The sequence below is a fragment of the Paroedura picta genome, chromosome 7 (genome assembly GCF_049243985.1).
Source record: "Paroedura picta isolate Pp20150507F chromosome 7, Ppicta_v3.0, whole genome shotgun sequence".
In the NCBI taxonomy this organism is placed as follows: Eukaryota; Metazoa; Chordata; class Lepidosauria; order Squamata; family Gekkonidae; genus Paroedura; species Paroedura picta.
The window spans coordinates 92,194,080-92,419,265 of record NC_135375.1 but is presented as its reverse complement, the minus strand read 5'-3'; the positions used below and the strand labels follow the sequence as shown (position 1 = coordinate 92,419,265).

General features: G+C 44.7%; 3 protein-coding genes and 1 long non-coding RNA gene across 5 annotated transcripts in view; 3 read left to right on the top strand and 1 right to left on the bottom strand.

Moving 5' to 3' along the window:
* Positions 1-1,431, top strand: part of LOC143841282 (protein NipSnap homolog 3B-like) — a 10,931-nt gene extending 9,500 nt beyond the window's left edge. The window contains exons 5-6 of the mRNA XM_077345389.1: positions 1,069-1,155; positions 1,252-1,431. Coding sequence (XP_077201504.1) covers positions 1,069-1,155; positions 1,252-1,328 — 164 coding nt within the window. The 3' untranslated portion in view covers positions 1,329-1,431. The remainder of the gene's footprint in view (positions 1-1,068; positions 1,156-1,251) is intronic.
* Positions 1,432-4,545: 3,114 nt separating this feature from the next.
* On the top strand, positions 4,546-14,983 carry LOC143841280 (protein NipSnap homolog 3A-like). Its single transcript, XM_077345388.1, has 6 exons — positions 4,546-4,666; positions 8,281-8,488; positions 11,183-11,341; positions 12,408-12,557; positions 13,446-13,532; positions 13,658-14,983. Exons 1-6 carry the CDS (start codon positions 4,604-4,606, stop codon positions 13,732-13,734), a joined length of 744 nt encoding a protein of 247 aa, XP_077201503.1. The 5' UTR covers positions 4,546-4,603; the 3' UTR covers positions 13,735-14,983.
* Positions 14,984-16,012: 1,029 nt separating this feature from the next.
* Positions 16,013-128,905, bottom strand: ABCA1 (ATP binding cassette subfamily A member 1). Of its 2 annotated transcripts, none has more exons than XM_077345386.1 (50): positions 128,617-128,905; positions 105,062-105,200; positions 96,952-97,045; positions 92,927-93,068; positions 91,166-91,284; positions 78,621-78,742; positions 77,348-77,539; positions 70,986-71,072; positions 64,160-64,400; positions 63,807-63,946; positions 62,928-63,044; positions 59,541-59,729; positions 58,674-58,879; positions 58,400-58,576; positions 57,187-57,409; positions 56,685-56,906; positions 55,546-55,750; positions 53,734-53,844; positions 52,724-52,895; positions 52,495-52,626; positions 51,131-51,270; positions 49,889-50,026; positions 48,257-48,477; positions 47,298-47,370; positions 45,521-45,723; positions 44,880-44,928; positions 44,252-44,365; positions 43,436-43,584; positions 42,221-42,345; positions 41,406-41,504; positions 39,462-39,651; positions 37,960-38,054; positions 36,824-36,856; positions 36,367-36,472; positions 35,753-35,827; positions 33,745-33,914; positions 33,297-33,474; positions 32,453-32,568; positions 32,020-32,164; positions 30,537-30,660; positions 29,221-29,350; positions 28,087-28,207; positions 27,491-27,553; positions 26,026-26,132; positions 25,327-25,468; positions 23,635-23,769; positions 22,581-22,684; positions 22,021-22,113; positions 20,928-21,171; positions 16,013-19,460 (listed from the first exon to the last, which is right to left on the bottom strand). In XM_077345386.1, the coding sequence occupies exons 2-50, from the start codon at positions 105,125-105,127 to the stop codon at positions 19,323-19,325; spliced, it is 6,777 nt and encodes a 2,258-aa protein (XP_077201501.1). In that variant the 5' UTR covers positions 105,128-105,200; positions 128,617-128,905; the 3' UTR covers positions 16,013-19,322. The 2 variants fall into 2 exon arrangements, with proteins under 2 accessions (XP_077201501.1, XP_077201502.1); XM_077345387.1 differs by lacking the exon at positions 128,617-128,905 and adding an exon at positions 111,745-111,883.
* A 56,032-nt stretch (positions 128,906-184,937) lies between these two features.
* LOC143841278 (uncharacterized) lies at positions 184,938-211,925 on the top strand. The gene is made up of 3 exons (XR_013232651.1): positions 184,938-185,016; positions 186,146-186,275; positions 210,934-211,925. It is a non-coding gene; the product is annotated as an uncharacterized LOC143841278 (long non-coding RNA).
* The last annotated feature ends 13,261 nt before the right edge of the window (positions 211,926-225,186 follow it).

Here is a 225,186-nt window from a genome sequence, read left to right as displayed (position 1 = left end):
CTGCATCAATTCCAGTTTTGCAAACGGAGAATATTTTCCGAACAAGATTGTAGGCTCTTCTGATTCTGCAGTCCCTCTTCTCCTCTTTGATCACTCCCATTTAGCAGCAGTCCATCTTTGGCCAGGCACAGACAGAAATGAGCTTCCCTTACTCCTTTGTCCCAAACCATTCGAGGAGCTAGATGTTAAACAGAAAGCAGAGCTACCACTGAACATGTTGGTTTCCCCTCTGTGCCATCTAGTTCAACTCTATTGCTTCCTTATTCATTTTCAAGGTAGCGTCAATAGTCTATGGAAAATTGATCCTCAGTGCTGTATTTACTCATTAGAATATTTCTATCCTGCTTTTCTGTTGTGGGTTAAAGCAGCTTACAATTCCCTATGTTAAAACAGTTTTCCTCTTTCCCCCTGCAAATGACTGCAGTCTTTACCAGGAAAAGCCAAGGCAAAAGAAGCATTGTAAGCACTCCCTTCCACCTCTGCTGGGATCCCATTCTGCAGGATGGGAACTTCTATAATAAAAGGACAGAGTATAGTAGAAGTCAGGCAACCTTAAGTTGAGGAACAGCCAAGTGGGTAGCAACCTGAAGCCCATTCCTGGGACAAGGCCTTATGGGGAAAGGTAATCCTGTTGAGACATGGTCCCTACACAGTTGTCTTGATGTACTGCAATTCTCACTGATGCACATCGCTAGTCGAGACAATGAGTAAATTGAACTGGATGGAGAACAGGCAGGGGATTCAACAGGGCCAGCAGCCTTGCCTAGCTTTGCCTCTGAAATAATCCCTGCCAAAGCAAACAAAAGTTTCAATTCTAGCCAGAGGTCTGGCATTTTGCCTTTTGCAAACGAACCACCGCCCCTTGCCTTTTGAGAGCATCCTCCAAATGTTTTGGGGGAAGCATTTAAAACTGCTGTTATGAACCTGACAGAGACTTGCTTATTCACACAGGATTGAGGTCTTCTGCTGAAAGCTCTTGCAGGGGAAGCAAATGCCTGATGCTCCTTGGGGGTTTCTGGTTCTGGGTACATCCCTCATCAAACTTGGCTTTTTACTCTGTTTTCACAGTTCACGTGCTTTGGTGGCATGAGAGCCCGGACAGTCGTGCAGCTGGGAGGCACCGTGCCCATGAAGATGCCAGGGTGGTAGCAGCTGGTAAGCAGCAACTGGATGTTTTTAAATAGGTTCAAACATTTCTTAGTTATTCAAAATGCTTACTCCGGTTTTATCTCCTGCTGTATTTACTTTCAGTACGAGAAAGCGTTCAGTTTTTGGAATCCCAGCGAAACATGCTTCTGTTTCCGGCACCATTTTCACCTTTGAAATAGTTCTCTACCCGTTGAAGGACACAACAAGAGACTTAATTTACTTTCTGTGCTTTTAGTCCTCCATTGAAATGTTTGTGTCAGGGTGCATAAAGACTGTCAGCTATTTTATTGTGTGGAATACTTTTTTTCGCTATAGTTAGCACTTTTAAAAAACCAGTCTCCCTCCGAGCTCCTGATTCTCCCTCCATTTTATTCTCACAACAACCCTGTGAGGTAAGCTGAGAAAGAATGACTGATCCAGGATTACCCAGTGAGCCTCACAATAGGTGGGACATTGAATCTGGATTTCCCCAGGCTGACTTGGAATTTGGTTGCCCAACAACTATCAAGTTATTTTTTAAATGCAAGAAATCAGTGTGCACATTTCAGTGAAACACAGTTCCCCAGGAATGAAAAATACATAGGATAGATATGCACTTTGTGCTTTTTTTATGTGTTATACTCACATTTTTACATGGTTAATTTATTCATACAACAAATATTACAAAATGCTTAATAAATACTATCTTTATAACTCCCTAAGGTTCAAAGGTAAATAGAATAAAGCAGGTGTTAATGTGGGACAACACCTCCATGCATTGACCCACAGAGATGATATCCATGGCTCCTTTTACAGATGGGGGTGGGCTAAAAATGGAAAGTGGGACAGTGGTTTCCCCCAATCAAGCAGCACAAAGGTTTCGTTTCAGAATTCAGAATCACAGAGAGCTGGGAGAGATTATGAAGGGCCACCCAGTCCAGCCCCCCACATTTTGGGGACTTAAAAATCACACACTGCTCTTAGGTGCTCATCCAGTCTCCTCCTAAAGGCTTCCAACAGAGCAGACTCCCCCAGCCTCCGAGGCAGCATATACCATCTACAAACAGCCCCCACCGTTAGTAAAGGCTTTCTGATATTTAAGTGGAACCTCCTTTCCCATTATTTGAACTCACTGTTCCTGGTCCTTGTCTCTAGAGCTGCAGTGAACAAACTGGCCTCCTCTTCAATATGTCTACCTTTCACGTAGTTAAACACAGCTATTAGATTGCCCCTTGCCCTCCTCCAAGCTACACCTCTCCTCAACCTTTCCTCGTGAGACATAGATTCCAACCCCTCAACCATTTTATCCTTCGCTTTTTTTCATTCCCCTTTGTCATTTAAATAATACATTGCCAAAGGTAGATCTGATCAGTTAACTGCTGGAGAAGGCAATGACTGAAAAGGTTAGTCTTTGACGAAATCTAGACGTAATACCAAGACAGTTTGGCCCTCTGCAGACGATCCCACACCCTCCCATACTTTTGGAGTCAAGCGGTGATTTCTGATATAGCACGAACCATCCTTTGCTGTTACATCCTACTTCAGTTTGTCCTTAACTTAGCCTTGCTAAGCTAAATCATAGCTTTGATTATAAGGAACACGCAAAGACTCACTGGAAAAGACAATAAAGCAAGGAAAAGAGGAAGACGGAATATAAGAGGGATTGACTCAATAAAGGAAGCCATGGCTTTCAGTTTTGCAAGACCTGAGCGAGGCTGTTAATGACAGCACTTTTTGGAGGTCATTATGGGACCACATGTTGGAAGCAACAGCACATAACACCACCCTATCAAAGGCTTGAAATAATGTAACTGTTCAAGATTGTACTGTAAATACGTTCATGTTTGGGTGTGGAAATTCCGTTCCATTATATCTGAGGAAGTGTGCATGTACACGAAAGCTTATACCTTGAACAAAATCTTGTTGGTCTTGAAGGTACCACTGGGCTCCAACTGCTTCAGACCAACACACCAACCCAACTGAAATCTATCCTCAGAGGGTCTCTGGGTTTCTGCTTATTTTAAACAACTGTTACCATCGCGGAACTCAAGACAGCTTACACTAGAAGTAAAACATTATGAGAAATAATAAACACCCAAAAATGCCACTGGAAAAAAAAACATAAATACCACTGTTTAGAAATCCATTTAGAATTGCCAATATTAAAAAAATCAATCCATCAAATGCAGGCCTAAATAAAACTGCCTCCAGAAGACCAACAATGAGGGAGCTAGGCACACGTCCCTGAGGTGGTTGATCCAGAGTTGTGTGGCCACCACAGAAAAGGCCCTGTCTTGTACACCCCCAAACAAGCTTCTCTGGTTGATGGGGCAGTCAGGACAACAACTCCCTATTGTCTTAAGTCCTGGATGGGAGCACATGGGAGAAGACGGCTCTTCAGATACCCCGATCCCAAGCCATGTAGGGCTTTAAACCAACATATCAAATTGGTGTTGGGGTTCAATTCAACCACTTGTTCTTATTTACAAAAGCTTTGTGGTGTGCCCAGATCAGGAAACCTCACGTGGAGACTGGTAACTCTAGCCACTGGGATCCTTATAAATCACAAAAATATCAGCTACTGGTAACTTCGTAAACTCAGCTTGTACTTCTAGCAAGGCTCTTGGGTCTGCTAAACATCTTCATTATCATGATGCAACATATTTGTTGGGATATCTTCCCAATCCTGTTTACTCATTCACCACCAATTTACTCTCTCCCTGTATACGTAGTGTGGTGATTTCTATTTCATTCACCCCCTGAATAAAACTTGGTCTGTCTCCAAGGTGACATTGGACTCCCAACTTTGTTCTGCCACTTCAGACCAATAGGGATACCCACCTGAATTTAACTCCCCTTTGTTTTCCCATAACACGAGATAATGCCGTCTAATTTACGTTAAAACCACCTGATGATAGGATTTTCTTGGCGACATTTGTACAATAACCAGGTGAGCATGACTGGGTTACATCCCTGGAAGGCAAAAACCACAAACCTCCGGCTCCCTTACTTGGGCTCCAACTCCATGGAGGGAGCAATTATGCTGGGGCTGGTCGCAGGGGTAAAAGGAGGCCAGGCTGACAGAGAACACGGTGCTTAGAGGCGATCAAAATGGACACTGGCCAGAGCACCATCCAACTGAAATTCGCGGCGACGGCTGGGCCACAGGGCAGACAAACCCTCCATTTACATAAAAAGCCCTGGGGGACCCTCCCCCCACCCCCTCAGGGCGGACTTCTCCCCCCCCCCCGGCCCCTTATCAGCCGGCCCTTCTCCCGCGCTTCCGCGAGCGGCACTTCGGCGGCGGCTGCCCGGGCGGGAGCGTCGAGTGCGGCGTCGGCCACGCGGTCGAGGCCGTCCAATGCTCAGCCCAGCCTAGCGCCGGCGGGCGGGCGGGCCAGCCGAGGGGAGGGGAGGGGAGGGGAGGGGAGGGAGCCGCACAAAGCCGGGCGCCGCTTCGCCGGGACCGGGGGCCATGCTGGGCTGTCGCGCTCTCCTCGCGGGACTCGCCGCGGCGGGCCGAGGGGCTGGTCTGCAGGTGAGGGAGGGGCGCGCGCCAGGGGGGGCCGCGGGGAGGGGGCGTCGGACTTCGCGTCCGGGGTGGGGGGCAGCCCCCTCTTTGCACAGCTTCGCGGCGCCTGTGGAGGGTCGTCCTGCCGCCCAGCTCTCCGAAGAACTCTGCCTGCAGCCTTTCGGGGGGGGGGGGTGGAGGGGCTGGCTGGAAGCCACAAGGAAGGAAGCCCCTGAAGCGGATTTTGCAGCGGGTTTACTTGGGAAGGCTTCCGGGCCCGGGAGGAACTTGGAGCCTTGCCTTCTCCACTGCAAGATTGCGCTGATTAATGTATACTTTAGGTTTGGGGTTGGGAAACACCTGGAGACGCGGGAGGGGCGGAGGCGGGAGGGGAGGGGAGGGGAGGGGGCGGGGAGGGGCCTCGGTGGAGTCGGATGCCCGGGAGTCCGCCCTCCAAAGCAGCCCTTCTCTGCGGGGAAATCGATCCCTGCCGCCTGGAGATAGATGAGCTATAAGTCCAGGGGATCCCTATTGCATCACCTTTCTCCTCAGTAGAGGGACTCAACGCAGTTTACATCAGTCTTCTTTCTACTTTATGATCGCAACAAACCTGCGGGACAGGTTACACCGAGGTGCCCCCAGATCGCCCCGTGGACTTCGGCTGACACTCTGGCTCTGCTCTGGCTTGACTGAGGAAAGTGGAGGAAAGATGCCTCCCATGTAGAGGAGCCAGAGTCCTCTGGGGCTATTGGTGGTGGGGGTGGCGCAAGAGTGCTTATGAAGACATTGGGGTGGAGAGGGAGGGGGAAAGTGCCAGGTCTCTCTTCCAAGATGAATGGGGCAATGGGCGTGTCATCTGCCCGAAATATCAGGCATGGATTTGCTCCTCCTTGTTGTGCCTCACCGCAGTAGGGTTGCTTGCTCTAGCCTGGGAAGTGAAAAACACACTTTAGGGTCCAGGGGCACTTTTAAGACCAACCAAGTTGTATTCCAGATATAAGCCTCCATGTGTATCAGAGGAAATGTGTGTGCACATGAAAGCTCATCCCTCAAATGAAACTTGGCTGGTCTTAAAGGTCCGCCTGGACACTAAGAGAGGATTAGGCAGTCTGGTTAAAAATTTATGGTTTCTCCTTCCTGGGTTTAGCTTCACAACAATCTTGCAATGTTGGTTGGGCTGACAGATAATATCTGGCCCAAGAGCCTCCTATGAAGTTCATGGATGACAGGGGATTTGAACCCAGGTCTTTCACTTGTGGTCCAGCCACTAAACTAAGCCATCCTGGTTTATTGGTGCAGGAAAGCTCCTAAGTTCAGTGGCAGAAGAAGATGAAGAAGGTTCTTATATGCTGCTTTTCTCTACCCGAAGGAGGCTCAAAGCAGCTTACAGTCGCCTTCCCTTTCCTCTCCCCACAACAGACACCCTGTGAGGTGGAAATCCAGAATGGTTTCCCAGTTCATTATAACACAGTTATGCTTTTCTTTTCGCACATTCCGGCTGATGCTCACCACATAACAGCCTCTAAATGGACTTCCGAATGGGATGTCCAGCTAACTGTCCTAGCAGCAGGACAATTAATTTCTAGATCACTCTGCACTTTTTCTGTTTTTCCTGTTCTGCTTAAATAGCATGTCCTCTTCTGGAAGCCGGGAGGAAACCTCTGCCTGGGAAACCATAATTAGCACATCTAGTGGGATCCATTCAACAAGTGAATAAATTTGGGGGTCCTCTGTTAGAGAATGCAATAGCAGCCACCAGCATTTAGAAGGATTGGTCCATGAAGGATTGGTCCATCCATGGCTGCTAGCCATGTTGACTGAAGGGAGCCTCCACCTTCGGAGGCACTATACCTCTGAACACGAGTGCTAGGAGAGTTAGATCAGGGGAAAGCCTTGGCCTTTGCGCCCTGTTCATTGGTGCTCAAGGGAGAGTGGGTCACCACTGTATGAAAACAGGATGCTGGACTAGATGATAGGCCACTGGTCTGCAGCAACAGGATACCTCAGATGTATCAGGAAATACAGAAGGTGCCATCTTTGTCAGGGTCAAAGTCTGCTTGACTTTCTGATCTGGGAATGAATTTTTTGTGTGTGGGGAGGAAGTTTACGTTAAATAGTTTACTAGTTTACTAGCCAGTAATAATAATAAAGGTTATGTTTGCAATATCCCAAGGAGAAGAATCCAGGACAACTGAAGGGTTTCCCATGTTATTCCAGCGAAGTAACCATTTTTCTGTTGTCAGATAAAAGTTTCAAGTGCTGAGAGGCACCTTCCCCCCCCCCCCCAAAAAAAAACCCAAAACAAAAACCCCTCTACAACCTTCCCAGGAGTGTTTCTCCTGGGACAGACAAAAGAGGGCAATAAAGACAGTTGGAACCCTTGCAAATTATAAGGCTGAGATAGACGGCAGCATCCATTCTTTTAAGAGGTGTTCTTGGCAGGTGGTCTAAAAGTGGTGCATTGATCTTTCTTTTGCATGTGCCTGGAAGTAGTTTGCTGACTCTGCATTGCGTTAAGTGATTCCGGTGGGCCTAGGTGTTGCCTGCAGTCTGCACTGGAAAACAGGCACCCGTGAAAAGGGCAATAAATAAATAAATTCCCCATTGCCCTGTGGCTCTGTTTAATTACGAAGCTCCCCAGCTTTGGCAACAGTCAAATAATATACGGTCTGGATTTTGCAGACGCCTGACTTCTGGGAGCTTCAGGCAGCCCCAAATACACTTGTTTACCACACAGCCTGCAATTACTCTTTTCGGGTTGCAGTCAATGCATATGCATCTGCCACGCCAACGCTTGAGAAGTATCATCCGACAGTGAATAGATCTGGGGAAAGAGTGAGCAAAAGCGATTAAGGAGGCAGTATGTGGTTAGCATTTCAGACTAGTATTGAGGAGTCCTGGGTTTGAATCCCCACTCTGCCTTGGAAGCTGCTTGAAGAAGTGAGCAGTGACTCCCGGAAGCTCATAGCCTGCCACGAATTTTGTTAAATCTTTTACGGTGCAACTGGGCCCTTGCTCTTTCCTACTGCTACAGACAGACTAACATGGTTACCCATCTTGATCCGGCCCATTCTTAACAATTTAATTGTACTTCTATTTATTTTTTATTTATTTATGTTTGGATTTGTATCCCGCCTCTCACAACTTTTATCACCATGAGGTGGCTAACAATTAAAACCATGCGCAATTAAAACTTCTGCTTGATTTGTGTTTGCGAGATATATTTTGGCCCAATCTTTAATATTATTTGTTCACCACTATGGTATTCCTAGTTTTATCTCCTGTCAGGTCTTACCTTCATTACCATTCATAAAAACAATATTTATTTTGTTCTGTTGTTTTACAAAATTCTACTTAGTTGCTTTAGAAAAACCTTATTGAATTAAATAATACCAGTTATCAGTACCCGGTTGCACCTTCTTCTTCAGTACCAATAGCAAATTGTCTTCTCCTTCAGTGTCAATTGCAGTTTTCACTTCAGCAGAGGAAACTCATCCAGGGCCTGTTGCCTGCAAAATAATTCCTCTCATTTTAACAGATCCGTTTGCTGAGCCTGTAAATTCACATGGCACATGAATATAAAATGAAATAATGCCGCTGCCGATTAAAGTAAACCCTCACACCCAGTCTCTGTCTTGCAGGCTTCATCGTCCTTTGCTACTGGGCCCAGGCAAGGTGATGGGACATTCTATGAGTTGCGCACCTACACTGTTAAACCAGACAAGATGAAGGACTTCCTGGAGCTGACCGACAGAAACATTCACCTTCGGACTGCGCACTCTCCGTTGGTTGGCTATTGGACCTCAGAGTTCGGGGGACTGAATAAAACTTTCCATATTTGGAAGTATGGTATGAACAGCTCAACTTCACAATGCCTTGTATTCTGAGAAGATTAGAGTCGTTCCTTTTGGAACTTTGAGGGTTTTAAAAAAGCCGTAGCTGCTCAGAACATTTGGCCTCTCCATTCTGGAGTCTGGTCTCTCATCATGTGAGTGACTGTGTCTTTGTTTACATGTCTTGTCTTTCCTTTAAGGAGCTTAGGGTGGCACAACAACCCTGTGAGGTAGGCTAGACACACAGGTAGTGGTTGATTGGACCAGGCAGGGCCACTCTTGCATGGGGGCCTGAAGCCACATTGCCTTGGGCTACATTCAACATGTATCCCACTGCTGAATTTCAGAACGGCAGCCACTCATGGTGTTGGGTCACATCTCAAGGGCCACGTATGCTATCTGGAGTACATTTTTAAGTTCAGCAGCTACAGACAACACAGTGGGTGTAGAAAGCATACCGACTCGAGTTGCCAATCCTAACATACCTGTGAAAAAATGGTAACACTTGCTATTTATAATACACTGCTCCTGAAGTGCTTCAGATGTATTATCTTAGCAGTCTTACAACACCCTCCTCATTATAGATGTGGGGGGTCTGGGAGAAGGGGCCTCCTTCTCTGTGGCTGAGCCAGGCTTTGCTCTTCACCCGCCATGAGGGACTTTCTCTCAAGTGACTTGCATTCTGCTCTGATTTTAAGGAAGGTTGGAGGTGGGGGTGGGGAGAAGGGAAAAGAGCCAGGGGAAATGATTAATAGGGACATTTATTTTCAGCCAAAATCAATTCAGAGGCAGGTTATTAATCTGAGCATTGAGATTTCAATGTTCTGAAATTTCTAAGCCCTAGCACCTCTTAACACAGTTTTTATTAATTAATTTTTGTTTTTAAATCCCCGTAACCTAATAAAATGCCTCTGGGGTTCAGGTTCTGGTTTCTGGCCTTCAGAATCAATGAAATTGCTCTATCTTGTTCCAGTTTACTGATTCTAGAACTGCACAATGTCTGTGTTTGTATAGCATATACTGGGCGTCCTGTGCTGCCATTGGCATGGTTTCAAAAGCAACACAATATGCCCTTTTTTTCCAAATGTCAGAGCATAACTCCTCCATCAGCCCCCGTGTTTCTATACTTGCTTCCTCCGATTAGGCCTGGGCCTCACGCAGAGGGCTCTCGGCAAGCACAAAGAGCCATGCTTTTCCAGCAGGAGTGGCAATGTTTCTGTTGTTGTTCTATTTTGGGCTGGGGAAATGGCACCAGGAGCTGCATATAAGCTGTAATAAGATAGAGTGTGCATAAAGGCATACCCTCTTTGGGGCAGTTAATGATTAAGTGGATCTGTGGGGGCCAGTTTCCACTGGACCAGGCATAAGGATTGAAACAATATTATATGAAAAAGATACCTCTCTGCCCTTGCCCACCAAATAGTAGGGCGGAGATAATGCTGGGGATCGGTTGATTGCTGAGAGGTAGAGATGAAGCTGCAGTTGCATGGGGAGCTAGGGGGATAGAGCGGCTAAAATGCTACACTGGGATCTGGGGGACCCAAGTTCAAATCCCCACTCTGCATCGGAAGCTTGCTTGGGCTACTCAGACATCCTGCTTCACCTACCTTGCAGGGTTGTGAGGATAAAATGGAGGAGAGAGGAGTTATGTAAGCCACGTTGTAAACAAAGGCATTGTAAAGAAAGGCGATGCATATGAGCAATAAATAAGAGTAAAGGGGACTCTTCCCTTACCAAGCTTAGCTGTACTGAAGCTACTTAGCTGTACTGAACTATTAATAGTAGTTCACACTAAGTAAGTTCCTTCTTCAGCTGTTATTTCAGAATTCTAAAATTACTTGCTATTATATTTGCTGTTACAAAATTACTTGTTATTGTTGTTGTATTTGACCATGTTATATGTTAGGCTGCTCCATGTATCTGCCCGTGATGTTATATGTAAACCGTCCTGAGCCATATGGAAGGGCAGTATAAAAATCTGTCTAATAAGTAAATAAATATATCAGCAGTCAGCATATAGGGAGTTAAAAAGTTGAAGAGTTAATGTTGAAGGTTCCCTATTGAAATTAAATAACTTAAGGAAGATTTGCTTGGGTCTGGACAAGGTAAAGTTTGAGGCTCCGAGTGACAGCCGTGTATTTTAAACCCAAGGTGTTAGCTCATGACTAATATGAGCTGGACATGACTCAGTTTGGCTTTTATGGGACAAAATCCTGAATTTAGAACAATGTAAATAAAGCCACAGATGTTCAAACTCTGCCAATTTCAGCCTCTATCCCCGGTCCCACCTCAAAAACTTTCTGTAGCACTTTTGAATGCATAACATTTTAAAGGCAAACATGTTAGTTTGGTAGCTATACTTCTAACTGCACCCTACATGTCACCAGTCTCGACTTCTGCTTGGCCCTTCTACGGGGACAGAGCATCACTGAAGTTGCTATGGAGGCCCTTTCTCCCCCTCCATCTGATTTAATTCTGGCTTATAGGGAAGAAGTAAAACACCCAAATGCCTTTGGACACTCTTGACAAATGGGCATTTGATGGGATTTTTAAGGCATGCAGTATGCAGGTGGGAGGGAGGGAGTATTTGCACGAGCTTGACCATACATCAGTTACAAAACATCACATCACAAGCAAACATCTGAAAAGAGTCCAAAGGACACTGGTCATCTGCCTAAAGTAATTCACCATGCTTCTCCTGTGTTCCCAGATAGCTTTGCACAGAGAGCTGCTGTCCGGGCAGCATTAGCCAAGGACCAAGAATGGCAGGAAAAATACATGTCCCAAATGCTCCCCTTGCTAACTAAGCAAAAGAACGAAATTGCTTACCTGGTCCCCTGGTGTGAACTTGGCAGCCCTCCAAAAGATGGTGAGTTCCTTTTACTTGGTGGCACTTAGCTGTCGACACTACTTAATGGACTGATTTTCAACCCTCAGTTGGGCCTGTGGCTGCGGCAACATTCTTAGCTGTGGAGGGTAGGCTTTTTACATGGCAATACAATTGTTCTCAAACCATTCCGCCTTTGCAGCTCTAAGGACTTGGTTTTTAAAAAAGTGAAAGCTCTTCAGAAGCTTTCCAGGGATTTCTCCATGAAAATATCAGAAAATGGGGTATGAATGTTGTCCACCAGCATTCATCTTCCATTGTGAAACACTCCTTGGGCATTATGCCAAGGATCCATTCCAAACATACAAGCGTTCCTTAGCAGAGAAGTCAGTGAGTAAAGGGGGCTCCTCAAAAGTTTGAAATTACTGCTGTGATATTGTCCATGCAGACTTCTCTTTGTTTCTATATTCTGTTGTCTCGTTTAATTACATTTGGGGCTGTCAGCTCCAGACCGTGCAATTCCTGAATAGTTGAGGGGGTGATACCCACAGACACGGGAGTTTGAGGAGGGACAAGAGCACAGTGGATGCCACAGAGTCTGCCCTCCAAGGCTGCCCTTTTCTCCAGAGGAACTGATCTCTGTAGCCTAGAGACCAGCTGGAATTCTGGGAGAATTTCAGGCCCCACCTTGCAATTAGTAACCCTAATTGCACTGAAGTTCTGTGTGCTATGCACACACACACACACACACACAGTGTGGTTCCAAATTGTGAAACCTGTGTAGATTAAGAAAATTAGCTTCTTAATTTGTTTAATTATACTGGTTGTGAAGTGCCTTGACCAGTGCTACTGAGCACCTTTAGCCTTAGGCAAAATTGCCCACACAGTGTTTGTGCTGCCTTTGGAGCCACAAGGACTAGAAACTTGAAGTTTTGTTTCCAAGCAATTGAAGGCTGAAATTCACAGCAGTGAATTACAACCGAATCCTGTGCTTTCCACATGTTGTGCGCCTGGTTGCAAAATATACGGAGCCAGTAACGTTCTGTTGAAGGTCTGTTATTCATCCTGAACCCGAGATGTCTAATGTTTTCTTCCTGCCACTGTCTAGGTGTCTACGAATTGGTTACTTTCCAGATGAAGCCTGGTGGGCCAGCCGTGTGGGGGCAATCCTTCAAAGCAGCAATCAGCACTCATCTAAAGTCAGGCTACACGAAGCTGATTGGAGTCTTCCACACAGAATACGGACACCTTAACAGAGGTATAATGTTCACTGCCAAACGCACCTGGTGCCTGTGATCTCCTCCCTGGGCGGAGAGGGGGGGGCTGCTTGACAGAGAAATAATTGGTGGTCTTTTCAGGTGAAACTAGTAATTATTTCCTTCTTGATGTGGCATCCCACATTGGTGAAAGATAGGGGGAGCTCCCTTGTTTGGACCGCAATGTGTTTCATGCCATGAACATTCACAGAATCATAGAGTTGGAAGGGGCCACAAAGGCCATCTAGTCCAACCCCCTGCTCAACGCAGGATCAGCCCAAAGCATATACCTAACAGTTAAACTGCACCACTAAGAAAATCCCGCTGTGTATGCTCTATTATGGGGAGGATTATAGTTATGCAAAGTTTTGTTTTTTAGGCACAAGGCTTCCCTCTGAAACAGAGAAAAGAGAGTTTCTGAGCATCAGCAGAGTGCTTGCCCTTCACTGCTGAATAAATATGCTAGCACAGATCTCAGAGGCAAGGGAAAGGTGTTTGTAAGCTGCTTTGGGAATCCTTCAGGTAGTGAAAAGGGGAGTTAAAAAAACAGTTCTTCAGATGCTAATTTCTCTCAAGTCATGTGGTTGACAATGGACATACCTATGTATTATTTTGTAACCTTTAAACATTACGACGTTATCTGTATATCCTGCCATTGTTGCATTCACTCCTTAAGAAACGTAAGCGAGTCAATCATTTTGTTAGGAAGTTTATATATTTGTGTGTTAAGCTCTGCTATGCACTGCCTTGGGAACGCTGAATGGAACAGCAGCCTGTTCAACAAGCACTTTGTGAATGATGCTTTTCCCTGAGGAACGGGTGTCCAAACAAAGATTTGTTGGCTAATTAATGAAGTTTCCTTATTTAACTGCACTTCTCTGACTTCGTAGTTCATGTGCTTTGGTGGAATGAGAGCGCGGACAGCCGGGCATCAGGAAGGCACCGTGCCCACGAGGATCCCCGGATTGTAGCAGCCGGTAAGCAAGAGGATTCTGTCTCTTGTCCTTGCTTTAGAAAGAAATCCTGACGTTGCTTTAAGCTCTTTGCTGCTTTTAGCTCTTTGCTGCTTTTTTAAAAAACCTCTCTGTGATTTTATTTTCAGTGCGGGAGAGCGTTCAGTTTCTGGAGTCTCAGCGAAACTTTCTTCTGCTACCCACAGGATTTTCACCGCTGAAATAGTTTTTGTTGAACAATTTACTATTGAGAGATTAGGAAGAGTAATTTTCCAAACCATGTTTCTATCACAGTTCAGGGCTACTATAATCAGGACCTATTTTGCGTTTTGTTTTCCTATCAAACTGGGTACATTTTACACTTCTGCTTTTGAAAATGGAACATGGCGTTAGAGACGATGACTCAGCCAATTTATGAGAATTCAGAACTTCTTAAAACTGGTTTCCGCTGCCCTTGGCAACAGGCTATCTACCTTGTGAGGTTCCGTTTTCTTAAATCTGATCAATTGTGCACATTATTCTAGGGCTGGAAAAGTAGTGAGAAGTCAGTCTCCCCTTTTATAAATATGGTGCTTGGGGAGTCTCAGTTCAAGTCAAAACCTCCTCCCCATGCTGTGTTCCCAAAGTGACCCCCCATCAGATGCACATCACGTTATAGGACTCGTTGGTTTCCACAGTGGGACCAATAGAAGACCTGTAGGATCATTTCTGGACTATGGCATGTATATAGATGGAGGGATGGGTGAGTTAAATTTAATCCATATCTGGATTTTGGCCTTTTAGTTGGCAGTTGAAAAATGATTTGAAGGAAGCCTCCTCATGAATTTTCATTTTCCTGGCTGTTTAAGCAGGTTTTGCATTTTTAAAATGGTCCTTCAAAGGCACAAGTGGTCTTCAAACTCCTGTCCTTCATTTTAGTCTGTCTCTGGCCACAGTTTTCCATAGCTCAAAGGCTCCCTAACCTTAAGGGTTATGGATGCAGTTGCTGCCAATAAAAGTACTTCACTCACTGACCTCAAATGGGGATTTCCAACACTTCTCATGATGTCTTTGGTAGCAGAACAAAAACAATTGAGGTATAAGTGTGATGGTGACAGAGTACACAGTATTTAAGAAGTTCTGGTGCTGCCATCCCCCCCCCCCTCCTTCCCAAAAATAGTTCTGTATTATATGGGAACACTTTAGTAAGTTTCTGCTCAGGGTCCAAATTGGCTTTATTTCCTCTCTGATGGCCGAAAATGTCTGGCCTCCTTTCTTCCATGTACGTATGACTTGTTAAAAATGCTAAAACTCTGAATAAAATTCTGAGAACGTTGCCAGTGAATCAGGTATTGGAGGGTATGCATGTGCTCAGGCTGCTTGAATTGGAAAAGGGGGATTTACTAAGATGTAAATACTGAAATATAAGCAATGTTAAATCAATGACTTCCTCCCCGCACACAACAAATAAAGCTTGTTCTTTATGTGACTTTTAACTGGATCTCTACTTTGTCTTCTATCCACTTCTTAGCATAACCCATATAATGTCACAAAGGGCCCTCTCTTTGAACCTTAGGGGGCCTGGAGCTCTTGCATTCAGAGAACACTGGAGGGCTGCATTCACCCAGAAAAGGAGTAGCACAGGGCCAGAGATCAGTCCATAGTCAGGTGTAGTGTACACATCTTGCACTCACAACTTAGGGTTGCTGGGAGAAAAGGAATGGCAGATTTTTGAATGCTACATATGTATGAAACAAAGTCCTTCCAAATAGTAAACTATTACATCAGGAGGAAAGTATGGAGTAGATTACACGACTTACAGACTTTTGTATGTATGTGAACAAGCATCAAAACAATGACACACTCACAGTCCTGCGAATCTAGCTCTTCTGACCACCCTCTGAAACTACACCGGGGAGAGTTTGTTGCTATAGACAAGGGGAGAAAGAATGAACCGGGCACCAAAAACAAATGGAGTGCTGACCCCAGACCCCAGAATACAACTGATATCTGGGGGCAAAGATGATTTGGTGGACAGTAACATCAGAGATAACACCAGAGAATCCCACTGGTCATCGTTACACCCATGGACCGAGGAAAAGGAGAGATCTGCAATGCCAAGATCCCACAGCTGCAAATACTGTACGTGTACAGGTATTTTCAGAAACAAAAACAAGTAATTGTAAACCTGGGACACTGATACTTCTGTGTTTATAGCCGATGCAGATACATTTACCCATTACTACCACCAGATCTCCTGTTGTTTTGGCTTTGCTCTTTTAAGTACATTATTAATGCTGGTGATTTAAGTGTCAGATGTTGCTTCATGACCTGTACAACACAACAGAGACTCTCGTCACAAAATCCTATTATGCCTGGCACTGTATCCTTTGCCACAGATATTTCAGGGCTAAGAATTTAAAGAGTGTTTTGTGTGGGCGTTTGTCACCCAGCAACAAGCAGTTGTACAGTTTACCAGCCAAGGCTTCAGTGTGAATGCTGCTAAGTAAAGGCATAGCACTGCATTATTTGTAGACCAAGAAAAAGCTTTATTTACTTAATACAAGGCAATTAACAAATGCCTATGAAAGCATCACAAATATTTATTAGCAATACAAATATAGATATTTCTCATGAAAATGTCCATTGAAAGGTGGGTTTTTTTAACTTAATTTGTTTTTCTCCCCTGTGAAACTGCTCTAGATTTTTGCAAAGTTAATATAGGGCATTCCAGTGCAAAAATAGATCCCATGACAGCTAGTGTAAAGTGCTTGGAATGAAGGACCAACATATTAAATGGGGGAGGGGAGGAAACTAGGAGAGAAGGGAAAGTAGAGAAATACATTAAGTTACTGCAGTAAGCAGGTAAGAAAAATAGGAATACAACTGAGCCCCCTGCCCACAAAAATACGTATGACAATTTTGCCACATACACTTTTAAGTGGTAAATGTTCTCAAAACGTTTTCAACAGTGGTTTCATACAATAATACCTGTTATGATTGTTTTTCCCTACCCTACATCCAACAGAAGTGTGTTAAGTGATTGATAATTATTTGAGAACCGTGCTGCATTTCCAGTGCCTCTCCCCATTAGAGGATCTAAGCTAGTTTGTCTGATCCTGCACCTTCCCTCTCGGGCAGGAAGCCATTCCAAGACCCATGGCAGAGTTAAGCAGGTGTTTGGTCCCCCCTTTGGAGGCAGTGAACTGAAATGTGCTTGATTTGGATTAGGAGGTGAAGAGTTGGTTGGTTTGCCCCGCTACCTGGAGGAATCCCAAAGTGCCTTACAGTCCCCTCCCTCTCCCCACAACAGACATCCTGTGAGGTCGGTGGGGTCAAGAAAGAGCACTGTGAGAACTGTGACCCCCCAAGGTCACCCAGCTGGCTGCATGTGGGAATCAAACCCAGCTCTCCAAATTAGAGACCACCACTCTTAATCACAACACCAAGCTGGTACTTTGTCATGCAAGGTGAGGCTTTAGGCGAAAGCACCACCACAGTAGACGGCAAGTCCTCTGCCCTCAGAACCCAGCAGGAATTGCATCTGGTTGATCTCATCTCAAAGAACAGATGAGCCATGACTGACATGGGTCCCCCGTTTGCTTTAAATAGGGGCGTGGTCACCACTAATGGTACCGTTGGTTGAGAGAGGAACGGAAGAAGCTGCTTGTGTCCAGTGATGAGCTGCAAACTGATGAGAACTTAGAACAGCACGTCCCTTCGTACAATGCATTTTTAAAAACTGTTTCCAAAAGTGCTTGGAACGGCTAATTAAGCCGCAGGTGTGAATCGTTCTGACAGATTCATGTGTACAGAGACAGCCTATGACAATATTTGAACACTGCTAAGTATTCATAGTGCTTGCTGTGGGTTAAAGGCAACACCTGCCTAGATTTTGAAAAGTGAAGATGGCATGCATTTTGTAGGGGGAAGTGAGAGGGATATTTAAGGCTTGTAGAAGTCGTTGCAGAATTTGGATGCATTCCAGCAAACCCAGAAGTAAGTTTCACTGAACACACTGGGATTTACTTCTGAGTAAATACACATAGGTCTGAGTTTGAAACCCATTGCTTCTTAAGTAGCCACTAACCTTCTGCTGGACTGCACCAGACTGAGCACGTTTGTAGACCCTGCTGACGTCGCAGAGCTGAAAGTATCTGACAAACACCACCCCAACCCCTTTAAGGAAAAAGATACTCAAAAGTGTCACAAAGAGCAATCAAATAAATCTCACGGCTTTCCCTCTTCTCCCTGTCCATTTTCCACTCAAGCATTTTGTATATCGAGTGGTAGGCTGACTTTTCCTCTTTTGTAAAACCTTCAATGATCAATCACAACAGATGCTGAAAGGTCAGAATTAACAAGAAGCCACCCAATCACTGTCACCACCATTTAAAGCGCTAATTGAAGTGCAAGAGCAGGTGATGCTCTGCAGAATCAAGTGGGCGTGGGGTTTATTTATTAATTCCATTCAGGCCACACTTCTCTCTCCAATAAGGACCCAAAGACGCTTCCGCCGTTGTTCTCCCCTTCTCCTTTTAACCCTCGTAACAACAACCCTGTGAGGTAGTTTAGGCTGAGAGAGCGTGTGACCAAGGCCACCCAGCTAGCTTCTGTGGTAGAGGGTGGATCTGAGCCTGGGCCTCCCCAATCCTACTCTGACCACTCCCCTGGCTGGCTCTCTGGGTTGCAGGACAAGGCGAGACTGGAGTGGGCAGGAGAGACAACGGCGGTTCCTCCCCCCCTCCCGGACTTCAGCTGTGCATTCAAAGGATAATGTCCACTCTCCATGGTGAGAGGTGGCAACTCTACAGCTGACCTAGGAAGGGGAAGCCCCCAAGTGTTGAACTGTAAAGTCATCAGAAATACAATAGTGGCGACTGCTAGAACAGGAAAACGGGCATTCACACAAATCCAAACGTTTTAAGTACAAAAGTGGTCATACAAACATAGTGTTTTTTTTTCTTTTTTAAGTGGTAGTAGAGGACATGAGTCACATAAATAATACTGTCACGAAGGAAAACGGGCACATCAAACACGAGCCTGGGGTGGGGAGGGGATCTGAAAACGGCAGCAGTTCCGCCAAAGTCTAGCATAGCGATAAGCGATTGGTCACCATACCACTGGGAGGGGAATCCTCGCAGCTGTACACACCTGGTTGAGAGTCGACTTTGCCACAACCCAACACAAAGCACGGTACAGTGGATACATACCGTCAAGTGGCACACTTGGTGGCCCCGCTGTTCAGGCCTACCGGGTACGATCGCTTCCTCCACACGTTGGGGTAGGCTCCCGGGGCCAATCGTTGTTACGATAAGGCCATGGCACTGCATTGTGTGGCGAATACTAGGCACTGATTGTGTTGGGGCATTCATTGCCGGCAATGGATGGCGCACCCAAGCATTCAAATTGTAAATAAATAATCACTGGCCGAGAACCAAAAAAAAAAAAAAAAAGAAGAAGAGGAGGAATTCTGTACTAAGTAAAAACACAAGGGAGTATGGCAAAAGACCACAGGGGCAACGGGTGGCCCCACCCTAGAATTTCACAGAGTTATCACGTTAAGAACAACTAGATTCAAGTCTTTCACTAGAGAACAGTACGACAAGGCAATTTCTCCAAGAGGCACTGCCTCCGGAATGGAATATCGTTTTCATTGCATTGAACTGCATTGCATTGAACAGTTACCAGTAGAATGTCCAGTTAATTCTCTTCCCCTCCACAAGTCTCTGTCTTCTTGCTCTCGGGAAGATCCCTTCTTGCTAAGTAACGGTTCAGCTCCCCACTTCTTCTCAGAACGGCTGCGGTCACACCCTGCGTTCCCAGGAGGGCAGCTCATACGTAGCTTTCTTTCACCTTCTCATTTTGCAAGAAGGACAGAACGGCGAGATCTACCACTGTCTGGTTTTTGTGCAACGACAAGTCCTTTGTGTGGTCGTCGTCACTTTGGTCCTTGGCAAAGTTTACAAATACCTCAAGGGAAAGGGAAGAGAAGTCAAGGAGGTCAGTATGGTGGAGGAGGAGGATGCTACACATTGTCGAGTCTGACTCTTGGGGCTGGGGTTACGGCTACTGTAGCCTAGCCTTTAATGCCTGTAGCCAGTCGACCAGAATGGAGGAAAAATGCAATGTTAATAGTGGGCAAATGAAGCTAAACTTGACTGTAAGGCAGTTGTGGAGCTCATGAGGATGGGGATGAAGCCTCTCCCTGTGATTCTGGGAGCTGCTTTGATGTCACAGAGGTGAGGCGGGGAGAGAAGGGGTGCTAGAAAAATCCCATTGCAAAAGGAGCCAGAAAAGTGGGTGGCATGATGCCCATGGGCACCACATGGGAGATTGCAGAGCTATATCTCTGGCGGTTGACTTTTAGCCTGTTAAATTAAAAGGTCAAGGGCTGAGTATATGTTCTTTGCCTGTTAACCGGTGCTCGGTCACTGGCATTTAGCCAAGAACAGTTTTTACTGATAAATGTTATGTGCGCATCTATCCTACTCTTCCTTCAAAGAGTTCAGTGTGGCATACAGCTCTGCCCCCCCTTTTATCCCCACAACAACTAGGTTAGGATAAGAGGAAGCAACTGGCCCTTGGTGGATTTCACAGCTGAGGACTGAACTTGGGTTGCCCAGGTCCTCCTCACCCATCTGTCCAACCACTACATCTTGTTAGTACTTGGATGGAAGTAATATTAGATAATACTACATTTTGTCCATGATGGCTGAAGACAATCACACCACTGGTCAATCAAAACCAGCACTCTGTACTCTGACTGCCAGCAGGTTTCCAGGATCTCAGGCAGAGGTTTCCCACATCATCTTCTACATCAGGGGTAGTCAACCTGTGGTCCTCCAGATGTTCATGAACTACAGTTCCCATGAGCCCCTGCCAGCATTTGCTGGCAGGGGCTCATGGGAACTGTAGTCCATGAACATCTGGAGGACCACAAGTTGACTACCCCTGTTCTACATGACTCTTTTAATTAGTGATGCCAGGGATTGAATCCATAGCCTCCTTCATGTGGAGCTAGTGCTCTCCTAGTAAACCATGGCTTTTACACAACACTAGGTCACTAAGTGATAGATGATTATCCAGAGTGTTCTGGCCACTCTCCTGCTTAAAATTGTATCAATTTCAAAATTCCTACAGGCCTCTGGCAGGTGGTGCTGGTACACTAATGGAAAGGAACGCACACTTCTTCCTCTTCTTTCTGCCAGAGACATGGTGCAAGATTGTCATGACTCACAAGAAACTGCCAATAACTCATGCTTCAAACTATGGTCAGGACTGAAATTATATCTGAAGGAACAACCATTTTTAGCAGCAACCCCATGGTACATGAAAGATGCCCTCCATACTAGAGTCCAAGAAAGTAAACTCTAAGTGGACTCTAAGTTTCCACTTGATGAGCCCGGCTCTTTCAAGGGTAATCCTCCAGAAACTTACTTGGTCAAGTGTGGTCTGGGAAACGGAGTAATCTTCTATGTGGAGTCTCTTTTTGTTCTGGGAGAGGATGCTAAATATCCTAGCCAGCGAGGATGGAGAAGATGGGAGCTGATACTGCAGCATGTTGCGATGCTTCTCCTTCAACACGCTGCCCGGGAAAGCAAGCTCAAAGAAGTCCTGAACAGGTTTCAAGTCTGGGTTTGCCCCTGTTATTCGCACGATTATCGTGTAGCCGTCACCAAATCTGAAAAAAGAGGGGTGCACATTTTCAAATGATGGAGCAGTTCTTTCTTAAAACAAGTGATGAGTTTTTGGAAAAGGTCTGTCTGCCCAGAACTCTGTGCATGCTGCATTCCTGACATGTCATTGGATATCTAGCACAGCATATAGCATCCCAAACTAGCCTCAATTTGAATTTAGTTTCAAATTATTTGCAGCTAGCATACATGGTGGCTGAGAAACATTTGCTTCGACTTACTAACTGGATAGCTCAAATGAGGGCCATTTAACATCATCTCTTTTCATGTGGTGACAGTATTAACCGATGTATCTATTGCACTAGAATTCTATGCTATTTCCCAGTAGTTAAGAGTGAGGCTCTCAGTCCATCTTTCTTTCTGACCCTGGCTGAGACGATGCCTGCTCAGGATTTCACTGGGTACCAATGGACTATCCCTGTACCAATGACTATGGATGCTTCAGCGCAAGACCTCCTTGCAGTTTGGGCACAAGGGAACCTTTTAAAGGAAGCTGGCGGTGAGTCACAAGCTAAACAGATGCTGGAACACTTCCAATCAAAAAATGACTGCCTGGTGGCACAAGCTATGGCCTGAAGTCACATGATGCAGCCACCTTGATGAAGGTCTGGGTCTGATCAGTGCTTGGATGAGAGGCTGTCATGCAGTCCTATGCAGAGGTACACCCATTCTAACTTAATGGGTTGATCTGCAGAGTCAGTTATTTAGTAAAAGGCAAATCTATGCCAGTTTCCAGGGTTCATATAAGTGACTTCCAGGAATGGCCTTAAGAAGACAAACTGCCCTGGTGAGAAAGGCGAGAGGCATGGGGCCACCCACACGAAGCAGTTGCTTACCTGTTCTTCAGGTGCTGGACGCTGCCTAGGCACCTGAACCGCCCGTTGACCATGATTGCCATCCTTGTGCACAGGGCCTCACACTCTTCCATGCTATGGACAGGAAACAGAAACACTGAAGTGCCTGATCGTATATGGATGTGGGTTCATCTCTTTACAGAGTTATGAAACGCACTGGGGACTCTGTGTTGGGTTGGAAAGACTGCATAGAATAAGCCAGGCTTTCTTAATCACGGTTTCGTGAAACCCTGGGGTTTCTTGATGGCCCTGGAAGGGTTTCCTGAATGGGTGGGAGTTAATGAATTGTTAACATGTTTTTAAATTTGTTAAACATGTATTGGTTGATATGACCATAAATAGTCATGTTGACCCCTGCTCCCCAAAATGTCCACTGGTGGGAAGGGGAAGGGGCCCTAGGTGGGCATGTACACAGCTGTACACAGATATATGTGTATTATTGCGCCACTCCTGGGGTTTATTGAAGTTTCAAGAATGTTTCAGGGGTTTCCCAATGGTACAAAAGTTAAGAAAGGCTGGCATAAACAAACATCATCATATACCTGTGAGAGGTAAGGACCACAGATCTCCCTTCTTTAATGACACTCAAGGCACAGTTCCAAAGGAAACGGCGGGCTTTGGGATCCATCCCGGTGGTTGGCTCATCCTACATTTTACAAAGAAGAAAGGAATGCTGATGCCACGGTTGGTGGAGCAGGACTTCTAACAACACCTAGTAGCCGACTGGGAGGGTGGCCACAGCAGACAGCAACACGCCTGGTGAGGCTAGAAGCCACTGTGCACGTTCTATATATGGAATCATGATGAGCAGAAGACACAGCACCTTAGACTGTGCCGTATAAGACTGCTGGTGGAGGCTTGTGTTTCGAAATGTTCCACCACGTTAAAAAAAAAAACTCCTTGAGAAAGGTTTATTTATTTATTTTACAATTTATATACTGCCACTCACGACGAGTCGTCTCGTGGCGGTTCACAAAATATTGATAAAAATAGCACATTCAAATCTTTGATGAGCTGATTTTCTACATGCGGTGAGATTTTTTTAAAAATGAGGAGCAGCACTCAAGCATTTAACCCACCCAAGTGAAGTCTGAATTGACTCTGTTAAGCAGCCACCTTGTTCTGCGCAATGCACGTAAATGGCTCTAACAGGAAGCAGGTGTAAAGCACAATGTGGAATTTTGTGATAAATGGCTCCCTATGAGAATTAATATCCAACACAGTTTCAGTGGGATTCACAAAAATGAGGCTCTGCATGCTAAGGAAGGATGCTTGTATCTTAAGACAGGGGTAGTCAACCTGTGGTCCTCCAGATGTTCATGGACTACAATTCCCATGAGCCCCTGCCAGCATTTACTGGCAGGGGCTCATAGGAATTGTAGTCCATGAACATCTAGAGGACCACAGGTTGACTACCCCTGTCTTAAGAGACTACTTTCCATGACATCATATCACAGAATCATAAGAGTCTGAAGGGGTCCTACAGGCCATCCAGTCCAACCCCCTGCTCAATGATAGCCAACCAATGGTCAACCCCCTGTCTCTGAACACCAAAACCTCGCAAGAATAAGAGCTGCCAAGAGCTCACGCACTCACCAGGAACACAACAGGTGGGCCCCCAATCAGGGCCATTGCTGTGGAAAGCTTGCGCTTGTTCCCACCGCTGTAGCAGTCAGCGTATTTATCGGCGTACTTCACGAGGCCCAGTTTCCGAACAGCCCATTCGCCCACCTGCAGGACAGAAGGCATAGCATGGATGGGAAAGCACAACCTCCAGGATGTCTTGTGTAAGAAGCGGCAGTCTACATCTGTGAGGCTTCTCCCATGACCTCAAGAGAAGTCTACTCTTGTTCCATCAAGACACTCAGCAGGATCCATACCAAGAGGCACTGGAACATCTAAAATCCTTTTAAGCTCTAAGCCAGGGGTGGCCAAACTGTGGCTTTCCAGATGTCCAGGGACTACAATTCCCATGAGCCCCTGCCAGCATGTACTTTGGCCACCTTGGCTCTAAGCGGTCAATAAATAATTTTTTTAAAAAGCTAAAAATGGTTTGAGAGAAGTTTTGAAGCTCAGGGTAAACATACAGTTTTTGTTTTTTTTTAACCTTGAGGCTACATCTGTTCAACACCCCAAAATTATGTTCAGAGAAACATGTCAGGGGCAGGTTCAAAATACATTTTTATCTATTTCAGATTGTTTACCACCTTATAGTCCCCATTATTACATCACGAGTGCATTTAAATATTAGCCCACAGAAGAAGACTCCAATGGGGGTTGAAGCACATTCAGTTATCTGGTTTTTCATAATTTATCCATGTGTCAACATGTTTTGGATTTATGCAATAGTGCGTGATATATGTTGATGCTTTTATGTTTTATATGGGCAGATGTTGAACAGGGGCTCCTGCTGGCCACTAACGCATTAATTTTTGGAGGAAAAAATGTGACAAAACTTTGTTAGCCACCACCCCTGGTCAATTCATTTCCCCCCAAAACATGGGTTTGTCACTACATGGCACATTTCTGTTGAGTACATGCTGTTTTCAACAGTCATGTCTCCCCCCTCCCCCCCCCCAAAGAAAAAGGATCCTGGGAACTGTAATTGGATCAGGGAGCTGAGAATTATCTGGGAATTCCCTGGCCACATAAAATCGCTGTTTCCAGGATTTCCTCAACATTATTGCGCAGTGCAGCTATCTATTTGAAATGTGAGTAAATGTGAGTTTTGACTGTCTGACTTTTTTTTTTGCAATAACTTCAGAAAGTGTTGGATTTAGGGTGGTGATGGAAAAGAACAGTTCAAAGGACAAGGCTGGATGGTAAAGGACAGCCTGACAACTGCCACTGTTCAGTTTCTGACCAGCACAATGCAAAGGCACACAGAGATATAAGCACTGGCCTGTGTTACAAAGCGGTGGGTTGCATTTCTTTGAAGAAGCTCACTGGAGAACATCCTTCCTGGTCTTAAGGCAAAAACATCCCCTTGCTGGGACAGGAGCTTGGCTGACATGGATTTGGGGACATTACAACTGGGAGGGGGTTAGAGGCAAGTTTGATCCTACGGGATATGTTTTATGTCTTTTTATTTTAAATCCCCCCTGTCCCCCCAGATAGTATCTTAGTACCTTGGGATTCTGGCGAGGTGACAGAGAACTGTTTCCTAGAAAAGGACATTCCCCTTCCCTCAGACTGTGCTGTGCGGTCATGGCACCGTGTAGGAGACCCAACTACAGGGCATTTCTCGTGGCCACTCAGGTGGTCTCCCTGATGTCTCCTTGGATTTACCTTGCAAACTTCTTTCTCCGGAACGCCTCTTAAGAGCGCAAAGAATTCCAGGTGTTCTCTCCCTGTCAGCAGTTCAGTAATGGCATCAAACTGAGGGCAGTACCCCATATTCTGATGGACCTCTTGGATGTCAGACAAGATGCTACGGAGAGAGAAAGAGAGGATGTTTTGTCAGTGCCAACCTGCGGCTGCAGGTATACCTGTCCTTTCAGAATCATCCTGCACAGGCAGTGTGCTAAACGCTTTCATGTGCAACCTTCGATTATTGCTTGGATTTTGAAAGGGTGCCTTATTAATTCTGGACTCACGATGGTGGCAATGGAAACTGTTGTCAAGGCACTGCTGATTTAAACAACCTCCGTAAGGTTTTGAAGGCAAGAGGTGTCTAGAGGAGGTTTGCCATGGCCTTCCTCTGCTTAGCAATCACTGTTTTGGTTAGCGGTCTTCTATCCAAGTACTGCGCATGACTGACCCTGCTTAAGAGCATCAGGCTGCCAAAATTTCTATAGCCCTGATCATAAGGATGGCTGTCACCAAAGCAACAGGATCCACACTTAAAGAGACAGGGAGAAAATCAGCTTTCCACAGTGTGTCACTGAAACTCTGTCTGCATCGTTAGAATTTCAGCATACAGAAAAATAAGCAAAAGAAAAGTAACAAAACATTTTGTACACAGGCTGCTGCCAGGTTCCCTCTTACCTGTTTCCCTTTAGAAAAGCATCCCCTCCTGTAACATCCGTATCTCCAGTCAGCATCTTGAAAGTAGAGGATTTGCCAGCTCCATTCACACCGAGGAGCCCGAAGCACTAAAAACACCAACGTGACCACATTAACACACCCCTTGCTAATACAGATTCAGCACATCTCTCTCACTCTTCCCTTGCAACGATGCACGGCATCAGTAGAAGCCAGCTCCATTTTCACTTCATGGTGATTTGGCAGGTACATCTATCACTCTGTATACATAAATGTCACAAGTCTTGCTAGGGCCTCAGCACAGAGAGATGCGCACCCTCATCCAATGGGAGGCCACACATGGGAGGAAGCAGGACTGCAGGCACATTCCTCTGTCTGGGGGTGGGGCTGGGAAAAGATGCTGCAATTCTATCCAAACAGGGCAACCGAGTGTTTGCCAGCATAAGACATTTTCAAAAAGCTGAAACCCTGGTTCAGGAAGAAGATGAGAGGGGAGATTCACACTCCCTTAGCCTCCCCTTTATTGCCCATTGAAGTTTCCAGGAGTGCCCTGGTTGTCCTGCACACACTCTAGTGGACCAAAGCCATGGGACTTTGGAGAAAGTTGCTATTTTAATATTCACGGCTACATGTACAGTGGGCTGGAGTCAGATCACTTGGATGTTAGCCTGGTTTTATTCCTAATTAAATCAATTGTGGGAAATGCTTCAACCTCAGTGCTCCAGCTTAAGTGATTTAGGGATCAGCTGGTGGCCTTCTAACTTGTTCAGAAAGGGAGAATGAGGCTTGCTCTAGCACTCTTGCAGAATATACATTGTCTCCAGCTCCCCTGATTTGCAAGGGCAACCTCTACAGCTGTGGGTATTTTCTTATAGTGGTCCTCTGCAATGGCTGAGGGGAATGCTGAGTTAGAGTCCTAATAGTTTTTAGCAGGGCACCCATGCAGCACTGGGTTCCACCATTCAGCTGGCTTGATGGAGCTGACTCCCAATCATTATCTCAAACTACAAAGCACAGGCTTTTCTATCCATATAACAAAACATTTAAATTCCTCATTGTCCCTTCTGCTTGGACCCTTCACCCCCTGGACACGATTTCACCTAGTATTTCATTGGTAGTGGAGACTTAAGATGGATTACACCAGGCAGAACCAGGCAATCCAGCAGCATGACACCCCTAATGAACAACACAGGAGGACGAGGATCACAAACTAGACATTATGCAGAAAAGGGTACCAGATATGCCACAGTACATAGTACAGAAAATGGAATGACCAAAGTAGGATACCATATAGTAAGAGCAGGATAATGCATATGATAAGCCAGGAGTAGTCAAACTGCGGCCCTCCAGATGTCCATACTACAATTCCCATGAGCCCCTGCCAGCATTTGCTGGGAATTGTAGTCCATGGACATCTGGAGGGCCGCAGTTTGACTACCCCTGTGATAAGCAGACCCTCAAGACTCACCTCCCCAGGTGGAATCCCAACACAGATCCTATCCACAGCTGGTTTCAACTTCCGTCTGTATATCTGGAAAGCAAAGAAGAAATTTGCCCATTAGATGGTCAACAACTGGAGTTTATGGATTCCACACAGTCGTGCCTCTTCCTAGGCAAAACGAATTAACAGCAGTGCCTTAAGGTTACAATCCGGTTCCCAGAAGACCACCATCTTGCCTTTGCTTTGTAAATTCATTGACTCTGCATGAAAATATCATTTGTCCAAGGGCTACAGCATGTATCTACAATACAAATTGTTATCAGTGGTTGCAACCCTGGAGGCCTGTAGGGAATGCCTGAAAACACAGAGGCCTACCACTGAATGCCAATCACCATTTCATGATCACTGTCGGCATTCACTAATCTACCTTCATAACCATGGACCAGTTGGAGGTTACACAGCAGTAGCTTTTGGTGGAATGTTTCCAATGGAAAAATTCACTCACTTTCAATATGCGTCTTTCTGCCACAATGGGGATATTTTTCATCAAAGGCACTGGCAGCCAATCCTTGGGGATTGAGAAATTCACACAATATGCATCATGAACTTGCCCCTTTTCTTACCTTAGTCAGCTCCTTGATTTCCAAGATATCACTCTGTCCACCCCCATTAGTGATCCTCTGCCTCTCTCTGTTCACATCCTCATCTTCGTCATGCACAGGCGGAAGCTTGGCACAGACTGGCCTTCAAAAGGCAGACAATGCAATGGGTTACAGGGGGTCGATGGAGATGGAAACAAACTCAAGATGTGCTAAGTAAAGAACAGACTAGTCCTGCACTAGAGCAGTCCATCTGCATTCTGCAGGGGGAGCACCTGGTCTCAGTTCGTAATTGACATAGGGGGGAAACGGTAGCCAAAGGACAAGTCAAAACACACTCTGTAACCTCAGTGATCTTGCAGGAGAAAGGGTAGTGGGTGCATCAGGCAGTGGTAAAGACCATGGTGCCCATGGGCACCATGCCGAAAATCACTGTTAGAGAGATCAGAGCATCAGTTGCTGCAGGCCATTTATTACATTTTTAGGCCTACGCATAAGAGGCATACCTAGAATGGACAACATGAATGCAACAAACACAACCGCATCTTACAAAGATGCTCATCAAGGTGTTGGTATTCGGCTGTTGCTCTCTGCTGAGTACATTTGGGAGGCAAAAATCTTGGCATAAAGCACTCTTGATCAGGGATGCTACAGACATGGTATTTACCCCACGGATCCTCCTGAAATGGACGGGTCCCTTTTGTGATGGCAGGTGAGGAGAGCAGGCAAAGACGGGGCAAAATGAAGGGAAACAATTCCTGGGGAGGAGCTGTGCTGCAAAAGCAGACAGTGGCACTTGCTAAAATAATGAAACATGTTGTAGGTATCCTTCGGCTCCTGTTTATTAGAACAGAGATATGGCAGAAGAATGGGGAAAGGGCAACAAAGGGAAAATGTCTGCAAGTAAACAGGAATTTGAGGGAAGGCAGTCAGTTCTAGGGAAATACTCAGAAGTTACTGGGGTGATGGTGGAAAAGGAAGGGAGGGTTTCGGATATGCTCAGATTGTTCCTTTGTGTTCCTTCTTTTCCTAAATCAATTTTCTAGAAAATAAAGTGCTTGTCTTGATTCCCCCATCCCTCAAAGGAGTCATATTCTCGTGCCACATCTCACTCCATGACGGCCCTTCCCAGGACATTTGTCAGAGAGGCCAGCTTACCTGGGTTTGATGAAGAACCTGTACTGGATGAGCACCGTGATGAGGAAGAAGACAGCACCTTCCACAGCCATGGCAAAAAGGTTGCGCCCCACCAGGTCCCAGGAGAGGGGGGAAACAAAACGGTTCTCACCTGATGGGAAATGGCAGAAATATTCTTTGCAGCTGTCCCCAGGAAAAAAAACTTATCAACTACAACATTGCATACAATAAGCCAGCCTTTCTCAACTTTTTTACTGCTGAGAAACCCCTGAAACATTCTTCAGGCTTTGAGAAACCCCAGAAATGGCGCAATCATTCAGAATAGGGTTGGGAAGCATAGCTGTGTATGCACCTATCCAGGACCCTCTTGTGCCCACCCCCCTACCAGGCCCATCACTGGCCATTTTGGGAGGGAGGGTGTGTCCCATATACGGTCATATCACTCAATAACTGTTTAACAAATTTCAAATCTACATAAATCCTTCCAGGGTCCTCGCAAAACCCTGGTTGAGAAAGCCTGCAGTAAGCTATTGTTTTATATATCCAAGCACTTCGTACAACATTTTAGCATCAACTGTTCATCTGAACAGAGGACATGATGGAAGTATCCAGAAAAATGGATAATAATCACTGCTTCTCAAAGAGAGTATCATGTTTACTCTGCTCATTCACATAAAATTCAGGGTTTTTTTCATCCACCGGGTAGGACAAGCATTTGCCACTGAATGTATACTTAGATAAAGAGCAGTAGCCAGTCCTAGCTCTCAAGTGCACAGGCTTGATGCGCATCTTTGCAAACACAAGGATTGTCCCCATTTGTTTCTCCCCTGCATTTTCAAGGAAATGTTTAGCACTGCTTAAGCAAGCAACCTAAAAAGAGTTACATCTTTCGCAATCCCCTAAAGTCAATGGCTTTGTAAAGGAGTGACTCTTCTTAGTCTGGCTCTGGGTGTAGAATATGCCTTGAGAATCCGAGAACTTTATCTCCTTAAAAAGAAATGTCTAGCCTTTAGGAAAATATGCTAGAAAGGGTAAGAGCAATGACTGCTGAAATCTCAAAAGCCATAACAGTACAGAGAGTTTGGGGCTGGGTACTGTGGTGCTCTGCGTAGGTGTTTGCTCCATTACTAACGAATCTAGGGTACAATGAGCAGAATAGTAAAGAACAAAATAGACAGACCAAAAGCATGCAAACATGCCCCATTTCTATCATTGATCCAAGTTCCAGAATTCCATTTCCCTTTGTGAAGAATTTGGATTGCCAGGAGCAGACGCCTCTCCACATTCCAGATCGGTGCCACAGAATTCCGTGCCATGCTGTGCAACCTCTCACTTACCAAACCTTTCCAGAGCATCTGCCATGGCTTGGTTCTTCACCATGTCGATCAGCCCACGGCCCAGACAGAAGTGGGGGAAGATGAGGAACACCGACTTCAGGATATCGTTGATGTCATTCAGCTTCTAAAGACGGGAAAAGCAGCAGCAGGTCAGCTGTTTGGAAAGGTCGCCAAGAGGAAAGGAGGCCCAAAAGCAGGAAATGTACGATCTGGCAAGCACGGCCCAATCTCTAAGGCCTTCCGGAATCAACGAGCGAGCAATTTGAGAATTAAAGATTGGGCTGCCTGATGGTAAAGAGAGTTTGCCTGAGGATTCCTCACTGGGTAGACTGCAAATCTACATTGGGGAAAGGGGGGGACAGTTCTGAAAGCCTGAAGCAAAGTTGTGCCTAGTGACTAGCTGGTTCCCTCTCACATTAACAAGAAATAAACCAGCACACCATTAATTCAGCTGAACAATCAATTCGGAGCGTTTTCAATGTTCCGTCTAGATTGTACCCAATTATTCACTCAAACTCTGATTGGTCACAACACTATTCTAAGCCCTTTTCAGATGTTATATCCATGTGTGCTGGGAGACCACCAAACTGAGCACATCCCCCAGTACACACGGTCACCATGTTGTCTGAACAGGGGCCATGCACATAGAGCCTAACATGTACAAACTGACTGCTGGATTTCCCAAGGTATTCTGAAGCTGTACATGCACATAAAACAAACATGCCGCCCCTGTTCAGGCAACATGGTGACCACAAGCACTGACATTATAGCAGGTACACTCACTCCCAATATTCACAGCTGCCTGACTCCCAGCATGGGTCAGAACAAGGTCTGAAAAGATTTTAGGCAATACGCAAACTGCAGCAGAATTCTGCCGTTTATCCAGCATCCAAGAATCCTGGGTTTCCTTTTTCACATCAAGAGAGACTGCTAGTTTTGGTTCATATGGTGAACGGCTTTGTTAACGTGTGGGTGGTGTGGGCGAAGGACTTATAACAAAGAGGCTTATAAGATTAGCATGATTCTACAGAACCAGCATACATTTTTCTCCATGTATCAACCTAGATGCTTAAAAAAAACCACAACCAAATTGTGGCCAGATTTGGCAACTAGCAGATGTTAAGTCAACAAAATCCCACCAAGAGCCCCAATTCACACGGTGAAACCTGAGCTGACCTCAAGCACACATCTGAACTTGGCTCAGGGTCAAACTCATTGTGATGGTGCCCACAGGTCTGACCCACAGATACACCCACCATTTCCAGGCGCTTTAAAAATGCTGTGAGGACCCAATCCTGATTGGGTTGAGGTGCTCTTGGGCCCCCCAAAATGCACTGTCAAGTATCAAAATGCCCACCCCCTCCATCTAGTTTGGCCCTCGGCATTCAGGTTTGGCTGTCTTTAAGCCTTAAGACAAAAGCAAAAGCGAAGCAATAAGCTCCAAAAGGAAGCCAGCAGGTAACACTGGCCATGGAGAACTTACATTGTTGGTGAAAAGCTCAAGGACAAAGGTGGCCACGCTCCCGTTGATCCCGATGAAGAGGTTCATGCTTGTCAGCACCACATAGGCTGTGCTTGGGATCTTGAACACAAAGGATGCTGGGTACATGAGAGGGGTGATGGACCACCTGGCAAGTGAGAGGGAGGCAGCATGAAGGAGTCCCTTTCAAGCAGACAGCACCTTTTACCCTTCCTTTCCTCCAAGGATCTCAGGCAGGACACGTGGTTCTTTCCCCTTCTTCATTTTATCCTCACAACACTCCTGTGAGGTAAGGTAGGCTGAGGCACAGTGACGGTCACTTCAAGCAAGTTTCCTGCTGGCCCAGCAAGGAGCCTGAACCTCCCCGATTCTAGCCCCAGCTGGCGCTCATCCCTCCTTAGCTCCTCCCACCTACCCACCAAAAGCCTTTCCTTACCCATACAGCAAGAGGAGAAGAGCGAGCACCGGTAGATTGGAGGAGGACACGTAGGACTTCTGCTGGAAGCAGATGAAGATGATAATGACCAGAGTGGCAGGAACCACATAGTTGCACTGCAAGTGAAAAACAGACACACACAGTCAACACAGCTCCCAGTTAAAGGATGCCAATAGAATGCATTAAATAAAATTAAATAGGGAAGGACCTCATTCCCTTTACACAAGTGCCTAACTGCTTCAGCAAATCTAACCGTGATGAAACAAAGAGGAGGAGGAGAACGAGAGTTGTTTTTCATACGCCACTTTCATTACCCAAAGCAAAGTTAATTATCTTTCCCTTCTTCAATAATTCGTCAAGGGCTAAGTGGGCGGAGAATGGGAGGGACCAGTCCAGGTGAGGAGCCAATCAGAAGGCCAGACAGCAATTCTAGCCAGTGGGGTGAAGGCACAATCTAGGCCCTCACCAGGACAGGCCAGAAAGGCTTCTAGGCCCTCACCAGGACAGGCCAGAAAGTGACAGGGAAGCGACAGGACACCACGAGTAAAGAAGGAGGCCTTCCCCTCGGGCCTAGAAGCATACTGTGTGCTTCTAGGCCCGAGGGGAAGGCCGCGCCACTGCTGGGGGGAGGGGGGAAGCAGGCCTTCCCATCAGGCCCAGAAATGCCACACCCGGGGGCAATGCCACCTCTATGTGTCTGCTGGGCAGCCATGGGGGGGGGGGAGCTTTCAAAACCCATTCTCATGATCTAGTAAAATTATAAAAGACCATTTCAGTGCTGCTAGTCTAGTACACGCTCTCTTTCAGATATCAAGGAGGGAGAATGAAACAGATACAGCCTTACCATATCCCAGACGAAGTTGGCCAGCCAGTAGATAACCGGCTTCACCCCACTGATGAACTGCAGGTGCTTGGCCTTGCTGACTCGCTCCTGGATCAAGAAAACCACAAAGCTGGCCGGGACAAAGGACATGGCAAAGATGACGCAGATGGAGACCAAAACATCCACTGACGTGGTCATCCTGAGAGCAAAACGAAATAAGCAAAGGGTGAGAAATACCGCCTTGCAAATCCATTGGATACATGGCAAGGCAAAAGTCAACTAAATCCCAGAGGAACCACTCAGAGACAGAGAGAGAGGCTGATTTCAACTGCAGTCCCTGGTTATGTCATTGGACCACACAGATCAGAAACTGCTGAAGAGATCGTCCTTTAAGGAAGGATGTTCTCTTCTTTGCTTCCCTGTCCCTGGGGCCTGTTTCTCTCCACCCCATCCCACTTCCAGGACTTACAAGGCGACTTCGGACAGCTGTTGCTTGGTCAGGTTCAAGGGGTGGTTGTAAGCCGTGATGCCGTAGGTGCTGGGGTTCTCCCCGTCCTGCAGGTTAGCCCGGAGGATCGCATTGTTGATCACATTGAGAAAGGAGCCAACGGCGTGCCAGCCCTTGTTATTGAACCACACCTGAAGAAAGGGAAGGGGCAGAGGCATTCATGGGGTGAAATGGGACCATCTGCCCCCATACAATCCAGCCCTCCCTGTTCTCTGTGTCTTCTCTGCCTTTGGAGTTTGTGGGGGGGGGGGGGACAACCAGAGATAAGGTATTTTCTGTGGTGGCATCTGAGGCTTGCCAGGCTCTCACTTTACTTTAAAAGCACCAGGCCAAAACCCAACTTTTTACTCAGTTTATCTTATCAGCTTTTTAGTGAAGATTCTATGAAGATTCAAGGGGATGGCAGGTTATAGTGGATGAGCGATAGGGTTGTGAGTGTCCTGCACTGTGGGGGTGGACTAGATGACCCAGGAGGTCCCTCCCAACTTTGTTATTCTATTAATTTGATTCTAGTGGCCTGCTTCTATTTTATGGATTTTTTAAAATTATTATTATGCCAGCATGGTGTAGTGCTTAAAGAGCAGCAGCTCCTAATCTGGTGTGCCAGATTTGATTCCCCGCTCCTCCACATGCAGCTAAGCTGAGTGACCTTTGGCTCGTCACAGCCCTGATAGAGCTGTTCTGACTGAGCTGTTCTCTTAAGAGCTCTCTCAGCCTCACCTCCCTCACAAGGTGTCTGTTGTGGGAAGATTGTGTCTGCTGTAAGACATTTTGAGACTCCTTTGGGTCTTGATTTTTTAAACATGGCTTGTTTTTATACTGTGGATTTTAATTTTAAGGCGCCTCAAATGGGACTCTGAAGAGGGGGTATAGACCTTTAAGCTAAATAGATATACAAAGGCCAATTCAGTTTCAGGAGCCCTCAAATCAGCAGGGGGTGGGGCTGGTTCAAGGCATACGAGCTCAATGGCTTCATGTAACTTTGGCCAAGACCTTGCCCAAATTTAATGGCCAACTTAATACAAGAGGTGAGCCAAGAGACTGAAATGTAACAAGCCTAAGGGAAGTGTTTGCAACATTGATCGCTGTGCTCTTAGCACACTCTCCCTTGCCATTCATCAGGGCACTTGCTTGCTTAGGAGAGCATGATCAGGACTGTGCTGCAGGAAATGAATTTATTAAATAGTTAAGGAGAGCTACGATCCCAAAGTGCTCATTCACGATGCCCTTTCACTGCTCTGGTCTTGCCTCCTCCATCATGAGTTTGCATCAGGTGTAACAGGATCACCCATTTATTGAGGAAGCTTCCTAGTACATTTTTCAGAAATTATTATTATTATTATTATTATTTATTATTATTTACTATTATTATTATTATTTATTATTTATTATTAATTAGACTTGTATCCCACTGCTTTCCAAAGACTCACGGCAGCTTACAACATAAAGCCCATTATACTCCCTACAACCACAAAGTATTGGCGGCCTAGAAATCCCTCCCTAGAGGTGGGGAGTGTCGATGTAATACAGCTGAAACTGAGGAGGGGCCATGATATCCCTAGAACTGGGACTGGCCTCAACCAAAGACCTGGCGGAAGAGGTTTTGCAGGCCCTGCGGAACTGGATAGCTCCGTCAGGTCCCTCAGCTCTCCCGGGAGCTCATTCCACCAGGTTGGGGCCAGGACTGAGAAGGCCCCAAGATCACTGCTTGGCGGTTGCCTTTCTTCCAACCCAGGAACCATATCCAGACTCATACAGGTGCACATGTGGTACACTCCTCTGAGGCTCGCTAAACATAGTTCTCATACAATAAAAGTAAAATGTTGCAGTTTTTAAGTGTGAAATGTGCCACCAGTATTAATTCGGGGGAGGGGAGGGGGGCAGATGTATCTCAGCTGCCAAGAGTTTGAGAGGCAATGCTGTGGATTCCCAGGGCCTCTTGCTCTGTTCGATCAGGTATAGAAATTACCTTTACATTATTGTTTGTATCCAGTCCCTTCATGAAGTTCCCCAGACTGTTCAGAAAGCGCTCTCCAGAACTCCCCTTAAAAAAGAAAATCACAAGTTGGTACATGGTTGGATTAAACTGCTTGTTTTCTGGGAGTCTTGTGGGATCTTAAAGAATAGCGGAGCTTTATTCCAGCATGAACTTTTTCAAATCAGGGCTCACTCAGTGGCTCCTGGTAGTTATTTTACGAGTGGGCATGAAAACAAATGAACCAGCAACACCGCCAAGAGGCCAGAAAAAAAACAGGTAGTACAGGGCGAGATGCAATTGTGCAACATTCAGTGTCTTCATGGCCTCTAAAGAAATAGTTTCTAGCTCATGAGAGTTTGGAATAGCATTGTGCTAGTCACTGAAGCGCTACAAGGCTCCTCTTTATTTTTGCACCAACAAATTCACACAGCTGTCCTCCTGGGATTATTTCCTTGGCAATTTGTGTGGAGTCATACATTGCCATACATCTCTGCCATACATTGGTTAACTGCATGGCCAACTTGGCAGCAATGCCTGGCCAGCCAATATTCCATAAGGCCATAACCATTCAAGGGATTCTGGTGCTGATGTTTCAACCTGCTTACCTTGGCCAGTTCCAGGATCTTCTTCACTTGTTTGATGGCATCATTCACTTCCTGACTCGGAGGAAGCACAAGAGAACTACTGGCCCCCAGTGAAAATCCTCCGTACCTATAAGTCACATTAAAATTATGGTTAACATACTAGAGAGTTTTTGCAGGCTCCGTGGGAAGAACTGCTAGTGCTAAGCCCAGCTTGGTGTCTCATAACGGCGCTGGGAGATTTTGTTCGGGGAAAGGTCACGCAGAAAGGCTTAATTCTCCATTCTGCCAGCAGCACTGCCCTGGTCCAAATCAGTCCACCCACCCATCCCTGCCCCCCTACAGTGGGGTTTTAATGTTTAAAATGGTAGAGAGATCCAGTCATCTGGCCCAGAGTACTGTAGATTTGTTCCAAAAGAAGTCTCAGATGAAAGAAAATAAACAAGCCTGACCAAGTTAAAGGAGAAAGAAGTTATCTTACCTGAATTCATTCACCCAATGCTTACTCTTCAAACTATGGAGGCAAAAAAGAAAAGTGTTTGTTAGCCACCTGGCAAGAGACACCCAGGGAACATCAGTAAGAATACAAATTACAAATTACAATAAAGTTACATCAAAACTATAATAGAAACTTAAAAATTTGCCTAAGACTACTGTCACTAGCTCCTGCAAGCCCATTTCATTTTCAAGAAGACAGACCAATGGGCCAGCTAACAGACTGAAGTCAATGTCAGAAACATCTGGCCCAATGAGGAGAAATCCAACAATTACTATCCCCAAGTAGGGGCAAGCTGGGGGCCAAGATGGATAGTTGAGGTGCAGTCTGATCTCAACCAAATGCCTGTCTTCTTCAGAAACATTGGAAATTAGGAGCTCTGCAAGTGAGTGGGCTGGGGATCTCAAAATGGGAATGTTCAGCACCTTGCCTTCATAAAGAATTTTTTTTGGGGGGGAGAACCACTCACTATAATTGTATAGCATTATGGACAATGAAGACAGGGCTAGTTTCTCATTCAGAAAACTATATGGAAAGGTAACTGTCTATTTCCTATGTGAATTTGGTGAGAGATTTATTTTCTTTCTTTTTTGGAGACACGTTGCAGAGATTCGCTGTATTTCCCAACATATGAAAAACATGCACCCAAAAGGTAATTCAGTGGTTACCCCCAAAAATGTCCAAGGCAAAATCAGATCATTTTGCAGGACAAGCAATACCAGTCTGGTAAACATTCTGAATAATGAGTTGATTGGATCCCAGGGAAGATTTCCACCAATGGAGAGGAAGACTTCCACCAGTCCGACCCCCCACCACTTTGATTTCAGACCTTTGTGCTATTCCTAGGGGTCTCCTGTCCCCCACAAGGAACATTTTGGGGAGCATCTGGTGCTGCCGTAGGAGTAGGAAATATAGAAAGTCGTGTTCCATTGGCAGGATTGTTCTTGGTGGATATTTTCATCAGAATTTAAGCAAACGGCCCTCGTATACGTAGGAGCAATAACAAATACTACACTGGGGGGGGTGTCAAAATGTGACTCTCCAGATGTCCATGGACTATAATTCCCATGAACTCCTGCCAGCAGTTTGGCCACCTCTTTACTGTACTATGTAGAAGATACCTTTTTCCAATGATATTTGCATAAGTCTTCACCAGGTAATCGGATATGTTGCGGCCCGTTAAGTTCTGAAGAATGTCTGTGGTGTTCTGTATTCTCTGTTGTCCATGGGTGGGGGGAAGAACACCGAAAAGATAAACCAAGAACATCATTAGTGGCAAAATACCTTTAATACTTCTGTGGGCAAAAGTTATAACAAAACAGCTTGCCTCAGAAATCTGTTGGCAGCTGCTAGAATATCATCAACTACATTTTAGAAAAAGCACGTAAGAAGGGAGGACTGGTGAGCAGAACTAGAGCATTTTAGAGGTCGGTTAGATAGATGTGTTTATGCTGGAGATTAATTACTGGAACAAAAGCAACTTTTTACTCTGGAATAAAAAGGGTACAGGGTCACATGAGACTGTATGGCAGTGGTCCCCAACCTTTATTAGGCTGGGGACCGGCAGGGCATCGGGCCGTGCCCGCGGGGACCGCGCCCGTGCGGGCCATGGCCACGCTTCAGGCCGCGCCCGCGCATCGAGCCACACCCGGCCGCGCCCGCGGGTCGGGCCGCGCCCGCGGGTCGGGCTGCGCCCGCGGATCGGGCCGCACCCGCGGGCCGTGCCCGCGGATCGGGCTGCGCGGGCGCGGCCTGCACGGGCGCAGCCCGGCCCTGATTCCCTCTCCCCGCCCTCCCGCAGTAAGAAGCTTCTCGGGCCGCAAGCTTGCGGCCTGGGAAGTTTTTTACTGCGGGGGGGGCGGGGAGAGGGAGCCGCGGCCCGGTGCCATGGCCTTTGCGGCCCGGCGGCGGGCCGCGGCCCGCAGGTTGGGGACCACTGCTGTATGGGAATGAGAATTGTGTGTAGCTTAAAGTGTCTTTTTCCTTTTGCATAAATTTTGATTTGAATTTGAATTAATATACTATTACAAGGGTGGGCCCGCGATTCTCACTGGAGGGAATCCCCCTCTCACTTTCTCGCTGGTGCCAACACAACTCAGGGGCTGCCCCATTCTCACCAGCTGGCCCAATGGAACTCCCAGGATGCACTACTACCAGCATGCCCTGTTGGGCCAGCAGGGGTCCCAGGATGGGTGGCTGCTGCCGCTAGGCCCAGCAGGGCTCCAACTAGACCCACCATGGCTCCACAGTTCCACCACAGTTCCCGCTGGGCTCAGCACAATTCCTGGGCTCCAACAATGACCGTTGTATACACGTGAATTCTCTGAGTTTGGGGGGGGGGGATTTAATACACACACCCCAGTATGTGTTTTTGAAGATTACAGATTTATGTAAACTTGTGAGTCACCCAAGTTTACAAAAAAAAAATCTGTTTTTTGCAAGCATGGCCCTGATCCACACTTGGGAAATAGATATATAGGACTTTTAAATTTCATCAGATATATCTATATAAATAGGCAACGATAATGTTTGTAAGTGCTTTTGGAAAGGAAATAGTCAGTTACACATGCTCATCACAACTTTCATGTTCCAGAACGGAAAATCATGCGGGTGATGGGAGTACCTGGGGAGGAGGCAGCCCACCGGCCCCTGGAGGACACGTCGGAAGCATCTTTTTGGCCTTGTCGTTGCTACACATGCAGCATGGGGAAGGATTCTCCATGGTCCAGTTGCCATTCTGGAAGATTTCCATTACTGTCTCAGGCACAGGACTCATGGTCCAGTCCTCTTCACCCACAGAACAAGGGGTATCTCTGCACAAAAGGGAAACAAAATCCAAATAGAATGGAAACAACTTCCTCAAATTATTTTGTCTGGCATGTCAGTAGGGTCAAAGGGCATCACTTCCTGCTATCCATTATGTATGAATGCGTGAGATGGCCAGAATCACACTCAGGCACTCCACTTTTGGCCTTCCATTCATTGGTTGTGCAGGGTGGCATTTATTGTGTGGGGCCCAAGGCCATTACAATTAAGATGCACAAAAACACCATAAAGTTAAAAGCATGGTAAAGCACGTTAGAAACCACACAAGAATATTCTTTATGTTCAAAAAATAAACATTTTTCAGCCTCTAGCCTGTAGGTGCCACTCTGTATGTAACATACTGGCCAAACATGTAATTGTGAGCACAGCCAGTTGCATCAGAAACAGATCTGAGTACAAATAATTTAACAAATCCACAATCTTCAGGTACGGTTTCATTTTCTCAGGAAGAACTGTCACGTTTTATTCCAACTATCCCCCCCCCCCCCAAAAAAAATCACAAACGTGTCTGACAGATCAAAGGAACTGAAGGCACACTCTGGACACAAATCTAACTCTGGCACCTGATATCAAATTAGGCCAAATTCAATCATTTCTTTACAATCACATGAGCTACATACAAACATGGCTGCCTTCCAAAAGGCTTCTGATGTTCTAGAATGCTCCGCTCTTCCATATTCTGCAGTTTCCATACATTACTAAATCATGGAATAAACCTGGATTGCCAGGTTCCTCCAGCAAGGGCTGAGGGGGTTTACTGTGAATAGGAGGGAGGTCCATGTGACATCACAGGCAATCTGGCTGCATCACTTCCCATGTATACAGGAAGTGATGTCATTGCATTGTGACACTGTGGCGATGCTCTGGTATTTGGGCAAAAACTCTATGACGAAAATGGCTTCTACCATAGCATTTTTGCCCAGATACCACAGCATCACTGTGAATTGTCAATGTGATGTCACTTCCTGCGCATGCCAGAAGTGATGTCGTCATGTTGGTGGCACTGTAGCCTGAGCCTCCCTCCCTCTCCTGAAAATCCCCATGCTGGCCAGGCCAATCAGAGGTGGGGTTGCAGGGCCTAGCAGCGGGGGAACCCTTGCCTCCTTGGGGGTGGGCCTGGCAACCCTAGAATAACCACAATCCTGAATGTAACACTACTAATTTTTCATTTAAAACATTTATTAGCTTCCTTTCTGCTATGTGGCACTCAAGGAAACTCACAACATAAATAAATAAAACATAAAATGCATAAAAGATGACAGTTAGGACAGCCAGTAAATTCACAACTAAATTATTAGTCAAACATAATCCTAAATAAAACATCAAGAAAAGCCCTACAAATTCCAGAGGTACCTAAAAGCAGCGTCCATTTACCTAAAGGTAAAGGTAAAGGTATCCCCTGTGCAAGCACTGAGTCATGTCTGACCCTTGGGGTGACGCCCTCCAGCGTTTTCATGGCAGACTCAGTACGGGGTGGTTTGCCAGTGCCTTCCCCAGTCATTACCGTTTACCCCCCAGCAAGCTGGGTACTCATTTTACCGACCTCGGAAGGATGGAAGGCTGAGTCAACCTTGAGCCAGCTGCTGGGATTGAACTCCCAGCCTCATGGGCAAAGCTTTCAGATGGCTGCCTTACCACTCTGCGCCACAAGAGGCTCTTCCATTTACCTATGTAAGCTTAAAAAAAAAAAACCCCAAAAAACAAATCCCCGTTTTAAATGTTTTGTGAACAATCCACTTACAGAATGGAGTGTCCTTTCATGCAGCGGGTCCCAAAACCAGGTTCACTGAGGAGAGCGTTCAAAAGCTGCTGAGTGCCGACATCTTCTGGAGCATCATTGCTGTTGATTCATCAGAGAGACACCAGCTTATATCCAGTGGCCCCTGTCATGCTTTCCCCCTACTGAGTGGAGCAGTTCCCATCCTGAGCAGAATCTTAAAAATGGGCAATGGGCAGGGCAAGATTGCTGCCTCTGGATTGTTGTGCGCCTGCACACACTGTCCGTACATGTGCATGTACCGCCCCCACCACCGCCATCGTTGGGGTCACGGAGTGAGGGTGGTTGAGAACCGCTAGCTTAGAGGGAACTCTGCTTGTATCCGCATTACAAAAACAGCTAAGAGCCTTCTATGTTTCTGTGAAAGAGGGCTGCATCTTGACGCATTTTAACCAACCATATTGTTTCTTTACATTTGGGGTTTTAAATATTTTATTGATCTGTTATTGGAATGAAGAGTTTATTACTATTTTAAAGTTGCAACCCTCTTATGATCCCCCCTGGACAGTAAGGCAAGACAGTAATATCACTGCTGTACCAGCTTATGTTCCTAAGGTGACCTGGTGCAATGGGTAGAATCAGCTTCTATCATCTCTGCAATTTAATGTTAATGACCAAAACAGGGTATCATTTCTATGCAATGTGAAATGAAGATAGTGGCTAAGCATTTTTTTTTGCAGGGGGAGAAAGTGTTAATAAGTACATGGCTAGCTGGAAATTCAACCCTGCCAGAAGCACAGTGCCTAAATTTCACTGCTTGCCCATGGCTTAATAAATACCTGACAAATGTATACTGCTCATCATACATCCATGGCTGCAATTCCAAGCTGGGGTATTTACCGAAGGGAGGCACAATCAGACTGAACATTAGAGCAATGCAGACGAAGACAGCTGGGAGAACAATCTGAAAGGACAACGGCAAGAAGTTGTTTTCAAAAGTGCTACACAACAACTGTCCAAAAACAGAAATTCAGTGGCCACCAATAGAATCAGCATTTTCATTAAAATTCTTCAACTGCACTGCTCTCTAGTGGTTACAACGTTACATTATACCACTGCAGGACACGTGGCAACAAGTTTATTTAAAATATATATATGAATCCCTTGCCTTTCACCTGAACCACTCAAGACCCAGTTTCACTGATGTGATGAAATCCTTCTGAACTCAAAGAAATGGCTCAGTGGGAGCAAACTGTTGCAGTTTCAAAAAATTCCCAAATCTAGATTTTGATATAGAAGACTGCTTTCAAATGTCAACACCTCTATCAAAGCCAGACATCGAAATCTAAAATGAGCCTGTTTGGACTGGCCAAATGAATGACATTAAACTGAATCTCACTTCATCTACGGCAAGCCAGCTGCTGACTTCTTCAGCCTTACTGCATGCCGGCAGTCAGAATCTGTCAAATATTTATCGCTACATGGCAAATAGCCCTGACTGAGATAGCCCAGGCCAGCCTGACCTCGTCAGATTTCAGAAACTCAGCAAAGTCAGCCATGGCTACTAGTTGGATGGGAGACCTCTGAGGAAGACCAGGCTTGTGATGCAGAGGCAGGGCATGGCAAACCACCTCTGAACGTTTCCTGCCTTGAAAACCCTGTGACTTGACGGGGGAAAAACCGTAACAAATAAATGATCATTGCCTTGGCCTGCCAGGTACCAGATACTATCAAGAAGAGTGGCTACTGCAACCATGCTTCAGTCTCAAATGTTGATGCCAAGTCGCCACCATGCGCCAAAGATTCAGCAAAGATTTGTACATCCAGGAAGTATTAAGTGTCTGACTTCCCAGGAGTCTGAGGATAATGGAGGGCTGTATTTTAACCGCCTCCCACACAGAGGAGTCCCCCTAGCATGGCGGAATGGTGAGCATCCCCCACTGGGGTAGCGGCATATATAATGTTGGCCGTGCAAGAGAACATCTGAGCAAAGCAAAAAGGCAGCCGTTCCACCTTTGGGGCATTCAGCGCTTCCAACCTTCAGCACCCCTCACCTGTGCAAAGAAGCCCTTCCTGCTGCGCTTGGCGATCAGCAGCCTCTTCCAGAGCAGAGCCACAAACTGCTGCTGAGTCAGCTTCCAGCCCTTCACCTGGTAGGATCCTTTGCCATCCATCCCGCTTAGCAGGTCCGTCTCTCGGGATTCTGCGGACAAGGGGGGCAGCTCGTGAGACCGCGCCCTCTCTCCTGAGTCAAGCAAGCTGCCCTTAGGCAGGGGGTGGGGGCTGAAATGCCCTACCTCAGCCTTTCTCAAATTTTTTACGAGAAACCCCCTAAACACTCTTCAAGAAGCCCCAGAAGTGGCACAATTGTGCAGAATATGGTTGGGAAACATAATTGTGCACACACATACATCTGAAGCCCCTCCTCCTCCCACCCCATCCAAGCCCATCATTGGCCATGGGGGGGAGCAAGTTGACATGACCATATATGAGCATATCACTGGATACATTTTTAACAAATTTAAAACAATAATTAACTTCCACCCAACTGGAGAAAGCTTTTGACAGCCATCAAGAAACCCCTGGGCTTCACAAAACCCTGGTTGATTAAGCCAGATCTCAGATGTGAACCTAATTCTGTTGGGCTTTGGTACTGCCACCATGGCACTGGTTCTGCTGGGCACATTGCCCTGGTCTATGCTATCGCATTCAAACATGTAAGTCTTAAAAAAGCAGCCATCGAGCGACAAAGGTACTTGTGTGAACCACCCCTTAGGCACTCATCACAAGCACTTAGCCATTACATAAAACATATATATTTGTGGCTAGCGCAAGAAGACAAATAAGCTAAGGATCCTCTTGCCCATCACCTGGATCAATGTCAGAATCATTGGGGTCAAAAGCATCATCTTCAGTGAACGGACGAAGGCAGCTTTGCCTGTCTCCAAAGAGATGTCGATTTCTTCTAGCAGGTAAAGTGCCATCTAAAGAGAGAGGTGAATCTTACTCAGGTATATCAGAATCAATCACTATCTTTTTATACTAGCTGGAGATGGAGATGCACCATTAACATCGTGTTGCAGCACCTCATCTCATACTGACCCAAGGCTTGTGAACCTTCTCAAAGGCCTGTCAGATAGACCAACCTGCTGCAAAACCATCAAGCAATGCTTCCACATGGAAGATATATTATCAAACACGTGTTTTCTGCCCATTAGATAGACCAACCATAATGCTTCCACGTGGAAGCTATACTATCTAACACATATTTTCTGTACAATAAGCCCAACTTGCAGAGAAAAGAGTCTACACCCATGTCACACTTTGCAGACTTTCCATGACTTTGAGCAGATCTGCATGGCCAAAGGTTTTCAAACACTGTAGCCACAGGACTTTGCTATACAGATGGGCAGCATTTGGAGAGGGTGGGCTGTGTTTCAGTGGGACCTCGACACATCGCTGTGTTCTGTAAAGTCACATCTGATAAATCACACTTACCTGAGGTCTCTGCATCCACGCCATTATCTTCTGCCACTTTGAGAAATATCTGGAAGAGGAAAGGACAGCAAATAACTATGTAGAAAAGCTGACACTTCAGGCTATGAGTGACATGGGGGGCAGAGCAAGAAACTTTCCTATAGGGGAAAATGCCCCACATATAATAAGAATGCCATGGACAAAACCTGGATGAACCTCCCCCCCCCCCCCCCTTCTCTCCTTCTCTCTGATATTTCAAGGTTTTATGTGAAATATACAGGCAAATCATTAGCTCTGGACTACACAAACTGCCTTCTGGTGACTTCAGCAGAGCTTCACTGAATAAAATTACCTTTTAAGAGGTAATGGAAGATCACAGAACACATAGATGGCGGTTCTGAACATGCCGTGGTTAGGTCCACACACGGAGACAACACTGGGGACTTTAAATAGAAACAACCTAGCACTGCATGACAAATTATTTTAATGTTTGCATATTTCTGAACAGCAGTTTGCAGTGCAGTATGGGTGTGCTTATGCCTCAGAGGCTAAAAGAAAACAAATACATTGCCTGTGTGCAAACCGTGAGGCGCACGCAAGAGGACTGTTCTTGGACGTGCAGAGAGCTTTTGAAAATGTCAGAAAAGCACGTTTTCACATACCTCCTCCAGAGTGGTCTCAGAAATGCCATAACTGGAAATGCCCAGATCAGAGAGGCGGTCATCGATCTCATGAAACAGCTCTACAAAGGCACCCTCCCTGGCCGCTTGGTATGGCAGAACATAGGTCAGTTCGTGGCCGATATCCTCTACAAGCCTTGCTTCAGGGACGTGCTTCATGATGAGATTGGATATTGCGGACACATCTAGAAGGACCAAACAGTCATTAGATTCTGCCACCACAGAATGATGGCTGTGCCAAAGTTAAGAGGTGAGACAGAGCCTGTAGGCAGACTGACAGCGCAGTCCAAAACAGAGCTACACCTTTCTGAGTCAAAGGGCTTTGTCAGGTGTACTTTTTCTTAGGATTACACTGCTATGATGTACACACTGAATGACATATTGTACAAAGGGATACAAAGACCCCCAAAGCCTGGTGGAATGAGCTCCCAGAAGAGATCAAGACCCTGTCGGATCTAAAACACTTCCACAGGGCCTGCAAAATGGAGCTCTCCCACCAGGCCTTGGGTTGAGGCCAATGAAACAATGCCATCAACCAGAACCTAGAGACCCTTCTTATCACCTTGCAGCAAAACTACAGCACTGAAAAACGAAATCGTGAGTCGTAAGATTATGTTATAAGTAAATGTTAAACGTTCAACAATTTATTGTTATGCGTTTCCACTGTTAGAAATCTATATGTTTTCAATTACTATACGTTCCCTGTATTGCACCATGAATTTCACTGTATTCTGCCCTGAGCCACAAAGCAGGGCGGTATATTTAATAAATTTTAAAAATCTACCAACAAGGATTCTTCTTCCTTATGGGGAACATCGACATAAGGGGCAAGAATCTTTGTCCCTGCCCACCCACCCCTCAGACACCCCACCCAGACTCCCTTCTCCCCCACTCCCTTTCACACCTTATCTTTGGCCCTCAGAAAACTGGCAGCCACGGCCCTTGAGGGGTGAGCCCCAGCACTGAGAGCCGCTCATCTCTCAGGTGCCGCTGCCACCGCCAAGGATTTTCCGAGGATGCCTCTGCTCTCCCAAGGGCGGCAGCAACCTCAGAAGGCTGGTGCCAGTGCCAGAGCAACGAGTGTGCCTCAGTGCTGGCCCTCACTGCTGCCACTGCGGGCCGTTTACTGGCGGGCTCCCCAAGGCGGGATAACAGGTGTCACCTCTGTTATCATTTCCACTATAGGGACCGAGCCAATAGATATTCCACATCAACAAATAAAGAAGCAGACAAGCCTACCCAAGGTAAAAAACAACAACAAAGAGGACCAGCTAGGAAAAGGAGACAGAGTTGAAGCTTTTCTTTTGCAAAAGGAGGAGCCAGGGGAATATGGAACTAATAGACATTACTTAGTATAGACAAGAAGGGGCAGAATGACGTAGGAACAGCAAGGGAATTAAGGAGAGTTCCACAAGCAAAAAAGGAACAAGGGAATTGGGAAAAAAGTGGTAAAATGTGGTTTTAAGTAATTGGCAGAGAGAGCTTATGACTTTAGAACAGAAAGATGAGAAATAATTATTTTTTCAGGCTAAGGGAATTAAGGAGTGATTATTGACTTCAAAGCAACTCAGCAATAGTAATTAAATATCCAGCTTGATCGTCTTTAGAAAAGAAGAACAAATCAGGATGCTAAATTATCCATAAAAATACTCATTATCTCGCCCTGATTTAAAAAATCACATTCTAGCGACATACAAGACTAGAATATGGAGCTCAATATGAAAGCTGAACATCTTTTAATGTTTTTTAAGTTCCTTACCAATTGTCAGAGTGTCACTTTCATGGTCACTTCCCAGTCCGGCATCAGAGCTGCTCTGGGAGACGCTGTCATCCTGGTTGCAAAAGAAAGAAGTAATCCAATTATCGCCAACCAGAATGCTGGGCTGAAAACGTAAAATATCGCAAGTCTCTTTAAAAGTCAACCAAGACACAGCCGTGTTTATGGAACTCTACTAGGTTTCTAAAGGCCATGTGTTGCTCATCAGATCTGAAAAGCTGTTTTGTTTTTCAATCTGCATAGATGCAAGCTACCTGTTACGATTCCATGCGATCAATTTATAACATCCCCCCCCCCAAAAAAGCCCCATTTCTAAATGCTGCTACTGGGGTTAATTTTTCAAGGTGGCGAATGTTGAAGAGGGAGGGGCTCTTTAATTCTTTCCTGCCTGCCTTTTTTTTTCCTACTGTACCCCTACTGTACCTCTCATATTCAGATTTCCCAGGAGTGGTAGCATCAGAAGATTTAACATTTTGTACTCTCCCACAACAAATACAAATTTCTCATTCGAAATTTTAAGCATCTCTCTATGTACAAGCAGCACACTGTTACATTTTTAGATCTCAGCTCTTCTTCAGAAGTTCTAGGCACCATTTTATCCTCACAACAGCCCTGTGAGGTAGGAAAGGCTGAAAGATAGTGGCTGGCCCCAGACGGACACACATTGCCACGGTCTTAGTCCTATGCACTTACCAGTGCATCTCAGGGGTAGTCAAACTGCGGCCCTCCAGATGTCCATGGACTACAATTCCCATGAGTCGCTGCCAGCGGTTGCTGGCAGGGGCTCATGGGAATTGTAGTCCATGGACATCTGGAGGGCCGCAGTTTGATTACCCCTGCACTAGATACTGGGCTTCCGGGATCTAGCAGCCTCATCTTCGAGAGCCTTTTTAGACTTCAATCAGCAGGAACCAGAGAGTGCTTCTGAAAGAACACCGTACCTTCTTCAGGAAAGACACCGTGCTGCTGCTGTTTCTGCAGGAGCTCAAAGAGGAGTCCACATCCTTCTTGACCAAGGTCAGATAATAGCCTGTGCCCATCTGGTTCTTCAGAAACAGAGAAGAGCCGACGCAGCACAATTTGCCGTGAGATATGATGGCGATGCGGTCTCCAAGGATGTCCGCCTCGTCCATGTGATGTGTGGAGAGAATGATGGTGCGGCCTGGAAGCCAAGCAGGAAAACCAAACATGTTGAGCCGGCTTAGCAATCCTTCTCAAAGGCTTCTATGTCCGGAGGACGCACAGACTCAGGATGCACCTCAATAGCAGGGCTCCTCTACCAGCCAAGAGTCAGTGGAAGGTGCAGACATATACAAAAGTTTCTCTTCCCTTCTGTGCCTTTTCTACCCTGTCTTCTGTACCAAGTCATGCTGGCTACCAAATTACAAATTGCTACTGTAACAGAATTAATTTTTGCTATATATTACCAGTGTCATGTAGGGAGTTCTTAGTCTGACGAAGGGTGCTTGCACTCGAAAGCTCATGCCTTGAATAAATCTTTGTTGATCTTAAAGGTGCCATTGGACTCTGATTTTATTGTGCTATTTATTTATTTAGATTTTATTTATTTTATTTATTCAGACCAACACGGCTACTTATTTGAATCTAAGGTTGGAAACTAGTAAGGATGCACCTATGAAGATGTTCTCCCAAGACTCAAAGAGATTCCAGTAAATTGATGCAAAAGAGACGGCTTCAGAGCAAGACAGGTTGCTCCATGCTGTGAAAAACACAGTTTCTCTCCTCTAACACAAAAGGGGGGTTCCATCTAGTGCACACAGCAAGGGTCTGCTTCTAATCTCTCAAAGATGAAGGCTGCCAGTCAAGTTTAATCAGAACTCATTTGGGTATTTCCCCCCACAAACTGTACTATTTTTTTTATTTAATTGATTATTTAAATTGGATTCTTGGGCCACCCTTCCAAGACCAGCTCAGCGCAGTGTACGTACATAACTGATCCGCAACAAACACGTAAACAGCAATAAAATATGAACATTAAACAATAACCTAATTAAAGTAAAAACCTATTGAAATTAGCAGCATTGATCTGCAACATGGATTAATGTCATTACTATCCGGTATTTAGTCACACAGAATGCCCCTGGTCCAAACCCTGGGCTTTTTATCTGAACAGACCTCTAGCACTGGACACCTGGACCATTTATGCACTGGAGGTTTCATGCCAGGCTGCAGGCTGGAGTTTTAGTCGTGGCAAGTTGCTCCACCTCTTCTTGCACCCACACAGGGGAGCATTTGGCCCGGTGCACCTCATCTGCCCCCGATTTGTACCCCTGCATGAGAGCTGGGGCAGTGAAGTTCCCAGTGCATAAACGGTCCTGGAAAGGCAATTCTGCCTGAAAAATGGGAGAGTCACTGTTGGCTGAAGTAAACAGATCTGGGTTAGACTGATCACTTTAAGGCTGCATTCTATCTGTTACACAGGGAGGACATACTCTGCCCATTCCTACAGGAAAAGGCCTCTTTGTGGAAAGGTGGATGCTACTGTCTTTTCATGCCATTGTTTGCAGTTATGCCCCAGTTGTCGCCAGTGCAAGCAGATCGAGGGCAAATACCTTGGCGATATTTCAAAAGCAGCTCCCAGATCCCTCGGCGAGAATAAGGATCGACACCCGCTGTCGGCTCGTCCAGAATGACAACTTTGGAGCCACCTACAAAGGCCAGTGCTACAGAAAGCTTCCTCTGCATGCCACCTGTGAACCCAAGCCAGGGAACAGAATGCATTTATTTATTTATCTTTATTTATATTTTAATTGATACCCTGCCCCACCTGACATAGTTGGCCCGGGGCAGCTTACATCAAGATAAAAGAAAAAAATACAACGATTGCCATTACAACCCCTTGAATTAATCTCTAGTAAAATTTAGTTTTATTAGTCTAGTACAATTCAATCTGCCTATTGGAGGGAGAAGCCTTCTCTCCCCCTCCCCCCTTTTCCCTCACAGGTTAGGTTGGTGGAGAGAATGAATGCCCCAAGCTGCAAGACAGAGCAGGGATTTGAACCCAAATCCAACTGCTCCACCACACCGGCTATGTGAATTTTAATTGAATTTTATCTGAAGCTCTCATGGTTCTGCCCCTACACACCTGTCTGAATGCAAAAGGTGTCTTTGTTTCAGAAAGGAATTTCAGAGGGGTAGCTGTGTTGGGCCTGTGGGGGAAGAACAAGTCTACAGCCCAGGAGTACCTTAAAGGCTGTCTGACAAAGGAAGCTTTGGCTCTCAAACGTTTATACCCCGGCGATTTTGTTGGATTCAAATCTTTTTTAAGTTTAGAGAAAAAACTGACCAGAGGTTGCGGAGGGAAGAAGACAAAGATAAATTCTCTCACAACAATAAGGCTGAGGAGGGCCACCAATTCGGGATAGAGAAAAGGAAGTAGTTCTCCCTGCAGGAGTTGACATGTGAAATTAACTGCTCCGGGATGAGGGAATGGCCAAAAGCTCAGCATAGAGCAGATAGCATTATGGAGGCCAGGAGCTTTTCCTCACATGTTGGATAATGCACTTTTAATGCAATCCAGCTGTGAAATTGTATTATCCAGTGTGTGTGGAATGGGTCCTGGTCTGCCAATGGCTATTAGCCATCATAGGTCAAACACGGCAATTCCATGTTCACAAGCACGGTGCCCCTCAGTACTAACAATTGCCGAGGAATCTGGCTAGAAGTCCTTGTTTACGAACCTCTAACCTACTGTCAGAATCAGTACACCGGGCAAAATGGACCTTCAACGTGATTGGCCAGAGTTGTGATTGGCATGCAGATATGCCGAGCAAGGCTAGAGAAATGAAATTTACCAGAGAGTTGACTTGTCTTTGATTTCAGTTTGTGAGGCAAGCCAACGTCTATCGCCATCTGCTCCATCTCCTTTTTCACCAGCTTTTCCGACAGCCCCTTCAGGCGTGCGTAAAACCAGATGTGCTCCTCCACTGTCAGCCTTGGGACGAGAAGAACAATCACACGCTTTGTGAGAAAATAATTTGTCCATGTTCTCTGTTCTTTGTATTTATTTATCTGGTATAGAAAAGTCCAAACGTACTCAGAATTAAATATATTTTCAGAGGACTTAGACAACGCTGAGATGTTTGCGTATAAATTGCAGATAACGGTGCTCATGCACTTTACCCATTCGTCTTGGGCTGTGCAGGAAAAGGAGAATGGAACTTAATACTTCAAACATCGACTTGGTTTCACTATTCAGAACGGGCTCCTATGTCCCAGCTTGAAGAAATAAAATGTATACCGAGCCAACTGATTCTTGGAAGGCAGTCACATGGCAGATTTTCTGAGCCAAAGATGCATTGCATGCTAAGAGAATTTCTGATTTGTTTGTTTTTAAAGTAAGGTCATTTGTGGACATAGTTCGAAAAATGTACCACGAACTCTGCTTTTGAGTACATCTTAGAAAGAAAAAGAGACAAAAGGAAATAACCTTTTAAAAAAAAACAACACAAATTCTTTAAAAGCCAGCTGTATAATTTTGAAAGGCCTAAGTCACAGACTTTGAACATCTGGCACAGGCAGTAGTCATCTGAGGTGACTTAGAGAAGATGGCCAAAAGGGAATCTGTTTTGGCTGCACAACTGGTGTGAGAGAGCAAAGGTCCCTGCTTTGCAGATTACAGGAAAGATAAAACATTCCTGTTTTTTTCCACCATTTGTTTCTACTGTTGTATGTGGAACACAAATGCATGCCTGAAGATATACAGCAAGCAGGCACCCAGCAGTCTCAATGAAATACTGGTTGGGATGTGGCAGTGGGGAGGGGAAGCAAACATTTAATATTTGTGTTCAAACACGCATTTCCCCTCCAGTTTATTACTGCTGCCACTACGGCGCTTTCACCAGTGGAGAAGGGGCAATTTTCACCACTCCCCTCCCACTGTAGATCCCCACATTGAGCCAGAACTTGTCCCCAGGAAATCCCAGAGCACAGGATGTCCCTGGTGGATGCTGGGGGGTTACAGCGAGAAGCAGGAAGTTGTAATTCTGTGAGTAGAGAACCCATAGGTTAGAGCAATGCAGGGACGGGGGAAATGCAGCCTATCCAGGAGTACATGTAGTATACAAGCCGTCTGTTTCCACAAACAGGTTTCCCAACTTCTGCTACTTATGAAGGAAGTTGCAGCAGAAGGCAACTGTGATTCATGCTACAAACTCACTCATCAAATAGGACGTTGTGTTGAGGGCAGACCCCCAGATTCTGCCGAATGCTGCTGAGTTCAGAGCGGATGTCTTTGCCCAGGATGAAAGCTGTGCCAGAAGTTGGTGGAAATAATCCCGTCAAGATGGACCTAAACGGAATAGAAGGGACACTGAATCCAAAACCACAACCGGGAAAGAAGACACAGCGGAAGGCTTTGTACTGATTCTCGCAGTGCTGTTGCTTACATGGTGGTGGTTTTCCCAGCTCCGTTGTGTCCCAGGAAAGAGGTGATCTGTCCTTCGTAGAAATTGAGCGTGAGGCCATCTACAGCCAGCTTTTTGCCATCACGATATACCTTCACCAGGCTCTGGATGGAAACGCCAAGGCTAAGATGACTCGGCTCTTCTTCCATACAGACTGTGGGGCAGGAAAGTAAACTATTTAGTGAAGAAAGAAAATATGGATACTACACTTGATCTTAACCAAAAGGCTGAGAAGCGACAGAAAGAGGATATTTTACATCGTCCCCAGGCTACTTTAGTACTAGAAAGAAAGAAAAAACCCAACCCGAGAAACAGGTGAGAACCAAAAAGGCTGAGGAACTAAAATGCATAAAAGGACGTTAAATAAACAATTTATTTAACAGAGCACAAGGTAATTTAAAACATTAAAAAACATACAAATGGAACACTTATTTCCCTATTGATCACAGCTCCTTATGCATGTGATTGTACTGGCCTCTGATGAGGTCAAAGTTATTTGTACTATTGCTGCATATGTTATACTGATACATTTGTGGCCTATTGGGAAAATAAGAGTTCCCTTTTTATGGCTTTTTAATATTTTTAAATTACCTTGAGCTCTGATAAATAAATCATTTAATATACTTTTATGCTGTAGTGCTAGGCCTGACGGCAAACGTGGCAATCCAAAGGGAAAGCAGTCATTGAAAGTCTAACTAAGCCCCTAGAGGAAGTCTGACCTGTTGGAATGCTTTCCTCTAAAGAAGAGTTGGCAAGAGTGCAGAGGCGCATGTGTGTCTGTCTGTACTAGGCTGGGTCAAGTGAGAGCAAGTTTCCTGTTGCCATTAGGCAGGCTTAGGCAAGGTTTGTCTTGGCGTGTGCAAATACAACATAAGAATTCCCTTAATGGGGCAGGCCAAGGTGCCTCTCTACCCAGCACTCACTTGAGCCCTCTAGTATGGGCTGACTTCTCTGTGTGTGTGTGCAGCTAAACTAGGAGATCTGTCACTTACTTTCAGATGACCCTGCGCGGACAACAGGGAGCTGGTGCTGCTCGTATTTCTCACCACACCAGTAGGACTTCAAGAAGGGGAAGTACCAAGGCCTGGGAATACCGTACTGGCCTAGAGCAAGAGACAAAAAGTGATTTAGGAGAACTGTGCCTCAGATTCTTGTATCAAAAAAAGACCACAACAGGTCTTGAAGAGGCTGGATTCTATCTGTTTAATGCATATTTACCCCTCCTGCTCTTCCCTACTTCTCCAAGAAACTTAGAGCAGCATATATGGCTCTCCTGTCCTCCAGCAATATGAGTAGGTAAGGCTGAGAGAGAAAATGACTGGTCTGAGATCACCCAGCAAGGTTATGGCAGGAGGATCTAAATCCAGATCTCCTTTTCGCCCAGCATGATACTGTACCAACTAATTTGTGCTTCTCTGAAAATATTACGGGCTTTTCTGCATTCTCATTTTCCTTGCTTGTGAATTCCTGATTCTTTTTGGGGGTGAAGGGATGGACATTCTGTTCTGCATGTGTCTCACTCCGTCTAGTGGTTGATTTTATATTACATTGGTTTATGTCCAGTATATCTGCCTGCAGATTTAAACGGCAGGTTTTTATGTCATATAATATAACAAATGTCATATTGAATCAACCACTACAGGATCAACCATATTGAATCAACCACTACTTAACAGAAAACACCCCTGAAGAAATTAGGAAATTAGAATGAGAAAAAGCCCTAAGTTGGATCCTATGCCTGTCCTATCACTCCACTAAGTAAAATTCAAGCCCTTTTTGAAATCTAAGGAGCCTTGCTCTGACTTAATTAGCTCTTCCTCCAATAGAATGAAGGACAACTGCATCCAGTCTAGTAGAGCCAGCCCTACTCATGTCATCCTTTCCAGGCTGCAAATCTGTCAGTAACCCTAGACACCCTAAGAAGTGTGTTGACTAGAAAACAAAATATCAGGTTATTTCATTTTGGGGAGAAAATTTGGAATTTAGTTTACTTTGATTGATTTATTTTTATTTAAATCAATTTTCTTTTGCACCCCTGGAAAAATTGTGTTTGTAACCCTGGAACTCTATTAGTCTTAATTTGCCTGCCTTTATATACATTTAGATGGCATTATTCTACCATGATGAAATTGTGGCATTTCGTTCTGGCTTATCTTTGCTTCTGCTTTTTTGAAAGTAAAGTGACACAAATCAACTCAGCAAAACTCAGCATACTTGGGAAAAAAGCAGCTTATCCCGTTCTACACCCTTCAGGGCAATATTCCCAGTAGCCTCAAATGGCACAGCTGAAATAGCAATTCCAAGAAATGTTTCTGTCCACTGGATTGTAAAAGTATCATGTTCAAGTGCAAAAATTATTTCCCAAGAACGGAGACATCTGCTTGCATAGTTAGATTCTGCATTTAACCAGTTTATATATTCTTGTAGCAAAATCTTTCTCCAATAGTTTTCAAACTCTTGGAGTAGGCTGGTGAAGCAGAACAGTCCAGGCAAGGAATGGCTGTGACTTCCCTAGATCTGTTTCCCACTTCCTCAAGTCACTGATGCAACGCTAACCCTCCCCCCATGCTAATTCTGCATTTGCTGCTGTGAACACCATGAAGCTGCATCATCATGGGATCTTCTAAGGAAGCAACCTCATGGCCATTACTGTTTCCACAGTAGACTGAAGAACCTGCTACTGCCGCAAATACAAGTGTATTTTGTGTCTGATATCCCCCAGGTTCACTCCATGGAAGCAGAAGTAGCCCTAGCTGGCAGATGAATCCACCCAGGGAGTCTAAAGAAGACAGAGGAAGACTCACCTGGGAAGACAGAATCAATGTACCAAGTCATAATGCCATACAGCAAAGTATCCAACAGCATCATGTAGAAAGAAGTGGTCAGGTTAAAGTGGTCTTCTTGTATGGGGCTTTCAAGAATGTTCTCCCACTGGACTCCAACACCCTGCTCTTCAAACAGGGAAATGTATTCACAGCCAAACCCAAAGGCTACCGGAGAAAGCAGGCTCTGGAGAAGAAAGATACCAATTTGCATCACTGGTACATTCATCAATCAGGCTTTAAAAGGAAGAAAGCAATGCGAGCCATTGATACAATTAGCTGCGCCACAGTTGTTAGCTGCGTCACAGTTGCAAGCTAACACTGTTTCAGGTGGGTACCCTTCTTGGTCTACAGTAGGACAGCAAGATTCAAGTCCTGTTTACCCAATGGAGAAATATATATATGCGGCCATCGGTCAATATCAACTTTCCCCAGGGGATCAAATAGTGGGACCATGGAATAAGCGAAGTGAGAGGATGCTTTTAGCCTTCCACTAAATTGGGCCCACATATACCTGTGAAACATAGAACACCCAGATCATTTCTGTCAACCCGATGGAGAGTCAAACCCAGGAAAAGTGTAGCAACTAATTAGCCTCTTGCCTGTCTTTGAGCCATACCTTGTATCATAGATCGTTCTTACCGTGTGGCAAATTATTCCTTATCAATTGACAGGACAATCTGATTAACCACACTAACCGCAAAGGAACTCATTTTATTTGCAGTAGTCCAGAGAATGTTTTTAAAAATAAACCCAGGCTACATCAGTGAAGGGGCAGCTGTGGGGCAGGAAGGAAGGATGTACTTGTCAGTAATTAATATGTTAATGAGGGAGCATAGGGTTCAAAAAGTTCTTCTGTGGAATCATCTTTTCAGGAGGGAGAACGGGATAAAAATGGGATAAAAATCCAGCAAATCATGAAACATCAGAGCAGCAGTCAAGCCACCAGGCCTGTCGGTGTGGAATGGGAAAAGGTGGGCTAAAAATCTGTACAGACCACAGCAAATCCTCCTTGAGGCCTCTTCTGGACCAATGGCCAGCTTTTTTACTCCTCATCCCAGTAAAAGACACTCAGGAGCTCTACCCAGCCTAGACTGAAACCTGAGGCCACGTTTACTCACAGCAAACATTTTGAGAGAGAAGCCGACATAATCCTGCCAGGCCACGCAGAGAACGTAAGGCAAGTAGAGTGTGAAGTATATGATTCCTCCACAAGCGGCCGCCATGTTGGCCCTCGAGAATAAGGTGCTGATGAGGAAGCACTGCAAGATGGTCACCACGGCAAAAATCGACAGGAAGACAAACACCACGCTGGGATCGCTGTAAGGCAGCAGGTTCCCGTTCTGGATAAAGAGAAGACCGGTTGTAGGATCACGGAACACTATTTAGACATCATGAATATCTTAAAGGAACTAAATATGTCACACCTAAGAATATTTAAATGAACGAAGAGGAGAGGGCAAATCTCTGTTTGCAAGCACTGCTGCAATTGCACATACTCACCAGGGAGCCAGAAGTAGCTACAGCTCTCTGCGCCATACCTTGTCAGCATGGAACCTGTCTCTGTGCGAGGGGGAGCTGAGGGTCCCACATGACCTCAAGGAAACACGGGGCCCAACATACCTTGAGGATCACGACCAGGAGTCCCGCACTCAAGAGGAGAGGGATGAGGCTGCTGATGAACCAGCTGAGCCACAGGATGCCGTTGTCCAGGCCCATGATCCTCATGGTCTCTTTCAGCCGGGCCTCTTTCTCATACACAATCCCTTTGATGATCATCGCCACAGAGTAAATCCAAGCCAAGGTCATGAAGAGGGGCATCGATCGACTCATGACGTGCAAAAATCTGGCAGGGAACCAGGCCAGAAGGAATGTGGGAGAGAAGCAAAGGACAGGGATTATGATACTTGAACTGGAGGTAAGTTTGGGGCAGACAAAAAAGGGAGCATTTCCTTATATCATGTCACACAACCCAATAATGTTACTGGAACACCTTCTATTGCTCTGCGTTTTTAATGGAATCGTTTCATACTAAACATTTTTTTTTAAACTGCTTAAATGTCTTAATTTTTTAAATAAGTTCTGCCAATGGACTGTGATCTATTGGAAGGAGGGAATAGAAATGTTTAACATTCAATTCACCATCCAGAGCTGCCATCTGACATGGTTTTAAGATGACCTATCCATGAATTTGCCTGTCAAGGGTTCATTGGTCATGACAGTTGAAAGCCAGTGGTACGAAAGCTCTGAATACTCAAAGATGTCCAGTACAAACAGCCAAGTGTAAGACCATCTCCATTTCAGAAGTGCCTAGCTGGCTGGTAGGGAAACAGAATACACAAAATGTATCTTTGCAGAGTGCCATTTTGGACCTAGTAAGTACAAGCTGCTCTTGTTACTTAAAATCCTTGCAGCAGTTGTGGCCATGTGGAAAGTCTCTGTGAGACAGTTAGAGCAGGATTACTAGAATGGCTTCTGCATCTTCAGTGGCACTATCTTGGCAAAATGCTACTGTTTAGAGTAGGAGTGGCCAAACTCTGGCTTTCCTATTGACCATGAACTACAATTCCCACGAACCCCTGCTAGCACATGCTTGTAGGGCTCATGAGAGTTGTAGTACATGGACATTGGGAGAGCCACAGTTTGGCCACCCCTGGTTTGGAGAATTATTTCTATCTCTAAATCTCACTACAGAGGTTCTTTTCTGGTGCTATTCCCAAGACTGCCAAAACAGATGGCTTAAGAGTCTGCCCAAACTGGCCTCCAAATTTGCTACTCCTAGAATGCAGGCTTGTTTTGACCTAATTTAGTAACCTTCATTTATACAGACACTTACATGTCATCGACGTAACAGGGATACGGCATCTGCTGGACATAAACGCCGGTTTTCTTCTCAGTGCCTGTCAGAGCCCGGATGATTGCCTGCTCCACCACATCCTGTAAGTAAGCAAAGCCTCCCCAGACATAGCGCATGTCTTCGAAGGGGTCAGCACGAGGACCTGGGTCCCAGAACCTGCACGAAAGCACCACAGGTTATTGTCTATCAGAAACTCTTGCACCTACTCCTCTGCACCGGTGAACGCAACAGTATCTCTCCTAGAAACACTCACCCATCCTTGATTTTGTTTGTCCTTTCCACATTGTCTATGTCCATCCGTATCTTGTACTTGACATGATGAGGCAACTTGGTGCTGCCAGGAGCCATTTCAGGGAAGACGATGCCTGCCCAAAATCTCCTCTGGTCCAGCAGCGTCAAGGACTTGTTGATAAGACGCACTTCACTTGGCATAGGTTCCAGCTTGTCCAAATTGACACACTGTGAGGAAGGCAGAAAACAAATCAGAAAGCTTTGGGGGCCTGTTTTTCTGCTGATTTTAGTGGCTGCTGTTTTTAAATACTGTTGGTTGCTGCTGCTGCTGTTGGTTCAGTGAGTTTTAAATTTGTTTTAATCATTTTACTTAACAGTTACACTGATTGGTTGTATGCTGCAAGCTGCTTCAGGCAGAGTTTGGGGAATGTGAGACAGAATTTTTTTAAAAAAATAAACAAAGATGCAAACCTCTGTCAAGTTACTTTTTCCCAACACTACTGTGGGTCATTAATTTTTCTAAATTGCTAAATCTCAAGATTGAGGTTTTCCTTAATCCCGTGACCATTTTACTCAGCCATCCTAAGGAGAGCGACTCCCTTCTAAGTCCACTGAAGTCCACTTTTCTAAAAAAATAAATAAATTGAGGTGCAGCTACCAGAATTGCACACAGACAAACCATAGATCCACACAAGGGCATTACAATCCTGGCCCTTTTTAATCCTAATCCCTCTCCTAATAATTCCAAGCATAGCCTTGACCTTCTTCATGCCACTTTCTAAACCATCACGGAGAAAAGTATAATCATCCTGATGAATAAAGAAGGTTCAGCCATTGGCCCTGAGAGACAGAATAAGCAAATATGGCCAAGAAGCAATAGGATACTTACTTCCATGAATTGGGAAATGGTCATAATAGCCTGATCAGTCTCATTGAAAGCTTTCCTCCAGGAGTAAATGGAACCATTTACGGGTTGAACATCCTCTGGATATCTTGCCAGGAACACAGCAACATCCTCAATTGTCCAACCAGAACCTTCCAAGTACTTGTGCCAGAGGTCCTTGTTCTTCAGTAAACTCTGATGTTATTAACACAGGGAAGAGGATTACAGTTACTTTACCTCTGAAGTTCTTATTTCCACTTAAGCCAGAAGCAATGCAGTTGCAATTCTGGGTGCACATGTGCTTGGCATCGACTGTTGTTATGTAAGCTCTTTTATCACCCCACCAATCCTCTCTCTGGCCCTGGCACTTGGGTTTTCTATAGTCCAGCCCGTGACACTCTTCAGTAGCCTTCTGACTCCAAAGCATCCCAAATTCAACACTTGTGAAGTATACCCCTTGGGCAAATGACTCTTTCCAGCCCATGAACCTACCTTGTAAAAACAACCTACCCATTCAGAAACTAGACAGCTTTCACAGAAATGGACCCCATTAGAACACAGTTTTGAAGTGTGTATGTGTGTGTGTGTGTGTGTGTGTGGGGGTGCTCTGGTTGTGAAAAATCTCCCCAAGTTTAAAAGAAAAAGTAGATCATAAGGGGCTTTCACCTAATCCTAGCTAGCTAACTATACGGGGAGGGGATTTAAAGGGAGAAGCAGAGCATTTGGATAGGCTGTTCTGAGCCTGCATTCCAAAGAGGAATTGTCACAGGAAACTGTCCAGGGGCTCTACCATTAAAATGAGGGTGTAAAAGGTGTAATATAAACTTGCATGCTTATCTTGACGTGTCTGGTATTGACTTGTGCCTTTCCCATTTCTATTTTTGTTTCAGCAGGTGGCAGCCTTGAACAGCATTTCTGGGAAAACTGATCTCGCTTCCAAAAGAAAAACAACCCACCACTGAGAACCAGAGAGCCTCAGGAGAAGAAAGAAACTGTTTTGTTGACTGCTAGCAGCTAAGGTTTGCCCATATGTTCTGAACGGTTCTCCACTAGCAGTGAGTGCAAAGAGACAACCAAGAATGATTGAACATTCTTGGCTTATCTAGTACAGGAATTTCTCTACAGACCACAAATCACAGCACAAAAAAAGCTAGAGACAAACAACCCGGAAACCAATTCTGCTTTGTTTCAATCAAACAAACAAACAAAAAAAGTGGGCATGGTGTAAAACTTGTATTCCAGTTTATAGTAAACGGTGAACAAGAAAGTTTGTAGATCAGCTTCAGGCATCATAGTTACCAAAGCTAGCTCCCCAAAGATAAAAGTTAATGGCCTGGATCCTGTATATGAAGTCTGCTAGCTTTCTTCCACTGGAAGGAGCCTTTCCTTGACACCAAGAGGCTCAAAATTATTATTAGTTATTACATGGTGCCGCTGTGGAAAGGAAGAAAGACATCTACAAGTTGCACTGTCCCCTTAAGAAAACACCCAGCTGCAAAGAGTCTTGGCTGGAACTCTGCAATGTACTTCTCAGTTTGTCTGTTCTTTCCCCTAGCCATTGCCTTAGGGCTTCCAAGCACAAGGATGCTGGCTACAGCATCATTTCCTGACAGATGCACAGCCAAGCACATGATCCTTTTCTCACGTGGACCAGTTCTGTTGTCTCACAGCTCTCTGACTGGGCCTGGGCCTGGGCCTGGGCCCCTTCCCTGGCAATTATTCTACATCCTATGAGACTGCTTGGATGTCTAACTGGGTTTAAACACGGTGTTCCTGAATTTTCAAGGTGGGTAACTTTAATGAGTAATGAACCATCCTGCACTGTAAGGTGCAGAGAGGAAAGACGGGGTTTTCTTTTTCTTCTGTTATCTGGAAGAAGAAAAAGAACAGGATTCGATACTCTGCTTTTCTCTACTCTAAGGAGCCCTGACCTGGGGAGCCCAAGCAAGGTCAATTTCGTCAGTTCTCCAGATTAGAGTCTGCTGCTCTTTACCACAAACACCCCCAGCTCTTCATGATGATGGAAGTGCCTATTATGCTCCTCCGTTCATGGATTTGAAGGAAACATCAAGGGGATTTTCTATTCTATGTTTTGACACAATTTGCATCAGATACAGAAAAAAGTTTTCCACTAGTTTAACAGGATACGGATGACAGCTACGAACAACCCCTGCTAATGTGGTAACTTGCCACAGGGTGCATGGTAAGCTGTGTGAATATAAGTGACCCTTTTAGCAGCCATCTGTACCTGAGAAATAATGTTTTCTTGACTGCTTGGCAGGATAGTATGCATAATTAGTTAGGTGAAGAATCTCTCCCCCCCCCCCCCCCCCGCCAAGGTAGTTTTGTGACTTCCACTCGTTCTCCACTCCCCTGCCAAGCAGTAAGGATAATCTTGCCATATATCAGGTACAGAAGTGTGGCATAATGCCCAATAAAGATGATCTTCCATACCTGGCCTGACAAACAGGGTAAGAGAGGTGACGTTTCCTGAAGGCACAAGTTCGTATCAACAGCTTACTCAGAAACAATGGTAAGTTACCACCTGGCAAACCATAACTTGTATCCGCCCAACACTGTGGATGAACCAAGTACTCATCAGGATGGGGGTGGGGAGGACATCCAAGGGGAAAGAGTAATTTCTCACTGAGCAACACATTCTACTTGGGAGGCAGGTCTAAGCACAAGACTGCATTAGTCTCCAGAGTGAAGCACATCAACTGACACAGCCGTCATCGGACTGTAAAGCTTCTGAAACGATACTGCAACACTTAAAAACGAACAAGATTTATTTGTTATTCTCTGAGGCTGGTTATTAACTATATCACTCATTTCCACAAAGTCAGACAGGGGCAGCGAGACTTGTGCTCAGTTCCTGTTTTACAGCCAGTGAGGTAATTTCTAATCACACTCTCCTCTCCTTCAGAGCCCCATGTCATGTGGTTAGAGCCGTGCTCCGCATAACAGAATGTACACCTGCCTGTGCTTGAATATCTCCTACCTTCACAGTCATCTGACCCACATCCTTAACAACTGTACATTCACACAGCCTACCGAGGGAGGGTGCATGAGGGTGATTTATGCCCCAGTCAGAATTTGCTCCACTTATACTGTACAAATCATCCTAACTGATGGTTTGTGAAATCACAAAAGGGAAATGCTGTCTAGAGAGTGGCACCTTTTCCCTTCTCTGCCAGGATGCCATCACGCTGAACCGTCAGGAGGCCCTGTACAAGCAACTTTGTCACAAGAAATTAGGCGCTGCGCAGACGGGCACGTATCGGCTCGAGGCTAAAGTGCCCAAACAAATAGACTGAAGACAAGAATACAAGTCCCTGGATGACAATCCAGTGTTATCTGAAGTAGGATGGAAATAAGTTACAGCACACTCACCCGGACCACATCCATTTCCTGGCTTCTCTCCATGAAAGTTAGTATCTTTGGTCTTATCTCTTCCCACATCCCTCCGAGATCACGGAAGACACCTAGCTCCTGGAATGTCTTGTTTACCTGGCAGAACAGTGGAAGGGGAAAAGGTTACATCAAAACTGCAGAACAAGCGGAAAATGCGATTCCCAGATTTTTGTCATCCTGTTTCCCACCCAATCCCCGGTTTTGTTCCTCAGAGTCCACAGACCAGGGATTAAATGAATTCCTGAGGTTGAAACACCAAAGGCTAGTTCCAACATTTCTTTTTTTTCCCTTTTTGTCCTGCTTCTTTTTGAGCACTTGCTTCGGTCACCAGGTGTAGAACAAGAGCTGGGAACATGTGGAAGTTCACCGGAGTTGTGTAAGCAAGCAGAACTTACAAATGGCATAGGGATCTGCTAGTGGTACGCCAGAAAGCTATAGCATTCAGTCCAGTTGCTGGCTAATGCCTTCTTAGGGGAGAGAGGGCCCTGTTCACCAAACCCTCCAGTTTCCCATCCCTCCAAAAGAAAAATAAAATGGCTGATAACTTGGGGGGGAGGGAATTATTACAGTGTCCTGAGCTACATGTTCTTGAACAGTTTCATCTAACTCAGTGATGTCTACTACAAAGGCAATGGCTCTCCAGGGTCTTATGCAATGGTCTTTCTTAGTGCTCTTACCCAATAACTAATTGCAGATGCCAAAGAGGGAACCAGAGACCTTATATATATTCCAGCATTGACCTATGACCCCACCCCAAGACATAAACAAGAGCATTCTAACTCCTTCCAGAGATAGACCGCAAAATACTTGCAGGTATACAGTTGTCGCAAAAACAGAAAACAGATGCAGGGAACTCACTTCATTCATCACTGCTCTTGTTGCTGGTGTGTCAGGCGTGTATAAGACTTTTCCTATAAGCAAAGGCTTCAAGGCTCTCCATATAATGCGGGAAAGCGGACTGGATTCCAGAGACTTCATGAGTTTATTGCAGTAGGGTGCTTTTAAAAAGAATAATAAAAGCTGTGGGCGGAGCTCAATGCGTAGAATCTGCCTACCCAACCCCACAGACTCCTTCCAGTCAGCACCTGCCCACCCATGCTTCATATTTTATGGAGCCTGCTGCAGCTTCTGAAATGGAAGAAATCATACTCTCTCAAGGCACCCCAAAACGAAACAAAACACACACCATTGTGTCAACGGATTCAACTTACTTGTGGAGTTATCATAGAAATCGGCTACTTCTTCGTCGGTTCTGTTGGTATTAAAGAAGACTTTGTAATTGCTGTCTTCCATCCAGTTGAGAGACTTAATCTGTAAACCACCTCCTTCTGGATGGCCACAAACAATCCGGGACACTGCTTGGTAAATTTCGCCAGATGAACTCTTGGTGTCCACGTTGGTCAGAAACAATACTTCCTGCCTCATATCACTCCAGCTTTTCATGCTCACAAGCTGTAGATAAAATGGAGGGATTATTATTATTACTGAGTTTATAGGACCACCTCTCTCAACCCAGCCGTCTCAGGGCGGTATACAACCATTTGAAACCAACAATTGGCATCCCTGGTTCCCAGGTTGCATTATATTACTTCCCAACATTACTGGGCACATCCAGGGTATTATGAGGAAGAGTGTTTTAGGAGGAGGGGTAGATTCAAATGAGTAGCCTTGTTGGTCTGAAGTAGGAGGAAGGGGTTCATCAGAGGCAAAACTGAATGGACATAAGAAGAAAACCCTGCTGGATCAGTAGACAGCCAGTTACTCTGGAGGGCCAACACACCAGCCGTAAGGGCAAGGCCTTCCCCTGAATTGCCTCCCAGCATTGTTCTTCAAAGATATACTGGCTCTGTGCTATGGAGGTTCCCTTCAGTCCTTGTGGTTAGTAGTCGCCTATCCTCCATGAACCTGTCTAATCTTTCCACAAATATTTATTTATTTACAGAATCTGCATCCCATTTTCCTCCTTGGCACTGGCCATCTATAAACCGTCCCTTGGCACGGGGTGCCGCGGACTAAGTAACTGACTAACGGCAAGTGGGGAGGAGTTAGGGCGAGACCAGTCCGTGATAAAAACTTGAGGGGACCAATCAGGAGCCGCAAAGCGGCTCCTGATTGGGCCCCTCCGAGTGCCACTCAGGGGCCAAGTGGCCAATTGGGAGGCGCGCTATGCCACGTGGCCCGCCCTGCACTCCTCGCCCAGATGCTTCGGCGGCGGGAAAGGAGAAGGGACGTCGCGTCGAAGACGCGGCGGCCCTGCTCCTTTCCCGACGCCGAAGCGTCGCCCTTCCCTTAGGAGGCCTCGCCCCCCCCACAACGGACACGGCCGCTCCCACGGCATGCCACACCGCCACCTCGCCGCACTCCCATGACCCTCCAGGTCAGCTCCTGGTCCCGTCCCAATCGCCCGCTCACCAGCCACTCACTCCCCAGCTACCTCGGCAGGCACCGAGGAATCTGGGGCCGCCGGGGCCGCTGCCTGCGGCGCCAGCCCCTCTGCCGCCACTGCCGCCTCTCCCACCAGCACAGACTCTGCCGCCAGATGCAACATCTCTACCAGCCGCCGCGCTGCGCCCTCCGCCACAGCCGGAGCCTCCCGCCCCTTACCCACCCAAATCAGCCTCGGACGGACTCCCGCCACAACGCTGAGGTAGGCCGCCCCATGCCCCTACTCACAGGCCTGCCGCCACCTCAACACACCACCCACTTCTGACCTTGCCTCTGCCGATGGCCCTCTGCAGCCCCACGATGCCCAATGCCCCAGCCCCGCTAGAGCCCGCTGTATTTAGCCTACAGCAGGCTTTTTTTCTAGTTTACAATAAAACATATATGATAAAATTACATTTTAAAATCATATTAATCAACCTGCCTCCCAAACACATATCTTTAAAATGAGTGTGTGTGTGTGTGTGGGGGGGGGAACCCAGAGTTAAAATATATATACAAAACATAAAATATTGGTTAGGAAGGAGGGATCCCTGAGAGAATGCCCAGTGAAACGAACAAAATCTTCACCTGCTGATGGAAAATGGCAACAGAAGGGAACAGACAAATCTTCCTGGGGAAAGAGTCTCAGAGCTCTGGTGCCACGGCCAAGAGGGTCCTCTTCCAGACTGCTATCCACTAGATCTCAGAGGGTGGGAGTACTCAAAGCAGGGCCTCCAAAAATGATCATCGTAGTCAGTATCACAACCCAAGGAATGCAGTCCCAAATCCATCAGTAAAGTTCATAAGGGATTCGGCTGTTCTTCAAGTATCTTGCTCCAAAACCACACAGAACTTTGACTATCAACACCAACACCTTGAATTGTGTCCAGGAATAAAGTGGGAGCCAGTATAGATGGGCAAGACTGGAGAGAAATTGACCCACTCCAGTCAACATCCTGCCTGCACCATTCTGTATAAATTGAACACCTCCCAAGGCAGCCCCACACTGAATGTACTCGAGTAATCTAATCTAGATTGTTTGTTTGTTTGTTTATGAAGAAGAAGAGTTGGTTCTTTGAGACTCATTCAGGCAGAGAAAAGCGGCATCTAAGAACCAACTCTGCTTCTTACTCACACACACAATACCTTTATTGGCATAAAGTAGATGAGCAAGATAAAGATAGTCAAGATACATCAGTGTCTTCTTCTTATTGCCACAGCATCCACAAACGTGGCGATTTTTGTTATTCTTCACAGAAAAGTTCAGGTAAGAGATAAAGGAGCGCTGCAAAAGTGGAGAGGGGGGGGGAGGGGAGATAAAATTGCCTCCTGTGCCAGTTTTGGAATAACAAATCTGTTCTTCTGTTTGTAGCTCCAACTTGTTTCAGGGTCACATGAGAAATGGACATGCTGTTGGGAACTGTTGTTCTCTATGCAGAGAATATCATTAAGGCATCTGGGAGGTGTTCCCATTCCAGGAAGCAAATTCTTCCCCTCAGAAAAATACTGAGCAACTCCCTGGGCTTTTCCTGTCCGGTGAAAAGAGTGGGACTCGCCTGCGTGCCGGCTTTTGTTACAGCAAGGAACTTGCATTCCGTAGCTTTCTCAGCCACTGATGGAGTAGAATGCATGGCTCCAAAGGAACAGAATCCACCTATTAAGAGAGATTATGCAATCATCCCAACCCAAGCAAATTCCCTTCCCTCCATTACAAAGATGGGGTGGAGTAGCCAAGGCAGGAAATTAATAAATGCAAGGAATGGACGTGCCCTTGTGTCCACTCTTTCATTTTCTTGAGGTGCAATTGTTAATACGGTGAGGTGCACTGCATAAAGAGCTTGGCAAAAGCCAACAGTGATACCCCCAGTTTGATTTCAACCAAGACATGTAAACTCGAATTGGCTTGATTTATGTTCTGGCTACAAGCAATGACTTTTTCAGCAGCAAGGGAATCAGCAGGTAAATGTCTGTGACACACAAAAGGAATGTGCTACAAAGGAGTGTGATATAAATTCTTCCACACCCAAAAGATCTGAAGAAGAGCCACCTCCTGAACCTGAAGATTCTACAAGACACGTGATGACAGACAAGCAGCCCATGAGCATGATGAAGTCACATAAAAATTTGGGGCTGACAGAAAAAATGAAATGGGCGCAATTAGATCCTGAAAGACAGCAGCACACACATGTATGTCACATCTGTATCTCACCCTTCCTGAAAGAGACTCGTTTAACAAATTTAGTCACATTTAATTTAATCTAGTTAAATCCCTTTGGGATGGGGGTCAGAATGAGAAGCAGTCTTCTGCCCAAGGCTACTGAACAAATTTAGTGCAAGGGTACATTGGCCATTTAACTTACAGGGAAATTTCCCAGTTGGTCATTATTCTGGAGGGCCCCCACAACATTACCTTAAGACAAAGGGGCGAGTTAGAACAAGATGAAGAGTTGGCTCTTATATGCCGCTTTTCTATACCAGAAGGAGTCTCAAAGCAGCTTATATGGCCTTCCCTTTCCTCTCCCCACAACAGACACCCCGTGAGGGAGGTGAGGCGGAGAGAGTCCTGATATCACTGCTTGGTCAGAACACCTTTATCATGGCCATGATGAACCCAAGGTCACCCAGCTGGCTGCATGTGGAGGAGAGGGGGATCAAACCCAGCTTGCCAGATAAGAAATTGGTACTCCTAAATACTACACCAAGCTAATGTCAATAGCACCACAGAAGCTGCTTAATTAGGTCTTCTTCAGAGCCACTTTCATTTCCTGCTTTCATGAGTAAGTGGAAATAGGAACCCAGCCCTTCCTGATCCATCGCTAGCCATAAAACCTCACTGACTTTCAGTTCCCTAAATACAGGCTGATTCCTCCTTCCAGAGCCCGTGACTTAAATCCCACAGCTGGGAGGGATGGAGGATTAATCACCCAGCATTTGAGTCTCGCTCCTGAGATTGTGTGGATCTGTCATTTTTATTTAAAAGAAATAAGGGAAATAACCAAGGTCTTCTGAAGAACTGACACCATGGGTGTGATTGTACAAAAGCCGACAACAGTCCAAGAAATGAACAGACTGTGACATGAGGCAATGGGTTGATGTGAAATAAATCAAAGTTCAAAAATGGCTGTTGAAGGTTGCACTCCTAAGCGTGTTTTCCTGGGAGTGAAGCCCATAGGAGCATGATGGGGTTTACTTCTAAATAAGCATGTTCGTCAGTTTTCTTTATTTTCTGTTTGCCTTTTTAAAATGTATACTTTTAAAAATATCAATAGCAATCAACGCTTATGCATTATGAACATTTTATTTTGTGTGTTCTTTTTTACATACCGTATTTGCCGGCGTATAAGACGACTGGGCATATAAGACGACCCCCCAACATTTCCACTCAAAATTCAGTACTATGGGCCACTATGGGCAACTATGTCTATCCCAACTGAAGTGCACCCGGTGTATAAGACGACCCCCCCCCTCCCCACTTGGAGGCATGTTTTTCAGGGGGGAAAAGTAGTCTTATACGCCAGCAAATACTGTATTTGTCCTGTAATTTAAGTATGTTTGTGCTGCTTTGGGGGAGAGGCCTGTGGCTCAGTGGTAAAGTATCTATATTGCGTGCAGAAGTTCTCAGGTCCAGCCTCTGGCATCCCCAGTTAAAAGAATGAGGCAGCAGGTGATATGCAAGGTCATTCCTTGAGATTTTGGAGAGCAGCTGCCAGTCTGAGTAGACAGCACTGACCTTGATGGACCAGTTATCAGTATAAGGAAGCTTCACGTGACTAAAACAACAAACAAACTCCAATATAAGCCCATATAAAACACATGAAAGCTGGAGCAAGGTTATTTCAGTGACTACCCTAGTTTGGCTAAATGCTCTCCCCCAGAGGACCTTGAGGTTCTCCTGGCTTTTAGATGATTCTACTGGGTTCATTTGTCCTGCAAGCCAGATGTTTGCTGTTTTGGCTTTTAGCTTGGTTTTAATATATATACACATTCCTATTTTTCTTGTATCTAACTTCACAGTGCAGCCGAGAACTACTATATTGAACAGATAATAATGGGTGAAAAAGTGCAGAGACAGAGAAAAGCGACAGAATGATTCAAAACAGAATACCAGCAAATCAACACCTTGACTGGTTGTGGGAAGGAATGCTTTCAAAATGCTAGGCCGATCCAATTAGCAAACAGCTAGTGGATTCTAGAACCTAATGCTGTGATAAGGCTTAATCTGAGACCAACTTGAAGGTTTTGGACCTGTTTTTACAAGGACTGCTGAGACACCTCAGTGCTGCCAGACATCACAAAAAAGATTTACAGCACAGCACACAAAGCCAAGCCAGAGAAGGTTACTTATTTGAAACATTTATATTCCATCTTTCTGTACATCTAGGACCCCTCCATGGGTGCTACAAACAATATTCAACAATAAATACCTCCATGAAAGCTAGAGAACCAGCCAGCATTAAAGAAGCAGAAAAGGGGAAGAGAGAGTCACCAGAAGAGAAAGTCAACAGCAACCTTGTAAGGAAGATGTGCATAACCTGGTTCCCAAGTGGACCAGATTCGGCATGAGTGAGCAGAGGTGTGACCTGGATTACTTTGCTCCGTTTCTTTCCTTGTATGTTCAATTGAATAACTCCTGATCAAGGCTTGGGATCTCCTATCTGAGCAGTGGGCCAATGAAGACTGGGAGGTCAGGCTCTGGTCACCAGCTAGAGGGCTGCAAAATTTGCATTACAATTGGCCCCACTGTAGGAGAAAGTAGTGACTATGGCTTCAGAAAACTGCTTCCCCCCAGTTATGTTCCTAGCAAGACAGCCACATCAGCAAAGAGAATGTCACATGATGTATTCTTTTCTTTTTTTGTCTTCAGACAAGAAAAAAGAGAGGCTGAAGCATCATAAAAGTTCTTCATGTGATGTTACAGGAAACAGCTGTAACCAGAAAGCTCAAGGCATAAAAAAGGGAGCAAGTCTCATCTGTTCAAGTCGCCACAGTTATATCTTTATTCCTACCCCTTTTGCTTATCCGTTTACATTTTTCTGCCTAGGGGACCATTGCAAGTTCTAGAATTCAGCACAGTGCTAGCTTCTCCCCCTCTCCCCGGGAACTATAAGCTTTCCCAGTGAACAAAGAATCAGGGGGTTGGTAAGCCTCACTCTGCCTCTTCCGTAGAAGCAGAATTCTCAACAATCTTGAGTGACCTTAGACAGCTCTGCTGAGAGGTTACTATAGTTCGGGGCCTGAATGCTCCAGCACTAGCGGGGAGTAAAACACACACAATGGGAGCCCTTGGACCAATTTCACTTATTTGATTCTAATAGCAACACTGAAAAAAGAGGATTAATATAAAAAAAAAACACTTCACATAAAAGATTGGCACAGACAGAGCCAAAAACTTACTTTAAAGGGATTGAAAAACAAGACTGCCTACAGGCACCCAAGCCACTTCCACGGCAGCCCCCCTCCATCAGTTGCCAATCTTGGGCAGGCAATCCTCCTGTGAATACGCAACGGAACTGCACCCATTCCTGGGGCAGATCTGCTTGAAGACTCACTGTAACTGTTAAATAGGACTGAATTCCTGATCACAGGCACAGACATAGAAGTGGTGCGGCCTACCTCTCTCAGGAGCCTTCCGAGGCTATCCATCAACGTCTCTGCAGCTTCTTTCAGACCCTGCAAAGTGGAGTTGGCAGTGACCCCTTTCTGGAAAAGACAAACCGGGATTTAGAGTTCGATCGTTGTAGTTTTAAATGAAAAAAACAGGAACCAACATGAATATTTGCTTTACATTTATCAGAAAAAACATTGGGGAAAGTTGTATCCTACATGCAGGGGTGCCTGTGAGGAATAGCAAAAAGAGGCTCAAGAATTACATGTCAAAAACAAAAACAGAGTTCAAAAGCACCTTTAACACCAACAAAGATTTATTCAAGGCATGAGCTTTGGACTCTATTTTTGTTGTGCTACTTCAGACCAACATGGCTACTTGCTGGAATCTTCATGTCAAAAAGTGAAGCCCCTGCTACCCATTCAACAGGAGCAGTGCCAGTTTATCCATGTAGCACATGTTCTCCTTACTTGTATGGGTCATTATGCCAATAAAGGCTTCTGTATCTATCATGTAGCACATGCTACAGACCCCTTGCTTCTGGGGTCCAACAAGATGCCAGCCCCCCAAGGTTTAGGGCCTTTCTCCACCCCTTTTCCCCTCTTTAGAAGCACTTGGGGGGGCACCTCTTTCCACTGTTGGGGGCCCTTCTGCCGCCAGTCTGGCTGCTCCTGCCGCAGCTAGGCCCCCGCGAATCCTTTAACTGGCTCTGGTACTTTGCGCCCTGCAAATCCTTAAACCACTCCTGAACATTAATGCCATTCAGGAAGGGCAGTACGTCAGGCCCTCTTCTCCTACATATGTACCAGATCATGTTCTATTCCACAGGGACCCTTGTACCTCTGGCCACCTCACTAGACACTACCTAACAAATGGCCATTGCTATAAATAATGAAATGGGTGTACGTCCTATGTATGCCAAAAGCACACCGTCCCAGAAAGGCTGTCTGTTCCTTTTGTGCTGATATCTCTGCTACAATTATTGTGGCTTTTTAGAAATGCAACAATCCCAGGGCTTTGCGCCCTGCTGAATCTTGCCCCTCCCTTCAATAAAATCTGAAAAGGTGCCTTGTGCATCTGAAATTCCACCGGAGTTCTTTACCTTAATGGGATTACTGCACTCTGGTGCCCGACCTCCTCCGCTTCCCACTTTTACAAATACAACAAAACCCCATTTAGCTGTATCTATACTTTTCGATCGTTAAAAATTAAATAACTTGCAAAGACCAAAAAAGGGATTAATAGAAATACTCCTTCAACAAACAGGAGCGTGTACAAAATATACATACATACTAAATCATCCATTTGGAAACCAGAATAGTTTAATATTTTCACTACTTGCTGCCGATGAAAAATGTAAAAAATTACTGTCTCAATGTTATTCTGTGCTGTATGTTTTTTTTGGGGGGGGGGTTCTACAGTGTGCGGTTATGAAAGTCGGGTTTTGTTTTTTTTAGAACTCAGCACATTTTCCCCCTTCTTTTAATGACAAGAACTGAAGGAAGCAAGGAGAATGTTAAACAGTATCACAGTGAGAGATGAGGGGCTTGGGGCTATGCCGAGGAAAGGTTTCCAAGTTCCAGACCAAGAAAAGCCACAACAGATTTCTAAGAATCTAGTGGATCAAGGTTCAAGATCTGTGCCCTTCCTTCTTAATGAAAACTGAGATTTCAGAATGATATGCATCAGACTTACACCACAAGGACCTTCAACTGCCAGGAAAAGGGAGACTAAGGTTCAAAGCTCTGCTTGGCTACAATATTTGCTACACAACTTAGTCCAGTCACTATCTCTTTCCTTTGCAGGGCAAGAAGCTCTAGCATACACTTCTTACAGCTCCACCAAGGAACATGAGAATTAAAATCGAATGAATACATAAGTATTTGCCAGAAGGCCTTTAGGTAAGTGATGGCTGGCGGGCATAAATCTGTTTCCCCCCACATACACCTACATTTATCTTAAGGGTCCTCCCAGCAAAACTACTTGCTGGCCATAAGAGCAGATTATGCTTAGATTCAAGATTTCCTCTCAAACTGAGAAACCTTAAATCTATGACCTGCATGTAACAGGATAGATGAGGAGGAAAGAAGAGGAGAGTGAGGATCACTTGGGCATGGGATTGGGGCCACTGTGGGTAAGCAGATAGTTGTGAGTTCCTGCAGGGAATCCTGGTGGTCCCTTCCAACTCTATGATTCTATGAGAAATGTCATCACATGTGCGTGCTTAGTTTCTACAACCATGTACTTTTTAACGACATTTGTAATGACACTGGCAACAAAAGAGCACAAAGTGACTTCAAATCTCTCAGTGACTCATGGTTAAATTTTCCCTTCACATTTACCAGCATTATGTTTCAGAAAATGCACCAGTCATAAAGACTGGAATACGTTGTTTGCAAGCACAGACACTGGACCTTGGGTGTGACTCATCAATGACATTTTGTCTGCTTTGAAACCTTTCTTCCTTCTCTTCCCCCACTCAGTATAAGAAGCCTGTGTGGGATACAAGATCTGTAATACATAGACCCACTTATATCGAGCCTCCGGGGGGAGGCAGGATATAAATTAAATAATAATAATAATAATAATAATAATAATAATAATAATAATAATAATAATAATAATACGTTAAGGTCTATACAAGCTGTTTCTGAGTTCTGCACTGATTTCCAGTACTGGAATTATGATTTCTCAGTTTCCACATGAACAGTGCCCAATTTGAATCAAGAGCATGCTGAGAAGGGGCAAGAGGACATGCTCTGAGGCTGACTCCTCTTCCACCCAGCAAACTTCTAAAACTGGCCCTCATTGGCAGAGTACAATTTGAATTGACTGGCCATCATTGGCAGGGGGCAGTTTGAACTGATTAGCCCTCAGTGGGAGAGTGCAATTTGCATTTATTGGTCCTCATTGACAGAGTGCAATTTGAACTAATTGGTCCTCATTGACAGAGTGCTCTGTCTCTATTGGTGGCACACCCACAGGGAGGGCCAATCAGGTAGTGGGTAAGCAGTTATTTGGGATTTTATAAGGTTTACTGACTGATGTATACTTCTATTGCTCATTTCTGTCCTTGAGTAGAGATGACAGGAAAAGGCAACAGATTCAATGGATAGGAACAATTTCAAGCACTCCCATCCACTATTTCTCAAAACATTAAAAAAAACACCTGCTAATTTGCCAGTGGTTACAAACATGTAGGTTAAGGTCTTTGAAAACATAAATGGAATTTTCTTATAATCTCTTTCTTAATTGTTTTTTCTTATAATCCTATAATTAACTGTTCTATTTAATATTAAAAATAAAAAAAATGTAAAGCCAAAAAAGAAAATGATGTAACAATATCAACTAATGTAATCCTATATTGCAGTGTAAAATATGATTTCTGTGATTTGTTCTTTTCCTTATAATCTCTTTCTTAACCGTTCTATTTTATATTTTAAAAAATCTTCAAACCATGGAGATACGCCCAAGAATATTCCCTGTTCTTTTTGCACAGCTAGTGCAATTAGACAAAAGATAACATATGAAGACAGGCAGAAAAGTAATTATAGTTTAGAAACAGGTGACCTTTCTACACCAAGGAGAACAGCCGTATGATTCCAGCATCAGATATCCCTTTAATCAGAAGAGGAGCCAAGTGGCTAAGGTTCAATTCTATGTACCTTAATAACCACCAAAAGAATCCCTTCCACTTTTGCTCCCCCCCCCCCCCATAATTGCCAAAGATTATGAAAGGCTGGCTGAAGTTCTTTCCAAATATATCTGTGGGGAAGCGTTAGAAAATACAATTTTACTGTTAGACAAGTATTGTGGTTCTGGATAAAAAAAAAAAAGGTTTCGGATGATGCTTTCATTTCTGAAATAAAGGCTCTACCCCACATTAGGTGTTTTAACTATATAGTTCTTAGCCATCTTACCAGGATGAGTAACAATTTCTTAAAGGCAGGTAATTTTATAAAACCAAGTTGTGCTGTGAGATGGAAATGGGCTGAAGGGCTGATCATATTGTGTGTTGACCTGCAAGGCTGTTACATTTAGATTATAAACCAGCGTGGTGTAGTGGTTAAGAGGGTGGCATCTAATATCATGAGCTCGGTTTGATTCCATCACTTAATGCACTCCTCCACATGCAGCCACCTGGGTGACCTTTGGCTAGTCAAAGTACAATGTACAAAGGGAAGGGCGGCCACTTTTAGACACTTTTAGGCAGTGAAAGGAGGGAGATATAAAAAGCAACACTACTACTTCTAAACTGATTATTTACTTCATTTAGCTCCTACTTTTCTCCCAAAAGGCGGTCTGAAGTGGCTTACATCTTTCTCTGTCCTTCCTTTTTATCCTCACAACTACCTTGTGAGGGAGGCTAGGTTGAGAATGAATTAGTGGCCCAAGGATACCCAACAGCTTCCATGGCAAAATAGGGGTTTGAACCTGAATTTCTAAGATCCTAGCATGGCACTCCAAACCACTACATAACAGTGGCTTGCCATAAGAAATAATCATGCAGGTGCAAAACTGAAGGTTCAGGCAAACACCTCTCATTCCATCCATAAAATTTGTACTTAAAAGCTTCTGAAGCCTCAATTTGCCTCAGGGCAAAAGGAGAGGAGATTTAACCTTTCGGTTTCCACCCAATTTCACTATTTAAAGCTTAGCTTGAGAATATTTTGATTTCAGCACTTTGTTATTAGAAATTTAAATACTTGGTTTAAAGGGGGGAATCTTCAAAGGATATATCTTTTCACTATTAATAGTGGATCAGGGCATCTGCTTCCAAGTAGCAAAAATAAGAGGAGGTTCAAAGGTTCAATGCTAATCAATGCCAATCAGATTCCATCATAATCATATTGTGAAACTGACTTTAAGCCATGATTACAAATGTCAGCTAAGATGACAACTGCAAAGGAGAGAAAGCCAATAAAGGAGTGACTGTGTGTCCCCAAGGTCAGCTTCCAGTTTGCAAGCTATGGTTTTGAACGAGCAAGTGTTACACCTGCACTAACCTATTCATGTCAAAATAGGTTGCTGCTGATTTCTGGTATCAGCCCTCAAAGAGACTCAGAGTAGCATAACCTGATGAAACCACAAAACAAGACATTCCAAATGCTTGACAGATACTTTGAAAACCCATTTCTGGCTAAGATCAAAACCCATCAGTTGCATGGAGCAGGAATACCGCCCTCTAAAATCAGTGAATACCAGGTGAGATGGAGAGGCAACAGCCAACTTAATGCACCATTGCAAAAATGGGCAACGCATCTGCTAATTCAATAGCATTCCAACCTTCTCGATGGGACACTGCTTGGGATAGCGCCAGATTCTCTGATTTCGTAGGCTGTGGGATCGCATAACCACTGAACAGCAGTAGAGACCAGAGATGGTTGAGATATATCAAATACTAACACAAAACCTGGCAGCTGCAGCTGACAACCTTGACCTCATTGTCATCATCATCCCTGATATATGTCTCTTACACAACCTCTACTGCAAATGCAAGGAGACATTTTTCTGGTGGTGGCAGCAATGATGATGATGATACAAATTGTAAAATCTCTGGACTTTACTGAATGAGCTAGAGAAGTGAAGGAGATAAGAGAGTCTCTGATTCTAAACAGGGATAAAGAAGATAGGTTAGAAGTCACTGTTGCCTGCAAAATTATAAGCAGGGTCTGAGAAAGGAGAACACCAGTGGAAAAAAAAGGGGGGGTTGGATTTATATATCTATCAGTTGTATCGCTTGTGTGTAGTGCAGCCAGGAGAGCCAAGGATTGTTTGGCAGCTAGGCAAGGGACCTTCTGAGGAGGTTTGCCATGCCTCCATATCATAACACTTAGGGCTCCTTGGAGGAACTCCCTCTGAATCCTTGGAGGTTTCCCATTCAAATACTAGTCAGGGTTAGCCCTGCTTAGCGTCCAAGATCTGATGGTACTGGACTCACCAGGGTTATTCCAGGCCAGGGCTGGGGGCTTTGGAAAGTAGGAAAAAAAGAGTGGTGCAGAAAAAATTGTAAAGAAAACCAGCACATTTTGGCTTAGAGAGCTAGCTTGGTGTAGTGGTTAGGAGCACCAATTTCTAATCTGGCGAGCCGGGTTTGATTTCCCACTCTCACGCCACATGCAACCAGCTGGGTGACCTTGGGCTCATCCCAGCACTGATATATACTATTCTGAATGAGCAGTGATATCAGGGCTCTTCTCAGCCTCACCTCCCTGACAGGGTGTCTGTTGTGGGGAAAGGAAAGGCAACTGTAAGCCGCTTTGAGACTCCTTTTGGGTAGAGAAAAGCAGCATATAAGAATCAACTATTATTATTATATTATTATTATTATTATTATATTCATTAATTATAAGTTCACAATCCTACTTACCATAAATGGCTTCATGACATCTAGATTAGCCTGAAACACCTTCTCAGCAGAAGCACGCTTATCCTTGGGCATGAGGCAAATCAAGGCATCGCTGACCACAGCTACTGCTGGGTTTGGGATGATAACCAACTCAGACAGCTTGGTTGAATTGCAAAGGTCTTCCACTCTCATTTGGTAGCCAGATGTAACGATCTAGAAGAATGGACCAGAGGTTACGAAATGCCCTCCCCCTATATCACTCCTGAGATTAAAATTAAAACACTATTTCTTATATGTACTGGGGCCTGGTATGTACCGTATTTGCCGACGTATAAGACGACTGGGCGTATAAGACGACCCCCCCCCCAACATTTCCACTCAAAATATAGAGTTTGTTACATTACATTACAGTACATGTCATTGTCACCATTGTACGGCCGCAGCGCAACCGCGGCACCGCCGTCCCGTCCCTGCATCTCCCTGTGACCTGTACTAGTGTGCAAGTGCGCATGTGCGAGCTCTGCGTAGACAAGGGGCAGGCCGGAGTGCTGCTGCTTCCCGCCGAGCAGAATGGGCCGGTCACGCCGAAAAGGCTGGCACCCCTGTCTCGCTGCTGATGCTCGCCGCATCCACACTGATGACCCGCCGCAGCCGCGCTGGATATCATGCGATATTGGACGGTATGTAGAATGAGGTGGGCGGGCATCGGGAGGCCTCTATGGGCAGCTATGTCTATCCCAACTGAAGTGCACCCGGCATACAGGACGACCCCCCCCACTTGGAGGCATGTTTTTCAGGGGGGAAAGTAGTCTTATACGCCAGCAAATACTATACTTCCGCCAGGTTTATGGTTGAGGTTTGCACAGCAAGAAAATCTGGTTGGGCCCCTGGTGCCAAGCGGTGTCAAGCTTGTGTCATCTGTGCTTCCTCTTCCCACTTCCTCTTTCAGATGTTATTGGGGGGAGCTAGGAGGCTAAATTTACGACTGTGTTCTTGGGATTTTGATTTTTCCTGTATGGTTTTATGTCCTAGTGTATTTTTATGAGGGGTTAACTGTGCACAAATTGTACCCTGCCACAAGCCAGTCCTAGGAGCAGTGGGTAATAAATCTAAACAACAACAACAACAACAACACTGTTTATGCTTTGAAAGATTTAAAGAAGTGTCATCTTTTGCTCTGATTGCTTTCTACACTGGAATAGAACAGAATAGTATAGATTATTTAAATGGTCATAGACCAGAGTGCTACACTGGACTATATACCTTTTACATGACATGTGAGAATGTAACTCACCCGCTGGATATTGATCTTAGAGTTCAGTATTTCATCCACTGCAAATCTTGGTATGGAAGCATTATGATGGAGGAAGTCAGAGAACGTCTCGTTGGCAACCAGGAAATCCCGGAGTTTCAAATCTGCCAGGTGATTTAAAAAAGGCCATATTCTTTGTTTATTTAAAACAAATCATAATTTGTGGAAGGCATGTCCAAAACCAGTTTAAACCTGTAATTTAACAGTCATGTGTACTCACCCAGGAGCACTCGGATCTATTGTTCTATGTAAGAATTTCCCAACAGGAAACTATTTATTAATACACTTAACAAATTTTAACCAACAAGGTTGTAACAGGGGAATCCATAACAATTAAACTGAGATTGAACTGGATCATTCCCATTCTGTGCACTAGTAGTGGCAGCTTGCATACCTTCTTTGGCATGCTTTGTGGGGCCTCTGAAAAAAACATTTGCTTTGAACATGGAAGATTTTAGGCTCATTCTTTGTCACCTCCAGTTTTAAAAGGATCCAGGTAATAAGTGAGAAGAAAAACCTCGAATGCAGAGAACTGCTGTTAGAGCAAGTTATCGAATGACCAATGGCCTGACACAGTGTAAACAAGGTTTTTCTCTTGAAGGGCCAGCAGGAAAGCCCGTGAGTATGCAAAACACTGTGTTTTGTGGTGTGAACTCGAAAATAATTACATCCGATAGATACAGCAGGCAAGAAGAATTACAGAATACATTCTGGACAAAAGAGAGAACAACATATTAGCCAGCAGAGGAGGGTGTGCAGAATTCCACCCTGATATTGCTTGATTTCTCAAGACTTATGTTCTTATGACTCTTTTGGTTTACATCAAAATTCTCCAGATGTTCCATTTGAACAGGAACTCACAAATTCACTTTGATTTTTTGCTTTAGGCAAACCAAGTAACAATTTAGGAGCCTCTCTCCCCACCTTGCCTGAAGCCCAGAAGGCATTGTGTTAATCTTATTAGAATGACTTCCACTTCTCTTAGAATTCATCAGACAATGTGCTCAAGGCAGGAGGCTCCAACCTTGCCTTGACATTTCATTTTAGATTAAATTTGGCAGCAATTTTAGGTGTCCATGTAGCATTATGTAATGGTGGAAAGTGCCACCAAGTCACAGATGACTTTTGGCAACCCCACAGGGTGTTCAAAGCACAGTAGCTCTCATATACTTCTGAGTTGATTTTTTAAAGTGCTAAGCATAGATCTTTCTTTGAAGGCAAAGCTCTTTGAAAATCATTGAAGACAATCTCATTACAAAGTCTTTGCATCTTGACTCTAGCTAGCCCTTCCTGGCAACTAACACCACCACCCATTCCTATATGTAATGGTTAAGAAAATTATGTTGCACTGTATCTGAAGAAGTGTGCATGCACACGAAAGCTTATACCTTGAATTAATCTTTGTTGGGCTTAAAGCTGCCACTGGACTCAAGTTTTGTTCTGCTGCTTCAGATCAACGCAGCTACCCACTTGAATCTTGCTTAAGCTCCTTTGTTTTTTGTCCAGCTTGAGTCTCACTCAGGGTGATGAACACCCTCAGTGGATTCAGTAGTGGTGGTTAAGCTGTCTTCTAGGGAAACTCTATTCACCATTATTGAATATTATTCTGAGGAACAGCAGGCTTCTGAAGAACCTGAAGGCACACACTTCTGGAAAACTACTAATATAACTTACATGGCCCATACATGTAATTATAGGCACACACACACACACACACACACACACGTTTCCCCTTTCCTCAAATGTTAAGCTTGAGGAGAAAATCTGTGTGACTCCAATGCTTCTGTCCCGCACTTTAAACACTCTCCAGCCCAAATCGAGACACCTTGTTTTGGTTTCTTGGACTGTGGAAACCTATATGGTTTAGCAAGGACTTCACCCACTGGTAGCTGACAGAAAACAACAAAACCTTATCTGAGGCGAAAACTGCAATGGCAACAACGTGAGGTAGACTGTGTTCTTTCACGCTGCCGGATCTTGAGAGGGCAGCAGCTGCCGGACCGCAAGGTCATCTGAGTTTTTTGACATGTTAATTGGCTCAGCCGCTTACAAGAAGAAACACACAGTGTGCCAAAAGGCCTGCAACGAGAACTCCATAAATCTCCTCAGAGCTGAGAGGGAGGACGAGAAAGACAAAAGGCAGAGATGCAGCTTGCTATGAAGAACAGACTCTACTCTCTCTCTGTTTCTCCCTCTCCTTACGCCATTCACCATTGTGTTGTTGAGGCCTGACTTGGCAGGCTATCAGTCTGGTCTACAGAGTTATGAAGGAGGAAGAAAGAAATGCTTCCTATTCTTCGCCCAAACACGAACGCTCTCCCGGGTTACTGTCGGTCAATGCTCTCTTGCCTAGTTCTCTGATTACATGTTCCCTGTTGCTTTTTTTGTTCTCGGAGCAAAATAATCGTTGTCACCAGAGGGCTTGAGGAGAAAGCTGGGCGCTAGAACCGGCAAGAGGTTACTTGAGGATGAAAACTTTACTTCAGAACTATTTAATAGAATACCCTTTAGCTTTGTGGCAGATGAGGGGAGGTTGGAACAGAGACATTTTTCAAAACTGAGCCGTGGAACTCCAAGGTCAAAAACTTGAAAAGAATGCTTAGCTCTTACTTATTTTTAAAGGAAATTTCTATATTGTTTTTAAACTAAGATTACCAAAGTAATACACAAAAGCAACCAAATTAAAATCAACATAACAATCTAACAAAACACCCAGGAGCAGCGATAGAAAAAAAACACACATTAAAACAATACTGCACAATGGTGCTAAACAGTCAGGGGAAGGACATATTAAATCTCAGTGACAGGAATTCAACAGCCTCTTTTTCCCTCCTGGAAGCCCAAATTCATTTATTTAGTTACTACATTTTTATCCCCACTCTTCTTCTTAGGAGCTCTAAGGATTCTCCCTCCTCTACATCATTCTTTCTCCTAACCACCCTGTAAGGTAGGTTAGGCTGAAAGAGAAGGGCTGGTCCAACAAACTTTATAACAAAGGGGGAGTTGAACTTGGGTCTCCCAGATCCTAGGCCAACACTATGGCTACCATTACACAAATGACTAAAGTTGAGCCACCAATGATTTGACCTTGGGATACCCAGTGCAGTCTCCAGCATACACAGCATACTCTGACCCAATCATTGAGCTGTCTTCAAAGGTAGGCTTTTGGAAAGGACAGAACTATAATGCAGGGACCAACTAGGAAGTTGATGGTGGTAATCTGTAGGAAAAGAATATACAGCAAACCCCTCTGTCAGAGGGGCTCTCTTGCAAAACTGCTGGGCATAGCAAAGAAGTCCCCTGAATGATTAATCCAGGGAGGAGAACACAGTTCATCCTGGCTGGTGCTCAGCCTTGGGATCTTCTACTCCCACCAGGATTTTGATCAAAGGCTCTGTACACATTCTGATTATGGAGGATTTCAAAATATCTGCCTTGATCTTATTTAATGTTATTCAAACAGCCTTGGATAATGCTAGTTTGGATGCTTTACTGCCCGTCCCCCCGCCAAAAAGAAACGTATTTGAATACATTTAGTAAGATCAACAGGGTTGACTTTAGTCGCAAACTCAAAATGTTTATCACTTGCTGATTGGGCCCAGTGCTACCACATGGATACTGGTTTCAGTCTGTAGAGGCTACACAGAAACACAAGCTCAGCATTCTTCTGCAAAATGTATAAAAAGGAAACTGTGCCAGGAAAAAAATAGGCATTGCCCGCCAGCCACAGGGAAAGCATTCGGCAGAATCAGAAATTTACTTCAATGTTTGTAAGTCTCATAACTAAAAAGCAATTAAACATCACACACATTCAACTTACATAGCAGTTGCCAATGCTGACTTCATGTTTTAGCAGTGAGAACCTTAATATCATTGTTAAACCTAGAATTGGAGGCATGGGAGGGGGAGGAGAGAAGCCTTGGATCCCTGTGAATGGTCAGCCCTTCATGATCTCATAGGTAATTAAGCAGAAGAGTTAAGACACTGTTGAGGTGGACTCAGCTCGGCTTACAAAGAAGGCAGAGGGTTCTAGAGCAGGGGTAGTCAACCTGTGGTCCTCCAGATGTTCATGGACTACAATTCCCATGAGCCCCTGGGAATTGTAGCTCATGGGAATTGTAGTCCACAAACATCTGGAGAACCACAGGTTGACTACCCCTGTTCTAGAGCACTTCGGTCTAGGAGAAAGGAGGGAGGTGGCAGGTTAGGAAGCACTTGAGCAAGGGTTGGGTCCAACTGGTGAGCTGCAACTTGGGTCAGGGTGCGTTGCATCCATGGTGCAATGTTCATCTTGTGGGGAGAAGCATGAGAGTCAGAAAGAGATAAAGAAACAGAAGCAAAGGAAGAAACCCCCAAAGTAAATTTGGTTCCTAAGTAGCAAACTGGGTTTGACAATGGTTGCTGAATATGAGAAGGATGATACCCACTGGCCTACGTAGGCACTTGAATTTGTAGTGGTAGAATCAGCTGTAGAGGATGAAAGGGAAATAGGGGACATTACGTAAGAGCTAGCATCTGACATGCATAAAGACTATGCTAACCATTAGGGGTCTAGGAATGAAAAAGGTTCCAGCACAAACTTTCCTGAGGTACATATGTCTTTTGCATTCAGGAAAAGCACAAGAAATGGGAAAGAGAACAATCTACTATTACTGCGGTACAGGGTTTTATTTAAACACGCACAATTGCCATTTCTGGCTTTCAGCTGCAAAACCTCTGGGTGGTACAGAACTCCCCCGTGTTCGTGTTTTATATGAGTGTAGCAGAGAAAAATGGTCACTCAGTGTAATCTTAAACTGAGTTGCACTTTTCTAAATCCAGCAAAATTAGACATGGGTAACGATGAGGATCCTACTTTAGTTTCCACACTTTAAAAACAAGTGGATCAAGGTAGCTGACTCATTTAACACTTCCAGAGTGTCAAAGCATCCCTGCTGTAAAGGACTAGTAAAGAAGCTGGGTGATAAACAATGGCTAATATGTGGTTTTGTAGCTAATTTGCTAGTGCTAAATGTAGTCATCGGTACTTAATGGAACTAGATATTCACTGCTAATCAGACAATGCACTGCCCAATTGGTTTCAAGTTAAACTCCTATCTCAACCTCAGCTCTAGATTGCCAAATGTCCTGTCCCTTTAATAGCAGTGGAAACTTTTCATGACATGGAGGTAAAGAATATCACAGAGTAAATAGCATCCTATTAAGCTATCTTAAAGGGACAGGGCATCTCTATCATTCTAGGTAGTCAGCTGAGTTCCCCACCAAATCATCTTATGCAAGTCATCATTCATACACTTGTTAAGTACCATCAAGTCAAAACTGACTTATGGTGACCTCATCAAGAGACTTTCAAGGCAAGTAAAAACTTAGAATAGGATCACCTAGGGCAAGTATTCACATGGTGGAGATAACAGGCCTGGGGGAAAACTTTCCTGTGCACTCACAGCTGCTTTTAAGTGAAAATAGGTCTACCAGGCTTGTAAGCTCTGGATTGGGAAATATCCAAAGAGGGATACAATGCCACTGAATCAACTTTCCAAAGTAGCCATTTTCTCTAAGGAAAGTGATTTCTGTTGCTTGGAGGTGCATTGTAATCCCAAGAGATCTCCAGTCACCACCTGGAAGTCGGCAGATCTAAGAACCTCACACATCATTTATGTGTTGTTGGGCACCTGGAATGCAGCAAAGGAAGTGAGAAGTATGTAGGTCATATGTGGGTGGTGTTCTTTGACTGGCTAGGGAATGCTACACGTATCTGGCGAGTGTCCAACATTGTGCTGTTGAATGGCAGGATCACACAGATGCTCGCAAAACTTATGACCAGATATTATTTTTAGAAGGCACCTTGGAAAGTGGGACAGACACAGTCAGCCACAGCCTCTGTGTCTGCACAGAACAGCTAATCAAAAGCAACTGACTTCCCTGCAGGAGGATGCTTGGCTTGCAGCTTCCCAATATTTTGTGATTGTTCCAGCAGCCATAGCAGCCATTTTGAATTTGCCCATGTGGCATTCTTTTGGCGGTGAATCTCACTCCCTGTTCTTAAAATCCAGAAGAACCCACAGGCTCTGCAAGATTGGGGAACCTTAGCCTAGTGTCTTCGTGAAGCCACAGGGGTGCCAATGATCAAGATGAGATACAAGGTAGGATAAATAATATCACGAAGCATTATCACAACCCTCCCAGAGACTGAGGAAATGTTGGGGAATGTCACAACATGGAGGGTTTGATCCAAAACAAACAATGTGACATTACAGAATTGAAGGTATTTATGCACCAACATCAACTGAGATACAAGGTAGGATAAATAATATCACTAAGCATTATCACAACCCTCTAAATAGCATTTTTCCATTCCTCTGCAATAGACTAAGTCAAAGACTGAGGAAAATTTGGGGAATGTCACAAAATGGAGGGTTTGATCCAAAACAATGTAACATTACAGAATCGAAGATATTTATGCACAAACATCAACTTTTAAAAATGTATTCCTGAAAGAATTACTGTCATTCTATCCACATTTGAACTACAGTGACAAGAAAAGTTGTGCCTTTGGGTTACTGTAGTTTTAATCGTCCAAGAATAACACAGTCACATAGAGCAAGAGCCATCATTAAACACACACACACACACTAAAATAAATCAGGCATGCAGCCAGCCTAGTAGCTGGCACACGGCAAAAGGAGGTGCCCAGCACGTAAGAGTTGCCCAGAGATACTGAACCCTCAATGTCTGACACAATTTCAATTAATAACAGCAGGGGGTAATGAGTCATGGTAAGCAGCCCTCAAATGATGTCATGATACACCGACTTCAAACTCCCTGGGTGTCCCACTACCACGGCTCATCTCTGAACTTCTGGAGGGGTTTCTCAAAAAAAAAGGCATACTCAGGTTTCCATTGCTGTATCTATTAGCCTTCTCTCCCCAGCTAGATTCATTCTAAAACAATGGATCCAACCAGGTATAAAAAAGAGCAGAAGGGTCCCCTTTGACCAATAAAGAAGGCTGTCTACAGAACTGTAGAACTGTATGAATAGAAGCCATGCCTCTAGTAAGCAATGGGCTGAGATTGAACAAAAGGTTGTTGGATCTAACCCAATGTTTTGGTAACTACAGAATAAAAGAGAGAGCCACTATTCCCAATTAACACTAATTAACAGCGCCACTGTTGAGTTCAGAAGTTATCTGGTCAACTTTTTCATTAAACTTCCACCCAACTGAGAGGCCTTGGGCTCTAGGAATCACTGCTGCCCTTTAGCAAAGATCCTTTTAACCATTTCCATGGGAGCTAATTGCCATGCTATGCTATAGGTTGCTCGACTTGGCTGAGGATTCATATGCGGAGATGGTAGCAGTCACAGCACTGTTCCTCAACTCCCAAACCAGTGACACACAAAACTATCCCCAGATGAACACAATGCCCAGCCACCCCATCCATTCCTCACAAGAATTCAGCTATGATCACCCTCAACAAGATGGCTCCAATGATAGCACCATCATTCTCCAATGTAGCTCTCGCCACTAATCAATATTAAATTATAGTGGCGGCGGCTTCAGCAGTCCTTCACTTCATTAAGCTTTGTAATTGCACTGTTTATCACAGTTGAGAACTTGAAAGCTGTGTTATATATAGATCAGGCACTTTATGGCTTCATTGTTGTAGACGAGCTGTCACGGAGTTGCAGAGCCAGCCACACAGCTCCAGGAAGGAATCTGTATTAATTTTGTAAGCCCTGTTCAGTCATAACCTGAGTTTTGGCAATCCAACATCACACAGTGGGTGAGCACACTACCTACAATCCTTCCCCATATGCATGGCCTCCATTTTGTCTGAACAGGGGAATGTATGAATTCTCCAGCCTCAGTATATGCCAATAACATACCCTAAAAAAATATAGGTTTCCAACTGTGTGTTCTAAAGCAGGAAAATACATGTGTTGATCCGTTTACACAAAACGGCTACCATGTACATTGAGAGAACTGTGCATAACATGACCTCTGATTACCTGTGATTAGGTAGCCAAGGTAATGTGGACTGAACAAAGTTCTGGAGCATTTCACGGATGAAAACAGGGACCCTTTGTAAAGCTTCCATTTTCATAACAGGAATGTGCTGCTCCACATACATTCTAGAAGGTTATTTTTCATTTGCTGCATGTTACTTTCGCACAATCTGCAAAAACGGTTCCTGCCTTTGCTTTTATAAGAAGGTGTTTTGTGAGCAAATCATGTTTCCTTTTCAGGAAAAAAAGAATCTAAAAACATTCAGTCTCACAATGTATCAGGTTACACTGACACAATAGGTACAGGCACACTCAACAATGTTTACAATCCAGCAAGGCCGTTGGAGAGGAGGAAGAACGAAGGACAGCTATACACTAGCCTTTAGGTAATCAAAAAAGGATTGACTTGGCCATAACAGTCCGGATCTGGTTACAGGACTGAAAGGTAAAAGAGGGTGTTTGCTCTCTTCAAGTAAACATATTCATGCAGGAGGTGGGGGTGGAGTGGAATTCATTACTGGATCATAATTTTAACAGTTCACAATAGACCTCTTCAGCTGCATGGACAAAATGGGCTTCCGTACCACCATTATATTATCAGACAGCAGAGAAGGCCAAACATCGCCTTAGCCCAAAGATAGAACAGGCTGTTGTTTCCGTATTTCAACAAGTTATTCATTTGGTTTCTGGTTCTTGCAAACTGAAGTATCAGATACTCTATTACCCAAGCCCAGCATTTGAAGCTGAACAGCCTCAGATAAAGGTCTAGCGGTTTTCTACAAGAGCACTTTTCTGTATGTCTCCACATATTTTTTTTAAAGAAAATGATGATTCTGCAAATTCTGCCAGCAAGGATCTCAGTTCAGATGCCTTTAGATACTTTGAGTGGAAGAGGCAGATGAGGACAGAATGGAAGAAAGGAATGCTGTTTATATTGTGTATTATTCACCTCTTTTTCTCTAAGTGTGTTGTTTCCAAAACACTATTGCCTAGGGGCAATGGGGTGATAAATTGTTTTAAATTTATTTGCTTTATTTGTACCCACCACTTTCTCCCCAGTGGGGACTCAAATCATCTTATATCTTTTGCCTCTCCTTCATTTAATCCAGCCTTTCTCAACCACGGTTTCATGAAACCCTGGGATTTCTTGACAGCCATGGAAGGGTTTCCTGGATGGGTGGGAGTTAGTTAATTTTTAATATATTTTTAAAACTTGTTAAACATTTATCAGGTGATACGATCATGCCAACCCCCTCCTTCCAAATTGGCCAATGATGGGCCTGGAGGGAGTGGGAAGGGGAGGGGCCCCGGATGGCCGTGTGCACAGCCATGTTTCCCAACCATATTATACATGATTCTGCCACTTCTGGGGTTTCTTGGAGCTTGACGCATGTTTCGGGGTTCCTCAACTGTAAGGGCGGGGAGAGCGGTATATAAATGTAACAAATAATAATAAAATAAAATAAAACGTAAAAGTTGAGAAAGGCTGATTTAATCCTTACAACAACCCTTTGAGGAAGATTAGGCTGAGGTTGTGGGATTGGTGTAAGGCAGACTGGGGATGTGAACTCGAGCCTCCTACATTGTCGTCCAACACTGTAACACACCGGCTCTCAATGTGTGTGTTCATCATGAGAACTAATTTTCAATTTTCTTTAAAATTGTCTGGGGGTACTGAGAGGGAAAAAAAATTACCAAACTGCTGACCCATGTACATATCAGAAGCACGGGTGCCTGCTGTCTAGAGGTTTGTTTTGTTTTTAATGCCAAACTATTAAAACCTGTATTAAGCTGTGTCTTTTGTACACAAGCAGTTAATGGCTTTCTACTGCAGTCTCCCAAGATTAATGCATGGCTTTGTGTCAAGTACTGACTCACTGTCCACACAGACAAGCACTTGGCTTCTAGACCTTGCCAGACGACCACCAGAAAGCAGGGGCAAGGACAGTTCTCACAGTACCACACCAACAACAACAAAAAATAAAAGCACTGAAGACAGATTGTAAAAGCAAAGTGAATCTGGCGGATAGAACATCAGGGATAAAATTTCCCAAACAAGGGAGGGACAAACTATTGTTAAAGCTTAGAATTGCCACACTCTGCTGAAAATAAATGAATGGGAAATGTTTTTCAACCACTTAGTAAGCCGGTTACTTGTTTCACCCTGCTTTCTTCTTCCTTCAAACTGTGTGCTTTAGCATCTATTTTTGCTCTTAGGCATTATTTGCTTTTATTGTTTTTATCTTTGTGTACAAGACTGGTTTGTTTATAAGCTCCCAGGAGCTAGAACACAGATCTCAGAAATAAAGAGTTTTCCCTCAGAATCACTCAGATACTCCACCTAAGCATGAACCTCAAAATTTGTCTAAAAACTCTGCTGCAGGGGGGAAAACTGATGGCAAAAGGCAGCTTCCCAATGGGGGCAGATATTTCCTCACAGTACTTGGGATGTTAGGAAAGAACCCTTCATCCCAATCTGAATCAGGCCCCTGCTGCATTTTTACCAGGGAATTAGAATTGCAATATGGCTGCCAGTCCCTCCCAGCAATTCATGTGAAGCATAATATATACTTTTGCCCTTAGCCTATGCCTGAAACCCAGCTCTGCCTGCAACATCTCCCCTCATAAGTAAACACAGACACATATTTATGGGAAGGAATCCTGTCCCGCAAAAAATTGTCCAGAAATTTCCTGTGGGACCTTGGCAAAACCAAAATGGGTACACGTTTCTAAATCCTTTTCTTTGTCCATTAAACAATAGTCATCTGATCCTGAAAGAGGCTTTCCATTCTTTTTTAACTAAACAAAACAAAAATTGCCAGAGACCAAGCCCTGAAGCAATAGGTCACTGCAACATCAGCTTCTGACTAACTTGTCTTGAGACTGGGTGAACGTTTACCACACAAGACAAATATGCTTCTGTTCACCACAGCCCTTGCCAGCAATACAGACTGTTGGCCCCAGACATTCTGAATTACTGCAAACAATGTGCCTCTTTTTAAAAAAACATACACACTCCACTCTGCATTTTTCTTAAATTGCCATATTAAAGAAGCAGGCCTGTGCCTCAGGCTTTGTTTTTGCAAACAATTTGCTTGTTCTCATTTTAAGGCATTAATTTTAGACATCTCACTGTGGACTTGTTATGGGAGATACTGTTGCTATTCTTTACTTCAGTCACAGCACGGTGAAAAAGGGGGAAAGCCAGAATGTCATCGCTCACTGCTCACTCAGGCACAAATTCAATACGAAAAAACCTTAATTCCTGCATCCTCTACCCACTCCTCTACGACAAGGAAGTAACAGTGGCCTACCACATAGGACTGTTACGTAAAAAATTCAAAGAAAAGGGGAAATCAGGATGGATCCTATGACTCCCTTCCACCATGTCCTTCTCCAAACAGAGACCAAATTCCTTCAGCAAAGGAAGATTTTTGTCCACCAGAAAAAGAAATTATCCAGCAGAGGAAGTTGCTTGCCCTTGAAGGAACATCTGGCAGAAGAGAATCATACAATCCAGTTTAGCAGAAGTGAATCATAAGAGCCAAGCCATTACATTTGTGAATCCTTTCCTTTTCTGACCTTCATTCTCTGTCTCTCTGCCACAAATATATATACACATCTTTAAACCATTTTCTTTTCCATGCGAATTAAAAAAGGCATACTTTCATCATACACTTGATTGAAATGGGTAATTTAACTGGGATAAAATATGATCAAATTATGAAAGAATTACACTGCCTTCTGGTTTGTTTTTGAGTCCAATTCAAGGTACTAGTATTGACCTCAAATGCCTTAAAATAATCCGGAAAGGCACCCCCTCCACACACACAAAAGCACTCCCCTATGGAAACTTCTTAACCTGGATACAGACCCATTGAAGGAGCTTATACTAGAAATGCTGCTGCTGATACTAGTTACAAATGTGGCTTCAAACTATTTTTAAAATGATATTAATTTTTAACTTTTATTGTATATTGTTGTGCACAGCCCTGAGCCAGCTTGCTGGGAGAGTGGTATATAAATTGAATAAATAAATAAAACAAACCAGAGTACCAAGTTCCAATCACCATTTTCTGCGGGTATTTTGGTATGGTGTTCCCTTGCTATCAGTTATGAAGTTATGAAGAAATGACATGAAATGTAATTTTCTATGGTGGCCACAAGTATTTGAAACTCCCTATAAAGACTCACTCAGGACCATCTCTTTACTCTTGAAGCAGGTATTTGGGGAGCAGGTACTTGGCTTTTTAAAGATGTATTTTCAGATTTTGATTCCTTGATTTTGTTTGTGATCTGTTGAATTTTAGGTATTGCTGTAAATGACTTTATTGTTCATTGCCTTTAAAAAGCTGTGTGGAAAAGTTTAAATTACAATTTAAAAACTTGTGCACCAATTGGAAATACCTTATTTAAGCATGACTTATTCATTTTTTTTCTGCCTTCTCTAGTTTTGGAACAGCATGACCACGCCCAGCAAAATGTATCCCAACAACATTTATAAAAAAACTTCTTCATTTACCTGACACAGATTTCCCAGCTTTCTGCAGCTTTCCCACTAGTTTCTGTGCATCTTTGATGCTGGTGTCTTTTTGGCTGTACAATAGCAATCGCTTGGCATCTGAGAACAACCGGTAAACACTAAAACCAGAGAGATGATTGGAAAGACAAAAAAAGAGAGAGAAATGTTTTAGCCAGATGGATTGCATACCTCACTATAATGACTAGCCAGCAAAATTCCTTAGGCCAGAGCTGCAAATATCATAGGTGGAGCAATTATTGTAACTTTTGAGTAAATCTTTACATAGAAACGTTGCATTCTTTTACATCAAAAGTAGCAGCCATGACACATCTTTCCCCACGTCCACTGGAATTCTAAATAACAAAACATGTTTTTAACATGGAAACAAATAAGTATTTGTTTTCAAATACTTGGAAACTTGGGAAAGTATGTTCGTTTGTTGCAGAAATGAGCACAAGTCCAATAACGCCTTAAAGACTAACCACAGTTGTGGCAGGGTGTGAGCTTTTGCAAGCCATGGCTCAGTGAGTCATGAAAGTTCCTTCCTTGCAACAAAGGCTGTTAGTCTTTAAGGTGCTACCGGACTCTTGCTCTTTTCTACTACGAAAAACAGGCTAACATGGCTACCCATTGAGCTCGTTGCCATTACACATAGAAAATGAATGTACAGGCAGGCCCTGGTTTCCTGTTCCCAATGGGAGAAAGAAAGGTGATACTTTATTTCCAACCATGTTAAACAAGAATAATTACAAGAACAGTCCTGCTAAGTCAGACCCATGATCCAACCAGTCCAGCATACCACAGTTCACACAATGTCAGTGGGCAACCAGTTGCCCTGGAGGGCCAACAATCAGGGCACAGAACCTAACACCTTCCCTTGATGTTATTCCTAGCACTGGCATGCCCTGTTTTCCAAATGTGGAGGTTCCCTTTAGTTATCAAGGCTAGTAGCACTGAACCTGTCTAATCCCCCGTTACATCTATCTTAAAAGGGAGCTGTGTTTCTCCCACCATGATGCATATGAAACTTCGTATGCAGTTAAAGTCTCAAAATGGTAGGAAAGAAATCTGAAGACCACCTGAACAGCTTTCAGTGCATTGTTTGAAAGGTTCCATTGTTTGGGTGGATTGTAGACAGAAGAGCCATGTAAGGCCTAAACCTTAGGATATTTGAATTCAGAGTTTTGGTCTCTTTTAATAAGGCATGCTGCTGTTCTCCCTACTACCAGGATAACCCAGGAAGTGAGGGGAAGAAGCCATTCTAAACCCGGAAACAGTCACCAGCAAGGGATGGAGTGACAGATTGTTTGGCACATATTAAAGAAGCATAGCAGAGGTCTGTGAGTCTCTGTCAAGGGAAGCAGACACCACACCAATCATGGTGAGGCCCTATCCTCTTTCATGTAAAGGCAAACTACAGTTGGGCCCTGGATGCACTGCAGAGATGGTCAAGCTAACTAAGACCCACAAGTGATGCTTACATGCCTGCCAGTTTGTCCAAAAGAGGTCTTTTGCTCTGCCTGCTGCCCTCCAAGTCCCCCATACCAATGTCTCCCTTTATGGCCCCTCCTAGTATTTTAACCCTTTGTTCCCCTTGTCAGCCACAGTCTCAGAACCTCCACACAAGGCTTTCCACAGGTGCAAGAAAGAGTAGCCACCACAGCCAATCATACGGCCCAGCCATTCAACTCACTCTCTTCTTCCTGTGCACCCCTTGCTCTTCTCTGGGCCAGAGACCAATAAATGAATATTGGTACTCACATAGATTTGTTGAAATTTCCAACAATGCCTGGCGACTCCCCAGGGGTTGGATAGCGGAAGCATGGATTGTTGGCATTGCAGATAATCCCCTGGACCCAAGGCAAAGTTCCAGCGGAAGGCATGGCCTTATTTGGAAAGTGACCTGGAATACAAGGGCAGAGGTTTAGGACATGGCATTAGGACATCAGCTCGTTTCCTCTCCTTTTGAAAGAACTCCTCCCCTTGAAAAACCAGCCACACTGAAGAGAAAATGACTGTGTTGTCTACAAGGAAGTGAGTCTCTCTGGCATCACTTTTCTTTTAGTACACAGAGCAGAGGTGTCAGACATACAGCCCATATAGCCCTCCCAGGGATCCTACTCAACCACGAGCAACTGGAGCAAGGGCAGGAAAGCAGGAGGGCCCAGCAAGGTGTATTCTTCAGATAGCTCTGAAAAAGTGGGCTGTAATTTATGTAAAAATAACATTTGTCAGTCTATAAAGTACCACTGATCTTCCGTTGTTGATGTAGCAGACTAACATAGCTACCCTCCGTAATTATACTCCTAATATACAAACATCAAGCGCGGGTAGCAGAAAACGAAGCCATGACTGCTACTACACACAGAAATAGCAGCAGTAATAGTAGCAGTAGTAGTAGTAGTAAAAGAAAGAAAAGAGATGGTTTTTATACCCCACTTTTCACTACCCAAAGGAGTCCAAAAGTGGCTTACAAACACCTTTCCCTTCTTCTCGCCATAACAGACACCCTGTGAGGTAGGTGGGGCTGGGAGAGTTCCACTTGTTCAATATGTGAATCAGTGAATCAACAGTGGAACTATTCAAAACTCCAGAAACACATAAGAAGAGCTCCACTGTTTTATTTTGAGAAAGATTATATGAGTGTGTTAACTTTTCAGGAGTCTGGTTTAACCAAATCACAATGTTATATGTGTTAATGTGTTTCACCCAGAAATGCTTTATAATGGACTTGTTAATGCACTCCATCCAGAAACAGGCAAACGCTTCCTAATGAACAGCCACACAGGAAAAGAATTCCCTAGTTTAAGAGTGTTAAGGTTGATTGGTTGGTTTTCAACTGTTTTAAATTGTTTTATGGATTTTATGGGGGGTTTTATACTTATTGTTAGCCGCCACGAGCTGCAGTGGGAGTGGCGGGATAAAATATTATTATTATTATTATTATTATTATTATTATTAATAATAATAATAATAATAATAATGTTCTAAGCCCATAAACTTCATTGGACTTAGAAGGATATAACTTTCTATAGGTCTGCGGTGTCCACTTCATATTTTAAATGATCAGTGTTTTAAAACTTAGAGGAAACTGTCCACTGGACATGCCCTAACACCAAAGAGCATCAGCACAGAAGATAAGATGGCTCTTCATGCAATCCTGAACACAGTTACATCATTCTAAGTGCATTGGAGTAAATGTGTAGAATGATATAATTTGGTTTACGATTGCATTGTTTGTTGCCTGAAGGCATAAACAGAATTGTTACAAGGGTCACTGTGACCTGCATACTAGCTTTATCTCTGATGCCCCCCCCCTCCCGCACAGGGAAAGAAAGCATATAAGGTACATTCATGTGTGCTTGCAAACAGGCAGGCTTATAAAACAAAAAGAGATGCAATTATTTTTTCTAAGAAGGGCAAATCTAACTCTTCTTCTAATAGGATGATGATTATCATGAATGAAGTAGTTAATAACAATAAATTATATCTTCTCATTCACACAGTGGTTTTGTAAGAACAAAGCCCAAAGGTGATGCTTAGAAAACCCTTACAAGGGTTAGTCTTATTAACCCTCCGTATTGCAGTTTCTTGATTGACAGCTTGGACACTAAGTTACCATGCTGTACTGGATTTCTTCTGCTATTAGGAGGAAGGAAAGGAAGATATTGTTATTTAAATGTGATGCTGGCAGGACAGAAGGGCTCAGACATGTGACTTTTGTGCACACTCAACATTTAAAGCGTAGCCCTCAGCTGCTATGCATGCACCATTAATCTATTTATTATTATTATTATTATTTAATTTTTAGACCGCCCTTCTCCAAATAGGTCTCAGGGCGGTTTACAACATAAACAGTTAAAACACAATAAAATCCCCATAAAAACCCCAATTTACATCAACAACAAGTCACATATAACATATAAGCGGCGGTGGTCACAATTCTGATCGTATTTACCCGACTTCCCCCTCAAGTTCAGTCTGGTGGGGAGAATAATATTCAGAAGAGGGTGGCACCAATGCAATAGATCTAACAATGATCTCGATGTTAGAGATCTCAATATTGGAGGGGATTCTCTGATGGATTAGTGGGAGAGCTGCCCTGGCCTCAACCATATGCCTGGCGGAAGAGCTATCTGTAGGCTGGGCAAATGTGTTGCACCAGAATGGTACCACTGCACTCAGGGCATGATGATACACATGGTAGCCCACTTTAAATGAGATGCCAGGGGTTATGCAAAGTCACCCAGTTAAGTGTTTCCATCCCACCAGGGGCAGAAATCAGGGCTTTAAATCTGTTAAAGAGGATGAAACGTCACTGGTTATCATTTGGTTGTTTTCCAGGAGATCCCAGAAAATGAGTAACACAAGTCAAATGGAGGAGGAATAAAAATGATCTCGGAGAAATACCAGATTCAGACTGGCCATAAGGCAGGTTTTGGATTTTAAGCCCCCTCACAGGGGGCTATGAAGGGACAGACTGGGCTCACTATATAGGATTGCATTCTGAGGTTCTCCCTACCAAAAATGTCTGAGCCATTTGTCAATGCAGGCCCCACAGTGCCCACCATAGCCCTTTGATAGAGTCGCAAGGATTCCTTCCTCCCTTTTTCACCAGTGGAAAAATTGGCTAAATCGATCCCATTGAATTTACGAATAAAAGTTTAGCTGCTTTGTACCCTTTACAAGCATTGTCAAAATCCCTTACACAGTTTACTCAACTTTAAGCTAAGCCTGCAAGATCTCCCGCTATAGCTGTTTAAAAACTGTTTTGAAAAGCCTAGAGCGTCGTGACTTCATTTTTGTTTTTTAACCGAAGTGATGTCAGTCTGCAGGTATCATGCCAGGCCCCACTCCTCTTTTGCTCCCAGGGGTTGTTGGCTGCTGCCTGCTTTAAAATGTATTCTTTCCCTCCCGAACTGTACATTTCTCTCCTGACATGTGACTTCCTTTATCAATGGCTCCACAAGGACTCGAAAGCCCAAAGATAGTCAACAAACATATGACGCTCCCTTATTCTAAGTCAGACCATCTATATGTCTAGAGCAGTATTCTCTGTCAGTGGCTCTCATGAGTCTGAGGCAATGATCTTTCCAAGAAAAATGGCTGAACTCTGTCATTTGTTCTTGTTTTCTCGCTCAGGGGGACTAGAGTGCATCCTGACATCAAAGGCATCTTTGTAGATCTACTTGTCCACCAACATTCATCACACAGATGTCAGTGAGCTCAGAATTTAAAATCATGGCTGGAATATTTTTTTCTCTCTCCCCGCTTCCCCCATTATTATTTTTTATTCTGTGACATCCAGCCTGAGGAAGAATTCTAGCACAAAAAAGCATCTCAAATCCGTTATGTGATCTATTGTGGTCCTTTGTAGTCTCCTCCACCAAAGCTAAAGCCAGACAAATGGGTCCCATACTAGAGTTACCAACTACCAGGTGAGGCCTGGAGTTCTCCAGTATTACAACTTTCCTGGCTTGGCTACTTTGGGGGAGGAACGCTCTTTATATCCTGACAAGAGCTCTCTGTTCCACAAACCGCACCCTCCCCAGGCTCCACCCCCAAAATCTCCAGGTATTTCCCCAACCTAGAACTGGCAACTTGAGTTGCCAACCCCCAGGCAGTGGCTGGAGATCTCCCATTATTATAACTGATTTAAGTGTTACAGAAATCAGTTCACCTGGAGAAAATGGCTGCTGTGGAAGCTAAACTCTGTGGCATTATGCCCCAGACCCCATTCTCCTCGGGCTCCACCCCACCCTTAGCTGGCAACTCTACATACTTACATTCATGTTGTTCGTAGGGTGGAAAAGATAGTCGCACAGATGACAGTATAAAGAAGACAAATAGGGGCCAGGTAATTTCAATCAGCAGCTGGAACTGAAAGGGGGAAAAAGAAAAAAGTTTTCAGTATCCAAAGATGCTATTCCTGAAAAACAAAGAGCAATGAGGTAGGACTATCAACCTTCAGGTAATGGCTGATCTCCTGCTATTACAATTGATCTCCAAGGAACAGAGATAAGTTCACCTGGAGATAATGGCCGCTTTGTAAGGTGGACTCTATGGAATTATGCCCCACTGAAGTCCCTCTCTTCCCCAAACCCTCCCCCTCCTCCATATCAACCCCCAAAATCTCCAGATATTTCTCAACCCAGAGCTGGCAAGCCTTCAATCCAATTTCTGTAATCAAATTTCTGTAATCAAGTTTCAGATGGAAGGGTGACCTCTCACAGAGTTTCTATTCCCAAAATAGCTCAGCCCTCCAACAGCCGCTCAGTCCTTGATCGGTCTTCTGAAGTGTATTCCGCTCCTTTGTAATGGATTGTAGCTCGTATATATATCAGGTATTATCTAACTCGGGGGTCCCAGGCCGCGAAGGCCTTGGTAGCGGGCCGCTGCCGGCCACGCCTGTCTCTCCCAATAGTTCCCACGCTTTTTGAGGCTGTGAGCAGCTTTGGAATTCTGGCTCAGGTTGGTGGATGCACCCACAAAATGGCCACCATTCCCGCCTGCCTCATCCACTTTCCAAATCACTTGGAAGGTGCCAGGAAGGGTGTTGGTGGGCTTTCTGGCACCCACAGAGCCAGCTCACTGCGGTGGTTCAGAGTGGCGTTCTCTAATCTGGAGAACCGGGTTTGATTCCCCACTCCTCCACATGCAGCTAATCACAGTTCTTTTAGAGCTGTTCTCACTGAGCCATTCTGTTAGCATTCTCTCAGCCCCACCTATCTCATACAGTGTCTGTTGTGGGGAGAGGAAGGGAAAGGTGCTTGTGAGCCGCTTTGGGATTCCTTCAGGTAGTGAAAAGCAGGGTATAAAAACCATTTCTTCACACTGGGAGACCCTGGTCTCATCTAGACAGTCATTCTACAAGCATGGTAGAAGAAAACTGCAGCGTCCCGAGACTCTATTCTTATCATCATATTACATAGGATTTTTTCCTAATGTGGATGTTAAGTTTGTTTTAAAAAAAAATTGTGTGGGGGGCTTTCCCCAAACATCCAAGACTTAAGGACTATATCAAATCAACTCCTTTCTCCCATGAGAACTTCATATGCTCAGCAGTTCCTGCCAACTGTTTTTACATAGTCAATCACACACGGACATACATATGTTTTGAATTTCAGCGCAAGCAATGCTGTTCAATGCCTAAGTACAACATCAACACTAGGATCTAAAATTAGATTACTGACATTTAACATCGGGCCAAGAAATAAGGGCTGGGGGTGTTACTGTAACTTGGGTCCATCTGAACTGTAAATATGTACCCCCTCCCCAAAAGACTGTACTGAGATGTTGCCAATGTCACAAATCAGCTGAAGCTAAATTCTGAGTCTGCTCAGTGCTTAGAGGGGAAACCCTCTGGAATCCTATTGTATGCCTTCATGGTGTGAAGGCAACATGTAATCATATTAAAAAATGCACACAGTGGGGTCACCAGAGCTAGAGGAAATGTTTTCACAAATCTATGGGGAACCCCCCACGTTTACAGAAAAATCAGTAAACTTTTTTTCCCCAGTAAAAAAATTACATCTGTGCACAAACATAATGGAAAAATTTAACTTTGGGGTGACCTTTTGAATTACTGGCAGTGTAGCGACGCATAATGCTCATGACCAGGTGGGGGGAGTCAGAACAGGCCATAAGAAAAGGTAGGGGGAAGGAGGGAATGTGGAAGCGGTGGGGAGGGGCAGAGGCCGTAAGGATGAGTGGGAAGAAGGTGAAATAGATACACTGCTGGGGCCACAAGGGGATGGAAAAAGGAGAGCTGGAGGGGAGAGAGACCAAGTTGGGGGGAAAGTGGCAAAAGAGAAAATTAGGTGGAACAAAGACTGGGTGAGCAGGTAAGTGTGCCTGGGGAGAAGGGAGAAAAATGCATAAAGATGCCTCATACCGAGAGATTGTTGCTCTGCAAATTCTGTACTACTCTGACCAGCAGCAGCCTTCCAAGGTCTCAGCCTTGTACATTTCCAATTTTTAACTGGAGGTGCTGGGGTCTGAGCCAGGGACCTTTTGTTCTACTACAGAGCCAGGGCTCCTCCCTATGATTGCTTTCTCTGTCCCACTCATGTGTTGTTTCCTTGCCTGCTTTTTCCACATTGGCAATTGCCACTTTATTCCCTACATTACCTATCACTGGCAACACAATCCAGTATACTGATTTTCAGGCTCCTTGGGCAGAAGTTACTTATCTTGAATCAAAGGGATCCCCCGCTTTAAAACAGGGATTGTAAACATTAAATTCCTGATACAACCTAGTATTATTTAAAATGTGCAAATGGCCGAAGTAGTGGCAGTGGATTTTCTACCATGCAGCCAGCCTCTAGCTGTGGGATGCACATGAGCTCAAAAACAAAATGACCTTTAATTCTAAGTGTGTGGATCATCCCCCACCCCCAAGAAAAGTCAGACCCAGAGGGGGTGGTGGTGGTTAGGTTCTGAAAAGAATACCTCCTTGTGAAGATGGAAAACAAGGAACAAAACAAAGCCAGTCCCCTGATCCTCCATCTTTTGACTAGCTCTGCCAATTAAATGCCATTTTACGTCTAGGCCTTGATGGCATATCTCTGGGTTCTGCTAAGCAAGAAAGCAAATTTCACAAGCTTGCCCACATTTGCTGCTGGTGGCCATGGGGAAGGGAGAAGGAACTATTATGCCCATCCCTGAGTTACAAGACAAGAGGCCTGTTGGGGCCTCTGTACGGGTTGGACTTGAATTGGATAAGCCACCAGGAATTGGCAGTGGTTCCTCTTTTGAGGCAGACCAGACTCCAGCCTTGACTACCACAGATAGGCCCAGGGCCTTCCTTCCTCACTCCAAACACACCCAAAACTTCCTCAGAATCTAGCTGACGCCCCTGTTGTTTTTAAACAAAATAAGAGAAGAATGTATGGGTACTCTGCTGAATCACTACTGATCTTCTACCAGGCTAGGGGCACACTTCTGGGCCTGGCAGGTCCATTTCATGGCTTACAAAGTCCTCGTAGCTGGTGGGATGCCAACGCTTCCTAGGCAGGCATGGGCCCAGTGTAAATCAGGGCTGTGGCACACATTTTACCAGCCTAAAATAGTCCTGACAGGGTTGCCAGCTGTTCCTGGAGATTTTAGGGGATGGAGCCAGGGGAGCGCAGGCATCTCAGCAGGGCATAATGCCATAAAATCCACCCTCCAAAATAGCCATTTTCTCTAGCGGAGCTGACATCTGTTCTCTGGAGATCAATTATAATTCCAAGAGATCACCACAGCCAGCCTGGAGGTTGGCAACCCTATCTAGGAATTGGTATTTTGCCCATCTGGGAATCTTACATTTACTGTGATGAGCTACAGGTACATTTTCCCAAGAGGCAAATAGTGTCTTCCTTGGTCTATGACATGCTAGGGAAACAGGCTCGGGGTAGGGGAGAGAGACCCTTCATATGGGCCATTGTCTTGATCTGAATTGAGCTTGCCTACACTGTAACATGAAGATCGGGCCTCAGTTCAAATGCTACCTCAACCACAAACACAGTAGGAAGCATTAGACAAGAAGTGTTTTTCCCCCTTAATTCTCTACTATTTACAACAGCGCTCCAAATCTGATTTATGACAATAATAATGTTTTACTTACAGGGTGAATAAAATACCAGATAAAATACCAGAAATGTGCTATAAAATAATAAAATACCACATAAAATACTAGAATAAAATACCAGAAATGTGCTATCGAAACATCGGAAGTGATTCTATTCTACAGCCTTTTGCTGATGGCTCATACTGTTGCAACCGAGCACTGATCAACCAAAGGGCTTCGTATTAATGCTTCCTTTGATAGCTTTGTGTCTGTGTATGTGTGTGCACACGCGTGCATGCACGCAAACTTCTTTTCCCATAAAAGCTTCTCCAGTAAACAGCTTGGAGTGCATTTCCCATCTCTGCCAGTTTTAAAAAATTGCAGCTGCTGTAATTAGCATTGCGAAAGCTGGGTTCAAAGCTCAGCTTGACGTGTGCAGCTGAAGATTTACACTGGTGCTGCTGGAAGACATCCAGGACAAAGTATACCCTGGCTGAACCCTGTGTTCAGGTGGGGGAGGCAATGGTGGGAGGTCAGACCTGTGCAAATATGCACACGCTCATTCCCTTATTCAGCAGCTCTTGCTATTTCTTTATCTCTTTGAAAATAGCCAGTTATCTAAGAATCAGCTGCAAGCCATGCAACAGTCTGCCTTATTCATTCATTCACTTATCACCTAGCTATAAATACACAGATACATACATACTTAGATTTATATAACTGCCCCTCATGTACCAGCACGGGGATGTTTACAACATATAAATTACATTAAACATTAATAATTAAAACAGTTAAAACTATTAAAATTATAAAGGATTCCAAGAGTGTACGTATGAGCTTACTTGCAGTTATTCCATTGTTTACCCATTACTCCATTTATTTGGTGGGCAGCACAATACCAGCAAACCTTGGCCATATTTAGAGAGGAAGCACATACACTTCCTCCATTCACGAAAACAAGCCACCAAAAATAGCACCCACACAACTCAAGTGTTCTTGTCTTAAGGACCCCAGTCTATGCAAGGGTGGTACTGTATTTGCATTTTGCCTACTCCAAGATGGCTCCCACATGGCTCCCACATGGTTACCATGACCCATGAGGGATTTTCTAGCAGTTGGGGACTAGTGGAAGGAAACCAGTAATGGCAGTACCACCGGTAGCACAGCTGGGTCATGATTAATTTCTAGTATTAATTTCTGCCTGCTCCTGATCCATAGAACAGTATATTCCTTGCTCCTGAGAAGGAACAATTTCATGAAGAAGCATAAAGTTTCTCAAATGTATATAAATGACAGTTCTTTTTGCAAAGGGTAGTATACAAGAATAGGGATTGCTAAAATTATGAAATAAAATTGATGAGATTTTACTAGTAATGCATATTGAGAGGATTGCACTCTCCTATGTGGATGCCAACTTCAGGTCTGGGAATACCTAGAGATTTGAGGGTGGCTCTTGGGGGGCGGATATATTGCCACACATACAATAGAGAATAATGCCATACAATTCACCTTCCAAAGCAGCCATTCTTTTGCAAGAAGCTGTTGAGAAGGGTGTGGGTCATCACAGTCAAAAGTATGGTTCACAACAATCCAGGAGGCCTTTGTTTCTGACCATAGCAAGTGTGGTATATCACCTATGAAACTGCCAAGTAGGTTATTACACACTGCAAGGATTGCCAAATAATTTAGTAATTATAGTGGCTTCCTTTATCTGATTGCTGGATTCATGGAAGAGCCCAGAACAATTATCCCTATTTCCATACTCCATCACATGAGATTAAAACGAAAGAAAAATACCAGAACAAAATAGAACTGGGTGCTGTGCAGTGTCACCCAAAGAGTTAGGATACCATTGGTTAATCGCCTTGATGTTGCCTGATTTATGTCAATACCATTTTGAATATTTTGTACTAGCATGAGACGTTCCAAAGGGTTAGCTGTTCCTAGAAGTAGGGCTATGAAGTTTGGCTTAAGAAATCTGGGGATAGAACCCTGAAGAGGGTGATGTTTGGGGAGAGGCCTCAGTGGGGGTATAATGACATACAGTCCACCCTCCAAATCAGCTATTTCCTTCGGGGGAACTGATCTCTATAGCTTGCAGAAAAGTTGTAATTCCTGGAAGACTCCAAGCTCCACTGGAGGACGCAAATCTATCTATAGAGAAGGGATCTGCACATTGTTGAATTCCTGGGTATCATAATCATTTACCTCCTGCATTTTCTTGTCCAGACAGGAAAAGCCCACTAGTGAATTTAAATTCAGGTAGGTAGCTGTAGTAGAACAAACTCTGAGTTCATAGCATCTTAAAGACCAACAAAATGTTCCGAAGTCAGCCCGCACAATGGAAAATGTTGTGGATCTTTAAGGTGCAACTCAATCCAAATGTAGTTCCAAGGAGTGAATGATGAGAGCAGCCTATGATCCAATAAACGGAGGCTCTCTAGTGTGTCTGAGACAACCAGGAGTCTTATGGCATCTTAATCATTAACAAATTTATAGCGGCATAAGCTTCCATGGGCTAGAATCCTCTCTATCAGATGCATGAAGTGATAGCCTGAATAGGAAGGCATATCTGCACACAGGCATAAAGTAAAGGGGAGGGGATTGTAAAAAGCAGGGCCAATAGGACATGATATGCAAGGGGGCACAGTATTTATCTGGGACACTGCAGAATTCAAAGGTATAAGAGATAAAAACAAGGTGGCTTGTTATCAACAGCAGTCACGAGTAGGTAAAAATTCCATTCTTTCTGATGTGCTAATTTAATGAATGTTAATTAATTTAACTTCTGCAAAGGTGCATATTTTCAAAGGAAACCATTTATTTTTTATATATTTATTTAAAATAATAAATGTTAATGTCCGCCTTGAAAAAAAAATTAACTTCTTTGTTAAGGCAGTCCCCCCCCCCCCATTCCACGTAACAATTCAAAACAGAACTTTTCAGACTGGGCCAAGAGACATATCAATGTAGTTACCACCACACTGGAGGAGGGATCTCTTTCGGTCTCCAGTTTTGCTTTTCTTTCCTCAAGCTAAGTGCTTTTGTCAGAGTCAATATATGTAATTACATATGAATAACAACTGACTTTTAGTGACCACAGCAAGGCAACTGAGAAACAAAGATGGTTGCCATTGTCTTCCTATGCAGGGCTTCCTTTGGTGGGCCTCCCATTCCAGTACCAACCGTGCTCCATTTCTGAGATCTGACAAGATCAGGCTACATGTTTACGCCCTTCTCTGCCCAATCTATGTAAGGGCTAGATAAACTTTGAACAGTGCAATTCTATACACAGGTGTGGGAGAGTTAAACTTGAAACCCATTGAAATGAATAGGGTTAGACTAGAGTAGTCGACTAGAGAAGGGCCATACAGCCTGGGGGGGGGGGGATTCTGCAAATTGGGGAAGCAGATGAGAGCTATTTGAGATTATGGGAAGCTCCTTCTACCCACGTGTAATGGCTCCTGACAGACAGCAGTGGATTTATGCTGTTTAACCAACAGCAAGGATATCACACCAGAGCCGAAATGTCTTCCATAAGCCCTTTAAAAAATGGCCTGCAGAAAATTAGTCCACTAATAAGTCTGCTAATGCCTGTAATCTGAGCGATATGCACCTTATGTCATATAAATATGCACGTACAATGAAAGTTAACCAGATGCTGTAATCACTGAGAATGCTTAAGAAATCAAAAGTAACGGGTATTGGCTTTAGACTAACCATGGGGAATGTATACCACATAAATTTATACAAATCCAGGTTGCTATAGAAGATCAGTTCTTTGTCCAAAAGTTGCCCTTTTCAGATGTTACAGTCATATGCACTGAGAGCCTATCAATTGCATATTATGAGAATATGCATTGACTGTGAAACTCTCAATATATGTGGTTATTGTGTGACTAACACATTTGTTTCCATGTACATACAACCTTGCCCTGCATTAATTTGAACCATGAACAATCCAGAGATCAATTCATCCTAACAGAGCTATATGCGCAAGGTCAATCTGCACGGTGCCTTATTTGTACAACTTGGCCTCCATGCATATCTAGAGGATTCCAGGTAGGGAGATCTTCCTGATAAGCACACTCAATAGTTAGTTTATGGGATTGAAACGTCTGAAAAGAGTTCATTTTACATGCAATAATCCTTGGAACAGAACTGAAGCCCTAGACAAATTGTAGCTCTGTCCTGAAGTCTACCAAGTTTAATGGGATTGCACAGGTAGGAAACAACTGGGACTTCACTATATCCCAAATGGTTGCCTGAGAAGGCCATCTGAGAAATGCGACACTTGCTCAGTTCAGGCTAATAACCAAAACTACAACAAAAGGGTACAATCTTACCGTCTGTCTTCTCCTGCAGGTGAAATTCTTCCATAGCAGCAATCCCAGTTGTGACCAGAATGCCATCTTCGCTCTATACGCACCAGCAGCACCACGGATGGCAGCAGCACACAGCAGAGACACTGTGGCTGGTCATCAACTAGAAAATGATAAAAGGGACAAGATAAGCAACCTTTGTAAATTATTCAAGACAGCTAATTCCAAGGGCCACTCCAAGGGCTGTTTATGCCACTCGGTTCACAGCAAGCCCAAGGTTTGTGATCCAGTATATCCCACCCTTCATAACTACTACAGGTGAGGAGGAAAAGGAATAACAATTATAGGTCTTTCGCCCACAGGATACATCCTGAGCCATGCTGTGTGTCTAATGTCCCATCTTTCAGAAATACATTAGAGCAAGACTGGATAGGTGCAGAAATCATTGGGCTGGATCCTACCAACCACCAATGGAAGGTACACGAGGATATAGATCTTTCCGGCTATCTTCTACAGCAGTCACTCATGGAAACTTCTGAAAAACCCAATACTGGAAATCATGGTAGAAACTATATCAGCCATGCACAGCTGTGGAGGGCAAGGGGGATTTTGCAAGATCATCCACTACTTTCACCAAGCAGTCGTTGGTGTCCCTAGGTGATTTTTGTTCAGTTCTCACTGCAGCCTCCTAGGCCCTGCGGCATTTCATCCGTGAGCTTCCCATGACCCCCAGCGAATGCTGGCAGGGGCTCCTGGGAATTGTAGTCCATGGACATGGGCCGCAGTTTGACTACCCCTGCTCTATACACAGCAGCAGAGTCCAAAGCTTAGTTACACCCTACTGAAATGGTCTTAGAACAGTGTAACAGCCTAGAATTGCACTGACAGATGTTATTGTTATCACCAATTAATTGAGCCTACCAACCATTTTTAGGGCTTTGGGCGACCTCTCAGCTGACAGCCTCCAATCCACACCACTCTTTGGGAGGTCAGATACAGCAAAAACCACCCTCGCTTTTATGGCATGGGTAATGCTCTAAAATACACCTGTAACGTTTACGTTGAACCCATGGGGCTTCGGTGGAATCCTAGTGTTGCCCTGATGCGATGATACCACTCCCAGGTTCACGTAGGAAATCATGTCATGCCAGTGAAGCAACAAAGTTTTACAAATCTAGATGCCCTCTATGCGGAGCTGCCCTTGAAAAGCGTTGGGAAACTTTAATTGGTACTGCCTGATCAGACGAACATCAGATGCCCCCCCCCCAAAAAAATATCACCACTCTAAGTTGTCCTTTCCCATTCCATCTTTATCCTTTGTCACTTCCCAGGTTATCTAGACCTGAAGAAACCCCTCATCCTGTGTAAGCCTGCCCACCAATTAAATGTTTTGCATTTTATTGGTTGCTGTCAGCACATTCTCCCACATCCGTCTCTGTTATTCTTTAATAGGCTTTTGGTTTTATCTAATATCGCTGATAACTGTCATGCTGCATTTCTCCTTGTACCTCTTTTCACCATTTTTTTTACTTTTGTAAGCTGCCTTCCAGATATTTATAAGGAGAAGCAGGGTACAAAATCAGAGTAAATAACATCTTTTCAGCCTGGTTTGCATGCCAGGGACCTGCAACCAGGGATACAGGAAGCCTTCTTTTAACTTGGTTACCTGGCAACCAGTGGGAGACCAGAGTGGGGGGTGGGGAGACAGTGACAGGAGGCAGGGCAGCTGTCAGTGTGATTTTTCCTCTGAGAAAACCCGATGTAACATTATGCCTCTATGGTAAAACCATAGAGTTTCTAGCTATTCCTAGAGGGGAAATAAGGGGGCATGGGAATCATCCATCTCTGCTGCTGGGAAGCTGGCAACCTTGCCTTCTAAACACCCTCAGCAACTGGGATAATGATCACAAGGAAACCATGGAATTTTACAATGCAGCCATCCAGTAGTAATATTCAACATTTGTAGAGCGCTTTAGAATGTTCAAAGGGTTTATCAGTCTTGCAGAACGCTGATATGAAAATGATCCTGTGAGGGAGGCCTCTTGCAGATTGAGGAAGTAGGGTTGCCAACGTCAAGCTGGGAGCCTGGAGTTTTTCCAGGACTACACCTGGGCCTAGTCTGCACACGACAGATAATGCACTTTCAGTGCACTTTAGAAGTAGACTTTCCTGTTCTGCACAGGAACAACCAGCTGCCAAAGCACATTGAAAGTGCATTATCCTATGTGTGCAGACTAGGCCCTGGTCTCCAGACTACAGAGATCAGTTCCTCTACAGCTTCAGTGGGTGGATCCCAAGGCATCACTATCCCACTCCCAAACTCCACTCTCAGATGGTGTACCCCTCCAATATCAGAAATTTCCCAAACTGGAATCGGAAGGCCTAAGAGGGACTGAGACCAAATGGGCTGGCTAAAGTTTTGGCAGAATCTAGGTGCGAGCAGGAGGTTCATGCAGACCTATCCGAGCCTACCTATTAACATGCAATGCCTACATTTCCTAAGTAAATACATTTTCTTTCATTAGTCACATTTAGTGCAACCACACTGGAGTGCAGAAGCAGCCAAGTTTTACTTCCGTAAGATTCTCAAGCAGTGCCCTGTGTGGTATTTGTAGCCTGGGAAGAGACAGCACAGAGCAATATCCCAGAAACAAAATATTTGTAATCCACAGAATGGAGAGGTTCAGTTCTAGATGCAAATTTGTCTTCACTTTCAAGAAGCGTGTACTGCCAAACAATTTGCCTCATCCTTCTAGAGCTGGTCCAATACCACTGACTTGAGCTGGCAACTGCTCTTCAAGTCAACTACGTAAGTCTTTTGCAGTCTTGCTTCATTTCAATTTGGGGATGTTGCACTTAGTGTCTTCTGCAGTCTACAACTGAGCCATGAGCCCTCGCCGGATAAATTTGGAAGCCGCTTGGTCTCAAAGTCAGCATGGCTGCCAAATATAACCCCTTGCTGAACATAAACAGCTATGTGAGAACATGTATGCCTCTTCTTCATCAGAATATGCTCTGCGATTCTGAGGCTGTGATGTGGCAAGCATAAAAGAAAATATACATTTCTTTGCAGGGTGGTAATATGAAGGTTTTCCTTCTGGGCCTCTGATAAGCCTTAAAAACTAACTCACTGCAGCCAAATCCATCCATACTTTCGCAGTTGGGCAGTGGAGAGGGGACTGGAAGGACTGAAATGGTCAAAATTCAACCATGGAGCAGCAATCCCATTTCAAGATTAACCTCTCACCGCAGCTGTACCAAACAAAACACCCTCAGAGAAGGGGTGGAAGCCTTTGGCAAACAATGCAGCTATCTGTTTGCTTTCTGACTACAGGGGGAAAGAACTAGGAGGGGATGCCTTTCCCCTAGGGGGGAAAAAACTATTTAGTCTGTGACTATGCAATCTTTAGGACCCCCTGAAGAATAGCCTGATTGTGCATATCCTTGACATTTCTTTTTGCACTTCCAGAACGGAAGAGGAAAAAAGGGTCACAGATGAGGGGCTTCCCCCCCCCCACACACACACACATCTTATAATGCAACAGCCTTAAACAGTTTCAGAGCATACCAGGCATGCTAATATCAGCTTGCCCTGCTGCTTCTGATGTACTGTCCTTGTTCTGAGAACAGATAAAAAGATTTCTGGCCTCCCGGGGGGGAAACCAGTCCAGGCTCTTTCATAATAAGAAGCAAAGGTCGGAACCAACTCATATTGGAACCAGTAGTCGACTGTAACAGAAATGAAGTTAGGCTGCTGGACTTGCGTTCTTATGGATTTTTACTAAATCCATACTAAATTCATTCCCACCCCCCCACCCCAAAAAAAAAGAACACTCAAGGAGAACACAGGAGCCAATCTGATTTTTAAAAAACCCACCTTTCCTTGGCTTGCCTTCATGCTGCCTACTGAAAACTGCCCTGCCTAAGGACCACCACAAAATCATCCCTGATCTGGCACCATTATGGCATGCCCCACTGAAGGTTGGTTAACAAGCACACACATCGCTTTATTGCAATGCAAATTGGCGACATTCTGTAACTCGCTCTACGCTGGCCTGCCCTTATCCTTGATCCAGAAACTGCAATTAGTCCAGAACGCAGCTGCCAGGGTCCTCACAGCAACACCCCGGAGGTCCCACATCCGGCCCATCCTCCAGCAGCTGCGCTGGCTCCTGACTGAATTCCGGATCAGGCTTAAGGTTTTGGTTAACCCCTTTAAGGCCATACACGGTCCCCCTGAGGGATCGCCTCTCCGCCTACACCCCTCAAAGAGCCTAGCGCTCTACTACTTCCAACCTCCTCGTGGTCCCTGGCCCCAAGGAAGCCCGCTTAACCTCAACCAGGGCCAGAGCTTTTTCCATTCTGGCCCCCACCTGGTAGAACGAGCTCCCAGAGGAGATCAGGGCCCTGACAGAACTAGAACAGTTCCATGGGGCCTGCAAAAGGGAGCTCCTCCACCAGGCATTTGGTTGAGTTCGATCTAATCCATCGTTCCCAATAGGGCCCCCAACCCCCCCCTCCTACCATGACTTTTACGAATCTGCCCAACCTCTGGGTCTCAGTACAAGTTGAGCTAAGGCTCTTCGCAGTCCTACCTTCCTTTAATATTATCGTTATTATGTTAATGTTATTGTTGTTACCACCTTTAGTGTTACGAGAATGATGTTACCTGTACCATTTTGTTGTTTCATGTAAACCACCCTGAGCCTTCGGGAAGGGCGGTATATAAATACAATAAATAAATTAAATAAATAGCATTGCACATGAGTGTGATTGCACATCACGGGCAGAGCTTTCCTTTCTCCTCCACCCACAGCACTTGTCGAAGGAGTTCTCCCACAGCTCCAAAGCATCCCCTTCTGAGTAATTAATGAGAAAATCATAAAAGATGTGAGAACCAGCCCTGAGCCATCTTTTCAGAGATTTTGGTTCCATGAAGCAAAGTCTCCAATGCACGGCCTTTCAGCACTACAGGGGAGGTACAAGAAAGAATTGTTCTTGGGGCCTTATCCTGAGCAGAGGTCTACAATAGCTGGCTCAGTATGAAGCCAAAGACATCTCACCTAAGAAGAAAATCCAGCCTTAAGGCATGTTAGAATAGCCAACATATGGGATGTCAGAACAACCAGCATATGAAAGGAATAGGAGGAAAAGTTATTTTACGGCCTAAACGACTTGTTTAAAATGCTTCAGAGAAAGGGAAAAGATAGAGTTGAATCATGGCCAGTAATGTAAGTAGGAACCATGTGCAAGGTTACGGCAGTGCTGTAAACCAATTGCACATTTTGCTGCTGTAAATTTATTACTTATTGTGGGGTTTTGTGTGTGCTAAAAAAAAAGGAAGAACTTGTTTGAGTTGCAGAAAAGTTACCGATTATTAATCAACATGATCATTATCATTCATTTTATATAGTGTATTTTTAGTTATACAAACTATTTTTCTTACTCTGGCTCTCAGGTGATCTCTTGCTCTGGGTTTTGACACAGTTTGGCTCCAGAATTATAAAAATACTGTCTGGTGGCTCAGGCAGTATTCTGACATCTTGTCAGCAAAGATGTAGTCTTGTCTCTGCAAAGAACTCATTTGCTTCAAATTACAGGTGCTCTTCTGTAGTATATCATTCTCATCCTGCTCTTCACTTTCTATTTCAAAATCTGTTTTGATTGGATTTTTGTGAGATTTTGTTTCAGCAGCAGGGCCTCCAAAAAACCCCCCACAAAAAACCCTCCACCTACTCCTCAGTTTGAATCTATACATCTGAAACCCTTTGAGCCTGACTTGTCAACAGGCCAAATCCAGATTAAAGCCCGGAAGATCCTATAGACCTTTGGTTGACAAATAAACTTGAGCAATGTTTCTTGCAAAAGAGCATCAACCAAGGTAGATTCCCTGTGACAAACTGATGCAATGACTGAGTGTTAAATTAAGGGGGAAAGATTTATACGTGTTATACAACATGGCATTTTTATAGAAGTTACACCATTTTTTTTAATCAATAGGGTTATGACGACAAATTTGCATCACAATGAAAGGAAGCAGATAACTTTCAGAAAAACCTTGCCTCTATCCAGCCAAGGGCTATACATGCCCAGACATATTCTTTACCATGATGATACAGGACTGCGTGCCTAAACCAGAGCTACATGTATGGACTTCCAATAACTGAGGGTACATGATCCTTCCTCTTTCCCTTCCAAACTGCAGATCAGCAAGACTTTGACAACTCCCAAGACAGCAGCTCTGGCTACCCTACACACATTGCATTCGATAATAGCTTCTCAGAATTAAAATTAGCACCAAAACAATTATGCCTTTGATCTTCACCCAAAGGCCAAATGTGAAAAGATTCAAACAGAGATGAAGCACCACTCAAATAATGTCAAAGCCCAATTCAAATAAATACACCATTTGGCATTGGGGCGGGGGGGGGGGGTTGGTATTAGTTTTCTAAGGATAAAGTTTTACATATATATTCAGTTCTACGAATACTCAATAAAAAGTATCACTACATTCCTCTAGGGTTCTGAATACCCCCCCCCAAAAAAAAACCCCTGAGTTGTACCATTGATTATTTCTGCATTATTTTTTTAAAGGGTAAAATTAGTGCTGTTGTTTGCTGCTATGACAGAACTCAAATAAAATGCTGGAGGTTTTAATTTGAGCAAATGGTCGTACCCCCCAAATACCGGGAGATGGAATCACTTACCCAAAGCTGCACAGCAGATATGGAAGCCCAAATTACGACGCACCCAACGGACCCGGATTCTAAGCCTCGGCAACCGAGTGCTAGGAATCTGCTTTGTCCCGCCTAGCGCTCTGTGTGTGTGGCAGATGTCAGCAGTGGAAGTGAGCTTTGAACCTAAAAACCTTGTGGCTCAGCCACTATCAGCCGAATGAAGCTGATATGCCCAGTTGTGTTTAAGGGAATCCCAGAGGCAATGGCTTTTGTTAAGTGGACCAGAATCTCCTAGCCAAACCAGAACATTACTTCGGTTTACAAAATCGTCTCCGCCTTGAGTTTTGGACTGCCCTTTTCATAAATTTCTGGGGGAAACAGCAAATATATAACAAGACGGATGAACAGCTACCATATGCTGCCTATAATTCCACAGAAAACATGGCCGGGCATGGCTATTCTTAAAAGTCCATGCCCAGCTGTGCATTAAGAAATTCCTGTTTTTATTACAGTTGGCAGCTATGAGGCATCCCTCCCTTAATCTTACACAGATGAACATAAGAGCTGGCAAACTGGGTTTACCTCCTGGGCATGGGAGGAGTCCAGGACATAGCGTTGCCAGGTCTGCGTTCCGAAATTCCTGGAGATTTATGGGTGGAGCCTGAGGAGAGCAGGGAGTCAGAGAGATGAAAGCCATCAAATCCACCCTCCAAAGCAGCCATTTGCCCCAGGGGAGCCATCGTGGGAAGATCAGTTGCAATTCTGGAGGATGTCTAGGCTGCACGTGAAACTCATCAACCCTACTGGCATATGATGCACTGCAAGTGATAAAAGCAGAGCACAAAACAAAATATTTTGCTGGCATTGACTGGCATGATAGAGAAACCTGTGCTCAGATTCTAGTGTGAGAGATGCTGCACAGGAAAGTGGGAAAAACAAAGATAATTTGTTAAGCTACTTTCCCCCACATACTTTTAGTCTCAGGCATTTGTGCCTGAGAACCTTCCAGTTCTCCTAGAATTACAGATTATCGCCCAACAGAGAATTGATGTCCGGCAGCAGTGAAGGATGGACTCTTATGGCATCACAGCCCTGAGTAGCTTTCTCACTCCACCCCAAACCTCTCTCTGTCCAGGCTCTGCCTCCAAATCTTCAGGAATTTTCCAGCCTACTGTCAGCAGCCTTAAGCTCTACTGACCCTATGAAGGTTGGCTGCAAAGTCCGATCGTACTGCAGTTTCACACAGAACAAACAAGGAAAATGGAGCTTCTAGTCGGTGGCCAGCTAGACCTGCTGGACCTACGGGGGGTTATGCAACTGAAGCATGCACACTAAGGGGAAATACTGCTCCTGACACGTTCTCCTCCAAACATTCCAGCTGTGTTCCATGTGCCTGTGTGTAGCTGCCAGACTATTTGCACAATCTGAAGCAGAGTTATACCAGTCTATATCTGTCCAAATCAACTCTGAAAAGTTACATCGTGTGAACCTTCCCTTCAGAATTACCTTGCAAATTTCTGACTTTAACAGTAAAATTTCAGTAACTACCCCCAGAAGCTTGATGTAGTGGTTAAGAGCGGTGGCTTCGAATCCAGCAAGCCAGGTTTGATTCCCTCCTTCTCTACCTGCAGCCAGCTCATTGACCTTGGGCCAGCCACAGTCCTGATAGTGCTGTTCTCACAGAGCAGCACTATCAGGGCTCTTTCAGAACCACCTACCTCACAGGGTGTCTGTTGTGGGGAAAGGAAGAGAAGGCAATTATGAGCTGCTTTGAGATAGTGAAAAGTGGGGTACAAAAAACGAGCTCTTCTTCTAATAACCGGGTGACATGTTTTCTTGCCCGCTGCCAATTCTGTGAGACCACTTCATCAAGCCTGACATTGTCAAATCCTCTTCTTTCTTTCTGAAATTCTTCCAGGGAGCTTATGAGTATGTGAAGCCGTGCTCACCGGAGGCCACTTAATACATTCATCACTTGGCTTGCACCATTTAGGGTCATGCAAGAGGAGGAGTTGTATATTTTTAAATATCATACACCACCAGAAATCAGTGCATCAGGAAGAACGTTGCTCCAAGTCCTGTTTTTCCGGTCACAGAATTTTTCAGGTGAGAGCCTCATGCAGTGGGTAGACTGATGGACCAAAATCCAAATATCCCCTCTGCCATGAAGCTGGCTGGGCGACCTTGGGCCAGTCTTGCACACACAGCCTGACCTGCCTCACAGGACTGTTTGTTGTGAGGGTGAAACAGTGGGGGGGGGGGGGAGCAATGTGAGATGCCCTGAACTCTTTGGAGGAAGGATTGGGGGGGGGGTAATGGAATCAATAAAAGGCAAAAAGGTTTGTCTTAGAAAGAAGCAGAACAGTCAACATCACTGCCACTATCTTGAAGTGGTTCAATCCAGGAAAAGCTTCCCTGCTTGATTCTTCTCAGTGTATAAACTGGCTCACAGTCAGATCATTAAGGCCATAGGAAAATGTTATTTACTCCAAGAACTCAGGCCAAGCTGTTTTCCCAGCCTGCTGTATGGGAGTCTTCCACCTGGAGATTGTCCCAGGGGCCTTCTCCAGGATGCATGCAGTTGCCCACTCAGCTGTCCTCGGCCAATACACTAAGGGGGAAACGTCAAGGGATTCAGTAAGCAATGGTTCTGGATTAGATCCTGAGTAGTCAAGTGTCTGACAAGGCCTGCCAGTATTCGCTCCCAGTCTTGCTTACAGTAAAAAGCCACAGCACGTTGAGTAGCCAAGGCAACATTTATCTGCTATCTCGGCATGCCAATAAAACCTGTAAGTCATCAAATAATTATATCAGCTCAAAAATATAATGGAACCCAAAAGGCTCTTTGCCAGTATGTCACTGGACTGGTAAGATTCATTTCTCAGCATGCCCTCCTTCCGTAAGTGCTTCTAATGGTCTCCACTTGATAGTTCGGGCCAAGTGATAAGAGCATTGTGTCCTGGGCTCCTAGCAACTCCTACCCTTAGCTGAGATCCTTAATAGTTGGAGAATGCTATTCGGTAAGCAGAAGAAGATATACAATGAAGCAAGGAAAGAGGATGCCTGGTTTTACAAGATAAGCAGTGGCGGAAGACGGACCAGTGGCAAATAATCTTGGTCTGTACCATGCACCCTCACCCAACTGGTCCCTGTATTTCTGCATTCCCGCCAACTTCTATACCACCTCTTATTGACTGAGAATGATGCCACAGTATGGAATATGTCACAGGTCCCCAACGCAGCCCATGGGTGTCATGGTTCCTGCCGACACCCTTCATGGCACCTGCCAAGTGGGAGGGACCAGATGTGGCTTTTGTCCAGCCAGGCTTTTGATTGGCCTTTGCTGTGCAGATTTTTGAAAATGTTGTGTTGGTGGCAGCTGTCACCGCATTACAAAGACCTTCCTGGTGTGACTGGAGGTAATTCTGGTAAACAGTGCTTCTGCCCAAAATCTAGAAAAGTTCTTATCCGAATTATGCATAACCTCACAGCCTGACATTTTGTGATTGGCTCCACCTCCTGGGACAGACATCTACCACCACTCATGTCAAGAGTTACCGTTACCCGCAGGCTCAAAAAGGTTGGGGACTCTTGCTTAACAGCCAATGTTAATTTTCCTTTTCAGCCAAGGCTTTCATCTTCCTCATAAGCAGCTTCTCTAAACACTGCAGCAGTCCATAGCTGTCTTTCCTGCTACTGAGAGTTCTTCAATCAAGGAGTGAGACAGTTGCACATGTCTTAGATGAATTAGTATTTTTATTAGCTCTATCCTTTGATTCCACCCTCTGTCTCCCTTCACTGCACCTTCTGACCACTCAGTTTTGTGTTCAAGGACATGACTCCGCCCCTCAACCTCACTGGTTCTGCTCCTGATGACTTCCAAGAGGTAGCAATTCTTTTGAAGGGACTCATTGACTTTCCGTGGATGAAGACAAACAAGCTGTTTATCATATGGGAAAGTTTACTCAAAATGTGCCATAGTACAGACTACATTGTGTGACTTTGTAAGCACTTCTAGTTACTGGCTTGTTCTGTTACTCTGGAGTTAAGACATTCACATTCTACCATTAATTTCTACAGTGCTTTCCCCCCCCCCAATAGTTCATTATTTACAAAAGTGGGAGACAAGGTAAAGCAATCTCCTGTATTGTATATAATCAAAATTATCCAGCCATATCTACACCAGTGTGTTATGCTTTTTTACTGGAGTTTCTATTGTGGATATGGCCACACATATGCATACTATATTAAGAGCCTCTTGTGGCGCAGAGTGGTAAGGCTCAAGGTTGACTCAGCCTTCCATCCTTCCGAGGTCGGTAAAATGAGTACCTAGCTTGCTGGGGGGTAAATGGTAATGACTGGGGAAGGCACTGGCAAACCACCCCGTATTGAGTCTGCCATGAAAACGCTAGAGGGTGTCACACCAAGGGTCAGACATGACCTAGTGCTTGCACAGGGGATACCTTTACCTTTACCTTTTTTATGCATACTATCTCCATGAAACAAACAAAAAATCAAGGTGGAAAATGTCTACCAGATGTTTGTTTTACACATTGTTAAAATTAAAATAAATCCTGTATAACTATTCCCCATACAATTTCTTCATCTCACAACATGCAATACTTCAGAGATAGCAGAGTAGAGTTTCTCAGCAAAGGAAAAAGTCTCAAATGTAAAAACGCATACATTAAAACTGAGAAACAGTAAAACATCTCATGATAGGTTAAGTGTGTAAAACAACCAATTAGTACTGTAAAATCTGAAAAATATGGAGAAGCAGGAGGAAACATACTTGTCTTTCAAATAAAACTCTAGCCACAGACCTTCTCAGCTGAAGAAAATGTTTTCCCCAAACAATGTCATTAGCTATGGGTTACTAACAGTAATGACCATCTGGCCACTTGGGGATGTGATGTGGGTAGGAAATTTTTTGATTTTATATTTTTCCATGGAACAGCTTCTGTTCCACATTTGTAAATATGGTCTATTTCTGTACAATTTTCAGACCTGAAGTAGGGTGTTATTTGCCTTCTATTGCTAAACCTTACAAAGATTTAAATCATTCACTGGAATTTGAAGCCTTACTTCCTGGGAATTTACAACACATAGGACTTGGTGGTGGTGGGAAGGATTACACCATATTTGCAGTGATGCAACTTGCCCTGAGGAAGAAAACTCTGCCATGTAATATATTCATCATCTGTATTAGGTCTACATAACTGTGAATTGATAGGGGAGGAGACGGGACGTGGTATGGTGTAGCCCATTTCCGGTGACCTCAGAAGCTAAGCAGAGTTAGTACTTGGATGAGAAACCCATCAAGAAAAACTCTGTAAAGGAAGGCAACAGCAAACAACCTCTGCTTTTCACTTGCCTTGAAAGGCCCGTGTTGGGGGTCACCATAAGATGGTTTCCACTTGATTGCACTTGTATAACTGTGAATAGGAACAAAGAAGGGCACAGCATTCCAGGGGCCCAGGTTGTTGGGGACAGGCAAGATCTGTCGAGTGCATGATTCAAGAGCATATGAAGACTATCCTACAGGGGGCATCAGGGGAGATGAATAGTTATCACATTCAGATTGGCATTTTCAAATAACCTCTTCCTGACTGGCTCAGTTGGAGACTTCCTGCTCCACACATCTTCTCTGCTTGCCTCCAAAATGGACTACAGTGAGTCAGCTAGACTTTTAGGATTCTCTCTTCTTTGTTTACAAAGTTGTTTCTGTTCTCAATAAAGCTATTTATCCTGCAAGAAGCCAATGCTCTGCTCCTTTGCCTATACAGATCAACCTGGGGGCCTACTAAGGTGCCAGCACAGGCCACCCTGGTTAAGGTGGAGCCTGGAGGTAGCAGCAGCATATCCATTCCAATCAGGTATCTTGTGTGCCATCTTCTCAATGTGAGGGGTACCCAGAGGGACTCTTTCAGAGTGTTGGCTTTTGGCAGCCCTGACTGTGAAATGCTAAAATAAGCGGGTAAAAATTCTGTTGGCATCCCTAGCAACATCCGAGGCCTGACATGACACTTCATAGAGTATCAATTACCTCATACATCAGTGAATACACAGGGCTGGCAACATGCCTCCACCCCGCTCCCCTCCACGTGAGGAGCTTATGAGCCCGCCATAAATTCAAGAGTATTCTACAAGTTAAGCAGCATTTTCCCCCAACATTACATTTTATCCACACACAGTCATAAACCATCTAGACATAATTTTATAATACACCTCCATAAAACCCATCCTGGAGTTTGAAAAGTCCATGAAGTGAAGTGGGGCTGAACATCAATCAGCTTGCATTTCAGAACTTGGGAGCGGGGAGGAAGAAATCACAAACATCCTTCCAGGAGATGACGGCAGTGTGTGGGAGAAAAAGATGAGAGAGAGCTGCAAGATTTGAAAAGGGACTGCAAGAGGGCTCGCAATATATTACCGAGGAAAAAAGCTGGGATAAGTTGCACCCAGTCAATGAAAAACAGAATACGGCCAGCTGATCCAAACCGTAAAAGCTTATATTAAAAGGATCACTGAGTGAGACTCTCCAACTTATTTAAGATGAAATTTGTGGTCTTGTGGTAATGATTTTTCCAGTGTGGCTATCGGATGCCTCCCAAATATAATAATAAATAAATAAAACAAATGCCTAAAGCTAGGGGAAAATAAGCCCCACAAAATCAAGGGTCAGATCTGAGCCAGATTTCTCCATTTACTTTCTTTCCTTCATGCCTTTTTCTCCAATGGGGATCCAAAGCAGCACAACCTCCCTGTGAGGTAGGCTAGGATGAGAGTGGGAGACTAAGGAGGTGGTGAGCTCCCCCTCACTGGCCGTCTTCAAGCAAAGTTTGGATACACACTTTTCTTGGATGCTTTGGGCTGATCCTGCGTTGAGCAGGGGGTTGGACTAGATGGCCTGTATGGCCCCTTCCAACTTTATGATTCTATGATTCTATGACTAGGCCAAGCTCACCTAACAAGCTTCCATGGCAAAGTGGGGATTCAAGCCAAGACGGAGAACTTTACTGACAGGAGGAAATCTAAAAAGCTCTTTCCCAAGGCATATCTGCAAACAGCTCTTGACGCTCACGCTGTTTATCTGACTACCGCACACTGTCTGGCACATAGGAACAGCTGCAACACTTCAGCTATCTACAAGCTGGTTGAGATGAATTATGGGGCTGTACATGTGGGATCTCTACAGCCCTTGGCTTGTTAACTGGGGTAAAGGAACAGGAAGTCACTGAAAAGGAAACACAACCAAACAAGCAAATTTGCATGCTCTGGAGATAAATGAGCTCTTGCCCACCACTGCCCTATGTTGCCTCCCACAATGTGAGGCTGCTTCTGTGTGTGAAAGAGGACACTGTACAACCACCTGTGGTCCAATCTGTCGCTTGACTTGTTCTGTGGCCATTGTGGTAGTGCTTATTGTGTGTGTGGGAGGAGACAACATAACCAACATTTAACACACTGTGACTGAATGAGTGGAAATATGAGGCAAAGAGGTCCAAATAAATTTTCTCTAACCCGTCCACCAGGGATGGCTCTTAATTTCTGGTCTCTGTCCCTGGTCAGATGCAGCTTACATTTTGCCCCGTAGGAGCAGGACTGGATATGTCTTTGCAAAATTTGGATAGCGTACACACAAACAGAATTGACTTCTTTTGGTTTCATCCCCTTGCTACAGGTCTGTGGAAGTTAAATCTCCAACTTCAGAAGATGGTATCACCTTGACCATAACACAAGTGCATTATGAAAATATGCACATGGGAAAGCAGAAAGTTAGTGTCCCTGTATCCATTCCATTCCAGCCCATAATGCAACATTCACCTGTGAAGATGTTAATGTGTTAGGACACAAAAGGGAGGCAGGGAGACAAGTATTGCCACTGGCCAGATATTTTTCATTTACTCTTTTTAAGATGGTCCTGACAATCTCATACTACCCAAGCACCTTAGTAATAAGGACAACTTTCTGCAGAAATGGCCCTTTGGGAATACCTGTCTCAGTGAATACTGCGACCTCTGGTGTCAGGTATCCAGCATTGCTTTGAAATTCTGCACCTAAAAAAAAATATGCCCTCCTTTGCAAGTTGGTGCTCCTGAAAGCTTAGCGGCCTTAGTGAAAAATGTTAAACAAAGAAAAAATTAACCCCTTCCACAAACTGTGTTCATTTGTTTGTTTAAGGTGGGGTGTGTGGAACAGACAGTATAAATGCATACCCTCCAGCACTCTATGGAAAAAAAGGTTCTTCTGGGTTGGGTCGTATATGACAGGGTGATGTTAGGCTTATGAAGAGGTGGGGCTATGCAGGTAAGAGATGACATTGTTCTCAATGGCTCCCATTGAATGCTATGGGATTTATTTTAATAAATGGTCTGGCACTGTAGTTTGAGGCATGGTTGAATAGTGGTGAGGCGAGAGGAAAGAAATCTCCAAAGAGAGCAAAAATCCTGTGGCACATTGATTGAGCAATGGATAAGATTGAGGCCCATCTGCTGGTATTCAACAGAAAATGGAGACCATTTTGATCTATCCTGACCATTTTGATCTATTCATGATTCTTGCCACATGCTGGTAAATTACAGAGTGAATTAAAAAGTATGAACAGCAGAGCAGTTAACACAACCCACAGTTGCTACAAGAGCACTGTATACTTTGCTTTCCTCAGGGCACAGATAGTATCCCACTGCCATGAAATACCAGAGCAGCCTCTTCTCCGGCTGAGATTTCCCAATCTTGGAGGGTTAATGTAGGTTAGCAACTATCAAGTAGATGACCTTGATTGCATGGTTTGATGCCAGTGCCGAATGGCCATTATAAAGGTTGACAGCATCAAGGGAAGCCCTTATGCAACTGGATGCCAACAATTATCATTATCAATGAGTATCTGACAACAATTATCATTATCAATGAGTATCTGACAAAGTGTGCATGTACATGAAAGCTTATACCCTGAATAAAACTTTTGTTAGTCTTAAAGATGCCACTGGACTCAAACTTCTTTCTGCTGCTTCAGACCAATGTGTCTCCCAATCTGAATCGACTTCCTATGTTAAGTGATGTTTTCCCATTCTTGTTATAAGTGTAAGACCTGCTTTGGATGGGACACAGATTTTTCCTGCTTTTTCCTATCCCCCATAACCAACTTTCACAACCCACAAGTAATGCTAAAAGGGACTGTGTCACACCAAGGCTATCAAAGAATGTTAAGCTGATACCCTTTGTTTTTAACCAGAGCAATGATTCTCAACCTGGGGGTTGGGACCGCTTTGGGGGTCGAACAACTCTTTCATAGGGTGGCAGCACGGTGAGCAGCTTGGACAGGGGGGGCACTGCCACTGTTGTTGCTCCTTTTGCAGGTGCCCACGCTTGGCCGCCAGCCACTCCAGCAGTGCCTCCAGCGCAGGGCAGTCTCCAGCCAGGTGCTCCAGGTGGCGGTGCAGCTTGGCGGGACAAGACACAGAACTGAACCGAGAAATCCCAGGAAAAAAACAATTTATATACAATCATGAACAATGGATCTTCATGCCATTGGTCAGTTTCGGTTTAATTTCTGTGAAAAAACACTTGCATGGTTTTATGGTTGGGGGTCAATACAAAATGGGGAACTGTATTAAAGGGTCGCGGCATTAGGAAGGTTGAGAACCACTGAACTAGAGGAACATTTAGCTGTGATGTTTTTCTGAGATACCAAAAAAAGGGTTATCTAATTTACTAGCTTAATAAACAAAAAGCTTCCCCTCATTGTTCAAAGCAAAAGTTCTTTTAATATTATCAAAGAATCAACATAGCTTCAAAAATGAAAGTGCCTGTCCTTAACTTTCAGTACTACCTCTAATTCAGAACTACCTCTTATTAAGGTTGCACTTTGCCTCTTGATTTAAAAATTCTTCTATCAATTAAGTCAGCAAACTTTTTAGCTGATGAATCTACTAATCATGCAACCAATTAATAGAAGGAAAGTAACCAGGCCAACACACCATTTATGTCATTTGGATTTCTCAAATCATATTTCTACAGCACCTACCAGCTCACCTGTTATCAGACGAAACAAAACTTGATTTTACTTTGAACCCTAAAGACAAATCCTCAAAACTTAAAAAGTATTTTCCCTAAAATGATGTGCTCAAATACTTAACATCTATTAAACTACTCTTCTTTTCCCACCAAATGCACTAACTGCTCCCTAATGGAGTTAGCATCATACGAAGACAATGTTCCTTTATTAGATTAACCTATTTCCAAGCAACACTAGAGGGGATAAAAATGTCTGGTTCAATGTAGTCCGTAACATTAACAAAGACATAGAAAGTACCTGGCATTGACTCTTCCTAAGTATTACCAAGTCTGGCATCTTACTTTTACAAAGTATTCTCCCACCCCACCCTCCAAAATGCCAGGTCCAGAATTTCTTTAAAAGAATCAACAAACTATCAAAACGTAGGCAAAGATGATAGGACCTGTCAGTGACATCCATTTGCCGCAAAGGGCTTTGACTGTTTTGGCAGGGAAAAAAGTCCACATCAACAATTTTCTATCCTACTTCCGTCCTATCTTTTTGTCACAACACTTGAGGCAGAATCACATGCTGCTAACTAATGACCAGTGCTAAAAAGTGCAAGGTTGCAGATTATTTTCCCCTTGTGAATCAGACATTCAACAAAAAGGAGACAAGACGTTGTATCATCACAGCCTACAGTGGCTCCCTGTGTGTTTGCACTAAACAGAAAAGCCTTGCATAGGGCTAGATTGGAAGATCCTAAGAAAAGGAAAGGAAATCGAATCCAAATTGGAAAACTCCGATTACGTTTGATCGTCTACCCTTTGATTCCCTTTTTCTTGCCACATGCTGGTAAACATGCCTAGTGTAGGGCTGCTGGGTGCAATTTTTAAAACCCACTGGACCTTTAAATGTCCCATGGTTTATTTTTCAGCCCATTTTCATCTTCCTGTGGAACTCCATGCAGCCCTGAGAACCAAGCATGTTCTGCAAGCAAGTTCAACCAATACATCCAATCCATTCCTAGTTGCACCAAGCTGTAATAGAGAGACTGAGAAATAAACAAAGCTCTTAACACCGTTTAAGTTTTGAAACATACCTTACTAAAACGTTTGTTTTTTACACAAAACTGTGTTTGTACTCTGCTCACAACCAGTTTCATGTTACTGTGGTTGGTCTTAAACAAGGGTACTATACAGATTGTGTCCCAGCTACTAAGTGAAGGGTTTTAGTTATTTTCTGAGACACCCAAAATTATTTTGCCGGATGTACTTCTAATATTGCAGGCTCTTCACTTGAGGTAAACTTATTTTTTCCTCCCCTTTGGACAAAACTAGCTAAGATGAAGATCACAGATCCCCATTATTTTTTTTAAAATCTGTTTCACAACCATGTGGAGCCCTCAAAAAATGGTGTCCTGTGCATAAAGAACCAACTGTAGTCATGCACTCACAAATGGTTTCAGGGCCAAACAGGGAGAAGGTGCTTAAGCTTTCAGCCTCCATTCTGCTGTCCTAATTAAAACAAGCTCCCTATTCCATTAGCATTTCCAGGACAAGGGAAGTGTCTGTTAGGAGCACACATTTTTCACCTTTAAAACATTAACAACAAAGCAGGCAGCACAGCTACAAATGCCAAAACCAAGTAGAGACTCAACCACTCACTCTCCTTCCTTTCCCTGCATGGCCCAGAGGAAAACTGAGGCTATATGTGCAGGCTGGCAATTGGAGGCTTATGGATGGACTAGCAGTAAAGGAAAAAAAAATGCAACCGGTTCTAGTAAACTGCTATGCTGCTTTGGGGAGGGGGAGAGAAGGTGGGCTGACAGAACAGGCAGAAAGGGAAAGGGGCTTTTGGGCACAAAGTGGTGGGCAAGTAGAATCCCGCCGAAACAGCGAACCGCCTGCAGGCCAGGAGAAAAAGAAACACCTCCCCCCCCCACACACACACACACACATGTGCTTGCAGGACAAAATCCAAAAACAGCCAGTGGTTGTCACTCATGTCACCCCTGGGTAAGTTAGGATGGTGGGTTTAAAGCAGGGCGAATGTGGCACTTTCTCCACCCCTTGGTGGCCACAACTGGGCTCCCCCTACCTGGAAGTGGGCCGTGGCTGGCTTTCCTGGGGCACAATGCTGGGGGTGGAGGAGAAGGAGGCTGGAGACAACGGTGGCAGTTCTAGGTGTCCCTCCCCACTTGCTGGCCGCCACTCCTTACTTCCTCCTTTTTCACTTCCTTTGCCTGAGGCAGGTGATGAGAAGGGATGCCAGGTCCTGAACCCACAACCATGCAGAGGGTGGTCTGAGCAAGCACCCCTCACACTCTCTTCCCCCGCCTTTCTTTCCCTTTTGGCTCTTCCTCGGGGAAGCTAAAGGTGGGACAGCAAGTGCACTTTTCAAAATGCTGCACACACAGAAGCTCCTGCTCCCTGTGTAATTCTTGAGGACTCCCAGCATGCCCTGCTTTAAGAAGTACATGGTCGGGAGCCATGGTACCCATTTTATTACCTGGAAAGATGGGACAGGAAAACACACATACACCATGAACAAAAGGAGGGGCTTTTTGTTTTAATTGAGGAGGAATTCTGTTCCCATAGAGGTAGTGTTTTCCTCAACAAGGAAACATTCTCGTTTGTCTGTATATTTAGAAGACCAAAAGGTGACTAATAAACAAGACCGAGAAGTTTTCTTCTGATGAAGAGGATGTAATAGCTGTTTGTGCGCAAAACCTGTTTGGCAACAGAAGATAACCCGATTGCTTCGAATCATTTTGCGTATTCATTTGTTAAGCATATTTTTATCCTGCCCTGCCTCAAAGTAGCGTGGGGCTGTGTCCTTCACTCTCCCTTCCTCCATTTTTGCCTCTTCACCACAACCCTCTGTGCCAGGCTAGGGCAAATGTGTTATTGGCACAAGGTCACCCAGCAAGTTTAAATGGCAGAGTGGGGATTCAACCCTGGGGCTTCCAGATCCTAGCCTGACCCCCTTAACCAGGGCTAGTCAACCTGTGGTCCTCCAGATGTCCATGGACTACAATTCCCATGAGCCCCTGCCAGCGTTTGCTGGCAGGGGCTCATGGGAATTGTAGTCCATGGACATCTGGAGGACCACAGGTTGACTAGCCCTGCCCTAAACCACACTGGTTATTGTTTAGCACCTTTTCCTTTTCAGCTGTTTGTTTGCATGGAGGGGCTGCTACAGGAATACGTTTCCACACAGCATCTTACCATGGTGTCAGTCCCAGGGGTAGTCAAACTGCGGCCCTCCAGATGTCCATAGACTACAATTCCCATGAGCCCCTGCCAGGGAATTGTAGTCCATGGACATCTGGAGGGCCGCAGTTTGACTACCCCTGGCTAGACTAACACAAAGTAAATTAAGGAAAGAAAAAAAATCCTTCCAGGCTTTTTATTTAAAAGGGTGGGAGGACTTCAGTTGATGGAGTATTGACCAATTGCCCAAGGGAGGAAACCCATGGATGAATTAAAACTCACTGTTAAATTACAGGGCTTTGTATATCTCCCTTTTAAGAAGGTTCCTAAATGACTTAGAGGAGGGGCATGAAGTGAATGAGGGTATAAATCAAGACTGGGGCCTTAGAAGACAGGTGCAAAAGCCCGAGAGACACCCAGCAAGTTTTCATATGCACATGTGTTCAATCTCCCACCAAAACAATAGACTCCCGGGGGTGAGAGTGAAAGAGAGCAGTTACATCTGTCATCTACACAATACAGTGGCACAGGACAGAGGGATTCCTGAAGCATAAATCTGTAGAAGGAGTCACAGGATCCCACAATGCTCCAGATGTCATAGAATCATAGAGTCAGAAAAGGCCACACTGCCCATCTAGTCCAACCCCCTGCTCAGTGCAGGATCAGCCCAAAGCATCCATGATAAGTATCTGTCCAGCTACTGCTTGAAGACTGCCAGTGAGGGGGAGCCCACCTCCTCCTTAGGCAGCTGATTCCACTGCTGAACTACTCCGACTGCGAAAATTTTCCCCTGCTATCTAGCTGGCACCGTTCTATGTGTAGTTTAAAGCCATTACTGCAGGTCCTATTCTCTGTGGCCAACAGGAACCACTCCTTGCCCTCCTTTAAGTCAGTGGTCCCCAACCTTTCCGAGGCTGGGGACCGGCAGGGCATCGGGCCGCGCCCCCGCGGACCGCGCCCGTGCGGGCCACGCCCGCGGATCGGGCCGTGCCCGCGGGCCGCGCCCACGGATCGGGCCGCGCCCGCGGGCCGCGCCCACGCCGCGCCCGCGGATCGGGCCGCACCCGAGCCGCGCCCGCGGGCCGCGCCCGCGGATCGGGCCGAGCGGGCGTGGCCCGCACAGGCGCGGCCCGGCCCTGATTCCCTCTCCCCGCCTCCCGCAGTAAGAAGCTTCCCGGGCCGCAAGCTTGCGGCCTGGGAAGTTTTTTACTGCGGGGGCGGGGCGGGGAGAGGGAGCCGCGGCCCGGTGCCATGGCCTTTGCGGCCCGGCACCGGGCCGCAGCCCGCAGGTTGGGGACCACTGCTTTAAGTGACAGCCTTTCAAGTGCAGCAAGCATGTCCTCTCTCAACCTTCTCTACTCCAGGCTGAACATTCCCAAGTCCCTCAGGCTTCCCTCGTAGGGTTTGGCCCCCAGGCCCCGGATCATCCTCGTGGCTCTCCTCTGTAGGAGTGGAAGCACTGGTTTCTGGGGAATTCACCAAAGCGCCAACAAATGTACTCAGTCATATGCAAGATTAAGCTTTGTTCAGGGGAGACCATACCCACCCCCTAGCCATTTCCTTTCATTTCCTGACAGTGTTCAGGTTTGCCCTTGTCAGCCTCTGCACAGCAACTCTGGGCCTCCTTGGTGGTCTCCGATACAAATATTAACCAGGGCCAGCCCTGCTTAGCTTCCAAAATCTGGCTAGCCTAGACCATCCAAGTGGGGGACATTATACCTCTTCACTTACTAACAAACCACCTGGGATTCTTGAGTTTTCTCTGCTTCCATTCAACTTCCTTGTTGGTGGCTTGTGGCCTGAAACTTCGGCTGTGTAACTTCTGACCTTCACACATAATTCCAGAGGGACAAGGGCCCTGTTCAGTTAGGAAACTCTTCAGGTGGTCTTGGGCCAGAAGCAGTTTATCCTAGTAGCACACACTATGGGCACTGCAGTTCCAGGGGCTCCCCAGTGCTGTATGGTTAGGGGGCCTTCATACTTGTGCAAAAAAAGGGCAATGCATGTGCTCTGCTAGTAACCGTGTATGTGCATTGCTCATTGCGCACGCATGCACACCACAAGCTACAAAACTGTTTTCAGCAAAGTGAAGCTGCCATTGGCTTCCAATGTTCCAAGGATCCAGAAACAGCACCAGTTGTGCTCTGCTAAGGCCCTGCCAATCCTCCAACTGGCTCTGGTGCTACAGGCCCCTCGAATCCTTGAACAGAGCCAGCCTTGTACCAATAGTAGTCTGCTGCCCTTAAGGCATTTGGTGAGGCCAACTGACCCATGACATCTACAGGTCCCCCCCCCTGCCCCAGACTGAGAGATCGAACCTACTGAGGGAGTGTCAAAGTTATTGTTGAAATACTGTTCTAGTTGGTATGTTATTGTCATATTGTTATATTGATTTTGATAGTGTTCTATGTAAATGTTCCAAAATGTTTTATGTAAACCGCCCAGAGCCATAGGGAAGGACAGTATAAAAATCTAAAATAAATAAATAAATAAATAAATAATAAGGGAGGGCAGATATCAAGGTGGTGGGTGACAATTGCTTGGCCTCCCTCTGAGTTGCCCGGGAGAGGGTTAGACTCTGGTTCTCCATTAGCACCCCCCCCAGAGGATTCCAAATGCCTGCTTATGCCTCCCTCAGTTTGCTGTTTTAAAAATGTAGGATGTCCCTGAACCAGGACAGGCTGTTCTGAACGCAGCTCTGGAAAATTGCACTGCAAACCCCCTTCGCTCCCTGGTGGTTTTCTTTGTAATTATTAGCAAAGCCCTCCTCCCAGTTCCTTCCTGTTCATCCCTGAATCACTGGAAAAATGGGGTGGGGGGGAGAAACAATGCGTTCCACACTGTAGCCTTGAGCCAAACACCAGTCAACTGCATGACTCTGATGAAGATTCCCTTGTGCGACTTTTATTGGCAGATAATTGAATAAATGCATCCGAGACGCGACTTATTTCGGGCTGCGCGGGGCCCTCCCCTGAAACTTGAGGTGCGCTTCCCCAAATGAGAGGGATCTGTGCTCCGTCCCTCCTCTCGCTCTCTCTCTCCCCTCCCCCCTTGCCTTAAGCAGTCGCACACAGGCGAGGTTACTCTCGGTCATTCCGCGGGACTCGCTGGAGTTGTTTTGTCTGGTGTTTCCTCCACGCACCGGCCCTTCTTCTTCTGCCTTTGCCTCCGCGGACCCAGCCCGCAGGAGCAGGAGACCAAAGAGCCTCCGAGCTGCCCCGCGCTCAAACAAGGCGCAGGCAAGGCGAGCAGGAAGGCAGGCAACCTCGACCCAGGTCCCCCCCCCCCCGGGTCCTCTGTCTCTCGCCGCCCTCCAGCCCAATTCCACGTCCTCGCCTCTTTGTCCTTCCCGAAGGAGCCCGAAGACTTTCCCGCCCGTCCTCCGCTCGCTCTCCAGAACATGCAGACACGCTGGCCGACTCCCCCAATCCTCCCGCTCGGACAGCTGAGCGTCCAGCAGGAAGAGCTAACTATGCCCTCTGTCCCTCCTCAGAGGTTTTCGTTCCCTCACGCCGCGTCCGAAGAAAACGCAGCGCCAGAAAGCCGCCGAGCGGAGGCTTCGGCGCCCCGAAAACGCTTTTTGTGGCTCCCTCCTCCGAGTCACAGGAGGTCCCCCAACTTCCAGAGGAGGGAAAGCCCCCGGCCGCTTTCCTCCCGCGGCCCCTTCAGCTCCCTGCGTGCGCCTTTTACCTGCTCGCCAGTGTGCCCGGCGCGTCTCTCGCGGTCCCCCTGGCACAGGAGCTCCAAGCGCCCCGGAGGACAAAGCCCGCGAGCGCTTTTGGCAGGAGGGCGCCAGGCGGGGGATGAGGGGGGTCGTGTGGGGAGGGGGAGATGCCGAGCGAGCCGCCTTCGCTCCCGGGCTGGTCCCCCCTCTGCGCCTCGAGACAGACTAGCAAGCCGTTTTGAACCCGGCGCGCCTTATATAGATTCCGCCGGCGCTGCACCGAGGAGGTTATTATCGGTCAAAGCCGGCTTGCCTCCGCTTCGCCTCGCCGCCGCTCTGTTTATGTAGTTCAGTCACTCACAGGCAGCACGTGGAGGCCCAGCCCGCCTCTTAAAAGGGCCACGTCGACGGCGGGAGGAGGCCACGGGTCGTTTTCCCCACAGCAGCCTGGTGGAGAACCACTGGCCAGCGCCTCGACAAGTCCCCTCCCAATGGTCGCTTGGTCCTGAAAAATGGTATTTGGCAGCGCTTCATAATATGTGGGCCCTACACTGTGATTTCGCTCTGGCCCAAATCTAGCTCTGGAAGTCCCAAAGCCAGGTTGCTCTGTTGGTGAAGAGCAGCTGCCTCTATCCTGCAGGTGAGGGATGCTCTGGGGCTGAGGAGTGCTGGCAGGTCCACCTGGGACGCTGGCCCCCTCAAGATGCAGTCCTTGCTCAAGGTCTCTCTGCACCTGGCTACCCAATTCTCAAAATCTGTCTGGCTTCTGCATGAGATGTGGAGCCAGTCCCAATTCTCTCAGAGTGCCCTCAGCCTCACCTCCCTCACAGGTTTTGGGGAGAGGAAAGGTGTTTGTAAGCTGTTTTGAGACTCCTTTAGGTAGTAAAACACGGGGTACAGAAAACCCCATGGGGCTACATGTGGACTCAACCAGGGCCAGGACATTTTCGGGCCCTGCAGGAACTAGCACAGTTCTACAGGGCTTGCAAAACGGAGCTCTCTCTGCAAGGCTTTTGGTTGGGGCCAGTGAAGCACTAACATCAACTGGGCCCTCCCACTCCAGAAGGGCCACACACATACACCTCATACTGTGGAACAGGGGTAGTCAAACTGCGGCCCTCCAGATGTCCATGGACATCTGGAGGGCCGCAGTTTGACTACCCCTGCCAGAAGACAAATTTAGACTGATGACCCTGTTATTTTGTTTTTTAACACTAGATGCTGTATTAAATTTTTAATTATTTTTAATTATATTTATATTCCGCCCTCCCCTGAGGCTTAGGGAAACAATACAGATAACTCAGTAATTATAAAAAGTAACAATATAGTCATAACAATAGAACACTATAATAGAACAGAAGAACACGGGTGAGAATATCGATTCAACTTTAAATACATCTAGTTTAGATTTTAAACTAACTTAATGAACTTTTAATTATCGTGGATGATGTCAATATGATGTACACTGCCCTGAGCCGGCTCACCTGGTAGGGTGCTATGTAAGATAAACAAACAAATAAATAAAATAAGCAGCTCTTTTTCTTAAAGTAGGACATTGCTGTGGAGTTTGGGGAGGTTGGGACTGCCTACACTGCAATGTCCAGTGGAAAGGGGACTCAAATGCCCACTCAAATGTTTTCTACTGTTAGGACTGCAAATTCCAAATGGGAAACCCCTGGAGATTTGGGGTTACAGCCTCAGAAGGGGAGGGTTTATAGAAGGGAGGGAATTAATTGGGGTATGATGCCATTACCCCACCCCTCCAAAGGAGCCATTTTCGCCAGGTGAACTGATTGTGGTCATCTGGAGATGAGCTTAAAAGTCTGTAATATCTCCAGACCCCATCTGGAGGTTGGCATTTGGTACCCACTTGCTACGTGAGCCTTGAGGAACAAACCAGGAACCACCCGAACTCATCCTGGAAACCCGTGTCACAGTGAGTCACCTTCGCTGCAGCCAGAGACACGGACTTTCTAACGAATAAACATTTCTGTACAAAATAAGTATTTCTATTGAGTTCTCCAATTTACATGTGTGTGTAAGATGGAGACTTCTATAGAAATATCGATTTTTGTATAAATAATATATTTTTTAAAATAGTGATTTAATAATTATTTGTAACTCTTTTGGCCGAAGGGGGTTTATAAGTCATAATTAAAACATTACCAGCTTAAACCTAATAAACCCTCAGCTATCTCCCTTGTCTCACCCTCTTCCATGGTCATACTTCATAAGAAACCCTGACAAATCCCGGAAGATCACATACAAATTATAAGGAAGGCTCAAGTTCTAGATGATTCCAAGTGAGCTACCCTGACTGCAGGACTGGCTAACAGGTTTTCACATTCACGGTGAATTGAATTTGGTGAATTGAATTGTCAATAGAATTCCCTCTGGTTACAAAACCTGCAAAGACCCAATCCTGATCAGGACCACAGTATACATGGAGAGGGACTCCCCCTCACACATGCTGCTCTCAAGATCCCGGGTGCTGGACTACTGTTGGAAACAGCCGGTTGAGTTTTTGCAGTCTTAACTCTAGTCATTTGATGCCCTAGGTTGTGTCCCAGTTTGCAGACAGGACAGATGCCGGATCCTTTGGGTAAATTCACATTCAGGAAATTGCATTCTTGAAGAGCTTTAATTTTTTCTCTTTGGCATGAGATGACAGAGGCATCCAGCATACGGATCTATTGTTTTTATCCCAATGTAACCCCCCCCCCACACACACACACACACTTATGCTATTCTTTGTTTCTGAACAAAAACCTTGCAATTTAATTATATCAGCCTCCAGAATTTTTAACAGTCATAATTTGACCCCATTCGAGAAAGTTTAATTCAGCATCAGATGGTACATTTTAAAACCCTATGCCAGCCTTTTTCAACCTTTTGACCATGGAGGAGCCCCCAAAATATTTTTAGGCTTCGGGGAGCCCCAAAAGTGCTGTCAGCTGACCATGCCTCCCAGCTATGCCCCCTGGAAGTGTTGTGTCACCAGAAGTTCTGACACCCAGACACTTCTAATGAAGTTGCAAGGCCACTGCCACGTTACAGGAAGTGATGTCACCAGGCCTTCCCCCCCCCTTCTTCCTGCATTCCCAGAACTGACATGTCTGACCTCACCCTATCTCCACCTACATTTCACTATCGCATATTAATGTAATAAGTGCATCGCTAGGGTTACAGTGTGAATGGCACCTCTAATAAAATAAAACACTTGTTAAATGAGAAGTTAATTTCATTTGTGTGTGCAGTATGCTAAGTAGCAAACCTGGACAGAGCTAAACAAGGAAGCATTCATCTCAGGTGTCTGCCCAATAAATGGTGCCTGCTTTCCACTCTTGGTGTCTGGGGTATTACAATGGGAACAACCACATTGTTTTTGTAATATATAGCATCTTTCCCCCCTCCCAGGACAGCTCTGAACAAATCTGTAAGGGAGAGGAGGAAGGCAGCCCTGAGACATTCTGCAAAACCAGTGAGCTGGGATCTATTTTCACTTTTCCTTTCTTCTTCAAGGCAGAATTAAGGGAGGAAATTTGGGGCATACAAAACACTTTTACTGCTTACCAGACAGGTATACAATCCTCCCAGAACAGTGTTTTAACTTATTTTTTAAAAGTCTTGTGCAAAGTTTTACACTTGCATTTTAAGGTAAATGATTTTGCATCAAAAGAAAGTCAGTAAACAGGCTTATAGCCATCCAAAAAAGCTCCTCCTTTTGTTACAAGTTCCCTTTTAAATCCCATGAAGAACTTCAAAACTCAACAGACTGGATCCACAATACCAAATGGTAAAATGATTTCCACTGAAGTGCTACAAAAAAGGAGGACAGGGTAAAAACCAGAATGGGCATTAATCAAACAAGAGTACTACAAAAACTGTGATGAATTATGGACAATTGAGACCAATATTTTAGAAATGAAGAAGTGCAACTCTCATCGGTGACATGACATGATGTGATGTTCTCTCCACCTGCCACCCACAGGGTGACCTCAGGCCACTCACAGTTCTCTCAATATCACTTATATTATAACAGGCCTGGCCCATCCAGAGAACAGGACCGGCCCACCCTTGTCTGTGCTGGGGGGCAGGGGAAGGAAGAGGAAGACCTGGCATCTGGGAAACAGTTCTACCTGTCAGAGACTTCTAGGCCTGGAGCCTTGCCCTGCAGAGAATAGAGCTACTTGCAAGAAGTAGGTCATTTTGGTGTGTGTATGTCTGTTTTGGCGTTAATCAATAGACCTTGCTGCCTAAGTGGAATATTTAGGACCTAAAAAGTTCAATGCCTGTGTGAGCTAGACAACAAGTTACAAAAATATGTCAACGTTTATTTTGCACAACTTAAAAAGAACTTTCAAGTTGAAAACACACACAAAGCCCTTAGGCTATTGTTGAAAAGTTATCCTGTGCACCATACAATCTTAGGTCTTAGACCTTCTTAGACTTGACATGTTTCAACCCTCACTGGGACTTCCTCAGAGGTCTAATTATGACACACATACAATGATAAAATACATAAAGCAGCCTATAAAATGAATAAATTATGAAACCTGTAAAAAAATAAGCAAATAAGATAACTGTTATAAGTTCAAACAACTCAAAGAGACTATACATACCTCAAGCCAGAAGGTACCAAGAAGTGAGTAAGGAGGACCAAGGACCTGCAGCAAGTAATCCTGGATTTTTTGACGTACCTGGGGCAAATCCAGCAGGGACCCCAGGTTCTTCTTCTGCCAATGGTGAAAGCAAGGATCTGCACTTTACAAAGATGCACTGAATAGCAACTTGGAATGTTAGAAGATTGTCTCAAGAAAATTGGAAATTGTCAAAAGAAATGGTCAGGTTAACCATTGGCATTAGAGAATTACATTGGACAGATGATGGTTTCTTTCAGAGGATTTAACTATCTCCTATTCAGGACACAAAAAGGAATGGCGTGGCTTTCATTGCAAACAATAATTTTTTTCGAGCAGTAGAGAGCTTTTTGATGATCAGTGACTGAATCATGACAATCTGAATTTGTGCCAAGCCAGTGAATTTCACAGCCGTCCAGGTATATGGTCCAACAACTGATGCAACAGAAGCAGAAAGTGAAGACTTCTATAGTCTTCTAGACACTTTAAAACAAGTACCCGAGAAGGATATCATTTAACTAATGGGTGACTTCAGTGCAAAAGTTGGCACACAAGCAGAGAGAGACATTACTGGCAACTTCAGGCAATTAAAGAATGATGCAGATGATTGTCTGGCACAAATTTGTCATGAAAATCAGTTTTGCATCATGAACACTTGGTTCAAACAGCATAAATGTCACCTATACACTTGAACATCACCAAATGGACTACACAGGAACCAAATCGACTATATCTCATGCAGCTGAAGTTGGTCCAGTCAACTGGACTTGCTGTCAACTTGCTGTCAAAACATATCAGGTGCTGATTGCAGTTCAGATTATGAACTGTTAGTAGCTAAAATAAAAACAAAACTCTGCAACATCAAGAACACATTAGGGCTAAGGAAGTTTGATATAAATAAAATTCCATTGACATATGCAAATCTATTCCAACTATTGGACGCAACAGAGAAGATGTGTGATGAACTATGGCAAAAAATTCAATCAACTGTTGTTGAAACAGCAGTTAAATAAATACTACACAAGAAGCCAGAAAAAAATATCACGTCTCTCAGATGACACTATAAGAATGATATAGAATAGCAGCTGGATATAGAAAAGCAGCAAAAACTGCAGGCAATTAAATGCGGATTTTCAAAAGGCAGCAAGAATAGATAGTGAAGCTTACTGGAAACCAAAATGTAGTTAGAAGATGACTAAAAAAAGGGACATACTAGAAATGCTTTCACAAATGCCCTTTGCTGCTCACAAAAGCACTATGAAAGATAAACTGGGGAAGGATTGACTGGCCAACAGATCATCAAGAATAGGTGGCGGGTATAATTGAAATTATACTTAATGAAATAAAGGTTTTGTTGGTAGGAGTTTATGCTCCAAATGCAGGGAAAGATGAATTTTTTCATGTTTTAAAAAATATTATAGAAAACTTACCATTCAAAGAGCTAATCATGATGGGAGATATGAATGTGGTGAAAGATCCATTAATAGACAGAAAAAAGGAAGAAGGAAATAATTTAGATAAAAGTCTTGATATTTTTTTAGTTAGTGAAAATTTAGGTTTATTAGATATATGGAGAAACAGAAATAAAAATTCTGATGAGTATACATTTTTCTCAGCCAGACTTAAATCTTGGTCTAGAATTGATTTCATATGGGTTTCAAAACAAATTAAACTTATGACATCTAAAGTGGAAATTCTGCCAGTTTAATTTATGACCACAAACCTGTAATGTTAAAACTTAAAAATGTGAAGGTTGGAAGGAAATTTAGATGGTAATTAAATGATTTGAATGAAGAGGTGGTGGAAGACTGCAAACAGACATTGGTCAGATTTTTTAACCAGAATCTGAACAAAGTTTGGGACACAACTAAAGCTTCTATAAGAGGAATCATGATTGCTCATAATTCTCATCAGAAAATTATCAGGGATAAAAAGCTACAACAAATTCAGGAAGATATTAGAAAGGAAGACACAGGATTAATGAGCAATCCCAGAAAAGAGAGTGTAACCAAAAGATTAAATATATTAAAACAACAAATAGATATGCTGTTAACAGAGAAAGTTGGTAAGGAACTAAAGGTGGCGAGACAAAAATATTTTGAGTCAACAAATAAACCAGGGAAATGGTTAGCTTGGAAGTTAAAGAAACAACATAAAAAAATGGATTGATAAAATCAAAGATGGCTCTGAGGTTTTGGAAAACAGTGAGGAAATAAAGAAAAAACTTCAGGAATATTATTCAAAATTATACATGAAACTTTCAATAAAAGGAAAGGCACAACATCATTAATTAAATAATAAGATTAGTAAATTTAGTGAAGCACAACAAAATTCTTCATATACTCTACTTATCAAATGTTCATTACTTTTCATGAGCTGACAACAATGGATTTACTTTTGAATCCAAATTCTTTATTGTCTCTAATGAATCTGTCTCTTAATTGAGCAAAAAGCCACCAGTCTTTTAATTTACCTTCCTCCTGTAATTGATCTAATGATTTTAGTTTAAATTCAGTCTTTCCATCTTCTATCTGTTCATTTAATAGTTCTTTGTATGTGGGCCATACTTCCTCAGAGCCAACCTGTCTCCTGGATAACGCAGTGATAGGCATAAAGGAATTGTGTCTAATAACTTTCCATTGTACTTATACCATACTCTATTTAGTGCAAATCTTAATAAATGATGACCAAACTTCGTTTATTTTTCCTTTTCCATACCACATATAGGCGTGCCAACCGTAAATGGTGCCTTCTCCTTCTAATGTCAACAATCAATGGTTTTTTAGTGATATCCATTCTTTCACCCAGGTGAAGGCCACTGCTTCAAAATAAAGTTTTAAATTGGGAACTTGTAGACCTCCTCTCTCTCTAGAATCGCATAATGTTTTCATTTTAATTCTTGCTTTTCGTCCCTGCCAGATATATTCTGCTAATTGCTTTTACACAAATAATACTGCAAAAAGCAATGGGACATGTTAAAGGTGTTCCAGAATATTTTGGAATTCTAAATTTAGACATAGGCTTACTTGCAGCTCCTCTTCCTGGGATGCTCTCCTATGTGTCCAGCAAGTTTTGTGAAGCTTCACGTTCCTGGGAGAGGCACTGTGAATTTGAAGCCTCTAGTTGGCCCAGGGTTTATTCAGTCCACTCCTGAAGCCATGAGCAACAACTATCCAGCACCTCTCTAGAAACCTCAGCTTAATTTGGAATGCAACCACTTCACTGTGGAATACTTACTCCCCTTCCCCTGAAGCATTTTTGCCTGAAAAGGGTTAATCCATGCACAATATTTCTGTGTTTTGATTTCCAAAATATTGTTCTGGAGTTCCTTGAATGCATCCCACTGTTTTTGGGGTATTGTGGTCTGTTTAATAATGCTCATTCCAGATTGTCCTGGGGTGTTCTGGAGGTATTTTAGCCCAAACAGGGTAATGTGTGCAATATTTCTGCATTTGGAGTTCCAAAATATTATTTTGGTGTGCCTTAAATATGCCCCACTGCTTTTTTAGGTACTATCATTTGTTTAAAGTCCATTCTAGGATGTTCCAGAGGCATTTTGGCCTGGAAAGGATCAGTAAAGGTGTTGGGAGTTCCACTCTTCTCATTTTGAAAATATTGCCCTTGAGTGTCTGTAATACATTCCCCTATTGTTTGTGGTAAATGGTAATGACTGGGGAAGGCACTGGCAACCACCCCATATTGAGTCTGCCATGAAAATGCTGGAGGGCGTCACCCCAAGGGTCAGACATGACTCGGTGCTTGCACAGGGGATACCTTTACCTTTATTGTTTGTGGTACTCTTGCTTGTTTAATGCCTGTTCTGGTGTGTTCCAATGATATTTTGGCCTGGAATGGATTAATAAGAGGGTGAGAGTTCCATTTTTTCATTTCTAAAATGTTGTTCCCAAGTGTCTCTAGTGCATCCCTCTATTTTTTTATGGTACTTTTAAAAAAATGCCTGTTCTGGTGTGTTCATTGGAATTTTGACTTGGAAGGGGTTAATAAAAGGGTGAGAGTTACACTTCTTCATTTCTAAAATACTGCTCTCAAGCATCTGTAATTCATCCCACTGTTTTTTGTGATATTCTTGTTGGTTTAATACCTGTTCTGGCCCGTTCCAGACCATTCCGGCTTTTACCCTGTCCCTGGAAAAGGGGCCCCAAAAACCCAAAACTGCCTCAGTTTTAGCTATGCATCCTCGCCATCAACAAAAATAGCCACAAAGTCTACAAAGGCTGAAACTTCTGCGTTCGAGACATTTCAGGGTTTCACAAACCTTGGAGCAAGTCATAACATAGATTTCCTTGTGTATATTGATTGCACTGAACTCATTGCTCCAAGTGCTTCCCACGACTACATCAAAGCAACAGGAGAACTACGTATCTTTAATGTCCCTTGCAAGTGTGTTATGAAGAGAGTGATGAGGACGATAAGAGTGCTTGGCAAGGAGTGGGGGGAAGACAATGTGAGGCGGGAAATAAAACTGAAATTATTGAGAAACAAATGCATGGAAATAAGACAACCCTGTTTAGGACGGCACTATATTTTTCCCAGTTGCCTTCCCTAAGTTTCTTTTCTATCCAAAGGAGAAAAGATTCAAGGAAAATATATTTCTTGAAAGGCCGTGGTTCCCGTGAATGAAGGAAACAACCTCGATTGCAGAGAATCTCACATGCTCCATTGTACAAAATGTCCTTCCCTATTAGATTCAGTGACTGAGACATCAGATTCTAGTACTTGGACTGCTTCTTAGATATTGGAATGCAATTGGCTCCATAGTGAGTTTATGAAATGCTTTGGGAATCGTTGCTGTCTACAGCCTGAGAAAGCTGACTCCAATATATAGAGAGAAACAGGTATCTTGATAAGCGGCACCCTGGATCTGCTTGCTGCTTGGCTTGAACTTTGCTGCCTAACTTGGGAATCTTTGATGTGCCCTGAAGGATTTGTTTTGGACTCCCACACCTGGGTTTATGATAATTGTCTGTTTGGATTGGACTGCGTGTAGAATAGTGTTGTTAAGGACCTACTTTGTAAATTGATATTTCTCCTCTGCTCCCCCTCTACTTCTCCCAATTGAAAGGGAATGGGCCTCTTCTTCCTCCTGCGGGCTGCCACTCTTTCATCCAGCAAAGGAGAGACAGAATCTGTTCAGTGGCTTAATTAAGGATAAGAAGATAAAAAGTCTCTTATCTCATTTATTTAGACTTTGACTCTGCCAAAACGGTCTCTAGATTCATTTGTTTTCCATTTTCAGTCTGGCTTTCATCAGTGGCAATGAGTCTGTCCTTGTTAATGTTTGAAAATATAATGAGGACATTGCTCTTGTATTTTTTCGTGCAACTCTTTCATCCAGCAGCAACAGAGCTTGGTGCAGCTTCTGCAGGTGCCTGTGGAGGATAGAGGAAGAGAAGTGTTAGGGGGTCGCACCCCTCCAGACACAGGTGTGGTAACCTGGCACCCTGCCACACAGGGGTCATCGAGGGAATGTTTCCAAATGGTGGGCTTCCCTGTCCCACCCTATGACTCACTGTTGTCAGTCTTCATCTCCAAACATGGGGAGCAACTGCTGGTGTCTCCAACAGGCAGTGCTAGCAACTCTTCTGCCTCCATGGAGAGCCCCAGGAACAGATCAGGGGAGACTCTGGGACCGCTAGTGATGTCCTGCTAGGGCTGGGCTCCAGTGGGCCAGCAAGAGGGGTTTAATGCTCAGGGATGGGGTTCCTGTGGAATGCAGGGAGTAGGAAGACTTCTTCTCCCTACGATGAGCACCTTTCACACCTACTTTCACCCTCAAGAGGGGTGGGAGGGTATAAATGTGGGAGATCTTTTTTGGAGGGTCTGTAATTGGGACCACAGACATTTAATCTGACCCCAATTTGGAGAGACTGTAAAGGAGTGGAAGGCAGGTGAAGTTTCCTGTGCATTATGGAGGTGGAGCTTGCAGGGGTTCCATTCTATACACTTTTAAACCTATGCCTGACATTTTTCCTCGGGACATCTCTTTACGGGGGGAGTAACTCTGACCCCCTAAGTCCAATCTGCACATAACTTGGAGGGTGTGTAGAGGAGCATCAGGGGGATGTCCCCTGCCTGTTTAATGCCTCTAGCTTGCACGAGGTCCATTCTATACACTCTTGTACTTGTGCCTGTCTTTTCCACAGACAGCACTTTTCTGGGGGCACCTTTTTTCGGGGGGGGGGTAACTTGGATGCTGTAAATTCAGCCCTCACCAGACCTGGAGGGCAGGTAGAGGAGAGCCAACCAGAGATCTTCTATGAATTTGGTGTCTCTAGCACACTGATGGGGGTGTTCTATTGACTCACAAACTTCACAAGATTCCTGCAAAGATCCTTTCAAGCACATTTGCACACACATATTCTCTCCCTCTTTCTCACTCACTCATTAACTCACTCCCCACAACTATTTGGCAGATGGAGCTTTTACCCATTACATCATCTCTGAACCTGCTGCCAGCCAATCGCTTGGCTCCTTGGGACCTTCCTCTTCCTTGGTGGTACAGCTGCCGTTCTCTCGTGAAGGCATTGAGTGACAAGGTTATAGAGAGGAGAAGACATTAGCAGGCGGCAGTCGAGGCAGGATTTAGAGGTGACTGCCAGGGTGCTGGGCTGGTGTGTGTGGGGGAATATGCATGTGGGGGAGATGGCACACAGAAGGGAAAGTGGTGCCAGATGGGTGGAAATCTGCAATTTCCCCTCCACGCTTTCTTCTAATCCTCTGGGTGCACCATTTTTAATGGAAAAATCAGACTAAAGTAATGTTGGGAAAATCAGTGTCAAAGTTGGGGAAAACCTTGAGGAGGCAATCTGGCAGAATTTGGAGATGCAGAGAGAGAGAAGCAGCAGGCTGCTTAAAGAATAAAATAGTTTTTATTCAGAAGAGAAACAACTATGGAGAGGAAGAGATAGAGAGACCTACAGTCTAACTAGCTGTTCATTTTTCTGTTGTTCAACTGCTGTTCTGGAGGGGAGCTGGGAGGAAGTATATGCAAAAGAGCAGGAAGTCTCCGTTGAGCCAATCAGGAAACTGGAGGAGATAATTTGAAAATCACCCAGAAGTTCATATGCTAACTATGCTAAATACACATCTCCTGCATGCCCCCTCTTTATGTTCTGCTCCATCTTGCACAGTGCAGATCTAGCATAGTCCAACAATGCAAAAGAACCCAGAAGACCCACTGTCCAGGGCTGGTTCTGCACTTACTTTGTTTCTTCCGTTGTCGATCCTGCTGAATTCAGATTGATTTGAACCTGGGTCTTCTCCCTTCCTACCCCCAAATTGAAATAGAAAGGGTTCTGCACTTGATTGGGGAAGCTCAGAGCGGGAACGGGAGTGGTGGTTGTGAAGCTACTTCATTCTTTTTCTGAATGAGCGATGGGGAGGGAAAGAGAATGAGGCAAATCCCTGCTGAGAGAAATGTGGGCTTCTGGAGCACGGTCACTTTAAAACAGGGCAAAAAAAAAGTCTTGGGAGGGAAGTCTTGCAACAGAGAACCAGGAAGTCTTTGAACAGACGCCCAGCCAATCAGGGACAGACCGCTTCTCTACATCAGCACTGTAGGAAGTTAATCCAGCAAAACAAAGATCTACATTTATACTGGGGGCTTTAAAAGCTGGTTCTTCAAATATAGCCACTTATATATGCTCCTGGATATCACGAGGGAAAGGTAGGGTCAGGTAGGGTCACCGTGGATCAATCATGGATGTTGCAGAGGGAAAATTTAAAGTGCCCCAAATCAAAATGGAAATGGAATACAGTGCAGAGGGAAGGGGTTTATTTGGGCTGGGAGAGGATAAAAAGCAAAGTGCAGACTCATTCCAGGCTGAGAAAGCCCTGTATGTATAAGGAGTCCAAGTTGTGATATGGACTTAATGGGTGAATTGGACTGGAAAAATCCCAGTGAGCAGATTGGGTGTGGTATCCCAACCATGAGTGAGGCAAGGCTTGCGTCATGCAAGACAGCCCTGTGTGAGGTGGGCAGGAGGTGCAATTGTCGTGTGTGAGGCTTTTGTGAGCTGCCACAATGAGCTTGACATCCACCACAAGCCAAAGCTGTCATCCTTTGGCAGAGCAGGGCTGTGGAGTAAACTTGTGCAAGGCCCTTTTTGCTTTCCAATCTGTTCCTGGGTCCAGGGTCAGTCCAGGAAGTAACTTGGGGAATGAGGATAATAAGGATTAGATGCCAACGGTGCTACAAACAAAGGGCGACAAAGGGAAAGGAAGGCAATGGGGAGATGAACGGCTCAGAGCATTCCAGTGGCTAGATTTGGAACCGCTGAAGAGCTGTAGGGGAAATAACATTTCAAAATGAGCAGAGTCTTTAGTCTTCCCTCTTAAATAAGGAAGGGGAAACAATGACCGAGTTTAGTCTTGTTCTGTTCTGTCTGATTCAGGCTCTGAAAAGATCTTTCGGAATGTTAAAGAATTTCTAATTACTTCCTTCAGTTCCTAAGGAGCCCTTTAAAAATAATTCTCAAAAGGATAGACCATTTCAGTGAGGAGTAAACACCTTTTCTATGTGAATCGTTGGTAAAAATTTCCCAGGGATTCACATCTGGATACATGCAAATGCTGTACTCGGGAATAACTACATTAACAACACATTTTTTATTTTTAGAAAAGAGAAGTAGGTTTTCAAAGAGTAATAGGGATTGAGCTCTGTAAACAATTCAGCTCCTGGAGTTGACGGCTTCCACAAGGTCTGCCAGCAGCATTTTTGTGTTCTTTGAGACAGAAGGGAACTGGGAGCTGCGGTGAACCTTGCAAAATGGAGTAGCATATTAAACAGGTTGACTTCCCAGCTCATTGAAATGGTGCTCATTTATTCTGCAATCCGCTCTTCGAGGAGGGCTTGAACCGACCTTATGATCCTTATGAAGTGGCTTGACCATGCTTTGTTGGTAAGTGAACTTGTCTTGTGTCTGTTGTGCACGTTGCTTGATTTCTGTAGAGCTGATGCCCAGATCAATGGATGCCACTTGGGAGGGTGATCAGTCTGGCAAAGCTCTGGAATATGGAAGTTCTATATATGAAGTTCAGTGTGGCATAGCAGAAGAACTAAGCTGTGTTCCTTCCATGAATTCTCTTGTATGTCAGCAATCCCTGAAATCATCGCCATAGGTATCGTGAAGGCCATCAGTATACTCTTGGCATCAACTTCCTTCTTATTTAATTATTATATTTATATACCGCCCTCCCCAAAGGCTCAGTGCGGTTCATATAAAACAGACCAGGAACAATACAGATAACTTAGATTAACAATAATGAATGAAGTGAAACAACAAGCAACAAGGAATAGTAGGAAAATGTGGGAAATATTAAATTAACTCATACTGATAGCCCAGGACCCCAGGAACCTGTGGGAGCTTCATCAAAGTCTCTTTTCCCCAAAGCACAGATCATATCCTGGCTTTCCAACATCTAATTGGAACACAAAGTATGCTGGAAGAGTTTAGGAGGCATCACCTTTCTGTGTCTCGGAAGCACTCATTCAGAAACAATAGTCTCAATCATAGGAGGAAACTTAAGTGAACCCCTTTCCCAATCTCAGACCCAGCTCATCCGCAATATAGGGATAATATATGACATGCCTTGGAGGGCTGAAATGTGCAATGAAAGGGCTATAGATTATTATTTGCAATGGCCCATGCCCACGTGCATGTTATCAGTAATGAATGTGTATGAGTGAGGAAAGAGATCAGGATCAAAGATCAGGAAAGAGGAAAAGAGTGTTAGATTTAAAGTAAGCAGATTGGACCCCCAATAGCTAGAACCTTACCAAGTTATAGTATCATGAGTCCATTTTACATTTCACGGGGGAAAAAATCAAACACGTACAACTGTATAACTTGATAAATGCAAACCAATGAGATTTAAAAGTCTGTGGATTTTCAAAATGTTGACATATTGTAGTTTTGAAAGGCTCTATGTCTTTTCAAGCTTTTCAAGGCTAGAAGTGATATTTGTCTCTGCAAACAGAAATGAAGCAATATTCTGTAATATGGGCCCCCCCTTTAAAAAATTACAATGTTCTGGAAGACACTGTTGACTGACTTATCTCTACCCACCGTAACATTTCTCATTCCACATTTTCTCCAGATAACAATGGACAGGTGCTGATGACATATCATGATTAGAGATTAATGGAAATCAAGCAGTTTTCCATAGCATATATTGTAAACATTGCGCAAGCACCAAGGCCAAATCTATAAGAAGTTGTAGTAGTGTTAGACCATCATCAAGCAACGCAAAACATTTTACAAATGTTATTCATGTAGTCATTATTAGAGAAATAAAACTGAATAAAGGCAGGAAGTTGTCAGTCACCCGTGTATGTTTGCACTCATTAATAAAAACACTGCAGTTACCAGCTCTAAGTTGGGAAACAGTTAAGAGATTTTGGGGGTAGAGCCGTAGGAGAGAGGTGTTTGGGGAAGAAAGAGACTTCAGTGGGGTATGATGCCACCTGCCAAAGTGGGCCGTTATCTCTAGATCAGTGGTTCTCAACCTTCCTAATGCCGCGACCCTTTAATACAGTTCCTCTTGTTGTGTTGCCCCCCAACCATAAAATTATGCAAGTGTTCCTTCAAAGATACTAAACCAAAACTGACCAATGGTATGAAGATCCATTGTTCATGATTGTATATAAATTATATATAAATTGGCGGGTGCCTTCAGGAGGAGCAGCAACAGTGGTGGTGCCCCCCCAGCCAAGCTGCTCGCCCTGCCGCAACCCCTGTGAAAGGGTCATATGACCCCCAAAGGGATACCGACCGCCAGGTTGAGAACTACTGCTCTAGAGGAACTCAACTCGGTTGCTTGGAGATCAGCTGTAATCTTCAGCCACCACCTGGAGAGTGGGAACCCTAACACAGGTGAAAATGTCTTATTGTGTAACAAAAGAAAATATCCACATTTTCCTTTATTATCTCCATAAATAAAAGATGTAGAAGCTTATTTTTAAAAATGAAAGCTGGACATTTAAGGAATGGGCTTGAAATATCCCAGAGAAAGCCAAGTCCAAAAAGTTGTCCCAAAACTCCCCAGAGCAAAAATCCTATATATGAATTTTTTTAAAAATCAGTTATTCTGCAACTCCTATACCACCTGTGAAGGGTTTATTAGCAGCTTTATCCTTCTCACAAGGAAAAAGACAGTTAATTCTTATCACCTTGCCTGGAAACCTCCCAAGGTAACCTTATCATGAAATAAATACAAAAGGAAATCCATACAATCTAGACTTGTTACCCCAAACAAAACGATTGAGACTGCAGTCATGAATACGATTTCAGGACTTAAAATCTCATTTTAAAGAGCCTAGCAGTGTAGCTGCCACAGATTTTTTTAGTTTCAGAAAAGGGCATGTGAATATTAACCAGCCCATCTTTATATTCTTACTATATTCTTACTATTCTCTGTTTGGTTCTAGTTTCTATTGCTACAGAATGTGCTCCTTGTCTGCATACAGGCCAAAACCTTATTTCTTCTGCTTTGATGTTTCTTGTTATGTTCACTAACTTCACATTTTTATTGCCCCAATGTTTTTGTGAATGGCAATTGAACCCAAAGGAATGCTTTGGATTCAGTTTTTCATCCTAGATCCAGCAACATAGGAAAGAAGAGATAGTTGGTTCTTATATGCTGCTTTTCTCTACCCGAAGTAGTCTCAAAGCGGCTTACAATCGACTTCACTTTCCTCTCTCCACAACAGACACCGTGTGAGGCAGGTGAGGCTGCGAGAGCCCTGATACCACTGCCCGGTCGGAACAGTTTTATCAGTGCCATGGTGAGCCCAAAGTCACCCAGCTGGCTGCATGTGGGGGAGCGGAGAATCAAACCCAGCTCGCCAGATTAGAAGTCCACACTCCTAACCACTACACCAAACTGGCTCTCTACCAAACATATGTTTTGGGTCCAATCTCTAACATTCCACTGTCTTTCTGGAAGGGCAGTTTGTGCCCCTGCGTGGCTAGAGACAGCACTGGGCTTGAGAAAGATTGATTTCATTCTGATCTGGCTCAAGAGTACAAACACAGGTCCCAGAGTCATGCTGAAACTGGATACCGTGTTGTCTGAATGCTCCCGAATGCTGAGAAGGGGGCCTTCCTGCCGACCCTGCAAGGAAAACAGGGGCCACAGCAACCGTTCTCGTTTATCTGCTGCCTCTGAGCCAGGCCACACATCCCAGCCCCACGGGGTTGTGACCATTTCCCTTTTAAGAGGGCATGGAAGTCGGGATTTTTATAGGCAAGAAGTGTATTGGGAAATGTTGCCTTTAAGTCTCCCCCCCCCCTCCCTATTGACTTCATCTGCTTTAGCATCACACTTCCCATCTTCTAATACACAAGCCATTGTCTGAAGCGGAGAAAGAACGAATTCATTACAAAACACAGCTTCAGCCTCTTCTCCTTATGGCCGAGCTGGAAGTGGCCTGCGAGGCTTGCCAAGCATGCACGGGAATGACACACACACCCTCTTAATTGCTTTTCTTTGGCTTCCTCGTCTGGAGATGGGCTCTGCTCTTGGAATGCCAATGCATTTCTTGCAATAAAACAGTGGCTTGAAACATGAGCTACGGTTGCTTAAATGGGGGTTGTGGGGGGAGGAGCCGCTTGGCGTTGAGTGCCTTGGGTATCAAGACAAATAAAACTCTGATTTTGCAACACATAGTTGTTCATAAATAGCTAAATGCAGGGACCTTTCACAGCGTAATGCTTTGCAAACAAGCACGAATAACCCGTCATTGGGATCGGGCTGCCCGTTTATTCATGGAGGCCACTGCAACGGTGCTCCCCAACCCACTCTATTTGCAATTTAAGAGGGAGGGGCAAATATTTGCCTGGGTGGAAGATAGTCAAGGGATGCATTTGACCACCCCAGTGCCTGGAACAAGGCACTGCTTACGGTGAGCCAGTTCCAGGGTTTGGAGGGCCCCAGGAAAAGAGTGCCTAGCCCCCTGCCCACTGTTGTGCCCCCTACTCAGGCCCCTGTTCTCAGCCACTTGCTCACAGGCACCCCTTTCATTGTCCACACTCCCAGGCACATGCTCAGCATGGTGGTTGGTGGGCTTATGAATAGGCAGCAGGACCCACCAGAAGCCCTAGGTCCGGCTTTGCTGATGCCAACGCAACCTTATCACAACCCCCCCCCCACACACACACACATAGTATGTCCCACCTTTGCCCATCCTTATCAATGTTTCCTCTATATATCTGTGAATCAGCCTGGGGGGTGGAATGTGTCCGGCTGTCCAAGTTGGAATAGGGCCAATCCCTGATTGGCCCTGCTCCTACAGCTCCTGCTCTCCCTCACTGGACACTAGCCATGTTCCTCTCAGACACGACAGAGACAGAGAGAGACACACAGAGCCCTGCTAGACGAACATGAGCCTTCATTCCCTCCTATTGCTCCAGCTGCAAGGGAGGCAGAGATACAGAGAGAGCTGCCCCAAGTTGCTGACATAGACACAGAGAGAGACATGCGATGGAGGGAGAGAGTGACAGAGAGAGCTGCCCCAAAATGCACTCCAGCCTCCTTCCCTCCTACAAACCAGCCCTGATTACCTGCTATGCCAAGGAGACACTCAGCTAGAGGGAGGAAGAGAGAGAGAGAGAGAGAGAGAGAGAGAGAGAGAGAGATCCACCTCCCGGTGTCTCCTGGGTCCTAGCGCCCACTGCATTCCTGCTTACAACGGGCTTTCTTGCTAGTTTAGTATAATAGAATTTCTCTTGTCCCTGCATAGCTTTGCTTCATTTGAAAAATCCATCTTGGGTTCCTCGGATTCTTGGCTGCAACAAAGGAACTTGGATGATGCCTTCTAGCGTTTTCTTGGCAGACTCAATACAGGGTGGTTTGCCATTCCCTTCCCAGGGGAGCATAAAACAGTACACTGCAACATACTAAGAAGCTTGGGGTGGTCCTTGCAATGTCCAATGGATCAAGCACCTGCAATTTTTCCCCAGTAGCTGCATATCCTCTTCTTCTGAACTGAGGTAGCTGCCTGTCTGCTCTTCCAGAAACCATCAGAACACCCATTCATTTGAGTGTTTCAGACACTTTCTGTCATTGCCACTCAGGGGTCCCAAACCTTGTTCAGTTTATGGACCTCATTAAGATTCTGAGAACAAACAACTGCTATGGTGGACAAGGCCAGCCACATGGATTATGTAATGTCATGAGACCTCAAGCTAACAGCATGTTATAAGATTAGGCGGCCAGATTTCTGCCCTCATTTCTCCATTTCTTCTTGTGTCTGCTCCTCCCACACCTGGTCTGTGGCATACCTGAAGTGCCATTCACAACAGAGGGTGAGGGCTAGACCAAAGGGACTAGGAGAAATCAGGTGCCTGCCTCCCACATCTCCCATTTTACCAGCAGATCTGGAATTTCTGTCCTGCAAGTAGGAAACTAGTTGGCTGGGGTGGGGGATGTTATTAGATGATTTGCTGAGCAGTAGCATGGTTTTCTCACTGTTAATAGTACAGATTTTCATTTCAGTTGCCTCATTCTTAATTGCCCCATGAGAATTTGCTCGGTGTACAAGCTGTCAAATGAAGTCAAGAGAACCACGTAGACATGCAGTATTAATCTGAGATGGGCTCACATTTTCAAGGCCCAGAAAAGACATACAAATTTTTTACTATAATGCAGCAGCGCACCCACCCACCACTCTCTTATGGTTCTGGTTCTAGATCTAAAAAAGAAATCTAATAGGCAGAGATGAAAACATCTAGTAACTATGGAGCAGAATCAAAGTCTATGAAGAAATGGGTTTAGTCTTACAACCTTACAGCAATACTTAAAAAAAAACATTTAACTCCATGTGCTTGTTTATTTCTTTGCAACACAGGAATGACCAGCTCAGCGTCTTTTCTGTCAGAACACGACCTCCCAGGAGAGGTGAGGGTGCATGTACCAGTGCACACAGGAGGAGAATAACAGAGAAACAAAAACAGAATTCTATAATTCTGCTCTCTGGCCTTCAAAACATTGTGAGAAATGCAGGAATGCAGCCAAAAATGGCATGTCCTTTATAATGTGTCTAATATCCTACCATACAATGAAACAGGGTTAGGGAACACTTGGCCCATGTTGCATTTTGTGACCTGGAAAGTCAATAACACAGAACTTATATTGCTGGTCTTGTTTCCTTGATTCAAAATATGGACTCTGTTAAACACAGGTTACCAACCAAGACTCTGTGGACACACTGAGCTCTGTTTCCTTTAGTAGCCATTCCTCTTTCTCGTCCTCTCGTTTGTTTGTTTTTCTTTTGCTGTAACTAAACTACTCATGGACCTCTGACCTATCCAGGTTTCCAACTCTGGGCTGGAGAAGCAAATTATCCAGCCCTGTGTATTGCCATTTCATATGTTCAGCCAGAACAAGCAGATACCTCAGCAGAAGCAGTATGCAATCTTTTCAAGAACAGAGAAAATGATTGATCACTTTTGCAGATAACCAATGACAGACAAGCTACAGCTTATCTCAGTTTTTCTCAACTATTTATACCATTGAGAAAACCCTGAAACATTCTTCAGGCTTCAAAAAACTCCAGAAGTGGCATGATCATGTCAAATATGGTTGGGAGGCATTGCTGTGTACACATCCACCCAGGACCCTTCCCCTTCCCCCCCCTCCAGGCCTATCATTGGCCATTTTGGGAGGGTTCCCCGCCCCCCCAAGATATGGTCATATCACCCGAAAAATATTTAGCAAATTTTAAAAATATGTATTTTAAAATAATTAACTCCCACTCATTGGAGAGAATCTTCCAAGGTTGTCAAGAAACCCTAGAGTTTCGCAAAACCCTGGTTGAGAAAGCCTGGCTTATCTGATCCTCTGTCACTTTCGCAATATAAGCTTGTGTAAATATAGCACAAAGACACATAACTTGGCCAGTGTTTCTTAAAACCTCAACCAGGAACAGTAAAGAGAACCTTTATACAAACATTACCAGAGTGGAAGGACCTATAGAGGGCCTAGCTATGCGACCCATTTCGGGGTGGATACATCCCTGGGTCTGGTTGACAGTCATGGTCTGGGAAGTCTGTGCTTGGACCTTGATCTCTACATGTGTCAACCACAGGACTCTTGAGCACAGGAGAAGGAGGCCTTGAGCCCCACCCCCAATTTGCCTAACCTGACAAGCTCCAAAGCTCCAGAAAGCTGCTATTTTCTCACCTATAGAAACTTAACATGCAGCCCATTGGTCCATGTTAAGTTTCACCAGCAGGACAAATAGAAACTCCTCAGGTTCATTTCAGGCCTGGAAAATGGTACACAGAAAAAAGGTTTGAGCCCCCTGCCCCCATATGCAGCAGTCCCAGCCTAAAACAGGCCGCCATGCTTCCAGAAGTCAATTCCCAAGCATGGAACCCTGGGTGTCAATAGACCTGATGTATCCCAGAAAAATACATTTTGTAGCTAGGGCCCTAACATCTGAAATTGCATGTGCAGACGCTGATTCACAGAAAACTTTTCATGCATGGAAGAAATATATCGGAGGCCCACTCCGACATTGGAGGAGACAGGCACTAGCCTCAGGGCCAATTCACAGACCTATGTGTGTGTGTGCTTTAAGCATATACGTCTAGCTTTGTAGAGGAGACCTGTGCTACATACTCGGACCAGTTATCTGAGTTTGTCACAGCTTCTCCCAAAGAATCCTGGGATGCTGACTAGACAGTATAAGCAGCAGTGCTGGTGTCAGCATATGGCAAGGTGGAAAAGCTGCCAGGACCCTGGGTTTCTGGTAAGGCTCACTGCTGCCAATGGATCCTGCACGCCCACTTGCTATGGTCCTACCACCCGTGCACACACACCCATGTCTTGCATTGCCTATTGCAATGGAGGCAAGGTCTACAGGCAGCTGGGAGGGCTGGTGAGTGGACAAAGGAAGGGGAGACATGCAGGTGGGTGGGAAGGAAGGAAGGCATGAGCATGGGGGGCTGGTGATGGACAGAGGATGGGAGAGGACCCTGGGAACTCTAATCCTGCCACCCCCCCAAAAAAATCCTGGAACAAGCTGTGCATTTGGCAGGACGTTGGACTAGATGACCCAGGAAGTCCCTTCCAACTCTATGATTCTATGCAGTATAGATATGCTCTGTGTACACCTCCAAATGCAAAGCATGAAAGAGACTTTAATATATCCTATATATAATATAGCAGGGGCAGTCAACCTGTGGTCCTCCACGATTGCTGGCAGGGGCTCATGGGAATTGTAGTCCATGAACATCTGGAGGACCACAGGTTGACTACCCCTGTAATATAAGACTGGCTGTTACTTCTTAAAGGAGTATCCATCCAGTGACAGACCCTAATTTTCTGTCACACAATGTATGAGCCTGACTTGTGTAATCACTTCAAAGGGAATTGCCTTGGTATGCCTCTGTAATACTGGAAGACGTATGTCTTTCTACATTTGTTAAGGGGGGGGAGCAGGAATTCAGATGATACACAAAACCATTTAGCAAGGAAACTGGAGCAATTCTGCATTGCATAAAATTGCCAGAACCACTAAAACAGAAAAACAGCGATAAAAATATTGAGAGATAACTACTGAACCGATGTGCACAATGAAGCCACGATTTCCTGTAGGAGGAATAGTTTAAAGCTAGCAGCATGTACCACTCACACCCTGAAGATTTGACCGATAGTAACCTTAAGTGCACAAAGAAATAGACTCAGCTAGAATTGGAAACATGCTATTTCTCTGCCAGCATTCAGCAGGATCAAGCATGGGGTTTTATCTACAGTATAAACTATGCAAAATGTAACCTTTTAAGAGGAGGATGTTGGATCTGAAATAATTACAAAAAACAAAACACAAGACATTTGCAATCAGCCCTAATTATTCAGTTTACTTCAACAGGCACATGTGTATACGTGGAGTTAACTTTTCCAGTATTTTCTCCAAGCAGTTATCACCATTTCTAGGTCTAGCTTAGACTATCAATTAGGGAGACCCTGGTTCCAATTTCACCTCTGCTTCAAATTCACTATTTATTTATCATTATACTTCGATTCCGCCCTTCCTTGAAGGCTCAGAGCAGATTACAACACTTTAAGAAACATATGAAAGATTTTGTCGCTTAACCTAGATCACTTAGTTGAAAAATGGGAATCATTGCAGCAATTACAGTGATAATAATGTATGGAGAGCACTTATGTGTGGACAGCATTAACCAAATGCATACCATGATTCCTGTATTTTAATAGGGAACTTATTTTACAAGAACAAGAGAAACATGATCTGGGTTAAGCAAGAAGAGGTCTTTTAAATCCAAAATTTTAATAAAGTGCTGTTTCAGAATTGGTTGATCTTGTTTTAGAAGTAGGGATGCAATCTTTCCTACGGCTGCTGGCTCTAGGATGAAAAATTCCCGGAAATTTAGGGGAAGAGACTAGGGGAGGGGCAGGTTTGGGGAGACGAGAGACCTCAATAGGGGATACTGCCATAGTGTGCCACTCCAAATCAGACGGCTTTTCCAGGGGAACTGGTCTCTGTAGTCTAGAGATCAACTGTAATTCTAGGAGATCTTCAAGCCCCATTTGAAGGTTACTAAAGCCCGATTTGAAGGTTTACATACACTAGGATTGCCAGCTCTGGGCTGGGCATTGCCTGAATATTTTTGGGGTGGAGACTGAGGAAGAGGGGTTAGAGGTATAATGCACAATCGACACCCCAAAGCCACCATTTTGAACAATCACCTGAAGACCAGTTGTCTGAAGACCAGGAGATCTCCAACCATGATCTGGAGGTTAGCGGCTCTAACATAAACCCATTCCGCTCTAACATAAACCCATTCCGTGGGAAGTAAGCCCCATTGAACAAAGAAGAATGTACATCCTAGTAAAATATATAAAGGATTTGGCAGCAAAAGAAAATCAAGGTTTGTTGAGAGGGTAGGAGACTTGTTGAAACATGATCTTAATATATCACAGATGCAACAATTACATTTCTCCCTTACCCTTCCTTCATGGGTAATAGCAACAATGTTGTTGCTATGAGAGTCAGGTGGTCTGAAGCAGAAGAACAAAGTTGGGAGGCCAAGGCCAACCAAGTTTTGTTACAGGTATAAGCTTTGGCATCTGAGGATGTGTGCGCACACACAAAAGCTGACACCATGAATAAAACTTGTTTGGCCTTTTAAGGGGCCCAACAACTTTGTTATTACTGGCAGCCATTTTTATGAGGATTGACCGGAAAGCTTTGCCAACTGACCAGGTGGGTCAAAAAGACGAAGGACTACACAGTATATTGTGGCCCTTGGGAAAATCCCCCCCAAAAAGGGGGGGGGGTGGAAAGATCCTCATTGTTAAAGACCTGGTCAAAATATAAATCGAGAATAAATTCATGTTGAAATCTCCAGTAGAAACCTACTTAAATGCCTCCCAAGAGAAGCAAAAACCAGCCTGAGCAGCAGAAAACAGCAAAGTGAAGCATGAGCACGAAATGTCTTCAGATCCAATTTATGCCCAAGGCCCTGGGGGTGAAAAGGGGAGGGGGGGGACGCAAACCTTCAGAGGCAACAGGGCAAGGGGCTGGATTCTAGCAACAGCGCCTTGCAGTTGGGGCTGGCTTTGGGTCACGGCAGCTGCGAGACGAGAAGCAACCCAAGCAAAGACGAAAGCTCCCCCTTTCGCTTCCCCGGCCTTGGGGGGTGCGGAGGAAGTTGGCAAGGACAGAAAGTTACAAACCCACCCCCTTTTCTTTGCTTTTCCTCGCTTTGCCGCAGCAGCCGGACCAGGACACGGCGCGCAGGCTCAGTGCGGGCGAGAGCGGCTGAGAGTTTGAACTCCAGTTACCCCACGACGAGCGAGCCGAGCCATAAGTAGGTGAAAGGTAACCCCGTGTCAGTGCTCTCCCGGGCCGCCTGGACGCATGCGCCCAGCGGCGTTCTCCAGAAAGCTCCCCCTCGCTCCTTCCAGGCTGTTGCTATGGGGCAAGGAAGAGTCACAAGGCTGCGCGTGGGAGGCGACGGAGCTTTTGGGCCCCGGGAATGCGCGGGGCGCGACCTCGCCTTTATGTACCTCTCCAGCCAGTCGGGACAATGCGACGAACCGAGGAGCCTTGTGGCAGTCCTGCATGCCTTCCTCCGGCGTCTGCAGGGCAAGCTTTTGAGAGCAACATATTTGCGTCTTGCTGCCCACATGCATACGTTTCCATCCTCATCAGTAAAAACCAGATGCGAGGAAATGAAACTGGTTTTAAAAAAAGACCACCCAAAGCCATGGTGTCTCTCTATTAAGACTAGTCGAGGTGGCCTGAACCTTTGCGAGTAGATTCAGATGGGCAGCCATGCTCCATCGGAAGCAGCAGGTCAAAGTGGGGTCCGGTGGCACCGGTCAGACCAATAACATTCTTTTCAAGGTGTGAGATATAATGAAACGAACTTGCACTACAATTGCAGGAATCCAGATCCCGAATGATTAAGTTCAGTGGTTTTGCACAGCCGCTTTCTTCTTTTCCAGTCTAACCCCACATGGTTGATCTTCTCTTCCAGTCTAACCCCACATGGAAGATAAAATGCACAAAAGTATGTCCGGTTCCCTATGCTCATGAAAGGGAATGCAGGATAAAGACAACAGAACGCATAATAAGACGAAAGTTTGAGTCCGGTGGCATCTTTAGGACCAATGAAGTTATTCACAGTAGATAGAAGCTTTTGGGGGGCAGGCACACTTCCTCAGTTCTGAAAAAGCATACCTCACAGGAAAGCTTACATCTTCAATATGGGCTGACTCAAGTTCTTTTTCTCCCTTTCTGACTTCTTTAGCATTCCAGAGAACTCAAAGCTTTCTATGTGGATTGCACCAACTGAAAGTGGACTTTTCATTTTGGGTTTTTCGCTTTGGACCAGCCCAGCTAGCTGCAATCTCAGACATCACCAGCCTTTAATTTTTTAAAACAATTTCTATGCCGCCTTTCCATGCAGCTTGTGAGTCCCAAGGCAGCCAAACTAACTACAGCATTATAAAAGTTTCATTTTTTAAAAAAGCAGGAAAAATGTGGGGAACTGCAGTATAAGCCTGGTATTTTAAAAACAGTAGAAGCTGTAATAGCTCATCCAGAGATCTGTGAAATTCTTCTGCATGCTGCAGCAGCTGGAGATGGTGTGTGGGTGAGCGTGCGTGAACCGTATCTTTTCATATCTTGCCAATACATCCTTATCCATTGTTGTTCCTCTATCCATTGTTGTTCCTCTATATATTTATGAAACAGCCTAGGAGGTGGGATATGTCCGGCTGTCCAAGTTGGAATAGGGCCAATCAGGGTGCAGCCAGCTTTGCCCTGATTGGCCCTGCCCCTGTAGCTCCCGCTGTAGCTCCCTGGCCTCTGGCCTCTTTGCTCTCAGACGCCTCAGTGCCTGGAGCCAGCAGCAGGTAAGGGGAGAGGCCCTGGGCAAAGGGTCCTGCTGGAGGGACTCCTAACGAGGGCCTCTTGGCCTGCTAGGCTGGGCCTGCTGACGAGGGCCTTCCGGCCTGCTGACCACCTTCTAAAGAGCTCTGTCCTGGCCCTGCTAATGAGCTGCCCAGCTCCCGCCCTCCCCGCTTGATCTGGCTGCAAGCTGTGGCCCAAAGCCACCTTAAGCTGCCAGGCCAGGGGAAGGGATCCTTTGAAGGCCCGTTCGGGCTTTGAAGCTAGTCATTAATAATTTCAAAATAAGAGTATTTAACTGTGGCAATCTCAAGCTTTCCTTAGGCGGTTATTGTGAAAGGAAGGTTTGGGATGGCTACTTCTGAAAAAACATGCTTTTAGTAGCAGCCCCCATACAAAGAAATTTAACAGAAATGTAACTGCCAAGCCCCGGTCAGAAATGGTAGGGTTTGATAATGAAGAGCCTGGTATTTAACAGATTGCTTCAAGACTCATTAAAGTTCATTTCTGCAAATGAGGTCACTTCATTTCCAGGTGCCCTTTCTGAGATGAGGAGTTTGGGGTGGTAATGGCAGTGGGTCTATGAAAGTCATTCATAATATCGTGCTACTTCGACAGTCAGTGATGATGTATAAGGAGTCTCCCACCTTTTAGATTAGTACGTGGAAGGGTAAGGATTGCCTTTCTGTAATGCTTTGCCAGCTCCGCATGCAAGGAAAGTTAATGGGTCAGGTCTATCAGTAGCAAAGAGTGACTAATGGGATGTGTAGGTCTCATCCCTACTCCTGGTTTGTTATTGAGACTCCCGGTGCAATCCTAAGAAGAGGTACAGTCTTTCTTCTGTGTCCACGGAGTCAGCATGGTATAATGGTTAAAGCAGGAGCTGGGATCTGGAGACCCAGGTTTTCATCCCCACTTTACAATGGGACCTCTCAGAGGATGGGTGAACTTGTGTTGGGGTTGCCGACACCAGCTTGGGAGATTCCTGGAGAATTGAGGGGGGAAGTCTGGGGAGGAATGAGCTGGAGAAGTGAGGGACCTCTACAGGGGGTCCAACCTTTCCAACCTCCCCATTTATGCTACACCCATCTTTCCCCAACCTACTCCCCAAAAGTTGGGAAATGCCATTGGGAAATGCCCAATGAGTCCACCTTTCCCAAGCGTTGGGAAATGCCATTGAGTCCACCTTTCAAAATTGCCACTTTCTCAAGGGGATCTCTGTTGTCTGGAGACTGGTTGTGATTCTGGGAGATGTCCAGACTCAACCCTATCTTGTGTCCATCACTCACTCACTCTCAGCCCAATGATGTAAGCACATTTCCGGGGTGGGGGGGAGGGACTGAACCTAAGTAAATAAACCTCCAGCAATGATTGCTCTAGACAAGGCAGTCAGTTTTCAACTCCTTCTCATAGCCATGGGCCTCAGGGGATGGAAGGTCAAAGCATGCCACAGCAACCACAGTTTAGCTTTGAGATGGTATTCCCACAAAACCTACCAAATGAATTGGAGGGAGTTAGGGTACAACATAGCTGTTATTTCCTCATTTCCTTTCAAAACTGGATGGAAACATGCTGAAGTGCAGGATGCCGTCACAAGAATTTAAGCACTTTCCCCCCATTTTAATTGGTTTATTAAAGCCTCTTTGTCAGTGTTATGTTGGAAACTGCAGATTATTTATATCAGGATTTTCCCAAACAAAACAAAGATAGAAGAGGACAGACTATCCAGAGTTTCGAGTTAAGGGTGCCATAGAAGAATGCCTTGTGTAAAGGCTGATCTAGTTAATCCATTTAATCCAGGTGTGTCTCGAGTCATTCTACTACAGCCTAATCCATTAGCCACAAAAGGAAGGTACTGGCCTGCAATTTCCCAGTTTGTGAAGAGTCAGGGAGGATTTGCTCAAAATTTCTCACTATGGCTTCTCACAAGCTGGTTTAGAGCACAAAGCTTTAAAAAGTTACATCGAAAAGGCTTATATGACCCCATCACCAGAGAGAAGGAGGCAGCATTTTAGAATAAATTTGATTTTAAACTGTTATTGTATTATTTCTCTTGTTATCCTTCTGTCGTTACCCACCCTGAGCCTTGGGGAAAGGACGGTATATAAATAAAATTTTACATTACATTACCTTTCTAACCCCATTCACTTCATTGGACTTAGAAGGGCATAACTCTATTTAGGATAGCCCTAGTAAGGAAGTCTTTATTGTATAATTCAACATTCCTTCTACTTTTCCATTGTCAGTCAAAAATAGACAGAGGTCAAGCAGACATACTGCAGGACAAATAGAACAAAGCATTTTGATCACAACTTTGGATGTCAACAACTACCATTCACTCAACAATATCTGTCATGTGGCGGGTCCTGGATATCTTTGAATTCATGCCAGTGACAAAATCAGAATAGATACAACTGATGTAAAACAATTACAGTATTTGCTGGCGTATAAGACTACTTTATGAGCCTCTTGTGGCGCAGAGTGGTAAGGCAGCCGTCTGAAAACTTTGCCCATGAGGCTGGGAGTTCAATCCCAGCAGCCGGCTCAAGGTTGACTCAGCCTTCCATCCTTCCAAGGTCGGTAAAATGAGTACCCAGCTTGCTGGGGGGTAAACGGTAATGACTGGGGAAGGCACTGGCAAACCACCCCATATTGAGTCTGCCAAGAAAACGCTGGAGGGTGTCACCCCAAGGGTCAGACATGACTCGGTGCTTGCACAGGGGATACCTTTACCTTTACCTTAAGACTACTTTCCCCCCCTGAAAAACATGCCTCCAAGTGGGGGGGTCGTCCTATACGCCGGGTGCACTGCAGTTGGGATAGACATAGCTGCCCATAGTGGTCCATACTACTGTAATGTAATGTAACAAACTCTATATTTTGAGTGGAAATGTTGGGGGGTCGTCTTATACGCCCAGTCGTCTTATACGCCGGCAAATACGGGTAAGTGAAACAATCACAGCAGGCCACCAAGAGTCCCAACCCTTTAATGGGTAGGAGGCTTGGAAAAGCCTTCTGAACACACAGAAGAGGTCAAGCAGGTATGATGACACCAGCGATCTTATGGCTTTGACATCTACCACAGAGCGGGCCTACGAATAATCTCTCAGTCATGTTCTCTTGGCTTTGTGATGAATTTACACTCAACATACTCATTCCAGCTTCTTTGCTTGGACCTTTCCACTAGACCTCAGTGGTTATGACCTAGGGTTAACTGTTCTGGAAGCTTTTAGTTCTAGCAATCAACTCAAGGTTTGAAGGAATTGTTGATTCATCGGTGGGGGGCAGGGGAGGGAACTCAAGGCAAACGGTGAGACCTCTGCACGGAAATTGTGCAATCCTGTTGGAACTCTTTGCGGTGTTCAGTAGCTTTGGAACAACTGGCTGAGATTAATATTGGGGATACAACAGTCCAGTGATTCTGGACCTAACAGGCTTTTTGGTGCCAAAATGTGGGGTTGGGGCATTCTGTCACTTGACCCCAGAACCTTTATACTGTAAAGCCTCTCAAGATTCCCTCACTGCCCACATCAGTCTTCTCAACTTTTTTACTGTTGAGAAATCCCTGAAACATTCTTCAGGGCAGGCTTTGAGAAACCCCAGAAGTGGCATGATCATGCAGAATATGGTTGGGAAGCATAGCTATGGAATGCACCCACCCAAGGCCTCTCCCCTTCCCACTCCCTCCAGGCCCATCATTGGCCATTTTGGGAGGTGTGGGGGAGTTGACATGACCATATATGGTCATATCACCCGATAAATGTTTAATACATTTAAATATATATATATATAAAATAAATGAACTCCCACCCATTCAGGAAACCCTTCCAGGGCCGGCAAGAAACCCCAGGGTTTCACGAAACCCTGGTTGAGAAAGCCTGGCCTATATCTCCATGAAACCGCTAGGAGAGGTCATCAGAGATCTGGAGCAAATGTACATCATATGTAACTGTGTAAGGATAAGGAGTTATCCTACTTCTCGTTGTCAGCAGAATCAAGTGGTGACTCAAAGAGGAGGCATGAAGATCATGCTTCATCCCTATGTAGGCTGCAGGCTTGAGCAAATTCTATTTGCGTTGAGTCTGCGTATGGGAAGGAACAGTGCATTGAAACTGTCGGCCTCCACTTCTGTTCGAAGAACACACTGCCTGTTTGGTTATTTGCATTTTAAGTAACATATATGTCATTAAAAACACACACTTTATTGAGAACACCGGGAGCATGGCTTTATATAGCAAGCGGAGGCTAACGGGTTAAACACCCTCTCTGTTCTCTGCTTGTTCTGATGCAAACTGACAGTCCATGCAACCCTAAAGTGAACGTTACAGCAGATCTGAAGAGGTGATCTTCATCCCGGCTGTTTGTGTCTCGAGTCAATTTATACTCCGACCAAGTGCTTGAAAGCAGTAACAGCCAGGAAGGGAGTCAATAAATTTAATTAAAGTCTAGCCATGTAGGAAACATCATCTTCTGGATGGTTGTGCATTTCCAACAAGTTCACAGCTTGCAGGTACCGCTGTCAGGTCTTGCTTTTTCTGCAGGAAGGTCTATAGTTTCATCAACTTCCGTGTTTTGTTTTGAAGTTTCTGCGCTGTTTCTTTTAATAGGAATTCATATTATCTATTAATATAATTTTATGGATTTTTTTCCCTGTTTTATTGGACTGGATCTTAATTATTGTGCAGTGCACTGCTTTGGGCGGTTTAAATGGAGACTTGGGTTATTATATCTCAGGCCCATTCAGACTATATACTTACGCTATAAAACTCCGGAAGTGGGACGATCGTGCAAAATAGGTTGGGAGGCATAGCTGTGTACATGCCCACCTGGAGCCACTCCCCTTCCCACTCTCTCCAGGCCATCATTGGCCATTTTGAGAGGGTTTTTTTAAAACAATATATAGTCATATCACCTGATAAATGTTTAGCAAATTTTAAAAATATATTTTAAAATAATTAACTCCCACTCATTAGGGAGAACCTTCCAAGGTTGTCAAGAAACCTTTTTTTTGCATGCAATAAAAGATAACTTTACAATCAAATAAATGTTGTCAATATTGTTCCAGTTCTGAGTCGACAAGTGGTGATGAGACTGCCTGGGGACTTGGCCCTTTTCACAGTGGCCCTGCAGATCTGTCAAAACTTACTGAGTGATGTGGCCCTTCTATTTTCTCCTAGTTTCTGAAGTCTGTGACTCAGTGGCAGAGCATGTGTTTTTGCATGCAGAAGGTCCCGTGTTTAGCCCCTGCCATCTCCAGGTATATGTGAGGTTGAACATGAAAGACTTTGAAACAAGAACCTGGAGAGCTGCTGCCACTTGGAGCAGACAATACTGACCTTGACAGACCAATCTTATGACTCAGGAGAAGGCAGCTTGACATGTGGCTATTTTTTAAAAATTGCGCATGTAACTTTGGAAGTGACTTTCCGCTGTATTACAAGCAAAACGCCTGATTTCTATTTTCACTTTATCCCAGACACTCCTAGTTCAGTCTCTCCAGACACGGGGGTCATAGATTACACTCTGACAAGCAGAAAGGCCCTTGTATCATTGTCACTGTAACAAGGGCATCAATTCCAAGGGAAAGGCAAATTGTAAACATCTGATCGACCTTATAATTGCCCGACGTGAATCACTGGTGTACTCAACCATGTGTCATACTCAACATAAATCCAGTGCTGATCAGAACAGCAATGTGGCATATCGGATATCTTTACACTCTGGCTTTGGTCACCTTCTTCTCTCAAAATACTGTCATGCACAGACTCCTCAGCTTAGAGTTCTCAGGTCCCTTGGAGCTGCTGATAGGGGTGCATTTACTGAGAGCAGGGAGGAATGCCAGAAATTAATTCAATGTGCCTATATCACCTGGAATTGATTAGGCACATTAGGCGGGGTGTGTGTGTGTGATGCTCTGGCCTTGAGGCAAAAGCTCTATGGTAGAATTGACTTACAACTATAGAGTTTTGCCCAGAAAACAGAGCATCACCTATTATCTCTGGGGGTTTGAAGGAAGCCAGGACCACCGGGAGTTCAATCAGCAATTTATTAGGAACTCAGCATGGTGTTACAAGAGACAAAACTGAATCGAGAAACCCTTGGCAAGCCCCAACTTATATAGAATCACGAACAATGGATCTTCCTGCCAGTGGTCAGTCTCAGTTTAAAGTGACTGGATCCCACTAAGGGAATATAGTAGTGCATTGGCCAATTTCATTGCATGCTTTGATCATGCCTTGGACTTCAAGCTTGCTCCTCAGGAGAAGCACAAACACATCGCCTCTGAGCATTCACATAGGCAAGTTGCATTAATTTCCAGTGTTTTTCCCTTTGGAGGGTTAATCAGGGGGAGGTGTGGCCTGAAAATGCAGGACCCCTGACCAGACCAGGAGCGTCTGGCAACCCTACCTGAACATGAACTGTGGACCCTGGGTAGGGATGCCACCTTCCAGGTGGAGCCTAGGGATTCCCCAGAATTACAGTTCATCTCTGGACAACAGAGACTCTCTGACATTGTACCCCACTGATGTCCCTGTCTTCCCCAGGCTCCGTCCCCAAATCTTCAGGAGTCTCCTAACTTTGATTTGGCAATACCCCCTATACCCAGCCTGGGGGGACCTGGCAAGCCTGGCCAGGCCCTGATCAAAGCTTGAGTTCTTTCCCAGGCCATGATCTTAGGCACCGTGCATTTTTCAATACACATAAAAAGTCACATGAATCAGCAGCCGAGAATACATTTCCTCATCCTTCTGCTCCTCACTCACTGTCTTGTTTCCTGCACGAGGTGAATGACTCCTAGTAACCCTGGATGATTTCAGCTGCAAGCCATTAAGCACAACCCATATAAAGGGAAAGGTTCTGTGCAACCTGGCAGACGTAATGAAGACTAATTATGCTTGAGTGGCACCTTTGACATCTTCCTTGGCAAAAGGTAGTCAGGCCCACTGTGGGATATGACCTGAAGCTAGGGATGCCAACCTCCAGGCAGCACCTGTAATCTCCCACTAGTACAATTGATTTCATAGAATCATAGAATCATAGAGTTGGAAGGGGCCATACAGGCCATCTAGTCCAACCCCCTGCTCAACGCATTTCTAGACAACCAAGGTTGGTTCCCTTGGAGGGTGCACTCTGTAGCATTAGGCCCTGCTGTGGTTCTTCTTCTCCCTAAACCCTGGCCTCCTCAGACTCCACCCTCCATATCTCCAGGTATTTCCCAACGTACAGCTGGAAACCCTCCCTGAGGCAGACTCAAGCTGCTGCTAGAGACGAAATATTGTGAAGTAATCCAAGGGAAATAGCTCAATGTTTCTGCTTGCATGTGGGGAGTATCATTCTGTTCCTCTGATGCTAGTGGGGTGTGTGTGTGTGTGGAGGGGAATGATGCACTCAGAAAAGAACATGAAACAAACAAGTGTGTACTATATCACTTTGGAAGGTATTGTTCTCCTCCTAACCCCATTCCCACCAGCACTGAGATCAGTCTGCTGAGTGGGATGAGAGCAGGGACTCTGCAGCGGGTGGACAGAAGACGAAGGGCAAGTTCTGATAAATAACCCCTGCAGTAGAAAACTGGTTTACGAATGGTGTCATTTCAGAGTGCAGCTGAAGTCTTACCTGGCAGAATGGTTGCTCACAAAGATTGTTCCTACATGGTTATGACCTATACAGTCCTGAAGGTTCTGGGACCTTCTTTCCTTCAGGGTCGCCTCTTCCTCTTCATCCCCCAAAGGAGCTTCAGATTGAATGAGCAGAACCTGTTCGAGATCCCTGGCTCCAAGGATGCCAAACTGGTCCTTTTTGGCCCTGGCAGAACAACTCTGTTTTGCAGGACCTGTAAAACAGAGTTCTTCTGCCAGGCCTACAGTTGATGCCAGAAACAACACCGAAATTCTGACCTCCCTGCCCCAAACATCAGTCAAGCTTGACACCTGCATCACCCCACAGTGAGAAATGAAAGAGGGTTAATTTATCTGGTTGTGGAATGTTTTAAATTGACAATTATTATTGTATTGTTTTATATATGTTGTTATCCACCTTTAGTCTTTGGGAAAGGACAGTCTAAGAATAAAAATTTATTATTATTATTATTATTATTATTATTATTATTATTATTATTATTATTATTATTATTATTATATATAGAGAGAGAACTAGAATATCTGTGAGGTACCAAGGCTATAACCTTCTTTCTTGATCCTTTCTGTGTAAGACATTTTTTATTTGGAGAAGCATTCAGTTGTACTTTCTCCCACTTCGCGTACAATGTAACAATACTCTAGCTATCCCCCAAATCTCTAACAAAGCTTTGGAGGATGCTAGACAGTTACCCCAGCACATAATGTCAATTCTCATGATGCTTTGACCCCCTCCCCCTTCCTCAAGTTGTCCTAGTCTCACTTCCTGTCTAAATATCAGGTAGATAGCCATGTTAGTCCATATTAGTTGAACAAAATTTGAGACCAGTAGCGCCAACAGAATTTTCCAGAGTATAAACCAGCCTTTCTCAACTTTTTTTACCTTTCCCAACTTTTTTACCATTGAGAACCTCTGAAATATTCTTCAGGCTTCAACAAACCCCAGAAGTCGCACAATTATGCATAATACGGTTGGGAAGCATAGCTTTGTACACACCTACTATCTCTTGGCCCATCATTGGCCATGGGGGGGGTAAACATGATAATATATGGTTGTATCACCCAATAGATGTTTAACAAACATTTATATATAAAATAATTAACTCCAAGCCATTTGGGAAACACTTGCAGGGCCACCAAGAAACCCCAGGGTTTCATGAAACCCTGGTTGAAAAAGCCTGGTGTAAGCTTTTGCGATTCTAAGCTCATTGTGTCAGATTTTGCAAAGTCTATGACTCATGAAGGCTTATACTACTGTACTTGAATTTTACACTCTAAAAATGATACAATCCAAGACTGCTGGAACATTCTGTCACTCAAACCCTCACTCACACTCCAAAATGGTACAATACAATAGGATTGGTACATTCAGTCATGCTACTGTCCAGGTGCAGTTTAAAATGGTATGATCTAAGACTGTTGGCACATTTATACTAGCCCCCAGCTATAGTATAAATTGGTTCGAACCAGCAGTACATTCAGTCATAAGCTCTTCTCTGTGTGGTCTGAAATGGTACAGTCCATGGTTATTAGCACACTCACTCATTCCGTCTCCCATGGACAGTCCAGCAACCATCCCTGTTATCACGTGAATCAAGCCCAAATGTCCATCTCATCCGGTGCAGAAAGGGCCAAATTTCAATAGTGGGTACAGTGACTGACCTAGCAAACAGTGTTCGTATAGGAGACATTTTCAGAAATCTCATTTTCCCCAAACAGCATGACTTTTCATGGAATGAGTAAGAATCTGGCTTAGCAGACAGTCGTCAGTGAGTCTGGACTCTGGATAGACACATAAAGGAAATTATAGCTCTTGCTGGTCTAATAGAAATGCACCTAGCTTATATAAAAATATTTGCAAGAACAGAAGGATGAAGCAGCTGAATGCTTGACTGCACAAGTAATTGAATTGCAATTGTTTGGACTGAAACAAATAGGCTGCCTTCAGTTTCTGTGATGAGAAGGAAAAAAAAGAAACCGTTGGAAACGAATGAGAATTTTTAGCATTTCCATCCATTAAGAGGGAACCAAACGTCTACTGCAGCAATGGTAAGCAGACCAGAAAAGATAATTTCCTAGAAATGTTGGCAGCAGATGCAACCCTATCAAGAGGTAACACAAGAAATGTGCCAACAGTCTTTTGTGCATCTTTAGGGAGAGAAGAGCCTCTTGTGGCACGGAGTGGTAAGAGCCTCTTGTGGCGCAGAGTGGTAAGGCAGCAGACATGCAGTCTGAAGCTCTGCCCATGAGGCTGGGAGTTCAATCCCAGCAGTCGGCTCAAGGTTGACTCAGCCTTCCATCCTTCTGAGGTCGGTAAAATGAGTACCCAGCTTGCTGGGGGGTAAAACGGTAATGACTGGAGAAGGCACTGGCAAACCACCCTGTATTGAGTCTGCCATGAAAACACTAGAGGGCATCACCCCAAGGGTCAGACATGACCCAGTGCTTGCACAGGGGATACCTTTACCTTTTAGGGAGAGAAGTGTGGAAGAAAGAAAGAAAGAATTGGTTATAATGCCCCATTTTTCTCTACCTTAAGGAGTCTCAAACGTGGCTTGCAATTGCATTCCCTTTTCCTACCCCCTCCCTACTTTGTGAAGTAGGTGGGGCTGAGAGAGTGTTATGAGACTGGCCCAAGGCCATTCAGCAGTCTTCATGCGGAGGAGCAGAGAATCATACCCGGTTCTCCATCTCGGAATATGCCACTCTTAACCATTACACCACACTGGCTCTCACCAGAAGAATACCTGACCATCAGGAAGTTGTAAGGTGCAAGTAATCTAGTGCTGGGTTAGAGAGCAGGACTAGGGTCTGGGAGATCTGGGTTCCAAGGTCTACTTGCCATGAAACTAATTTGGTCACCTTGGGTCAGTCATTCTCCCTCAGCCAAAGCTACCTCACAGACAATGCTGCCAACTAAGTAAACAAATTAAAACAAATGTCTGGTAAAGGCATGAAAACAACACAAAAGTTGTAGGCATTAATAAACTCATATGGAAGGAGGGAAAACGGGAATATGGCTACCTCTAGACATCACACCAAAAAACAAGAAGATACACAGAAATATTACAAAATACCAACCAAAGAGTAAACAACCAATTTGTATATAGAGAAAGTGTAATACAACTGATGCTTTTGATGAACGCTCAAAGGCCTTAACTGGTTCAGTTCTCACTTCTTGATTTCCAATTCTCCAAATTCTGACAAGTTATCTGGATTTTAGTCCTTGTTTCTAATTACAAATTCTTCAGATTCCAGATAGCAATACTCAAACACAGAACAACTGAGTTTCCTAAAGGATTTGTAACTGCTGACCAACAGAGCCTCAAATATTTCTTAATAGCGCTCCAATTTGGAGAACTGGAAATAAAGGAATTTGAACTGAACCTGCATTGGCCTTTGAGCGTTCTTCAAAAGCATCAGTTGTATTACATTACACTTTCTCTATATACAAATTGGTTGTTTACTCTTTGGTTGGTATTTTGTAAGCGTCAGTTGAATTACTCTACATCCCCCAGGGCATCAACTGTCTAGGAATGAAGGGGAAGAATGTCTCCTGATATAATGATGGTGGCTACCAACAAGTTGCAGCTAACTTATGGCAAGCCTGTAGGGTTTTCAAGGCAAGGGCTATTCAGAGATGGTTTGCCATTGCCTGCCTCTGAGTAGCAGCTACGAACATCCTTGATGGGCTCCCATCCAAATACTAGCCCCGGCCAATCCTGTTTGGTTTCTGAGATCTAACGAGTTCAGACTAGCTTGAGCTACCCAAGTCATGATATTCCCTGACATGGATGGCTGTAAAAAGAAACCAGAGAAAAGGACCACTAGAGTCCTCTAGCCATAAAGGGAATCTCTGTGTCTAGTGACAGGAAACCCTAAAGACCTGTGGAACATCAGGGAAAGCTTTGCCTTTGACTTTCTAGGGCGACTAGGTGGCCACTGTGTGAAACAGGACGCTGGTAGATGGATTACTAGTCTAACTCCTGAAGGCACCTCTTACATTCATTCTTACCACAAAATCTAGGAAGGCGCCGGTGTGATTATCTTCATCCCATAGCTTTCCGAAGCCATGTCCCATCCTTCAATCCCACTGACTTCAATGGGTTTAGAAGGCGGTAAACTGTAATTCTCTCCCTTGCAAGAATTATCTGTTCACTTAGAACCAAAGAGCATAAGAAGAGCCCTGCTGGATAATACCAGAGGTTCATCTAGGCCACCATCCTGTGTCACTCAGTGGCCGAGCTGCTGTCCCAGATGGGCCAACAAAAAGGCACAAAGGCCTTCCCCTGTTGTTGCTTTGCCTGGGCTTCAGAGGTTTGGTGCCTACGTAGATGGAGGTTCTCTTAACTTACCATGGATAGTAGCTACTATCAGTTTCAAACCTTTTATCCATGACTGACAAGTTCATTCAGGGGTTAGACACTTTAAAAGTTTTATTTAAGTCCAAGTATATAATACCGGCAACTGATAAACATAATGGTTGAATGGATCTTGGGTAACATGAAATTAGGTGGGTGTACAATCTGTGGCAACTAATGCAATCAGGAAAGCTGGTATTTGGGGGTGGTTTCACGCATACATAGTCATTCTAGCCAGCAGTAACTTCAGACGAAAGAGACCGATTAGTTGCCTGTCATTTTGATTTTGACTGACTTGCTAGCCCAGGAAAATCTATTTCATTTTTAAAATGTATATTCTTGTCTCAGTAATAGAATTCGTCCAAATACAAGCTGCTGGTCTATCCAGTATATTTTTCACCCAGAAGAAGTGAAACCTCATTAGAAGATGAATCATTCAAGAATGGTAAATACATTCTGAACAGGTCATAGGCGTGTAGCTACAAGATAACATTCTGATGGTAATTTTCATAAACACAAGCTGTGTTCTGTTGTTATCAATGAATATCGAGATGGATGGTATCAAGAGTAGAACAATGGAATCTGGAGAATATGCATGGAATTCCAGTTATGCTAACACAGTTGGATTTGCTCACCCCATTTTACTTGACCAAGTGTGTTGTTGTAGTTGTAATAATAATATTAATATTAATAATAATAATAATTAGCTATAGCTCTTAATCTGAGGGCCATGCCTACAGCAGAAGAGTTTTGGTTTTATACCATTTTAGCAGTCATGATCCCCCACAGAAGAATTCTGTGATCTATAGTAGCGGTCCCCAACCTTCTTGTAGTTGGGGACTGCCTCCGAGGGTGGGAGAGAGCCGGCGGCCCAGCCGCCGCAGCTGCACGTAAGCGCGCACGCGTAGTTACCGCGCATGCGTGTTTTCGCCACTAGGTGGCGCTAACGTGCAAGCGCAGAGCTGCCGCACGTGCGCGTTTTCGACAGGAGGGGGCGCAAACACGCATGTGCGGCAGCTCCGCGCGTGCGCATTTGCATCACTGGCACGCCGGCGGCCGCGCCTGCCTCTTTTCCACCCTCTCACTGTGGGGGGGGGGGAGGCAGGTGCGGCCGCTGGCGGCCCGGTACTATGGCCTTCGAGGACCCCCGATCTATAGTTTAGCCAGCTTGGTGCAGTGGTTAGGAGTGTGGACTTCTAATCTAACGAGCTGGGTTTGATTCTGCGCTCCCTCACATGTAACCAGTTGGGCAACCTTGGGCTCACCACAGCACTCATAAAACTGTTTTGACCAAGCAGTAATATCAGGGCTCTCTCAGCCTCACCTACCTGACAGGGTGTCTGTTGTAGGGAGAGGAAAGGGAAGGAGATTGTAAGCCACTTTGAGACTCCTTCAGATAGAGAAAAGCGGCATATAAGAACCAACTCTTCTTCTTCTTCTTCTTCTTCTTCTTCTTCTTCTTCTTCTTCTTCTTCTTCTTCTTCTTCTTCTTCTTCTTCTTCTTCTTCTTCTTCTTCTTCTTCTTCAAGAATGCTAACAATTCTGTTGAAAACCCCCAGCCTGTAACTGTACACCAATTTGAAGGGTAGGCAGAAGTGTACAGTACAGATTTTAAACATTAGACAAATGTAAGGCTGCAGTGAGTTAAATTAGACAACTAGTCCTGCATGACCTACTCCATCTAGAGATGTCCAGGAATTGAATTGGCTTCCCTGTGTGCAGCCTTGCACATACCTTTTTCAGAGGGGGAGAGGAGTTTGCAGGGCAGGGGCAAAGCACACACCAGGTCAGATAAGGGAAAGTTAGCAGATTTTGTAGGTAGTAAAAAGTAGGACACAAAAAATCAGCTCTTCTTTTCAGCTCTCTCATAGGGTATTTCCGCACATTGAAAAAAATAGCGTTATGCCAGCGTAATGGTGCAGCGCTAAAAATTATCACGCCTCTGGCCATTCCTCACCTTCTTGCTGTCTTGCTTCCGTTTGCTGCCTTTTCGCTCTTCTTCCACTCCGCATGCCTGCTTGAAATGGCGGAAGAGAGCAAAGCGCTTTACATGCGACTCTCTTCTGCCTGTCAATCCAGCCAGGCAACCAATGCCCTTCCTCAATGTTTTAAAGGACCCACCAATTTTTTTTTAAAAAACTGAAATCTTCTCCATTGATGGTGCTTGTTGAATGCCATCCATTATAGAATCATGAGCCTTGACACTTAAGTAAAATAATCTAGTTCCTGATTTCTTTTGGGGGGGGGGACTTTAGAGAGGCATGCTTTGTGTGACAACTTTGGGCAAAAATATTTCTGGCTTTCCCTGCATGCTAGTACGCCAGTTCATTGCTCCTGGCAATTTACTTAAAAAACAAACAAACAAACTCCCATTCCCAGGAAAAGGAAGAGGGAGGCGGGTGCAAGGGCAAGATATTGGAGACAGAGGTAGTGCTTCCTCGCCTCCATACATTTCTTTCGCTGGTGGCCTGCTGGTTGCTCTCCTGTAGCTCACGCTACATAGGTTGGGGAATCTACTTTATCTGATTCCTCAACTAGTGCTTTAAAATGGCAGATGTTGCTTTAGGTTTGCTCGCTGGACACAGGAGGTTGGCAATGTCATGCAAAATGCCAAAAATATAGCATCTTCATAAGGTATGTATGACACGGAAAGGCCCATAGAACCCACCTTTCCAAACAACCATTTTCATTAGCGGAACTTGTCTCTGTAGACTGCAGATTTGTTGTAATTCTGGGAGCTCTCCATACATGCTTGCCAGCCCCCAGGTGTTGGCTGGAGAGCTCCCAGAATTACAAATCAATTCCAGGCTACAGAGAGCAGTTCTCTTGGAGTAGAAGTAGAGTTGGTTTTTATACCCCACTTTTCACTACCCAAAGGAATCTCAAAGCGGTTTACAATACCCTTCCTCTCCCGACAACAGATCACCTGTGAGATAGGCTGTCCGGTAGTCCATATTATTATTATTATTATTATTATTATTATTATTATTATTATTATTATTATTATTATTATTATTATTAGATTTATTTCCCGCCTCTCCTGACAGGCTCAAGGTGGGTCACAACAACTAACCCCATTAAAATTCCCATTAAAACATCAAACTACTAACATGACGGCTAAAAATCCCTCCCCCATTATCAAAGAGGTGAAGAGGAAAGGATGGGGGGGAGTAGCGTACACTCCGACTCCTGGGGGGGAGTGATGTCCCTGATTCGCTGACCCATATAATATAATTCTTCATTGTTTACTAAAAAGTAATTTAGAGTTCCAATAACATGATTGTTGAACTATGCATTATCAAAAAACCTGTAAAAACCAGCAATGATTTTGGCTGCAAAGTGAAAAGCACTGCACCATTTCTACCTCTCCCCAAGGACTGAGAACTACTGTAAGGGGACCAGATTTTAACATTGGTAAAGCGGGACACTATTAACCGGGGGGGTTCTTGATTAAAAAATTGGTCTATATGGAGCAACAAAAATTTTCATGGAACGCATAGAATGCAAAAATAGTATTGTAATATATATTTTTAAAATTTCAATAAGTACAATTAGCCAGGTGCCCCCAGATGTCTCTCCAAAAGTCACCTTAAACTAGTGGCTCCCTTTTCTTTCTTTCACTTACTGCCTATGCATTATTCCTAGATCCTTCATTACTTTAGCCTCAAGCTAAGTAGAGGAAGGTGCTGTCATGCCACAGTTGATTGATGGCAGCCCCAGAGCGTTTTCTAGGCACAAGATGAACAGAGGTAGTTTGCCATTGCCTGCCTCTGTGTAGCAGCCATGGATTTCCTTGGCGGTCTCCTACCCAAGAACTAACCAGGGCTGGCCCTGCTGAGCTACTGAGATCTGATGACAACAAGCTAACCTGGGTGTAATCTACATGGGGCTTTTACCCACTCCCAGTCCAAGTAAATCCCTGCTGTCTACACTGAAGTTGATTTCCATTTTGATTTTAGGCACTTTAAATTTTCCCTCTGCAACATGCATGATTGATCTTGAGTGACCCTACCTTTCCCCCGCAACCTCCAGAAATGGATATAACCCTTGATATCGGAAAAATAAGCATCAGTAAGTGTGCAGCTTTCTGCTTTTTGCAAATTAACTTCCTACTCTGTGCCTGGTAGCAAAGCTCTGATTGGCTAGGGTGTCAGTTCAAAGACTTCCCGTTGCTAGGCTTGCCTTAAAGTGACTGTGCTCCAGAAGCCCTAACTTCTCTCAGCAGAGATTTGCCTCTTGGTTTCCCCCCCCTCCTCTGCTGTCTCCAATCCTTCCCCCCCCCCATTCAACAAAAGAAAGAGACTCCTGCACTTGGCTCCCCTCCCCGCTCAGCTTCCCCAATCAAGTGCAGAACACTTCTGTTTCAATTGGGAGAGGGGAGGGACAGTGGAAAACCTGAGTTCAAATCAATCTTAATTCAGCAGGATCCACAATGGAAAAAACAAAGTACAGAATCAGCCATGGGTTATCCACTTCTGGATATCGCAGGTGAAAGGGTCACTCCGGATCAATCATGCATGTTGCAGAGGGAAAATTTTAAATGTCCCAAATCAAGATGGAAATCAAATTCAGTGTAGACAGCAGGGATATATTCAGACAAGGAGTGTTTAAAAAGCCCCATGCAGACTACACCCAAAGCAGGGCAGCCTGAAGCTTAGGGGAAGTTTAAATGGTAGATAAATAAAAGAAATCTTAGCAGAGCTTTCCACATCTTAACCAGGCAGGCTGACGCTGCAAGAATATGAAGTTTAAAGATCAATTTATTGGTCCAGTCTCGGGGGGGAAAGGTGGGGGCAGCTAAAGTGCAGTGAGTGGCCAACCATGTTATTCTCTGGATTCTCTGTTAAATGTGAGTGACTGAATGATGTCTGTTTCCGATGAAAAAGCTTTTCTGACGGCAACCGCTGCCCAATAAGGCAAGCACCGGCATTTGTTCTAAGGCAAAATGCAAAGCAAGCCAAGGCATTCTTCTTTAAAGCAAACCTTCTGAGGAATTCGGAAGGAAGCCACTTTAGTGTTAACAGCATCCTCATTCTTCTGGCAGAATGTTTGGGAAGGGCAGATTCTGTTCCGTTTGGCTGTGGTTTTAAGTTGGAAAATTTTATATGACTCTTGGGTATTTTTGAGAAGGGTGGCTTTGATGTTTGGTTCAGGAGGGCTTGTCTGGCATTTTTTTCGCCCTTTGTTAGCTGCTTCATACCTCAAGGTGGCAACCCAAGCCACTATACTTTTGGTATCCTAAGATTCTCCCCAGATTATGCCTCCTGCTGCAGGCTGCTTAGAGGGCTTCCTTTCTAAGGGCATTTCCCCAGGAAGCAAGAGACTTTGCATATTGTTACCTGCCTTTTCTTGTGAACCAGGCAGCCTTTAGTAATTCAATGACTGACAGACTCTTCACCAGGTAGCCTTTTGACTTGCCAGGCAAAATTGCTGCACAGGGAGATGGGCAACAGACCTGTGGAATTTCTGCCTGACGTGCATTTGTTAAACACACATCATAGCTCTGTTGGGAGGGAAAGTTTTTAAAACACTTGAGTCTCACTGCCCTTTCAGAGTTGTCCTCACTATTTCAAGAAAGCAACCCTTTCGCTTTACACCTACAGGTCTCATGAAACAGGATGGGCAGCTTAGTGTTGTTTGTTGCTGTAAAATTAAACAGGATCTCCCTGCCTACATCTGCCTGAGCAGTGTTGACCAAGCATACCTTATGGCATAAGCAGCAATATTCATGCAGGTTTCACCTGTCCAGGGCTAAGATAATAATGATCTTTTCAAAAGATTCTACTAGCCCAATCTCAGCTATGTGGACAACTTGGGATATGTTATTGTCGTCGTATTTGCTGCAAAACCAAAATATTGTGGGTGGGCTTGCAAGGCACAACATTGGGTACATTTCACTGGCATGTTTTTTTTGGGGGGGGGAACCGTTTCAAAGCATGTAAACAGCATGATTTTTTAAAAGCTGAATATTATGCCCTTCCCCCGCAAGAGGGAGAACTTTTTCTCTCTCCCCCATAATACTAGAACTTGAAGGTAGCCAAGTAAGTGGATGGGCAATAGATTCAGGACTTACAAGAGGAAATATTTCTTTACTGAATGAATAGTTGAATTGTGGAATTCACTGCCGGTAGATGTAGTGATGACCATGACAAAAAACTGAGACAAAAACATCCCAATTTCAAGGGTAGGCTAATGAGGGTCTGAACTTGCTGAGACAGAGAAAGAAAAAAGATCTTGGGGCCATCGTGGAGAGCTCATCACTGGTGAAAAAGGCCAGATCTATATTAGGGATTATGAAAAGGATTGTGAATAAAATGGCCAGTATTGTAACGCCCCTGTATAGATCGAGGGTGTGGCCTCATTTGGAATACTGCGTACAGTTCTGGTTACCATATCTCCAAAAGGACATACAGAGGAGGGCGCCCAAGATGATGAGGGGGTTGGACACTTCCCCCATGATTGAAGAAAGGCCGAAGAGATTGGGACTTTTCAATTTAGAAAAGTGATGATTAAGGGGAGGTATGATAGTGGCTTATAAAATTATGAATGGGTTGTAGAAAACTGACAAAGAGAAATAGGGATCAGGTGGGGGGTTCAGGTGGTAAGGGTGATCCTTGGCCTCAACCAAGTGGTCGTTTTGCTAGCTGTCTGCTGCATATGCTGATCTACACACCGATAATACTAAGGCTTGTTCCTGCTGTAGCCCTTTCTTGCATGTTCAAACCACTTCATGTCCTTAATCCCTCTGGTCCTTGCAAGAGCTGTGTAAGGTAAGTAGGTCACCACTGTGAACAGCCTGCCTTCAACCCATCATTTGAGAGCCTCTTATTAGGCCCTTATCCCTGCCTGCAGAGAGGCGAGGTGGGTGTCAACCAGAGGCAGGACTTTTTCACTGGTGGCACATGCTTGTTAAATCATACATTTGGAAGGGATCTCCTGGGTCATCTAGTCCAACCCCCTCTGCACTATGCAAGACACTCATAACCCTATCACTCATCCATTGTAACCTGCCACCCCTTGAACCTTCACAGAATCAGTGTCTCCATCAGATGGCTATCCAGCCTCTTTTTAAAAATTTCCAAAGCGGGAGAACCCACCACCTCTCGAGGAAGCCTGTTCCACTGAGAAACCGCTCTGTCAGGAACTTCTTGTTTAGGCAGAATTTCTTTTGAATTAATTTCATCCCATTGGTTCTGGTCCGTCCCTCTTGGACAAGACAGAACATATCTTTCCCCTTGAAGAGTTGGTTTCATACCCCACATTTCATTACCCGAAGGAGTCTCATAGTGGCTTGCAATCACATCCCCTTCCCCTCCCCACAACAGACACCCTATGAGAGAGCTCTGAGAGAACTGTGGATGGCCCAAGATCACCCAGCTAGCTTCAAGTTAAAGAGTGAGGAAGCAAACCTGGCTCTCCAGATTAGAAACCGCCTCTCTTAACCACTACACCAAACTGGCTCTCCACACACCTTACTGGCCTTTAGATATCAGGCCAAAAACATTTCTTTGTATCCAGCCTTTTACCTGAATGTGTGTGTGTTAAAGTTGTTTTATATGGTCTCCTAGCCCGAGGACTGTTTTATGAGAATCTTTTTAGGCTGCTCAGTGTTTTTGTGACATTGTTTTTACATCCTAATGTGTTTTGAATGGCTTGTTTGGCTTTGTGGGATTGTTTTAGTTCTCAGCTTCCTCAAGCCACTGAGAAGATACAGAATTCCTAAGTTCTTAAAGATATAAGAGGAAGACACTGAGATTGGAACAGTATGGCCAGCTCTGACTTGGGAAATTTATGGAGGTTTGGGGGAACTTCCATTTCTTCTAGGCCAGGGGTGGCCAAACTTTGGTGGCCAACCACACTTTGGAGATGGCAGTTCAATAGGTCTGAGCTGGAAAATACCTTTAGATTTTAGGGGCAGTGTTGGGTACGGGAGAAAATCTCAGCAGGGTATAATGCCATTGAATCTACCTTCCAAGGTAGCCAGGTTTTCCAGGGAAGCTGATCTTAGCAATCTTGAGATTTGTTCTAATTGTGGGGGTTTCCAGGCCACCCCCTGGAGGTTAGCAACCCAAACTGGCCCAAGATCAGCCAGCCTCCTTGAAGAGCATGGGCAAAGCCGAGGAAAACAGAATCCTGATTGACTTTTATTTACATTCTGTTTTTCATCATTCTGCATAAGTTTAGAGAAATGGACTATGTTCATTTCCTATTTATCCTTTGTTTATTCAGTAGCTGTTAATGGACATTTTCTTGCTCACTTCCCCTCCCCCTGTTGTAATTACTCCTTTTTAATCTTTGAAATGAGGATCATCTTGCATTCATTCTGCTCTTTGTTGACAGACTAACTGGGAACATGCTTACCAAGAGATCCCGAGAAGATGGGGAAGCCCCCTGCCTACCACTGCCTATATTCGTGTTTACTTTTATTTACTTTACTTGGCTTGGCTTAGTAAAGCAAAGAAAGAAATCCGAAGAGCCATTATTTGTCCTTTTGTTGAAAACAAAGGAACCTTACATTCAACCGCACAGACTCAGCAACTCTCTTCTGACCTCTAGTGGTGACAGTGGTTAAGAAACGAGTGATCCCTTTTGTCCTGCCTCCGCTTCCAAAGTGGAGTCACAACACCCTCCCAAGCAGCCACAGTCGCCGCCTTTCTAGAATTCAGGAAATTCTGTACAGTTGAAGTGTTCACAAAGACTTTTAAGCAACGGCTATTTTTCTGTGCAAGGACTGATAGCTTTTATGATGGTAAAATGTTAGTGGGCTTTCTTTAATATCTGGTACCCTTTTAAGCTTACGGGTCTGCTCGCAGAGGAAGCAGCGTAAAACCACCTTCAACAAATAACTGATAATTAGGGGAACTGTTACATCTCAGTTCAGTAGCACTTTAGGGACCAATGAGGTTTTCAGGGTATAAGTTGTTACTGGACTCACATTTGACTGTTCCATTGCAGACTGACAGTGTGACCCTCAGAAAGATAAATAAAGGGGTATTCTTGGAGGCATGACTGCCATGGGTTGCCTGATCCCCCCTGGCCACTGGCAAGAGGTAGGGGGGGTTGGGTTGCCAAATCCAGGTTCAGGATGTTCTTGGAGATTTCGGGATGGAGCCTGGGACCTCAGTGGGGTATAATGCCTTAGAGTCCACCCTCCAAAGCAGGGGTAGTCAAACTGCGGCCCTCCAGACGTCCATGGACTACAATTCCCAGGAGCCCCTGCCAGCGAAAGCTGGCAGGGACTCCTGGGAATTGTAGTCCATGGACATTTGGAGGGTCACAGTTTGACTAATCCTGCTCCAAAGCATCCAATTTCCCCAGTTGAATTGACCTGTGAAGTCTGGAGACAAGCTGTATTTCCAGAGCATCCCCACGTCCCACCTGGTGGCTGGCATCCCTAGGAGGTCTGAACTGAGCTTCTGTCTCCTTTCCTCTTACAGAGGGCCTTAGTCCTTGCCACACAGTCTGGGGCCCCAAGTAAAGTGGCCCAAGTAGATTCAAGGCCAGCATAGAATGCTGGGACTATAATGTATGTTTGTGTAAATTAAGCGGCTTTGGATCTCTGTTGGAAAGAAACCTGAGGGGGAAGTCATAATAAAACAGGGATATTGCTCTCCAAGCTGTCGCGAGGGCAGAGTGACAAACTGCAGAAGTGAAAAGACAGTCCTGCCACTCCTCCAGCAGCGATGATGCTCTGGGTGCAGTATCTGACTGGAAAATTCTCATCTGTTCTTCCACAGGCTGATTATTATTTTTTGCCTGCTTTGCAAACTGAAAAGCAGCCCACGAGCAATTTTATGAGGTGGTTTTAAATATATCCCAATGATCCCCCGAAAAAGAATAAACAAAACATACCACCCGTGTGCCAAAGCTGTCAAATTACCGCTGGTGAGATGCAGAAGATAACAAAATTACTTGGTATAATGACAGGATGGAGAGCCAGAATAGGCGGAGCCACAGTCGGGACTGGGTAGGCTCTCCTGTGCATCAATTTAATTTTTTTCCAAACACAGTGAGTCAAACACAAGCCCAAACGAGATTTCTCCTCAGATAAAAACATGCTGCAAGGAAGGGCAGAAAAAGAGTTCTCCTGAAAGGCACGGAGCTAACTGGTGGCAGTGTCTCTGTTCAGCAGAAACACATCCTGTGAAGTGAAGGGTCCTTCAACCTTGTTGAGCCTGTGATCACTTATGAGGAAGGACCTTTTGCGCTGTCACAAAAATGGCTGCCATGCAGGAGGGATTTCATTTATTAGAACAGCTGTATCCTGCCTCTCCCCATGGCTGAAGGCGGCCTACTATGCAGAACACCCAACAACAATAAAACCCTAATTCCTCTCCCAAGCTAATAAAACGCCTAAACTTCATTAGATGTTTGGGTGAGTAACACAGCCTCTTGAAAGTTTCCAAGGCAGCACTCAGCTCCTCAGGGAGCCCGTCCCATATAGTGGGAGCAACCACAGAAAAAACATAGGCCCTAGCTGATGCCAGGCGGGCCACCTTTAATGAGAGAACCAATGGGAAAATTTACAAACTGCTACTGCAGAATGAGAGAGAAACGAATCAAGGAGGAGGCAAGCTGAAGACTTATCACCTACATGGTGATATATGGAAAGAGACTGTCTGTGTGATATGTAGGTCTCAGGTTATGAAAGGACATAACCTGGGATTGAACTCAGAAATGAAAAATTTCAGGAGGTTCTAAGCCAATTATCCTCCGAAGAAGGGGGAGACAGCAAAGCCAGGAAAGGAATAACCTACAGTGGAGCTGCCTTTATCCTTCTGTTGCAATTTTCCTTATCCTCATGCGGCCCAGGGGCAGAATTAGTCTGATCACAAGGGTTGAAGCCTGGGAGAAAGTGCTCAGACACCCAGGAGCCACCATGATATATACCTCCTTGAGAAGCTTACTGCTTTGTGCTTGTACTGCATAAGAACGAGGCCATCTCTCACTTCCAACCACACAGTTATGCTCCAGATTTTTTTGGGGGGGGGGACTCAGTGTGGAATAATGCTATAGTCCACCCTCCAATGCAGCTGTTTTCTTCAGGGGAACCCATACCTTTCACCTGGAGATCAGCTGTAATTCTAGGCAATCTCCAGGCCCCACATGGAGGTTGGGAACCATACTTCCATATGTACACTCCTGGGGCCATGAGCATGCTGACCCACACCCCGTCTGACTGTCTGAAGCGTGTGACCGCACAGGGGAAGTGGCTGCACACACAACCCCTCCTCATGATGAGCAATGCCATTTTCGAAATGTTGCCAATTCTTGGGGAAGTGACCCCTTCCGCACATGTTGGAAAGCTCATTTTCGACGTGTTTTTGCAGCTGGATTTTTCTCTGTGTGGTGCGTGTGGATTCACACAGCTGCTTGCTCGGGTCAGCTGCACTCTGCAGACAACCAACAAATCACATAGAAGTGTGTGTGTGTGTGTGTGTGGGGGGGGGGTCAGCACTCTTGTTCCCTCTCCTTCTCACTGCAAGGTGAGTCAATGCTTTTGTGTGTGTGGGGGGGAGTCATCTGTCTAATGAGGGACTTAACAAAGGATAAACTAAATCCAGACAACCATTTAAGGAGTGGAAGAGCCCAGGGGTGGAGGTCACAGGCAGTCTTCTTGGTCTTCTGTCTCTGAGGTCAGTTGTATAGAAGAAGAAGAAGAGTTGGTCCTTATATGCCGCTTTTCCCTACCCGAAGGAGGCTCAAAGCGGCTTACAGTCACCTTCCCTTTCCTCTCCCCACAACAGACACCCTGTGGAGTGAGTGAGGCTGAGAGAGCCCTGATATCACTGCTCGGTCAGAACAGTTTTATCAGTGCTGTGGCGAGCCCAAGGTCACCCAGCTGGTTGCATGTGGGGGAGCTCAGAATCGAACCTGGCATGCCAGATTAGAAGTCCGCACTCCTAACCACTACACCAAACTGGCTCTCACTAATCCATACTTTTGTAAATTTGAGATTAGAGCACTGGAACGCATTCTACATAAAATCATAGAGTTGGAAGGTGACATACAGGCCATCTAGTCCAACCCCCTGCTCCATGCAGCCTCAAGCATCCATGATAAATATCTGTCCAGCTGCCGCTTAAAGACTGTCAGTGAGGGGGAACTCACCACCACTTAGGCAGCCTATTCCACAGTGAAAATGGTTTTCCTGATATCTAGCCAATACCCTTCTACACATTGTTTATAAAGTCATTACTGCAGGTTATTGCGGGTTAGCCTCTGCTGCCAACAGGAATCTTTCCCTGCCCTCCTCCAAGTGACAGCCTTTCAATTACTTCAAGAGAGCAATCATGTCCCCTCTCAACCTCCTCTTCTCCATCCTGAACATTCCCAAGTCCTTCAGCCTTTCCTCATAGAGCTTGATCTCATCGCTCCCCTCTGCATCCTCGTCACTCTCCTCTGCACCTTCTTCATTTTGTCCACATCCTTTTTGCAGTGAGGCCTCCAGGACTGCACACAGGACTCCAGGTGTGGTCTGACCAATGCCATATACAGAGGGACTATGTCATCCTGCTATTTCAATGTGCCTCTGTTGATAGCAACCAAGACTGCATTCACCTTTTTTACCACTGCATCGCTGCCCTTGAAGACCACATGGAAACTGTTGGAAGTGAAGGATTTTGCGCTGTCTCTAAGGCTCAGACTTCAGAGGGGGACTACAGAGAATCAAAGGGAGAGAGAGGCCAGGACCCTGACCACCCTTCCTTTCTAATGTTCTGATGCTCTCCCTTTGATGTGTAGATTGCTTCTCTCAGGGAAACTTCCTTCCTTCCAGCTTGATACCTTTTCTTTGCATTGTGCCTCTCTTCCCCATCTCAGCACCATGAGGGCAGGACATGCATTTCTGTCCATTCTAGCTACTTAGACTAGATTGGAATCCTATTTCTGTCCTATATAGAATGGAGTTCCTGACAATAAAGGACTCAAATTAGTGTTGCAAAGCTAAAGATGCTCTGTGTGTTATTTTGCTTCTTGTCAGCACACACAAACCAGATACACTCTGCTGCAGTATGTTCCTTGAGTACTGTGCTAAGCCTATATTCCTTCAGTAACCACAACTGGTTCAGAATGCTAGATTCTAGTGGGTAGCCATGTTGGTCTGAAGCAGCACAACAAAATTTGAGTCCAATAGCACCTTTAAGACCTTTAAGAGTGCACACACTCAAAAGATTGTGTCTTGAATAAATCTTAGTTGGTCTTAGAGGTGTATCAAATTTTGTTGTGGTTCAGAATGCAGCAGTTCGGTCATTGTTTTATTCACGTGTTCACTTCATAGATGGCCACCTGCATTTGCCCAAATTCAGACACTACCTACTTCCATATGCCATAGGAGCTAATTGCTTTAAACAGACTGGATCCCCGCTAGTCAGGTTGATATTATACATCAAAACGTCTGGCTAAGGACTGGTTACCAAGACTCTAAACACCAAACAGTTCATTGCTCTCAGAGTCTAGTCCTGTACAATGCAGGATGTTTGGCACAGATTTCCCAACTGCGTGAGGAACTGACCAATTTCGAGTAGATTCTGAGTCAGAAATAGAATGCCATGTGATGTTCAGTGAACTGGGGGGGGGGCGCATTTTCAGTCCATGAGGTGGGTAAAGGATCCTTACGTTGTATTGTGACAGACTGCACTTTTAAATACTTAGAAGTGCTGTGTGAACAGAGAAATTTGAATGATGGGCTGCTCCAAGCAAACTGATTTGTTAGCATCAGCTGAGCAAAGCAAGACTTCTGAACTGGATGCTTAGGAAAATTGAGTCTGATTTCAGTCCTAGCTCATATGAGCAGAGTACTGACAGTGTTGGAATTCAGCCCTTACTGAGAACAATTTAACACAGGCAGAAGAACTGAGGGGAAGTTGGCAAGGATGATGGGGAAGTTAGATGGAGACTCCAATTCTGGTTACAGAAAGGGGCTAGATCTTGAAGTGAGAGGACAATTTTCCTACCCAGTCAAAAAGGAAGATAGCTCTGAAGAGTTAAAAGATCCTTGGTCTGGTGTGGCCAGAAACTGCCTTTAGAGACCTTAAGAATTAGTTAAAACTCAGGGCATTTCTGCACACCAGTAAAAATAGCATTACGCCAGCTGAACGGCAAAGTGCTAAATTTTATCACACTTCCCAGCCCTTCCTCACCTTTCTGCTGTCTCGCCTTTGTCTGCCGCCTTTTCGCTCATCTCACCCTCCACATTTGCTGCTGAAAATGGTGCCTTATATGCAACTCACTTCCGCCTGTCAAACAAGTCAGGCAACCAATCCCCTTCCTCCATATTTTGACACAGTTTAAAGTTCCCGAGATGCCCACTAATCTTTTTTAAATTCATACTTCTCTGTTGCAATGCCTATGCATGGAATCATAGATGCATAGTGCTTCTTTAACACCACCCCTTATGGGATCACAAGTCCTTTGATACATTAAAAAAAATTGGGGGGGGGGAGAAAACTTTTGAGAGGCACGCTTTGTTACAACTTTGAAAAAAATATTATTTTATTTCTGGCATTGCCAGAACACATGTGTCCGCCTATTCATTGCTCCAGGCACATCACCATTTAAAAAAAGAAATTCCCATCCTCGGGAACAAGGGAGAGGGAAGCAGGTACAAGAGTGGGACGAAGCAGGCAACTTTAGCACATTTGAGCCTCCATACCTTCCTTCTGCTTGTTGCCTGCTGGTTGCTCTCCAGTAGCCAGTGTTTTTTTGGTTGGTGAATCACTTTATGCGATTCCCCAACTCATGTTTTAAAATGCAGGATGTAGCGAGCAGTTTGCTGCCCAGACGCTGGATGTGGGTGACATCATGTGGAGCGGCCAGAATATAATGCCTACATTAGGTAAGCATTTCACTGTATTCCTCGCATGCACAAAAGCCCTCAATATAAGTACTAGTGTTTCAAGAGAAGGAGTTTCGATATGGGACAGAGCATACAATCCTTCTGGAAGCCAAAAGAATTAGAAAATAATCAAAGAAAGTACTGAAGTGTTTGGAGAAAACACAGGAACAAAAGGCTCTAAACATAAAGATTTTAAGTCATCGTGAAAAACTTAAGAAACTTTGATTAACCTGAAACATAAGAACTAAAGTCTGTGCATATATCATTTGACCTCAGAATTATCTATATTGAGTTTCCTCAGAAATGTTACTCTTGATTTCACTGGACCTTTCTCCTCTACGTTGCATAAAATATTTTATTAATTTGGAAATCATAAACTTCTTGAGTGCCATTTAATCATATAAGTTAAAGTGGGCTCCCATTCCTTCCTTCAGGTTCCTGGGCTGAGCAAACATCCAAAATATTATACTGTAACAGGGTGGGACAGCCAGAATTCTTCAGGAAAGGAGAACATAGATAACTAGGGCATCTGAATTACAAAAGGGAAAGAAAACCAGAGGGACTATCTGGTCTCTGAGAGAGGGGATGGATGGGGGCCATCATATGTATATACAAGCTCAGTGAAAGAGCCTGGTTAGCTGAATGACATTTAGACCCCCACATAGACATTCTAGGGTTTCAGTACGTAGAATAAAAGCCTTCAAGATTAATGGGAAATAAAACATTTTCTTTAACCCTAATATGTTGAATGAAAAGTACAGCAGGCAGGAAACCAAGTGGGAAAACGACTCAGCTAACCTGTTTCCTATCTAGAAGATTTCTCAGGGTAAAGTTGACCTTTACATTCTGCCAAAGCCGTATTGATTGCCTTTCATTTACAAAAACAGCCAGAAGAATTCCCCCGTCTCCAATACGCACCCCATCCCTTGCAAGCCATAAATATTCAGGCTACCAGTTTTGATCACAGTGACAGCATTTCTAGCTAACAGGCATGCACCTTGCTTTTTCATTAGGCCTTCGGATAACAAAACAAAGAAACAATCCGCTGTGTTTTGCTCTCTTTTTTGCAATTGAGATCAGGACATGTTTGTTCTCTTTGGCATATATTTTGGTCCCTTCTGAAGCAAGCAAATAAACACAGGGCTGGATGACTTCCCCGAACAGCAAGCTTCCTGCTGCATTCCTAGATTTGATAACTTGTGACTTTTGACCCGAGTTAAAACCACAGGCTGCTGGGGGCGGATCTGCCGTTTCTCCCTGGCTATGCTCCTCGAGGCCTTTCACCCAAGCCCCTGACAAACAACAATGCCGTTTCCCTAAATAGGGTTGCCACTTGTTTTACTAATCCTCCTCTGGCACCAATTATTACCACCCAGAAATTAAGCTCCTCCAGCTTTTCCTATTGCTTATCTCTTTGCCTCACAGAGTTGCCAGCTACCCAGGAAAACAATAGAAGAAGAAGAAGAGTTGGTTCCTATATGCCGCTTTTCTCTACCTGAAGGAGTCCCAAAGTGGCTTACAGTCGCCTTCCCTTTCCTCTCCCCACAACAGACACCCTGTGAGGGAGGTCAGGCTGAGAGAGCCCTGACAGCTTTATCAGTGCCAAGGCCACCCAGCTGGCTACATGTGCGGGAGCATGTGGGAGAATCAAACCTGGCTTGCCAGATTAGAAGTCCATCCTCCTAACCACTACACCAAACTGGCTTGGCCAGCTTTTATGCCTTTAACAGTCAGGTCAGTAGATGATAGGGTTTTTCCCCCACAGCATTGGGATAAATATTATCAACTGCTGTGATATCCCCAGGAAAGAAGGGAATGTCATGCCTCTATGAGCAGGGCATAAGTTCTTTCAAAACATCACACGCTGCTAGAAGCGTCGCTGCAACATGTGATGTAACTTCTGGTTATTTTATTTATGTTTTTATTTTATTTATTTCTTCAATTCCTTACCCGCCACTCCCAAATGGTTCATTGTGGGTTACAAAGTCTGTATAAAACCCCCAATAAAACTTCCCTTAAAACCCCAGACATAAAATACAATCAAAAAATGAAATAAGAGAAATACATCGGAAAAAAACCAAATTCCGTACTAACTCAATTATGTGACTGGAAGTGGCATCACAGCCCCACCCCCAAAGTTCCTGGGTTTTATTATAGGGATTTGGGGCTTACTGTAGCTATGAAGCAACGTGTGATGTCACTTCCAGTAATGTCACATGCCCCCACCAGTTTTTCTCCCACTGAGGGAGCTGGGGCCTGGGAGGTCTCCTGTTTCAACATCTTGACATGACTCTTTCCTTGTGCCATGGTTTGCTCAGCGTCACTTCTGAAAAGGCAAATCCTGGCTGAGAAACAGCAAGAGAGAGCAAGGTGCTGTTCCTTCTTGTCCTCTTACTCCAGCCATACCTGGCTCTGCCTCTGCACAATTCATCTGCAAATAGGTGTTCCCATTTAGGCACTGTATGTTTGCTTTCCTTCTCGATCTCGAACCTCTGATGTGTAATAATAAACACACACCTTAGTTTGTAGCCTTAATGAGTATAAGTGCAAAATCCTAATCGTCAGCAGCAATAAGATTTTTGGCTGCACACAGCCCTAGATTAGCCGCTAAGCCAAATAGGCAGGTGCACCAAGGGAGGGGAGGCACCTTGAAGAGGAAATATTGTTCTCAGTCATTTCTTCTGTCATGGCTATTCATAAAAAATGAAAGGCAGTGGAACCACCAGCACTGAAAAAGTGTGACAAGATAGGCTGGGGGTCTCGTCTCTGCTAAATAGAGAAGCAGATTTGTTATGCCAGATTAGTTCTGTGGACTAGATCAAAGACTTTGCAATGAGGAAAGGCAGGAGGAAATTTTTTAAAGCATAAATAAAGTTATAAGTAGGGAATAAAAAGCATTATTTTGCATCTTTTGAGACATGTATACAGAAATGCTATGCTTTGCCTTCTGTTTCTGGATCCAGAAGGCCTAGAGTTGTCTGTTTCATTCAGTGAAATCTGTGAAGTCAGGCCAGCTAACAAGCCAAATAGGCCCCAGAAGTTGATGCCTAGAATCGGGAGGAAAACTCAGCCAACCAACTCATATGACAACTCTAACTTAGGCATATGATCAGATTTAATTCCAGGCTGTTATCTTGCTCAGGCAGCCCCATCATACACATTTCAGGTCAACAGATGGTTGGTACAGGAGGCAAACATTTCAGGAGATGCAAAACAAAGAGCCAAAATTGGGGGGGGGGGATCTGAGAAACGCTGAATGGACTCCTACTCTGCCCCACATTTTCCTGTTCCCAAATGGCAATGAGGGTGATATTTGTCCCACTGGTGGCTCCATATGCAACCTATTGGTAGATGTCTTTAAAGTGCCACACTTAGTTATTTTGGCTGCAGGAGAGTAACATGGTGATGGCTCAGTGGTAGAACATGTGCTTGACTTGCAGAAATTTCCAGGTTCAAACCCCAGCTTCTCCAGCTAAAAGGATCAAGCGGAAAGTGTGAAAGACCCCTGCCTGAGACCCTGGAGATCTGCTGCCAGACTCAGTAAAGGTAAAGGTATCCCCTATGCAAGCACCGGTCATGTCTGACCCTTGGGGTGATGCCCTCTAGCGTTTTCATGGCAGACTCAATACGGGGTGGTTTGCTAGTGCCTTCCCCAGTCATTACCGTTTACCCCCCAGCAAGCTGGGTACTCATTTTACCGACCTCAGAAGGATGGAAGGCTGAGTCAACCTTGAGCTGGCTGCTGGGATTGAACTCCCAGCCTCATGGGCAGAGTTTTCAGACTGCATGTCTGCTGCCTTACCGCTCTGCGCCACAAGAGGCGCCAAACTCAGTAGAGATGGACTAATGATCTGATTCAGTACAAGATAGGTTCACATGTTCATGAAGGCTTTCCTTCTCGAATACAGCAGTAAAGAATTCCTCTTCTGTTCTAACCACACTGTCAAGCTTATACGAATGCACTTCTGCCCATCCATATCTACCAAGTGCTATACAGATGAAATTGCTGCTATTTGACCAGGCTGAAGTGAATACATCCTAATCTTCCAGGTTTTTGGGGGGAGCGGTCCTTTGAGGAGGGGGTTATTTTTCTTAAAATATATAGTAAAGGTAAAGATATCCCCTGTGCAAGCACCGAGTCATGTCTGACCCTTGGGGTGACGCCCTCCAGCGTTTTCTTGGCAGACTCAATACGGGGTGGTTTGCCAGTGCCTTCCCCAGCCATTACCGTTTACCCCCCAGCAAGCTGGGTACTCATTTTACCAACCTCAGAAGGATGGAAGGCTGAGTCGACCTTGAGCCGGCTGCTGGGATTGAACTCCCAGCCTCATGGTCAGAGCTTCAGACAGCATGTCAGCTGCCTTACCACCCTGCACCACAAGAGGCTCATAAAATACATAGTATTGTTATGCTAATTTACGGAGGGTGAGGGGGTGGAGATGGTGTTTTAAACTGTTTTAGCCCTGAGTTTTATTATTGTATTGTATTTTACTGTCTTATCTTGTTCTAGGGTTTTTTTTTTTTGAGGGGGTTGGGGAGCGGGTTGTTTTTTGAAATACATGTACTTGAATCAGTATGCTAATTTACTGAGAATGAGGGGGTGGAGATGGGGGTTTTAACTGTGTTTTAGTCCTGTATCATTATTGTATTGTATTGTATTTTACTGTATCTATAGTGTTATTGCTGTGAACTACACCATATGGAGAGAGGCGGTATGAAAATTAAATAATAATAAAATCAGAGAACCATGACAAGATCATGAGCTACATTTTAAAGCAACAAAATTATCTGTTTAAACTGGTAAGGTAAATATCTGCCACTGTGAATGAATTTATACATATATATATAGAATAATGGCTGATAAACAGTTATTTTTAAATGTTTTCTACTCCTTTTTTTTTTTTTTTTTTGCCGTGGAGGATCTGCATGGAGTGACTAATCACCATTTGGTCTTCTGTGAACTCCAGTAACCTCTTCTGCTAGTCAGTCCAAGAAGCAGTTCATCTCCGTCCTATTATACATTTTATTCAAATGACTAAAAGCCTAGGCTAGGGAGGAGCTGTTCACAAAAATACACTCCGAGAAACCCAAGCCCATTATGCATGGCTTGCAATTAGCTGTGAATTTCCTAACTTGCAGGGCCAGCAAAGACAGGAGGATCTAACACGGAGGGCATCATGCAAGCGCATGCAATTCAGGAGGGGCCCTTGTGCAGGCCAGTCTTTCGTGTATGTTGCAGCCGTTAGTGTAATTCCTACCCAGAAGCTGGAACAGTGGCCAGTTAGAATGGAGCCCAGTTACAACAAAGGGCCCAGGCATTCCCAGATGTTACCTTTGAACTGGAGTTTATTTGGCAGTGGTGCACACTGCATGTCCTTCCACCCGTTCCTAGAGTGACATCCCTAGACCTCTGACCACAGAAGCCCAGTGCAAGCAGATGGGAGCCACCTGTGCTGTGAGCTCGCAGAACTGCTAGCTGGTGGCAGAACTGCTATCACCATTACACGGGAGCAAGTGGCTCTTGCCCCACACTAGATAGAGGGTCATAATGTGGGCCAGCACAGCTGTGAGCCAGCAGCTTCTGTCCTGCACAACAGGGGTTGCTGTGAGCCTGGCAGAAGCAGTAGCAAGCCTATTCTTGTCCTTCCCCTCTCTCCAGTCAGGGCCCAGGGCCCAGGCCCCCGTCTTCCTTTCTTCCTCCCATGAGGGATGTAGGGAGGTGAGAGATTTGGGCCCTTTTTACCTCCCAGTTCACCCACACGTACCACAATGGTGTGTAGACATGAGAAAAAACCTACTTTGCATCAGCAGCCAAATAGCCACTGTGAAAATGATCTATGTCAATTGCCATTCTGGCTCACTGCAGAAAAATGGCAATCCTATGCCCAGTTTCCCCTTTCTATCCCTGTAACGTATAGGTAATGCTGCTTCACACTTTTCCTGACCGTATCATGTATATCTCAACCCCTAGTCCATCTTACTGGCTGGTCCAGGCAGAAAAGCCAACAGAGAGAGTAATGTTGTTGTTGCTGCTGTTGTTGTTGTTATAATTAGATTTATTGCCTGCCATTCCCAGTGGCTCATGGCGGGTTACATTAGTCTGAATAAAACCCCATTAAAATCCCAGACATAAAAACATCACTATCCAAATGAACAACGTAAAAGAGAAGCAGAAAAATATTTAAAAACCTATCCCTTCTCCCAGTAACTCAAACGGGAGGTGGGTAAAGAGAGCAAATGAAACCAGCTGGCCTCAACCATAGACCGGGTGGAAGAGCTCCGTTTTGCAGGCCCTGCAGAATGTAGAAAGCTCCCGCAGGGCCCGCAGCTCCTTCTCCTCACACTACAGGCTTTCTTAACACACTGTCCTGTAAGTTACTTTAATGCAGGGATTCCCAACCAGGGGTCCGTGGGAGCTGTGGTGGGGGTCTGCAGCCTTTTCCCTTCTGCCTAAACAGACTCAGCCACAAGCTAGGGAACCAGTCCCTTCCATTGCTCCCCTGCCCCAGCCAAGCATGAATGAGTTATCTCGTGGCTTCTGTGGTGGGAGGGGGTGGAGCCTGCACATCTACTCCTACCTTAAACCGCCTCCTGTCTATTTCCCCTTCTAGTCCTCCTTGAGCCTGCCTGTTGATGCCTGGTTTTTTCATCACCAGTTTTTATGATTGGAATCCATACTGGCGACAAGGGCTCTGAGTCGTTGGGGAGAAGTATATATTTTTATATCAGTTCTGCCATGCTATTTATTGTATGGTGGGTATTTTAGTAATGGTATTATTTTTAGGAGTTGGACCATGAGGAAGGCCGAGTGTCAAAGAATTGAGGCTTTTGAACTCTGGGGCCGGAGAAGACTCTTGCGAGTCCCTTGGACTGCAAGGCGAACAAACCGGTCAGTCCTAGAGGAGATCAGCCCGGACTGCTCCTTAGAAGGCCAGATCCTGAAGATGAAACTCAAATACTTTGGCCACCTCTTGAGAAGGAAGGACTCCCTGGAGAAGAGCCTAATGCTGGGAGCGATTGAGGGCAAAAGGGGATGACAGAGAATGAGGTGGCTGGAGAGGACAGGAAGGCCTGGAGGATCATTGTCCATGGGGTCGTGATGGGTCGAACATGACTTTGCACCTAACAACAACAACAACAATTGTTTTTAGGATTGGACTATGTTGTTTTATGACACATTTTATTGTGAACCGCCGTGAGCCAGCTTGCTGGGAGCGGCGGTATAAAAATCTAATTAATAATTAAATAAGAAATAAATAAGAAATGCGGCTGGTGATGTCATTTCTGGTGACATGACACTTCTCGGGGCGGGGCAGGGAGACGTGGCCAACTGGCATCACTTCCGGGGTTCCTCAAAACCTGGAAAATTATTTCAGTGACTCCTTCATGGTCAAAAGGCTGGAAAAGGTTGCTTTAATGGAAGGGCAGAGTTTTAAAAACCACCCTACGTCAATAACTTTTGCAGGGTTGGCAGAAAGGTTGGCTACTAGCTTTCCAGCCACCGCAACAGGAAGACCAATTAATACAGGAAACTGTGTGTTTTGTCATGCTAGTGTCCCACAAGGGGACTGCTAGAGTGTCCCCTCTCACACACACACACACACACTAGTAGTGCCTGTAATCAAAGCATACAACCACAGAGCAAAAAAACTGGTGGCATCCCTGCATCATTTACTGTTCTGACCTTGTCTCTCTGTCCAGTCAGCCTCTACTGGGGGCAGATACGTCCAACGCATCTGCACACTGGAGGGTTATGGAGCGCCACAGAATTGTCATTTTTCCAGGGAGACTGCACATCCCATCTCTGAGTGAATCAATGGCCTGGGTTTTGCTCCTTTCTATCAAAAAATATGCTAAGAGCAGGAATACTCACAGAAGCAGCAAAGGTACGCTCCTCTGAGGACAGATGATATCTCACACAATTAGCTCTTCTCAGAAACATACCTCCAAATTGATTTACACACACAAAAGGGTCAAAAGAGCGGGAAATAATCAAGAACGAGTAATTCAGCTTTAATTCCACTAGAGGTCGCACAGCATACAATGCCTATGAATACAGAGAAAATATTTTTAACTAATTTCCTAAAGAGCCAGGTAAGTTTCCCCCCCCCTCTTATTTTATTATTTACACTAAAATAAAATGTACAAAACCATGGTTGTCTCTTCCAGAAACCTATGGTTTATGCAGTCATTTAGATATGACTTTTAAAATATAATTAATCTATTCTTCAAAAAGAAAAAAGAGAACACTGGTTTACATTATGTTAAATATAATATTACTCGTTCCAGTGGTGCTGTTATAATCTTAGCAGTTACAAAGCCACAGTTAATTAATAACTACATAACAATTATGTGTGTAGGGCTTTCTGTCCAGGATGAAGACAAAAGGCCTTAATGTTATGGTCCAGAACATACTCCCCACCTTTAACATCCAGCCTATTCAAGAATTCTAGAAAACTCATAGAATCATAGAGTTGGAAGGGATCTCCAGGGTCACCTAGTCAAACCCTTGGGGGGAAAAACTTTAATATTACTTTGTGCTGTTTTGGTTGGTCTTGATGCAAGATATTGGAGGGGGATACTTTTGGGTGCCGATGTGGAACCTTCTTATCCTCTATTTCAGGGTCCCCATTCTTATTGAGCCTTCAGGCATCTTTGGAATTCTGACATTAGGTGGTGGGAACCAACCACAAAATGGCTTCCACAGCAGGTAGAGCCAGTAACAACATGGCTGCCACAAGAGGTGGAGCTGACCTCAAAATATCAAAGAATATCAGCATAACTCTAATAGCAACTATGCAGTGTTTCAGAAATAAGAGCTTAGCAGGATGTCTTTTAAAATGAACATTTTATTTTAAAATATTTTCTGCATAAGCACAGCTTACCTTCAGTCACACAGAAAGAAACCTTGTGCTGTGGTAACTACTGCTGCCAAAGCAACTTTTTAAAAACCTCCATAGCCAATCAGCTGTCCAGTGGTCCACCAGAAGCCCCGAGAGACACAAGCCCCACCTGATCCACATTCCAAAAACTCTTAGGGGGGGGGGTCAGGATATGTTCACTGGGTGCCATGGCATCTACAGGCACCACAATGGGGACTCCTGCTTTGTGCTCAGCAGTAACCCAATGTGCACAATTTAACAGACTCTAAAGAGTATCCCTCAGGGGCATCAGAGGAGATGTGTATTCAGCATGGTTAGAATAGGAACTTCCGGATGATTTTCAAATGATCTCCGCCAGTGTCCTGATTGGTTCATTTGGAGACTTCCTGTTTGTTTGAACACATTTCCCCCTGCTTGGCTCTAGAACAGCTGTTGAATCAAAGAATGACAGCTAGATTGTTATCTCTTTCTCTCTCTCTTCTGAAGAAAAAACGATTCTTTAAACAGCTTGGTACTCTGCTCTCTCTGCATAGTCAAACTCTGCCAACAAATCTGAAGCTAGAATTTATGTGACTGTGACATTGTTCCAATGTTGTTTGCAGTCATTTACTTTGAACCATTTTGTAGAAAGGGTGTGTACTCCACAGGCAACAATGGCTCCCATATTCCACCTTTAATACAATGAAAAAGAAAACTATCTCTGTAGATTATTTTGAACTAGTAATCAAGCCCGCTGCAGCTAAATGCAGCGGGCGCTAGACCACGGAGCCTCCGCAGCCGTGCGGAGCGCGGCTGCCGGGGCTCCGTGTGTCAGGGGGCTGACACTGCGAGAGGCGCTTCGTGCCTCTCGCAGCATCAGCCCGCCGGGCAGGGAGCCCCCGGCAGCCGCGCTCTGCGCGGCTGCCGGGGGCTCCCTTGCCGGCGGCCTGATGCGTCGGAGGCGCTTTGCGCCTCCCGATGCATCAGGCCGCCCTCAAGGAAGCAACTGCGAGCCACGCTCCGCGCAGCTTGCAGTTGCTTCCTTCAGCAGCCTAGGAATCGGCCGGGCCAATCGGCAGGCACTTCGCGCCTGCCAATTGGCCCGGCCGATGGTCTGTCAGGAGGAAGGGGCCAATTAGGCCCCTTCCTCATCACGGACAAAGCCCTCCGCCTGAGGGCTTAACGAATTATTTAGTCCGCGGCGCCGCGGGTGTGTTAAGGATGGTACAGTAATAGACCGTAGCTCTTTTTTTGTCTCTCTGCAACCCTTTGTTTCAGCTGTGTACTATGGAACAGGAATGGAGGGATCTGATAACATAGGAAAAGGTAGCTCAGTGGTCAAATTCTCTCCAGTAATCGGAAGGACAGAGGGAAAATGATTCCAACCTGGATTCCTATACTAAGTCCACAGGACCCAGTAGCTGAAGTGGACCTAGGAAGCATTTTGATACACTGTGTGGGTGAACCACAGGATCACACCATTGTGGCATTGTGTTCCCAGTGTCAGACTAGAGCAGCCTTTCTCAACTTTTTTACCATTGATAAACCTCTGAAACATTCTTCAGGCTTTGAGAAACCCCAGAAGTGGTGCAATCATGCAGAATATGGCTGGGAAGCATATTCCTATTCATGCCCACCCAGGGACCCTCCCCTTTCAGCCCCATCATTGTCCATTTTGGGAAAGGGAACAGGTTGACATGACCATATATGTTCATATCACCTGAAAATGTTTAGCAAATTTTTAAAAATATATTAAAATTAATTAACTCTCACTCATTCAGGAAATCCCAGAGTTTCACGACCTGGTTGGGAAAGCCTGGACTAAGGTCTGGGAGCTCCAAATTTAAATCCTCACTCTGCTATGGAAACCAGCTGTGTGAGCTTGGATTGATCATTCAGTCAGCCTAACCTACCTTCTAGGGTTAGTTTGCTGATTTTCTACCTTTCCCATGGAGGCTGAGGATAAAACAAAAGAGGGAGGAATGCGTTGCAGTACATGCCACCCTAAGCTCCTTGAAGGAAGAGAAGGATAAGCGTGCACTAAATAATTAAATAAACAAATAAAAACCTGTGTGCTTTTTCAGCTGCATAAGGATTGTAATGCACAAGCCAGCAAGACCACATGGACAGGGCCACTTCCAGGAGCGTTCATGGGGTGTGGCTTAGGGTCATTCTATACCCTATTAATGTAGCATTATACTTACCGTATGAAGATGCTACATTTTTGGAGTTTCAAACGACATCGCCAACCTCCCATGTCTGGCCAGCAAGCTTTATGTCACATCCACCATTGATTGACAGGTGGAAGAGAGTCGCATGTAAAGCGCTCTGCTCTCTTCCACCATTTCAAGCAGGCATATGGAGTGTAAGAAGCGCGGAAAGGCGGCAGACGGAAGCGAGACAGGAAGAAGGTGAGGAATGGCTGGAAGCGCAATCATTTTTAGCGTTACACCATTACACTGGTGTAACGCTATTTTTTTCAATGTGCAGAAATGCCCTTAGTTTCCCTCTTTCCTGGAGCCTCCGGCTCTCCTGATGGCCCAGCCTTCAGCTCTTCTGCTCTTCTTCTCTGCTTCTTTCCTCCTAATACAGGAGTTCATGATATGTGCAGAAGTATCAGACGATCCCCTGCTGTGCAGCACTCCACAGTTGCTTGGCGAGCTGCCTTGTTCGTGCACGCACTGTGGCTGATACCAAAGGAGCAATTTACATGTCTGCAAACACAACATGTAAACTGGCTGAAATGTGACAATAAATATCGCTTTTAAAGTCATGAGGCATGCTCTGTCGTTTTGCAGGGAAAGCCAGGCCATTCCCCAGAGAACACTCCGTCTGGAGGGGGAGCAGTGTCAGCTACTTAGTTGCTAATGGAATCGTGCAATGTCAAAGGATCTAGAGGGCAACTCAGAGGATGGATTTATCTATCTCCTCATCTTCTATCAGGATGAAAAACTCATGTTTGCCAGCTCTTCAGGAGAGACCTACGATGCTCAGAACTCTTTAGAGGAAGGGGGGAATAAAAAGATATTAGACAGAAGGACAGAGCTGGCCCGGCCCCACTGGGAGAGTAGACAGCTGATGAAGAAGAGTTGGTTTTTATACTCTGCTTTTCTCTACCTTATGGAGTCTCAAAGCAGCTTACAATCACCTTGCTTTCCTCTGCCCACAACAGGAACCCTGTGAGATAGGTGGGACTGAGAGAATTCCAAGAGAACTGTGACTGGCTCAAGGTCTCCCGGCTGGCTGCATGTGAAGGAGCAGGGAATCAAACCCAGTTCTCCAGACTAGAGTCTTCTGCTCTTGACCCCTCCACCATGCTGGCAGCAAATCAACATTAGGACTAAAGAAAAGTCTAATGAAAATACAATTATGTATTTTTAATTTTAATCATATTTTAAATCCCAAGTAAATACAGATAGAAATTTGTTCACAACTTCATATTTTTCTTTATACTGAGTGGCGGGGGCAGCTGCCACAGTCAGAATTTGTCCATAGGACGCCAGAAGATTCTGTGGCCAGTCTTATTGATAGATGAGCCATCAGTCTTTCAAGCTTTGAAAAGGGAGAATAAAAGGATCTGCCTGAAATGGCTAAACTTCCAGTGGATAGTTGGGGAGGGTCTGTTTAACTTTACATTTTTGCCACCCAGGATGCCTGGAATGCGCCCAACGTCACCGATCCTGAATCCTCTTATGCTTTCCCCGAGTCTTTTATCCCAGTGCTGCTTTCCAAAAACAAACCGACAGTCCAGTTTCCCGAGCCATTGTTCAGCTTCAATCGTCTCCTACGTAACTGATTCTTTACACTGATACACATCTCCTGGATGCTTGAATGTTGGAATTAATTCTGTTCCGTTTGTGTCTACTGTTAATTCAAAAGCTTTGTTAGGAGAGTTTAATTTGTTCTCCTCACCTTTCACTACCTGTCTCTTCTGCTCTGTCTTAGTGCCATTCTTTTATCTTCCTAACAGCTGGGGGCGGGGGTGGTGGTGGAAGAGTGGGGAATAGTTGCCACTATCAGACCAAACACATTTTTGGCTGACCTACATCTATGTTTTATCTTCTAGGATTCATTATTTGCAATGGAGGGAAAACAGTGCTCTAATTCTTTGGTTTTGTTTGTTTGTTTGTTTGTTTTGTTTTGTTTTGATATCAGCTTTGAGAATTTGGAACATAAACACGAGATTGTTGGCAATATCCAATAGAACATGAGAAAAGTGAAATCTGTGTGCGATTCACATAGGTTTGTCACGCTAAGAATTTCAGCATTTGGGACCCTGTTAAGTGGCCAGCTGTGACCTCCTGAACCAATCTCATCTCATTTTAATTGAAGCATGTTTTTTAAAAAAACGTATTACACCAACACTGCTAAGGAAACCTTTTCAGGTTATAGGGAACACATTTCCCACATACATATTGTGTCTGCATCAAGTGCCATAAAATTGCAGCTGAGTTACGGAAGCTCCAGCTAAGGCTTTGAAAGCCAAGTGAGAAGCAGAGCTGGCTTGGCCTTGCCTTCCTCTGCAGAGTCTTCCTTGGTGGTCTCCCTTCCAAATACCAGCCCTGCTTAGCTTCTGAGATGTGACAAGTTCGGGCCCTACTACACCACTTCCCTTCCCACACATTCATATTACAACTCTTTTTTTTCATTTTATTTTAAATGCATCATCTGTAAAAATGCGCAGGAGTCGATGCAGCATGCGAGACACCAAAGCCCGTTCTGTTCAGTGCAGATGGAAAAGGCAGGTATTTGCACTGGTCCATAGAAAAATCTCTCTCAGCAGGGTTCTCTGAGTAGGCCTGCCAACTGAACTGGCCCTGCCTGCTCTTGTGTTTTTAATAGCTGCATGGCCTGCAACAATCAACAGGAAAGCTGCATGGAGAGAAACATTTATATTCTGCTTACCTCTGAAAGGGAGGGGAGGGTGGCATAGTGCAGCCCAATCCTGTCTGATCTCAGAAGCTAAGCAGGGCCGGGATGGAAGGCCACCAAGGAAGACTCTGCAGAGGAAGACTCTGCTTAGGGCTGATCCTGCATAGAGCAGGGGGTTGGACTAGATGGCCTGCATGGCCCCTTCCAACTCTATGGTTCTATGATTCTATGTTTCTAAGACACTGGCTAACCCCCTCTGCTTCTCACTGGCATTTAAAGCCCCTTGCTCGGGTCACTGTACGTGAGCTGCAACACAGATGTCTGAAGACCCAACTGCTGAAAATGGCAGTGTGACAGAGAGCCGTTCAAAAGCAGGGGATCTTTTTCTCGCTCCAGGGGCTGCAAATAGTAGGAAGCCAATGGCTTATGGTACAAGGCAGTAAGCAGGCTCATATAAATTTATGCTGCTGCTATAGGTAATGATCCTGAAAAGACTCATTCACAGCAAGGTCTACAGTACAGGCACATCTACATGCCTCTCCAGGAGATTAAATGCCGCACTGAGATGTGGCAGGCAAAGTCATTCCTTTACTATGGTGATCAATGAAGGGGAAACCGTCACTGGCTGCAGTGGAACAGGCCTGATAAAACAGTTGTGAACCCTGCTTCACATGATAATAATATCCCTGCACAGTTCATTCTTGTACAGAAATGAGCGTGAAACTCATGGGTAGATGGTTGTAATATTTCTGTACATATATTTTAGTTGCTCAACGATCAGCTGCTCCATCCCATCGCAAAAAATAAAATTAAGAACCGCCCTAGCAGAAAAGTCTGAGATGTATATAGGGGTTGCTGCATAAGATGAGGGGGGGGGGGGTCTTGCCTAATGGGATTTTTCAGCAGAACTGTTAAAATTTATGAGGGCTTTAAATAATAGTATTTCTATAAGTGTTTGGAAGGCAAAAGAGGGTTATAAATATTGCAACTGCAGACGGCTACTGATTTACAGCAGAACTGTGCTACATTGCCTGGCACAATTCACCGACTTCGGAAATCAAACACACCAGGATTTCTACCCGAGCCTTCTGTCTAAGAAGAAAGCCCTTCAGCCCTGAAGCAGAAGTGTTAGACTATCGAGTTATGGTTGAGAGGCCCAAATCTGACAACCAACAGACCCTTCCAGCCAACAGCAGAGAAGAAGGACATGCCTCTACCATTAGACAACATGTAGCAAATCACCTCAGTGTGAGGTGGATTTTGAGGCTCTATAATGATGATGATGATGATATTTATTTATATCCCAACTCGTCTTCTGTTTATATCCCACCCTTCTACTGCTCAGGGCAGGTTACAACCTTAAAAACATATACAAGGTTAAAACATCAAAAAATCCCAATTTCTGCCAATCATGCCCTTGACTAAGTCCCCAGATGGGGGAGGCTTTATTTTTATAGCCCTCCCTTCTCATTTGACTCAGGGTGGGTGACAACAACAAAAAAATACAAAATCAACAGTTTACATAATAATTTGTTAGTATGCCTCCGCCTCCTGTGGCAGCCATTTTGTAGTTGCTCCCACCACTCTGTTAGAATTCCGAGGATGCCCAGAGGCTCCCAAAAGTCGGGCACCCATGGACGATGTGCTGCAGTGGCATGAATCTCCAGTGAAGAATCACTACCTGTGGGAGCAGCCTGAATCAAAACACTGGTCCAATGAGCCTAATGCTGACTCCTTTGGCCAGGTAGGAACTCACAGATGTCTGTAAAGATCTCTTGCAATTCTACTACTAGGCCTTCTAAGCATGTGTTCTGTCACTGATCTAAGAGCCACTTGTATATTTTTGAGCCCTCTCCAAATGGCATCTATTTCTCAGGGAAAATGAACAGACATTTCCAAGTATATGCTGGATAACATGAACCCTCTCTCTTCTGTCCCCAAGCTTGTAATTAGAAAACAGATCTATAATTTGACCCCGCCTGCTCCTGCCCCTTTAAGAGCAGCTGAAGCAGCATCTGTGTGGGTGAAGCTCCCCCCCCCCAATGCTGTGTGTGTGTGTGTGTGGGGGGGGGGGGGAAACCACGTCAGCCATTAAATTGCTGTGTATGAGCCACTAGAAAAAAAGCCCAGAAAACAAGGAAGGACATATAGGGTAGCTTGAGATGTCAGGCAGGGAATATAGGCCGATTTCCTCGGATCCTGAAAAAAACATGTTATTGTGATAGATGCTGTCCTAATAGCTTCTCTTTGCCATTGATCTTTGTCTGGATGGCTCAGATTCTTGACAGCTCAGTTCCCAGGAGTTTGCTTTGCAAGCTTGTAGTTAAACATGAAGAGGTCACTCCTCTAAGCTGTAGGAACAGGGCTTTATTTGTGTGATCACACCTGTTCAGTGTCAATAATGTAAATGGTGGCAGACTGAAAAAAACAAAACAAGGACAGTGTGAGGAATGTAACAGAAACGGTAACCTGCCAATACTTGCAGGATGATTCTCATTTCTCCTTCGTCTTTCTCTTTCCAGTGTCCCTTCTCTGTTTCCAGAAAAAAAACATTACCTTTCCCTTTTTTTCTACTTTCTTCTTTCTGGGGTTGCCAAACTCCAGTTGGGAATGAAGCAGTAAATCAGCCTACAACATAATATTGATTTGATTACTCACTGTCTTATTATTATTATTATTGTTATCATCATCCTTTAATATATATACCGCCTCCCTCCGGATGCTCGAGGCAGGTCACATAAAATCAATCCCCTAAAAACAGTAACAAGAACAATAAAACACAGTACACCAGTCACAACAAGGCAAGACAAGAGTGGCGGCCAGGTTCATGCAACTAACCCAATTTCCATAACCCCACTAAAAGAAAAAAAAGTGTGGGGGGGCTGATGGCACACACAACCGCCACATTTGTGAGGGGCGGTGGATCTCCCTTGCCGCCCGGCCTCAACCAAAAGCCTGGCGGAAGAGCTCCGTCTTGCAAGCCCTGCGGAATGTTGAAAGTTCCCGCACGGCCCGCAGGTCTTCCGGGAGCTCATTCCACCAGGTCGGGGCCAGGACCGAAAAGGCCCTGGCCCTAGTCGAGGCCAGGCGAGCTTCCTTGGGGCTGGGAATGACCAATAGGTTAGCCCCCGCAGAGCGTAAGGCCCTGCGGGGGGTATCGGGCAATAGGCGGTCCCTCATATACGCTGGGCCCAGACCACGGATGGCCTTGAAGATCAAAACCAAAGAGCTGGGTGTCATCAGTATACTGATGGCAACCCAGCCCATAACTCTGCACCAGGTGAGCCAGAGGGTGCATAAAGATGTTAAATAATGTGAGGGAGAGCACCAAGCCCTGTGGGACCCCACAAGGGAGCCGGTAAAGGTCTACTTATATATCAGCCTTAAAAAAAAAATTACCATTGAGAACCCCTTGACACATTCTTCAGGCTTTGAGAACCCCGAAAAGTGGAGTGATTATGCAGAATATAGTTGGGAAGCATAGCAGTGTACATGCTAACCTGGAACCCTTCCCCTTCCCACCCCATCTAGGACCAGCAATGGCCATTTTGGGATGGGGTCAGGTCAACATGATCATATATGGTCATATCACCCAATATGTTTTTCAAATATATAAAAAATAATCAGTTATCACCCATTTAGGGAACTCTTCCACGACCATCAAGAAACCCGAGTTGAAAAAGCCTGCTATATAGTTATGATTGGTAATTCCCATTTCATTGTGTCTAAGGAAGTGTGCATGCACATGAATGCTTACACCTTGAATAAAACTTTGTAGGTCATAAAGGTGCCACGGGATTCAACCTTTGTTCCATTAAGTCAGACCAATAGGGCTACCCATTTGAATCTATGAGAGACCAGAATTTGGAATACTCCTTTGTGTTAAAGACTTCCTGAAAATAATAATAATAATAAAAGTAAAGGGCAATAATAATAATAATGACCAAGGAGTGATGAAACTTCCCCCCCCCCCTTAGTGCTAGTTTTCTGGGTAAGTGCATTTCTTTTTAATACAAAGAAATAAATGCACCCTATCAAATTGGTGCAGCCCATTCAGTTATTTCTGGTTGCTTTCCAGGGGTAGTCAACCTGTGGTCCTCCAGATGTCCATGGACTACAATTCCCATGAGCCCTTGCCAGCATTTGCATTTGCTATCCCATTCCACAACTGTCTGAAGATCCCTCTCAGTAATTAAACTTAGATTTCCATGTGTCGATGTAAAACAGGCTTTCTGAACAGCCCTAGAAGTGTTTCCTAAATGGGTGGGAGGTAACTATTTTTTATATATTTTAAAAATTGGTTAAACCCATCCACCCTCCCAAAATGGCCAATGATGGCCCTGGAGAGAGTGGGAAGAGGAGGGGCCCCGGGTGGGCGTGTACACTGCTATGTTTCCCAACCCTATTCCGCACAATCAAGCCACTCCTGGGGTTTCTGGAAGCCTGAAGAAAGTTTCAGGGGTTTCTCAATGGTAAAAAAGTTGAGGAAGACTGGTGTAAGATAAGAGATAACAAAGCAATGTACTACAGGTACAAATAGTTCTTGAAGCTTCCTGTTTATGTTGTATGTTAATGCAGTCTTGGAGAATGTTGGCTGTCTGCCCTTCACGTTTTTAGCACAACTGGCAAAGTTTTGAAGAGCTCATCTCTTTATAGTGCTTGCCAACTACAAATTCATCAGGCGCAGCCAGTTTATCAATTGACTCTTCAATTGGCTTGGGTTATAGTTCTTTCCTTACATTTTTTCCCCTTTTTAGTAGGCATGTGTGTGTGTTCTGTATTCCGGGCCAGTGGCTTTTCCACAGGAATCTGCTTTGTCATTGAAAGAACCATTTTGGAAAATAAATGACAGGATGTGTTTTTTCCAGAGACCAGTCTTTTAAAAATACGGTGGATAAACAAAATGCTTGGGATATTTTATACAAAACGAGGATTATACATTCATATTTAACAGACCTCAAAGCCCCTTTCAGTCATTTTTGTGCATTTTTGTGGCTTCTATTCAGATGTGTTGGGAGAGTGAGCTACTTGCACTCTTGCATTTTGTGTGGATAGGGCAATCCTCATAATTACTAGCTCTAGTGTGTGCCAACGTGTACACTCCATAAGCTGGGTTTCTATTCATAGGAAGCTGGAAAATGACTGAAAATTGTCTGTGCATGAACAAACATATGTGAACAGCCTCAAGGAGTTGTAGTTTATCCCCGACACCCTAGGAAATACTTCAGGGAAGTATTCACATAATTCAGAAGTCAAACCGACCTTTCCTACCCAATCAGTTACTATATGCTGTAGATCTTCTTTGGTTGTCTTCAAGTGCTGTGTGTTTCCAGTTTAAAAAATGAACCTCAGAAGCCAGAGGTTCGACCCAGACAGGATTCAAAAGGCCTATCTTGAGACACAAGATAAAGAGGCACCTGTTCCACTTGGGTCTAAAGTTGCCAAGTCCAGCTTGTGAAATTTCTGAAAATTTGGGGACAGTGCCTGAGGAGGGCAGAATTTGGGGAGTTGCTCAATGGCATAAAAGTCTGTCCTCTGGAGCTACCACTTCCTACAGGGGATCTGATCTCTGTAGCAGATGTAACTCCAGGGTCCACCTGTTGTAGTCTTGCCTGGGTAGGGATGCCAGTCTTCAGGTGGCACCTGGGGATCTCCTGGAATTACAGCTTATCTCCAGACTAAAGAGATCAGTTCCTGTGGAAAACAAATGGCTGCTTTGGAGGGTAGACTCCATAGCATTTTACCCCACTGAGGTCCCTCCCAGACCTAAATCTTGCCCACTCCTGGCTCCACCCCCAAAGTCTCCAGGTATTTCTCAACCCAGAGGTGGCAGCCCTATACCTGGGTCCTCCAGCACCTCTCCCAGCAGTGCAAAGAGCCAGGTGGATCAAGAGCCTGCATCAAGAATTAAGCCAAATGTTCAAAGAAATATCAGTCTAGAAAGAGAATGCTTGGCTTGGGCAAACTTAATGTATCCATATCTGACTGGTACAATCTCAAACAGAGTTATACCCTTCCAAGTCTATTAATGGGCTTTGAAGGAGACATGTTTCAGATTGCTCTGCCAATTAAGCAGATTAACAGTATAAGCACTTTAATTTAATTTGCCCTTTTTAAAGAACATTATACTTTAATGTCATAATTCAGTTGTTAGGTGTGTAGCATTTTCTTATGCATTCAGAATTAAGCAGGTGAATCTTTACCTGACATGGTCACATGACACAGAAAACCTGTCTTATGTATCAGGTAGTTAGTTGATTGAGCACAGGAGTGAAAGAGTTAACAATCCAACATTTATTTTGGTTATTTGGTTTTACTTCTTATAACTTCCTCCATGAAAGGGCATCAAACAGTTTATGACTTAAAGAAAAATCTAATTTCAGTAACATTTTTCATATCTGGAACCTTTTCACATAATTCAGAAGTCAAACCCACTTAATTCACTGCAGTTTGTTTTCTACTACTGTCCCCTTTTCCAGTTCATGTTTATTAACCATAGCAAAAAAATTGATAAAACATAATAATTACAAAAACACAAGCACAGCAGGGACAGAACAAACAACAGATGAGTTAGAACTGCTGGCAAAACAGGCTTAAAAGCATTTCATAATAAGTAGTAAACTAAGTGCCTATTTACACTCTGCAAGGTGGGCATCAAAAATATTTTTGTCAATTCCCTGCAACCATCAAGGGCTTTCCAGTGATCGCCGGGTAATTATTGGCGAGCTCATAATCCATACTTTGTGTTGCTTCAACTAGTGGTCACGTTCTGATAAACATGGGGCATGTCAGAAACGGGATATCACAATATATGGCATTAAGCGTCTTTCTTTGCTTCCTCATTGTAATTATGGAGTCTTAAATTGAGAGGGACGTTAATGTTAGCACTTGCCGACTGCAGCGGAATGCAATCGTTAGGGAGTCCTAACTACGTAAAAGCTTTCCTCAGCGCAAATCAGTGAAATGTTACCATTTATATCAGGACTTTTTAAATAGCTGCCACTGAAGATAAATCGCAGCATACAAAGATACCTCTTAGCCAGTTTTTCAGTTCTTGTTTAAGTCATTGCGGACTCCAGAAAATCATTTGTGGGGGGGAGACATATAACTGGATCGACTGAGCTATTTTCTGGAACTAAATTGGCAGTCTGGGGATTTGGATTGTAAATGTTCTTATAAAAATATCTTCAGAAATCTCCTTTCTGACATGTGCATCAATTTAAGCCAGAAGTTAAACAAGTACATGTATAGAAGACAACGAGGCTTTGGTTCTCTTATAACTCCCCCCCCCTTCACTACCCAAAGGAGCCTTAAAGCCTTAAAGCGAATTACAATCGCCTAGCCTTCCTCTGCCCACTACCGACACCTCATGAGATAGGTGAGGCTGAGAGAGCTCTGAGAGGACTGCTATGTAAGAACAGCACTATCAGGGTTGTGATGAGCCCACGGTCACCCAGCTGGCTGTATGTGGAGAGGTGGGGAATCAAACCTGCCTTGCCAGAATAGAGGCCAATGCTCTTAACTACTATACCAAGCTTGCTCTTGATTTTTTTTACTGTTCTAGTTCTTAGTCATGCCAAGGATATAGCCTAGTAGAAAGATCATTCAAAATGGAGAGCTGAAAAGGCCCTGACCCTGGTCAAGACGGTGCACACTTTCTCAGGGCCAGGGACCACTAAACTATTAGTGTTTGGTGATCTTAATGTTCTGGGGGTGTCTGGTGGAAAGGTGGTCCTTTAAGTATTCAGGGTCCAGACAGTGTAGAGCCTTGAAGGTTAAGACCAGAATCTTTAACTTGACCTGCACAAATCCTTCAATCACAAAATTTTGATCTAGGGAATGAATGGCTGCAAACCTGAATGAAATCAGTTCTGCCTGATATCAACAACCTGATAAACACCAATGAAAGACCACAGGCTTCTGACTTGCCACATAAAGTCTGGAAGATGGCTAATAGAATATGAATAAGCTTTGGGAGTTGTGCAGACCTATTGCTTAAATGGGGCAAAATATCAAGTCCCAAATGTGATTGTGGTGCAGTCCATTGTCACAGCACCATCTGTCGCAGGGATGTGAACTTCATGCTTTCCAGGGAGATGTGACAGAGTTCTTTGTACTCTCCCTAGCTGAAACTGAGGGGATTGAAAACTTAGATATTGGTATTTAGGGGGACTGCCCCATCTGTCTGCATGACTGTTGTACTTACTTGGCTACATATTCTATATTATTATATGCTTCCTGCGTGTAACTCTGCCATACGGTAAAAAAATAATGCCACTTCAGGATTCCACTACCACCTTCCCTTCCGTGCGTAGACCCAACCTCAAACTCCAGGTGCCAGACCACTGAATCCATTGCCCAATCAGTCCCAATAAGGGCTCCTGCGAGGCGAACCCCTGGCACCTTCTCCTCATCCTCACCCAGGCTCTTCCCTGCTAAATATTAGATCTCACTCGAAGGCATTTGTTCTCCAGCCCTCGTTTCATTGGCTCTGACTCTTCGGAAAGCAGCGGGAGATGTTTTCTGCTCGAGCAAAGCAAACTTGGACGCTTTTCAGCTTATGCTGCAGCGAAGGGGGCTGGAAGCCATAATCTGCCGTGACACCCAAAGCGACAATAAAGTCAAACGTGGGCTGTGATGTTGTCACATTTAGCTATTTGCTCCTTTCCCCCGTCTTTGGAATCCTCCTTGAAAACTCTGACTCATGAATCTTAAGCAGAATGCCCGGACGTGCCTTGCATTCATGGGGTTGGCGTGGCCTGGTGAATTCATTCCCATCAGGAAAAATAAATATTGAGATCCTTGCCAGCGTATCTTCTTGTGGCTTTGAAATGTCATCGTTTCACACCTGATAGAACAGTGACTTGTGCTGCAAACATCAGACCTGAATGCATGCAAGGTGTGTGTGTGTGGGGAGATGTTGCATTGAAAATGGTGGTGGTGGTGGTGGGGTAAACTTCACTGTGGCTTAAAAGGCTTTGTCCATAAGATTTCCTCTTTGAAAGCGGTCCTTGAAAGTACCTTGGTCCCTGTGAGAGCCAGCCTCAGCGAGTCTATTTGGAAGTAAGACCCATGTTTTTCAGTGGGTCTTACTCTATGATTGCAGCTTTCCTCATTCAGCATTTTGGATACTATGTCATAATTATTATTTGAAATGCCTCTGGTGCCAATAACACATAAAAGGACCCAACGAGTCCAAGGACCCAACATTTTAATTTTGCACTCAGTATTGGCTAAGGGAAGACTGGGATTCTGTAAGCATTTGGAAAATGAAGCTGGAAGTATCAAGGTTCAAATGTAATCGTAGCCAATATTTAATATGTCATAATTAAAGACTGCCAAGCTTTTGACATTTTAATTAAGTTATTCCTTTCCTTGGACTCTCAAAAGTTAGAAAATTACAACTGCTATGTTCAATAGAGTTGTACCCTTTTAAGCCTGTTGATATCAGCGGGTTTAGAAGTATGTTTCTCTGCTTAGTGTTGCACTCTAAGAGTCAGATACACACCCCCAAAAGACATTTAAAGGATAAAAATGATACTAAAAGGCTAAAAAACACATAAGGGCCTTCTGTTAAGAGAAGGGTGAGGTAAACAAACCCTTAGAGAAAGGAAGGTTAAAACAGTTTGCTGCACAAATTAAAATAACAATTTAGTTGGTGGCTTTAGCTGCCACCATTTGTTGGTCTTATTGTTTCTCACTCCTCTTTCCAAATGCATTTTAAGAAGTTACCCCTCTTTTCACCTGTACTTGTGAGCCAGCTTGGTGTAGTGGTTAAGAGCAGTGACTTCTAATCTGGAGATCCTGGTTTGATTCCCCACTCCCCCACTTGCATCCGGCTGAGTGACCTTGGCTAATCACAGTCCTGTAAGAGATGTTCTTCCAGTGCAGGCTTGTCAGAGCTCTCTCAGCCCCACCTACAGGGTGTCTGTTGTGGGGAGAGGAAGGAAAGGTGACTGTAAGCTGCTTTGAGACTCCTTCAGGTAGAGAAAAGCAGCATCTAAGAACCAACTCTTCTTCTTCTTCAGTAATCTCAGGTCTCTCTCAGCCTCCCCTCCCTCACAGGGTGTCTGTTGTGGGGAGAAGAAGGGAAGTCGACTGTAAACTGCTTTGAGACTCCTTTGGGCAGTGAAAAGCAGGATATAAAAACCAATTCTTCCTCTTCCTCTGTGTGTATGTAGTTGCATCTCCTGCAGTAGCTATCTTGTAGTCGGCTCCTCCTCTTGTGGCAGCCATTTTGTAATTATACCTACCACCCTGTGTCAGGATTCCAAAGGTGCTCATGGCTTCTAAAAGACTGGGGACTAGGGGTGTGCGTTTCGGCCTCCGAAGCAGCCGTTCCCTCCGGGCGCAGCCAGCATCACGCCGCGCCGGGGGGGGGGGGGGAGAGTGGTGCCGGCAGCGGCGTGACAGCGGGCGCAACCACGCAGGCGCGGAATTCCGAATCGCACAACCCTACTGGGGACCCCTGCTCTAATGTCACCGAGAAACAGGAAAGGTCATTTGCTGACAGCAACTGGCTGTTGATTTGGGTTACTGAAATCTGCTTTTTGCTGCGAACCCACAAACCTGAAAGGCTGGTGTTCATAGTTATGAAGAAAGCAAAATCATTACCTTGAAGACACTTGTAATGAAAGTAAAACCAGGCCTTCTTGACCATGTTTTGCAGGGCCCTCTGTGGAAACTATGTTCAGAGAAGCTGCCTTCCCTGGAAACCTCTGCTGTATACTAGCTGTCCTTCTAGAAACAAACCTCACACATCACATAGATCAGTGGTCCCCAACCTTTTTATCACCGGGGACCGGTCAACGCTTGACAATTTTACTGAGGCCCGGGGGGGGGGTAGTCTTTTACTGAGGGACGTCACCACTACTGCCTGAGCCCCTGCTCCACTTGCTTTCCCACCGGTGCCCCTGACTTCCTGTCACACACTGGGGGGCGCTGCCAGCAGCAGCTGCACAGTGCCACACCAAGGGGGAGCCCCAGTCATGGCGACCGCTGGAGAGCACCAAAGGTGAGCTGGTGGCAGAGTGGCAGGGCAGCCCCTGAGGCAGCAGCTGTGGAAGAGCCGTGGACCGGTACTGACTGACCGGGGGTTGAAGAATACTGACATAGATGAACGTTTTGCTGCTACTTAATAAAAAAATCTTTGCTGTGGCTGAGCCAGACCTGACGCTCCTTTTACACGTTTTTGCAAGCTGTGAAAAGCTTCCCTCCTCCCCTTTCAATTATTTTTCCAGTTGGGAGACTGAGAATAGGGGCAAGAGCATATGGGGAAGAGGGGAGGTGTCCACATTGTCAAGGGAAGCAGACTTGGTCTTGCGGTGCTGTGTTTTAGTGTGGGCAGAGAGAGCAGACAATGAAACAACTACTGCAGTGCATTGTAGTAAGACAAGGAGCATTGGCCTTGTTGCCTTGGCAACAGGGAGGTTCCCCTCTTGAGTAAGGGCAAATGGTTAACTTAATTTGCCCTCACTGATGTCATGTAGCTAAATCTGATGTCATCGTCTTCAGTATATCCTCCCTGATAGGCTGGGATCACATAATGAAGAAAAGCCATAGGAAAGAAGTGTGTGGGGAAATATTGGCAAAATAACAACAGATTAAGGGTACACGCTGGAGGAAAGTACAATTTAGATGTACATTCTTTGAGACTGGTCTCCCCCCTCCCAAAAACATTTCAGCCATCTTGAGAATACATCTCTGAAGCAAAGCATCCAGTACAATTTCTGTCTTCATGATCAAACCCAACCCTCTAAATCTCAGTTTACCCCTGACATGTATTGTATAGAGACTGTTTTTGAGGGGGAGTTTTAAAAATCATGTTATGTTGTTATAGATGGCAGGAATGATCTCCTGGGGTTTTTTTTCAAGCTTTTATCGAAAGCCAGGTTTATACATTCTATCAATAATTCAGAAACGAAATTCCATTAAAACTTGCTTCTTACATTACTGGTCACTCTGAGACGTATGTGTGAAGAATATTTTAATCCAAAGCAGCACGAACTGGCTTGTCTGGCCGGCTTGCATAGTCCCTGACTTAATTTAATTGGCACCGGAGACGCTATAGCACCAGGCAGCTACAAATCAAACAGTGTTGTGGCTGCTACTGACTCCTAGCAGCTCTTCAAAATTAATACTCCCCCCCCCCACAATCTTCCCTAGCCACCCTCACTGCAAACTGTGATGACCATGAAGGGCATGTTTGAATGCTCTGGAGTTCAGAGGCTAGAGCACAAAATAGGGATTGCTGGTGGCGTTATTGGTTGAGTTTTGATCTGAGCTGTAGCTAATTATCTTATGTTTTTTGAAAGAAGACCAGCTGCTGTGTAAGTTTTCCTATGTGGCCGTGTTTTTAAAATATGTGACAAAAAATGCCTGCAGCTAAAAGTTGACACACTTTTAATAATGTCGATGAAGGAAAAAGTTTCACTGAGCCTTGAAAAAGTCTATTGAAGTTCTGAAAATTTACCCATCCAACCCCCCAACTCAGAAGTTTCCAAGGACTGCAGTGCGTTACAGTTTCCTGGGTTAGGAAAGATGTTTCACGTATAGGCCTGATAATGAAATGCAACCGCATGCATTTACAAAAATATTGCATCATACCAGTACTGTCATTAGGGAATCAGGATTGTCACTCACTTTGCCCTCAGTAGCAGACTTGGGCATATCATCATGTAATAGACAAAATAGCCCTCAATAAGACAACCCTCCTCAAGCCTGCTCCAAACCGCTGGGTCACCATGCGTGGCTCTTCAGCTCCCCCCCCCCTTCGTGCCACTGGCCCGTTCTTAAAGGCCATGGATGTCGTATCCCATGTGGTGGCATTTCAAGTCCCCCTGCTCATCCCCGGACACAATCACCCAGACAATTATTTTTACTTTCTGGAAGCAGCAGCCTCCTTCTCTTTTTTGTGAAGAATGTTACCCTCAGGTAACACTGTCTTCAGGGTGGTTCTCCAGAGCAATGTCTGCTTCCTGACAAGGTACTAGAAGGGAGAGCAAGGGGACTTTCAACATGGAGGCAGGTCATTTTAGTCGATAACAGACAACTCTGTAGAAAGAATAAATGGTTTGAAAAAACAGCGGCTGTACATCTGTGACTTCCTGGTCGAAAGGAGCCGCCAAAGAACCATTACCCCGACGGGTGGCTTGGATTCCTGGCCACTTATCTCTGTCACCTGCTCGCCCCCCAGTCTGACTCAGTCCAATTTATTAAAGTGCCAGTGAAGTCATCCATGCTGAGCAGGAGATGAAAAGGACATCCTCTGCAGACGGTAGAAATTTATGCCTGCCTCCCTTTTGGCTCTCCTTCCCATTCACAGTGTCTTGTGCTCATTGCCAAGGAGCCAGTGGGGAGAACAAGCAGGAAGGTGGAGAGGGCACAGATGTGCTTGCTGTTATGGGGAAACAAGGGATATTGTGGCATTGGGAGATCTTTCTGGAAACCAAAACTCCTGGCTTAAAATGATTTGTTCCTGGTATCATGCCTCCCTGGCAAAATTCCAAATAGAGAATAGCTGGGAGTGCAAGCCCATGCCTTTAATGCTGTTGATAGCCTCTGGGATTGATGGTCTGCAATGCAGCTTTGACGTGCAAGTCCATTTAGACATAAATAAGGATCACTGTTCATTCAATAGCAACTATGCCTCTCTTGTAATACTCCTCTGCACAGATATAGGATAACCTCGTTTGTGTGTATATGTGTGTGTGTGTGCCTGTGTTTGTTTAAAGGATTACAGTGGGTACCATCCCAGACAAAGTGTAGTGCTTTCAAGTCACAGGCTTTTCAAAGGTAAGACAAAGCACACTTAAATGTGCTTCATGTTGCAGGAACCATGCCCAAGGTGTGTCTATGCTGACCAGATTTATGACCTAAGAGGCAGGGGTGGGCAGGGCAGAGCTCAAAAAGAGTTATTACATAGCAAGTCTTTGCCAAATGAAAACAAAAACAAACAAACACCTGCCTCTGGTTTTTGACAGCACATTAATGAATTGCTGGACAATCGCACCAGTTCTAGGTACATTATACAGAACTCAGAGAAGAAGAGGGTGGCGAGATGAACAAGAGAGGGCTCTTGCTTTTTAGGCCTGCATCTAAACAGCTACGGGAGACATGCCAACTGTCGAGTTTTTTCCATTTTTCACTATGTATCATCATCCTCATTGGTTTTATTTATAACTTGCTCTTCTCCCTAATGACAGCCCAAAATGACTTACTTAATTATCTTATCCATTTTATCCATTTTAGATTGCTTTAGGATGCTTAGGGCTGATCCTGCGTTGAGCAGGGGGTTGGACTAGATGGCCTGTATGGCCCCTTCCAACTCTATGATTCTATGATTCCATTCTATGATTTTATCCACCCAACAACTCTGTGAGGTTGAAAGGGTGCAACTGGCCCAAGGTCCTGCAGCAAGCATCAATGACACGTGGGGATTCGAACCTGGGCCCTCAGATTCTAGTCCAACATTCTAAATACTAGACCACACTGGCTTTCAAAATCATCACAGTATCACCACACACAGCTTTGGAAAGTTGAAAGTTTTAAATGTTGTTTGTGCAGAATTAGTCTCAGGGTTTCTTGGATCCCTGCCCTTGTGTTATTGAAGTAGATATTCTCACCAGTAGCATCTTTTCAACCTACCACGTGACAAGTGACATCTACCAAAAGGTTCTCCAACCAGAGGGAGTTTTCTGTGACAAACCTTCTGGAAAAGTTGAGGCCTACTAGAAAAGTTCCAGGCAACACACAGGCTCAAAGGCCTATCCTATAACGTCTCAAAACCACACCTGAGGGGAACAAGGAAGATCTCAAGTCACAATTGGTTCCCCAGCACCTGTGACAACCCCATCTAAGAGCATGGCCCATGAATCTTTACATGGGTTTTTCTCTGTGTTTACTTGTGGATCCTCTGTGCCCTCTGTTATGAAATGTTCTCACAGAAACAGAAGCTAAATCAGACAAGAGCAAGAGGAAATATTCTGAGCCAAGGGGGAAGGGAGAGGGGCAGCAGCCCTTGACAGAACCCTTGGTTTGTATACAAAAAGTCTCGGATGCAGTTGTTGCTTTTTTCCAGTTAAAGAATTTAGGTATCAGGTGCTAGGAAAGAGACACACACGTACACTCACAGGTGGGAGGCCTTAGAGAGCTACCACCATCCAGAGCAGACAATACTGAGTGTGATGATCCAATGGCTTGAATTGATATAAGGCAGCATCCTGTGCCCATAGGTCTGTATCAGGGTTGCCAGTTCTGGGTGGTGAAATCCCTGGAGACTTTAGGGATGGACCTGGGAGCGGGTGGGATTTGGGCAGGGAGGGACATCAATGGAGTATAATGCTATGGAGCCCACCCTCCAAAGTAGCCATTTTCCCCAGGGGAACGGATTTCTTTGCAGATGAGCTATAATTCCAGGAGACCCCCAGGTCCCGCCTGGAGACTGGCATCCTTAGTCCATATACACCTTTATTTCTTGAAGCTTGATGCAGCCAATGATAGGAAAAGGAGGTTTCATAGGTGGGTTTCATAGGTTTTCATCTCCCCCGGTGTCAATTCATTCATTATCTATAGTGTGTTTTTTCCAGCCAAAACTGACCCGCCCCTCCCCAATCAACTTACAATTAAAATCCTGTGCAAAGAAGCAATATGATTGTGTGTTGGAGGTGGGGAGCGCATGGCAGCATCTCCTGACATCTTAATTTATTTCGCATTTTAATCTGTCTTGCAGCTCATTGGGCAGAAGCGGCTCTCGGCAGTATAAAAACAACAGCACAACATGGTCGATAAATTATTTAAACCACTGAAATCCATAATGAGCAAGCGAAAACTCCAAATGTCGCCTTTTCCAGCGGAAGCCATTCAAGTGATTTATATGCACACGTGAACCCGCTCGGCACAGTGTGCGACTCGAAATGGAAGAGTCCTCCGCGGGAGCCGCGTGTGGCTTGCACCGCTTGCTTTCCACCTGTTGAGCGCTGTAAAATTTATGAAGTCAGCTTAGGAATGCATAAATATTGATTTTTCCCCCTCTGCAACATTTTTATATTTTAGCAAAATCCATATTGTCTCATTAGTATTGTCTTCCCTCTCCTCGTATTTTTCAAGAGCCCCATACACTCGTCTATTAAAGGCTGCTGATAAATTGTACAACGTGGTCATCAGCCTAGAATTGTTGGCCAGACGGAAAGCGGGATGCTCTTTATGTAGAGGCACACACACTCTGTGGCTAGGTTGCCACGCCGTAAGCCAGGTATTTGCATTTAGATTCATTCATGAAGCAGTGTCCCTTCTCCTGACGATGCCCCTATTAAGTCTGTGGGTTCAGTGATCTTCAGTTCTTCAGAACAGCTCTTTTTATTTATCAACTCCAGCAACAGACTACAACTAGTAGTCAGAGTTCTACAACTAGTAGAACAGAGAAAAACAGGCAAACTAATGCACTTTTATACCTTTCAGGCAGCCAGCTGCTGCCTCTGATTGGCTGTAAGCAGAGCAATCTGATTGGCCCTAAACAGAGCAATCCAACGGGCTCTAAGATTGGTTAGTTCCTTGGCTGCCAGAAGCCCTCATTTGCATCGGTGGCCAAATCCCCACAGATACAACAGCCCCTCCCCTCTGATTTGTTTAATTTTCCTTCTCACCATTTTTTAGTGTAAATATGGAAGGCCTCAGATTTGCCACACAAATGGAGGGGGTGGGAGAGAGGAGAAAGGACAACATTCAGGATGAAAAAGGGGGGCGATGCCATTAGGGTTGCCAACTCTAGGTGGAAAAACATCTGGAGATTTAGGGGGCTGGAGCCTGAGAAGGGCGGGGTTTAGGAAGGGGAGGGACTACCATGTGGCATAAGGCTATAGACCCCGCCTTCCAAAACAGCCATTTTCTCCAGTTGAACTGATCTCTGCCACCCGGAGATCAGTTGTAATCCTTGAAGATCTCCGGCCACCACCTGAAGGATGGCAACTCTAGAGTCCATTAAGATGGCATTGGATCCACTGGGAGATTTTTGAGTGCACTACTAGAGCCTTTGTGCAAGTGCAGCCATGCTAAAAAGATCACGCTGGCAGCTTGCAGTAAAGCTAAATGGATTGTATTCCTCCAACTTGCATTTCCGCTTGTATAAGCACAAATGATTATCGGGATTGAGTGTAGTGCAGTATATCTGGGTGCCACCGCTTATCCAAATGGAACGGTTCTATGCCTGTTTACATTTCCGTTCACTCATCACCGGATCCAACTCCAGGGTGGCTGGAAAGATGTGACGAGACAATAAATCCAAACCAGTGCCAACTCAGTCTCCTTGAAATACTTTCTTTCAAACCTATTCTTTCAAACGCCCCCACTCTTGGCATTCAGCATGACATGAAGACCAATGCTCTCCTAGAAAATCAATTTGTGTAAAATGAATGTGCAGGTAATAGATCTAGGGTCCTTCCCTGTGCATGAAAGTGTGTCCATGATTACCAATTATTCCAAGAAATGCTGCCAAAAAAAAAAAGTTAGAGTCAACTTTCAAGTCCTGTAGCTCTCAAGAGACTTGTGTCCCCCGAGACAGCCCCCCAGAATGCTCCCCCGGACTTCCTGCAGCATGAACAGATTCCATATTAAGCTGTGGGCATTCCTTCGCAAGCTGGTAGATGTGGAAAGAATCCCCCAAATGTAGTGTTTCTGAGATTCACTATATTCAAGCTTCTACCCTATCTTGTGCACTGTGTCTCCTTTCTCTTCCAGTGCACAGCGGCAAGAAAATGGGAGAATCTAAAATGGCACTGAAAGACTGTTGCTTAGGAAGAAGAAAAGACATTGAATCTCTCTCTCTCTCTCTCTCTCTCTCTCTCTCTCTCTCTCTCTCTCTCTCTCTCAGCCTAGGGATTCCTCCCATGCAAGCCTTTTGTTGTGCGATAATTGTGAATTTGTTTTCCATTTGTTGCACAGTGTGTTCATGGCTCTGCCCCAGCGTTTCCCATCTGGTGAAAGGTTATCACATTTTTCCATGCAATCAAAAGGCAATATTTCAGACCCCAGGAAAAGATGATATTCAGACTGTCCCAGGCAGGTGAATGTGATACGTCTGGGGAGCTCATCTGCACCCATTAATCAGACCCTTCTTCTTGCCAAGTGCCCGGCTGTGGAAGAAAATGCCTGCCTCTGAAATGCGCATAAATGCCCCTCAATACACTGAAAATGCACATATCTGATTTGCTGCTTGCTTTTAAAACAGCACTGGGCACCAAATGCTCAAATCAGTCAATTGCATGCTAGAACATGAGAGAATTCTTGCGCTAGGAGTGGGAAAAAAGAGCCTAAATTTTCCAACCACAGAGGAGAGCATTTACTCTATCGCTGCATGATTCATCCACTGAAGAAAGATCAGCTGGGGTGAAAATAATTTTGGGAAAGGAGAGATGCAGACAGGTAAAAGGTTCAGCACCCTCCATCACTCACCCATGCTGCATTTTGAACAGGCCCCCAGTTCAGATGCGTTGAACTGCTTCCCATCGACTCTACCTGCCCTTAAATGTAATGAGAAATTCTCACTGCTGGCCCACAGTCCCTCCCCCTCCCCTTCAAGGAGAATAAGCCATGATAATTTTGTGAGCGATTTCTGTTTGTCAGCTCTATCAATCGTTGTTTATCGGAAAGCTGTATTAAATAGGAACGGAATGGACGGGAGTCAGTGCGGGCGCCCGCTCGATAGTTGTACAGAGAAGGTTCTCAATCGGTCAGAATTTCTCATCTGCCATATTTGACACTGTACCACTAAGTAGAGGGCTACTGTCTTTCTGATAAATTGTTTTATAATAGGCAAGCCGTCTGAGCGAGATATTCCTCTGTGTCTGGGAACATAGTGTTTTATCCTAAACCTGCTTTTCAAACGTCTTATATTTGTAACTGGATACTGTGCTGCTTTAACCAATAGGTGTCTCAGGACAGCCCAACAAGAAACTATCAGCCTGAATCCCCCCCCCCCCATGGGAATGAAGATTTATAATCCCTTCTAGGAAATACCTTGTAAGAAGGTGTCATTTCCAGCTTCTAGCAATACATGGAGCATACGCTTCATGGATTATGGCACATATGCTGGGTTCCCGAGGGTCCATATGGAATAGATTGGAGCACAGAGTCAGAATTTAGTCACCTCTAGCAATTCAATGAAGAGGCAATATGCGTGTTGTCTAAATAAATTTACTCTAGAGACAGTTTTATGTAGTGGAGACTCCCTGCTAATGTCCTTGTCCAAAATGACAATGACACAGTCTTTTAAACATTTCCCTTTGTACGTGTATATCTAGGTTTTTAAAATATATATATTTGTTCATTGAGGAACAGCTTATGGGTACAGGATCAATTCACACTGCACCTTTGCCCAGCACTGTGGGGATAGGTAACTTTTCATTCATTCATTCATTCATTCATTCATTCATTCATTCATTCATTCATTCATTCATTCATTCATTCATTCATGTTTTTATACCACCCATTTTTTACAGCTCTGGGTGGTTAATTGTGCTATAAAACAAAGATAGTATGGCTGGTGTTGTTAGGTCTAGTGATTGTGTTGTCAAGAATTAATATGGGGGACAACGTCCATGTCCATGTTATGAAGAACAGAGCTGTGGGTAAGTTATTTAAGGTTACCTTCCTCTGTGAAAGAGGAGTATCATTGTCTGTCATAGGTTGTAGGTCATGATTAAGACTTGTAGGCTAAATTAGCAGCATCATTCAAGATTGTAGGTTGTTAATGATATGCTGAACCAGTTTGAGCTGAGGGCTGTATGTAATCACTAGTGGTGTTCGTTTGTTACTTCATCTGAGCCGATCTTGTAGAATAGCGATCCCCAACCTATGGGCCCCAGACCACATGTGGTCCTTCGACTAATTGGAGGTGGGCCCCGAAGGACGCCTTCTCCCCCCCCCCCAGCCCTTTACTTCATCCCCCACGGCCCTTTACAACACACTTCGGGTCTCCCATCACTCCCAGATGGGACTATCTTGTTGCAGAGAAACAAGCTCAGGGTTCCCATTGATTTGTCATTGTCATGAGTTAAAATTTCCATGAAAATAAAATGTTCCTTATGTTCATTGTTGTGGTGTGTCTGTATATTATTTTGAAGGGATGTTTAAACATTACCATAGCGATCAGAGAGCGTTAGGACAGTGGTTGAGAGTAGAGGAGTAAACTACCCCCCCCCACCGGGCCACAGTAAAAGCCATTGAGTGGTCCCCGGTGAGTGGTCCCTGGCGTTGTCCCCAGTGATAAAAAGGTTGGGGACCACTGTTGTAGAAGGTTATCCTGTGGTATCATATTGTTGTCTCTTAGTAGCAGGATAGGCAGAAACAAAACAATAGAACTTCAGTGGGGGTCCCATAAAGCTCTCAGCTTCATCCACTTGTTCACATTCCAGCAATGTCCTTCCACTCTCTCCATCAGGCAAACAGGTCACTCGCAGGGGTGGCCAAACTGTAGCTTTAAAGATATCCATGGACTACATAGCCAATTGGCAAGGACTCATGGGAGTTGTAGTCCATGGACATCTGGAGAGCTACAGTTTGCCACCATTGCTCCACAGAAAGGAATAAGTGGACATAAACCAGACATTTTAAACCACAGCACTCAGAAACCAGTGGGAGAACCGTTTAATGTTTCAGGTCATCCCATTGTTGACCTAAGACAGGCAGTCCTCAAACAGAGAAATGTCAAGGGGAGATTACAGCTGCAAGATGGTGCGACTTGTCAAGTCATTTGCAAGTTCAGAACAACAGACATCCTCCCACCCACCCGCCCACAACCCAGAATAGAGACAAAGGATCCTTATTGCATGACTGATACTATTTCTCTGCCCCTGCCCTGAGCTGGATAGTCCAGGCACGCCTGATGCCTTCAGATCTCAAAAGCTAAACAGGGCTAAAAAAAAAAAAGAAAAAAAAAAGCTAAGCAGGGCTGACCCTGGCTAGTATTGAGATGGAAGACTTCTAAGGATTGGGATAGAGTTCATCCAAGGAATATGGATGCAGAAATGGAATCCACCTCCAAATGTCCCTTGCCTGGGTGCCAGACAATCCTAGCTATACTCCTGGCTATACTGCACACACCATATGATACACAATAATAAATCTCTGCCCCCAAGCATTTCCTCTTTGCGCTAACTAAACTAATTAGTGTACACAAGTTCTTTCTTTGCAATAGCCTTCCCGGTGACTGACTGGGATATAAGGACTCGGAGATCTCCGTTCCATCTCATATCTGACGAAGGGAGCTTCGACCTACAAAAGCTTCTAGCCCCCAAATATTGCTAATCTCTCAGGTACTACTAGTCTTGAATCCTGGTGTTCCACGGCACACGGCTACCCTCTGAGACTTTTAAAAATCTTCACTGCTGTAGCTATAGTTACTGCTGCTATGCTGTTTGCTCAGGCTGCTTTTCACACTGGCATTCTTGTGAATGTATTGAAAGGCAGCCCCTTCAAGGATTTTTGTCAGGCTTGTGAATGCAAGTGTTTTCACTCAATATTCAAAAGTTTAACGAATGTGCTTGTATCACATGGCTTAACTACCATTACTGAGCTTCTCTTGAAGTAACTCCTAATAAGCCTCTTAGGGGTGTCATGTGAAAACCATAACTTTCATTCCACCAGTAAGCATCCTTCCTTTGCTGTTGTGTGAAGCTACCATTTACTGAGTAGGATAATTGTTCCATCAAGCACAGTGCTATGAACTCTGATTGGTGGTGGATCTCTGGCAGTGAATTTCTGAACATCTATGTGAAACCCTTTCACTAAAGACCTCAGGGATTAAACATAGGGCCTCCCACAAGCAAAGTGGCTTCACTACCAATGAATGCTTCACTCCATCAAGGAGGGTGGTCTTTTAAGGCAGTGATCCCCAACCTTTTTATCACCGGGGACCAGTCAACGCCTGACAATTTTACTGAGGCCCGGCGGGGAGGTAATCTACAAGAGGACCCATCATTGGATGGCGCTGGAGGGGCGGGCTTAGCTGGTGGCCACTATGTCTCCTCTGATTGGGCAAACAGATGAGAAGGACGGGGGAGCAAGCTGGCCTCTGTTTCTGTTCACCGTGGTCGCTGAAGGCAGCAGGCAGGAACCTCGTTGCTGTGGAGTTGTGTGGGCTGCCCTGGGAATAAGGCGCTCCTGGACGTGAGATGAGGGAGTCCTAGTTAGAGCAGGAATGGAGAAGGGGAGCTTTGTGACCTGGACTTCTGCAAAGTTGGGTTGACGTTGGTGGGCTGAAGCACCTAACTTCTTAGACAGAGCCGTGGCCCGGTACTGACTGATCCATGAACCAGTACCGGTCACCGGACCGGGGGTTGGGGATCACTGTTTTAAGGGACCATTGAGCTCAAGAGCAAATGTGCAAACCGTGGTTAGACTAGCAAGTCAGAGCAGTTTATCGAACAGTAGCACCTTTTTCCAACAGACAATTGTGTAGAAGTCTACAAAATATTGCTTCATCTTGTAAACATCTGGCCTTGGGCAGCTGACTTCAGAGACCATGATGGCTCCAATAAACATCATGAAGCGTGAAGGCTACTGTTTGTGTGCCCAGGCACTGGGGCATTGGTGAGGTGACAATGATTCTGGAATGCCATCCTGGATTTTGTCCAGGGCTCCAGACTCACTAAGGCTCATTCCACACATGAGGGACAATGCGCTTTCAATGTGCTTTTGCAGCTGGATTTTTCTGTGTAAAACAGGAAAATCTACTTCGAAAGTGCATTGAAAGTATATTGTTCAATGTGTGCAGAGTTTCTGAAAATGACAAAGCAGCCAGTTGTTCCCTTCAGAGATAGAGAGTATGTCTAGTTTTCCCAGGGGTAGAAAACAGAAGCTCATGGTCCTGTCTGGTTTGCATCTGCTATGTTAGAAAGCGTAGAAACAAGATCAGTTCTTGTTGGCATCTTAAGTTCCTCCCTCTCTGAATTTTCATGCATTAGATGGGACTGATTTATAGGATTCCCCCCCCCCATGTTTTCAATAACCAGGGCCATTTACACCATTTCCCAGCAACTGTCTCTTCTGCATGTGTTCTGGCCACATCTTGTTCAAGACATGTTTACTGTCACAAATACATACAAAAAAAGGACTCAAGCAAGATAAAGCAGTTCCTAATTCTTGTTCAATTTGCATGTTTATTCATGCTGCAGTTTCTGGTGCAATAGTTACTTTGTGCAAGCTGTTTTCCAGTTTCCCAGATGCTGAAGCACAGTCTCCTAAAAATGACCTTTCTAATTCTTAAGCTATCTCTTGCTTCTAAATACTTATTACAGAGTTTTCTAGTCACTGGTTCTGCCTAGTTCAAAGTACAGTTTAGCAAATCCCCTTTTGAGCCTCTAGGTTCTATTTTTTACAGACAGAAATCTTCCTTTTCTTAGCTTTAACCTCTGGACCTTCAGGTCTTTCATCAAGTTCTGGTTCTGGGTTTTCTATGCAACAACCACAGCTCTTCCCTGCCATTTGACAAAAGGCATCCTTGTTGCTTTAACATGAGGGTGAAAAAACACAGCCTTTCCTGCAGCCGGAGGAACAAGTGGGTGGGAATGGCTTCATCATGCAGCCATAATGAAAATCCTGCTGCCGTTTCCTTTTTGTGTGTCACGTCTGGGCAGTAAGACAGACTCAATGGCCAGCACCCCACCACACACAGCTTGAGCCCCTTTTCCTTTCACAGTTAAGCAGTCCAGTTCTTTGGTGAAATTAAAAGACCAAGTGATGGAGTGGTATGAAGTTTAGTTCCACCCCTTCCCCATGTTGGCTGTGGAAGGAGTATCCCCAGGAATGCTCCACCTAAAACTCCCTGCAGCAGCAGGAGGAGGAGGAGGAGTAGTTGGATTTTATATCCTGCCTTTTACGGCCTGTAGGAGGCTCAAAGTGGCTTCCAATTGCCTTCCCTTTGTCTCCCCACAGCAGACATCCTATGACGTAGGTGAGGCTGAGAAAGCTTTTGACAGAACTGCTCAGTCAGTACTATCAGTACTGTGACTGGCCCAAGGTCACCCAGCTGTGGAGGAGCAGGGAATCAAACCCAGTTCACCAGATTAGAAGCTGCCACTCTTAACCACCACACCAAGCTGGTTCTCTTTTTAAAAAATCTGGCTCATCTGGACAATATAAGGGAGTTGTGGTTGAACTGAGCATGACAACCTGTGGATATTGCCCACAGCAAGGGGTTTTGTCACCATCTGCACAGGGTTAAATCCCCATGTGGAAGCACCATTTGTTGCCCTGAATAATGCTGTGTATGCAGCTTTAGTATCCAAATCACGTGCAGTCTTCTGAAGCAAATAAAAGAGAAAGGAACTACTCCATAAAGAGCAAACATTTATTAATGGGGGCTCTGGGAAAGGGAAGGGGATGGATTTTGCTGTAACTCCACGCTTGCCGTCCATGGAGAATAAGCTGAGTACACGGTGATGAATGCCACCTTCTGTAATGTTAAGAGCATGAAGTGGTGCATTTCGTCTCCCCCTTAGCTGTTTGTCCCTTCTTCCTTACGAAAACAAATGACAGCTTCCTTTAGTGTCATCCTCTTCTTTTTTCAAAATGACTTTTCTCCTGGAGATTTATTGTGAGAGCTTTGCAAGAGATTTGTAGCAAGTAGTGCTCAGCGTACAGTCTCACATCCTCGGTGCCACAGCCATAATTCTCCCAGAGTGGAATGATAGAAAATCACAATGGCTAATAATGTATTATGATGATACTGTCTCAGCAAGAAAGATTGCACTCAGTTTTCAGCATCTCATTTGGGTTACATCAAACTTTTTTTTTTTTTTGCAGCGGCGAAACAAATGCCGTTTTCCTGCTTGCGGATGTGAGGCCAGGCACATTAAACAGGAGCAAATAAATTAAAACAATAGAGTTTTCCTGTCATTGACAGGCATGCATTTGCTAGAGATTAGATCTTTTTTTTTCAAGGGGTTACAAAAAGGAGGATGGTTTTCAGTCCTTAGAACCTTGAACACAATCTGTCTCACAGTGACAAGTAGTGTTATGTTTGACAGATGGTTTTCTTCATTAAGGGGGCTTGCATGGTTTTCCTTCAGAACACAACATGCGCAGCTTTGAGGAACATGGTGCTTCTAAGATTACTCTTCTTCACCATCACTGGTGTCTGAAGTAGACATTATCTGTCTGTCTGCCCTGTTTGTCTATCTACCTAACTACCTTCCTATCCACCTACCTACCATCTCCTGGTCCTCCAAGGAGCTTTGAATTGTAGAAGAGCCATAACCTTCACTAGCCATAACCTTCACCAGCCATAACCTTCACCAGTCCAATCTTAAATTGGACAAAGATATCCAACTTCATTCTGTCTAAAAGTCAGATCCCTTTTTTTCTGCCCTCCCCCCTCAGCAAACCTGGAATATAAAATGCATGTCTGTAATCCAGCAGTCCTTAAGTGTTAGCTGCTGGGTGCAAATGGTCAATAACAGATCTTTATCGACTGGATGGTCCAGCCATTCATGTGTCAGGTTTAGAATTCCTGTACCTTCTGAAAGAACCTATTGTGGCACAGAGTGGTAAGGCAGCAGAAATGCAGTCTGAAAGCTTTGCCCATGAGGCTGGGAGTTCGATCCCAGCAGCTGGCTCAAGGTTGACTCAGCCTTCCATCCTTCCGAGGTTGGTAAAATGAGTACCCAGCTTGCTGGGGGGTAAATGGTAACGACTGGGGAAAGCACTGGCAAACCACCCCGTATTGAGTCTGCCAAGAAAACGCTGGAGGGCGTCACCCCAAGGGTCAGACATGACCCAGTCCTTGCACAGGGGATACCTTTACCTTTACCTTCTGAATTGTCATGTTAATTCTTTCTCTCGTTCCATCAAAAAGACATAATGTCCACCCAATCCAAATGGAAGATTTCCATCCACTTGAGTTAAACTCTCTTGAAAATCAGAAGGGGGTCATATGGAAGGTGAGGTGTATGAAAATGAAGGCACTGTTGTATTTTAAATAGATGTATATAGCAAAGCTGTACATCCATTTTCTTATTTATCTTAAGGAGTGACTCTTATTTATCTTAAGGAGTGATAGGTCCCCAGAAATAATGGAACTGGTGGCCGAATTCTTGGCCACTGTGATACAAAGGGACAATCGGCTAGGCAAGGAACAGTTCTAGAACAGGGGCATCTACAGTTGGTGGAAATTGCTGATTGCTGGGCATTCTATTGTTGATTGTTATTATATTTCATTTATTCTTTTATTTAGACCAGGGGTAGGCAAACTGTGGCCCTCCAGATGTCCAAGGACTACAATTCCCTACCCCTGATTTAGACTATGTAATTATTATTAATTAATTATGAATTATCCCTATGTTGATGATGTTTTTATATGCCATTACATTTTTTTGAATTTTCTGTTTACTCTTCCAACACATAAATGCTTTAGAGCCCTGCCTGGATTTCACATCTGGTGCCAGCCATTTTTGAACAATTTTCCCTTTCATTGCCTTTTGCATTGTCATCATCAGTTTGAATAATTCAGGGGCCAGTGGTGGACAATGCCTACTTATTCTAAGGGCCTAGTTATAGGATTGGGATGGAGGTATGACAAATTCAAGCAATGTATTTAAAACTTTGTACACATTCTCTTGTCCATCAATACTGCTGTGTAGTTAAAATACTTTATTTACCATGAATTCAAAATGCAACTGAGGTTCATGCACAGTGTTTGAAGGAGGCACAGTTCCACAATGACTGGAGTTAACTTCAGCTTCAAAACCTAACACAAAACTAGCTGCCAGAGTTGTCAAAAGTGCTTCTAGTCTGTTAAAATGGGATCAATAGGTGGTTCATTTATTTAAGATCTGGACATTCACGTTACATACCCATCTTGAGGCACCTTATTTAGGATGCAGCTTGCGATATGTGACGAAGTTTTCGTTGTTTCTAGATTTTTCTCTCTCTCCCCCTTTCCCCCCTGCTTTCTGGATTAAAAAAAAGGAAGGATGAAAAAGAGCTAAATTCACAGTGGGCATGATCCCTTTTCCTTCTCTTATACACAAATGCTTATCAAACTTGGAAGATGAAAGGCACTTTCCCCTTGATCCATGATTTAGTCTGTCTGGGTTGCAGAAGCATCACCTCTCTCCTGGGTAGTACATCAGTAAGATCCACACTATCATTTTGTGATGCGATTTAGGATGTGTGTGCATGAAAAAGCGTTAGGGCTAATTCTGGAGAAGTGAAACCACTTGCTATTCACACCTAAGGCTTCCTCTCAATGATTCATCCCTCACATGCAAAACTGTTCTATTTAAGATGACTGTAAAAATGATTCTGTCATCTTGTCAGCTGGTTTCTCTCTCCTTTCAATTGGTTTATATTTATAGAATAGCTATAATAATACCAGCTTCTGTTCTGATTAAGTGCATTCCTTACAAGTCTGACCAAATTACAATGCTGTAAAGCAAGATTAAGTGCTTGCCAGGCCTTCAAACTTGCAGGGCACTTGCCAAGCCCTTGGTAAGAAGCACGGAGCCCACACAGGTTTAGGCTCTGCAGGACCTTGGAAAGCTCCCAAGTTTAGGGGGATGTTGATTGTACACTAGCTGGGACCTTCCTGAGAGCTCAACCTTCTCTAGGGAGAACAAGCAAGTAAAGAGGCAGCACCCTTGTTTGGGGCCAGGTATCCCAGCTTCTAGAGGTGGCCTAGCATCCAGGTATGTACCTTTTATCTTCTCAGCCTGGAGATCTTTGAAATTTTGACAAGGTACAAGAGCTGCAGGTTCTAGCTCATGTGTCAAGAGACAATTGCGCCCACAGTCCAATTCTAAGCATAATTATACCCTTCTAAGCCCATTGACCAGTGGATTTAGAAGGCTGTAACTGTGCTTAGGATGGCAACGTAAGTTCTCTTGTTAGAATTGCCCATATCTTGTTCTTCTGATATGCATGTTTCAAGAATACTGAGATCCCTGAGGCAGACATCCGGTGACCTACCTCAGTTTGGGTATTCTTTGTCTTAGAGTTACTATCCTGGGTGCCTGTCTATCATCCAAGTACCAATCCTGCTTACCCTCCAAGAGCCAATGAGATTGGACTCGTTTGTGCTATCTGGGCCAGAGCAAATTTACATATTAGCGAGGTCTTAATATGGGAGTGATTTTGACATGGAGGATGAAAATTAAAGGCACACTTTTTATTTCCTAATAGGGACTGATCATGTAAATATGAAAGATGCATTATCTCTAACAAAATTTGATTTTATTAATTAAGTTTACATTAGCTCACATTTGTCCTGGGAATTGTAGTTATTTGGTGAGAAGGCTGTTGATGACCCCCTAGTTTATGTCAAGGAAGTACTTGTGCAATCCCGAGAAGGGGAAGGAATCAGAATAAGGAGATGACTGACCCCTATGCCAGCTTATGCTGGAGTGAGGGCAGTTTACACTGACGTAGGGCACTAGAAGTGCTGCAGTGCATCAGCACAAACCCTGCTGGTGACGCCAACGCAGGCACGCTAAGGGGCACAACAGCAATTTAAGAAGGCTTGCAAAGTGTTTGCAGCATGAAACATATACTTGCAAAGTTGTGCCAGCAAAAATGGCCTTGTAGCTCACTGACAACCCATTGAACTTCAAATTCACTTTTCCCCATAGCCATGGTCATGCCCACAAGACCCCAAGAAGCTCAGGATACCAACTAGCGGCACACCCAATCAGCACACTTCCCTGCTCTGGCCATGCCCCTCTTTGGGACCTAATCATGCCCCCCTCCCTGCAAATGGTTCCAGGAAATCACCACAGAATTCCAGAGATAGGGTGTAGGGCAAGGGATCTTGTCTGACAGCTTCCTGCTCTGCGGGTTTAGAATGAGTGCACATGTACTGCAATGGCAAGCACAATACAGACAGGGGACTGAGCACTGCTGCATGAACACCTGCGGTTGGGGGCAAGACATTGCAAGGAGAGCAAAGTCCACACTTTGTGGCCAATCTTTCCCAGTTTTCAGGCTGCACAGGTACAGCAGGCCCTCCACTGTGATCCCAAGTGTGTGTGAACAGCTACCCGAGGTACCACTTTGAAGCATTTGAGCACCAGACAGGGTGTTCCTTTCGCCACATAGGCCCATTATGCACGGCGATTTCGGGTCACATGGAAAACGCGGAGGGGAAAGAAGCGAAGCAAACCGCTTATGCACGGGACGGGACGCAACGCAACGGCAGCAAAACCCAGAGTAACCGATTATGCACACGGCGACCCCAGCGCCGCTTCTGCTTGCGCCCCGGGCACCCGGAAGCTGTGCTTTCTTCTGCATTTCGCTAACGTGACTTTTTCGGCGGCATGCACCAAATCTGCAGCCGGTTGCAGCCGGCACCGTGCGTTATCAGTGATTTTAGTCGCCGCCATTCCACCCCGAATGTGCGCTATTTCCCCCGTGCATAATGGGTCATGGAGGTTCCTGTGGGACGGCTGGAGGCCCTTCATTCTGCCATAGCAGAACATTAATGGCTACTCACTCCTGTGTCTGTTTTCATTTTATTTCTTTAAATTTATAACCTATCCTCTCAGGACTCAGGGCAGTGAACAACATATCCATTATAGAGCCAGTTTGGTGTAGTTGTTAGGAGTGCGGACTTCTAATCTGGCGAGCCGGGTTCGATTCTGCGCTCCCCCACATGCATCCAGCTGGGTGACCTTGGGCTCGCCACAGCACTGATAAAATTGTTCTGACCGAGCAGTGATATCAGGGCTCTCTCAGCCTCACCCACCCCACAGGGTGTCTGTTGTGGGGAGAGGAATGTGAAGGCGACTGTAAGCCGCTTTGAGCCTCCTTCGGGTAGGGAAAAGCGGCATATAAGAACCAACTCTTCTTCTTCTTCTTCTTCTTCTATAACAATCAATCCTAATCAAATCATGCTAGAAATTTCAGAATCTGAAAGCCTTTGGCCCATACGCAGATGCTGATGCAAAGTGGAGAGGAGACACCCTAAATTCACTGCCGAAAAACCCTCAAGAGCTTG

Bases quoted from the DNA above. Each gene is read 5' to 3' on its own strand.
- LOC143841280 (XM_077345388.1), top strand. From the start codon at position 4,604: ATGCTGGGCTGTCGCGCTCTCCTCGCGGGACTCGCCGCGGCGGGCCGA. The intron at 4,667-8,280 runs GTGAGGGAGGGG...TCTGTCTTGCAG, and splicing joins GCCGAGGGGCTGGTCTGCAG to GCTTCATCGTCCTTTGCTAC. The intron at 11,342-12,407 runs GTGAGTTCCTTT...GCCACTGTCTAG, and splicing joins TGGCAGCCCTCCAAAAGATG to GTGTCTACGAATTGGTTACT.
- ABCA1 (XM_077345386.1), bottom strand. From the start codon at position 105,127: ATGGCATTCTGGTCACAACTGGGATTGCTGCTATGGAAGAATTTCACC. The intron at 93,069-96,951 runs GTAAGTATGTAG...CTTGTATTCCAG, and splicing joins ACCCTACGAACAACATGAAT to GTCACTTTCCAAATAAGGCC. The intron at 78,743-91,165 runs GTAAATGAAGAA...ATCACCTGGCAG, and splicing joins AGCTGGGAAATCTGTGTCAG to ATTTGAAACTCCGGGATTTC.